Raw genomic sequence first — 260,710 nt, forward strand, 5'->3', positions numbered from 1 at the left:
TGAAGAGGTGTTTGGGTCCTTTGCAGACTCTTCAGCTTGCCTCTCAAGAAGAACTATTGTTGTTACAGCCACTTCACCTCCACAGTCCCAAATCACATCTAGATTCTATTCAACACAGATAAGACTGAAAGGCACAGAGGATAAAGCAAGATCAACGTATATAACTATGTGGCTAAAAACCTAAAAGCAGTGATTGATAAACACTACTGGACATTAAAGGCTAAAAGTAAATAGAATCACAGAAATACAACGTTGAGTTCATTCGAGAAGGTTTGCTCTTTCATTTTGACATTACCATATTTTCTTAATATTATTTAATTGCGAATGGGTGACGGGCACTGAGGGGGACACTTGACGGGATGAGCACTGGGTGTTATTCTGTATGTTGGTAAATTGAACACCAATAAAAATTAATTTATTTAAAAAATATTATTTAATTGAATTTCTAATTATATATTGGACAAAAATTATGCATGAGTGCAGAGCTTACATGTCCTAGTTCTTAGCCCCTTTACAATAATTCATAGGAAATATATATTTGATCTTAGGCTTTCCCTATATTTTGCCATACTTTGCATATGATAGCAAGATTTGGGTTATGGTGTTCCTATATAATTTCTGGATTTTATAATTAATTGCAGTTCTCTTCATCCTCCAGTTCATAATCTGTTTTTTTAAATGTCTTATAAACCATTGGAATAAATAGATTTTTTTTAGTGGGCTACAGAATTTTGTGTTTGTATTATGTGTGCATTTACCTCTTTACAACAATTATATAAGCCTCATTGAGTTTGTTTGTCTTTCTATCATAGAGATTTGTGCTAATGTCCAAAATGACAATGGTGGTTTTATTAATTTATCATTTTAATATGATAACTTTTGTTTATGTTGATATATTGTCATTTTACAAAGAAGACTTAATCTTGTTTTAGTAGTATTGTGGATCTGAATATTTTAACACCATAAATGAAGTTATAGTTTTGAAAATAAAATTCTAATTTGACAAATATTTAAAAAGGTGAAACCTAGGAAAGCCTAGGTGGCTCTCTCTCTCTCTCTCTCTTATGTTCTCTCTCTCAAAGGAATAAATAAAATTGAAAGAAAGAAAGAAGAAAGAAAAAAAGAAAAAAAGAAAGAAAGAAAGAAAGAAAGAAAGAAAGAATCCATATGCTATGGGCCAAATTGTGTGCTCCAAAATTCACATTGAAGCCTTAACTTCTGGTACCTCAGTACGTGAATATTTGGAAATAGGGCCTTTAAAGAGGTGTTTAAATAGAAATGAGGCTGTTTGGGTAGTCTAGACCCAATTTGATTGGTGTCCTTATTTAAAAAAAGGAAAGTTGGACTCAGGAGACATCAGGGATGCTTACACAGAAAGAATGGCTGTGGGAGCACAGGGAGCCATCCTCAAGTCAAGGGGAGAGACCTCAGCAGAAAGCAACCCTGCTGGCACCTCGAACTCAGATATCAGACCTACAGCAAGTAAATTTCTGTTGTGAAATCCACCCAGTCTGTAGTATTTTGTTATGGTAGCCCAAGCAAATTAAAAAACCATGTATTGAAAAACAAAACAGAACAAACATCTTCTTTTATTTTGAAATGTGCAAAGCATTCCCTCTGATTGCCATCAACCCTTTTACTGTGTATTTTACCCAAAGTTCTAGTTAATGTCAGAAGCAAAGAAACAAAATGGGTAATGATTAGAAGAAAAGACACAATGCTGACACTATTGCAGATGATCAGAGTTGCATATTTGGGAAACTCAAACTCAAACAAGTTATTAGAATAAATGAGAGATTTTAACAAGACTGTTTAGCAAGAAAACAATGCCATATTTTATATGCAATTAACAATTGCACATATTTTTATGTAATTAAAATGTAATTTTAAAACAAATAAATAAAAAATATAATGTACTTAGAAAAATACCATTAAAATCATTAATTTTCAGAGATAATTATAAAACTTTAATGAAAGTAATCAAAGAAGAAATAAATAAACAGGTATACTTTGAGGTATACTTTGCTTCTAGATAAGAAAAATCAATGCCATAAAGATGTCAATACACCAAACTGTCTAATGAAGCTGATACAATTCTAATCAAAATCCCATGGCCCTGCCCCACCCTCAGGTACTCAATAAGCTACTGCAAAGTTTATAAGGAAAAATAAGAAGCACTATCAAGACATTTTGCAGAAGAACATGGAGGAAGATTAGCCCTATTAAAAATTAAAACATATTTTAAAGCCATAATAATCAGGATATCTGGGTGGGTCAGTTGGTTAAGCATCAGACTCTTGATTTCAGTTTAGATCATGATCTCGAGGTCCTGGGATCGAGCCCCACGTTGGGCTCCTTGCTCAGAGGGGAATCTGCTTAAGATTCTCTCCCTCCCCCTCTGCCCCACTTCCTGCTCACCTACTCCCTCTCTTTTTCAAATAAATAAATAAATCTTAAAATAAAGCTATAATGATTATGGCAATATGCTGAAAGTCTGTCCATCTTGATAGTCAAATAGAACAGTACAAATAAGCAACAGGGGGGAATTAAGAGTTCATACGTAGATTTACATATGTGGAAGCTTCCTGATGAGCATTTCTGACCAGTGGGGAAATTATTGATTTCTTCATAGCCCTGGTATAATTAGATATCTATGCAAGAATTAAAAAATGGATTTTTTCTAAAAAAAAAAAAAAAGGAAAAGAAAGTGGATCCCAATCATGTCACTTAAAAACTCTCCAAGTGGCTTAAATATATAAATAGAAAAGTAAAATATGTTAAACTTATAGAAGTCTCTGGGTTAAAAAGGGCTTAAGATATAAAAAAATAAAAAAGCAAGTCATAATGAAAAAATTATAAAATCAACTGCACTAAAAATAATATTTACTATATAATTGTTGGTTGACTGGCCCCCATACACATAGGGCAGGGAGATACTACAGAGGCAGGCCCTGCAGACCAGGAGGTGGAGGGTTCAACAAGCAAGGGAACTTACGAGGCTAGCAGCTCTCTGCACCCACTGCCAGCATCCTAAGGCCCTGACAGGATTCAGCCATATATACCAACCAGACGGTCTCAGAAACACCTTACTCTACCAAGGCTATGACCTGGAACAGCTCATGGTGTGGAAAAAGTGAGCATATGTTCCAAGGACAGAGGAGGAGATGAGGAGGCTGTGAACGTCAGGGTCTAGCTCATGGGTTAACCGGGATCATATTTTCTTGACCTCTTCCAACAATAGGAAAAAAGGCAGAATATGTTTGCAAAACTACATATTGATAAAGAGATAGTATTATAATTAGGAAAAAATGTAAGAAAAAATCAGGCAACTAAGAAGGAAAAATGTGTGAAAGATAAGAACAAATGAGGGAACCCAAGTGGCCAATAAACATCTGATTTTAAAAAAAGTTTTAACTTCATTAGTTCTTGAGGAAATGTAAATTAAAACCGCAAGATACAATTTCACTCTACCTCACTGGAAAATAATTTAAGGTGCACCTATAAAGAACTACTGACATTCCACTTTGGACATAGATACCTTCAAGCACAATTACAACCACAATTACAACATATACTATTAAAACTCTTAAAAACATTCATTGAGTGAGATGTACAAAAATGTTCAAGGCAGGAAAAAACTGGAAATCATCCAAGTATCTATCAAGAGCAAAGTGGATTAACAAATTGTGGTATATATGAAAATGAATGAACTACACCACATGCATCAATACAGATGACACTTTAAATAAATGCACATCATAGAGGATGTATTCGTTTGATTCCATGTATACAAAGTACAACCAGCAGCAGCCAAAGACTAACCATATTTAGCTTAAAGATACAAATACATGTGTTAAAACCATAAAGAAAACAAGAGGATGAATAACACAATATTTAAGAAATTGTTAACCTGACAGGGGGGAATAGGATTAAATTAGGGAGGGACATACATGATCTAAAAAGTACAATGACATTTCATTCCTTAATATGGGTCATGAATACACAGGTGTTTATCTTATTATCTAAATAAAGTAGACCTGTAAAAGATAGACTTAAACATAGTAATACAGAAACCCAACCAAATTCATGACGATTGGTACAAATATTCATTAAAATATCAGCAAACAGGGATCCCTGGGTGGCTCAGCGGTTTAGCACCTGCCTTTAGCCCAGGGCGTGATCCTGGAGTCCTGGGATCCAGTTCTGCATCAGGCTCCCTGCATGGAGCCTGCTTCTCCCTCTGCCTGTGTCTCTGCCCCCGCCCCCGCTCCCCGCCCCTCTCTCTCTGGGTCTCTCATGAATAAATAAATGAAATCTTTAAAAAAATATATCAGCAAACAAAAACCAACAGCACTTTAACCCAATGACACTCTCCTCCCTTGAATGAAAAGATGGTTAAATATTAAATAGTCTATTAATATAAGTCATCAGTTTAATAAATCAAATCAGGAAAAATTATGGCTATATTTATAAGTGAAAACTTTATTCAATAAAATTCAAAAAGAATAAAGAATGAAAATTTTCAGGTAAGGTCATCAAGATGGACCTTAAGCGCCAACGCCCTTGGCGCCCCTCCCCCCGCCCCCTCACCAAGGAAACCAACTAGCAAGTATTCATAGACAAAATAGCATTGTGAAAATCCCAGGACTAGGTGTAAGGCTGGAGCACCCCCCTGGAAAACTTTAAAGTGCTCACCTGCCATGGAGAAAGAGAAACAAAGCAAAACAAGGCAATGTGTATCACTAACAAATTATGGCTATGGTTATTTGAATATATTTGTTTTTTAACTTTTAAACTAGAGTTGTAAGTGAATTATGCACCACCTTTACATTATTAGTGAATGAAGCTTTGACTATACATCTACTATTATCAGTGAGCTTTACACATTTATATGTTTTCACAATGTTCATCAGTATCCTTTTATTTCAGCCTGAAGACTGCCCTTTCACATTTCTTATAAAGAAATTGAAATATAATTTGTATGTGAATTTCATGACATAGAATTTTCGTATATATGAGTTCTTTTCATTTGATCCTCCTTTGTTTTCTGGATATAGCAACTATTTCTCCAGGACTATCCAGTATTATGGGCAACAAAAGTAAGCCATATATATAATTTAAATTTTTTATGTGTTGTACATTTTATTCTATCCTAATTTTTAATTTACTTTCGTCTGCAGTTCATTCATTCTTTTGTTCTTTGTATACTTGCTGTATATTTGTTTTGTAATTTCCCAGACTGCCAACATTTTAAGTCTTTCCAAAAGAATATATTTTGGCTTTATCAATCCATCTTGTGTCTTTTGTTTCATTGATTCGAAGTTTTGTATTCGTTAAGTTCTTCTTTCTATTTTTTTAGTTTGCTTTTTTTTCCATTACCAAATCCTTTCAGCAACCTCCTATTTTTATTACTTTCTAAAGAATGCATTAAGTATCCTAAATATGGCTTTGGCACATTTCCTGTTGTGCACCTGATGGGCTCCTTTGCCTGAAAAAACTGCCTTCTTTTAGTTTCACACCAACATTGTCTCCTCCTCTTCCTCTCCTTTCTTCTCCTCCCCTGACTCCTGGCTCATCTTCTTGCTCTTTATTTCCCTTCCTCAGCTACCGTTCTCTCCTCCTGTATGTCTGTTTTCATAGATATTAGATCTTGTATATTTGTCCTCCAAGTTTTTACTATTTGTCTTTTCTGTTCCATTCTTTTGTGGGGTGGCTCTATATTCTCCAATACTTTTCAAACTTGAGTAATAACAATTTCTATCTTAAGGTAACCATACTCCCAAAATACCAAACACATACCCAGATACAGTTTAATAAGCAGTCAGTTTTTAGGTCAATAACTCAGTTGTCCATCATATGCATTTAGCCTTTCTTTTGAGTTTGTTTTTTTAATTTCTGTACTCCCATGTCTCCATTTTCATAGTAGCCCAATGGAATTGTTCCAAGGAGGTGCTGCCTTCTCACAATGTGCTCTCATGATTCCATTTGGAATGCTTTGTAGAACCTATTAAATAGTTACCTCATAAGTTTTGCATAATAAGGAATTTTGAAAAACAACTTTAAAAAGAAATGAACACCAAACCGGGAGATGGAAGTGTGGCTTCAGGGACAACCAAAGATGGAGTCTCTAGCACTCTCCATGCGACTTTGTCTTGTTTTCTCAAAGCCACATCTGCAGCCTGGCTTTCTTGCTACTCGGTATAAACACAAGTAACTAAGCATTACAAGATATAGAAAAGATGAAAGGGAGAACAATTACAAGATAATAATCAAAGGGAAGAGATTAAGAAGAAACAAAACTGTCACCTGAAAAGAGAATAGGAAATTAAAATAATTAGAAGAGAATTTTAAAAACAACAAATATGTAAGTCTAATTCAAAAATAATATAAATAAAACTTTAGAAAAACAGATAAAAAGCTGATCAGGTAAAAGCATATAAAAGGAAAGTGAAATCGATAGAAAATAAAAACAGCTTCCAGGATATTAGTTAAGAAAAAGAGAATTAAAAGTTAAGGATTAGGGGATCCCTGGGTGGCTCAGCACTTTAGCACCTGCCTTCAGGCCAGGGCGTGATCCTGAAGACTCGGGATTGAGTCCCATGTCGGTCTCCTTGCATGGAGCCTACTTCTCCCTCTGCCTGTGTCTCTGCCTCTCTCTCTCTCTATCTATCATCTATCTATCTATCTATCTATCTATCTATCATCTATCTATCTATCTATCTATCATCTATCTATCTATCTATCTATTCTCATGAATAAATAAATAAAATCTTTTTTAAAAAAGTTAAGGATTAAGAAACAAAAGGAAATATAGCATTTTTAAGATGAAAATGAAAATACAAGTATATCAGGGGCCCCCAAAACCATGCTCAGGCTTCATGATTCCCTAGAACAATTCAGGGGACTCAGAAAAGCTGTTGTAGTCAAGGTTATGGTTTATTGCAATGAAAGGACACAGGACAAAATTAGCAAAGGGGAATATACATAAAGTCCAAGAAAAACCAGGAACAATCTTCCAATTGTCCTTTTCAGTGGAGTTGCGTGGATGGGCTTAATTCCCCCAGCAATAATGCAGGAGGACACGTGCAAAGGTCCGCCAGAACCTGGATGCCGAAGGTTTTTACTGGCACTCCGCATGCAGCACCTGCATGATTGACCTTAGCTACTCTGTGAATACCGAGGCCCCAGGTGCTCATAACTACGCTCTCATTGGGCTCATTCTCCCTCCCAGGAGCAGCCACTGGCTAGTCCTGAAATGGGTCTTTCTTGGGAATGTGCAAGGCTAGAGCAACCCAGGCCTGCGGTGTTAACCCTTTTCTACACAATAGGGTAGGAAAAAAATACAAGAAAATAGGAAAGAAGCAGAAAGTTAAAAAACCCTGGAGCTAGAAGAATTAAGTGATAAATCTAAAAAACAAACAAACAAACAAACAAAAAAAAAACAAATCAACATCGCAGAACCTAAATCTATTAAAGCATGCCAAGATTCTCTGTTGAAATAATGATGCAGGAAAATGAAAGGAAAGAAGTGAGGGATATCATTTATAGACAAGCAAAGCCCTCCTTACTTCCACCTCCCTCCAACCTCATGTGCCCAGCAAAGTCCTAAGTTCTACAAGCACCCATCAAGGTGAACCTCCCTGGTCAGAGAAGCTACCCTCTCCAGAGGCTCAGCCAGCAACCAACAACCCTGTGGTCCTGTCATATGCTCAGGTGCCTGCCTCCCACTAGGAATGTCACCAGCTCTGCTGTGCTTAGACATCTTGGATTGCAAGTTTATGGCTCGCTTCTTCACTAATCACCTTAGTTATATCTCAACCATTTCCTCGGGGAGCAGCACCTGTTCTGAGTCCATCCGTCTCCACCACCGCTGCCGCCCCATGTGTCTACATATTGCAGAAACACAGAGATTGCCCATTTAGGACAACAAAAAGCCTAGTGAACATCATGTCATGGTAAATAGCAGATGTCTAAAAGCTTTCGTGTTAACCAGTAAGAACAGGACAACAAAGAGAAAGAGAGAGTGCCACAGGCTTTTGAGAGCATATTATACTCCACTGCAAAGTGAAAAATGCATTTGCTGAAAGCAAACTGTCACCACTTATGAAAAGCTATCAGGGCTTCGAGTCCAATTAGAGAGGGAAAAAAATCAATAGTGATTCACTTCCTTGTTAGAAGAATTGATTTTCCTGATAAAGTTCACAATATTCTTAGAGTTTGTCTTAATCATTTTCTGGCAGAATGGCATGACTCCAACTCTCCCCAAATTGTATAGTTAAATTGAGATCAGTGGTTTAGCAATGCATGGAGTTACAAATCAATCTCATTGAAGAGGACAACATATCCCTTGGACAGAAGGTGCGCAAAATACCAGCCAGTCATCCTGTTCTTGCCAAATATTCAGTTGTTTATTTTATCTTTTTAGAAATTCTAGGTAGGGACCACCAGTTTCCAGTTTCCATTCAGGCTTTAATAACAAAGCAGATATCTGGTTTCATTTTTCTTGCTCTGATAAATATACCCTGCCCTTGGGTTTAGAGGAGCTAAGTATGCATCCCAGGTCCATCTCTTGCTGGCCACATGACCTTGAGAAAATCATTCCACTTCCCTGAACTGCTTCCCCATCTTTGAAAAAGAGGTTGGATTTGACAGTGTGTGTGCTAGATATGGATGTGACTGTAAAACAGTTACACGTTTTCCCCACTGTCCAAAAGCAGAGAATTCCTATCAAATCTTTCATAAATTGAAATAGCATAAAGCAGAGTACTCCTTGCTTTCTGAAAGTTCACTTTGCTTTTACAAAATACCTATATTAGTATGGGAACAGCTTTTTTCACAAAAGTGAAAATCCTCTTTGGAATCCCTTTGGTTCATGAAAATGGGCACCAATGTACTCATATGTGTAATTTAGCAGTTACATATAATTAATCAATTACATGGGCACACGGGGCTCATGCATCAATTCATTGAACCCTTCCAACTACCCCATGAAAAAGCTATCATCATAATTCTTTTTTTTTTTAGATTTTATTTATTCATGAGAGACACAGGCAAAGGGAGAATCAGGATCCTGGCAGGAAGCCTGACGTGGAACTCAATCCCAGGACCCTAGGATCACAACCTGAGCCAAAGGCAAATGCTCAACCACTGAGCCACCCAAGTGTCCCCATAATTCTTCTTTATAGACAAGGGCATAAGGGCTTAGAGAGGTTTAGGTACTTTATTCAATCTTGACCCTCATTCAGGGCTACATGAAACACAAGCTCTTGACCACTATGCTCCTAAAAAGGATTCTAGAAACACCCTATCCTATATTCTTCTTTGGCAATTTACGTTTCACATTAGCTTATGAAAGTTTCTGGAGAGTCCAGAAGCAAAGACCCCAAGTATCCCAGTATTTCTCAAGTAGTCAGATTATAGAACTTGCTTATTCATGTATTATCTAGCAACATCTCAAAATAAAGGATAAAGGATACTGGACTAAGAATCAGAAAATATTTAAATTCTACTCATAAACATTAATATATCACTTCCAAATTGTTTAAACCTAGAATTTCATTTTTAAATCACTGAATCACCTACCTTAGGAAAACTGTTCATGAATTAAATATGATGCTATTTTGGGAAGCTTTTTTTGTAAATAATAAACGACTACACAAGTCCTGGGTGACAGTATCATTAATTCAGTTTTTTTTTTTTAACATGAAATGTGAGAAATGGTTCCCCAAACATAGGCATCACGTGTCACTCAGTCATTCATAACAATTTTTTATAAAGGGCAGCCCGGGTGGCTCAGCGGTTTAGCGCCGCCTTCCGCCCAGGGTGTGATCCTAGAGACCCCGGATCGAGTCCCACACTGGGCTCCCTGCGTGGAGCCTGCTTCTCCCTCTGCCTGTGTCTCTGCCTCTCTCTCTCTCTCTCTCTCTCTCTCTCTCTCTCTCACTCACTCTGTCTCTCATGAATAAATAATAAAATATTTTTTTAAAAAATTTATAGGGGAATCCCTGGGTGGCTCAGAGGTTTAGCGCCTGCCTTTGGCTCAGGGCACGATCCTGGAGTTCCAGGATCGAGTCCCGCGTCGTGCTCCCTGCATGGAGCCTGCTTCTCCCTCCTCCTGTGTCTCTGCCTCTCTCTCTCTCTCTCATCATAAATAAATAAATCTTTTTAAAAAAAAACTTTATAGGACTCATTTCTTTTTTTTTATTTTTGTAACCATCTAGCCCACTTCAAAACATCCAAAATCAAAATAATTGAATCTGATCAAAGGCCTTTATCTCTTACACTCCCTTGACATGAATCTCTCTATTCAATCCTTTTGAGTGATTGCCCTAAAATATTCATTCTATAAAACCCACAAGTGCTATTTGAGACTAAATTTTAAAGTAGGCACATACATAAATCTAATATAATTCCAAAAAAAAAAACCTGATAATACACATTACCTATGAAAGGCAAACTGTTTCAGTAGCTCAGCGCATCACATTTTTTATTCTTGTTTCTCATTACTTGTTTTTTTTCCCTATTGTTACTATCATGTTTTATATCTTCTATGCATCCTCTAAAATACTGCTATCTCACTGCGGTGTGATACATCAGGATTAAGAATTCAGCATAGGGGGAACGCCTGGGTGGCTCAGCAGTTGAGCGTTTGCCTTTGGCTCAGGGCGTGATACTGGAGGCCCCGGGATCGAGTCCCACATCGGGCTCCCTATGAGGAGCCTGCTTCTCCCTCTGCCTGTATCTCCTCTCTCTCTGTCTCCTGAATAAATAAATAAATCTTTAAAAAAAAACAAAAAACAGAAAGAAAGAGAAAGAAAGAAAGAAAAAGGAAGGAAGGAAGGAAGGAAGGAAGGAAGGAAGGAAGGAAGGAAGGAAGGAAGGAAGGAAGGAAGAGAATGAGAGAAGCAGACTGGGGCAGAGGGGGATCTGGGCAGCATACCACAGCCTCCATTTCAGTAGGCACTGTAGTGAAGTGCAGTATCAGGGTGCAAGATCCCGGAGTCCAGGCAGGCTGAAAGAATCTGCTGTGATGCATTAAGAGATGTGTGACGGGGATCCCTGGGGGGCGCAGTGGTTTAGCGCCTGCCTTTGGCCCAGGGCGCGATCCTGGAGACCCGGGATCGAATCCCACGTCGGGCTCCCGGTGCATGGAGCCTGCTTCTCCCTCTGCCTATATCTCTGCCCCCCCCCCCGTGACTATCATAAATAAATAAATAAACAAATAAACAAATAAATAAATAAACAAATAAATAAATAAAGAGATGTGTGACGCAAACCAGTCTTTACACCATTCAGATATGCTCATACTCCACTGTTACATCTGGCTCCTATGCTACAATATTTAAGGCATCTATTTTTTTAAGAGGAGGAGGTAGGAAGGGACAGAGGGAGAGAGAATTTCTTAATCAGGCACCCAGCATGGATTCTGACACAGGACTCAATCTCACAACCTCAAGATCATGACCTGAGCCAAAATCAAGAGTCAGATTCTTAACCAATTCAGTCACCCAGGCGCCCCAGGGCCTCTATTTTTGATAGAACATACCTCACTTCTTCCCTGAGAAAATACAATTAAGCAGCCCTAAGGTTGACTTCAAGCTTGTAGACAAGCTCAATTGTGTAAAATAATAGAATTAGTGAGAATAAAAAGCTACATACAGCTCTACTGCTACAGCATGTCCCAAAACTCAAAGAATATTTATCACTGCCCTTCTTGCCAACCCATTCTGGATGTATTTAATCTCAACTGAGCACTTCAGCTAGCCTGAGTTGCTTACCTGGTGGAATGAACCAGAACTTAATCTTCAAGGGGTCTGAGCCTTTAGTTACTTTATCCTTGTCAAGTGGTGGTTATCCTATTTCTCAGTTGCCTTTAACTTAAAAAGCACAAGAGACACAGTACTGAACTCTAGGTTCAAGACATAGTCCATCTAGCTAAACTGTGCAGCAGCAAGCCTAGCCTAGTCTAGCCTCTCGGAAAATAGTGTTGAGCATGACTCTTTGTAGAAGAAACAAAAAATGAAAACCTACAGGAGCCCGAACCAGGTTCTATGAGGAAAGACAATTCATTCTGGTTCCTGAGCAAACTGAACAAACACGAACAGACTCTCAAAACTCTGTAACTTCTCCAGCCATCTCTCACACAATCTACCAATAGTGACCTACAATAAAGGGCTCAGTTTTTCTTCAGACTGTGTGAAGGCTATTACCAGTGACAAAATAAATCAGCGAAAGGCTGAGGAGCTGGCTTCTCTTGATTGCAAACCACTCCTGGTGACTGCTGGCTCTGATCCCCCACTTCCCAGGAGGAAGAAGAGAAGCAGACCAGGTTAGTCTGACATAAACATAGTGTGCACAAGGAAATGAAGAATCCTAGGAGTATGGTTGGTTACTAAGAATTCCTCCCAGCCAAGCTGAATTTTATTCTTTGGCATCAGCTCACAAATGATTGGGTCACCTGGATGGAAAAGAAAAAGTTCAAATTGCTTGAAGAAAGTGATCTTTTTACATAAGTAAATTCAAAACAAAACAAAAGCAGAAACTCAAGGCAGGAAAACTCAACACACATTTTACAAGAAAGTAGGATGTGTTCAGCGATATATGATCCCAACCAGAAGAGAGGATTCACAGAGGTCAAAGAGTCACAATTTGGTCATGAGAAAGGAAAATAATCATTACAATCAGACATAATAAACTGAAGTTTAGGAAGGACATAGGTATCCTTAATGATATCAAAAAAGAGAGAGGAAGACAGTTCAAAATGTGCTAAACAATGATTGTTAAGTCACAAATTTTTTATATCATTCACTAAATGTGTTATGAACTGGTAAGCCCAAATTATAAGTTCTACAGTAGTTTGCCCCAAAATATGCCTTACAAAAAATTTCAAACATACCAAAAACTTGTAAGAATTTTACCATGAACATCTGTACACTTGCCACCTAGATTCTACTGCTAACATTCTACTATTCTTACTTTATCATGTTATCTGTCCTTCAATCCCTGATACCCCTCACATTAGTTTGCTAGGGCCACCAGAACAAAATTCTACAGACCAAGTGACTTAAACAACAGAAATTCATTTTCTCACCATTCTGGAGGCTAGAAGTCTAAGATCCAGGTGTTGGCAGTGTTGGTTTGTTCTAACGGCCTCTCTCCTTGCGTTGCAGGTGACTAACTTCTCTGTCTTTACATGGTCTTCCTCTGTGCTCTATGTCTAAATACACTCTTCTTTATTGGATTAGAATCTACCTAATTACCAAGTTAAGCCATAATTACCTCTTCAAATATGAAAGCCCTGTCTCCAAATAGAGGTTTCCTGGGGAATAGTGGTTGGAACCTCAACATACGAATTTGGGAGGGACATAATTCAGTCTGCAACAAAATCTGTGGAGTCTTTTTATGCTTTTAAAAGTAAACTGAAAGCATCTCTTTTTTAAACTTTTATTTGTTTATTCATGAGAGACACACAGGCAGAGGGAGAAGCAGGTTCCTCGCAGGGAGTCCAATGTGGGTCTCGATCCTGGGACTCCAGGATCACACTCTGAGCCAAAGGCAGAAGCTCAACCACTGATCCACCCAGGCATCCCAGAACTCTTTCTCTTTTGATAGACTGTTGACCTAAAACTAGTTTAACAAACCCAGAGGGGTTTCACATGGACCAAACCCTGCTTCCTGCCTTTTAATTTTTTTTTTTTACTTCCCTGACTCTACTGATGTTCTGCTCACCCTACTATTTCCTTCCTTTAAAAGTCCTAGTCACTTCTGTACAAGTCAAAATTGAGTTCATTCATGCTACACTCATTTTACTATTGTAATATACTATTGTACTATTGTACTATTGTAATAGTATGTTACTAATTAAAATCTGTTCTTACCCCTTTAGCTAGTGTCCAGCTATGTTTATCTGGGACAAAGGATTAGTTAACCATTAACAGATTCTGTTATAAACACGGAGTATGGTAGTGTTGGGGAACCAATACAGAGGGTGGTGTTGGGGAACAGTAAGAAATTGAGGAACACTAAGAATAGACAAGAAAAAATCATAAACAAAATTATTTTTATAGGGAGAAATAAATTTAGAAAAACACAGAAAAAATGAGTTCTGTTGAAAGGACTGTGATAATCAAAGTGGGAATTTATTTAATTGGAGGAGAAGAAGAACTGAGTAAAAATGAAGTTCAAGGAAATGGATCAGAGTGTTCAAAAAAACATGTGCACATCACCATGGATGTTATTACAGGACTGTGTCCTTCCCAAATTCATATGTTTAAGTCCCAACCCCCAGTCTCTGAATGTGCCTGTAAGCAAAATAAAGAAGGAGCATTGTAAAATGTTTTCAGTTTTGTGACCATAGAAGTCAAATGTGCCACAAGGATGCAGAGGGTCCAAATGAGGCAAAATTGAGAATACAGCACTACTCATTCCATGTGGTGAGCCTCCTCCCCATGCTAATAACCACATATGGTGGAAAACAACATTGCTGGGGACTGAACTGTGTCCCCCAAAGGTTCTCAGACTCATATTCTAGGATTCTCTCGGTAGTGTCTTGCTCTTAAATAGTTGTTAGCAGTTCTTCTTGTGAGGGACAGTGATATTAGAAACAACTTATGTTGCCATCTTGGTGACATCACTACCAGAATTCTATTGACAGTTTTTTTTTTTCTCCAGCACTTTGAATATGTTATTGCCCTGCCTTCTGATTTCCATATATTTCTGCTGAGAAGTCAGATATTAAATTTGTTGGGCTCCCTGGTTAATAATGAGTCATTTTTCTCCTGTTCCACTTCCAGATTTTTCTCCTTGTCCTTGCGTTCAATATTTTTGCTCTGATGTGTCTATTTGTGTATCTCTTTGCATCTTTATTCTACTTGGAGTGTGTTGAGCCTCCTGGATGTAGGTTTTTCAATAAATTTGGAATGGTTTTATCCATTATTTTTCAATAGTTTTCCTTTTATTATTTTATTTATTTTATTTTATTTTATTTTATTTTATTATTTCATGCTCTATTTTAGGTACTCACCTTAGTAAATGTTGGCACACTTACCACACCAATATTTCTCTGAGGCTCATTTTGCGTCATTACCGTTTCTTCTTCAGACTGAGTACTGCCTATTGATCTGTCTTCAAGTCTGGTCATTCTTCCTTCTGCCAGTGCAAATCTACTGTGAAGTCCTTCAAGTGAATCTTTTGTTTTACTTATTCTCTTTTTAACTTGAGAAATTCCTTAATTTTTTAAAAAGATTTTATTGATTTGTGAGAAACACAGGGAGAGAAATAGAGACATAGGCAGAAGGGAAGCAGATTCCCTGCAGGATACCAGATGTGGGACTCAATCACAGCACCCCAGGATCATGACCTGAGCTGAAGGCAAATGCTCAACCACTGAGTCACTCAGGCGTCCCTTGAGAAATTCCTTTTATATGCTTTCTAGCTTACTAAGGATATTTTCTATTTGATGAAATATTATCATCACACCTTCCTTTGGTTCTTTAGTCAGGGTCTTATTTATTTCTTTAACATATTAATAACGATTTCTTTAAAATCTTTTTCCATTGTATCTGACATCTGGTCTCTCTCAGAGGCAATTTCTGTTGCCTGCATTTTTAGATGTATGGGCCAAACTTTCCTGTTTCTTTGTATTCCTCATAATTTTTTTTGTTGGAAACGATATTTTAGACAGTAACAATTCTGGACACTGGTACACTCCTTCTGGAACTTGTTATTTGCTTTTTTGTTTAGTGATGGATTTTTTTTAAGTGAAGTCTATTCCCCCATCCCACAGTGTTGGTCCTCTAATGTTGGCCCTTAGTGGGATGCAGATTGGGTATGCCCAATATTTATCTAGAACAAGCATGATTTTGGCAGGACTCTCTTCGACTGTCTCTTTCCCTGACCACATTCATGAGCCTCCTGTATGCCAGACACATTCCAATCGAGGGCATTTCACCTTTGCTTCTCCTTCTTCCTGGAAGACTCTTCCTCCAGATATTGTCATTTCTTACTTTCTCATTTCATTTATACGTATCTTGAGTCAAATGTTATTTCCAAAGAAAAATCTGGCATATCTATAGAAAATAGCAGTTCCTCTTGGAGTGCTTCCTTGTCTTATTTTTTTCCCCACAGCACTTAAACTGACTGGCATAATAATGTGATTTATTTTTATTGTCCATCTCATATACGAGAATGCAACATTCACAAAGTATGAATTTTGCCTGCCACATTCACTGTTCTATTATTTCTAAGGCCTAAGATAGTCCTTGGCACATAGCAGGCATCCACCAAATATTTGTTAAATAAACTATATTTTAAATTAATTCATAAATACTGTCAAGCTATACTCGACATTAAAAATGCAGGGGGGGGGGAATGTATGCTCTGCAAAGAAGACCAAGAAAGAGAAAATTGTGGATGCAGAGACACCAAAGTCAACCTTCTCACCTCTGCCTTCATGAGCTTGCTCCTCTGTGTTATGGGGGCAGTTATTCTCTATTACTTTATTCTAAAATTTCACACATCTCAAGTTGTAAGGCAGGAGAGAGGAAGAGCTGGTACAGAAGGAGAAAATAATTTGACTGTGATTAATTTTCACAAGCATACTCATTCCCAGGGTTAGAAAAGTATGTATAAGAGCAAGTGAAAAAGGTCACAACCATGCAGGGAGAAATGTCATATGTACTTTTTTCAGAATGCTTACATATAACTCTGTAATCAGTTTGCTTCGCTGGTTCAATTCCTTCAAATATTTCCCTATTCCCCCAGGCGAAAGACCTCAAATCTCTAATATGATTAAAAGATCCTGTAGGAACTGGCCTCAAACTTCCTCTCTCAGTGTCTTTTAAGCCACCTGCCTTTTAACCTTGCTAGGCTTTCTTCATGTCCCCAGATGGTTTCTCAGCACTTCCATATACATGGTCCTTCCCCCTGAAAAGGTTTCCCTTCAGGCATAGCCTAGATAATCTTAATCATGTTTCAGGTGTCAGTTCAAATGTTACCCCCACCAGACTTCTTCTGACCCTAAACTTAAATTCTCTTCTATGGTATTTAGGGTAAATCCAGCTGCTGTAACAAATAGGCTTCAACCCTAGAATGGCTCAAACCCATAAAAGTGTGTCTCACTCAGGTAGTGGTCCAAGGATAATTCAAGCACATAGGCTGATGTGGTCTCCAACTTTCTCAACACACGGCTTCTAAGATCCCATGATTATCTCCCTCCTGGTTAGCTGGGTCAGGGTAAGACAATAGAAGAGCACATATGGGAGGTTTTATGGGCACACAACACATCTTCCCACATTCTATTGGCTAGATATCAGTCATGTGACCATGTCTAACAGCAAGAGAGATTGGAAATGTAGTCTAGCTGCACTTCCAGGAAGAAGAGGAGAATTTGGATATGGTAGCAGATTCTACCATAAAGTCCCTTTCCACACCCCCCCTTCCATTATTTTAGAGCACTTGATATTTCCCTATCACAAAGCAGAACGCACATGGCTCTATGTAAGACTTGTAAAGTCTATGAAGGCTGGGACTAGATCTGCTATTCCCCCACTACACGCCTTGCAAGCCTGGCACGTGGCTCTCAGTATATATTATATTGAACCATGTGAAACTGCTGTTTTGTCATAAAATGTCTAAGTGATTTCAAAGGACAATTTCAGAGGCAAACCTTTGATGACCAGTTGTTCAGCGGAGCCTCTCCCACAGGTCAACAGAAACTCAGAACTCAAAGGCTTTCCAGCTTGCTGCTTCTTTCTTGTCTTGGGCCTTGTTATGTAGTTTAACTCCTTGCCAGGAAGACACTTGTAGAACAAAGTGTTCTATGGACTACCTCTAAGGCCATGCAGCCTGTGGAAGTCTGGGGGAGGAGCAGGGGGCACATACGAAGACCTCCTCTGAGACTGGGGAGAATGCTTTTGTGGTGCATGTTAATGAATGACAGACCTTCAGTTCTATCCCAATTAAGCACACATTTGTTCAACATCTACTATGTGCCAGGCACTAGATTCAGAAGCAAGGACAATTCATTCCTTTGAGGAGCCTATGGACTTGCAAGGGGCTCACAGTCAGTTTGTTTTGGAAATACCCCTTGGGCAGTTTTCAGAGAAACAAGCAGAAGAGAAAGAAAAACCATCTGGGAGATGATTTTTAATAATCCAGGCAAGAGGTGGTGTCACATATTGTTTTCCTTTACAGCTCTTTCTTTCTGTTTTTCCCTTTAGGGGGAAAGAGGATGAGAGGAAGGGTGGTAATGGGAAGGGTTAGGGGGCTAGAGAAGACAGCTGGAGGAGAAAGGCAATTGTCCTTTCTTTGCTGACAAGAGGGTAGCAGGTAAGGCACAAGAAGGGGCAGCCACAGTGTAGATAAACATCAAGGATGACTGTGCTTTGTTTAGATGGTGCTTCAGCTAAGTTCCCACTCCTTTCCAATTCCTTAAAATAGAGACATCTGCCTCCAAAATGAGGAAAAATTAGGATCACAATGACATCAGCAACTGAGGCTTTCCTGGCCTCCTTAGTCCTTGGACTCCACCTTAATCCTTGTGAGTGTAGTGCTGGGGAAACAGGAAGGAAAACCCATTCCAGAGTGTGTGCATTCCATCATTTGTCAAGTAGGAGCAATCTTTTTGCTGGGTCTTTGTTGTGCTGAGTCTCTAAGCTAAAAATAGACTTTCCAAAGAAAGCTCCCTTTAGGTGGTCCTACCAAGGCAATTTACATTATCAGCTCCTAGCTTCAAGACTAATTTGGAACACTTCTGCATTTGATGTGCTCCATTTTTTTTTCAGGGGTGGCTGCTTTTTCACAACAGACTCCAAGGAAGACTTCTCCATAGGGATCTCAAATTTTGAGTCAGAAATTAGGACAGAAGGTTGGGGGTGGGGTCAGTGCTACACAGTTTAGGTGTCAGGTAGATTCCAATTGGATTCTCTGCACAGGGCTATCAAATTCTTCTACCCAGTTTTTTTCCTAGGTTAAGGTTAAAAATACCTGCCCACGTAATTATACTCTCTTCTAAGCTTTCTACCAAACCCAGTAACTTCATAGGGTCACAATTCTCTTTTACCACGCATAGGGGGATGTGTCAGCTGGATAGTAGTCTGCTGTTGTCACCGTCAAAACTGAAAAAGCATTCACATAAGAGCACAGAGATCCTCTAGGCAGTCTTCAGATTGAGTGGCATGTCATATCCAGGTCATTCTGAGCAGTGTCAGGGATCCTGAGCCTGAAACCTGGCAGCACAGCTGCCTGCACCATCATGAAGCCCATGGAGCCTGTGGAGACAAGGAGCAGTGGGGAAGTGCCTGAGACATCAGGAAATAATTAGCTGTCCCTGTTGACCTTGCCTAAGCCACCCCTTTCAGTGGCATGACTCTGATGGGTCTGACTTCTATTATCAAAGGGCACCTGTATAAGCTGTCACATTTTAAAAAGAGTCTTCAAAGACAATTTTATTATTTAGCCATTTTGACAACCTCATGGAATGACTGAATCTCTAAAGATGAGGAAGTGAAAACTCCGGAGGGTTCATTGACTTGTCTGAGTTCATACTTGCCCAAACCTCAAGCATCACAGTATGGGAAATAAAATTGATGATTATTTTTGTGACACTCAACATCTCCTTGGCAATAATGTCTTACCATCCAGAATCAGGATACCTTTCACTATCTATTAAAACCTCAACTTGTCTCCTCCATTTACTGACTAAGAAGCTATAGACTAAGTGCATAGTTTGTGAACCAGGCACATAGTAGCTTTTGTTGTTACTGTTTCATTTAATTTCATTCATTATACATTAGTACTGCATAATTTTATAAAATCTATTTGTTAATCTATTCTTATATCTTGCTGTTTGAATGTGGTCTTATTTGCATTATGTTTTTCATTTATTATAGGTAGAGAGGAAAGTTATTGCCATTTCTACTTGAATTTTCACACCAACCACCCCATTGAACTCTCTAATGAGTTTTAATAGTCTCTAAGTTAGTTCTGTTGTGCTTTCAACTAGACAGCTATGTTATCTGAAAATAGCAATACTATTTATTTAAAATTTTCCTAGATCTCTCCCTCTTACCTCCTTCTCTTTCTCTCTTCCCTAACTACCTTCCTTAATTGGACTGTCTTGAGTTGGTAGAAGGAAAAATGCTCTATTTTGGAACAAGGGTAATTGAGATTCAGAGAAAAAAATCCAAGTTTCAGTATCAGTGGCTTTCAGGAGCTGAGGAGAGGCACAACACCTGCTGTAACCAGGTTCTGAAAAATAAGCTTTAGAGAGGAAGATCTTTGTGGAAAAGCCAGAGGCAATGACCTATTCTGTGCACAGTTCTGATGGACCAGAGGCCCTCATAAGGCTCCTTTCAGGACCAGAGAACAACCATCCCCTATGCAGAGAAACTCCAGCAACAACCACACGCAGGACTGCCCAGCAAAAGAGCATCCCTCTTGCCTAGCACTACACAGACCACTTCTCCAGATGTTCACATCAGTTGGCTTATCTCGTATGTCTCCTGGGGCTGGCCCACAAGATTAAGAATCACCCTTCAGGGAAGCCTGGGGTGGCCCAGTTGGTTAAGTGTCCAACTCTTGATTTCAGCTCAGGTCATGATCTCAGAGATGTGAGATCAAGCCCTGCTTCTGGCTATGCACGGGGTACAAAGCCTGCTTTAGATTCTCTTTCCTGTTCCCTCTGTCCCCACCTTCTCTTTCTCTCTCTCCCTCTCTCTCTCTCTCTCTCTCTCTCTCTCTCTCTCTCCCCTCTCCCTCTCCCTCTCTCCTTTACCCTCTCCCTCGAAGAAGAAAGAAAAAGAAAGAAAGAAAGAAAGAAAGAAAGAAAGAAAGAAAGAAAAGAAAGAAAGAAGAAAGAAAGAAAAAGAAAGAAACCACCCTCCATTGAGGCAAAACGTGATGCTGTGGCAATGATGCATTGCCATGTGAGTTCTAGAGCCTATCTGTATGGGTTCAAACCCTGGCCCCACTGCTTCTTGCCTGTGAGACCACTTGGGAAAATTATCCTCCTGTGCCTAATTTCCTTAGCTATAAAATGGTGTTAATATTCGTACTTACCTTCCAGGGCTTTAGGGAGGACTTAATTGGTAAATATATGTAAAGTGCTGAGAACAAAGCCTGGCTTATAGATTGTGCCCAATAAATCTTAGCTGGAATAGTGCCTGACAAGTGAGCCTCATTAAAACTAAGGTTCTGGCATGCTCTGGTGGTAAGACTTCACGAAAGATGCTTCAAAGATGCTTCCCATTAATCTCTCTGAGCCTCATTTCCCTCATCTGTGGAATTAAGAACACCTTATTTGTTTAAACTATAGCAGAATTACTTGAGAAAGGGTATATAAAACAGCTGAAATGGTGATGACCTAAAGTTGGTTTTCTTCCCATCTAATATCTTTATTAGATCATAAGTTCCATGAGGATGGGGACTCACCTCTATGCCTAAGTACATTAGAGACTTACCTAGATCCACCGAGGAAGTGAGGTTCTGCACTAAATAAGAAGTTGTAGGATTAAATCTTGTCTCACATTTAGATCTCTCATCCATTTTGAGTTTATCTTTGTGTATGGTGAAAGAGAGTGGTCCAGTTTCATTCTTCTGCATGTGGATGTCCAATTTTCCCAGCACCATTTATTGAAGAGAATGTCTTTCTTCCAGTGGATAGTCTTTCCTCCTTTATCGAATATTAGATGACCGTACATTTCAGGGTCCACTTCTGGGTTCTCTATTCTGTTCCATTGATCTATGTGTCTGTTTTTGTGCCAGTACCACACTGTCTTGATGACCACAGCTTTGTAGTATTAAATTCCATTCATCCGTCACTCTACAACAGAAACATTTTTATTTTTTTAATAATAAATTTTTTATTGGTGTTCAATTTGCCAACATACAGAATAACACCCAGTGCTCATCCCATCAAGTGTCCCCCTCAGTGCCCGTCACCCATTCACCCCCACCCCCCGCGCTCCTTCCCTTCCACCACCCCTAGTTCGTTTCCCAGAGTTAGGAAGATATTTGCAAATTATGTATCAGATAAAGGGCTAGTATCCAAGATCTATAAATAACTTATTAAACTCAACAGCAAAGAAACAAACAATCCAATCATGAAATGGGTAAAAGACATGAACAGAGATTTTACCAAAGAAGACCTACACATGGCCAACAAGCACATGAGGAAATGTTCCGCATCACTGGCCATCAAGGAAATACAAATCAAAACCACCATGAGATACCACCTCACACCAGTGAGAATGGGGAAAATTAACAAGGCAGGAAACCACAAATGTTGGAGAGGATGTGGAGAAAGGGGAACCCTCCTGCACTGTTGGTGGGAATGTGAACTGGTGCAGCCACTCTGGAAAACTGTGTGGAGGTTCCTCAAAGAGTTAAAAATAGACCTGCCCTATGACCCAGCAATTGCACTGTTGGGGATTTACCCCAAAGATACAGATGCAATGAAACGCCGGGACACCTGCACCCCGATGTTTCTAGCAGCAATGTCCACAATAGCCAAACTGTGGAAGGAGCCTCGGTGTCCATCGAAAGATGAATGGATAAAGAAGATGTGGTTTATGTATACAATGGAATATTACTCAGCCATTAGAAACGACAAATACCCACCATTTGCTTCAACGTGGATGGAACTGGAGGGTATTATGCTGAGTGAAATGAGTCAATCGGAGAAGGACAAACATTATATGTTCTCATTCATTTGGGGGAATATAAATAATAGTGAAAGGGAACAGAACAGAAACATTTTTAAAGAAATACTTTGACCTTGGTCTTGTCAGTGCTCCTTCAGTAGGATAATTTAAGGAGGGTCAATTTACAAAATGTCTAATTACAGGGCGCCCTGGGTGGCTCAGCGGTGTAGCTCTGCCTTCAGCCCAGGGTCTGATCCTGGAGACCCAGATCAGACCCCCCCTGCATGGAGCCTGCTTCTCCCTCTGCCTGTGTCTCTGCCGCTCTCTCTCTCTTTCTCTCTGTCTCTCATTAAAAAATAAATAAATCTTAAAAAAAAAGAGACTAATTACAAAGCTATAATGACATTTGAGTGTCTCCCAGGTATAGTAACACAAGGCTAGTAAAATGAGTAGGGCTGTTTATATCCCTTAGACTACAGAATCAAAGGGAAGCACTGGTACAAGGAACCTGGAAAGCAACAGTCCTTATAGAATAAATCTCTGAAAAGTACTGAATTCCAATCAAGGTACAAAGCCAGCCCAAGTTCACCTTGCACAAAGGGAGGCAGAGAAATAAATATTTTGAACTCCCTCCCCAATCTTCCATCAGTGTCATGCTGGAACTCCCCAGTGGTGTCATTTAACCAGAAAGCAGGTGGGATGAAAGTAGGGTTGCCAGGTGTAGCAAATGAAAAAAATGCAGGACACACAGGTAAATTCCAATTTCAGATAAAACACAAACAATTTTTAGCATAAGTATATCCCAAACAGTTCAGAGGACATACTTATATTAAAAACTTGTTACTGGGGGAGGGGCAAGATGGCGGAGGAGTAGGGTCTCCAGGTCACCTGGTCCTCAGCAAATTACCTAGAAAACCATCCAATCATTCTGAAAACCTACGAAATCGGCCTGAGATTTAAAGAGAGACCAGCTGGAACGCTACAGTGAGAAGAGTTCGCGCTTCTATCAGGTAGGAAGACGGGGAAAAAGGAATAAAGGAACAAAAGGCCTCCAAGGGGGAGGGGCCCCGAGGAGCCGGGCTGAGGCCGGGGCGAGTGTCCCCAGGACAGGAGAGCCCCGTCCCGGAGGAGCAGGAGCTGCACCGACCTTCCCCGCGGAAAGGGGCTCCCCGGGAATTGGAGCAGGATCCCCAGAAAGGCGGGGATGCCCTCGGGCTCCCTGGGACAGTGACAGAGGAACTGCGCCCCGGGGAGATGCGCCGAGCTCCCTAAGGGCTGCAGCGCTCGGCGGGACCCGGAGCAGCTCGGAGGGGCTCGGGGGCGGCTCCGCGGAGGGGGCTGCGCGGCTCCGGGAACAGCTCAGCGGCGGCGGCTCGGGCGGAGGAAGAAGCTCCGCGCGGAGGGGGCTGCGCGGCTCCGGGAACAGCTCGGAGAGGCTCGGGCGGAGGCTCCGCGGAGGGGGCTGCGCGGCTCCGGGAACAGCTCAGCGGCGGCGGCTCGCGCAGAGGAAGAAGCTCCGCGCGGAGGGGGCTGCGCGGCTCCGGGAACAGCTCAGCGGCGGCGGCTCGGGCGGAGGAAGAAGCTCCGCGCGGAGGGGGCTGCGCGGCTCCGGGAACAGCTCGGAGAGGCTCGGGCGGAGGCTCCGCGGAGGGGGCTGCGCGGCTCCGGGAACAGCTCAGCGGCGGCGGCTCGCGCAGAGGAAGAAGCTCCGCGCGGAGGGGGCTGCGCGGCTCCGGGAACAGCTCGGAGAGGCTCGGGCGGCGGCTCCGCGGAGGGGGCTGCACCGCCGGGAGCGCGAATCCAACAGCGCAGGCCCCGGAGCACAGGGCGCCGGGACACAGCCCAGGATCCGGCCTCCCCCGGGACAGGCAGAGGCCGGGAGGGCCCAGGACAGCGAGGACGCTCCTGCCTGGAACTGAGCAGATCAGCGGCCCCGCCCCGGAGCCCCCAGGCCCTGCAGAAGGAGAGCCCCGGAGCTACTGCGGGGGCTGACTCCAGGGTCCCAGAGCTGCCCCCGCCACTGTGGCTTCCTCCCGGGGCCTCACGGGGTGAACAACCCCCACCGAGCCCTGCACCAGGCAGGGGCAGAGCAGCTCCCCCAAGTGCTAACACCTGAGAATCAGCACAGCAGGCCCCTCCCCCAGAAGACCAGCGAGACGGACCAGTTCCAAGGGAAGTCAAGGGACTTAAAGTATACAGAATCGGAAGATACTCCCCCGTGGTTTTTTTTTTTTGTTTTTTGTTTTTTTGTTTTTGTTTTTTTTTTTGTTTTGTTTTGTTTTGTGCTTTTTTTTTCTCTCTTTCTTCTTGATTTCTGATTGCTTCCCCCACCCCCCTTTTTTCTTTTTTCTCCTTTCTTTCTTTTTCTTCTCTTTTTCCCCTATTTTTTTCTTCTTTCTCTTTTTTCTTTTTCTCTTTTCTTTCCTTCTCTCTCTTTTTCTCCTTTTCCCAATACAACTTGTTTTTGGCCACTCTGCACTGAGCAAAATGACTAGAAGGAAAACCCCTCAAAAAAAAGAATCAGAAACAGCCCACTCTCCCACAGAGTTACAAAATATGGATTACAATTCAATGTCAGAAAGCCAATTCAGAAGCACTATTTTACAGCTACTGGTGGCTCTAGAAAAAACCATAAAGGACTCAAGAGACTTCATGACTGCAGAATTTAGATCTAATCAGGCAGAAATTAAAAATCAATTAAATGAGATGCAATCCAAGCTAGAAGTCCTAACCACGAGGCTTGACGAGGTGGAAGAACGAGTGAGTGACATAGAAGACAAGTTGATGGCAAAGAGGGAAACTGAGGAAAAAAGAGACAGGCAATTAAAAGACCATGAGGATAGATTAAGGGAAATAAATGATAGCCTGAGGAAGAAAAACCTACGTTTAATTGGGGTTCCCGAAGGCGCCGAAAGGGACAGAGGGCCAGAATATGTATTTGAACAAATCATAGCTGAAAACTTTCCGAATCTGGGAAGGGAAACAGGCATTCAGATCCAGGAAATAGAGAGATCCCCCCCTAAAATCAACAAAAACCGTTCAACACCTCGACACTTAATAGTGAAGCTTGCAAATTCCAAAGATAAGGAGATGATCCTTAAAGCAGCAAGAGAAAAAAAGTCCCTGACTTTTATGGGGAGGAATATTAGGGTAACAGCAGACCTCTCCACAGAGACCTGGCAGGCCAGAAAGGGCTGGCAGGATATATTCAGGGTCCTAAATGAAAAGAACATGCAACCAAGAATACTTTACCCCGCAAGGCTTTCATTCAAAATGGAAGGAGAGATAAAGAGCTTCCAAGACAGGCAGGAACTGAAAGAATATGTAACCTCCAAACCAGCTCTGCAAGAAATTTTAAGGGGGACTCTTAAAATTCCCCTTTAAGAAGAAGTTCAGTGGAACAATCCACAAAAACAAGGACTGAATAGATATGATGACACTAAACTCATATCTATCAATAGTAACTCTGAATGTGAACGGGCTTAATGACCCCATCAAAAGGCGCAGGGTTTCAGACTGGATAAAAAAGCAGGACCCATCTATTTGCTGTCTACAAGAGACTCATTTTAGACAGAAGGACACCTACAACCTGAAAATAAAAGGTTGGAGAACCATTTACCATTCAAATGGTCCTCAAAAGAAAGCAGGGGTTGCCATCCTTATATCAGATAAATTAAAATTTACCCCGAAGACTATAGTGAGAGATGAAGAGGGACACTATCTCATACTCAAAGGATCTATCCAACAAGAGGACTTAACAATCCTCAATATATATGCCCCGAATGTGGGAGCTGCCAAATATTTAAACCAATTAATAACCAAACTCAAGAAATACCTTGATAATAATACACTTATACTTGGTGACTTCAATCTAGCTCTTTCTACCCTGGATAGGTCTTCTAAGCACAACATCTCCAAAGAAACGAGAGCTTTAAATGATACACTGGACCAGATGGATTTCACAGACATCTACAGAACTTTACATCCAAACTCAACTGAATACACATTCTTCTCAAGTGCACATGGAACTTTCTCCAGAATAGACCACATACTGGGTCACAAATCGGGTCTGAACCGATACCAAAAGATCGGGATAGTCCCCTGTATATTCTCAGACCATAATGCCTTGAAATTAGAACTTAATCACAACAAGAAATATGGAAGGACCACAAACACGTGGAGGTTAAGGACCATCCTGCTAAAAGATGAAAAGGTCAACCAGGAAATTAAGGAAGAATTAAAAAGATTCATGGAAACTAATGAAAATGAAGATACAACCGTTCAAAATCTTTGGGATGCAGCAAAAGCAGTCCTGAGGGGGAAATACATCGCAATACAAGCATACATTCAAAAACTGGAAAGATCTCAAATTCAAAAGCTCACCTTACACATAAAGGAACTAGAGAAAAAGCAACAAATAGACCCCACCCCCAGCAGAAGAAGACAGTTAATTAAAATTCGAGCAGAACTCAATGATATCGAGACCAAAAGAACTGTGGAACAGATCAACAGAACCAGGAGTTGGTTCTTTGAAAGAATTAATAAGATAGATAAACCATTAGCCAACCTTATTAAAAAGAAGAGAGAGAAGACTCAAATTAATAAAATCATGAATGAGAAAGGGGACATCACTACCAACACCAAGGAAATACAAACGATTTTAAAAACATATTATGAACAGCTGTACGCCAATAAATTAGGAAATCTAGAAGAAATGGACGCATTCCTGGAAAGCCACAAACTACCAAAACTGGAGCAGGAAGAAATAGAAAACCTGAACAGGCCAATAACCAGGGAGGAAATTGAAGCAGTCATCAAAAACCTCCCAAGACACAAGAGTCCAGGGCCAGATGGCTTCCCAGGGGAATTCTATCAAACGTTTAAAGAAGAAATCATACCTATTCTACTAAAGCTGTTTGGAAAGATAGAAAGAGATGGAGTACTTCCAAATTCGTTCTACGAGGCCAGCATCACCTTAATTCCGAAACCAGACAAAGACCCCACCAAAAAGGAGAATTACAGACCAATATCCCTGATGAACATGGATGCAAAAATTCTCAACAAGATACTAGCCAATAGGATCCAACAACACATTAAGAAAATTATTCACCATGACCAAGTAGGATTTATCCCTGGGACACAAGGCTGGTTCAACACTCGTAAAACCATCAATGTGATTCATCATATCAGCAAGAGAAAAACCAAGAACCATATGATACTCTCATTAGATGCAGAGAAAGCATTTGACAAAATACAGCATCCATTCCTGATCAAAACCCTTCAGAGTGTTGGGATAGAGGGAACTTTCCTCGACATCTTAAAAGCCATCTACGAAAAGCCCACAGCAAATATCATTCTCAATGGGGAAGCACTGGGAGCCTTTCCCCTAAGATCAGGAACAAGACAGGGATGTCCACTCTCACCACTGCTGTTCAACATAGTTCTGGAAGTCCTCGCCTCAGCAATCAGACAACAAAAAGACATTAAAGGCATTCAAATTGGCAAAGAAGAAGTCAAACTCTCCCTCTTCGCCGATGACATGATACTCTACATAGAAAACCCAAAAGCCTCCACCCCCAGATTGCTAGAACTCATACAGCAATTTGGTAGCGTGGCAGGATACAAAATCAATGCCCAGAAATCAATGGCATTTCTATACACTAACAATGAGACTGAAGAAAGAGAAATTAAGGAGTCAATCCCATTTACAATTGCACCCAAAAGCATAAGATACCTAGGAATAAACCTAACCAAAGAGGTAAATGATCTATACCCTAAAAACTATAGAACACTTCTGAAAGAAATTGAGGAAGACACAAAGAGATGGAAAAATATTCCATGCTCATGGATTGGCAGAATTAATATTGTAAAAATGTCAATGTTACCCAGGGCAATTTATACGTTTAATGCAATCCCTATCAAAATACCATGGACTTTCTTCAGAGAGTTAGAACAAATTATTTTAAGATTTGTGTGGAATCAGAAAAGACCCCGAATAGCCAGGGGAATTTTAAAAAAGAAAACCTTAGCTGGGGGCATCACAATGCCAGATTTCAGGTTGTATTACAAAGCTGTGGTCATCAAGACAGTGTGGTACTGGCACAAAAACAGACACATAGATCAATGGAACAGAATAGAGAACCCAGAAGTGGACCCTGAAATGTACGGCCATCTAATATTCGATAAAGGAGGAAAGACTACCCATTGGAAGAAAGACAGTCTCTTCAATAAATGGTGCTGGGAAAATTGGACATCCACATGCAGAAGAATGAAACTGGACCACTCTCTTTCACCATACACAAAGATAAACTCAAAATGGATGAGAGATCTAAATGTGAGACAAGATTCCATCAAAATCCTAGAGGAGAACACAGGCAACACCCTTTTTGAACTTGGCCACAGTAACTTCTTGCAAGATACATCCACGAAGGCAAAAGAAACAAAAGCAAAAATGAACTATTGGGACTTCATCAAGATAAGAAGCTTTTGCACAGCAAAGGATACAGTCAACAAAACTAAAAGACAACCTACAGAATGGGAGAAGATATTTGCAAATGACATATCAGATAAAGGGCTAGTTTCCAAAATCTATAAAGAACTTATTAAACTCAACACCAAAGAAACAAACAATCCAATCATGAAATGGGCAAAAGACATGAAGAGAAATCTCACAGAGGAAGACATGGACATGGCCAACATGCACATGAGAAAATGCTCTGCATCACTTGCCATCAGGGAAATACAAATCAAAACCACAATGAGATACCACCTCACACCAGTGAGAATGGGGAAAATTAACAAGGCAGGAAACAACAAATGTTGGAGAGGATGCGGAGAAAAGGGAACCCTCTTACACTGTTGGTGGGAATGTGAACTGGTGCAGCCACTCTGGAAAACTGTGTGGAGGTTCCTCAAAGAGTTAAAAATAGACCTGCCCTACCACCCAGCAATTGCACTGTTGGGGATTTACCCCAAAGATTCAGATGCAATGAAACGTCGGGACACCTGCACCCCGATGTTTCTAGCAGCAATGGCCACAATAGCCAAACTGTGGAAGGAGCCTCGGTGTCCATCGAAAGATGAATGGATAAAGAAGATGTGGTTTATGTATACAATGGAATATTACTCAGCAATTAGAAACGACAAATACCCACCATTTGCTTCAACGTGGATGGAACTGGAGGGTATTATGCTGAGTGAAATAAGTCAATCGGAGAAGGACAAACAGTGTATGTTCTCATTCATTTGGGGAATATGAATAATAGTGAAAGGGAATATAAAGGAAGGGAAAAGAAATGTTGGGAAATATCAGGAAGGGAGACAGAACATAAAGACTCCTAAGTCGGGGAAACGAACTAGGGGTGGTGGAAGGGGAGGAGGGCGGGTGTTGGAGGGGAATGGGTGACGGGCACTGAGGTGGACACTTGATGGGATGAGCACTGGGTGTTTTTCTGTATGTTGGTAAATTAAACACCAATAAAAGTTAATTAAAGAAAAAAAAAAAAAAAAAACTTGTTACTTACCTGAAATTCAAATTTTAACTTTCCACCTTATACATGAGAGATCACTGGTGGTTTCCATATAGGTCAGCCTCCCTGAGCAGAAAGCAGGATGGAAGGTGCAGGAAAGGGATAGAGGGTAAATTTTGAGAGGCAAATGCAAAATAGTCTGACACATTCATTAGCTCACTTCTTTTGCCCCAACATATCCAGTATTTTTTCTTGTCTAGAAAAGTCTGAAACTCTAACATAAAAAATAAAGGAAATCACAAGGACTGCCATGTCATCACTGGGTCAATTAGGTCATAGCCCTCTCTAAAACTAGCCTCCTAAACTGTGAGAAATAAATTTATGTTGTTTAAAAGCTACCCTATTTGTGGTATTTTGTTATAGCAGGCCAAATAGACTAAGACACCACCATTTTTTTCCTCTACTAACTGATCCTAGGAAACTCCTCCCCATGAAGCCATAGCTGTGGTTGGGTGCGAAACAGTGAAGGTGTCAATAGCACTCTGTTTTTAAGCTGGATCATTTATTTGTACATAAGTGTTTATAATTAATATTTTTATTTGTAATTTTCATTTATGTTATATACCTTGGTTGTATTTATGCAACAGGAAAGAATGAAAGAAAGAAAGAAAGAAAGAAAGAAAGAAAGAAAGAAAGAAAGAAAGAAAAAAGGAGTGGGGGAGGGAAGAGGAAGAGAGGGAGGAGAAAAGAAAGATCTAAAAAATATATCCAAGTAAATAAAGTATGACTAGTTAAGTAAGTAGTGGTTTTCTGAATACTAGTTAGTAAAGAAAAACTGACATACTCTTTGATATCAATCTGAGAACAATGTTTTAGTGACTCATTAAATTTCAGTATCTTAATTATAGACTGGAATTCATAGAACTTGGATAGCAGCACTGGAAGTGAGTTCAGAAACAAAGAATTTATATAGAAACTAACACATATTTGAAGCATAAAACAATTGCTTATTAGCAATATTAGGAGTTCTTACTTAACAATGTGCCATTTTAATATATTCTATTGCTATAACACAATTATGCTGCATATATTTTTTCAAATTAATAAGCTTAAAATGTCTCAAGAATTTAATACAGTCTCTTGATCTTATGGTTCTTGCAAACAAAAGATAAGTTCTAAAATTGCAGATCTCAAAGGATCATAAGGTAGAAATTACAAGGCCAAATATTTAGCAGCACTTTAGTTTTAGTTTTAGAGGTATGTCTACTTTTTGAACTTATGCTATTTTACATAGCATCCTCTGGGATTTAGTAATTATCTCTATAATTTTGGCAATGCTACTTTTTCACTTATGTGTTCAGTGAATGAATACCATAATTTGGGCACCCACATAGAAGCATTCTAAAGAACTTCAATAGCACTTTAATGTAGTTAACTAATAAGAAAATGGACACACAGGAGGCTCACAGGGGACTTTCTTTGTGATGACACTTAAGGACTTTTTTAAAATTTCAACTAGACAATTAACAAAGTAGAAAGTGGTGGGTAGAGAATGAATCAGGAAACAATAATAGAATCATAGTGCAAGAGGTTTGTAAGTAGAACACCAGAGAACATCTCTCTGAAGGACCTGATTTGACCAGAAAGGAAATGGGTACCTGAGACAGTGAAGAGATGTGCCATGCCATGGCAATTATTTTTGGCTTTATGTCCAGCTCTAAGTCCCTGTCTAGAACCTTTTTAATAAGAATGACAAATACTCTGGTGATATTTTAATAATGCCTGAGGAAAAGACTGCATGTAAAATAAGAACATTTGATCTGGTGATACTTGGATGTATGTGCTCCAGGAAAAAGAAAAATGTGCTTCTAGAAGTGACACCAACGGAAAGAGCATTCATCTCTAAAGTGAAGGATAAAAGATTGTCATTGATGTTGCCCACATGCTTCTTTTTCCTGCTCTTCGTTTAATCACTGGGGTCAGGCTGGAAGATTTGGACACTAAATGGCTACCATACTTTCCTACAAATTACACCAGCTTATCTCACCAAGATAAGAGGCTGTGCCCAAGACACATGGCCAAAGCCAGCTTTAAAGCATCCAAGTGAAAAAAATGAAACAAAATTATATGGCAGCACCAGTGGCAATGTATGCTGCAAAGGAACTGGAACCCAATAATTGTGGTTTTCCGGAAAGGGGTGGTAGATTGAAAAGAAGACTGGAGCAGTAGCTCGAAGATCTGATTTTTAGGCTCATTTCAAAGTTTCAGTGGATTTCTAAAATTGTGTAAGGTACTTGGCTTCCCTGAGTGTCAAATCAGGATAAGAATGGTGAGATTAGGCTTGGCACATAGTAAGTGCTCAAAAGTATTATCTAGAATAATTTGGATTTTATTATTATAATCTTGCAAGATTACTGTGTTACATAAAAATGCATCTATGGAAAATTGCAAAGCATTATGTACAACCAAGGAGCTATGTAATTTGCAGTAGATTATGATACTGGTATTCTCTCCAGCAGTTGTTACTTCAACCTTTAAAATTCAAGAGATTGAAATATTTTTGAGTATAACCCTAGTGAAAATTTTAAAATGTACACCAAAATCATTTCCTTCCCAATGACTGCAGCTAGAGATAAAAACCTCATTTTTTTTCTCTAGCTGCTCATAAGGAATGAGCAGGAATGTGGAAAAAAGAAAATAATTGGATTCACTAATGGTAGTAGAAATGTGACTTTATTCTTTTAAAGTTAAGCTGAACATTGAGATTTTCATTAGTGGACACTGATATTCTAAATAAGACTAATATAACAGTTGTCCATTTTACTGAGCACCTCCCATGGGTTGGGCATGGCACTGAGTGCTTTCCATGCACAGATCTGTCTCATTTTCCCAATACTGTGAACCGTAGGATACACATAAGGAAACTGAAGCTCACAGATTAGTAGCTTGCCAAGGTCTCCCAGCTGGCAAATGTAGAGTACAGAAGTGCTTTGCATTTAACAGTTCAGAATAAATATTGGTCCCTTTAATCTGGGGAACACAGATGGGTTCGCATTCTACCGGCTTGCTGGTGGTATTTGGAGCACTAAGAAAAGGTTAAGTCACTGATTGTATTTTTCACTTACATCCCATTCGCTCCTGCACTAGTGTGAATGCACCAACTTCCCATGGCTTCCTGGTTGCCTGTACCCTCACCCTGTTGCCTGTGCACACCTACAGAGTCTAAGGACAATTCAAACAGCAGATGACAGATGAAGAGCAAAGCCCAAAGAGGTAGGGAGGAGTCAGAGTTGGGGAGGGCAGGGTGAGGACGGGATTGGAGAACTGAAACGGACTTGGAGGCCTCCTGGAGCCAACATCAGCTACTAAAAAGAAGGAAAACACAACCAAAGCAATGGTTCTAAATTTAGCCATGGGACCCTCCAGGCAGTATTTTGCAAGGGCACTGCTATTTCCAGGAAAGAAGCAGGGAACTTCTGAGAACCTGTTTCTCTTAAGGTGCTGTGAGTGTCCTTTTTTAAAAGATTTTATTTATTTATTTATTTATGAGAGTGTCCTTCTTAATAAGTACAGACAAGCTAAGGAATCTCGGCTGCACCCCACCCTTGATATTACAAAGTTGGATATGAAGATAGTTCTAAATGCCTTTCTTCCTCTGTGCATCTAATTTGCATTTTTCTAAAAATTAATGTTGCTTATATTACGGGAGATACCTAAACTTAAAAAAAAATAAATCAAGTACTTTTCTAAAATTAGGGGATTGAAAATAAAATGCTTACTATTGCATTTTTCAAAGGTCTTGAGGCCATTTAATGGAAGGTGCAAGCAGTAAGCATTGCTAACTTACTGTGAAGTAAGCCTTCACATTTCCTGTGACATGTTTTAAAAGTAAACAATGGGGATTCTTGTTTGTCTGTTTGATGTTTCAGTTTCTTTGAGTGTTTCATATGTTAGTCAGTAGGTTCCATGACATCGGTTATGGCTGAAATGGCTGGTTACCAGTAGGCAAACATCATGACTTTCTTCAGCAGATCGTGTTCTGCTGGTACAGACACAAAACCCGTACCAAAAACTGGGCCAAGCACCAGGGCTATAGATAATAATTAGACATAATCCCCGCCTCATCTAGAGAGTGAACGCTGTGTTATGATAAAAGATTCATTATAACATGATAAATGCTCTAGTGGATGGATGCACAGAGCAGGGGTGCACAGAGAGAACCAGTGGGAGTTGGAGCATAGCAGAGATTTGCCAAGTCAAGAGAAGGCAAGGTCCCTCCAAAGTGGGACGGTGTTCCTGAAAACCATGAAGGGATCCATTTTTTGAAAGGCATTGTAGGATCAGCATTAAAGGACAGACAGGGGCTTAGGAATCAGCGTCCAGAGCCTGGCTCTGTCACTTACTAATTGATGTGGTGGATTTCAAAGAACAGCCCAAATCCTCTACTTCCCTCACAATGTGAAGCTCCTCCAATCAAGGGATAGAGTCTTTTTCCCCCTTGCATCTGGCTTCTCCATGTCACTTGCCTTGCGATACAAGCAGAAGTCTGAAAAGCCTTGAGCTTCGCATCTTGTCCTCTCTGGTTCATGGAACAGAGACCACCATGTGCACAGACCGATTACCTGTTGTTGGATAAGAGACTGTGAGACCTGGCAGGTGACCTCAGATGTGTGAGTGACCCCTGCGAGACTAGCAGAAGTGCACAGCTCACCTCAATTGTTTACCCACACACTTCTGAGCTGAAGAAATGATTGCTGTTCTAAAGGCAAAGTTTGGATGTGGTTTGCTATAAATAAAAACTAATTGGTGCACTCAGTGGCCCTGGATAATTTATTTCACCTCTTTAAACTTGGTTCCCTCATCTATAACATGGAGATAACCAGAGTAATTGTCTTCTCAGTTGCTGAGGTTATTAAATAAAATAATGCATAAAAAGTACTTATAGTGCCTGATGCCATAGAAATAGTGATTAATAGTATGATTATATCCTTATAACCAGAATTGAATTTCTCCAGAAGTCAGGAGTGGCCCTATGGGATGCTGTATTATCTGTAACTACTAGAGCCTTCACATTTCCTGTGACATGTTTTAAAAGTAAACAATGGGGATTCTTGTTTGTCTGTTTGATGTTTCAGTTTCTTTGAGTGTTTCATATGTTAGTCAGTAGGTCTTAAAATGCTATTTGGTGAAGAGTTATGTTTTCATGTGTTATTTGTCCTCAATTCAACTTTTGCTTCTTCTTTCTTTCTTTCTTTCTTTCTTTATTATTATTTTTTTTAACCATTGCCTCTGCACCACAATGCTGAGCAGCTGCATTTTCTGCTTTCTCTGATTTCAGTGGTGCATACCTCTTCCTGATTCATCTCCCATGGGGGAAGCAAGGAGCACATAATACTTAACTACATCATAGGAAGGATATGTGGGTTTGCTAATGGCGTCCTGAAAAAATTAAGTGTTAAGTGGTTCGATTCTTCCCACTTCTCTATTTTAAACATCACAGAATTAATTTCCTAAAAATTAAAATTCTGTCCTAATGGAACACAATTAAGAAAGCACATGAATGTATCCTTTTCAATAATGTAGATTTAATTTCTTTCAAGCAACTTCAAGTAATATCTAATAGCTATAAGTGTTTATATTCCAACTGAAGTCAGAAAGCGACATAAATTTAAACTAACTGCAATTACTGTATAATGCATTTTGAAATTGTTCCTTTTCCTAGTTAGTTATATGCTAGTGTTTCCCACCTTTGAACCAGGCTCCACCTGACCCTCAGTTCTGCCTTCAATTGTAGTAACCCTGAAATGCAAAACCTTGCTGAGGTAATATGTTTATCCTTCCTGTTAGAACTATGGAAAGAATCTTCAGTGATGCATTTATACATGGCTATTTCCTGGAAGGCAGCAGCATCATTATATCTTCATTCTGAGTTCTATCTGAACCTAAAACGTGAATGTTTATAAGAACATGCATCAGGGCTACAAAAATCCAATTGCCAGTCACAGACACTTAATAAGGGAGCTCTTCCATGTTCATGTTGGTAGCATCTGCTCCTCCAATCTGTTCAAACTAATCTATATCATAGGTTGTAATTATATGAGCCTGTACATGAAGGATAAAGCATTGAAGTTTGAAGGATATACCTGATTTTCCCACTTGTATTTTCATCCCAGCAAGGGGTTCAATTTGGAGGCAATCTAACATACAAGAGCTTGACTCTACTCAAGATGCCTGTGCTCTTGGGCAAGATGTGTCACCTCTCCGGTCCACAGGGTCCTCCCCTGCAAATAATAATATTTCTTCCTAGGCTTCAGTGATACAATGCACACGGAGGCATTTGAGGTGCTCCTGGGTGCCTCAGTTGGTTAAGCATCTGACTTTGGCTCAGGTCATGACCTGAAGATCCCGGGATCGAGCCCCATGATGGGCTCTGTGCTCAGTGAGGAGTCTGCTTGTCCCTCTCACTCTGCCTCTGCCCCCCACTCCACTCATGATCTCGCTCACATGCTCTCAAATAAATAAATAAAATTTAAAACTTAAAAAAGCACTTGAAACAGCAGCTAGTGCATAATAGCCCTCAGTACATGCTTGTTGAATTTGACCTTTGCAGAATGTTTCTTGTGACAGAAATGGCATGGCTTAGATCACTATTTATAGGTAAAACACAGTAGTCCATGTTAGTGCTATGTTCATGGCTCCTTTTCAATAAAAATGGTATTTGAAACCAAGATCTTGGCACTTGGTATGTTTGTTGCTACTGGGGTGTGCTTTCTTGTATCTTCTGCAATAGCAGAAGACAAATATGTGTGCGTACCACTCAGGTATGTATGTGTATATATATTTGTATATTAATAAGCTATATTTTGGGGCACCTGGGTGGCCCAGTCAGTTAAACATCCAACTCGGTTTTGGCTCAGATCATGATCTCACAGGTCATGAGACTGAGCCCCTGGTGAAGGCCTTGCCATGCTTCAGGCTCAGCAGGGAGCCTGCTTGAAGATTCTCTTCATCTGCCCCTCCCCCCATTCATGCATGTGCTTGTATGTGCACATGCTCTCTCTCTCCAAAATAAATAAATAAATCTTTAAAAACTAAGGTATATATTCATATAAAGTGCGAAGTATCTGAGGTTATGTATATAGTATGTATGTACTATATAAGGCATATATAACAATGTATCTTTATATATTAATATTTCTACATGTAACCATCTGTGTCTATGTTATGTTACATATGAGTTCAGATGCTTCCAACTTTCAATCCATTACCATGTGGATCATTCTGGTCTCCACCCTTATGCATCTGTAAATCTCATACCAACAGTGGGAAATCTGGCTCCTTGCCAACTGCTGTCATCTGCAGTTGTTCAATTTCCGTATGCATGTATCACACTATCAGAATTGTTAACCTCTCCCTCCTGTTGGAATAATGTTACCAGCTAGAGTAAGTGCTTATGCTCTCCCTTCCAGTTCAGAGAGGGTTCTGAAAAAGCTGCTTCCTTGGAGTGTTTGACTATGTTATGCCAATTGCTCTGGGCCTATGGTAAAATGGTTATTCTTCCCTCTCCCTGACCAAAACATGAGTTTTTCTGTGATCTTCACTATGAGACTCGGTGAGGTTCCTAAAAGTAAGGCCAATGAAAGTGTAGGATGCCCCAAGAATGGGTCCCAGGAGTTTCTCACTCTCAAGCTTGTCTACTTTCAGCTTTCAGAAATTCAAAAAATTTGTTTCCTGTCAATATTTCTACAGGTTTATGGCTCGAGTGGCTTTGGCTCCAAAGAAGCTGATCTTAGCTGCAGATAGCATTTGTAGTGCTTTCTCTACGTATTACATTATTCTATACATGACTTTTTTATAGTCTACTGGTGTTGTCATTTTACCAGTTTGAGTGAAATATTAAAGCCTTACCTTTTTTACATTCATATACCCTCCCCCATTCATAATATAATTGTCTTAAATATTACCTGTGAATACCTTTAGAACCATTTAACACTTTGCTTCAACAGTCAAACATCGCTTCTACAACTCAAGAAGAGATTCAAAGCCTGCTATATTTACTGATAAGTTTTGTTTGCCATGTTTTTCTTCCTTCCTCGTGCATCAAGTTTGCTTCTCTTATCATTACCTTTCTGTTTAGAGAAATTCCTTTAACCATTGTTTATGGTGACCTTCTAGTAACATATCCTCTTAGTTTTTTTCTCGTCTGACAATGTCTTGATTTTCCCTTTATTCCTGAAGGATTTTTTTCACTGATCATAGAATTCTGGGTTGATGGTTCTTTTCTTTCAGAACTTGAAAAAAGGTGATGCTTCTTTCTAGTCCCCATGATTCCTGATGAAAAATCCTTGGTCATCTGAACTATTTTTTGTGTGTGTGTTTGTTTTATTTTGTTCTGTTCTCCTATGGTAAGGTGTTGTCTCTTCTCTGGGTGTGGTCATGATTTTTTCTTTGTCTTTAGTTTCAGGAGTTAAATTATGAGGTAGTACCTTGGCATGGATTTCACTGAATTTTATTTTGAAGAATTCTCTTAACTTCTTAAATCTGTAGATTTATGTATGTTGCTAAATTTGATACATGTTCAGCCACCATTTCCTTGAGTATTTTCTTAGCCTGATTCAATTTATCCTCTCCTTCCAGGATTCTGGTGATATGAATGTTCATCTTCTGTATAGTCCCATGGGGCCCCCAAGGCTCTCTTTACTTTTTCCATTTATTTTCACTCTGTTGTTCACACTGGTTAATTTCTATTATTGTAGCTTCTACTTCACTGATTCTTCCTTCTTTCCCCTTCTTTTTGCTGCTGAATCCATGCCTGGAGGTTTTTTTAAATTGTTTATGTATGTTCAATTTAGTTAACATATAGTGTGTTATTAATTTCAGTGGTAGAATTTAGTGATTCATTAGTTGCATATAACCCCCGGTGCCCATCCCACCAAGTGCCCTCCTTAATTGTCCATCATCCAGTTACCCTTCTCTCCCCATCCACCTCCCCTCCAGCAGCTCTCAGTTTGTTCCCTATAGTTAAGAGTCTTTTATGGTTTGCTTCTCTGTTTTTACCTTATTTTTCTTCCATTCCCCTATGTTCATCTGTTTTGTTTCTTAAATTTCACATATGAGTGAAATCATACAGTATTTGTCTTTGACTTATTTTGCTTAGCATAAAACCCTCTAGTTTCATGCATGTCATTGCAAATGTCAAGATTTCATTCTTTTTGATGGCTAAATAATATTCCATTTTATTTCAGTTTCTGCATTGTGTATGCCTAGAATTTCCACTTGGTTCTTCTTTATGTCTTCTTTGATTTACTGAGACTTTCCATTTCTAAACTGAGGTTTCCTGGTTTTCATTTGTTTCAAATATGACCATATTGGTGTTTGAAGCCTTTTTATTTTGCTGCTTTAAGATGTTTGTCAGGTAATTCTAACATCTCTGTCATATCACTGTTGGTGTCTTTTGATTGTCTTTTTCCATTTAGCTTGAGATCTTCAATTTTCTTGTTATTATGAATAACTTTCTATTGAAATCTAGATGATTTTGCATTGTGTTATGAGGCTGAATGTTATTTAAACCTTCTCTTTTAGCTAACATTCTCTGGCCATGCTCTTGCAGAGGAAGGGGAGGAGCACCACCTTGTTATTGTCAACTAGATCCTCCATGCCATGTTGGCCCTTTGTTACTGCTGGGTGAGGGTAAAAGCCTCCCCACTCCATGCAGTCTCCACTGACACCATGGGGATGGGGGTGGGTGCTCATCACCAGCTGATGAAAATTGAAGTCCCAGCTCCCTACTTTGCTTTCTGATATTTCCCAGCAGGGATGTCAGGGCACCCCCTCACAACCTAGTAAAAGTGCAAGCCTGGACTCCCTGTTTGGTCTATGCTGGTATTGCTCAGGGTAGAGTGTCTGTTTTTCATGTGGCATTGGCCACAGGAGAGCACTTATTGTCTAAAAGTTTTCTGCACTGCTGGGTTGATCCTTTCTTTATCCTTTGGCTAAAAGGAGCAGCCTCTTGTTGGCACTTTTCTTTTTCTTTGTCTGTCCCCATTGGCATTTCTGGTTTGCAAGCCTCTTTAACTCCAAGTCTGGGATATATAAAACAAAAAGAAAATCCAAGGAATTCAACACTGTGTCATCCTTTGGGTCTCAAAATCTCAATCCAGCCTGCCTCCTTCTCTCCACCTTTCAAAGCTTTCTTATGTTTGGTTTACATAGAAGATTCAGTTTTTAGTTGTACCTAGTGGGAAATCTAGAGAAAAGCATATCTTCTCTATATTCTTTAAGTGGAAGACAACTCATTTCCATTCAGATTGTTTATCTGCCACTTATAAACTTCTTATATGCTTTATTGAAACATATCTACAAAAAAACTCACAGATTCTTAAGGTATAGTTCAGTGAGTTACCACCACCAAAGGTGAAGGAGGGGTGCTCCACTGGCACCATGGGAAATGACAGTGCTTCTTCCCAATTATGAACTGTCCTTCCTTCCTAAATATGATCATTGTATTTGAACTTTACATAAGTTATATAACATAATATATACTCTTCTGAGTCTGGCTTCTTTTACTCTATGTTTGTGACAGTATCTGAATGCCCGACAAACATATGACATGAGGCTCAACTTTATTAGCAATCCGGGAAATGAAAATAAAGTCACAGTGATAAAATAAAAAATATGCTGTATCCATGTCGGAGAAAACAACTGGAACCTATAACTGATGCTTATGCCTTAGCACCAAAAGTCATATACAAGAATGTTCAAGAAGCCCTATTTGTGACAGGGAAGACATAAAAACAACCTCATAGCCCATCCACACATAATGGATTAAATAAATTATGGCAGATTCATACAATCAAATTCTATATAGCAAGGAAAGAGAATAAATAATCTTTGCATACTTTACTTTTAATTTAGTTTTTAAAATGAAATGGTTTTTCCTAAAATAAGTTAGAAACAGGAAATATGCTATAGTGCAATATGTTTTACGGAACTTAAAACACTTAGACCCACAAATTGCATATATTTCTCAAATAGGCATACATGTCTATGACATATATTTTCAAAATATGATAGTGGGTGTCACTGAGGGAGGGGAATTTTGAGCAAGATGTGGGTTACATTTGGGATAGTTAATAAAACAAATTAAAATGAGAAAGGGGAATTGCAAGGATTAATGATGACAATTCTAGGTCCCTCCACTTCCTCCAGAGTAACAATAAAATAAATAGCCACAGAAAATATAAGCAGAGAAGTAGGCTCATATTAAAATGCCAGCTTCCTCTTTTCCCCCTGGAAAACATCTCCTTAACTTTCAATAAGTTTTTTACTTTGGTGAACCTTCTCCTAGCTCCTCAGTGGAATTAGTGCTTTCCTGCTCTGGGTCTAGGGCTTCTCTTCATATTCATGGTTTTCATTTGTCCCCATCTCTGCCTTTCTGGATAAGCTGAATTGTCCTTTGGGTGGGGGAAGAGGCATGTTTCTCTCTATATCCCTGGATCTAATAGAGTGCCTGGTACATAGCAGGTCCCAGCAACTATCAATAAATAAATCAGCAGATAAAGTGAGAACTTCATTTGCTCAGACATGTCTGCCATATTTTGTAATGTTCTCAAATACCTTAAGCTGGGAAACTCCTTACACCCGTGACCACACAAGCGATAGAAGCAACAAGACATGGTGACTCACTAGATAAGGTGGTTGAGGAAAAACAAAGAGTAAAATGTTGAAGATTTTATTTAAAATCAGGGTGTTTCTCATCTCATACATTAGCTGCTCTACTTGCAGTCTAAGGAACTCGGGGGTTGTGTACCATACAAAGCTACCTGCCAGGCTGAGCATCCTCCGAGTACTAGGCCATTGCTCAGTAGAGTCTGGCATTTTTGGCAACTTGCATTTCAGGGAGGAAATGGGACTAGATACAACTAACAACTTCCTCTAAATTTTTGTCTGAATAACACCACCATTGATATTGACTCCTACTGTACTCCACACTATCATTAGCTGCATCAAGTTATCATTACTAATGAAGGAGACAAAAGTCTCCATTTTTCTGGCCAACCCTGCAAGAATAAAGACAGCTAAAACACAGATATGTTTCCCAAGTCCAGGCTTTATGGGTAAGTTGGCCTCAGCTATGGGAGGAAGAACATGGCATTTAAGGCTTAAAGCCTGAGTCATCTTTTCCAGGCCAATTGTCAAGTGCCTGATGGATGGCTCAAGGCTGCCAAGTGAATTAGTGGAGGAACACAGAGGGTTACAGAAGGCAGGAGGGCAAAGAGGTAATATAACCCCTCCCTAGAAAACAGTAAAGAGAATTTGTGAGATTCACCTGCCCCCAGCATGACACTACACGCTTTTAGAACCTATTTCAAAGTAAGTGCAAAGCTTTAGGAATGAAAAGCAGGAACTATTATCCGGTTTTGCTGGAGCTCTTGTTTGTTTTAAGAGTCACTCCTACTGCTCACTTCTAGGGATGTCATCTAAGATACAGAATGATTAACCGACTATACACTGAATATTCATAATCCTCTAAAGGTTTTAAGTGTGCAAGTTACACAAGTGTTTGAATTTTAGGGCGCCACAAACGGAATATGTTCCTGCCTGAGGGGGAGCAAGAGCTCTCTATGTCTGGCTGCCAGGTGTGAAGTATCTATGTGTATCTCTCAGGACTCTGGCTATTGGCTCTTTCTTACTCTGTGACCCATTAAACCCTCCCAAAATCCTTATGATGCTTTTTTTCCCTTCCTTTGTTACTAACCAGGCCTGTTCCTCCCAGGCTGACTGAGACCCAACTTTCTCCAAGGGGCATTTGTAAAAGTACTCAAAATGATTATTCAAAGGATTTCTCCAACATTTCCCGTTTTTGAGCATTGTGGTGTGTCATCGGTAAAGCTTACCCACAAAGAAAAGAAACTATAGTTTTCTAAGAACCAAACCTGAACAGCCCTACATAAGCATACTCCATGTATTATTGATGCTGTACATTCTGGTCCAGATTCCTTCCACCAAAACCATAATCACCTTTCAAATTCTACTTGAACCTTCCTAAACACCCTTTCCACTGGTAGACGTCATTCTCCCTGTTGCTAATGGCCCTTATACAGCAGTGAGCATACTGAGTGTCGCAGTTTGCTTACAAGTGGCAAGGAGTCTGAGGTTTAGAATCTGAAGGTGTGATCTGGAATCCCTACTTTGCACTTACCATATTCCATTAAGGAAATCATAAACCCCCTCAGGCTTCTCATTACCGCATCTGCAAAATGGGCCTAATGGTACTTACTTTGCCAGGTTGATGTTTAGGAACACGAGAAATAATGACTGTTTTATTGCCCTCTAACAATTCCTAGCAAAAAGCATAAAAGCTTCTTCATAAATAAATAATGATGCAATCCATACAATGGGATACACACTCATTTAAAAAAAAAGGCTAATGTATGCTTATATTTACTGGCACAGAACTATCCCTAAGACATATTATTGAAGAGAACGGAAGTTATAAAAACACTCAGTTTCCTGAGATCATTTTTATGTAAATATATATATATATATTTAAAATATACCCATACATACATGTGATTTGAGAAGGCAGCTTAGCCAAATGCCAATGGCTATTACCAATACATGGTAGAATTTTAGAGGATTTTTAATTTCCTCAGGATTCTTTTTGGTACTGTTTGAATCATGACAAAGAGGCATTGTTTTGGAAAAGAGGATTTAGAAATACTTCACATGATATTATAATAAATTTGAAAACTCGGGAAAGAAACATGTGCCATTGTTAGTTTGGTCATATATTCCAAATCTGAATAAAGCAATGAGCATTGGGACTGGTAAGCAAGTAAACAGACAGTGGTTCATTTTGCTACCTATTAGTTGACTTTGCCCAAGTATTTAATCTACATGAGTTTCAATATTCCCCTTTATAAGAGTTTTTCATCAGATCTGTAAATTTCTCTACAGACTGACATTTTATCTTTCATTCATTTAACAAATACTCACTGAACACCTATTATATGAGCATCTAAGTCCAGAAATAGACGATGAAGAGGAGACAGGAGGTCCTCAACCTCACAGAGCTTAGATTCTGAAGGACACCAAATAAGGAAAGAAAGAAACAGGACTCTTTAGATGGTAGGCTCTGAGGTCCGGAACTGGAGGAGAGCTATCCGTAGGGAAAAATGGTAAAGGATTCTCACATTCAGGAAATGGCAACAAACAGCAACACTGGTAAAAAGAACAGACCAGGCATTTTGAGAAAAAAAGAAAAGGGCAGGGTGAAGGGGTTCTCATGTCTCTTAAACTATTACCCTCAACCGATAGAAGAGGATATGTAAAGTCACATGCTGATTACTAATCAAAGGACCAAAATCTGTAAGAAATTGCACATAAGACCATATAATGTTTGTCCTTCTCCAATGGTCTCATTCATTTGAGGAATATAAAAAATAGTGAAAGGGAATAAAGGTGAAAGGAGAAAAAGTGAGTGGGAAATATCAGAAAGGGAGACAGAACATGAAAGACTCCTAACTCTGGGAAACCAGCTAGGGGTGGTGGAAGGGGAGGTGGGCGGGGGGTGGGGGTGACTGGGTGACGGGCACTGAAGGGGGCACTTGGCGGGATGAGCACTGGGTGTTATTCTATACGTTGGCAAATTGAACACCAATAAAAATAAATTTATTAAAAAAAAGAAAGAAATTGCACATAACTGTCACACCTGCAGTTTCCAGGTAGGAACTATTAACAGTTTTAGAAATGTGATACCACCAGCTTATTCTTTTTTCTCAAGGTTGATTTGGTGGTTCAGAGTCTTTTGTTGTTCCATACACACTTTAGGATTGTTTGTTCTAGCTCTGTGAAAAATGCTGATGGTATTTTGACAGGGATTGCAGTGAATCTATAGATTACTTTGGGTACTATGGACATTTTAACAATATTGATTCTTCCAATCCGTGAGCACGGAATATCTTTCTGTATTTGTGTCATCTTCAGTTTCTTTCACTCATGTTTTATAGTTTTCTGAGTACAAGTCTTTCACCTTGTTGGTGAAGTTTATTCCTAGGCATTTTATTAGTTTTGGTGCAAATGTAAATGGGATTGTTTTCTTAATTTCTTTTTTTTTTTTTTTTGCTGTTTCACTAAGAGCGTATAGAAATGCAACTGTTTTGACATTGTGCATCCATTTGGCTGTGATGAACAGAAAACCCAATTCAAAGCGAATATATTTGAGCAAAAGCATACAACTGATGATGATGATGATGATGATGATGATGATGATGATAATTAATAGTATGAGACTAATTTTGACCAGGCATTTAATCCTCTGATCCTTACAAAGACTATGAAGTAAGGATCATTATCTCATTTTAGACTCCAGGAAACCAAGGCTGAGGCAGATCAGGTTAATTGTCTAAGATCTTGTTGCTTTTAAGTAGAAGAGCCAGGATGTTTGAACTTTAGGGTCATGGCCCTTTCACTAAATGTAAAGACTCAAGTCCCCGTCCATCTCCCAGAGGTTATAACCAACTAGAAGCAGTCCGCAAATGTGCTCGTTACAGAACAGAGGCAGATCTTAACCAGAAACTAGCCTTAAGGGGCTGCCTTTTCTAGGTCCCTCCAGTTTGGACATCATTTCAATGCAGTCAAATAGTGCACTTCAAATATAACCTACTATTAGTGTTGCCATCATTATTATTAATCGCACTTCAAAAAACAGGTTAAGGATGCCTTAACTGGATCTCATTCACTCTGATAATATGAGTCTCCAAATTCAATGACTGATGCTGAGGAGAGACGAGTCTGGAATTGTTGTGAGGACTGCAATCTGGCATTAACAGTTGCTCAAAGTAGAGGCTGGTGTTGTTACTGTAGGACTCTGGACAAAGCATTGTGTTTCTCTGGCTTGCGTGCAAGTCCCTCAGGCAAGATGGCCAGAAGTGACAACTAAGGCTGGCATTCCCAATGCTCCTTTCTAGATTGAACAGCAGTGGTTGGTGCCTCCTGACATGTTTGTCCTGACTTCTTGGCTATCACCTCCATAATGCAGATCTGGTGATTATTCACTCTTAGGATAAAGAAAGGTGGCAAGTCTTCATTCTTTGAGGACTCTCCCTATGCATCTCTTAAGCTTCTGGCTCTCAGTCTGCATCAATCTTCCCTTTAAGGCCTGCAGCCTCTTCATCAGATCTTGGTTCACATTTGCTTGAGGGGCAGCAGGACAGGGTGGTCAAAACTTGGCTCAGAAGTAGGATATATCTGAGTCCAAGTCCCTGTTCCCACATTCACTGGTAAAACCTAGCATGATTATCTCATTAAATAAAAGATTAAATGAAACAACACATAGAAAATGCCTACAAACATAGAAGAAGCCCAGTGCAGGTTAGCAATGATTATTATCATCAATTTAATTGCTAAACCCCATGCCCTTCATATATCTCATTACTCATAATGACTTCAAAGCATCAGACATGGAGAACCAACTTATTGAGACCCTCTCTCCTTTATCCTTGTCAGTTCCCCATTCCCTGGTCACCCTGCTTATCTTCTCTCTTCCTTTCTTGCTATTCTTTTTTGTACCTTTCATAAGTATGGTAATTAAAATTTTTAAATAGTCTTGAAAGTATCTCCCTACAAATGGCTCTGGAAGAAGACAAAGTTCACAGAATGAAAGCCTGAGCATTTACTAAAATAAAGGGTGAGATAGTACAGCTGCCCTTCAATTCTAAATAAAATAAAATAAGATCCAAAGATGAAAAATTCCTTGTATTTAAATCACAATGTGCTTGTCCACCAAGATTGGAATTGTCTATTTAACCCTGGGGAGGCTTCACTTCCTCAGAAGATCCTTCTCTGGCCATACACTTATTAATCCTTACATTGTGCATACTCATTAGATTCTTATGCTTTTATTTGTCACAGTTCATAAAATCTCTGTGAATGTGTCTGTGTCTGTGTGATTTAATTAATATCTATCTCTGTCTCTCACCAGGCTCTCCATTCCAGCACAAAGTCTGAAGCTATCTATGTTTTCTGTCATTCTATCATTTCTATCATTCTTTTCTAGCACAATGTCTGGTACAGAATAGATGCTTGATAAAGATGTGTTGAAACTGTTGCCCCTGTCATTATGTGCTCTGGTTGTAGCTCTGGTAACTTTGGCTATTAGAATTTTGTATCCGCTAAGCAATTAGGAATTATGTTTTGAGGAGGAAAGAGCTGTGGCCATTGGGTTTAAACAATCTGGCCAGGTCAAATGACAAGCTAAGGGCCACTAGGGTATTTGGAGCTTTCTGAGAGCCAAATGCCCATTAAGAGCCTGGCACTTAGAACAGGAGCTTTCAACTGATGCCCAGGATAGAAAGAGTAATAGGTTCTTTCCAAAGGACATGAGCTAAGGCAAACATGCAGGACTAGATATGTAATTCATGGTGTCCAGTCCAAAATGAAAACGCAGGGCCCTTTGTTCAAATATTATTAAGAATTTCAAACAGAGCCATAAATATAGAGAGTTGGTGGTTGCCATAAATACAAACTGGTGGTTGTCAGAGGGGAGAGAGTTGGGATGATGGGCAAAAAGGGTGAAGGGGAGTGAGGAGTACAGGCTTCCAGTTATGGAGTGACTAAGTCACAGGGATGAAAGATACAGCACAGGGAATATAGTCAGTGGTATTGTAATAGCATTGCATCGCGACAGATGGTAGCGACACTTGTGGTGAGCAGAGCATAATGAATAGAGATGTGGAATCACTATGTTGTACGCCTGAAACCAATGTAACATTGCATATCAACTAAACTCCAATTGAAAAAAAAAACTTAAAAGAATTTCAAGATGGTGACAGAAGAGGATGAGACCGCGCACAGGTTACATACTCACGAAGCTGGCCTCGAAAAATGTACAGTTAATCAGGAAAATCTGGAACATAAGGTTGTAACGTTCTGTTAGACAAGGGAGAGAGGTTTTGTTATTTATGAAGAATAAGATCTTTTAAATATCCAGATCGATTTCCTTTCCCTGCACACTGAGGTTGTGTCTTCAGAAAATAACGGCTCGTTCCGTCCCTTTATCCCCAAGTCTGCAAAGGTTCTACTAAGGCAGACTGGTTTGCCCCTCCGTGACCAGCCCTGAGCTCCTGCCTGTCCTGCAACACCAGCTGGCCCTTCAGCCACGCAGAGCCGCCCACCATCTGAGGCTTCAGAGTCCAAAGGGCATGGATTCTGAAGCCAAAATGGGTTGCAATCCCAGCTCCACCGTTTCTATAGTTCAATGACTCACAGTAAGTGACTTAGCCTTCCTAGAATCTCGGTTTCCTCATCTATAAAATGTAAGTGATGCTGCCCAGCCCAAGAGGTTGGCCGTGAGGATTAAATGGGGTCAAAAGCACAGAGGGCTCAGCACAAAAACAAGGACAGAGCCTCGTCGCATCTTGCCTCTGCTTTAGTCCACAGCTGAACGGGGGAGCGCGGAGCGCTTCCAAGCAGGGGAACCCCAGCTCTCCCTGCTCTCCGTCACCGAGCCCTATAAATAGCTTAGCTAAGTCACTGTCTCCCTTGGAGTCGCTGTTCCTTAGGGGGAGCAGCGAGGAGGTGCTGCAGGTGGTCCCTCCTGGCTGAGCCCCGCCGGGGTTTTCTCTTCCTTCCACTGCCCCTCCTGGGAACCCCCCGGCCGGGGCGGAGGCTGCGAGCGGGCGGCGGCGGCGCAGGACCCCAGGGCGGGACCCCGCGCCCCCCGCCCGCCCCCGCCCTCCCCCGCCCTCCCGGCGGCGGCCGCGCAGCCCCGCCCCGCCCCGCCCCCCGCCCCCCGCCCGCCTCCCCCGCGGCCCCCGAGCGCTCCCGAGCGCCGGTCCGCGGCCGCCTGCCAGTCCCGCCCGCGCTCTGGCCGGCGAGGGCGGCGGGCGAGGCCGGGGGAGGGCGCGCGGCGGCGGGGAAAGGATGGGAGCCCCTGGGACCTGCGGCTGAGCTCGCCCGAGCGGCGGGGAGGCCAGCGTCGCGGTTCCTCCCGGAGCCCAACACCGTTCCCGCTCCGCCACGATGATCCCCCCGAGCGGCGCCCGCGAGGACGGCGTGGACGGGCTGCCCAAGGAGGCGCCGGGCGCCGAGCAGCCGCCCTCTCCGGCATCCACCGGCAGCCAGGAATCCAAGGTACTGCGCACACGGCCCCAAGCCCCGGGAGCTCACTTTCCTCCTGCCCTTCTCCCCTCACCTTCCTGTCCCCCCAGCACGGGCGCCGGCGCAGGCGGGAGAGACGTGCTCCGGGTTGGACCCGGGCTCCCCTGAACCCTGAATGTCGGTAACGCTGCCGGACCGCGTAGCGTGGCCCCAGCCTGCTGCCCACGCAGACCCGAGGCTGCGCCGGCTTCTCCCCGCGGGCACGCGCTGGCTAGTGCGCACCCCGGGCTCAGGCGCTGCTCCCGGGGCGGCCGGCGGCTGGTCCTGAGCCTGCAACCCGCGGGTGCCCAGGGCACGTGTAGGTGCCAAGCGGCTTCTGGAGGATGAAGTGTGGTAGCGATGGAAACACCCCCAGAAAAGCCAGCCACTTGTGGCCAGCAAAGCGATGTCTGTATCACAGAGGTCCCCGGGACTCTGCTTTATTAAAGGGCTCACCCCTGACTTCAGAAGAGCTAAGCAAAGGGAAGAGCCGCTTTCGCGCATTGGTGAGAAAGTTGAGGTTCCTCTCGTGGAAGTTAACACTTGGAGAACTTACCCTTGCTTTTCTGAGTTACACTAGCACGCATACACAAAGCCAGCCTCGCAGCACTTCTCCTGCCACCGTTCCACTTCCTCTAAAGCTCTTATGGGTTCCAGGCACATGTTTGGAAATCTTGGAAGAAGGTCGAGTCAATTGTGGCTGCTCGCAATGACATGCTGAATGGCCTCTTAGCCTGGGGTGAAAATCATGAGATGGAGTTGGTGGTTTTATGGATTTTTTTAAGTGCAGGGCCCCTGGCTCTTTATACAGAGATCCCTGTGAATTCCCCAGGCATCTTTGGAATGCCAGCAGTTCCTGTATGGGAGGGGACAGGAGGGGGATGCCAGTTTGGAGGGCAGGTGAGATGGAGGAAAGAAAAGCCCCATCCCTCTATCCGTTTACATCCATCCTTAGAAGCCATCGCCAAAGCAGCAAGGATCAAAATCACAGCTAAGTGGCTCTTAGTTTAAGTGATGATGGGCACTGTACACATCCCAGCCTATGGAAGTTAACCATCAAAAAGAGCTTTGTCTTGTCTTTATTTTACCTTTTCTTTTTTTTTTTTTTCCTGATAAGTGTCTGATCTGGGGCATGTATGTTAACTTTTCTAAAACTCAGTTGGAAATGGGGGCAAAAGCCTCTCCTTCCAGAATTCTGTGAAGAATACGTGAAATGACCCAGTGCAGTGTAAGGACTCAATCAGTGTTTACCCTTCTCCTTCCCTTTTGTGTGTGTGTGTGTGTGTGTGTGTGTGTGTTTTGTTGGAGTTCAATTTGCCAACATATAGCATAACACCCAGTGCTCATCCCATCAAGTGCCCCCCTCAGTGCCCGTCACCCAGTCACCCCCACCCCCCACCCACCTCCCTTTCTACCACCCCTTGTTCGTTTCCCAGAGTTAGGAGTCTTCTCCTTCCCGAGATAAAGGGGATCCACCCTACCACAGATAATCCACTCCAAAGCTGTCTCATAACCTGCACACTCATACCACCTCTCCTCCAACTAGAAGTTTCTGGTCATCTCATCATTGTCTATCATTGACCACCAGCCACCTAAGGGGTATGAGTTAGTGACCATTTCAGAGATGATCTAGTGGACTGTAAATGAAAGTAGCAAAACTAGTGAGTGAAACTGGTACTAAACTTTTTGAATTGGGCTTGTTGCTCTGCAGTAGGTGTGTTCTGGAAAGGGCTTAGCATTTGCAAATACAGAGGCATGATTTAAACACACTATATGGGTTTGCTATTTATAGATATCCTGATGCAAATTCTTTGGCAGAGGAAAAACTACATATGTAATACCCATAATTATCCACTGATTTATCTGACTATGGTTTCAAATTTGTACATGCCAATTTTTCTCAAAGTGGTCTACATGCCTAAAGTGTGTGTTCAGAAATCTGCCATGGCTTAGGTATTCTTAATCAGTGGAGGTGGGCTGGAGGGTGAGGGGTGGGCCATGAAGCCCAGGAAATTGAATGCAAAATAGTGTGCCTGGATGTGAATTTTTATGGCATAGCATTGGTGATATTCTCAAAGGGCTCCAAGCGTCTCAAAAAGGCCCAGCTGCTGGTATGGAGGACTATGTAGTAGGGGGGCAGGAGGGCATGAAACAGGAAAAGAAGAAGGCTCTATTTATTCCACACCAGGAATGCCAGATCTGAAGCTCACTGCTTAATAGGGATCTTCCATCCTTAAGATGAGACCATAGTAAAGAAAGTGCACAAGTGCATAAGTGCACAAGGCATTAGTGTATTCCACTTCACTCCTCTGACATGGTCTGGTTGTGAAAATACCACATGGGTTAGGCCTCTCTGGGCACTTCGTCAAGAAAGACTTAAAATTACCTTCTAAAAGACTTTTATTCTCTGATTATAAGGGTAATACTCTTTGTGGAAATTTGAAAAAGCCCAGGCAAAAATAAAGGGGGAAAATGATCCATTGGCTCACAATCCAGAGTCAACTACTGATAACATTTTGATCTATATCATACATCTTTTTTGTAAGATCTATTTTTATATTTACATAGTTGAAGGAACTCTGGTCACCATCTACTGAAAGTGTGCTTGCTATATGTCAGGTATGACTTGATTCTTCACAGTAACCCTACGAGGGCAATTGCCTGTGTCTTTGATTTTATGAATAAGGAAATAGAAGCTCAGAAAGGTTGGTGACTTGCCCAAGATCACATAGCTAGTTTGTTCAGCTAGGACAGAGCCCTGGGCAGCAGAGCTTGGGTGCCCAGCCCTTTATCTGTCATGTTTGTGTGCTGTTTCACTCTCTTCTGGTTCCCCTAACATCCCAACCAAGTATTTCACAGGTCACTCAAAGTCATTTACAGCAGTATTTTGGTCTTTTCTTAAGAAATCTTTGAAAACAAATTGAGCCACATGTGAAATGACGAAAGACCAATATTTGTGTAGATTCTTTGTGTTTGATTTTGCTACTCTTCCTCCAAAAATATATTTATGGAGAGAATTAAGCCTACATCACAGAAATATCTGAAAAAGTGAGCTACAATAAACCCTTTCGTCCAGAGAGTCCATTAGGAGAGAAGGAGGATGGTTCCTTGCCCTGAGCCCATAACATGTTTCCAGAAGTCCATTTCCTTTGCAGATTTTTTAGAATGCTACATCATAGATTATTAGAGTTGGAAACAGTAGAGACCATCTACTTTACTCAGAGTATTTTTTAAATTATGGCTGATTTCTATTATGTAAATTTATTTTAGTATGGAGAATTTCAACATACACAAAAGTAGAGAAAACAGTATAGAGAACAGTCATGGAACTAAACACCTGGTTTCACCAATGATCAATTCAAGGGTGATCTTGTTTCATCTGTTACCCCCACTACCACCACCATCCCTCCTCAAATACACTGGATCATTTTAAAGCAAATTCCAGACATCAAATGATTTCTTCCATAAATATTTCAGGTTGCATCTCTAAAAGATAAGGGCTTTTTTTGATAAGCATGACTGCAGTTCCATTATCACATATGTACTCCAGGTGTTTTCAGTCAAGGGTCAGTATATTCTCTGGGGGTCCATGAACCATCTTTGGAAGATCCACGAACAACCAGAATGGGCATTCAAAATTGTGCAGTTACATGCAGATGTGCAACATCTGGGGAAGGGATCCATAGCTTTTACATGCAGATGTGCAACATCTGGGGAAGGGATCCATAGCTTGTATCAGATCGATAAAGTATCTATAGCCCTCAAAGTTCACTTAAATGTCTTCTCTTTTCTCTCTTGAGGAAATCAAAGCCAAGAGAGAGGCAATAACTTGTCTAAAATCACACAGATTGTTAGTGGCAGTACTTCTGTTTAAGAACACTCTCTTGGACATTGGATACCACACTACAATTTCCTCAGGGCATGTTCCTGTAAACAGAAGTAGTAATGTAGTTTATGTGGTTTTCTTTTTCATAAAATCAGTTGAACTCAAAGAATGAGAAAGCCACTGTTGAACTTCATCCATCTATCTTTCCACTAACTATTCCAGAAAGACCACAACCTCATTTGTTTTTTAAGTGCTGACAGAGACTATTGAATACTAAGAAAAATGTCATGTTTCAGCATCCCTTATGTCAATGAATATCTTTTCTCCTACTGACTTACTGACAGCATAGAACTCGTACTAGGGTCTAATATGAAGGTTTAGTGTGGATGCCCTTTGACATCACTTCCATGACACAAGGTCACATTTTGATGTTGTGGAGAGATTATAGGTTTCAAGGTCAAATTGATGAGAGTTGAGATCTTATCAGTTGCCCTCTGATTCTGGGCTAGTTGGCTAGCTTCTGTCAGCCTCGGCTTCCTAATCTTTAAAATGGGGATGCTAATACCCAGCTGACATGTTTTTTTGTAAGGCCTGTGACTTAATATGTTGTAATCATTCGTAAGCATGTAACATTATTTACTTTCTCTTCCTGTTTCACATTAGATGACTTTATCACTAGCCAACCCCGCATGTCATCACTGGAATCATTTCAGTAACCAAAACTGATATTCCAATAGTATAACTGAGTTTTCCTCCCTTTGGACTTTGCTATTCTATTGACTGCAACGAGTTTTCACCTTACCTGTTTTGCAGAATGATAAGCCATAGACTCACCAGCCTGTGGCCTCAATTTTGAAAGAGTGATATAAGCCACCCAGTGGCACATAGGAGCCAAGGACCATGGGGCCTCCTCATTCCTGGGTGGTTCTCTCTCAATCGACCACCGTCTAGGCTAGGGAGTAAAAAATCTCTTAACCTTGTGGATGTGCTCTGCATCCCCCAGAGAGGTGTTGTGTCCACCAATCAGCAACTGTTTATTCAGTGTCAACTTCATGCTCAGCATATCTTGTACATATATGTGAAGCTCTTATTTGATAAGGAATTTAACTTCTATGCAGGGGAGAAGATGAAAGAAAATGGAACCTTGGCTTTGAATCCAGATCCTTTGGGGAGTCCAGTCCCTTGGTTAGACTACTAAATGGAAATCTCTGAATGAGGGTCCCAAGCATCAGTGTTGTTTTAGAGCTTCCTTCGTGATTTCATTGTGCAGACAAGTTTGAGAAACACTGATTTAGACTATAAGAGTATAGACTGTCAAAACAGTTAAGTAGAGAATAAGAATTGAGTAAGAATTGTAGACTGCCAAGATCCTCTTCTTTCCAACAACAGTACTTGAAGGAATTATTCGTAATTACTCTCATCTTTCCCTTTCCCATTTATCATTCAGTCCAAAGAAATGGCCCTACCAATAGTGACTGGCTGTTGATCTCCATGTTACCAAATAATCTTAAGCATTCCTCAGATGCCGCTGGATTTACAAGGGTAGCTATGCCCTTATTAAGCAGTTTTCATAATCATAAAAATAATATGTATTCAATGTAGAAACCTGGAAAACAGAAACATATGAAGAAGAATTTCTTCGTCACACAACATGGAGGGAAGGATGATTATGTTTCTTGCTGCCTTTCTTTCATTTACATTTTCTTTATACATACATTCAAAACAAAATTGGATAGTGTATATATAAATGCATGCTGTAGATTTTTTCCACCTGATGTTATACATAAAGTTTCCTTATATTAGTAGATAATCAATAACATGAATATTCAAAATGGTATCATATTCTACTTTATTGCTATACCACATCTATTCTAGCAGTCCCTTTTGAGTGTATATTTAGGTTCTTTCTTACCTTTCACATGCCTAAATATACTAAAATTTACATCCTGATACATAAACATTTGATGATATTTCTGACTAATTTCATGGGAAGAGGAATTGCTTTGGGTCTAGATAAAAATATTTCTAAGGGCTTTTATTCTCATTGACACAGTGCCCTCAAGAAAGACTATACCCTAGCTTTTTATTTCTTAGTAAACTTTTTATTGAAATATGACATCATACCAAAAAGTGCATGCATTATAAAATATCTGTGACCAATGTAAAAATCAAGAAATAGAATATTACCAGCACCCCAGAAACTCCTTCAGACTCACTTCTATCTCTGCCTTCCCAAAGGTAAACAATATCCTGACTTCTAACAACATAAATTAATCTCAGTTATTTGAACTTTATATAAATGGAATCATATAGTGTATACCCTTTCATGCCTGCCTTCTTTCATATAGCAGTATAAGATTCATCTGCGCCACTGCATATAGCAGTTCTCATTTTCATTGCTGTCTAGTGTTCCACTGTGTGAATAGTTCATTGTTTACTACTCTATGGATGATGGACATTTGAATTGTTTCTTGGTTTGGGCTGCTGTAAGTGGTACTGCTGTGATCATTCTTATACATATCCTTTGTGGCACATCTGTTGGACATATACCTAGGAGCAACATTGGTGGGTTGTAGGGCATGTGTATAGATATTGTCAGCTTTCCAAAGTAACTATACCAATTCATACTCCCATTAATGGTTATATTGTGGTTGTCAGGGAATTCTGTGTTCTGTTTATGAAATCTTTGCTTACCCCAAAGACATGAAGATATTCTCCTATATTATTTCCTAAAAATGTTATTGTTTTGCCTTTCACACATAGGTTTATAATCCACTTGGAATTGCTTCTTTGGTAGGGTGTGAGGTAGGGGTCAAGATTCAGGATTGTACTACACTGCCACCTTTGCTCTTCTGATAAATTATACCACTCAAGAGTGTTTGCTTCTGCAAGTATCCCAGGGAATTAGCTGAGAACCTAATTTTATATTACTTTTTCAGTTTGGGGGTTTCAGACCAAATTGAAGTAGAAGTTTAAGCTTCAAATCTGTGTGAAGGCAGATTTGTGATTATGAATTCACAAGAAATATGTATATATGTATGTGTATATTTTCTACTTTATGGCTATGCTAAGATTTCTTTATCATCACCCCGAATTGGTGAGAAATTTGTTTCTAGTTCATTCTTTCTTTTTCAAGTCTCCACTCTATTTAAACATCAAAATCCAATCTCCCTAATTTTTTTTTTAGTTTATAGTAAAATATACATAATGTACTATTTACCATTTTTACTATTTTTTAAGTGTACAGTTCTATGACAAATACATTTTCATTGTTGTGCAGTCATCACCACCATCCATCTCTAGAACTTTTTCATCTTCCCAAACTGAAACTCTATAACCACTAAACAGTTATTCTCCATCTCCTTTTGCCCCCAGCCCCTGACAACCCTCCATCTATTTTCTGATACTATGAATTTGACTATTCTAGGTACCTCATATCGAAGGAATCACATAATATTGGTAATTGGCTTATTTCACTTAACAAATTTTCAGGGTTCATTCATGTTTTGGTATTTTTCAGAATTCCCTTCTTTTCTAAGGCTAAATAATATTCCGTTATATGGATATATGACATTTTTTAAATCCATTTATCCATCAATGGACATTTGGGTTGCTTCCACCTTTTGGCTATCGTGAACAGTACTATTATGAATTTGGGTATGGAAGTATCTGTTCAAGTCTCTGCTTTCATTTCTTTCAGGTATATGACAAAGCATGATTGCTATTTTATATGGTAATTCTTTAACTTTTTTGAGGAATCATCATATTGCTTTCCCCACTGGCTGCACCATTTTAGACACACAGCAGCAATACACAAGGGTTCTAAAAAATAATAATAAAAAAATACACAAGGGTTCTAGTTTCTCTACATCCTCTCCAACACTTGTTGTTTTCTGGGTTTTTTTTTTTTTATCTTAATGGATGTTAAATGGTATCTTATCATGGTGTTTATTTTATATTTCCCTAATGATTAGTTGAGCATCATTTCATGTGCTTATTGGCCATTGTATATCTTCTTTGGAGAGATGTCCATTCAAGGCTTTTGCTCATTTTTTTTTAACTAGGCTGCTTGAGTTTTTTGGTTATTAACTTGTAGTATCATAGTCTTTCAAATCAGAACATTTGAAGGACAAAGATACATGTTTTAATTATATTTATGTATTAATTTTTATGTTTTTATACATAATTATAATTATGTATTAATTTTTATGTTTTAAAAAATATATATTTGTCTTTTTCTTTTGCATATTATCTGTTCATGTCCTTGTCTATTTTAATAGAACATTCGTCCATTTCCTATTGATTTTTTTAAAACTTCTTTATAAATATTAAAACCATGATCTTTCATACATGTTGCTAACCTTTTCCCAGACTGAAATTTGCTTTTGATTTTATGACATTTTCAATATAGAAGATTTCTTTTGTTATGTTGTTAAATGTCTCAGATTTATTTAGCTTTGGCTTCTTTTTTTCCACTTATATTTAGAAAGGTCTTCCCCATCCTGGAAGCAGATAAATATTAACTTGTTTGTTTCTCTAGATCCTTAATATATACTTGTTACTTTTATCACCTTAATCCATCTTGAATTTTTGGTGTTATGTGGTATGGGAGAACTCTAATTTTTTCCCATTGATTACTAAGTATTCTAAAACTATTTCTTGAATAATTCATTCTTTTTTCAATGATTTGAAATGTTACATCAATTATGCAATAAATGCTAATATGTACTAGGTTCTCCTTTAGAGTCATCTGTTATATTCTAATGATTTTGCATGTATTGCTATACAGTGCTTTGGCATTACTAGTATAATGTTTTAATCATTGTAGCTTTATAGTAGATAAGTGGTAATACAGTTACCCTCCTGGGAGTTTTATTTATTTAGCTGCACACCTTTTTGTTTTTCTATCAATTATAAAAATAATATTTTGAAAGTAACTGCATGAAACTTCTAAGATCATTTCAGTGAAATCTTTACTAGTAATGGGATTTCTTATCCAGGAGCATAGTCATGGATAAGTTAGGCATTGACATGCCTTTCATGACACTTATAAACACTTGGGAGTTTTCTTCAAATACTTTTTGCCCAATTTTCTGGTAGCTATTGTCGGGGCATTTTATACTCTAGGTTACACTTAAGAACCATCACTTTTAGGGATGCCTGGGTGGCTCAGTGGTTGAGCATCTGCCTTTGGCTCATGGCGTGATCCTGGAGTCCCAGGATCAAGTCCTGCATCAGGCTCCCTGCATGGAGCCTGCTTCTCTCTCTGCCTCTCTCTGTGTGTTTCTCATGAATAAATAAATGAAATCTTAAAAAAAAAAGAACCATCTCTTTTATATTTTCTAAGTGGTGAGAGCTGACATATAGGAAATTGGCTTTGTATTAATTTTATAATCTAAGATCTTCTAGATTCTGTTTCTTATTCATCAATAAAGAAATAGTGCTGCTAAGCAGTTCAGAGCATGGGCTCTGGAATCAGAAATAGCTGTGTTCAAATCCAACGGTGTTCTTTGGGATGCCACTTACTAAGCTTCCCTGTCATTCACTTTTTTGAGCTCCACTATGCTTTCAGTAAAGTGAGCATAATAACACCCTTCTGCAGCATTGTCATAGGGTTAAATTAATTAGTGTACGCTAGGTGCTTAACACAGTGCCTGGCACATAATAAGTAAACATTAGCTATTATTATTAGATCATCATAATACCTGCAATAATAATTTCCCCTCTCTAAATATAATTCTCATTTTTGGAGGTCCGGGAGTAGAGTAGGTTTGGGAGAGGGGCTTATTGCATTAAAACTCCCGAAGTATGGTAAATATTAGTGGAGGTATTGAGCGACAAACTAGCTTACTTTAAATGCCAACAATGTTTTCCTGCTAAGTGTACATTCTCTATAAGTGTTTATTGTACAGTGTTGGTGCTAAGAGGTGGCCTTAACTCTCTTGTTTATCAACCCACTGCAAATTTATACATTTCAGCCTGAGAAACATAAGGTGGTGCTTTGCAAATTTAACCTCAAGACAAATCCACTTCCAACTAAATCATTCCTTAAGATCTCCTATACAAATTCCGGACTTCCCACTCATGTTCACAATTAAATGGAGACAGCCTTTCTTGTATTAAGATGGGTAATGTTCTTAGCTTACTAAGAATTTCCATCAGGAATGGATGTGGAATTGCTTCAAATGACTTTTTGGCAAGTACTAAGGTAATCATGTGATTTTTTTTTTTTTTTTTTTTGTCCTTTGGCCTCCTTATGTGATGGATTATATTTATAGATAGCCTAATATTAAACTTTTCTTACATTCCTGGAAAAGGTCCTACTTGGCCATGATGATTTTCTTTTAATAAACCACTAGCATTTGATTGCCAATACTTTATTATTTTTACATTTATATACATAAGGGAGATTATTCTATAACTGTTACGTTGTGTTCTTGGTCAGATTTGATTTTTTAGGTTATGCCAACTTTTAAAAAACAATTTGGGAAGATTTCCATGGGTGCTTTTGTTTGTTTTGTTTTTGTTTTTCCTGTGGAAGAATTTGTAGAATCCAGATCCCCTTTTTTAATGTTTGAAAAAAAAACTGGCAATAAAATCTAGTCTTACACCTATTTTAAAATAAATTTTGAAAACATTTATTTTATTTTATTATTCTTTTCCTTTTCTTTTTACAAATTGGCATGATTCAAAGTTTGTTAATTTGCATTTTTCCGTAAAATTATTCATTTCCCTTAAAATCTTACTAACATCTCTGGATGAATTACTGTAAAACAGCCCTGGACCTTTCTTCAGTCTCTTCTCATTCTCACTTCTCTAGTGGGGTTCCTATGCACTCTCTGCTGTGCACACCATGTTTTGCACTTCTCTGTATTTATGTAGCATTGGCCCCTTAGGTCTGGGTTGGAATCAGGAGAGTTAAACACCAGTGCTCCCTCCTTAAGCCTCTCACTCCATTGATTCCCTTCTTGCTGCTGGAACAGTTCCTCTCTGGTCCTTTGGGCTCTCACTTCCTCCTCCAGTGGTCACTCAAATGTTGATTTTCTCCTGCATCCTATTGTCAGCCTTAAGTCTTTCTCATTCTCTGCATCTCCACTGGGACATGTTACGTATTTTAATTCCACCTGCCAGCAGGTAACTTCCAAATCTGAATCCAACACAAATCTGAGCTCTAGACTGATAGATCCAGCTGCATTTTGGACAGCCTTTCTTGATGCCTTCCGTACATTTTTAAATTCAGCCTACTCTCAGCCAAACTCATCATTCTCAACTCAAATGCCCGCCCAGTTCTTTGTGTGTTCTCATCCATGGGGGAGCATCATCCATGAAGTCAACCGAGCCAGAAAACCAAGAGTCATCCTCGATGACCCCCAGGGGGTCTGAGCAGAGAGGTTGCTTGGCAGCAGGTAGACAAATGATAAGATATCTGTCGGCCCCCAGAGGGTACTTCATTGATCTGAAAATGCAGCTTGTCCATGCTGCCTTTTGGTAATGGCCCCATAGCTGATGTTCCAGTCAACATGTGTTCCTCAGATCTGACAGCAGCTGTGACCACAGCATAGAGGACTGAGGTCAGACACAAGGGAAAGAGGCAAGAGGAGGGATCCAGAACGTCTTGGGTTCCCAGGAAAGCCACTGTTCTTTGCCTTCCAAACCAACATGAGGAAAAGTAGTAAAAAAAAAAAAAAAAATAGAGGTCCATGTGCCTCTAGCAGGGCCTCCACATCCCCTCCCTCCATCTCCAACACTCAGTTTTCTCAAAACAGGGTAACGTGGAGAACTTGGAAAAGAATCCCAACAACCCCTCTTACCAAGTGATATTGGTCACCAGAAGCATAAGATTGTACAGCCCTGTCCTCTCACAGCGCCCTCCACACAAGTATGCACATCTGCTGATCCAGCAGTGTGCCATCCACCCTCCCCAGGGTCAGCATCCTCAGGTCTACCCTCTACAGCTCACTCTTCAGCAAAATCCCAGACAGTGGCTCTTTTCTCCCTCCATGGGCCAGGTAGTTGGGGAGGCACCCTCACTACTGCTTCCAGACTCTTGTCTCTCCTCCTCTGAAACTCACAGCTTTAAAATCCATGTGGTCAGACTCCTCCTCCCATTACTACCATCCACAGTCAGCTGCCAACCCCAGCGAGTCCCTCTGTGCCCCATGATGGCAGCGCCAGGCCCTCTCTCGCTCATTCCAACTTCACTCCTGCCCTGATTGTTGGTGATGTTCATACACTGCAGGTGACTCTTCCAAATACCCCACTTCTTAGACTTTAAGTTTTTCTCCTCCTAAGGTCTTGTCTTCCATTTTCTTGCACATCACCACCCACTTCCGTGGTCATTCCCAGGACTTTGTATATGTAGTGGTCATATCATCTCCAGAATCTCCCTTGCAGGCTCTCCATTCTGTGACCACTAGCTGGCAGCTTTCATCTAATTCCTTCTGATACCTCTACTCCAAAACTATTTCAACCCCGCCCATGTATAAAATACATAAACTGGGGAGCTCACCACCTTTCCTGTGTCCCCCACCCACTTTAGGTTCTCAGTTTCCTTTTTATCATGATTGTAATCACTCCCTTACAAACACCCTGAACTCCCTTGCCCATCTATCCCTTTGTTCAGAACCACCTAGAGAAACCTTAGCACTGCCTAAAGCCAGTGTCTCACCTACTCCATACCCACGCTTCTGGCGAAAGTATAGAGAAGACAGGTAACAAACAAGTTGAAAAAAGTGCATATGATTTCAGGCAGTGATAAAGCTACAAAGAAGAGTATAGTGTGGAATCAGGGAGCATGAGGAGCTATTTTACTTTTGTGATCAATGAAGGATTCTATGAAAATGTGACTTGAGTCAGAGACTGGAATGGAGCAAGGGTAAAAGCTGTCATTTCAAGATCAAAGTTAAGAGGAGAGTAGGGGAGAGATCTGGGCAAAGCCCTGAGTTGCGAACAAGTTTGCATTTTTGAGGAGCAACAAGATATCTTGGGTGCTTGTTCCTGTGTCGAGAAAGCTAGGCCTCTAAAGAATCCAAGGACTAGAATTGTACTGTCCAATATGGTAGCCATTAACCATGTGTGGCTACTTAATTAAAATTTCTTAAAATTAAAAATTCAATTCTTTAGTCACACTATCCACATTTCAAATTCTTATAATACCTGTAGCTTGTGGTAACTACATTAGACACCATAGATTATGGAACATTTTTATCATCATAGAACATTCTTATAGACAGCACCAGCATGGACCTTTGATGGCCATGCTGAGGAATCTGGATTTTGCCCTCAGTTTGAGAGAACACCTCTTGAGAAAGCCCAGGAGGAAGTGGATCTGACTAGTATGTGGTTCATATTTTACAAGGATTTCTGTGGTTACTATCTATAATGGGACTATAGCATAGCAACAATGGAGGTAAGGAGGCCAGTTAGAAAGCTGTGGTAACCAGGTTAGGGGGAATGCTGTTTTAGGCCAGGTACTAGTTAGTGGAATAGTTAAGTCATAAGTTTCAGGATATATTTTGAAAGAAGAACCAATGAGATTTGCTATGAATGTACTATTTGTAGGTGTGAGGGAGAAAGGTGTGAGGGACAAAGAAGAACCAGGATGCTTCCTAAAAAAGCTAAAGGGAGAAGCACAACCTTTCATGATCTATGAAGCCCTATGCAGGTGTGAGTGGGTAGCAGTCACAGTAAACTTCAGAAACATAGGGCATGAATTTTAATCTCATGGATGACCTTTCAAAGATAGAGATGATATGATTGGCTTGACTTACTCTGCATACAGGGAAGTTATTGAGGTCAGATGAACATCTTAAAAGCTGGGCAGAGGGTATTAGATTTGAATAGTGAAGACAAGAGGATCCATTAACCTTGCAGCAGTGAAGTGAAAGATGAATTGACATGAAGAGAACCTAAACCAGGGAGGTGGGCAATCCAGTCTTAAGAAAATGCAAAGGGGGGCAGCCCCGGTGGCTCAGTGGTTTAGCGCTGCCTGCAGCCTGGGGTGTGATCCTGGAGACACGGGATCGAGTCCCGCATCGGGCTTCCTGCATGGAGCCTGCTTCTTCTCCCTCTGCCTGTGTCTCTGCCTCTCTCTCGCTCTCTCTGAATAAATAAATAAATAAATAAATCTTTAAAAAAAAAAAAAAAAAAGAAAATGCAGAGGGGAAATGGAAAGGAAGAGGAAAAAGCAAGCATAAGAGGATTTTTCAAAGACAAGGGAAAGTGTCTGGTTCTTCCACAGAGAGCTGTCTTCACAGAACTTGCACAGGGGTAGAGGCTGGGTCCAACCAGGAGAACCCTTATCTGGCCAGAGACTCCACTGTCAGAGTGAATGGCCAGAGTAATTGAGCAGCAATTCCAAGATCAAAGCCAGAAACACAGAGGGAACATCCCAAAGGGTGGGACAAGAAGGCAAGAGGGACGCCTGGCTGGCTCAGTGGTTGAGTGTCTGCCTTTGCCTCAGGTCATGATCTCAGGGTCCTGGGGTCCCCCCTCAGGGAGCCTGCTTCTCCCTTTGCCTATGTCTCTGCCTCTTTGTGTCTCTCATGAATAAATAAATAAAATCTAAAAAAAAAAAAAGGCAAAAAATCATAGAGCTGATGCTAGCAGTGAAGAAAAGAAGATGTAGGATGGAAGGAGGTACAAAGTCATCAAAAATCAAGATTGTGAACTTCACTGCTTCACCAAAGTTCCTCTCTGATGTGTTGCTTGGGCCATGGAGGTTATCAGAAGACCACTAGTTATGAGGCTTGGTTGCCAGTCACCATGATCTACATTCATATCTTGTCATATGACAAGAGGATCACCACAAGGGCCAGAGTCATCCAACAAATAAATACTTTGATTTTTGGCTTCCATAAGCATAGACCATCTCTCCATAGAACTATAAGCTAGGTAAGGGACAAGGAGAAAGACCTTGGATTCAAATAATTTCCTCAATCAAGGAATCTCTCTGGTAAATAATAGTTACTATCTCTGAAATAGTTTCAGAAGTCTGTTTCCTCCCTTCTCCCATTAATCTCACTCTGAAAGCACAATGGAAGTCTCCACCCTGAAGGTTAATAAGCTTAATGAGATTTTCAAATTGATTTCTTTAACTACATCATCTTTTTAGAAGATATTAAACCAAAGTTTCTTCATGTGGGGTTCATGTGCCTTAGATATATGTACAAAACCCAATTATAAATTGGATCTCATTGAACAATATTTTCCTACTGACTTTTATTAAGAAATTTGGGATGAAGTTCCTTAGAAAAATAACAATAAAAAATCACATGATAAGGGGATTGCCAGGTGGCTCAGCGGTTCAGCACCTGCCTTCGGCCCAGGGCATGATCCTGGAGTCCCACGTCGGGCTCCCTGCATGGAGCCTGCTTCTCCCTCTGCCTGTGTCTCTGCCATTCTCTCTCTCTCTCTCTCTCTCTCTCTCTCTCTCTCTCTCATGAATAAATGAATAAAATCTTTTAAAAAAATCACATGATACAAATGCAGTCTTCTAAATTAAATTTATGATTGAAAAATGCTAGGACTGATTTTCTGATAACATTATTACTACTCTGCAAAGTTAGTTACCACTTTTTGTTCCAGAAGCATTTTCTTGGAATTTCGAATTTTGTGGGAAATGTGTTCTTTTCATCTCAAAGTAGCACCAAGAAACCTTATCAGGCAAGGATACTCAGGAAAGGAGTCATCCCAGAGAGTCAAGCCTTCCTGATAACAGAGGACATGTCCTCTAATATGCCAGGCATTTCCCAGTTGAGAATTTTGCTTGCAAATCTTACTGTAATCTGGTTCACATTTCCCTGCTTTCAAAAGCAGAATATGCCACATGGAATTTCATTCACATATAACAGAGCTGCAAATGCTTGGTAAACTTCAAAGCAATTATATTGCTTTTGTAATTTACTTTTCCTAATTACTCAGGATTACCATTTTGAACACCAGTTATTGAACTTTATGCATATAGAAGCAGTTTTTTTTTCATCCTACCAATGACTCCACATTGATGTGCTCTCCTGGATCTTGTATCTGAATCTAACATTTTTTTTTTAATCTAACATTTTTCTAACTCTTCCTTCACAAAGATCATTTCTCTCTGCAGACTACTTTGAGGCTTTTAACTTGCTTCTAATTTGCTTTTGTATTGGAAGATAAATCATCAAACTCATTGGAATTTCATTTTCCTTAAAACAGAATGGAAACTGAACCTAGTGGAATACCAGGGAAGTAGATAAAGGATTTTTGGTTTGGGATGCCTGGGTGGCTCGGAGGTTGAGCTCCTGCCTTCAGCTCAGAGTGTGATCCCTGGTCCAGGGATCCAGTCCCACATTGGGCTCCCCACAGGGAGCCTGCTTCTCCCTTTGCCTATGTCTCTGCTTCTGTCTGTGTGTCTCATGAATAAATAAATAAAACCTTTTTAAAAAAATGATTTTTGGTTTTTAGGGGGTTTTTTTGTTTGTTTGTTTGATTTTTACTTACTGATTGATCTGGAAGTTCATCAGGCTTTGCTTACATATCCCAGTTCTTGGATGCATTTTCTCTAAGTCAGTTGCTGAGTTCCTGATAGTTATTTCTTAATTCTTGTTTAAAGGGCAAACTAGTATCCATTGATTTCGTTAACACATTTTTACTGGATGCTTCATATGTTGGTCAGTTTGGTGGTGATCATCCTCAGTGGACCTGATCTTCCAGTTAAAACATTTGAGAATATAAATTCCTAAATATGAGGTTTCATTATTGTCAATTTCTTTGGAATAGATTTTTTTCTAACTGCTATGTTAGACTGTATCTCTTCTACTTGGATATATAACCTATAAGTGACATCATCAAGATAAATATTCCATGAATAAGTTATATAAGGCAAAAAAAAGAGCAAAAAAAAAGGAAAAAAACATCAAGCTTACAAAATGTAAACATGCAGTTATGGTTCTTCTGATGAATACAAGGAAGAACGCAATATAAAATCAGAAGGCTTCATGTCAGATCATAACTCAACCCACTGAAGCTCCTCAAACTGTGAAATGTGCAGATTTTTACCATGAATGATCTTTTTCCCAGAGGAATAACTTCAATCTGATTCTGATAACCCAAGTGCTCTAGAATTTCATAGGCTTTTGAACTTGTCTGAGAAAGCAATATACACTTTCCTATGTGACTTATTTGTTCTTATGGTTAGAATTACTTTGGCAAAGTTCCTTTCACAGACTGCTATAGGATGAGCTTTGCAGACAGAAGGATGTAAAACAAAACCTAATTGTCTAATAAATCATAGAGTCAAAGATGGGAGATATTTTAAATATATATCAGGAGCCAAGAGCAAAATGCTAACTTCATGGCAGGACACCTTCTGGTTCTTAATTGGGCCTTCAGTTACAAGTTTGTCTGCAGCCTGGTTAAATCTCTTTAGAAGCTTAAAGCCATGTATCTGGTTCTCGGGCTCTGGACAGTGGCTGTGAGACAGACAGAGGCCCATTAAAAGGCATGGCTTTGACTTCATCCCCAATGGCGAGACTTGCCAAATCATATAGGGCCAACTTAGAAGAAGCCTGCTTCCAGTACATAAGGTTTCTGTAGCTTCTCTTTCTTAAAAAGCTACTTAAAAGGTTTCTTAAAAAGCTTCTCTTTTTAATTATTTCCTTATCCTTCATCTCAGTTTGGAGTCTCCAGAGGGTCCATGATGTTCAGAAGCATGTAATTTATTGCTTGTATTTATTTTTGAGGGGGGTGCAGATGGGGAGAGAGAGAGAGAATCTTAAGCTCAGAGCCCAGTGCAGGTCTCCATCTCATGACCCTGAGATCATGACCTGAGCCAAAATCAAGAGTCAGATGCTTAATAGACTGAACCATCCAGGTGCCCCAGAAGCATGTAATTTACTGAGGGCACACACTCTCAGGAAAAACTAACAAGGAGGGGAGGAAGCAGGAGAGGACAGGAGACAGGGCTGAACAAGAATATAGTCTAAGGTTAAGTCTTCCTTGATCACAGTGGGGCTCCAGGGCATGGAGGGCACCACAGAGTTGTCCCTGCCTTAAGGCAAGATGACAGGACTGTTTTACTCTGTATCAGTCAACTCTTCAGCCTGAGGTGGAGGGGTGGGTGTGGGTACTTGCATCACCTCCCAGAGGAGACAGTTCCCATTAGCTGAGGCCAGTTCTCAGAAGAAAGAGCCATCTGCAAATCAAAGCAGCTGTGAGATGGGTGCAAGAGGCCCAGTAGAGAGGACTTGGGTAGGGTGCCAAAGGTACCTGCCAGCTCAGGTCTCTACCTGTACTATTTTATCCAGAGTAGTCATTTCTCTCTTTCATGCTCCATATAATTAGGAATTTGCTAATATTTTTGGTCAAAAAAAGAATGCTACATTTGAAAAAAGTGTGATAGACACCCACTGAAAGCATATAAGAGGTGCTGGGTATGGAAACTGATTGCTCACCCACTCACTCAACATGCATCCTGTAGCAGGAGAGTGAGTTAAAGATCTTGATGGGGATGAGCACTGATGGAACATTGTATATTGTGCCCCAGAAAGAAACAGCATTTTAGGGAAAGGGATGACACTTGTTGAAATTTCAGTTGGCCAGCTTGAAGTGCAGACATGGCTAGAGGACAGGTGGCCCAGCTGCCCTGCTCCTCCGACACTCTTGGTGGCCTTATCCCCTAATATGGGCATCCTTTAGCCTCAGGATAAAGACCCCTTGAGAAACTCGCCAATATGGGGTGACTAACTCAAGATTCTTTGGAAAGATTTTTGCTAAGTTAGTTCACACACATTTTAGAAAAGTTCTTCCAACTGACTTTGAAGTTGTGGACAAACCAAAGTCTGAAAGTCTGATCTAGAATCAATGCCTTAATCAGTCTGCCTGGATGGTGCTTGGTTTAGTGGGTTTGACCAGCCATTGTCAGTTCTGTGCCTCACATGTTCCCACACAAAGTAAGAGCACTCGTACTCAAGTGGGGGAGAAGGATAAGGGAAAGGAGGGATTGATATGCTTTAAAAGAGGTGGAGCTAATGCTTAGGTCTATCCGTGTAAGACAACAAAGTAATAGTGACTGCCCTTTGGGAGTTTTCTATTTCCAGGCCCAGCACTAGACACTGTATATTCATCATCTCCTGCCCTGCGAAGTAAGCGATTCCCAAATTTGACAGATGATATGCAGCTGGTAAGTGTCAAATTTAGGGCATCGGACTCCACATGTGGGCTACCATGTTCCAGATTTAGATAGACAATAGGTAGGCAAATACATACATAAATAGAGATATGTAAATAGGTTGTAATAGCTGTTCATCTATCAAATGACCATTTTTCCGTGTGTTATATAACTAGTTGGGAGTGTTTCTGGATGACTTTGAATCCTAGAGCATAAAAAACATAATGTGAAAAAAAATTTGCGATCATCACAGAAAATCCCTTTGGGGAAACTGAGGCCCAGAGAGGTTGAATTCTTCTCCCATTTCTACAACCGCTACAACCCAAAGCCACAGGATAAACCATTTAGGCATTCACATTGGGTTAGGAAGCCTTATGAATACCTCCAAAGAATGCCAGAGACTGGTTGGTTGCAAACATGAGTGTGCACCAGAATCACTTGTGGTGGTGGGGGGTGGGGGCAGTGTGAAAACACAGATTCTAGACCTTACCCCCAGAATTTCTGATCCAGTAGGTCTGGAATAAGGCCTGAGATTTTACTTCAAACATGGTGCAGGTGATGGTAACAATGTGAGTACAGAGACGCTTTGAGAACTGGTTCCATTGGAGTAACCGCGTACTCTGTGTGCTTGTATACCTGTGCTCGGAACATATCGCTTTGGCTGTAATGATATACAGGTGTTCTCTTGACTCAAGAGGGTCTGCATATACACAAGGGCTTCAGCCAAAGCCTCTATCAACCCACAGAAAGCCAAAATTAATTCACTGGCAAGAGGGAAGCACTAGGACCCTGATGGGTTGACCCAGCCTCTCTCAACCTCCCTTCCCCAGCTGTGGACTTGGATAAAGAAGGCAAAAACGTCAGCTTCATAGGACCAAGATTAACTTACTGAAACCTCCAAACTTGTGTGTCCATTTTGAAACAAGGAGGAAATCAAGGCTCTAAGAAGATTTCTATCCATCCATTTTGGTGTCGTATTAGCTTATGAAAACCAGTCTCTGTCCCCTCTGGAAATAGAGGAGCAGATGGCCAACTGAAGTTTCATGAAGGAGGCAGGGGAACCTCCTAGCTATGCATTTCCTTGGCAGGGATTTCACATCCAAGTCTGCGCACAGCATGAGCCTGCCTTTCCCAGCATACTGCTAGAGGTTTTCTTATGCTCAAGAAATACTCATTTCTTTAAAAGTCATAAGCAAAAAGGTAGTGGTGTGCATCACTTTCACAGTCTGGCAGAGAGATACCTATGAACCCAGACAAAAGATAGCAAATGTGTCAGGTTGGAGCTAGAGTCAGGGCTGCTCCAGGGAACCCAAGGAATTCTGCGCAGGCTGCTTTAGGGACATAGATGGAAATGAAGAGAGGGGGCAACCACAGATCCACAGTCTGACTGTAGGACTCCAGGGCTGCTGCTTCCAGGCACCTGGGAACCTGCTTCCTCTGTCCGCTGGGAGGACAGCAGTATGGATTCTTCTGTGTGTTGAATCCCAGTGAGCAAAGCCAGCCACATAATTTATGAGGTCGAGTGCATAGTGAAAATAGGAGCTGCTTGTCCAAATATTATGAAGAATTTTAAGACAGCAGTGGCAGCGAATGAAACCAAAGGCAGAGCCCTCATAAGTGTGGATACAGGCCACACACAGGCCCCTGCGACAGAGCTTGGCAGGGCGAAAGAGTGGGAAGAGCAGGGGCACAGACGTTTCCTTAGGACTTGCTGGGCAGGGTGATCGATGCATATCATTTCATTTGTCCTCATTGTACAGATGAGGAAATTGCAAGGTGCCCAGGCTCAGGAAAGTGAACTGGCTTGCCTGGAAGCATGTGGCTGCTTTGGGCCTATTCTGAAATTCATATCCAGCTCTGGCTCTTAGTCCCAGATTGCCTGGCTCGCTAGCTGGTTTGTTGGTTTTACTTTTTCCACATCCACTTTCTTAAAGCAGTAATGGCTTGTAGGGAAAGCTTTGACATCTGTTTTCAAATGTTATTCTCTACAAAACCAAAGTAAACATGTAATACAGTTTTTTAATGAATAATATGATGAAAATATGATCCAGATCCAGGTTCAATTAAAAACGACAACAATGACAATCGTAATAGTGGGAATGAAAGAAAAGAAGAGTAAGGAGAGGAGGTCAGAGGGGGAAAGAGGGCCTAAGAAGAGGAAAGAGAGGGCAGGAAGGGGGAATGCTGGCATGTAGCTACCTGCCTCGACTTAACCATTATTCTCTGTGCCTTGTTTTATTTAATCCTCACAACAACCATCCCAAACAGACCTTGTTTTTATGCCACCTTATAGAGGAGGAGCCAGAAGCTTACAGCAGTTGGTTAACTTACCCAAGCTTTTCCCTCCAATTCCCCCACCAGCCCTCACAGTCCACATGTAGCTGATGCACTCCAGGCCATGTGTCCTATGTCAGTGGTCTCACAGCCCAACTAGTGGCCTGTCTACTATTCCCCTCCAGTGAGGCACAGTGAAATCACTTTACCACAAATAGTATGGCAGGTGCCATTTGCTGAGTCTCTGTTTACTGATTGCCTGCTATTCACTAGGTTCTTTAAATCCTGTTTGTAATCCTTAAAACAGTTCTCTTGTAGGTTAATATTCAATCCAAATGACAGGTGAGCTATCTGAGGCCGAGAAGGTAACTTCTCCAGGCAAATGGTCAGCCCTGCTTTAAAGATCATTAAAGACTCCATTCAGAAACCAGACCAGGTGTAGGCATTTGTCTTTCCTTACAACATCCTGTTGGTGTAGCAGAAACTATATGTGAAAAGATGACATCAATAAGAGTGTGAGAAAACCTGAAAAGATACCATCAGCAGGCTGGAATTTGTGAGGAAGTTGTGGAAGATTTGAAGCAGATAGCATTGAGGTAATGGAGAAACCAGATAAGAGAAGACTGTTGTCCAAAGCAGATTGTGGCATTGGTAGTTACAGACACGAACACAGATGTTCCCAGCAGAGCCGTAGAGATTGTGTCAGCAGATGCAAAGAGCAGGAGTGGTCTCAGCAGGTCCTCAAGTAAGTCATGAAGGGCTGCCCACTACAGAGGCCCCATCATTCCTCCTCATTCCCCAGGGATGCAAAAAGCTAGAAGCACAGGCTGCACTCGAGGTGAATGCCTCAGGAGTTCTGTCTATACAACCCAAAGCATTGGCCTAGGAGATCACTCAGAATGGACTCAGGGGCCATGCAGCAGAGCCCAAGATAGTTCCAGACATCAAAAATCATAACTACAAGTAAATTATAAAAGGGAACTCTATCCAGGAATAAAATACGTGAAACCCTTCAGTTCTCAAAGTAGAACCTTCCATATGTTGGCATTTGTGGGAGTCTCGATCCCACACCATGTATCCTAAAGCAAAGCCTGCCATCAGCATTCCCAAGGCAGACAAACTCAGGGTAGTGGTCTGCTTGGAGTTGAGAAGACACATTGCCGCTAACTTATGATCAAGCTAGTTCTTCACCCATAAGTATGAATAGAAAACAAGCATGAACGAGAAGGACCAGTGTACACTAACCCAGAGAACTGAGAGCTAACACAGGGGTTATGGCTACCTGCGAAAGCTTTCCAATTGGTATCTTCAGAGAGATTCAAATGTATTGTGACCATATCAAAAGAACGGGTGTTTATTTTTTTTTAAAAAATCAATGAATAGGAATAAACTTTTGGAAAAATAAAATTTCAAAAAAAACAATGCAAGGTCTTAAAAGTAGAATAAACAAATATGAAGACTGAATCTGAGGTGGACACTTGACGGGATGAGCACTGGGTGTTTTTCTGTATGTTGGTAAATTAAACACCAATAAAAGTTAATTAAAAAAAAAAAAAAGAAAGATAATGTAATCTCGCAAAAGATATAGCAAAGGAAGAGTAATTTATAAACGAGGAGTCTCATATTGAAAGTAGAAACAGGAAGCCAACCAGTCATTGCGCCTGGGAAAAAGCAGCTGAAATGGAGGTGAAATAATTAAAGAAAAATATATAAGAAAAAAAATGTTAAAATATGAAAAAGAAAATGAATAGAAAGCTAAATAAGAAGAAAATTATATTTATATGTTCAAATTGAAAAGCCTCAATAAATGCTGAGCAATAAAAGTATCTCTCATAACCAAGGAGAATATACCCCCCAAAAAAGCGACGGCGTTCAAATAAATATGTAGTCCCCTTCTTTGATAGAAAACAAGAGAAAAGCGCTTGGACTCTACTAGTGCAGAATCAGCTGGAATTCCTAATTATCAAAAAGATCCCTAGTAAACTGGGATTTATTTACTTGTTGAAGAGTATTTACCAGAAAACCACAGCAATCACCTTATGAGTCCCTTTAAGTAAGGGACACACTCATGGCTGTGTTACTCAGCATTGCTCTGGAAGTTCCAGGATGGGAAAAATAAACAAGAATAAATATTAGAAGTGAATAGATAAAATTGCCATTACTGAACAGTTAATAAGAAAGCCTATCTGTTTAAAATAATCCATTGAAACTCTTACGACTCATAAGGTGATTTGGTATGCTACAAGCTCAAAATTAAAATGGAAAAATCCATTCATTTTCTTTGAACCAGCAGTAACAACTATGACTTACCCAGGAATATCTTTAACGAGGAATATGTAATCCAATATGAGGAACGTGCAAACATAGACAAATGAGATTATTTAAATCAATGGAAAGACATGACATTTTTTAGAGGAGAAGATTCAACCTTGTAAAGATATCAGTCCAAGTTAGTTACGATCATATAACAATAGGATGTCTTTTAAAAAATGGCAATTAATGGGTCACCTTAGTGGCTCAGTGGTTGAGCATCTGCCTTCAGCTTAGGTCATGATCCTGGGGTCCTAAGGTCGAGTCTTGCATCAGACTCCCCTACAGAGAGCCTTTTTCTTCCTCTGCCTATGTCTCTGCCTCTCTCTGTGTGTCTTTCATGAATAAATAAATAAAATATTTTTTAAAATGACAATTAGCAAGTTCATTCCACTATTTTTCTTGGGGAATTAGTTGCAGTTTACTTAAACTCTCAGGCACAGTCTCTTCATTTGTAGTACTGGGACCATGATGAAATCTACTACAAAGAGTAATTGTGAGAATTAAATTAATAACACATGTAAGCACTTTAGCACCATGCCCAACCCACAGCAGACTCCAGAAATGTTATTTTTTATTATATTTTTAAGTGGACCTGTGCATTTGTGTATACAAATATACATATGGTACATTGCAGCACTGCTTACAACAGCAAAAAATAGGACAGCCACAAATTGCCATCAATTTTGTAGTGATTAAATACAACACACTGTATCCATAGCATGGAAAAAAATTCGTAAAACTTATGACATACATATCTGTAATCCGACATGGAAAAAGCAAGTCACAGAACAAAATGTGTAGGCAAATTTATGCATTTAAAAAGTATTGAAATAATAGATCAATAGATGGTAGATATTTTTAAGTACGAGTAAATATTAGTAAGTTCACAGAAATTGTTCTGGGATTATGTACATCGAACTATTGCCAATTGTTTGGTGGAATATTAAGAATGGTGATAGTAATTCTCTAAAGTAATTTTCTTTCTTTATTACAAATATAGTCATCCCCCCTTCTCATGGGGGGCATGTTCCAAGAACCCCAGTGGATGCCTGAAACTGTGGGCAGTACCAAAACCTTTTTGTACTATTTTTTCCATATGTACATATCTATGATAAGGTTCAATTTATAAAGTAAGCATGGTAAGAGAGTAATAATAATAATAACTAATAATAAAATAGAACAATTACAGCAATTTATTATAATACAAGTTATGTGGATGTGGTCTCTCTCACAATTTCTTCTTTTCCTGTACTCATCCTCCTTCTTGTGATGATGTGAGATGATAAAACGCCTATGTAATGAGGTGAAGTGTGAATGACATAGGCGCTGTGACACAGCATTAGGCCACCAGTGATCTGATGATGATGATCTCTCAGTAGGAGGAACATCTGCTTCTGGGCAGCAGGGAACTGAAACCATGGAAAGCAAAACTGTGAATAAGAGGGGACTACGGTGCAGCCATATTATTTGAATTTTCTTAGATATCATATGTTACTTGTTTATTTTTTTAAAAACTGTAAAATAGAAAAGCATAGACATTTAAGGGTCTTATTGGGGGCACCTGGGTAGCTCAGCGGTTGCGTGTCTTTCTACTTTCAGCTTGGGTCGAGATCCTGGGGTCCTGGGATCGAGTCCCACATGAGGCTCTCTGCGGGAAGCCTGCTTCTCCCTCTGCCTATGTCTCTGCCTCTCTCTCTCTCTCATGAATAAATAAATAAATATTTTTCTTTTTTTAAAGGAGGTCTCATTGGACTTTAGGAGGCCCTGGTGCAGGACAGCAGCTCTCTCAAGTCCTTTCCTTCCATACATGTCCCCATCCACAACCCCTGACCCCCACTATTGGGTCTATTGGCTTTGAAGCGCCTGTGCATTTAACAGTGACTGCTCTGGTGGAACCACAATGTCCACATATTATTAGGCCAGGTCCCCAGCTCCGACTGAGGCCTCATCTGGGCTCTCCCTGGGAGAGCAGCCTTCCCCCAACTGGTAAGCCTCACCTCATCCTTGTTTCACCTCAAGTGCGAGCCCGTCCAGCCACACATTCTCCCTTCTGGGTTCTCTCCACCCTGATCTGAGTTTGCTGTCCCTGCCTTACTATGTCACTCCCCAAGCCCTAGCCGTCTTCCACTGTGTCCTCTGAAATCTCGAAGCATGGTGACCATTCTTCTGTGGGATCTTCACATGTCCTCAATCCAGAGACTCCCTGAGGCCAGACTTTCCCCAGGACACACAGCTCCCTCCAGCCTTCCCAGTGGAGGCTACTCTAGGCACTGTACTCCTGGCTTCATGGTCAGAAGGTGAAGGCTCCTGCAGACCCCCAGGACCACCTCTTGGAGGTTACTCCATCCTCAGATGTGAAACTGTTTGCTTTTTGAAGCTTGACATGATCCAGCCTCCACGTTCCTCTCGGCCTCATCGTTAGCTAATTCCTCAACACACGTCGCTCTCCAGCAGCTATGAACCACACCTGGTTCCTGGAATCTATCATGTTTTTCTTATTTCCATATCTTTGCTTTCCTTTCTGACTAGAATTCTCCTCTATCTCCTATAGCTCCTTCCCCTACTCACCTGCTTGCATCTGCTTCCCTGCATACACTCTGAGCTAGAGAATCACCTTCAGGGAATTTACTGAGAGGCTCTTGAGGACAACCCTGGAAGACACCTGGAAGGCAGGAGTGAGCAGAAGGAGATGTTCAGCTTCAGTACAGTGATGACAGAGGCCTCCGCCAACTCCTTGGGGAGCATTGAAGCTAGGGTGGCCCATCAGAGTTGTTCCAAACTGAGCAAAGAGAGTGGAGCCCCTACCCTCACATCTATCAGCCATGACTCAGGGGAGGATGATGCCTTTAGATGAAGTAGATCCCTTCACTGAGAGCCTGCAGCCAGCAGCATCCCAAGGGCAGGGAGGACGGGGCTGTGCATCACAGCTGCCCCTGAGGGGCCCTTCTCCGTGTTCCTGTGTGTGTATATATATCTCTGCATTTCCCAGGGTGTGTCACAATATGCCAGTCTTCTCACTAGACCAGGGCTAAGAAAATTACAGCCCAGGGATCTCTGGGTGGCTCAGCGGTTGAGTGTCTGCCTTTGGCCCAGGGCGTGATCCTGGAGTCCGGAATCGAGTCCCGCATCAGGCTCCCTGCATGGAGCCTGCTTTTCCCTCTGTCTCTGTCTCTGCCTCTATGTGTGTGTGTGTGTGTCTCTCATGAATAAATAAATAAAATATTTAAAAATAAATAAATAAATGGCTCTTGACAGAAAAAAATTTACCAATCCCAGCTCTTTATCTTACGTATCACACCATAACTGGTGCCTAGAAATGGAATTTTAGATGAATGACAGATGAATTCACATATGGGTGAATGAGTCAGGTGGACTTGTGTTTGATTCTTGGCTGTGCCATTCAAAAGCTGTGACCTTACGCCCATAGTTTAACCTAAATCTCAAGTTTCATCAAGAAGATGAGATTGATATTATTTCCTTTTAGAAGTTGGTATAAACATTAAGTAAGAAAGCATATGTGGATTACCAGCATAGTACTTGGTATTTATTCTGTGTTCACTTAAATGAAAGCCATCGAGTCTATTCAAAAAGTGCTAGGACATTTTTAAAGAGCCTGAAATCCTACTTGGGGAGAGTAGATGTTTGTGTGTTTGTTTTATAAAAAAATAAAATAAAATAAAACCTTAGCACCTGCCAGAAATGCAGCATCTTTTCTGCTACATAAATGTGACAGACAACCCTGATGATTCTCAGAGATATCATGCTTTATGTATGTGACCCAGCTTATAATTAATTGAAGCAAACCAAAACCCGAAATGAAAAGTGATATAATCTGGAGGTGACAACTAATAAGTCATAGCTGTTCAGCCATTTCATTAGCAGGTACATCCATGCTGCAGGCCAGACCCAGGAGACTGTCCCCATGACGAAACTTCCAGAGGAGACAGTCCCTGAATATTTGATGGGGCTGTTACTGCCTTTGTAGGAGCAACCTTGTTAATACCATCGTATGTATGTAAAGTAACACTAGCTGCTATGAACCATCGGAGCTTAATGGCCTAACATAAAGAATAAGTTTATTTCTCACTCATCCACAAGTCCAAAGTGGGTATATTTGTTTCTATTGCTGCATGACAAAATACCACAAATTTAGCGGCTTAAAACAACATATACTTACTATCGCCCAGTTTCTGTGGGTCAGAAGACTAGGTTCAGGTTAGTGGGTTCCCTTGCTTAGCATCTTACCAGGGGAAAACTGAGCTGTCAGCCAGCTCTGCAGGCTCATCTGAAGTCTGGGGTCCTCTTCCAATTACACTGTGGGAAGAATTCAGTTCCTTGCAGATGAATGGCTGAGGCCCCATTTTCTTTTCTTTTTCTTTTTTATAATAAATTTACTTTTTACTGGTGTTCAATTTACCAACATACAGAACAACACCCAGTGCTCATCCCGTCAGGTGCCCCCCTCAGTGCCCGTCACCCATTCACCCCCACCCCCTGCCCTCCTCCCCTTCCACCACCCCTAGTTCATTTCCCAGAGTTAGTGGTCTTTATGTTCTGTCTCCCTTTCTGATATTTCCCACACATTTCTTCTCCCTTCCCTTTCACTATTATTTATATTCCCCAAATGAATGAGAACTTACAATGTTTGTCCTTCTCCGATTGACTTACTTCACTCAGCATAATACCCTCCAGTTCCATCCACGTTGAAGCAAATGGTGGGTATTTGTCATTTCTAATGATTGAGTAATATTCCAGTGTATACACAGACCACATCTTCTTTATCCATTCATCTTTCGATGGACACCGAGGCTCCTTCCACAGTTTGGCTATTGTGGACATTGCTGCTAGAAACATCGGGGTGCAGGTGTCCTGGCATTTCATTGCATCTGTATCTTTGGGGTAAATCCCCAACAGTGCAATGGCTGGGTCGTAGGGCAGGTCTATTTTTAACTCTTTGAGGAACCTCCACACAGTTTTCCAGAGTGGCTGCACGAGTTCACATTCCCACCAACAGTGCAAGAGGGTTCCCTTTTCTCCGCATCCTCTCCAACATTTGTTGTTTCCTGCCTTGTTAATTTTCCCCATTCTCACTGGTGTGAGGTGGGATCTCATTGTGGTTTGGATTTGTATTTCCCTGATGGCACGTGATGAGGAGCATTTTCTCATGTGCATGTTGGCCATGTCTATGTCTTCCTCTGTGAGATTTCTCTTCATGTCTTTTGCCCATTTCATGATTGGATTGTTTGTTTCTTTGGTGTTGAGTTTCATAAGTTCTTTATAGATCTTGGAAACTAGCCCTTTATCTGATACGTCATTTGCAAATATCTTCTCCCATTCTGTAGGTTGTCTTTTAGTTGTGTTGACTGTATCCTTTGCTGTGCAAAAGCTTCTTATCTTGATGAAGTCCCAATAGTTCATTTTTGCTCTTGTTTCTTTTGCCTTCGTGGATGTATCTTGCAAGAAGTTACTGTGGCCAAGTTCAAAAAGGGTGTTGCCTGTGTTCTCCTCTAGGATTTTGATGGAATCTTGCCTCACATTTAGATCTTTCATCCATTTTGAGTTTATCTTTGTGTATGGTGCAAGAGAGTGGTCTAGTTTCATTCTTCTGCATGTGGATGTCCAATTTTCCCAGCACCATTTATTGAAGAGACTGTCTTTCTTCCAATGGATAGTCTTTCCTCCTTTATCGAATATTAGTTGACCATAAAGTTCAGGGTCCACTTCTGGGTTCTCTATTCTGTTCCATTGATCTATGTGTCTGTTTTTGTGCCAGTACCACACTGTCTTGATGACCACAGCTTTGTATTTTCTTTCTCACCACAGGACAGGGATGTTTACCAAGGCCATCAGGATGGCCTCCCTCCAGGCTGCCAGGATGGACTTTTATATAACCCAGTAATCCTGGGAGTGATTGCCCCATCGCCTCTCTCATACAATGTATCCCAGCCAAGGCAGTGTCTTATCATATTTACAGGCCCTGCCACACCCCGGGGTGGGGGGGGAGGTTATGTACTTGCACCCCTCAGGTCTTGCCTTCCTCTTCCACATCACCCCTATTTCCCCTCATTCTCTACCAGGAGTCTATGTATGTTTAGGAGACCCTGTCCTACTCCATAGTCATTTACGCCTCTTTCACTGTTCCAATGAAATGCTAATATTGCTCTAGTATTCACCCTCCTTTGTGTGCCCCGTTCTTCAGGAAACACTCTGCTCAGCAGGTACAAAGGAGGTACATCCTGATTGATCTAAGACAATCATGGCAGTTTCATTCTTGCCAGTATTTGGTGTAGAAGGGAGTTGTTCTGGCCAATGAGAGGAGGGAAGTCTAATGATGAGCTGCAGGGAAAGGTTCTCCAGGCCAGTGAGAACAGGCATAAGGGAAGATGCCAACACTAGTCTACTGCTCAATATTTGCAAACAGGCAGCCATTTTTTGATGATGAGGGAGGCCAACCTTAAGACTGGGATGAGGAAGGCAACGTAAAATGATGAAAAGCACTTGAGTTCTTCGTGATGTCATTCTGCCGCTGAACTAGCCATCCTTAGTGTCTCCCTGCATTACAACCTCTTGATTTTCTGTTTGTTTGTTTGTTTGTTTGTTTTATTAAAGATTTTCATTTATTTATTCATGAGAGACACAGAGTGGGGGGGGGGGGCGGCAAAGACACAGGCAGAGGGAGAAGCAGGCTCCATGCAGGGAGCCTGACGTGTGACTCGATCCTGGGACTCCAGGATCATGCCCTGGGCTGAAGGCGGCGCTAAACCGCATAGCCACCGGGGCTACCCCACAACCTCTTGTTATATGAAGCAATATCCCTATTGTGTAAGCCAGGAAGCCAGGTTGAATCTGGATTTCCTTCTTTTTTTATTTTTTTAAGATTTTACTTATTTATTTTCGAGAGACAGAGAGAGAGACAGACAGAGAGAGAGAGAGACATAGGCAGAGACAGAAGCAGGCTCCATGCAGGAAGCCCCATGTGGGACTCAATCCTTGGACTCCAGGACCACGCCCTGGGCCAAAGACAGGCACTAAACTGCTGAGCCACCCAGGGATCCCCATATCTGGATTTCCTAATACCTGCAATTGTTGGTACTAAATAATCTGTTTGTTTGTATTAGTCTTAAATTGTGGCACTTACAGTGAATCAGTGCAAAAATATTGTATTCCCTTTACTTAACGTACTACAGTTGGAAATATTAATAACCATATTGATGTGATGATGACAACAGATACCTCTGTCCTGGGAATGATGTCAAAGTCACCAACGTGAAATTTGCAACATTTATTGCCCCTGATTTTACTGAATGGCATCTAGAGGATATAAATATAGATTTGGCATATTTCCTGTAGTCTTCCAAATTCAGCGCTCCTCAGTTTGAAAATCCAGAGTAACTGTGCCAAGACAGACTTTGGAGGAGCTGTTGATGATTTGGTATTTAGATCTTGATGGAATGCCTCTTTCTGATCCAGATCAGGGAAGCACAGTGATCCAAATCGGATTTTAGTTGGTTTATGCATATTAAGATTGTAAGGAGATAAATAGAATTCATGCTCAGACTCTATTAGCATTGGGCCAGTGATGATTTTCCCAATATAAAATGTGTTTTAAATGTTGTAGTATTTTGATTTGGTGTTTGTTTGTTTGTTTGTAGCTTTTGTTTTTGCCATAAACCTATGCATTGAAGCAATGTGGACGATGTGAACTAAGTAGTCCTTGACCCAGAAAGTTAAACAAACTCTTGGGGAATCATATCCATCAAAAGTTCAGTTGGCTTATAGTGCTGAGAGCAATTAATCTGCTTCTGTACAGTGACTGACTTGAAAGCATCTTGTATACCCTCAGTTCATTCAGGTGCATCTGCAAGAAGAAATAGAGAAGGCATGTCACACATTAAATTATCAAGGTAAAATATTCCAGGTAAATAGCTCCATAAAGCCACACAGAATGAACATTCAGCTGGCACAATATGGTGAGAAGTGTCAGCCTTACATTTATATTTTATATAAGCCCAATAAACAGATGAGGCAAAACTAGGGCATTTTGAAAAAAAAAAATTCATCTTCGTAGAGTCCTATTGCTTGGGATACGTTAGCCGTAAATCTCTAAAAAGAATGGAATTTTTCTTTTCAAGGTGTATGGAAATGACAATTGAGGGTAAAGATCATCTGGGGTGGTCTATTTTTAAAGAAAGTGATTTGCTGAGGGTGTTTGTCATTCATTCAGAAGGACAGCCAGCTGTGAACCATGGCAGACATGGTAGTAAAAACCAGCTCTTGAGGGAAATAAAAGGAAAGTCTTTCAATTCTTGAAAAGCATTAAAAAGGAATGCTATGAAGCGAAAGGTAGGTGAGACAGCCACTGAGGGAATGAGAAAATTTAGGGCATTTTCTGTATATATTCATTCATGTACTGTAGATGGAGATTTACCGGTGTGTGTTTATCAGTGCATGGGTGTGAAGATTCGTGTTCAGCGGATTATGAGGGTCTGCACTGCATGCTTCTGTGAATGTAAATAAGTAATGGCTAATATTTATTAGGTTGATACTTTGTCCCAGACTCTGTGCTAAGAGCTTAATGGAGATTATCTCTTTGAATTATCCCCACAGCCTATGTTTTCCATGCACAAAGAAGTTAATGAAGCTATTAGGAATGAAAACCAGAATGCAGACCCCAGCAGCTTGACCATTTGGGGGCAGTCCGCTCCCCAGAGCCCTTCACACTGATTCCATTATCATGTTGCCCAACAGCTGTGTTTCTCTGTGTGTTTGTGTATTTTTTGTTTGTTTCAGAGAATAATCTTGGAGGCGCTCTCTCTGTTGTCTGCAGTAAAATACAATCAGTACATATCTCAGACTGAGGCAATTGACTAAACACTAATAAGTACACCCATCTTTTTGATCACGTATCGATGAGCTCAGCAGCAAAATGAGTTGAAAAGCTAAAACCTCAGGATGTGTGTTTGGAATCCCCGACTGAATTTGTCTCCATCTTCAAGCATATCTTCTAACCAATACAGTTCACTCCGGAGTCTTGCCATCTGGCTTCTGGCTCATCAACACAGTTTGGGGGGATGTTTGGGACTGTAAATTTAGGGGACTTGAACTCTCTGAGCCCCATGGATTCACATGGGTATCTAATAGTCATCTGAGAACTAATCCAGCAAAAATGATTGCCCTGTATTCATCCCCTTTCCAGCAGTTGTGCTTCTCTCCACCATCTGTCACCTCAGTAAATGCCACTCCTCAAATGGCGATGGGTTGGGCCAAGGCCTTCTCTCTATCTTTTCCTCCTCCTGTCCTTCCCTCAGTCTGTTCTGGTCACTCATGCTCAAGCTCTTTGGCATTCTTCAAACACATGCAACATACTCCCATCTCAGGTTGAGAGGATACCAGGAGCAAAGGCTGCTGGTGTGGATGTTCTAAAGGTGATTTTAAAGACATGTCCAGCAAAGGCAGGCAAAATTTGGCCAACAAAGTTGTACCTCCCTTGTAGGAAAGGTGACCATGGCAACTAAGCCCAGGAGAGAGTGTGCTCCAGGATGAGGTCTTCAGAAGTTCATGTATCTTCATGAGGCAGCACGGGCAGGCATATGCATGGGCTTTGTAGACTTGATGGACCTGGGTTTGATTCTGGACTCTGCTGCTTGACATCAGTAGACACTTGGCCTCTCTGAGCCTCAGTCTCTTCATATTTCAAATTTTGCAGTGAATTGCTTTCCTGCAGTAACATTTGGGGTTTGCCAAAAATCTGCATATAATCTTGGGAGTATGACATATACATGCTGTACCAGTTGAAGATATCAGCTGGGTAAGTTAAAGATAATTTTGGCGAAAAGTGGGGGGAAAAAACTTATAATGATAAACAGCTATGGGTTTGTTTTTCTCACATTGCAAAAAATCTAGAGATAGGAAGTTGCTGGCCCTGGCCCAGCTACTCAGCAAAGCCATTAGGATTTTCCTTTTCTCTATTCTGCCACCGTAGCCTGTTGGCTTATGTCCTCTGGTTTGGTGTCCTGAGATGGCAAGACCATGCCATAACTTTAGACGTAATGTCTGTGTGTAAGACAAGAAGGAAAGAGAGAAAGGCAGGGCCAAACAAATCTTCCCTCTCTTATCAGGAAAAGAACCCTCTGGAGACATCTGTACCGGATGTACATTTCCTTGGCCAGAACCATGTCCCGGCCATTTGCAGCTGTAAGGAAGGCTGGGCGCACTGCTGTTCCAAGCAAAATGGAGATTTTGTGAAACAAAGAGAAGCAGAAACCGGAAGCTGGGTATGTAGCTAACAGAGTCTGCCAGCTAAAAGTCTTACAGGAAGAAAAAGACAAAACTGCTTCAGGAGAGGTACGAAGTTGGTTGAGACCTAATCCAATCTACAGGGGATTTACAAATCTTGGGTGGGGAGACATAAAAAGAGAATAGATTATAATATCTTCATGGTAAAATAAGAACTGCACTTGGAATACAAGCATTATGTTATAGCAGACCCAAGCAGCAATTGGTTCTTATTGGAACAGTGGAAGAATCTTCATTGAGCTGAGCAACAGTGAACTTTGAGTACTTCCTGTGTACCAAGCATTTCAGCACTAATTGCTAAGGTCTCCCCAGTGAACAAGACAGAAAGCCTGCCTACAGTTATGGAGTTCACATTTAAAGGACATAGACAAGAAACAAATGAGTAAGTTCCAATGGTGACAATCTTGACATAGCAGGTGGCTTTTTGGAAGAGTGAAATGGTGTTCTTAGGCAGAGGAGCAACATGAGCAAGCCTTAGAGGCAGGAAAGTGCACCCTTCTAGTCACTTGTACCTGAAAAATAGAGTGTGAGGATGGAGGGGCATGCTAAGACTGGGCTGTGTGCAAACGTCTGGCTCCGTCAGAGTGAGCAGAACTGATTCCTGGCTTCACCACTTACTTGTGTCATGTCCTTTCCCACTCTGACCCTCGGTATCATCATCTGTAAATTGGAATAGTAATCTGTCATAGCACTGTAGAGTGAGTTTAATGAGAGTGTGCACGTAAATTGTCTGCCACACAGGAACTTCTCTTTGAATGAAATCTGGCTACAATGTTCTGTTCATTGTTCCTCTTTTTTTTTGAAGACTGCTAAATTAACCATTCCCACTGAAGCCACTCTTTTCCCAGACAATAGAACATTTTCAGTTACATGCAATAATATAAGACTGTATAATATATGGGAAAAAACTAATTAATGCTCATTAAAAGAGCCATTTGAACTGATTCACTTATTCATTCTTTCATTCAACATCTTTTAGCACCTGTAATATTCCAATTACTATCCTAGACAAGCATTATCCTAGACAAGCATTATGAGAATATAATGCAAGGCACATATAGAAGGTAAAATTTTCCAGTTGCCACATTAATACAAGTTTAAAAAAGCAGATGAAATTAATTTTAATAATATATTTTTACTTATCCCAATGTATCCAAAATACTATCATTGCAATATGTGATGGATATAAAAAGTTGGGCAGCCCCGGTGGCTCAGTGGTTTAGCGCTGCCTTCAGCCCAGGGTGTGATCCTGGAGACCAGGGATCAAGTCCCATGTCGGACTCCCTGCATGGAGCCTGCTTCTCCCTCTGCCTGTGTCTCTGCCTCTCTCTCTCTCTCTCTCTGTCTCTCATGAATGAATAAATAAATAAATAAATAAATAAATAAATAAATAAATAAAATCTTTAATATAAAAAGTTATTGCTGAGATGTTTAACATTCCTTCTTTTTTCCATTGCACCAAGTCTCCTAAATCAGGGTGTATTTTGCGTGCAGCACATCTCAGTTCAGACCAACTATCGTTCCGAGTGCCCCATGGCCATACGTTGCAATTGGCTTCCATATTGGGCAGCACAGCTCTGTGCACTGGAATGAGCAAAACAGACAAAACTCTGGTCTTGAGGACTTTACAGTGAGAATAACCAGGCTTGCCTTTCTAGATTTTTTTTTATTATTATTAACTGGTGTGTAGACTTTATGCCAAGATTTTGGTGTGGTGACACTAAAACTACCCAACAGAGAACGTGTTTTTCATCTCCTACTATTTCTAGCAGAGTAACCTGCTCAATTTTCATTAAAATTCTGAATATTGATCTGCCATTCCACTCTTAGACATTTATAGCTCTGTTGTACAAACAGAAACCCCCAACCTCTTGCCAGACCCTCTGTAATTAATACCAGACATAAGCCACACCAACCTTCTCTATTTTGGTTTGCTAGTTGTCTTGATCAGTTGTGTAACTATAACCCCCAGATCTCAGTGGTTTATCATCACCAATGTTTACTTCTGACTCACATCAAAGAACAACATCAACCACATGCCAGAAATTGTTGTTAATGTTGTAAAACCGACCAATATTGTCTCATATGGTTTATGATGACTGGGTCTGTTTAAGAAATTTTCCCTACACAGGTGCCAAGATACTCTCCTACATTTTCATTTGTTAGCTTTCTTCTTCCACATTTAGATTTTTAATTCAACTGTGAATGTGTGTGTGGTACGAGGAGAGGAAGGAACCAAATTTGTCTGTCTCTGTGTAGTGCTAACGTTTTTCTGACAAACCGTTGTAACACTCATGGGGTTCTACGCACGCCCACACCCTGTTTCAGGGTTCTGTGTTTAATTTGAGCCCTTTGCTTTATATAGTTCTACATAAGTATCATGTATCTTTTTATTCCTGTGACTCTGTAGTATGTCTTCAAATCTGGTGGGGATATCACCATCTTTACTCTTCTTTTTTAATAGTGCCTTTGCTCTTTATTCTGGTCTTTTAGTCTGTAGGGAAATTTTTATATTCAAATGTTAATTTGTTCAAAATATTCTATATAATATCCTACATTGCATTTTTACAATAATTTGGAGAGAATTAACTTAGTAAAAAATGTTAGGTCCTGCCATCCATCAACATGGAATACTTTTCTATTTATTCAGGTATTTTTATATGTCCTCTAATAAAACACTTAAAATTGCCTACAGAAGAGTATCCTTGCTGCTATCAACGCTTCTCTTAAGTTCCTTATATTGACTCATATTTTTATATTCAGTGTTTCCACATCTCTGATTGGTTCTCTGGGACAGCTTGCTTATGCCTGCATCATGCTAACATTGTCCCTTAATTCTTTAGGATATTTATTATGCCTGTATTAAGTTCACATTCTATTCTGCTCCATTAATTTTCTTCCCTGTATCATGTTATTTTTCCTCTGTGAGCTAATATTATCCTGGGAGTATTTGCTGGTGATTTCTAGCTGATGGAAAGTTTCTCAGGTGCGAAAGCCCAAGCTGTACTGTATATCCCTTGTGAGTTTTAGACAGGGAAGAGTACACCAAGAGAAGCCAACCTCTGGAATTATTATCTGGACTCACCATTCCCTGTTTACAATCCTCCTCTCCCAACCAAGTCATCCTGCTCTTCAAGAAACTCCCCTGCACCTCCACACTGGGCACTTCTTTTATACCAAGAGATGCTATACAGTCTCGATGTAGGGGGAGGCCAGGGAGGAGTTTGGGCAAGTCTTTGGCTTGCCCCCCATGGCACCAGGTATCCAGAGATCCTTGACGTTACATCATGACCCTCAGGTGGCCCCAAGCTGGCATCACTGCTTCAGTTTTCTGCATAGACGGGAGTGTGGAGACAATAAGCTTCCTAAAGCCACTTAAGAGAGAGAAGGGGCCTAACAAAAAATGTTCCCCTATGTGCCCCATGGTGTTCAATTTTCTTCCAAGTTTAAGCTATTTTATTCCAATACAGTGGAACCCAAAGACCTACTGGTTTCTCTATTTTCCTTTGATGGGGGAGCCTTCTACCTCCTTTCTTTGTATGTGACACATCCAGGGATTGATTCAGGAGAATCAGGTAGCATAGCCAATGTTTAGTCTTCATTGGGTGAGATATAGTATATTTGATTTCTTTGAATTGTATTTAGAATGTCCCCTCTGTGTTAATGAAATTAGTCTCTAGAATGTGGGTGTTTGTACACTTTTGGGACCATTCTCCTCATAAAGTTATAGCAATAATATTTATAATACAGTGAGGAAAGAATGATTTAGAAAGTCACCCATTTGTATTTATGTTGTGCTATAGAATTTATTTGTTCCTTAAATTGGGAGGGGGGTATTTGCCCATAAAACATTGGACCCAATCACATTCTTGCCAATGATTACTTAGAAATCATTTCCCATATTTTCTCTATCAATTGAGCTAATTCAGTAGGCTGCCATTTCTAATCAATCAGCAATTTTTATTTTCTTGGAAGTTATCTTTTTAAATTTAATGAAATGTTTGAGCATATTGTTAGTAAAGGACTGCAGATCACCTGTATTTGTGATTATGCCTCCTTTCTCACTCTACATTTTGTGTATTTAATGGAAATACTTTCTTTTCTTCTTGATTTGACTAAGTATTTTCTATTTTCATGTTTTTCAATAAACTAGTTCTTGAATTTACCTAGCCTCTGATTTTTCTTTAACTTCTGTTTTTATCTGTTAAACACTGTCTCCTGATTTCTTCATAGTCACTTCCTTGTTCTTTTTATTTTTTAAGTTACAGTCTTAGTTTGCTGATTTTCACTTTCTTTTTTTTTTTTAGATTTTATTTATTTATTAATGAGAGACACAGAGAGAGAGAGAGAGAGACGGAGAGAGAGACGGAGAGAGAGAGAGAGAGAGCGCAACAGAGACACAGGCAGAGGGAGAAGCAGGCTCCATGCAGGAAGCCTGACATGGGATCCTGGGTCTCCAGGATCAAGCCCTGGCCTGAAGGCGGCGCTAAACCGCTGAGCCACCTGGGCTGTCCTTTCTTTTTTTTTTTTTTTAATTAATTAATTTTTATTGGTGTTCAATTTACCAACATACAGAATAATACCCAGTGCTCATCCCGTCAAGTGTCCCCCTCAGTGCCCGTCACCCATTCCCCCCCGTCCCCCGCCCTCCTCCCCTTCCACCACCCCTAGTTCGTTTCCCAGAGTTAGGAGTCTTTGTGTTCTGTCTCCCTTCCTGATATTTCCCACACATTTCTTCTCCCTTCCCTTATATTCCCTTTCACTATTATTTATATTCCCCAAATGAATGAGAACATACACTGTTTGTCCTCAACAAATACCCACCATTTGCTTCGACGTGGGTGGGCTGTCCTTGATTTTCACTCTTTCATTTGTAACAAATCTTTCGTAGCTTTGGAGTCACTCCTGAATGTAAGTGTGATTATATCCCCTAAATTTTTATAATTATTAATTTCATATTATTTTCTGAGTACTCTAAAACAGAAGCAGGTGTGTACGCACCTGCAAGCTGATGAGATGGTGGTGGGGATCCGTTTCCAAATGTTTGGGTGTTTATGTTGTTATTTATTTATATTCTGATTATTGAATTCTTGTCTTATAGCTCTGTGTTCATTGTCTATGCTCTGTCTCCTTATCTATATTGAGGAGCCCATTGAGGATTCCTTAGTGGTTGCCCATAAGATAGTGTTTGTATTTCATGGGCCCTTGAAAAGAAAATGTATTTATTAATACACAGAGAACTTAATACTCTTGATTAAATCAACATTATACATTTAACTATTCAGAAATTATATGCTTTCTTTTACATTACATTTATCATGGATTGAAGAAAATCAAGTATTTTGATTGATTTCCTTCTATTTCTTTTTAGAGTTTAAAAGTTGTATATGTTCTAATATCATGTTGTTTGGTACATAACAGTGCACAACTGTTTAAACTTCATTGTGGATTGCACCAGACACCACAGGCTTCCCATTCTGTCCCATTAACTTCTTATAACTTAAATTCTACTTTGTGTCATATTAATACTGCAAATATCCCTCTCTTTGCTGGCATTTGCCATTTTCCTTGCTCATTTTCTTATTTAAGCTCTAGGAATTATTTTTGTTTTGGTGGGGCTCTTCTAAAGTAGATTTTAAATTTATTTGAGAAGAACATAATCCATTAGCATTTATTGACGTATGTTTGATTTCATCTCTATCATTTTTGGTTTCTGGAGGTTTTCATGGTCCTTGCCATTTTCTTTTTTTTAAACTATTCTTTACTATAAAAATCATTTTTCTAATAAGTTTAAGACAGCACAATTTTTAGAATGTACCAATGGTTGCTTCTTAAATTTTACAAACATTTATTGAAACTATGTGCTTTGAATTATTACTATTTACAGTAGAATAGAGCATCAGTGGGTCTACTTTTTATCTTTAAAGATAATGATAATAGCACCTACCTGATAGGGCAGATTGGCAGATCAAAGAGATAGTAGATGTAAAGTACATGACACATAGTAAGACTCAAATGTCAGCTACAACTAATACCATTGTTGTCCTTGTTACTTTCCCTTCATATAAAATGAAAAAAGTAACACAACCTGATTTGTCTCCACCTCTACCCTCCCACTGTCCTCCACCACTTGTGTTTTGTTACTACACATCATGAGATTTTTATTACTGTTAAAACACTTCTGGGGCACCTGGCTGGCTCAGTCAGAAGAGCATGCAGCTCTTGATCTCAGGGTCATGATTTCAAGCCCTATGTTGGGTCTAGAGATTACTTGGACAAATAAATAAACTTTTTTAAAAAACCCACTTCTCAGTTATGTGTCATCTGTTTCACTATGTGTTGATAACAGGTGAATTTTCTCTGTAAACTGTTTATATCATTCATTGTTAAGTTAACCATGTTTAAATTATTTCAAGCAATAGTCCTTTTATGCCTCGTGTTTTCCCATCCTTTGTTTTCTATGCTCATAAATAGTAATTTGTCTGAGGTGTTTTTTGTTTTTAGTTGTGTGTGTGTGTGTGTGTGTGTTTTGTTTTGTTTGTTTTTTGTCTGAGTTTAAGAATACTTGAATCATAATTTTGTCTTATAGTGTTTCATGTGGTAGAAGAGATTTGAAGTGAGACTAAGGTCTCTTTCTTCAAGGATGACTCCTTTTCCTGCCTGTACACTCGATGTCCTTCTTTACCTTTGACACCCTACAGTTCTGACAGGATACTTCAACACGCTGGCAGGAGGAGAGATGTCTCTCTTCACTAGGCTGACCCGGCACATGGTGATTCCCTCATTGACAGATTTGGGTCTGTTTTCCTCATTTAGCCAGGAACTCTGTCTTATCTTTGAGCAGTGCAGCTGCTCTAGTCATTCTGGAGTCTTCTTCAGGATTCAACTGCTTCTTTATAGCTTCTCTAATATGATCTTCCCTCATGATTTTCAGATTACTATATCCTCACTGTGTATTGTGTGGGAGATTCTCAAACATATGCCCCCACGTCACTGGATCACCTTTCTGCAAAACCAGTCTCTCTTGCTTTTCCTTTTCTTGTTATTTTGAATTTTACTGTGCTATTACTGGTTGCTACACATTCTTTCCTTAACTCTTCCAGGCCCCTCCCTTGCTAATCAAGTTTGGCCACTTCAGCTTGCCTATCTGACTTTGCAGAAATGTTACTTCCTCAAATGTTTTGAGAGCACAAAGCAGAGAGTACATAAAATTTACTTTTTATTCCAGTAGTAAGCATTTTTATAACTATGTTCTTCCTTTACTACCTGAGTGTTATAATCTTTACTCATTTTATGTTTTAGAAATTTTCACAGGCACCATATTATTGGTTTGTATTTTATGTCCTTTCATTTTTAAATGAAAAGAGTTTTTCAAGATCTAGAATTTGTGCCTAAACATAGTGAGAAAGCTGTCCTGTGATTACTTTAGTATTCCTGTTGATGTTGTTAGAGTCCTTATGTTTTTTTTAATAAATTTATTTTTTATTGGTGTTCAATTTACCAACATACAGAATAATACCCAGTGCTCATCCCGTCAAGTGCCCCCTCAGTGCCCGTCACCCATTCACCTCCACCCCCTGCCCTCCTCCCCTTCCACCACCTCTAGTTCGTTTCCCAGAGTTAGGAGTCTTTATGTTCTGTCTCCCTTTCTGATATTTCCCACACATTTCTTCTCCCTTCCCTTATATTCCCTTTCACTATTATTTATATTCCCCAAATGAATGAGAACACCCTTATGTTATATCTTAAACTAGAAACAAGGTCAATGGGGCAGCCTGGGTGGCTCAGCGGTTTAGTGCTACCTTCAGCCCAGGATGTGATCCTGGAGACCCAGGGTCAAGTCCCACGTCAGGCTCCCTGCATGGAACCTGCTTCTCCATCTGCCTGTGTCTCTGCCTCTGTGTGTGTGTGTGTGTGTGTGTGTTTTTCATGAATAAATAAATAAAATCTTTTTTTTAAAAAAAGAAGCAAGGTCAATGTAAGTATATGTCATGAGTTAAGTGATACAGTAGCCTCAGGGACTAGAGAATAAGCAAATAGTAAGTCCTCAGTATATGTTGGCCATTTGCAGCAGCAAATGATAAACTTGACTCCAGAAAAAAATTCTAATTCATCCACTGTAAACATTCCGTGAATAAAGTCAAAGAGAAATGATTAATGGAGAAAAATGTTTGCTACACAAATATAAAGTAAATTTATAAATCTATAAAACATTTACATATCAGTAACAAGATTTGTAACATACTAGAGAAAAAATATCTTAAGCAGTTAGTTTCTGCTCATGTATTCCACATAAATCAACATATAAAAAGAAATTTAGCCCTACTGATCATTAAATATGGAAAGTTTTTAAAATTTATATATCATTTGTTATCTGTGAAATCGGCAAATACTTTAAAAATGTAACAGGTTTGGCTAAGATATGGAGAGAAAGATACTCTCTTGTACCAACAACTGGGACTGTGGATTTTAAAAATGCATATTTGGCCAAGCAAACCTACTTCCAGGACTAGAGCTCTTCAGTATCTTTGTGTAAATATAAAAAGATGTATGTGCAAACTGTTCACTCAAGTGTTGTTTATAATTGAAAATATACTAGTGAGGATAATGATAGACTGTGGTGACAAAGAAGCCCAACAAATACTCTGTGGCTCAAGAAATATTTATTTTTCTCTCACATAGGTTTCAAGGAAAACTGTTCAGGTAAGCAGGGCAACTCTACTCCTTGTGGTCATTTAAGGACCCATTTCCTTCCAAGATACTGCTCTACCATCCTCTAGCATGGCTATAATCTCCATGGTCAAAGCAGGGTCAACACCACATCCATATTGGGTTTGGTGCTGAAGGGGAAGAGAGGACAGAACTGGCATGCACACAGCCTAAAGGCCTAATTTCATAAATGACACATAGCATGTCATTATATTCCATTAGCAAGAATACTGTCCCATTTGTGCAATTATCTGCTGAAAGCTTTGGGAAATGTAATCTAATCATATACACAGGAAGAAAATGAAAATAGATTGTGGTAAACAAATTCAGGTCTCTGCCTCAGGAAAAGGCTAGAAACAATCAAATATCTAAAGAAAGAGTCTGGTACCTCCATTTGATGGAATATTAGGCGGCAAGTAAAGAATGAGTTAAATCTCTCATACTGTTAGATACATATAATAGAAAGATCCCAACATACATTATGAATTGGGAAAACAAGATACAGAAAAATGTGCACAATATATTCACATTTGTGTTTTTCAAATGAGGATGGCTACATACTTAAATGCAGATATATACACAGAACATTTCTGGAAGAAGAAGTCACTAATGTTCAACTCAGTTGAACTAGGGGTCTAATATGAGAGGAAAACTTACTTTTCAGTAAGTCCCTTTTTGTACCGTATGATCTTTTTTGACCATAACGTGTCATTATTAATATTACAAAGTATAAATATATAAATATGAATAAGTTCTTCCCTTGCTTAATACTTGCCAGCAGTTATCCATTGCTATAAGATAATGTCCAAGCTCATTGACATGCTTTTCAAGCGCTTTTCTTTTCAGGTCCCTTTTTACCTTCTTATGTCTGAGATTTGAAGTTCCCTTCTTGTGCCATTCCTCATTTTCCTGCCTTTGCTTATATAGTCTATCAGCCTAAAATACTCCTCCAAAAACCCTGGTACTCTGTATTTTACATTATTCTTTTTTTTCCACACAAGACTGAATTGTTTAGTTCCATAAAACTAGTATCATGGATCTGTCCATGTATCTCCCCAAGATGAAAATGAGGACAAGGGACAGCGTTGTGCCTCTCCTCATCCCCAGCAGAATGGATGACAAATGGCAGGGAGTCAGTAAATATCTATTGAAGTAAAAAAATCATTTCACTCACTTAATTTAAAAAAACATTTACTAAGTGACTACAAAATTCCTCTCAAGTAAGTTCTCTGCGCCTTATCCTTTTTCCAATTTTTCTCTTTTGTCTTATGCATTTTCTCCCAACTAATTTCTGTTAGTTGAAATTATTCTCAACTAACTCTTTCTCAAGCACACTAACTTTAGAGTTTCTCAAGCACACTAACTTTAGAGTTCAACCATGCACATAAATTAAAAATGAAACATTTTTGAATTAGTAAGGGAGTGCATCTGTATAAAATCTGTATAAAATCTGTATCTGTATAAAATCATGGTTCTTAAGGGTTATACAGATAGAAAAATAAATATAGATATGTGTATATGGATATATGAGTGCCCGTGAATATATTTCCTAGTTCTTTATACTGAGAGAGCCTCATAACAATGACACCACAGTAGCAATTAACACATCCAGTACCCAGATATCAGTTCATAAGAACCATTACAAAAAATAAAGCTACCAGGCTTCTTTGAAGAAATGACTGGCTGCAAGACCAAAACAGGGAAAATATGAGATATGTCCAGAGAGCCCTGTAGTGTTAAGAAGTAAAGAAATGGGGGCACCCCCGGTGGCTCAGCGGTTTGGCGCTGCCTTCGGCCCGGAGCATGATCCTGAAGACCTGGGATTGAGTCCCACGTCAGGCTTCCTGCATGGAGCCTGCTTCTCCCTCTGCCTGTGTCTCTGCCTCTCTGTGTGTGTGTGTGTCTCTCATGAATAAATGAATAAAATCTTAAAAAAAAAAAGAAGTAAAGAAGTATCCAAAAATAATTGGGGCATGTTGAAAAGACACAGATGCCAATCTAAAGGAGCTCCCAAAGACCAAACGTGGGACAGTTTGAGCAACAAAATAGTGATAGTAGCGAATTGTAACTCAAAGAATCCAGCACATAATCCCTCAATCCTACACTAGTAGAAATGAGTAATTGAGTGAATAAATACATAAATGAAGGAGAACTCTACAATAGACCACTAATTAATAAAGGACTGGCGGAAATAAACATCACCATTAAGCAAACACCAGATAATAAGTTTTGCAGGCAAGAGTCACTAATAGATATTGAAATTAGAAGGGAAATGTATGATGAGAAACAGGATATCTGCACCATCTCAAAGTATTTGCCCTACACAAAACACATTCATCACAAATAGAAAAATGTGCAGTAATTTTACAGTGGATACGCCTGGCAAATATCACTTTAATCCAGTGACCAAAGTCAGTATCACCAGATGGGACATATTTGACATCAGGTACCTCCTCATACGCTACACTCAGACGAACCCATCATTTTTGTCCTGTTGTTACAAAAAATTTATGAAGTCAGTCTAATGAGAAAACATCAGGTGAACTAAAATTGAAAGACATTCTACAAAACACTGGCTAGTAGTCTTCAAAGAGGTCAAGGTCATGAAAGATGGACTGAGAACCTAGTATGGATTGGAAGGACTAAGGAAACGTGACTAGATGCAATATGGAATCCTGGATTGGATCCTGGGCCAGAAAAAAAGATATTCTGGGGCAATTGGCATAATCCCAATAAGGTCTATAGATTCGTTAGTCATTTTATATCTGTGTTAATTTCTTGGTTGCAGTCAGTTCTCCTAAGGTTATGTAAGATAACAACCTTAGGAAAAACTGGGGGTAAAAGACATATGGGGGATTCTACTTTTTTGCAGTTTTTCTGGATAGCTAAAATTACTTTTAAATAAAAAGTTGAAAAAAAGAAAATAGGTCATGCAATTTATTACTGGGTTATTCTCTGGTAGTTAAGGGAACCCAGAGCCTTGCTAAAGTGAAAAGTTCAGAATAATTCTCCAACACCTAATGGCTAATGTTTAAAATGAGTTTTCTCCCCCTCGTTTGGTGTCATCTAACTGTGGAGTTTCTTCTTAGTTATCCAGAAGAAGCAACATCTTTATTGTTCATTTGGCAAAGGAAACTGCCCTTATCTAATCTTTAGCTACATACATCTGCTAAACCCAGATGAGGCTCTTTTTTTTTTTTAATTTTTGTTTTTATTTTTTATGATAGTCACAGAGAGAGAGAGAGAGAGGCAGAGACACAGACAGAGGGAGAAGCAGGCTCCATGCACCGGAAGCCTGACGTGGGATTCGATCCCGGGTCTCCAGGATCGCGCCCTGGGCCAAAGGCAGGCGCCAAACTGCTGCGCCACCCAGGGATCCCCCAGATGAGGCTCTTAAGCAGAGTTGGTATTCTTGCAACTTACTGCTCTGATTCTCCAAGCTGCCTTTAAAGCATCAAACTGTTTAATCAAAAACCATTTACGAGGTTTCTGTAAATCTAACGTGTGGCTTTAGAGGTGCTCTGCAGTGGTTTGAAAACGAAAAGTCAAGGATCATATATAGTGTATGAAATACTCAAAAGATTCAGCATATAAAATGACTTAATCTATTAGCCATATTTCTCAAGACATAAGTAAGTTTTCCTGAGTAAATACAACACAACAGAGCAGAAGCAGGCTGTGAGAAGGGTATTCAGATGGGAACTCAGAGCTTGGGTTCCAGTTCTGATCCAGCTACTAATTTTGTAGTATATATGAAAGTAAATCTCAAATAGGGACACCAGTTTATGAGGGTGCCCCTAGCTGTCAGTTTTATTTTTCTTCTTATCCTCCTCTAACATGGTTGGTTGGAATTCTGTTCATTGCCTCGACCATGTTTTGTGCAATGTCACGGCTTTCATTGTTGGTCAGAAGATTCTCATTTGCATGTAATAAAAGTTCAGTCCATCTAAAGCACAATGTAAGCCTGACAGTGACTTCACGGCCTTTCCGCTCCCCTGCCACCAACCCCTCCTTGCCTCCACCCACGAACACCTGAGCTAAGGCCTCCCCAAGACTTCAGTCGAGAACCTGCATTGGGAAAATGAACTGTGCTTTCTTGTTTCGGTCGGCCTCCATCTCCCTGATTTCCCCTCCACCTTTCTCACTTACTCTCCTGCTTCTTAATCAGCAAGGAATTTTGCACACAAGAGCCCTGGGAGGCCTCCATCACGTCCCATTCTGAAAAGTGATGAGTAGAGCTGACCCTCCTAATGCTCAGAGGGTTGATGTGTCTGATTGGGAAGTCTATAGACCCATGAAGCACCTTGCCTCCCTCCACATCTGTGAGCATCACCCAATGTGACTACCTGCTGGCACAGCTCATATGCCCTCCAACCAGCAACACCATGGCTCCCAGAGCCTGCTCTGCATGGCCTCCAGTTGGCCACTGCAACATGCTTTCTAGGTTAGCTTCAGAAATAAGTGCCTTAGAGTCCCCAGGGACACACTTACAGGCCTAATCCTGTCCTTCAAGGTGTTTTGGAACAGCCTGGCCTGCTATAACTGCTCAAGAATATGTAGGATCAGGAAATTTTTCTGGAATTCTCTGAAGGATGCTGGGGTAAGCAGATTTTTTCTGATGGTTAAGTGCGCCTGAGCTTTGGAGGGAGCCACACCTGGATTCATTCTTTCAGTATTTCTTGAGCACCTATCCTGTGTTTGAGGTTCTAAGGTATAGATGTTAATATAACAGTGGAAATCTTCTGCCCTCCATGGATACTACCTTCTGGTTTGGGAAGCAGATAGTCAACAGGTAAATAAAGAAGTATACAATATAAAATATAGAGTCTGAAATTGGTATCATAAGGCTCCTGATATAATATATTGAGAAGGTCACAGCACCAATTCTGTAATATTTCTGTCAAAAATGTGTAACCCAAATCTATGAGAAAAACATCAGACAAGCCGAGATTGAAGGACATTCTACAAGACAGTTGTTCTATACTACTTAAAATAGAAATGTCATAAAAGACAAAAGCTAAGACACTATTCCAATATTAAATGAGACTTAACTACACTTATCACAGTACTCAGTGAGTAATGTATGGAAGTGTTGAATTGCTATGTTGTACTGCTGAAACTGACAGAATATTGTATGTCAAGTAGACTTCAATTTTAAAAAACTACATGAAAACCAAAAGCAATGCATAATCCTAGATTAGATCTGGAAGCAGATTTTTTCACGCCCTGAAGGAGATTATTAGTATAATTCTCAAAATTTAAATATGACTTGCGCATGAGATAATGGTATCACATCAATGTTAATTTATCATATTGCATTTACATAACAAAGTATCTTTGTTCTTGGGAGATACACACTGCAATATTTAGGGATAAGGGTCATGACATCTGCAGCTCATTCCCAAATAGTTCAGTAATGAAAACAATAGTAACAATGACAACTATCATGATAATATCTGTTGTTTTCAGGAGGATAATAAAAAGCAAATATTGCAAAACATTAATAATTGGCAAACCTGAGCTTAGGGCGTGATCAGCATTCTTCATGGAGCTATTCCTGCCAATTTTATGGGGGTTTAAAGTAAAAAAGCTTAAAAATAAAACAGCAGTAAGTGTTATGAAGAGGGCAGTGGAGATGGAGTGAGGTGGTCAGGGAAGGTCTCTTGTGACATGACTTTGGGCAGAGAGCTGGTGGAAGGATTTAGTGAATTCTGCAGAGGAAAGAGCATTGCAGGAAGAAAGAAAGACAGCAGTCCTTATGTGGCAGTGTTCCTGGTGTCTTTGTGGAACAGAATGGAGACGAAGAGCACTGGGGCGTTGAAGGCAGAGTAAGTGATGAAGGACAGTGGTAAGAATGGTCCCAGGTCAGCTCATGTAGGGTCTGGGAGGCCACAAAAAGGATGTGAAATGTGTTTTAAGTGTGACAAGACACAATGGTAAGAGAGTAGTAGAGAGAACAGAGTAGTAAAACGGCCTGACTTTCATCTGCATCACTCTGAGCAACTTGGCAGAAAGTAGAGTACAAGGGGGCAAGAAAATTGATTGCAGTCGGTCTGTTTTTCAGTGAGGCCTTGAGGAAGCAGGCACGTAGGTGAGATAGCATGTCAGATCAGTCTGGGATAATGGTGGTGGAAGTGATGTGAAGCGAGTAGATTCTGCACAGGTTTTGACAGTCCTGTTGACTAATATATTGGCTCATGGACTGGATATGAAGTGTAAAGGGGAAACTGGAGTCAAGAGCATTTCCCAAGTGTGAAATCTGATAAATTAGAGAGAGTAAGGCATGCCAGTTACTGACTGGGAGCCTGGAAAGTGAGGAAAGTAGCTGGAGGACTGCCTCTTGGACCCTCAAGGGCACGAGGGTCATAGTTCAGTGCATTTCTCTATAAGAATCCAGCTCTTCCATATGTTCTGCCAAGACCCCAACATCAAACTCGGCTTCCAGTGCCTTCTTGTCCACTTGAGAGGGTGCCTGAGCAGACAGCTGCTCCCTGTGGCCTGCACCAACCCTGGCTTCATCCCCCAGTAGGGAGCGGTCTGGGAGTGCTGGGGTATAATTTTTCTCTCTCTGTCTGTCCATGAGGGCCAACAGATAGACTGTAGAGATGCTCCCTTCCCTTGCACATCCTTAGGTCATCTTAGAGATGTCTCCTGGTTTTCTGCATTCGAGGAGAACTTTTCCTTTGCTGTCAGGATTCAAGGTCAACAGGAACACGTTCATCTGTTTCCTTCAGTTCCAAACCCTCACACTGCAGAGTGGCCTGATGTGCTCCCATGCCCATTCTGGTTCCTTGACCCTAGGTCCTGCCTAAGCAGGCAGGCAATCCTAACGAACACTAGAAGATAAGCCTAGTGAACATGACAAGGTTCTAAAGGGAGGCACTAGAGGTCATAACACAGGGGGAAGTGGGTGGAGTTGATGTGGTTTGGAGAGAAGAGAGAATATAGGAGACATTTTCAAAGGAAAAGGAATTAGCCTTGGTTACAGAAAGTGGAGTTTAAGATTAGAGACAAGAAAACCTCAAAGAGTCTTCTGCCAGGAGATTGTTTCAGGCCAAAAGATTTTGAAAGGATGACTTCTCTTGAATGTTGTCACTACCCAATGTGGAGAACTCCAACATGTAAGGCAAGAAATCATTCATTCAATCACTTACTCAACACAGAATGCTTTGTGTTAGGTCCCAGACCAAAACCTATACCTGTGTGTCAGCGAAACAAAACTGGAAAGAATAGCTCTCGACCTCAGTGTATAGAATGAACGTATGCAGAAGGTTAATCGTGGTGATGTACTTCTGTTACAGGTCATGGTATGCAAACGAAAAGACACCTGGAAACCCACATAAATGGCGAAGTCAGGGAAGACTTGGGGCAGGGCGTGAGAAGCAGCTCCAAAGCTGTGACTTAGATAATAATGAGCAGAAGCTCTCCAGGAATGTGTGAGGAAAGCCATTCCTGGCAAAACAGCATGGACAAGACAGTCTACCCAGGCTTCCATTCTCATTACCCAGTGAAACGCATGGCTAGGCATATTGTCATGTGGGCCATTAGAGATCCTGCAGAGATGACCTCAGTGCAGCTCCTTCTGATTGAAACTGACAGCTCTAGGAGTATAGTCTTTACCTTGACAAGATTTTATTGAGCATTACACAGTTTACCAGGGCTGCGTAACAAACTAGGACAGACTGAGTGGCTTCAGCAACTGAGATTTATTTTCTCAGAAGTCTGGAGACTAAAGTCTGAGATTCAGTTGGCCTCTTTGAGGCTTCTCCGTTTGGCTTGCAGATGGCCACCTTCTCCGTGTGTCCTCCCGTGGCCTTTCCTCTACGCGCATGCATTCTTAGTGTCCATATGTCCAAATTTCCTCTTCTTATAGAGATAACAGTCAGATTGGATTAGGGCCCAGCCTGAAGGCCTCACTTCAACTTAATCATCTATTTAAATGCCCTGTTTCCAAACACAGTCATGTTCTGAGGTATTGAGCATTATGGCTTCAATATATTAATTTGAGGCACATAATTCAGCCCATAATACCTACTATTTGTAAGGCATCATGGGAGATGGTTTTAGTAAATGAGGCCCAGCATAGTTAACTGTAAAAACTTTTGTTCCTTGTTCCATCACTAAATCAACAGAATCATTTAATATATTAATCAGAATCATTCACTCTAAACTCATTCTAAACTCATTTGCCCTTGAAACAGTTTTTCCCTTTTAGACAGCCATCATTTTTCCATTTTTTCTGGTTCATTGGCCTTCCTAGGACCCAGCCTTCTCTCTGCTCCTGTGTATAAAAATAATAATAATGTGGTCCCTGGGGCTGTATCCCTCCTCCCAAGCTGTCACAGCAGAGACAGCAGTAGCAGAGAGGGGATTGGCCACTGATGGACCTACTGAGGAAGGGTGGCCACAGCATCAGACAGCCCAGTTTTACTCCCACTTGATGGGTCACATGGTTCAGGACCAGTACTCTCAGGCCCAACCTCTGTGCTTCCTGGTCAGGCAAGCCCTTTCTCTAGCAAAATTCCAGGGCTAAGGAGTATACTCCAAAATGAGCCACAGAATCCATTTTAATCCAGGTGCTGATGCCCCATGTCTCCATTCTTCCTGAATGGGACACCTGGATGACTCAGTTGGTTGAACATCTGACCTGTGATTTTGGCTCAGGTCGTAATATCATGGGCTGTAGGATCAAGCCTTGCATTGGACTTCACACTCAGCAGGGAGTCTGCTTAGGATTCTCTCTCTCCCTCACCCTCTGCCCCTCCCCCCCCACACTCACATGTGCCCTTCTCCTCACTAAAATAAATAAATTTTTTTTTAAAAAAATACCCCCTCAGCAAAGCATTAGTGAAAAATGTAGACTTTACTGAAGATTTTAAGAAAAAAGAGGAGTTTTATGCTGCACACCCTATTCAGTAGCTGTCTGGCCCAAAATCCATACCACCTCTATCTTTGTTTTCTCACTGCCTTTTCTTGCACACCTCCCTTATGGCAGGACACTCCCTCTTCTGACTCACCTCTAATATAGATTGTAGTGCAGTTCTATCCCTCACTGCAGACCTCACCCTTCTCAGTGCTTCCTAGAACACAATGCCGCCTTATCATCATTATTGTCATCATCATCGAGTGTGATGTTTGAGATGCCATCTTCCCTTGCCTTTGGCTTCTCAGAGTATTTCTTCTGAGCACATATAGTCCTCTTTCCCAAGAGGAATCTTGACCTGTCCCTGAAGGTGTTTCAATGGCCCCAGTATTGTTATACTGGCATCCACATGCAAGCAAAGGATAAGAGCAATGGGGTGAAAAGACAATGGGGTGCCAGGGATTTTGAAGATTGAGAGTGAAGGCATGGCCCCTGAGTGCCAGGACTGTGTCAGGGGCTTTAGATGTTTATCTTATTTAATTGTCACAATAAACTTGCAAGAAAAGTATTATTATCCCCATTTTATAGATGGGGAAATTGAGGCTCTGAGAAATCAAGTAACTTTCCTGTGTTCACACTGCTGAAGACTCGTTAGGCCAAGAAGGGCAACAAAGTCCATTTGACCCCAGAGCCTTGAGTGTGTCATCCTCAGGTTTGAAGGATCCTCTGTCCTTGCACATAAGATGATCATTAAAACTCATCCTCTTCATTAAGTATCTCATCTGTGGACCTTGGGAATGTCACCTCACATCTTTTTCAAAACAAAATTATTTATTTACTCATGAGAGACACAGAGAGAAGCAGCAACAGAGGCAGAGGGAGAAGCAGGCTCCATGTAGGGAGCCTGATAAGGCAGTCGGTCCCAGGACCCTGGGATCACAACCTGAGCTGAAGGCAGATGCTTAACCACTGAGCCACCCAGGTTCCCATCATTTCACATCTTTTGTCCCATTTTGTTCATCTGTAAAATGGGAATGGTATTCGCCCTGCTGCTTTCACAGGACTGTTTCATGGAAAGGTATGTCAAATAAAAGTGTGTGTGTGTGTGTGTGTGTGTGTGTGTGTGTCTATTGCTATACAAAAAAAAAAATAAAGTATTGATGTGTGCCATTGAACAAGATTTAACCAATGCCAGCACTCTTGGTTTAAACAATATAGGTGAGGACTATTACCAGGATAAGGCAAAAAAAAAAAATCCACAACACTTGAAAGGAACATGGTGGTACCTCAGGAAATTGATTATCTTGAATTTCTCCAGCAACGAGGAGTAGGTGAGAAGTAGCCAGGAGTTCCATGCTACTACATTCTTCCTGTTCTAGCAACTGCGGACTTGGGAGCTACACAGAAAAGTCTTTGGAGGAAATATGGCAGTTAGACTTAGGGCCAAAGGGAGCAGCTTGCTAGTTTATTTCTCCCAGGGTATGTCTCTAATGTTACTCCCTCTAAGACATCCAGGTCCTACCACTGCAATGGGTTTCTGAGGATTACCATGCCTTATACTCTTTCTACTTGCCTGCCATCATTACTTGGGAAACCTGCCCACACATTCTGAAGTCAACTAGTGCTTGCCTCTAATCTGGATTTTACCATTTTTTCTGGGTTTATTTGGGCACATTATTTCACATTATTTCAGAGTTAGCACAAAGATCAAAAGATAACTTATGTAAACCCTTAGGATGGAGTCTCATGTATAATAAGAGCTGAATAATTTGCTAATAATTATTATCATTATCATTATTATGTGCTAGGCACACATTGAGAGTAGCCTAAATTGTTATTTATTTATTTATTTATTTATTTATTTATTTATTTATTTGAGACAGCATGAACAGAGGGAGGAGCAGAAGGAGAAGCAAACTCCCTGCTGAGCAGGGAGCTTGATGTGGGGCTCCAGGACCCTGGGATCATGACCTGAGCTGACAACAGACACTTAACCAACTGAGCCACCCAGGCACCCTAGCCTAAACGGTTTTAAGAGGAGCTCAGAGCAGAAAGCAGGAGGGACAGTGACATATCTCCACTCTGCACACTAGGGTCACACAGAAAAGAAAGTCTCTGTCCACCTGCAGAGAAGGTCAGGCAAGAGGCCAGATAAAAGTTAAGCAATCAAGGAGAATCAGGCAGTTTCCAAGTAGACTGGAATGCCACTTCCAGGCAGAATAAAGGCACTGAAGACTTACACATAATTGAAAATCTCTGGGCTTCTCTTAATGTTTCTGTGTGCCCGGGATGGCAGAGGGGTGACTGAAGGTATGTTGGGCAGGTGTATGGCCCTCGTCTATCAGGAAGGGTCTTGTATCACATAATGAGGAGACTGGTTATAACTTAGATGTGAAGGAGGTCATCAAATACTTACACAGTTCAAGTATGTGTTTTTAAAGTCAGTTCTTTCTTTAGGGCTTGAAAGAATGTCTCTGACTATTCCAGCCCCCATTGACAGCTCCATTTTCTGACTTCTAAGAATAGGCAGTGATCAAAACACTACTTATCCCTTGGTAATAAAAATACAGGCTCTTGTGTCACCATCGGATAGTCTGAAGCTTTGCTAATTGTCTCCAGAATTAAATCTTAGGCTTCCTATAAGTAGAGACTGTTCAGAGTTTTTTTGCATTCCCTCACTGTGCTGACTCGCCAGAGCAGGAAGGGAACTTAGCAGTCACTGAGCTGTTCCTCTCTGTTTATTGATAGAACCCAAGCTAAAGAGCTTGAGGGCCTGCCAAAGCCACATTGCTCATGGATGAGCACTGATCTGATCATACTCAGTAACTGTTGCTTTACCAACATATTCTTTAACAACAGTTTTTGGTTATGACAAAGCCAGGTAGATGTAAGATTATTTCTGACTTTGAAGTCACATCCAAACTGAAGCCAATCAGCACCTGGAATATATTGTGTTTGTCTTAAAAGAAATCAGGATATGAATAGGTAAAGTGTTGATGAGAAAAGTCCTCATCACAGGCATTACATTTTTCAGGATCCCAGTGCTTACTCTCTGCCTGTAGAGTAACAAACAAAATGTTAGGGGTGAGCGTGGGAGGAACCACAGCATCAGCCAAACTTGGAAGAAAGGAAGTAAATCTGTGTGGCTGGTGGAGTGTGAAGGAACCTGAGCTTCCAAGGGAGTGCACAGGACTGTCATAACATAGCAGGACAAGTAACTCATTCCCCTGAGTCTAAGCTGTCAGCAATTGGTTTAATAATACCTTTTCAGGAAAAAAAATAATTAAAGAATGAGTATTTCAATTGAATAAATATCCCTATTTTAAAAAGGTTAAAATATGAAAAAAGAAAAAATGTTTATATTAAAATCAAAGATATAGATCACATGTGGGCACCAAGGATGAGGTATGTGCATGCAGATGACCTCATTTCAATCCAGAAGCAAAAGCCAACACATTATTGATGGGGTCTCATAATAGCAAAAGAAATGTTCATAGAGGAGACTTGATGGAAACCAAACTGACATGGTGACTGTACCTCCTGATTTATGCCTCTGTGGGCAGAGATGCGTTTTCTCCAGAACCACACTTTCCCACAAAGTGTGACTTCAGAACCTGGCTGAAATGGCCAAGTACATGCTGTTTAATTAACTTGATGTGCTTCTTTAGAACAGACTGGTAAATCGTATACGCATGCCACTGCCATCACCTGTAGGCAGTGATTCTCCATGTTCCATTTCTCTAATGATACCTGATTTCTGTGTTCCCCATTTAAGTGCCATGGAAGTGTTGCTCAACATGGCAACCACATAGATTACTGCAAAAGTTCCAGCTGGAAGATAAAGTATACCAAACAGAGAACTTTTACTAAGAGGGGGTCAAGGGTAGGAAACTTTATGAAGGTCTTTTGGACTTAAGGGGCTTTGGAGCTAGAAGCCCTTTATGTGGATCTTCATCCTGCAACTTGCCTGCTATTTAAATTTGGGTTTCAGTTGTCTCATCTGCAAAATGAGGTAATAACCTGAAATAGACCCCTCTGTATGACCTTGCATCCTTCCACTGGGCATGATGCTAATCCACTGAAACAGCTATTCTGTATCTTCTCACTTCCAGCTTCCAACTCCCTTTCATTCCCCTCATTCAGGAGATAGACTTTTTTTCTGTTTTCACTGAGAAAATAGAAGCAATAAAAAGAAAAGATCCATATCCAACCAGCACCAACTTCACCAGCCTATCTTCCTCTCTCTCCTTATGAACCAACCACCTCATTCCAAGTCTAAACTGTCCCTCCTGCACTGGGTCTCACCTCCTCCTATCTACTTGAGGACATCACTCCAGCACTTCCCCCACTCTCTTCTGCAGCATCAGATTTATATCATGCTGAGATAATCTCCTGCATTGAAACAAGACCAAACTCACCCTTGATGCTGCATTCCCCTTTCCCTATCACTAATCCCCTCTAGAGCAAAACTGCTTGTGCTCACCACCTGCACTCATCTCCACCCCCACGACTATTTTTTCTCAAAATCTTGTCAATTAGATCTTCACCCCTACTACTTCACTGCATCTGCTGTCATTAAAATGCCCCTCCTTGGGGCGCCTGGGTGGCTCAGATTATTAAGTGTTCAACTCTTGATTTTGGCTCAGGTCATGATCTCAGGGACATGAGATCGAGTCCCTTGTCAGGTTCTGTGCTCAGCACCGAGTCTGCTTGAGATTCCTTCCCTCTTCTTCTCTCTCCCCTTCTGCTCCTCCTTCTGCTCACATGGGTGCATGCGCGTTCTCTCATAAATAAATAAATAAATAAATAAATACATAAATAAATAAATAAATAAATAAATAAATAAATAAATAAATAATCTTTTAAAAAAAGATCCGTCCAGGCATTCTCCTAATTAACCCTTAGCCCCTAGCTCACATACTTGACATATAGGCTTCATCAATGATGTGAGTTCTCTCTTCCTTGAGTCATTTTATTCCCAGAGCTTCTAAAACGTCCTCTCCTTCCTTGCCAGTCTCTCCTTCACAGATTCCTTTGCTTTTCCTTAATCTCCTTGACTTCCATGTGTCCATCCTCAAAGCACTTCTCTTCAGTGTCCACACTAACTACATAGTGACCTCACAAAGTCTCGGCTGTAAGAACCATCTATGTCCTCATGACTCGCGTATGTATTTGTCCAGCTTGGACCTCTCACCTGAAACCCAGAGTCATATATTCAGCTCCCTGTGAATTCTACACAAGCATTTCAAACTTCCTTTCCCCAGCTCAACTCTTCATCCCCACCCCACTTCCCCACACCAACTCACTTCTCCAGAACTCTTCCTTTGAGTAAATGATTCATTTATTCACCCACTTGCTCAAGCTCCAAACCTTGAAACCATTCTTGAGTCCCCTCTTTCCTTCATATTTTATATCCAATCCATCAATAAGCCAAATTGGCTCTACCTTCAAAATGTACTCCATATTCAGCCATATTGTACTATAACTATATTAGGCCAAGCCAAAATTAATTCTCCCCAGGATATTTGCAAGAGTTTCCACCTGGTCTCTGGGCTTCCATCTTGCCCTTCTCTAATCTTTTTCACAGAACATCCAGAGTAACCCTTTTAAAATTCCCTGCTCAAAACCATCACCCTTAGGATAAATTCCAAGGCCTTTGCCACTGCCTGCAAGGCCTGGCATGAAGCTGACCCTTGACTTCTCTGCCCTTTTTCTACCTCAACCTTCTGCCCCAGACATACTGACCTCCTCACATTCCTCAAACACTCCCACCTTGTCAGGGCATTTGCCCTTAGTTTCCCCCACTACCCAGAATGCTCTTCTTCAAAGTAGCACAGGCCTTCACTTTTCACATGTCTCTGCTCCAGTGTCACCAGTAAGAGAAGCTGTTTTTATCACCTTCTAAAGCCTGCCTCAACTTTCATTTCTTTTCTGTCTCTTATCCTTACCCAACTTTATATTACATATATGTATATCTTTGATTATTTACTTTCTGTCTTCATCCAATAGATATTGAAACCTTAAAAGTAAGGATTTTGTTTTTTTCTATTGCTGTATCCCTAAAGACAAGGCCAATGCCTGGATCATAGTAGTGATGCAATAAATATTTATTGAATGAATTATTGAATGAATGAATGGATGAATGAATGTATTCATCAGATCACTAGGATGTTCACATGAATTGAAATATATAAAACAGGGATCCCTGGGTGGCGCAGCGGTTTAGCGCCTGCCTTTGGCCTGGGGCACGATCCTGTAGACCCGGGATCGAGTCCCACATCGGGCTCCCGGTACATGGAGCCTGCTTCTCGCTCTACCTGTGTCTCTGCTTCCCTCTCTCTCTCTCTCTCTCTTTCTCTCTGTGACTATCATAAATAAATAAAATTTTTTTAAAAAATTTTTAAAAAGAAATATATAAAATAGTTTTCTAGTATATAGAAATGCTACTGACTTCTGGGCATTGATTTTGTATCCTGCCACACTGCCAAATTGCTGTATGAGTTCTAGCAATCTTGGGGTGGAGTCTTTTGGATTTTCTATATAGAGTATCATGACATTGGCAAAGAGGGAGAGTTTGACTTCTTCTTTGCCAACTGAATGCCTTTTATTTCTTTTTGTTGTCTGATTGCTGAGGCTAGGACTTCTAGTACTATGTTGAATAGCAGTGGTGAGAGTGGACATCCCTGTCTTGTTCCTGATCTTAGGGGAAAGGCTCCCAGTGCTTCCCCATTGAGAATTATATTTGCTGTGGGCTTTTCGTAGATGGCTTTTAAGATGCTGAGGAATGTTCCCTCTATCCCTACACTCTGAAGAGCTTTGATCAGGAATGGATGCTGTATTTTGTCAAATGCTTTCTCTGCATCTGTTGAGAGGATCATATGGTTCTTCTTTTTTTCTCTTGCTGATATGATGAATCACATTGATTGTTTTACGAGTCTTGAACCAGCCTTGCATCCCAGGGATAAATCCTACTTGGTCATGGTGAATAATATTCTTAATGTGTTGTTGTATCCTATTGGTTAGTATCTTGTTGAGAATTTTTGCATCCATGTTCATTAGGGATATTGGACAATGAGACTGAAGAAAGAGAAATTAAGGAGTCAATCCCATTTACAATTATATCCAAAAGCATAAGATACCTAGAAATAAACCTAACCAAAGAGTTAAAGGATCTATACCCTAAAAACTATAGAACACTTCTGAAAGAAATTGAGGAAGACGCAAAGAGATGGAAAAATAGTCCATGCTCATGGATTGGAAGAATTATTATTGTGAAAATGTCAATGTTACCCAGGACAATTTACACGTTTAATGCAATCCCTATCAAAATACCATGACTTTCTTCAGAGAGTTAGAACAAATTATTTTAAGATTTGTGTGGAATCAGAAAAGTCCCCGAAGAGCCAGGGGAATTTTAAAAAAGAAAACCATAGCTGGGAGCATCACAATGCCAGATTTCAGGTTGTACTACAAAGCAGTGGTCATCAAGACAGTGTGCTACTGGCACAAGAGCAGACACATAGATCAATGGAACAGAATAGAGAATCCAGAAGTGGACCCTCATCTTTATGGTCAACTCATATTCGACAAAGGAGGAAAGACTATCCACTGGAAGAAAGTCTCTTCAATAAATGGTGCTGGGAAAATTGGACATCCACATGCAGAAGAATGAAACTAGACCACTCTCTTGCACCATACACAAAGACAAACTCAAAATGGATGAAAGATCTAAATGTGAGGCAAGATTCCATCAAAATCCTAGAGGAGGACACAGGCAACACCCTTTTTGAACTTGGCCACAGTAACTTCTTGCAAGATACATCCACGAAGGCAAGAGAAACAAAAGCAAAAATGAACTATTGGGACTTCATCAAGATAAGAAGCTTTTGCACAGCAAAGGATACAGTCAACAAAACTAAAAGACAACCTACAGAATGGGAGAAGATATTTGCAAATGACGTGTCATATAAAGGGCTAGTTTCCTAGATCTATGAAGAACTTATTAAACTCAACACCAAAGAAACAAACAATCCAATCATGAAATGGGCAAAAGACATGAAGAGAAATCTCACAGAGGAAGACATGGACATGGCCAACAAGCACATGAGAAAATGCTCCGCATCACTGGCCATCAGGAAAAAATACAAATCAAAACCACAATGAGATACCACCTCACACCAGTGAGAATGGGGAAAATTAACAAGGCAGGAAACCACAAATGTTGGAGAGGATGTGGAGAAAGGGGAACCCTCTTGCACTATTGGTGAGAAGGTGAACTTGTGCAGCCACTCTGGAAAACTGTGTGGAGGTTCCTCAAAGAGTTAAAAATAGATCTGCCCTACGACCCAGCAATTGCACTGCTGGGGATTTACCCCAAGGATACAAATGCAATGAAACGCCGGGACACCTGCACCCCGATGTTTATAGCAGCAATGTCCACAATAGCCAGACTATGGAAGGAGCCTCGGTGTCCATCGAAAGATGAATGGCTAAAGAAGATGTGGTCTATGTATACAATGGAATATTACTCAGCCATTAGAAACGACAAATACCCACCATTTGCTTCGACGTGGATGGACCTGTAGGGTATTATGCTGAGTGAAATAAGTCAATCGGAGAAGGACAAACATTATATGGTCTCATTCATTTGGGGAATATAAAAAATAGTGAAAGGAAATAAAGGGGAAAGGAGAAAAAATGAGTGGAAAATATCAGAAAGGGAGACAGAACATGAGAGACTCCTAACTCTGGGTAACGAACTAGTGGTGGTGGAAAGGGAGGTGGGCAGGGGTTGGGGGTGACTGGGTGATGGGCACTGAGGGGGACACTTGATGGGATGAGCACTGGGTGTTATTCTATATGTTGGCAAATTGAACGTCAATAAAAAATAAATTTATTAAAAAATAAATTAAAAAATAAAATAAAACAGTTTTCTAGTGCATGACAAAGTACTCAAGAATATGTTTTTCCTATTATTATTATTATTATTATTATTATTATTATTTTAAAAATGGAGCTTGGCTATAACAGTGGTGCCTGGAAGCTAATTATTTTATGACATGTGCTGTTATCAGGGTTTGCTTCTATTTCTGCATTTTATATGTTCCTATCTGGCCTCCACTCTTGGGGGAATAATTAGAGAAAGTGTGCTCCTTTGAGCTTACTGCTCAGACTTTGTTTAACTTGTAGGCATTTCTTTTAAGCTATCCACTTGAATAAGAAATGTCACATTGGCTTCCAAAGCAAATTTTCCAGCTGTACAGGCCAGCAGGCTCTGAAAGTCTGATACAATTTCCAGCCACATCCCACAGGACAAGGAAAATGCTACAGGTATCTTGGCATCATGCTAAACTTCCAAGGAACACAGAATACTATATATGGAAGGTTCTGAAGGCAGAAACAAAGCATCTGAGCACAGGAGGGAGACCAGACTGGACGTACATAGGCAACACCCCATGACCTTTCCTGTCCTAGCAACAGAGTCCACTTAGTCTGTCAGAGAAGACTTGCAGGGGAGTCTGATGCTCCCCTTTGATAAACAGGCATTTTCCTTTTATTTTTAAGGAATTTGAAATATATATAATAAGGGTTATAGCTCCTCCAAAAGCAGATTTGCTTTCTCACTGCACATCCCTTCCCACTCTCACTATCCACCAAAAGTAATTATATCACCCCTGGGGATGAGGGATAAGCCCTCCTCCTTATTCCCTCCATCATCTGTCAATCACTGGCAGTTGAAGAGTGGACTTAGCGGAAGGTAAATTTAATTCTGAACCCTGGTCTTGACTCACATGAGCTGTGTGACCTTGGACGATTCCCTTAACCTCCCTCAGCCATTTCTCCAGTGGTAACACAACAGCGTGTTCACTGGATGGTTGGGAAGGTGAAGAAGGGTCACCTGGTGAAACACACAAGGTCAGTGTTATTATAATAAGAATAGGGGGTTTTGTTCTGTTTTTGAGACAAGAATAGCCAGTTTATTGAACCATCTGAACTCCAAGGCAGGGAACAGACAAGGATTTTATTTTTCTATGTGATGATATTTGCTCTGATAACCACCCTTGCCCTGGGTTGCATAGCCCACGAAAAAATCTTAGCAGATTCCTTACGTTCCTTGTCTCTTTAATTTATTAAAATATGTCCAGAATAAAACTCTAGTCATGTCTATTTAAACCCACCTTCCTCCAGCACCAGCCCAGCTCACGGCTGGAAGAACTGGAAGTGAGGTCTATTCTGCTCCTTTGGCTCTCAGGTCCTCACCTTGGTGTGGCTCAGTCTCAGTGAGTGCTGTTTCTTGCTCCCTCTCACTTAGCTTACTAGAGATGAAGGATCCTCTTTACAATAAATGCAGGGCTCCCAAAGGTGCATGACCATGCTCCCCTATATCAGTCAGGATAGGCTAGGTTATGGTACAGTAACAAACAATTTCAAAATAACTCATGAGCACCTCCTTCTCTTCCTTCTTTGGTGGCTTCAGCTCCTCTAGTGGGTTTGGGCTGTAGGGCAAAGAGAAAGAGACAGAGTTCTTGGCTAATCCACTGTTTCTGACCTTTAAATTAGGATGTTGCTGCTTCTTCAGCCAGCCCTTTCTGGCTAATGATGCCTCATTGCTAGCTAAGTGGAGCTCCTCTAGAGGAGTTGTCCTCCCCCTCCAAGGCCTCCTCCCTGGATAGCTCCCTGAAGTGGGGAGCTTGCTTCACACGACTATAGCCAACCTCACATGGGCAAAGTAAAATCTCAGCATGTGGCCGGAAGGTGGGAGGAAGCAATATATTGCTGTGTACACACAATCGTTACCCAACTTAATGGTTTCAAACACCAGTTATCTGTAGTTGATGGTTCTGTGGGTTGAAAATTTGGTTAGGACTCAGCTCGACAGTTCTTCTGGTCTCATTTAAACTCTTTCATTCCCTAGACGGAAACAGGGTAGCTCTGCTTCAGTGGGCTTACTCCTGTGATGGGACGTGACTGGACTGTGTGTCTCTCATCATCCTTCAGGCTACACTGGGTTGGTTCATATGGCAGTTTGGCAGGTTTCCAAGAGGGAGGACAGAGCATGCAAGGCATCTTGAAGTCTGTGCTTGGGACTGGCTTAAAATTGCTTCTGCCACCTTTTATTGGTCAAATTCCCCAAACCAGCATGATCCAAGGAGTGAAGAAACACACTACCTTTGATGGGGTGGGGCTGCAAAGTCACACTGCAAAGGTGACATTGCAAAAGTAAATGGGAAGGGTAATGTTAGAAAATTGGAGCATTTTTGCAGTCTACCCCAAGCACAAAAAAAACACATCTTCCTGACCTTCTAAGGAAGTGGTTCTAGGGTTGATGCAGAGATGATGGGGCTCAGCAAGGCCAGATCAACTCACCTTATATGTCCTGGAGAGGTGTTTGATTACAGTTGATGCGGGTCTTTATTAGACTAGTGTGCTTTGCACCTTTTGTCTGCAGCTTTGGGTCAAAGACATTACTTACAGATAGCAGGCAGGGTCCCCATGGATATTCAATTACAAAAGGAAACTGCCTTGAAGGTAAAGTGACCTATTGCAGGTCATGTAGCTACTAAGTACTTCATTCCTTTACCTGGGCAGAGGGAGCAATATGCACAGAATGGGTGGTGATGAGAAAACATAGTAATACCACGGACTTTTAAAAGGGCCACTGTGGCTGGCATGGACAGAGCAAGATACACGTTGGTACAAGCTGTCATGGGGACCCAGAACCTGCCAGTCCCTGGAACCCATGACAAAAAGCTTTTCTTTAGATTTAAGGACAAAAGAAACTTCACAAAGAATTCTAACAGCAGGCTCACATGCTCACATCTGTATTTCTAAAAGATCCTTCTAGCTCTAGGATGAAGGTTGGATTGGTGGTGCAGACTGGACCAAACCCAGACCTTTCAGTAATTAGCAGTTCTGGAAACCCATGTTTTAACTCTTTATAAGTTCCAAAGCAAAGGAGAAGTGGTCCAGTTTGCCATGGCTGAAAACATGCAGCAAAGCAGGGAGAAGAGCATAGAAACTCAAACAAGTAATCCCACCCTGTGTCATCCTCTCTCTCACATACACACACGTGCACGTGTACACACACACACACACACACACACACACACACATTACTCATCCATATGCTTCAGACCCAAGCAGGCTTGAGAGTTTCTGGTTCCTGTTCTGTGGATGGTTTAGCCTGATGGATTTGAGTCAGACAGTGGCCTCTTCTGCTTTGCTGTGGATAGAGACAAGTAGTTGCTAAGTGACCTTCAGAGAGAAAAACCAGCAGAAGTCCTAGAATTGTGGACATAGCCATTGAGCCCAGAGGGCTGTACATTTAATATTTACAATGATTCAAATTCAGAAGGCAAATAATGGCAGAAGTTTGATGTCATAAGACATTTTAACAGCACATTGGTAGGACCTCAAGGAGGCAGGGAGGAGGAGCAGGGACAGAGACAAAGGTACCATGGGACCTCTTTGGGCAGCCTGACTCAGCACAGGGTGAGGAAAGGGCTGCCAAATACCCTCTAGCCACTGGCCTCGCCACATGCACACAGGAACATGTGGAGCCTCCTTGGGGCGGAGGGGGTCAGTGGGACCAGTGCAGGGCCTGGAGCAGACCTCACCCCCACAGCATGAGTCTGCATGATTGATCGTAAGAGAGTGTTCTGTCATTGCATTGCAGCTCCAGAAACTAAAACGATCACTTTCTTTCAAGACCAAGAGTTTACGGAGCAAAAGCGCTGACAACTTCTTCCAGAGAACCAACAGCGACGTGAAGCTGCAGGCAGACATGCTGGCTGAGGTCAGCCCCAGCTCCAGCCCACTCCCTGCCTCTGGAAGCCTGACATCCACACCCACCAGGGCCGGCCCGCACCCAGGGGCTGGCGGCAAGGCCCACACCTTTCAGGAGCACATCTTCAAGAAGCCCACTTTCTGTGATGTCTGCAACCACATGATCGTGGGTAAGGCCTCCCCCATCCCTACCTCTAGGTAGGTCCCTGCACCTCCCTGAAGGGCAAGTGAGAGTGGCGTGGCCCAAGTCCAGGTCCGAGGACAGATTCTGAGCCTCAGAGATATACATGAGGGCAGGTAGTTCAGGAATGTTCTGGAGAACAATAGACGTGCACAGGAAAGAGACACAGGTCTGGGTGGAGGGAGAAGTTGGATAATTATACAGTTGCAACTTCAGTCAATCCTCCAGGGAGCTCTGTACAGTCATCTCCATGGAGGCTGGAGGTCTGGGACTCTGTACCTCTGTATCACCTCTCCCTGTGTATGGGCAGCCCATGGGGAAGGGGCATAATCCTGAATAAACCAGCTCTCTTCAGCCAACAGCAATTGGCAGAGAGGAATCAGTGGGAGGCAACCAAAACATGAGGCAAATGGACATGGAATGATTCAGGACTGCCCGGGGACCTGAGTGACATGTCACAGTATCTACTACAGGCAGGGCACATGGCATGGTCTGTCTGGAATAGCCTGAGGTGGGAGTCTGTGGCTTGGTGAATTATGGGGGGGTAAGGGTGACCCAGACAGACAGGTGTGGGAGGGATGATTCTGAGGGGCCTTTGAACCAGGTAGGAAAAAGCGTTAAGCCACCATTACAAGTCTGGACCTGGCACACACTCGCTCACAGTACCTCAGAGAAATCATAGCAGCCTGAGAGTCTTAGGGGTTGTGCCCAGGTGAAGAGAATGACCCCCAAAATGTCCCAACTATAAGGAAAAAGGAGGCCATTCAGAGACACAGACACAGAGACTCTGTAGTTCATACTCTTCTGCCTCTGCTGTGTCAGGTTCCCAGGGACCAGACAGATGGAGGAGATCAGAAAGGCAATTTGGGTGGGATTCAGAGTGAATTTAAATCTCTTGTTTCAAGTACAGCAGTCAATCCTGGTAATTGACCAGTGGCTGCAGAACAAGAGGAAAGGGAAAGGAGATAGGCCTGTTTGTGCTCTCAGGGGGTGTAAGGATGTACCCCTCTGCCCCAAGTTAAAGGCCATCATGAATGGAAATGGGCAAAAAAATGGAAATGCAAGGCTGATCCAGATGTGGCCTGTCTTCCCAAGATGGTGCTAACCCTCCAGATATGTAGCCAGTTAGATTCCTGGAGCTCCTGGAAGCACCCCGAGGCCTTCCCCACCCTGTGGCCCCACTCACAGCTCAGATGCTGGAGCGTTGGGCTTGGCACGAATGCTTCCGGGAAGGAGACTTTTAAGATCAAGAACCTCAAGCTCCCAAACTGGGCCCGGGCCCCATGAGGCTCCAGGCAAAAGCTAATATATATCCTCTAGTGTCATGCTCTGGCTCCTCTACCCTGACACACATACCTTCCAGCCCCACTGTTTCCCCTCCAGGACCAGTTTCCTATAGGCTGACATCTCTTCCAAGGATGACTGTCATCTCAGGTCAGATTCTCCAGAAGCAGAGCCTGAGAGAGGAGTTAAGTGCACATAACTGATTGAGGGGGCACTCTCAGGAGAAGGGAGAGGGAGTACACGGATGGGGCAGGGAAGTTGCTAAATAAGAAAGTGGTCTCTAGTGGGAGTCTCACTGAGAGCCAGCTGTGAAGGGAGCTCTGGCACATGGGTTGCACATTTGGTCCTTCCTTGAGGCCAGCCTTTTGTATCCTGCTTTCAGTGGGCCTCCCTCCTCCTCCCACGATGGAGGCCCTTTCCTAACCCCCTGGGCTAAGTGGCTCATGTTCTGTGGAAGGCAATTTTCTGGAGAATGGGGTAGCTGTGAGTCATTAGCAGCCAGCACACCCACCTCTGGTGTATTAGTGGCTTTTTGCTACTGATTATCATAAACTTAGTAGGTTAAAACAACGCAGATTCATTATCTTAGAGTTCTGGAGGTTGAAAGTCCACAGTGAGTCTTACTGGGCTTCGATCAGAGTGTCAGGAGCTACATTCCTTTGTAAAGGCTCTAGGGAAGAATCTACATTCTTGCCTTTTCCTGTTTCTATGGATTGCCCACACCTTGGCTTGTGGCACCTTCTGTGTTCAAATTTCAAATGGCAGGTTGCATCTTGCTCACACAGCCATCTCTCTGGTCCTAACTCTCTATCTTGCACCCACCTGGATAATATTTCTGTCTCAAGGCCACCTGATTAGGCACCTTACATCCATCTACAACCTTAATTTCCCCTTGCCATATAACATAACATGTTCACTTGTTCTGGGCATTAGGAATGGCCTTTGGGGGCCATTCCTTTGCCTCTGCACACCCTGCAGGGATATCTGGGCAGAACATCAACAGTGTCCACCACAACAGTAGACTAAAACTCAGATTGAAGATCACAAGACTGACCTCTGTTGATTCCTTCCCATCCTGGCTTTGACACGAGTCATGTGATTGTTGTACTGCAGCTGATGGCTGAGTCATGTCTCATGGTGAGAGGTCGTTTTCAATGGGAGTGGGCAAAGAGGCACCTTTCTGTTCGGTGCAAGAGTAAGGAGAAGACTAACCCATATTTTGCTCCTGGCTATTCCCATGATATAATTAGCCTTTCCCTTCCCAGATAAAACAATGTAAGGGAGTGAGGATAGTAGAAAGACCAGGTACATGGAATCCGCCTGGATTTGAACCCCATGCGGCTATGTGACCTAATGTCAGTGACTCACCTTCTCTGAACTTGTGTCCTCATTTTATATGGTGATTATAATACCACCTTCGGGGTTTTGAATGGGTTAATAAGCCAGGCACCGAGTAGGCTCTCAGTAGAGGGAACCCATTGGAGTTGTATTATCATCGTTATTTTTAGAGGAGAAAAAATTCATTACTCTCCTGGAACAGGGAAATATATTCAGAGGATAAACCAAATTAATTTTACAGAAAAAAAAACAATTTAAACAGGTATAAATAATTTTTTTTAAAAAAAGAACATCCAGGAAACAAGAAGTAATTAGTCCCTCGTGGACATGGCAATGTTTTAGGTACATGTCAAGGATTGTCTATAATTCTGCGTTTCCTGGTTTATGAGGGACATGAACAAGCTAGTAGGTATCTAGAAGAAGGTGACCAGCATAGTGAGTGGTGTGTCAAGATCATGAGGAAACTCTAGGAGTTTGGTGTGTAAGACATTTAAGATGCAGGACTGTGTTTGAAAGTTCCATGTTGGAAGAGTCAAGAAACTCACACTATGTGGCTATAGAGGGAAGGGTGGGCATCAAGAGGTAAAGTTAAAGAGACAGATTTCAGTGAGAATATAACCACTTAACCCATGAGCTTGACCTGTGAATGAATGGCCTTCCTTTGAGTGGTGCATGGTTTAACCTTTGTCAGGCAGAGGTCATCTGAAGGTCTTTTCTTACTTAATTATCTAATAGTCTTTGAAATGTTTGTGCTTCCCAAAGAAGCCAATGTCTGTCATCATTGAACTTGAACATTATCCGTAATTTCCAGCATGGCTGGGAAAAAGATTCTGCAGTTCCCTTCACCTGTGGCCAAGACCCAGTTAGAGGGTGGGATATTCAAGATAGAGAGCAACATCTGCCCCTCTTGTGATCGTTTACACAAGGACTGTCCTCATCTTCAGAGAACCATATTCTCTTCACATTCTCATTTTTCAGTCACCATTATTCACATTCTGCTTTTGGAGAAGCCACATTTCGGAGCAGTGCTTGTGTCACTTGGCGGTTCCACAGTATTGCTGTGCAATAAGTACTCTCAAGCTCCAGCATGCAGAGTAGCTTTCTCTGACTCCTACTCAGGTTTCTTCAGATCAGCTGGGGTTGGGCTGCTGTTGCACATTCTGTTCCTTATCTCTTACCCTTTCCTTGGACCAGTGGGTTGCCGGGTTGTATTCTTCCCATGGCAAGGACAAGTAGAAGCGTACAGAGCTTCTTAAGGCCTCAGATCAGAAGTGGCATGCTATTACATCCTGTGGCATTCCACCAGAGGGGAATGACAAGGGATGGAAAAATGCACCCAACCTACCATAGTACTTAGGGTGGCTTCTGGATCATTGAACCTTTTTATTTGGTAGATTGCCCTACATCTTGGGGCCACCCTACCCTTCCACTTCACTTCTCCATCTGGAAATGATGCCTTGCATCTGACTACACGTGAGCATGGCAGGAAGAGGGTCTCATGTCCTGTGCTTAGGATGCTGAAGCAGCTTGGCCTCCAACCTGGTTTTCCTGTCTGCCTAACTATCTTCCAAGTCTGCTGTGTCACTTTCAATTCCATATAAATTTCCACCAGGCCTTTTCAAGACAGTGCTATTCATACCCCTTAAATAGGTGATGATGTGTCTCTATTTTAAATCTCACTGTGATGCATGTGAAAAGACAAAGGAACGTGTGTTTTCAAAATGAGTAACAGAAATGAGTTTGCCTCTGAGGAATGTCACAATCATTACCCTAAGGGGGGTTAGGGAACTTCTCAAGTGCAGCCACCATCTGGAAGGACTCCATTTTGAAAATCACAAAAAGACGTGCCCTGTGCTAAAGGGAACTTTAGTATATTTTTCCCTTATTAGATTTAAATGTATATCATAGCTGCAATTTTATTTTTAAAAAGACAGAGGGAAAAAAATAGTCAACCAAGCAACCTGCTCTTTTAAAAGATAAGAGAGAAGGAAAGTAAGCAGCCTCCTTCTATGAAAGAGGAAGGAAAATTAGAGACTGGATGTGAGGCAGGAGTGAAGGGAAGAGGGAGGAGGCAGAGGAAGCCGGTAAATAGAGGAACCATCAGGTGAAGCAGAGACTGGCAAATGTCCTAACTTCCAAAACGAGAAGTGGGACATCCCCATCAGTGATCCCCATCAGTGATCTCAGAGCACAGTTGATCTGCCCCTCTTCTCTTTCCTTGCTCTTGCAGACTTAGCCTCCTGTCTCTAACGTGTATCACCTGCAGGTTCGTTTCCTTCAAGCTGCAAGTCACCTTCATAACCTACATTCCAGGGAAAGACCACCTGCTACTATTCCCTGGGAGTAACGTTTCAGAAGATATCTTAGAACAGGGTTTTTTCCTTTCAACTGAGAACCAAAGGTTATATAATGATGACCAAGAAAAGTCAAATGTCATGTGTGAGGTTCCTAGGTGATGGATGTTTGTTTAAAAATAAAAGGAATCTGGCATTCTCACTGTCTAGGATTTCTGAGTTGGAATGGACGCTCAGAGTTGGGTTGACAGGGCCTCACATTTGTTCCTTGCCTGACTGTCTATGCCCTAAAGCTGGAAAGGCTACCCATTGGCCACAAGAAAGTAACCATAAGAGAGACCTGGACCCCAGCCTCATTCCCTGCCCATCTGTTTCTAACTTCCTCAGCATTTTCACTCTGTAACTCATTCCCTATTGCCAGTTTTGCCCTTGCCCTTGGTATGTACTTCCCCCACTGATGTGGCCCTTAGGCCCTTGGGTTGAGCAGGCTCCTCTGCAAGTCTAATCATGCCTCCAGGATATGGCTGCCCTTTATGATCACCTCCCTAGACTGTCCCTTTCCAGAAGACTTGATCAGCTATGCAATCCAAAGATGATCAACCTATTTTCATGGAGACATGAGAAAAATAGGCAGTTAGGTGTACCCCAGCCCTAATGCTAGATTTCTCAGCCTTTGAGTCAAGAGGACTGAAGACCCAGTCTTAGTCTAGGAGAATCCTCTTGGCTTGATGGACATCCTTTCTCCACCAAGTAGATCCACTCTTCCATTCCTTCAGCATCAGTGATGGAAGTTAGGGGTAGGGACTCATCTTCATTGTACATCAGTTCAAATATATTCCATCTGTGGCATCTCATTTCAGGAGACCACTGAATTTGCTTGTGGTAATCTGCCTTTCATGGAACTTTCAGAGACTTGAACAAGCCACCATGCACTATTAACGTAACTGGCTCAATGAATGAGTCTATTCCATCAATTAAGAAGGTTTTTCCGAAGGATTCTATTCTTCTATTTACTGCCAGATACCTTGTTTCCATAACTATTTTTAAATTATAACCAAATGTTCTTAGTTGGCATCCACTTAGAAGACAGCATAGTAAATGGGCTCATATTTTCTAAACAAATATTTAGCAAAACAGCTGGATTTCATTGCTTACAATTTCAAGTTGCTTACAGAGTTACTGCTTGAAGAATCATTTATTTTCAAACTGCCCAAGTGGCAACCACTGGGAAAAATAATAATGACTTTGTTTTAGATAAGCATCCCTAGAAGAGGGCCTGAGATAGAGAGCCTGTGAAAGCAATTTATTGTGGGGTGTGCCCTCAGGAGTGGGAGATTCAGATTCTGCTGTTCTCAGCAGAAGAGGCAGGGGAAGGAGCCAAGCACAGAAGTTGGAGTTGGCTTCAGACTGGTGCCACCCATTGGGAGCCCTGAGACAGATTGTTATCACCTAGTGGTGCCACCATGAGGTAAGGGGGCTGGCCTGTATCTCCTGTCACTCAGTCTTTAGAACAATTTCTTCTCTCCAAAAAGGAGCACTTGTGAGCCATTAGCAGTCACCCACAGTCACAGCATCAGCATGATAAACCAGATCTGGACAAGGTACCAGCAACATCACTACATCTGTAAATGTAGATGCAATATAAAAACATCCTCCACTACGAATGAATGTAAAATGTGGATGGACCTTGGCATTGTTGTACCAATAACATTGTGCTGCTTTCATGATAAAAGGGAATATGGTAATGTTACAATGTGAGGAAATACTACATTACACTGAGTCCAGGACCTTTCTGCTATGCTCTTGTTTGATCATTAGTATAACTGTTTCATGACCTGTTCTGACCTTATCTGATTGCCCAGAAAAGCCATAAACCATTGACCAAACCCTGAATGGAAAAAAAATGTGCCCACACACATATATACACATGTACATAAAACTAAAAAACCAAGACAGTGTTTGCTCACCAATGGAGTTGTCTCTTGGTGGGAAGGGCCAAACAAATCAAAGGAATTATTGAAAAGTAAATGTCAAATCTGTGTATTCTCAGAATAGAATTAAAACTCTGCAGTGCCATCAATCATTTAGCCAGACACTCGTTTTAGAAGCTGTGCAGCTTGTAGGTAAGAAAATACAAATGCTCTCTAGAACCTTTCTCTTAGGTTTCAAATAGATCCTTTCCTTTGGGCCATGGCATGTATCCATGTTAAAATGCAGTGCCAAGACCCCAGCACTTTGTCCAGGGATTGCTCACCTCTTTGTCTTCATGCTTCAAAGTAGCACTGACTTAACTGGTACTTTTCTATAGAGGACAGAACCATACTATAATGCCCTGTCCAACAGAGGTAACTTCTTTGTATTCTTTGCTCATCTGGCCCCCTTGAGAAGAATCCTGTTGACTTTAGCAACAGAACATCAGTATAACTAGAGCATAGGCACAGTAAGCAGCTGGTAACCCTCCCAGGGGAGGAATGTTTGCAGGATGTGGCAGCGTTTGGCTTGGAGAAGGCTCTGGGGAACATGGTCAGTATCCTCAAACAGCTAAAGGGATCTCATCCAGAAGAGGCTTTAAACTCACTCGGAGGCCCCCAAGGGTGCAATGATGGAAGACACTAAAAGGGAGAGCCTCTAAAACTAATTCCAGAAGCTCCACAGATTTGGGGAGGGGGGGGTTTCCACAATAAAGTATATGTTTGGGAAATGCTATACGCTGTATTCCCTTTGGATATCAATAGCCACATTAGCATCTTCAAGTTCTGCTCTTCTGAAAACAACTGAGTGTTATCAGTGGAGAACAGGCAGTGGAGCAAGTGGATTATAACTACAGTGCTCCAAAGATTCAGATGCAATGAAACGTCGGGACACCTGCACCCCAATGTTTCTATCAGCAATGGCCACAATAGCCAAACTGTGGAAGGAACCTCGGTGTCCATCGAAAGATGAATGGATAAAGAAGATGTGGTTTATGTATACAATGGAATATTACTCAGCAATTAGAAACGACAAATACCCACCATTTGCTTCAACGTGGATGGAACTGGAGGGTATTATGCTGAGTGAAATAAGTCAATCGGAGAAGGACAAACAGTGTATGTTCTCATTCATTTGGGGAATATGAATAATAGTGAAAGGGAATATAAAGGAAGGGAAAAGAAATGTTGGGAAATATCAGGAAGGGAGACAGAACATAAAGACTCCTAACTCGGGGAAACGAACTAGGGGTGGTAGAAGGGGAGGAGGGCGGGTCTTGGAGGGGAATGGGTGACGGGCACTGAGGTGGACACTTGACGGGATGAGCACTGGGTGTTTTTCTGTATGTTGGTAAATTAAACACCAATAAAAGTTAATTAAAAAAAAAATAACTACAGTGCTCTCTCTCCCAACATCTACTTTTCCCTAATTCCACTTGGCTGCTGCTGAACAGTTTTTGGCCTATATCTCTTTAGTGTACACAATTCAGAGAGCCTTTTCAATGCTCACAGAAGCAAATTCATTAAAGAGTTATTAAGACTTCAAGTCAGGTCCAGTGTTCTCAGGGAACATTGTACCCAGTGCCTTTCAAGTAAAGGGACATAAAATACTTTGAAGCTAGCATCTTCTCTTGGTTTCCTAAAATGTGATGCCTGCTACTACGTGCTAAGGATGTTAAGAAATCCCTCATGGGAAATTACTTACATAAAAAAGTAATCCACATTCCTTTCAGGAAATATGGAGCATAAATGGATGCTGGTGGACTCCAAGAAAGGAGGTTTCTTGGAGTCTCACACAGAAATAATGGAAGCAAGTAGAGGCTAGATGCTAGTGTTAGGCTCTGGGGCATCACATGGGACCTGCATGCCATTGCCTTGAAAATGTAAAGATCCTTAACCAGAGAAGCCAGGAGAGGAGGTGGAAAGGATGTTACCGTATACTTCACCGCCTTCCCTCAAACATCCTACTCCCTGGGGAAGGTCCTAATAGTGTTTTTGGAGCCAATTTTCATTGTGCTGGCATTTTGCCATTCCTTGTGGAGCATCGAAAGACTCTTCTTTCCTTATCTTCCTCTCCATGTATTCCAGAGACCCAGTTACAGTGCTTCCTTGAGTTCTTGAGTGACCACTTGTTTCTCTGAACTTTTCCTATCATGCCTCAAACAGACTTGACTTCAGTAAGCAACTTGAAGATGTGACCTGGTCTCATTTACGTGCTGGATGCCACAGCAGCTGGCATACACCCTGCACACACTGAGTATGTGGACAATGGTAGTTCATGGGTGGGAAAAAGACCCTTCTGCCATCAGATACCAACCAGCAGAAATAGAAGCTAATTAAAAACAAAATAGGGGGCTCGGGAGCGAGGCGGCGAGCGGACGAGCGCACTCGCGGGGTCTCCCGGCGGCCCAGAGTCGGTGGAATGGAGAGGAGAGCTGAGACTGGAAGGCTGAGCGGTTAAGATTGTGACCTTTATCCAGATGTGAATGGCTTACAGAAGAGATGAAATGTGGTCTGAGGGACGATATGACTATGAAAGACTTCCAAGAGAACGAATACCTCCTCGAAGTCACCCCAGTGATGGCTACCATAGAGTAGTTAATATTGTGCCAAAGAAACCACCACTGCTAGACAGACCTGGTGAAGGAAACTACAATAGATATTACAGTCATGTTGATTACCGAGAATATGACGAGGGCCGCAGTTTTTCTCATGATCGAAGAAGTGGTCCACCTCACAGAGGAGATGAATCTGGCTATAGGTGGACAAGAGATGATCATTCTGCAAGCCGACAGCCTGAGTACAGAGACATGAGAGATGGCTTTAGAAGAAAAAGTTTCTATTCTTCCCATTATGCGAGAGACCGGTCTCCTCATAAAAGAGACACTCCTTTTTTCAGAGAATCACCTGTAGGTCGAAAGGATTCTCCGCACAGCAGGTCTGGTTCCAGTGTCAGTAGTAGAAGCTACTCTCCAGAAAGAAGCAAAACATATTCTTTCCACCAATCTCAACATAGAAGTAAGGAGAGACCTGTTCAATCTTTGAAAACATCAAGAGACACTTCACCCTCAAGTTCTTCAGCAGTACCTTCATCAAAGATGTTAGACAAACCCAGTAGGCTAACTGAAAAGGAACTTGCCAAGGCTGCAAGCAAGTGGGCCGCTGAAAAGCTAGAGAAAGCAGATGAGAGTAACTTACCTGACATTGAGTATGAGGCAGGATCCACAGCACCATTGTTTATTGACCAGCCAGAGGAACCTGAGTCAAATGTAACAGATGGCCTAGAATTATTTGAAGACAGTCAACTAACTAGTCGCTCTAAAGCAATAGCATCAAAAACCAAAGAGATTGAGCAGGTTTACCGACAGGACTGTGAAACTTTCGGGATGGTTGTGAAAATGCTGATTGAAAAAGATCCTTCGTAAAAAAAAAAAAAGAAAGAAAAAGATCCTTCGTTAGAAAAGTCTATACAGTTTGCATTGAGACAAAATTTACATGAAATAGGTGAGCGGTGTGTTGAAGAACTCAAGCATTTCATTGCAGAGTATGATACCTCTAGTCAAGATTTTGGAGAGCCTTTTTAGAAAATTACTTGCTCAGGCAACAAAAAACGTTACTAGGTTGTTTTTTCCTGGATTGTGTAAATCCTTAATATATGGAATTTTTGTGATGAAGAGAAATACTTTGATTGCCGACTACATTTCCAATGTCAAATATCTAAAATAGTCAAAGGTATTTTAATTAGAATTTTAAAAATCTACATGTAGGGCCTCCTAATCCATACTTATCTTCCCCCCCCCCCAAAATGATGAAATAATTTTTCAAGCTTTGAAAAAGCAGTCCTGGAGAATAGCTCATGTTCTGTTGTCTTCTATAGTGTGCGATCATTTGTTTTGGTCACAAACAATTTGGTAATTTATAGGTTAGAGATCATTCCACTTAAAACATTTATATTTTGCATTTCATAGTCAGTGATACCATGTGAAAATGTTAGAATTCTGAGTTGTGATTTTATTAACTTGTTGCTTGCTTATTTTAGGCTTTGTAACTTTTAGTATGTTTAAATATCCAAATAAACTGAATACTTTAGCGTCTTATAGAATATTTGCTTTGAGACTCCCATTGTGATAAAATAGAGCACTTAAATCTCAGAAAGACCCCTTATAAAATCCTATTTTTCCAAGTAAATGAACTCAATGTCTTCTATTAAAATAATCCTAAAACTCCTGACCACTCTTCCAGATATAGGAGTCTTAAATAATATCATATAAGACCAAGAGAAGGGGCAATTTGAAGTGAAAGATGAGAGCTTTTCAAATGAAAATTTCTTTAAAAACTTCTAATTGAAAGAGAAAAATTTAGAATATGATGGAATAATGCAGTTTTTTTTTTCCCAAGGCCTATATTTTCAATCTCAAGAAGGAAGGTCATTGATAACATATCCATAATCAAACCATTTACAGATTATGCATTTGTTAATCTTCGTTTGTAGTTTTAACAAGATCTTTGTTCTGATGCCTTTTTTAGGGGTCCTTAGCCTTCAAAGGTGTTCTTTAAAGAAACAAAGGGTGGAATAGGCAGTAAAGTCCAGCACAGTACCCCTCCCCACGCAGTAGGTGGAAACAGTTCTCCATGAGCAAGCCGTCCAAATCACGGGGTAGTTAAAAATCTGACTGGGGCCATTAGGATATTCTACTCATTTCCTGATCCCCTTCCAGCTGGCCAGTGGCATTTAGCCAAAATATGTATTTCTGTGGCATTAGGAAACCTTAAAAATCATGCTTGTTATTACTACCCAGTTTCATTATCCTCCCATCCTCTTTCCATTTCCATTCTTTTCTCACTTGAATTCTGGTGTTATCTTTAGTGGCCTATATTGATAATATGTAAAGAGCTACCCCAGAAGAGCTAAAAATTATATTACAATTGGAAACAGCAGTATAAATGATTTTGGTGAATCCTATAATGGGTGCCTCAAAATATGTACTATGCTATTCCACAAATGTAAAAACTGCTTGAACACAATTATTTTCTTAAGTTTCCTATATGAGACTGCCTTGAACTCTTATTTTTGCCATTTAGATATTGAACATAAGCTAAAACTAAACCCCATACAGCATCTCTGGTAGTCTTCCCTAATTATGAACAGTGATTTTATTTGTTACCCACTTTAGAAAGACTAAGAAAGTACTGATACGGTTTCTCCCGTACCCCTTTGTTTTTCTTTTCCTTAAAAATTCTGATTCTAGGATTCAATTCCTTTAGTCAAGATATCAAAGTTTAAAAATAAAAGTTAAGAAACTACCATCAAGGCAAAGGAGTTGTTCATTTTGCTGAAATTCATTAAACTAGAAATTCATTCAACTAGAGGTTTTACTTATGGACTCATTTAAATGTAGGTTCAACTGATAATTTCTTCTCTCCTTCCCCCAAATTACATTCAACACTTAAAGCTGTTTATAGCTTGCCATCAGCATTATTCTGGTAGGCTTGTCAGTGTTAAATCTGTTTGCTTTTTAAAGACCGATTTTAGGATAGTTGAATTCAGATGTGTACCAGACTGTGTATTTTGCAAAATGTTCTTGATTAAAGAAATTTGTTTGTAAATTATCCATTGTTTTGGAGTATGCCCAATTGATATGATAAATGTTTCATTGTCTTACCATAAAGCTTTGACTGTCAACAGGAGGAAAGCAGATATTGTGAAGCTTTTTGTGAATTTTAAAAGTGTAAAATAAAGCAACCAGGTTTAAATAAAAAAAAAAAATAGGGTAAGAACATGGAAAATACATCATCCCTCTGAAAATTCTTCCCAGGTATATTAAGGCTCCAGCCTGCCTAAAAGGAAGCTTGACACAGAAGCCCAATTTCGTCCTCTGATCTTCCTCTTCATTTCCCCTTTGCACTGCATATTATAACACAAAGTTTTTCAGCACACAAAGGGTCATAACAGGGATGTCTTCACTTCCAATTATATCCATTTCCAAATGCAGTGCCATACCACTCTGTTTAATACTTGTTTCCTGAACTCCCACTGTTACTGTAATACTTCCACCTTAGTTGTTTTTTTTTTTTTTAATATTTGCCTTTATCTACTTTTGACGTTAAACCTTTTCACTCATGTTATCTAAGTGCTGTTTTTGCCCTTAGGTTTTAGATTGTAGTCTAGATTTCTTTTTTTCTCCAACCTGAATTTTTATCCTTGAATGGAAGAGATTTATGGATTTGCATTCATTGTTATGAGTGAAATGTTTGGCTCTCCTTCTATTACTATGTCATTTTTATTTTGTGTTTTCTGTTTCCTTCTATTTCGTGTGTGTATGTGTGCATGTGTTAATCATGTGTGGTTTGTGTGTTATTTCCTTTTATAACCCCCTGTGTTTGGGAAGATATATAATATACTCTTCTCCTAATGATTAACTCTGAGGTTTCACAGAACACTCTTTATTATACATTTCTCAAGTTATTTAAAGTAAAAAATCTGGTATTTTGCTTTCTCTGTTATTCCACATAACTTACCAAACTTTTTGAAAGATTATTTATTTTAGAGACAGCATGGGGAATGGGGAGGAAAAGAGGGATAGGGAGAGAGAAACCCGACCAGACTCCTTGCTGAGTACAGAACCTGGCACAGGGCTCAATCTCATGACTCGGAGACCACAACACCTAACCAACTGTACCACCCAAGTACCCCATAACTTACCAAACTTTTAATCCTGAGCACCAAGCCTGGCAGCCATCCTGTAAAATTAATTCCCAAGTTTGTCACTCTTGTCAGTTCAGACATTTATTGTTATTCCCATATTTTGCAAGTCAGACTTTTGAGAATAAATGCTAAGATATATGTGTATTTTATAATAAAATGTATACATCTATTTAGAAATTTCTAAATTTAACTGATTTCAGTATTTACTACCTGTCCTATTGTTACATATCATCTCCATTCATAAGCTTTTGTTTTTATTCGTTTCTCAGCTGATCAGTATATACTTTCAGTTCCAAAGGCATAAGGGAGTGAATTGCCATGGGCCCCACTTGCTTGGCTAATGAATCTCTTGAAGATTGGAGCAGATTGGTGAGCAACTCAGGGCTTCTTGCGGTTTCCACAAAATGTCCCTCAGCCATGTCCTGTGGCTTTGTCTCCCTGCCTCCTCTGCTTCCACTAAAGCTAGAAGTACACTCTTCCCTTTCCTATTAGTCTGTGAAGTCCAAAGATCTGGGAACTACTTTATGATAGTAATTAGATTATCTGTAGTGGCAGTTCTGTCCAGTACCACCTCTAATAAGGACTTTGATGGTGAAATTGTATTTCTTGCTTCCCCACGAACTCTTACAGGGTTTTCTTTGGTTTTGTTTTCTTATTTATTCTCTTGACTCCTTTATCATAATAGCTGGCTCTCTTGTATTTTGCTGTCAACCCAAAGCAAATGCTTTCTATAATTGTCTTTTGTTTAATATAGTATAACTCTCAAAAATATGTCTTTCCCTATAGTATCCTTGAAAGGAGACAGTTATATAATGTGGTCATATTCTTTGGCAAAGGGCAAGTGTGACAGCATAACCTGCAGAGGAGAGAGGCTGTGGTGTGTGTGTTCTCTGCAGCATCCTCAGCACCAAGCCTGGCAGCCATCCTGTAGGTTTGGCTCAGTGTGAATTTACTGAATGAATGAATGAACAGATAAATGAGTCCTCAACCAATAAGAAATAGTATTATGAAAATTATAACTATAAACATTTTTGTTATACACAAAGCAAAATATTCAGAAGAAGGTAAAACTGTAGGTAATCTCAATAGACACTGAGCACCAATTATGTGCCAGGACCTATGCTGATACCTAGCATCTTCATCAATTCAAGTGAGGAGCCTGGGAGGTAGCAAAGGAAAGGGGATGGAAGTCATCCAGAAACTGGAAGAATTGAGAAGGAGCTCCTGCAACTTTTAGTTGGAGATGCATTAGGCCTCTTTCCATGACCAGAGTGTGGCGTTTAGTGGACAGGGTGGGTTTAACAGGCCTTACAGTGCTCTCACTGGCCTTCCAGGGCCACCCATCTGGATAACCCAACTAGGATGTCCTAAAGCCAGATCACCATTGGGAGAATATCTGAACCCCATATGGGGACCAGTTTGGGGAAGCTAGAGGAACTGTCAGAGTCTAGTTTGTCTAGACATAAGTATGATGTTGGTCATACCTATGCATATTTTCCTAAATCTACTTTTCATAATGTACATAGAAGCTGGTATTACGAAGATATGGAGTTGCCTCCCTCCTCTACCCCATGCTTAAACATCTCCTGACTAGTAAGAATAAGAAAGGGACCAATAGTAAAAGAGAATCTTTCGTTGTTTTTTTTTTTTTTTAAAGATCTCATTTATTTACTTGGGAGAGAGAAAACAAGTGAGAGAGAAAGAGAGAGAGAGCATGAACATGAGTGGGGGAAGGGGCAGAGGAAGAGGGAGAAGCAGACTCTTCACTAAGCAGAGAGCCTGACACGGGGCTCAATCCCAGAACCAACTGAGCCACTCAGGTGCCCCGGGAGAATCTTTATACACATAAAGGTCTCCAGAAAATAAAAATTTCTCAAGTGCCAGACACTGCCACTGTTTAATTAGTGTTAAAAAGAAAATGGGAGATTTTATTCCTGCAAACTGTTATTTTACTAGTGATGGACCAAAGTCTCAAATGCTACAATTTTGGGGAAAGTCAGCCAAAGGACAGAGAATATCCCTCTTAAATTATAGATCATGATGTTTGCAAATACTTTGGTGATTTCTTGAATCATGGCATAGCAATGATCCCTGAGAAGAGTAACGTTTTTTGTGCCCCAAAGAAGAGATTTGTATTATAGAAGCCTTTTAAGATCATAACATAGCAGAAAGAAAGGGTAACAGAGGACAGAATTTTCCTTGCATAAATAACCCACCCTAGAGGGGAGAATGATAATTTCTAGTGGTCTTTTGCTCAATTTTTAGTTGTTCCCTAATAGATCACCAGCTAGGTATTGTAATATATAGTAATATATTCATAGCAAATATATTCTGAATATATGTGTCTCTGTGTTCTTGCAAGACCCACTGTGCTTCATACATTTTCTCCTTCTCCCATCCACCAAGAAATAAAAAAACAAAAATTTAAAGGCACCCGGAGCAGAAGGAAGGAAGAATCTTCCAAGGCAGAGTTTGAGCAGTCAGAAAGTGAACACTGCCGTGAATCCTGGCTACACTGTGAGAATTTTCTAAACTTGAAGCTGCAAAACTTTTTCCTAACTGTGATATTGCTGATTCATGCCTGTCTGCTAGAGATTCAGACCCAGTCATGACAGACAAATAAAGAGAAGCCACCTGCCCTTGGACCGATTCTTAATTAAGTGTTTGGAGGCTAGGGAACCACAGGAACAGGCCATCTGCAATTGTGAACACAGGAGATGCAAACCTGTGGGAAAATGTGTATCCTGCACTTCCATTCAGCTGCCTTAATGGAGAATGCCCCACTGACCTACTTTAGAATGGCCTCGTTGGTTGGGCAGCCACAGTGGATACCACATCATAAAATGACAGAACTAGGCTGGTACGAAAATACAGGACAGCTCTTTGTGTGTGTGGGGGGGTGGGGGTGGGGGCTCAAAGCATCAGGCATGGTGTAAATATGTGTGTGTGTGCATGCGTGTTTATGGGAGACACCTATGCACTGTGACCCAGCTACTAAGGACTGCAGTTGGGAGTTGGTGGGCAAGGTGGAGAGAAATATATAGCTAAATGCTACCAAAGCATTTTCTTTGTAGCTTATCAAACACTGCCTGGTTGCTGAAGGAGAAAAAAACAAAGTATATTCTATCACATGCTAAGCTTACCTGAAAAGAAAATCCAAAAGCCTATTGTTACCCTTTACTCCACACCCCAACCACATGACAACAAACAAAAGTGTGAGTGTACACATGTGCCCACCACACTTACCCTCACACCTTCAGTCAGGGTAATGTGTACCTCCATTGCCAGAGCAAAGACAATGTTTAAAGGATTCACATCACTTCAGCCTGTCCACGATACCCAAGCACCACCTTTACCCTGTTCTAATGGCATAAAGAGAAATAACAAGACTTACTCATTAAAACTGAGGAGGGACAGTGAACCAGCCTGACTCTCTTTGATCCAGAAGGCCTACATCACTTTGTAGGAGGTCAGCCTGATATCCCTGTTGGAAAAGGGCATTTCAAGGAATATTTTCTGAGCATCCACTCTCTTATTTTAAAAATAGAAACAAAAATGCCAAACTGGTAGATTTGGTATAAAGATTAAATGAGACCATATCCAAAAGCAGTAGTGTCCTCTTATAGTAACTTTCCTTGCTTCTCCCTGCTTCCTGTCTTGCCACCCCAGGGAACATGAGCTGCTGCCTGCCTACCTTCTCTCCAGAGGCCCAGTTTCTCACTTTGACTGCCAGAATTTGGCTGCCCAGATGCCTTGGCAATGCCAACATTAAATATGTCCACAGTGGCACAAAGCAGCTCCTTCCTCCATTAAATCTGCCACTTTACTGAGGACCTCTCCTGTTTGGACAGGTGGCACCTGCGTGCTCTCAGCTCCTGGCCAGAACCTCCAAGCCATCTTTGATTCCTCCCTGGCCCCTTCCCCCAGAAACCCCATACACGCACATGCTCTGTGACACCTCTATGGTCAAGTCAGGCCCTCCTCTCTCTCCCACTGCTCCCACCCCAGCCCAGGATTCATCCAGCACATCTCACATCAACCATTTCAAGAACTACCTCGGTTATGTTCCTTCTATCCATCTCTACCTACCTCATCTACTTCACACTCTGCTGCTAAACCTCATCTGACAGCAAACTGACATCAAATTACTGTTTTTCTCAGGAATGCTTCACATCTCATCTCCTAAAGAATTACACTCAAGCTGCTCTGACTTGACACTTACTCTAAAACCTCCACTAGCCAATAAAGGCAAAGAAGCAAGGGCTTTGTCCCATCAGGTTTGTAGATAGTGAAACCTTGTTCAGGATCAGTGGCTCCAGGGAACACCTGTAAGTGATTATTGCAAACAAGCTCAAAATGCAGACCTGCAGCAGAGAGCAGGAGAGGCAAAATGGTGCAGAGGAGTCTGGTGGATGTTGCATTCTGGCTCTGCACTTAGCAGATAGAGTGGCCTCAGACAGCTGATGGACCTTCTCTCAATCCCAGTATCTTTCAAGCAGGATTGAAAATTACAATGCCTATCTGTTTCTTGGAATTTACTGATAACTGCCTAGAATGACACATGTGAATATTCTTTGTGGACCATAAAACTGAAAAACCTGTCACTATTTTATTAAGGCCATCTTTATGTTCAAAAGGTTGTGATATTAATAGTATACCAAATTCCAAGACAAGCACTTTAGTGATGGAGAGGAGGAGAATCTAAACTGGCCAATCCATTCTTGGGGGGCCTACGGGGAAATATAAAAACTCAAGCCTTAAGCTAGAACAGTTCTGAAGAAAGCAAATGTGACTGTAAAAACTGCAGACCCCAGACAAAGAAGAAGACAGAGCAGCAGCGATTATCCATACTATGGTCAGGGGTATCAAGTTCAAATAGTTTCCAAATGGTCATGGGAAAGTGATCATTGAGGAGGATGTCTTCTCTCAAAATTTTAAGCCAAGTACATACGTAACAGAAAGACAGCTTGGTGGCCATGGTATTACGGTGTGAACTAATGACCCAGAGGGCAAAGTCTATGAACTCCAAACACAGATCCCTGAGCCAACCCAACTCCCGTTGCTATTTTTAAAGCTCAGTGCGGGTGAGGGGCGGGGGAAGTAGGGAGAGTTTTTCCACTAACAGTCAGGAACCGAAATAGGAAAGATCAACAGAAGCATTTATAAACAATGAATGCCATTAATTTTTTTATGCTAAGAGGGGGTTGGAAAGATGTAGTGTAGCAAGGAGTGGGGAATATAGGCAGGGGAAAATGGCCCAGGGGTCTTCCCATTTTTGGCCCCTTCTGCTTGCTTGATGGCATTTCAAGTCACTGGTGAATTACTCTATTAGTGAGTTTCCCGGAAAACTTGGAAACCATCTTGCTCAAGTGAAGTTGGGGAGAGATAGGATGGGTTATTTTTAATCAAGGTCTAATGACTAGAGTTCAACTGTGATGGAAAGTATGTTCCCTTTTTTCCCATTCAGCAGAAAACTTTCTAAGTATTGAGTGATATCTAAAGTTTGGGAGCAGTTTAAACTGTCTTGCTCTAGGTCCAAAGCTCGAGCTCTTTCTAGTACACCATATTATGAGGATAGTGACAGGCAACCTACGGCTCTTTGGGGGATGGTGAGAAAGAATTGTAAGTTCAGGTTTGGGCTATGTCTGCCTAACTTCCCAGCATGGTAGGACAAGAACATTAGAACAGGAGGCTAGACACAAACAGTTCAATACCAGCTCTGCTGTGAAGGAGCAGGGTAGTGTTTATCAGATCACTTTGTTTCTTTAAGCCTGTCCCTTGATCTATAAAATGAGAGAGTTGGCTAGATCAGGGAGGATGGTGCACATTGGTTTCTATACTATAATTGATTGGGGGTGATTGCCCAGAGAAACTTCTAAAGCTGCACTATTAGCTCAGTGAGAAAATTATTGTGATTGATCAGTGGTATCTGCCAAGTATACAAAATGAAGAGCTTCTTCAGTACATATATGACATATGTGCCATCTGTAGGCTACTGATCTTAAAGGCGGGACTTCTCACAAATTGAATATGCATGCAGATCACCTGGAAGTCTTGGTGAAATGCATATCCTGATTTAGCGGGTCTGGTTGGAAGCCTAAGATTCTGCATTCCTCACAGGGTCTCAGGTAATGCCATTCATGCTGATCTGTGGGCCTCACTTTGAGTTGCAAGGCACTAAGGGATCTCCCTGACTAAATTTTGTGAGACTCTTAACTCAGCAAGCACCAAGACTTAACCAGAAGGCCTTGCTGTAGGTACCTGGGAAAGAGAAATGAGATACAGAGATAGAGAAAAGAGCTCATCTTAAATTTTCACAAGATTTCTAACATTTTCTCTTGCATAAAAACTCATCTTTCTTTCTTTCCATAGATACTTTATAAACATGGGAAGCTTAATAAATATTTGGATATTTGGGGATACATATACACATGTAAATACATACACCGGTACATATAAAACATTTCAGGAAAACCCAGCTGAGGGAATGACAATTCTACCTGAGGAGGAAGAGGTCAAGGAAAATTCCATAAAGAATGTGGCTTTTGAGGCGGGCATTGAAGGATGAATAAGAGTTTGCCACTTCCTACCAAACTCATTATAATTCTTAAATCTCCCCATGAAGTACAAAGAGCCAAAGTATGCCACATTTTCTTTAAAAAAAAAAAAAAGTAATAGAGTTAACTCTTAATTTCTTGGAAACTGATGATAAAGCCACAGATTTGTCCAGGTTAACCACTGCCTGTATGTTCTTCTGGTAGACTTCTCATATGGGAGGTATCAAAAAAGCAAACCAGGTGGTTACACTACTTGGCTTTTGTCTGAAAGGGTGTTTGAAGACTTCTGAACCAGTTCATCCTTTTATCCCTGATTTTCAAATGTGGTGGATCAAAGATCTGGTATCACGATGCAACCAGAAAATACAGCTAAAAGATTTCAGTCAAACGTAGTTGATTAAGGGGAAGAAATAAATAAGCAGAGGACACCAGCCAGAGATGCAATGTCAAGTATGGATTAAGTCAGATCTACTTTAGGATTCCAGCCCTACCACTTACTAGCTATATAGACTTGGGTAAATTGTTTAAACTCTCTGATCCTTAGTTTTCCATCTGTTAAGTGTAGAACAATAACTTCAAGGGACTGTTGTGTTACAAAGAACATATAGGAAGAACCTAATTCTTGGTGATTCTGAGCACAGTCTGTGTATTGAGGAGCCCTGATCATAGTTTTCAGCGTGTCAGGAGAAAATGAGTAGCTCAGTGTGCAGGAAGTAAGAGGGAATTTGTAATCAGGATAACTTGGTTCAGACCTCCTCTCTGCACCCTAGTCTCTATGTGACCTTAGACCAAGGATTTCCCTCCCCAAGAGTTTTGTTCTCCTCAGCTAAAAAAAGAAGCCTGAAAATAATTGTCGCCTTTCTCCGGTGGTTCTCAAACAGGGGGCGAATTTCCTCCCAGGTAGGGTTTCAGGATTTAGCAAATAAAAAGATAGGACGTCCAGTTAAATTTGAATTTCAGAAAAACAACCAATATCTTTTTAGTGTGTGTCACAAGCAATATTTGGGACACAGTTATCTCATGCAATATTTGGGATATTCTTATATTTTAAAAAAATTTATCTTAAATTAAAATTTAACTGGACTTTCTCTGTATTTTATCTAGTAACCTTATCTCCAGGGACATTTGAGAATGCATGCTGTTGTTTTTGGTTGTCACAATTCTGGACAAAGGGTGCTATTGGCAGCAGGCAGTTAGAGGCTGGGAATGCTGCTAACTATGCTACAGGCACAGGAAATACCATTACACACATACACAGAGAAAGAATTATCAGTCTGCAAATATCACTAGGGCAGAGACTGAAAAACTCTGCTCAGAAAACTTGGATTAAAAAAAAAAAGCCTTTGAAGGGTGCTTGGGTGGCTCAGTCAATTAAGCGTCTACCTCTTGATTTTAGCTCAGGTCATGATCTCAGGGTCATGAGATCAAACCCAAGTGAGACTCAACCCTCAGCAGGGAGTTTGCTGAAGATTCTTTCTCTCAGTCTGCCTCTGCTCCTACCCCTATTCCCACTCATGCACGTGTATGCTCGCTCTCTCTCTCTCTCTCTCTCTCTAGCACTCTCATCCCTCCTACCCCCAAAAAAGACTTTGGAAAGCAATGAAAGCCATCCACTAAATGTTGGGGGGGGGGAGGGGAAGAGGAGCTGGGTTGAGGTGGGGGTATGGGCACTTTTCCCTTGCCAGCCAGAGGTAATTGAGATGGAACAATCTATCAAGTCTATTACAGAATGTGCTTTGAGGAATTAGAAGGAAGGCCCCACTGGAAGGATGTTGTTCCAAGAAAGAAAAACAAAGCTTGCTGTGCATGTCAGCATACACAGGGCATGCAGTGCAGGGGCAAGTGTGCAGCCAGGGCTTTGCTGAGCTGGCAGGGCTTGGCATCCAGGACAACCCTCTCCACACTACCGGAGGCCAAGGTCATGGTGAGTGGAGATGGGGGACAATTGCCACCACCTTGTTTTTCCCAAGCTATCAGACCCCTGACCCCAACCACAGATCCCCCACAGTGGGAACTCCCAAAACCAAACCACCTGGGTGATTCTTCTCATCTCAACATGTCCTTATTTCAAAACTATGTAATATCTTATTTCTCATTACAAAATGGAAATGTACTGCCTATAGAAAATGAGAAAATACAAATAAACAAAAACAGGAACTAAAAAGCATTTATAATTCTACCACCCAGATAGAAATACTATTAATGTCTTGCTTATTCCCTACCAGGCTTTTTTACATCCATGTGTGTTATGTAAATTTCAAATGAGGGTTTTCTAAAGTTCTGGTGTATTACACTAATTTTGATGCTTTAACATTATACTGTGAGCATTATGTTACATCAATCATTATTAAATAAAAAAATTGTCTCAGTAGCCAAAGCATATTTTGATTATGGGTTTACTAGGCTTTTATTAACTAGTTCCCTTACTCTGTGATATTTTAGTTATTTCCTGTTTTGTGATATTCACAAAACAATGGCAAGCATCCTTGTAGTTAAATATTTGCAAACATATTTCATTATCTTTTAAGACCACTTCTGAGACTGAAATTGCTATAGCAAAAAATCATCTGTTTAAATTTTTTGGTGCATGCTCCCAAATTAACCAGACAGCAGTGCTACCATTTCCCCTTCTAGCAGCTTTGTGTGGCAGTGCCCACATCCAAGCACTAATGGTTTTCTTTTTCATTTTTTTTATCTTTGCACATTTGATAGGGGGAAAATGGAATCTTGCTATTTTTATTTCTTTAGTTCTTTGATTGCTAATTAAGACTGCCACTTAAATTCTTAACTTTTAATTCCATTTCTTTTATAAGCTGTCGGGTTATGTTCTTGGATCATATATCTTTTGGCTTATTTATCTTTTCCTTTTAATTGATAAGAAATGTTCATCAATCCCATATAATACAGTATAATATTCTGAATTTTATAAGGCAAATATTTGCCCCAATTTATCTGCTTTTCAGGGTTTTTTATTAGTGAGCATATTTTAATGTAATCAAATTTATCAATTTTCTGGTATATTGTTTTCTCATAATATCATACTGAGAAAGAGCTTCTCTATTCAAGTATAAATAAGTTAGTATTTATATGTTTTCAATAATTTAATAGTTTCAACTTTTTAGAAGTTTTATATTTATTTTAGAGAGAGAGTAAGAGCAAGAGGGGCAGAGGGAGAGGGAAAGAGAGAATCTCAACCAGATTCCCAGCTAAGCAGGGAGCCCAATGCATAGGACTCAATCTCATGACCCTGAGATCATGACTTGAGTCGAAATCAAGAGTGGGATGTTTAACCAACTGAGCCACCCAGGTGCCCCTAATAGTTTCAACTTTTATGTAAATTCCTTAACACATCCAAACTTTATTTCAGATTATGTTATGAATTAAGAATCTGGTCTTTTTCCCCAAATAATTCACCAAGAGTTTCACCAAAATTTGTTGACTAATCCCTCTTTTCACTGCTGATTCAAAAGTCACTTATATCAATCATTAAATTTTTAAAGATACTTAAGTATTTTTTTTGTTTTCAATTCACTTTATTGGTTATTTTGTTTGTTTGCTCAAAACTATGTAGTATCACCAGTAGTTCTCTGGTTTAATTATTGTTGTGGGTTATCATATATTCTTTTTCAAAAATGTTTTCTATTCTCAAGCATTTATTCTTCAAGATTAATTTTAGAATCATGTTGTGAAGTCCCCCACCCAAATCCCACTGAGACTTCAACTGAAATTCTGGTGCATTTGCAAAACTATTTGGAGAAAATTTGGCATCCCTTCAACACATACTTTTTTCTTTTCTTATTTAATAATACCATGCTGAGTATTCATAACATCAGGCATCTTTGTCTTCTTTCAAACTTAAAAAGAATTCATTCAACAAGTACTTGAGGAGTATCTTGTCTCTACCAGGTTTTGTTCTAAGCACTTAGGATATAGCAATGAGTAAACCAAGAAAAGAAAAGATCTTGGTCCTTGTAAAGTTGACATTTTGGTTGGGGAGATGATGGATAGATGGATGGATGGATGGATGGATGGATGGATGGATGGATAGGTGCATTTTCTAATGTTATAAGTGATGTGGAAGGAAGAACGATGTAAAGCAAGTTGAGAAAGACCAAGAGTTCAGAGGCAAGGGACAGACTGCAGTATCAAAGGAGGTGGTCAGGGTAAGCTTGTTGAGATCACACCTAAGCAAGACTTGCGGAAGGTGAGAGAACTCTGAGGAAAGAGAATTCCTAGTGAAGGCAACAACTAGAGCTAAAGCTGAAGGCAGGAGTATGCCTGGGATGTTAAGTAACAGCTCTGTAGCCAGTGTGCAGTGGAGCAGAGTGAATGATGAGCAGAAGAAAAGAGGGCAGATATCTCGTGTAACTCTGTAGACCATTGCAAGACCTTTGACTTTTACTCTGTAATTATAGGACTTTAATTATATTTGCAAAAAGTTGCTTTAGCTGCTATGTGAAGAATAGTGGCTTCTAAGACTTTGGACGGATGGGGTAAGGACTGCAGCAGAGAGGACAGTCAGGAGGTTGTCACAGCCGTGCAAGTCAGAGATCCGGCAACAGCAGGAAGAACTGAGAAGGATCCAGATTCTTGACATATTTTGAAGGAAGTACCCAGCAGGATTTTCTGCATGTGGTCTGCATAAGGAAATTAGCAGACAGGGATGCTACTGCCAACAAAGTGTCTGGTCCAAGTAACTGGAAAAGTGGAGTTTCCATCAAGTGAAATGGGAAAACTGCAGGTCGAATAGGTTCTGGGGCATATGTAGAGAGAAAAAGATCACTAAATCTATTTGAGATGTGTTGAACTTTAAGAAGTTTGACATCCCAGTAGAAAAATGTCAAGTAGTCAGGTGTGTAAGTAGATTTGGAGTTTGAAGGACTTTTCTAGGTAAAAGATATAAATATTGGAGTTGTAAGCATGTAAGTAGTATTTAAGGAGGTAGGATTGGATGATATGACCAAGGGAGTAAGTACAGACAGAAAAGAGAAGACCAAGGACTGAGGTCTGGGTCCTTCCCATCTTAAAAAGTTGGGTAGAAGAGGGAAAAACAGCAAGACCAGGAAGAAGTGCCTAGTGTGGTAGAGATAAGCCCAGAGGATATGCCATCTTAGAAGCCAAGAAAGAAGATATTAAGGAGAATGATCAGCCTTATCAAATGCTACTACTGGCAGATGAATTATGGGATGAACTTTGACTTATGGATTTAGCCAGATGTTGGTGTCTGGTAATGATGAGAGCAGTTTACTGGTAAGAAGAGTTTCTAATGTTTCCTCATTAAGTTTCAGACAGACTTATTTCAGATGTGTATCCTTTATTATATTATAGAATATCCGTGTATCCCACCTTCACTAAGAGCTTAAATCAGAATGAGAAATCTATTTCTATGAATAATTGAATGAATAGCTATTTCTAATAATAAACTAGACTGTGTATAATGGGATATTCAGCCATATAAAGGAATGAAATACTCATACATGTGGATAAACCTTAAAACCAAACCAAGTGAGAGAACCCAGACACACAGGTCACAGACTGATGATCTTATACATAGGAAATAACAAGAATATGTAAATCAGTGGAGACATAAAGCAGATTGATGGTTTCTAGAAGTTGGGGTAGGGAAGAATGGGACATAATTGCTTAATGGGGTGGGATTTCTTTTTGGGATGATGAAAATATTTTGGAATTGGGTAGAGGTGATGGTTGCACAATATTGTGAATGTACAAAATGCCACTGAATTCTTCACTCTACAGTGGTCAATTTTATATTATGTGAATTGTACCTCAATTTAAAAATAGTAGTGGGAAAAAGAAAAAGCTATGGCCCACAGGCCAAATCTGATCCATTGCCTATTTCAAACCACAAGATAGCAATGGTTTCTACATTTTTTAATTGTTGAAATAAAATCCAGAGAAGAATATTTCATAACACATGAAAATTATGTGAATTTAAATTTCAGTGTCCTTAAATCGAGTTTTATGGGGACACAGCCATGCTCATTTGGTTACTTGTTATTTGTGTCTGCTTCATGCTACAACAGTGGAGTAGAATAGATGCAATAGAAACCATGTGGCTTGCAAAGCCCAAAATATCTACTCTCTTGCCCTTTACAGAGACACTTGCCTGGTCCTTAGTCTAACTTCTCAGGAAGGAAATACAAAAAAAAAAAAAAAAAAAAACACTCCATAATGGCCAAGTTTTGCCTTGTTGAGTTTTCTTCTGGAGAAATCCTCCATTCTGCAGCCAGAATCTCCAGATTCTTGAAATATTCAGTGTTTTTCAAAGAAGAAATTGGGAGTTATCTGCCTTCCTCCTGGTAATTATGCCTTCATTTAATTAGCTTGCAAGCTACATTTTAAAAATACTATGCTAGATGACAAGAAAGTATTTCTAATGCTGTGGTGAATGTCGTAAAAATGCCATTCATGGCGCCCTCAGCGTGAGCAAGACTTGTACCAGAGAGTAAGCTCAGGGGAGTAACTCTGTCCCCTCTCCCTCCTGAAGGGGTAAACGCTAGAGAAGGCTAAACTCTATGACCCTTCACAGTCCTCAGCCTCTTGTTTCTCCCCTGCTTCCCTAAAATCAAAGTGGTAAATGAGGGCAAGGAGGAACCCACCCATGTCAATAGAACTGACATTCCATTCTTACAGCTTCTCTCCATAATCCTAGGGCTTCTCAAGTCCTAATCTGATCTGCAATGTGAAACTTGATGTCTCAGTGGCCCCTCTTTCTATACTGTGGATGAAAGTGCATACCCATTCATTTTGTCTTGCTTTGTTTCGGAGATGTTTGTTTTTATATTCTCTTCTCACTCTCTAACCTTTCCTGGTGTGGCCCTTTGATACAGATTCTTCAGAGGTATAGGTGGCCCTTTAATACAGAGATGTTCCAGACAAAGGCCCAGTTTTGCACTGCAGACATTCTTCTAGAAAGCTGAGGGATCCATGTTGTGCAACTAACAGTCCACATGTGCTTTAACCACTAATTCCAATTCTGTCCCTTTGCCACAGATGGTAAAATTTCCATCAGCTGGGTCTGCATCAGGTGTCAGAAGTCCTTAAATGATTAGCCTATCACATTAATACATAATGAAAATACAATTGCTATAAATTATTATATTTAAATATCTAATTATTATTTAAATAAAATATTAGCATAGTTAATAAATAAGTATGAATCTTATTTATAAAAGACCTATGGGATGAAATCCATAAGTAATACATTTCTTTATTATTTGATGCCATTTTTAAAAGGTATTTGAGGTAAACATTTACAGAGCAAAGATCAACTTGCTTGTTTGTAAACTGAGTGCGGGGTGTGGGTGTAGTACACACAAGAAAGTGGAACATAGACTGTGCTCTATCTGGGTCACGCCTCAGCGAATTGAGTTTGGAATCTCCAGCTCTGCCTTAAGCAATCTGAAAATCATGACCTCAGGGAAAGCCACCACTTAGAGCTGCAGGTGATATACTGTCTAGCTGCATTGCCATTTACTTTTGCACGTTGAGTTGTGCTTACCAAAAGGAGGGCCCCTTGGATTCTCGACTTTTTGCTCATGAAACCCTTTCCTCAGATGGGGTTACAGACCTCAGAGAATAACTGTCCATCCAAGGTCTCAAAGCAAGGGCTAATATCTAAATCTTTTGATACCTTAAGTCCAGTCCCTCCTTCCACCTCGCCATGGTACATGTATGTATTATGTGTGCAAGTATAGACACACATATCCAGATCTGAACATACAGGTGTAATACAATTTATGCATGGAAGTTATAATAAGTTGTAGAACAGCTATCCTGCTTTTGCACTTTCGTATTCTTACATTTATATTTCTCTACCTTGGCTCCGCTCTTCCTTTTTAAAGAATCAACCAAAATGAGAATGTCTATGACATAATTGACATTTTCAAAACAAAAATAAGTCCCCGAGTAAGTACAAATGAAAACTAGAAACAGCAATGCACACTTATATTGGCTAATGCATTTGCAGCCTTGATTTCTAATTCATTATTGATTGCATAAGTAATCGCCAGCTTAATGGGCTTGACAATGTCTGCAATGGGAGAGGCTCTGTGTTTCCCACATTTTCCTTCTGTGTGTGCCAAGAGCCCATACTGAGCTCCAAAGCAGTGGAGTCCATAATTCCTTACGCATACTGTTGCATGGACCCACATCTCTACAGTGGCTGGCTCATCCAAGAAAATTCCTGTTCACATCTGTCAGCTATGAGAGTTTATTTATTACCCACCACAAATGTGATCAGAATGCTCTTTCCAAAAAGGATGTGGGGACAGGAACCATGCTGACTCAGAATCTCCTCAGGGAAAACTTCGGTGTCTAGAAATCCCTTGCTCCTCTTCCTCCTCCTCCTCCAACCTTCCAACCCTGTGCTCAATGACTACAGTAAGAGACTTGTAGTTTTATTCTAGGATTATCGTAGACAGAGCTGAGAGAACCATGAATGCCTTTATAATTTTTCCCTTTCAATTTCAACAGAAGAAATTCAGACCAGATCAGGGTAGAGATCTTCTGGCATGCAGATGGCTGGCAGAAGGTGGTGGGGATGGGGGAAGAGAGCCAGGCTTCCAAGACCTGTATAGACCTGGACCCTCATCCCATTTCTGTCCTCACTAGCTATGTATCCCTGGGCTTCAGTTCACTCTATAAAAATGAGAGAACAAAAATCCCTACCTCACAGGATGGGGGATAAAACCAGGGGGAAAATTGCAGGATTGAGTTCCACAGCTAATGAGTTATGTATTCATCCCAACTCAACATTTGTCCATTCCTTTCCATTGAAGTTGTTGATTCCCTCTGCCTTCTTCGGTTAAAATGATGTCTTGCATTTAACAGGTAACAGGTATTAATAAAGTAAAGAAGCACCCAGGAAACTGCCTAACAGTGCATAAGAGCTCAATAATTTTTAGTTCTTTCCCACTTTCTTTCCTTCCTGCAGGATCAGGATGAGAATTCATTTCTGAATTCTAATACAATGTTTTTTCATCTCGAATGTGTGTGTGCATGTGTGTGCACTCTAGTGTGTGCATGCATGTGTATGTATTGACCGCCAAACTCTTTTCATCTTAACTAAGCTGGGTTTTTTTACTCTTTCCATTTGATTCTCTCTCAAGCCACCCTCTGTCTACATAAGAGAGAGAATCATGCCCAGTGACTCCTTTTGGTTTAGTTGGCTTCATCATCTTTGCATTGTTACTTGACATCAAAAAGAAGTAGTGTGTGAAAGTCATGGAAATACATCCCATGTTCTGCACATATTATTTTTAATTCCACTATGGAAACTTGGCTTCTCCCAATCATCCAGTTATTATTTATATTTTGAAGCCACAGTTTTTAATAACAATACCAAAGATACAGAATTTAAGCATTCCCCTACTGGAAATCAACATTCTATATATGATCATTCAGGCCATCATGTATAAGGGGATAGTAGGTTGTGACTTTATTGCACCAGTACAGGAAACCATGGCTAAGGTTATGCTTACTCACTCCTATAATCAGGCTGGTTTAAGTATGGAAGGTCAGGCATTTCTGAGTTATAAGTATGAGGTGAAGGCAATGATGGAAATCTTAAGAGTCTCTCTGTCAGGACAGCAAAGCACCCACAGATGCTGTAGTGGGATATCTGAGAGATGTCATGGGAGCTCATTCCAGAAAGAGGACTCAGAGGCCACTGTAAGCTGTTAGCTAGGAGGAGTCCATAAGCAAAGTGACATTAAGTCAAGGTGCATGGCTAATCTGATTCCAGTCCGGATAGTTTTCAACATCTGCTCCAAGGAGGGTATGAAGAGCCAGTAGCAGAGAAGAGAATGATTCCCAGAATCAGCTTACAGCTCACTTCCTAGGCCAGACAGGCAAAGCAGTATCTGGCATGGATAGTTGGGTCACCCAGGGCCTAGGGAGTTCTGAGTCTCAGCAAACCCAGATGCAGTCACATTGGAACATGAAAAGCAAGACCAGACAGGGGATGGGCCCACAGTACAGATCTGCAGGCAGAGTAGAAATTGGTAGTCACACGAGCCTCCAAGATTTGGGGCCACAAGGAGAAATCCAGCTCTTTCCACAGAATGAATGGGGTGCGCCCCCAGAATTCCCTTAGCCTGGGCAGACTTATCATTCCTGATGGATTGTAGTATGCCAGCCAAGCACCTTTTCTGCAGAGGTTCCAGAGGTGAATAAACCACTCAGCATCCCATGTCGAGAGCACTGATGGAGGGCAAAGGTGGCTCAGGACCTGAACCCGTAAGAATAGGGGCTGGTATGTCTTTGACCTTTTTGATCTGTATTTACCTTTGAATTATTTATAGGTATTTTGTGTCATCCAATAAATATTTATGAATCTGTTTATAAATATTCTATTTTTATGTGTATAGTTCTAAATTTTTTCCCAAATCACAGGAAAGAGTCTTTTTATTTATTGTCTAACATATTAATTTTAATCAAATAAATTGTAGGAGTAATTCTATAGTTGTAGAATCTGGAAGCAAACTAACTATTAGTAACAATTACAACTATTGTTCTTTGCAGGATGAAGTACAGTATTATGAATCCATTTCTTTTTCTGTACAAGTTTATTTTTACTCATTCTCCATATTATTTTCCTGGTTAAAGGGTCTCAATTGTAAACCATTGGTTTATCCTGTTTTATCTTTACCTGATACTATATGAAATTTGACTAAGGGGTAAGCAATGCCTCAATGGCCAAATGTTATCGAAATAATTCTGGCCAGATGTTTTATAGATATATGTAATCAATTTTATTTTTCAAAAAAAAAAGGAGCCTGCCATCCAATGTTGTGGATTAGCCATTTGCATTGAGAAAACTCCTTTTATATTTCTCCCAATATCTATATAGAAACTCCTTTATTCACAGGAGCTTCAACATTTCTTCTAGGGACAGCTCACTTATCCATAATGGTACATGATACTATACTTATAAAACAGCCCAGTGCCTGACAGTGTTGTCCTGGCTTGCATTGATCCATTCCAAACTCCCTTTGAGTATCATAACTAACATTCTTAACAATTTTCCACTGTAACTCATAGAACTATCTTAGATTTATCCCAGAAGTCCAAATCCCAGAGAAGAAGTGATGGTTATGTGATGAGCTGGCTGCATATTTTCTCTATCTCTCCATATGGCACAGGCCACATTAGTCTAAGGGGTTTATATGGCCCAGTTTCCAGCAGCTTTATTTTTATTTGCTTTTTGCCATAATAGTACATGACAATGGTTTAAAGATGATACCAATGATACTGAAAATACTCCAGTGGAAACTTTCTCATCCTATAACCATGACACTTGTGAAAGGCGGCCACTTTCATCCTCTTTCTTAATTTCTTCTGACATTTATTTCAGTATTTCTAAATGCTGTGCTCTACTATTTATTGATTAACCAAATGTGTATTGGCTTCCAGCTCTCATCCCTCCAGCACATCCTGCTTGCTCCCCTCTTCCTTGCTCTCACCTTCCCACAAGAGTTATAGCACAATCTTTGCTGTTCCTTTGTTCTCATCTTCCCAAGTTGCTCTGTCCCACTTTGGTGTGAAGTTGTAGTGTGTACACTATTGTGACTATTGCTAACCTCTGATTAAAATATTGTACTATGATTACATTTCTTTCCTTACACAGCTTTTATATTTCCTGAATTAGAAATTGCTCTTTCAATTCTCTTGATTTTTATGCACTTATAATTGTTTTATCAGATGTTTCCATGTATCTGTCAAATGCCATACCTATTATAGTATCCAAGCCTCAAAAGCATCAATAAACTTCTAAGTTCCATTTTTTCCCAAAGGTATGGCCTTGCTTCATCTGGTAGTACCTGTCTAGGGCTATTGCAGCACTGTTGCAGGGATGTACCATTTACCTCTCCTCTGTGTCAGTTCCTCTGTGCACTGGATCCAACAATTTCCTCCTCCTTGATTTATCCCCTCATCTTTCTAAGGCACACTTTTTGGTAGTGTTCTGAGAAAGGGTATGTAGAAAGCAAATATTTTGAATCCCTAAATATGTGAGTATTCTGCCTACAAAATTGTTGGTAATTTTCCCGGGTACAAAATTCTAGGTTAGAAATTCTTTTCTCTCGGCATTTTGACATTCCACAATTTTTGAGGGTACCTGATCTTCTAGTTTTCTGGTTGCTATCCACTCTCCTTCTTTTCGGCCAAATTCCTTGCCATTCCTCCTCCAGTTGCCTTCTATCTTCTGAAAACATGTTGAACTCTCTTCTATGCTTGCCAGTCTTCCCAGTGACCTTGTTATTTGGGGTTAATACCACTTTCTATTCCTGGACTGACATTGTAGTGGGCTTTGGTATGAATAAATGGGACTCTCGTGTGGCCAGTCCACCATGTCTACTCAAAATCCAGTGACATCTTTATGTTTCAGAGCATATAAATCCGTGCAATCCCCTTTGCATATATTTCAACACTATTACTGTTAGCAACCGTAGGAGGTCTTAGAATTATTGCCATTTGATTAGGAGACAGCTGAGGTCCCAAGAATGTTAGTAGCTTTCTTAGGTTTAAAAGGCCAGCATGAGACAGATTCTAATTTAAAACCATGTTTTTCCCGCTCTTACTGAGGCATAAGGGTCACGTTCAGTGAGACCAGTGGGACCTTTGAGATGGAAGCCAGTAGTAGCAAGTTAGACCGTAGCTTTCCCATATCTTGTTATAGTAAACTAACACCACTAAGTTATATGAATTATCCCTTTGAACTATTCTCTGAACCATAGAATATGGACTTCCCTCTTCAGTCACTCCTGCTATTCCATAAGAAAAATTGGAACACCTAAAACCAAATTATTGCTGGTGATCTGACTCATTCAAATAGTGGAGTGTATTAGAACCAACAAGGAAAACTGAAATTATGGTGTTTGGGTCTCAAAGAAAATATACCTTCATATATAGGGGTGCTATTTCAGAGTCTAGTATACAATGAAATAACTCCTCTGTGAGGCTTTTACTTAAATTCTCTCATAGGGCACAAATAACATTCTCTAATTTGAAAGCAAAAAATAAGTGATTGCTTTCAAAGTCCAGTGTTTAGAAGACATTACAGTAATCACTCTCAAAAAAGACAAAGAGCCTTTCCAACTAGTATTTATGAACAACCTCACACACCCAGTGATTTATGTTTGTTTATATGTCACTTTGACTCTCTGTGGCTGTAAGAGCAGACACACTTTGTGTTAAATGATATCTTCTCAAAGGGAATTTTCAGGTAATACCTCCTGAAAGGTTCATGGATCTTTGTCCAGATGAGAGTTTGCTCATTGCTTTTCCCAGCTAAACATCATGTTCCTGTACTCCCTTTTTTATTGTCTAATTATCTCCATTCATATCTTTGTGTACCCTCAATAAAGGGAGGATGTTTTCGGGTCAAGCAGTAGAAAAGTGAAATTAGACACAACCTCCTCTGACCTAGACCCTCAAACTTCTCATCTGTGGGATAAAATCACACCTACAGAGGATCTTCAGGTCCTTCCTCAGCTCTTGAATGCTGCTTCTACACCATCAATGAATCAATGCCACTTAATTATCTCAGTCCAGTCACCCCTGTTTCCATACATGTGTAACTGTAAGGGAATTTGTTGGTTAATTTAATTAACTCATTTATTGGACATCATACTCAGAGCTGGGTACACAGTAGCAGATGAACAAACATGGCCCTTGGTCTCTTTGGGTTCACAGTCCAAGAGAAAAGGCATACAAAAGCATACTCTTGAATGAATCATTGTGATAAATACTGTGAACAACAACAAAGTGCTATAAGAAAGAATAATAATAATTTTTAAAAGATAATTTGGACAGGAAAGGGATAATGTGGCCAAGAATGCTTCATGGGAGGAATGACAAGAGACACAAAGGATGAGGATTGGCTAGCCAGGTGAGGAGTGATAGAGAAAGAATCTGGGCATTTAGGGTAGCATATGTGAAAGACCCTGAGGAATTAAAGAGCTCAAGCCTTCAGGGAATGCACAGAAGTCCATGTAGCTAGAGCTGAATGAACAAGGGGGTTGGCCTGAGAGAGAGACAGATACAGGCTCCCACCAAACCATACAAAGCCTCCCCATAATCTGAGCATTTTGTCTAACATCAGAAAGGCAGGAAGAACCTGCTGAAAGCTGTTTACAGAGAGGGAGGTGATTCAAGTCATGTTGAAATGATCGTCCTGGTTCATTGAAGGAAAACAAAAACAGACAAATGGGTTCCATTAGGAATTCATCCTGACAAGGGCTGGTGGTGGTTTGGGTGAGGAAGCAATGGTGGAGAAGAGTGGTTTTCACACATGATCTTGGGGTGTCACCAGTTTGCTTCCGCAGTCAGCTGTGTATAGCTGAAAGCTATAAACTCCCATTTGGGTGGCCCATTTTGTGACACTTGTGAAGAGCCTACCAGCTTCCTCTGTCTTGCATTTCTTGTCCTGGACCAAGTGGATATAGAAAATCTCCCACTCTGACATCCTAGCCTCACCTTCCTCTTAAGCTGCTCTGGAGAGCATGAATGCACCCCTCCCAAGTGCCTGATGCCCCCCAGGCCCATCCTCTTGTCCCCTAGCACTGCTGCCTTGAGCCTCACTGCAGAAGCACAGTTATCAAGGCACCTCTCTCCTCCTCCGCCTCCATTCTTCCCACCCCATCATCGCACCCTGTCCTGGAGGGCTGTGTGACTCCCCGCAGCAATGCTCTCACAGCTACCCTCCTCCTCTTCCTCTTTAACCAGGCAGGAGCTGATGTCAGATCCAGCCCTCTGTCTCCACTTCAGGTACCATCAGCCCCTCTCTCACACAGACCATGCTGTTCCCCCTTTATTGGCCATTTTCCCAAGAGTCTGTCCAACAGCTCAGACTGTGATAGGAACTTGGGTAAAAATGGGCAAAATTTCAGCACTTGCATTTCTTGCAAGACAAATAGAAGAGCAGAAACAGGTGGCCTATATGAAGAGCAGAGAAAGTGGCATTTGCTACCTTGAATTGAGTGAACAGTGACATGGAGGAGGCTGAGATTTTTCTGGAGTAATGAAGAGGAAAGGAGCAGAAAGAAACCAGAGCTGGGACCATAAGTAGAAGATGTGGGAGAAGGTCAAGGAATCTGCCATAAGATCTTGTCCATTTCGAAAGCATCATGCTAAAGTCTCAGAAAAGAAGAATTACCTGGGTTTGGGAGGTATCCACTTTTTCAGGGACTTCACACTAGTCACCAGGTAAAGGCAGGTTATATCCTAACCAAAGCTCGCGCATGTCTGACAGGAGCAAACGCTAAGCATGGGCTGCGCTGCAAGGCCTGTAAGACGAGCCTCCACCACAAGTGCATGGATGGCCTAGCACCCCAGCGGTGCATGGGCAAGCTGGTAAGGGCTGGTGCCAGGAGTGAGCCCATAACCCCCTGCACATCAATACTCCATCCCCGTGGCACCCTGATAGCTGGACACTAGGAAGGCAGCCCCCAAGTCCCTGGCCTACCAACCAGGCTTCTTCATTGGCATAATGATCAAGCAGAAGAAAAGCTTCATCAACCCATAAGGCAAATGCTCCGCATGCGATAAGGACTCTGTGCCCTTAACAGGGTAACCCACTTGTCCCGGGTTGGAACTTTTTCAATTTTAGCCCTGGAAGTCTTACATCCTGTTACTGTTGGTGTTTTAAAGATGAAAGTCAGGCATTTCTGGGACCCTCTCAGCCCAGAAAAACTAGGGGGCTGGTCACATCAGTGCTAAATTGGCTGATAGGTCAGTAGATGTCAAGAAGGGGAGAGCTATTAACCACCATCCCCAAAAGTGAAGAGAGTAATAAAAATCGACACACCACTTTAACAGATCGTGGTGGCCAAGCCAAGGAAGGTCAAATGCCCCTGGCCCATTCTAGGCTAGTCATGGCATCTTGGGTGTGTGGGCTTCAGTCCTGGTGCCACATGTTGATAAAAAGCAACCCAGAGCACTTTTAAAGGTATTGATTCTAGGATGGCCAAAGACGTGTCAAAGGGACCAAGAATGTCTACCCTCGAGGTACTTAGGTTATGACAGCTGCCTTCAAAAAAATTTAAAACCAGTCACACAGAAGAGGAATCCTCTCTCCTGTGGCTCCAGGAAGAAGATCTAGAATCAGTAGATTACTAAGTCTTAAAGAGATAATGTCACCAACGACCTGCCTCCATGGTTAGTAAGAGCTCCTTCCCCCCACCCCCCACCCCAACAATGGCAGTTTTCAAATAAAGGAAGATACCACTTGCCAGGAACAATCCTTGGTGAGGATTCTGGAATTCCACTAGGGGCTGGGCTACAAAGTTCTCTTCCAACACTGGGATATAGTAAGTCAAGATTCTTAGAGAGTCCATCTCCTTACCCTGATTGGCAATGTCCTCTTCTCTAAAACCTCTGCCTCACATGTTCCCCTCCTCCTCCAATGGTGATTCCCATAAGCCAAGGCAAAGACCAAGAATGAGGGGTGAAAAAACATAACAGAGTCTAGAACACAAGGCAAATGACTCTGGGTGGAGCTTGTAATATATACAAGCTCCCTTCGGCCTCCCTCTGAGGTCTGCTTCCCCTTACCCAAGCCTTTTATGATTTTAATAAATCTCAGTAGTAAACCTTGGTGAAATAATGCATGCCAGTCCAGTTGTATCCTGGGAGATAATGAGGAGGCTGGACACAAGGGAGGCTGCTATGGTCTGCAAAAGGAGAGGCAGGAAAGGGAAGGGCAGGGCTGGGACTTGCTTTCTAGGTGGAGTGTAGCTTTCTTATAGCCACCTGTGCCACCTGCCCCCCAGGGATAAATTCTAGGGATGTCGGCATCTTGAAGGTGACAGAGGAGTGCCCCCTGGAGAAACCAGCTGTATTATTTTCAGAGCTCTTGCATGGTTTTCTCCATCTCATCAGTGACATTAAGCCTTTCTCTTTCTCTCTCTCTCTCCAGCCAAAAGGGTTTCGGCGTTACTACAGCTCCCCCTTGCTCATTCATGAGCAGTTTGGATGCATTAAAGAAGTTATGCCCATTGGTGAGTTGGGACGCTGATGGATTGAGCTGGGTTTTGAGCAGCAATGTCAGCATTAACAGCTGTCGCTGTCTCAGGACCACAAATCCAGCGGGGTGTGTCTGCATGTCTGTCTGGTGGTGGTGTATTGGGTTATGATTATTTGTTTTGCTGGAGAGGAAACAGAAGGAGAAGCAAATTCTGCTCTCCCTGATGAAACTTGAAAAACACCCAAGTCCCAACGGCTGCTGATATGCTATTCCACCCATCAGCAGCATGACAGAGTGGAGAGAACGTGGGGCATAGCATCCCACAGACCCGGCTCCGAGCCCAACTTCCCACTGACCAACTTACTGTGTGTCTGGACAAGGTCCTCAACCTATCAGATCCTATAAAAGAAGAACAGCAAAGGCTGCTTTTCATAATTATTGTACAAAAATGTAAATTATAGACCAACACTTGGAAGGAACTCTGTGAATATCAGTGTTTCTTTAATGAGGACAAAAAAATATCTGATATTTATAGATATTTTTGGCTTGAATTTATTCTTTAACAATATCTTTCAGTTCACTTCTATTTTTTTTCTCTCTCCCTCTGAGAATCTCTACATCTCTTTTTTATCTTTGGATAGGGGGCAAGTTTTAAACTAGAAATTTAGAAACTAGAAAGCTTCTAAACAAATTCGTGAGGCCTGGTAATGTCAAATTCTTTCAATTTGCCTCCTACTGTAAACTTTGTGTCTCACTCAAGGGTTCATACCTTGGTGAGCAGCACCTCACATCAAAGGAAATAACCTTGAAATCAGAGTCCTGGGGATGAATGACAAAAGAGGAAAGCCAATAAATCAGGAAGTGTCTGGGAGCAGAGAGCCCTGGCTGCAAGTGGTGGGTGCATGGGAAGGGTCTAGCCAATGGCACATACTGTGGGAGTCCATCTGCCAGGAAAGCTTGACTACACAAAGCTCCATTTGCCCAGGGATTAGTGAGTCTGTGGCACAGAACTTTCTTCTTGAGTGCCGTTGACCCAGGAGGTGCGATAAATTGTTGACTGCACTCCTGATGGTGAGTGGAGGAAACCTGTCACTCAAATAACCTTTCTCTTCTGTTGCAGCCTGTGGCAATAAGGTGGACCCTGTCTACGAGACCCTCCGCTTCGGCACCTCCCTGGCCCAGAGAACAAAGAAGGGCAGCTCTGGCAGTGGCTCTGATTCGCCTCACAGAACCTCTGTAATTATCCCCTTCTTCCCTCAGTCCACCTGCATTGCTCTGAGGAGGGCAGACCTCAGGCGCTGCAGGGCAAGGAGCTTCCCATAAATACATCATGAGGGCATGTCTGTTGGGAGTCAGTCTCTGAAGTGAAATCCCAGCTCCCCTGGACTACTAAAGATTAAATTCCTGTTTGTTGCCAACACCCAGGGATCATTTTATTTTGGTCCTCAAACTCCATGCTCCTGGCCTCACGCTCCTTGAAACCCCGTGTACCCTCCCCCTTCTCCCAATATTAGATAGCATGGCAGTTAACACAAAGCAATGGCAGAGGCAGGGAAGTCCCAGCTGTGGCCAGTTCCAGCTACATAAAAGTTTAAAAATACAACTCTTTCTCACATTTCCTAAGTCTTTTCTCTCTAAGACAAGGCACTCCCCTAGTTCATGCAAAAACTGACCTTCCCAGAGGCACTGGACCTGTAACTTAATTGGGCCTGTCTCTACAAGACAATCCCCCTCCCAGACCCCTCTCCTACATTTTATTTGGTCTAAAATGGCTGTCCGGTGCATCTTTGTGACATGCTATCATCTTCCTGTCTCTGGCTGTCCCAACCAGAATTTCTATAAATGCCTCAAGATGCCACACAGCTCTGCCACTCATGCTGAAGGCCATTATCCTGCCTTGCAGAGACAAGAAACTTCTGGTTCCTGTTGTCAGTTAGTATAGCTTACACCCAGATACTGGTTCCACTGTTACAGGGACTTCAGGTGAGCCACCAGGTGGTCTGCCCAGCTGGGTCCTGTCAACATCAAGTGATTAGGGTGGATCATGGGAGGAGAGGAGGGCTATACTCCTCAGAGGGGCTCTTGGGCTGAGAGGAAGCAGCTCCCTCAACAGGTGCAGGTCAATCCACAGGATAACCGAGATTATGGTCTATGGTTAAATATGTAGGTCAAGTGGGTAGTTGAGTAGGTAGGTTTGAAGGCCCTCTGGTTGATGCCATGTGGTTATCCTAGATGCCACCTTTAAAATTCACTGCAAGCCCCATTCTTCATGCATCCCACTAATTTCTAAGAAAGGAGAACCAAAAAGTGTTTTACTCTTTTTCCTTGCTGAACCTAAAATTGATGTCAGTTAGTTTTCTGTTTTACTCAGCAAATATGAATTGAATGCCTATAGTTCACTAGCACTGTACAGGACACATGACTTCTTACCCTCAGGATTCACAACTTATTTCCAAAGACAAAAGCAGTGGAGAACAAAAGTAGATGGTGATGACATTAGTTAGCACTTTTTTTTTAATTTTTTTTTAATTTTTATTTATTTATGATAGTCACAGAGAGATAGAGAGAGAGACAGAGACACAGGCAGAGGGAGAAGCAGGCTCCATGCACCGGGAGCCCGACGTGGGATTCGATCCCGGGTCTCCAGGATCACGCCCTGGGCCAAAGGCAGGCGCCAAACCGCTGCGCCACCCAGGGATCCCTAGTTAGCACTTTCTAAGAAATAAACTTTGCTATGTCTTGTACTGTTTTTATTAAGAATAGGAACATAACATACATGTTAAGAGTATCATAATAATGATGAGCACTGCAGGGTTTCAGAGTAAAGAAGGAAAATGTTTCAGTAGACATTGCCCTCAAAGTAGTGCAGGTATAAGTCGTGACATTTTAAGGTACCTGGTCCTGATGATCTCCATGGGGGGGGGCTATAAATCAGATTGGCAGTCCCAATGATAATGTTGGTTTTGGCTACATGGATTGAATAAATATAAGAGTATAAGCAAAGTTTATAGCACAGAGCCTAGCACTCAATTAATGGAGGTTGATGCTGCTTTATTTTCATTAAGCATTTAGACCTTAGATGGATTTTCTTTGAATTTGAGTTATTATGAAGTGAAACAAGGGTGTAATCCACTAGAAAGGTAAATATGTTCTCTGAGAAGAGCACTTCCCAGGCTGTTTGTTAATGGGGCCCATTCTTGGGCTCTGTAAGAGGGTGGACCCATTCCAGGGTTCCACTCTGCTCTCCTGCTCAGCCTGTCTCCTCTGATGTGTCCTCCAGTCACTCTTAAGTTGAGGATGTTCTCAGGGCTTTGCTTTGGCTTGGCCTTCCTGTGCTACAGGCTCTTCCTGGTTATCTCATTCACATCCTTCTGGTCCAATCACCATGGCTAAGCTGATGACTCCTGAGACACTTCTAGTCCTACAGATATCTCTGAATCAGCATGTCCAAGCTCAAATGATGCTCCACTGGTGACTGGGTCCTATAACTCAGAACACAGATGTGTGTCAAAAGCACCCTATCCTCTTTGCTGGAGGTTTGACTCTCATCATCTCTCACCCAGATTATTTCAAAGGAATAGCTATGTTCTCCTCTCCCTTTTGAATCTACTCTTTCAATACCTCCAGATTTATCAGCTTTTAAAGAAAGACCTTATGCAATTTTCCAAATTGAAACATTGTACTGTCTTGCTTATACCTGAACAACAGTGCCCAAACTCTAGCAAGGCACATGAGGCCTGTCACTCTTCTGAAGACTCACCTTCCCTTGAACAGGCCAAGCTCTTTGATATCTTCATACCTTAGGACATGCTGTTCCCCCAGTTGAAGTTCTTTAAGGCCAGCTTGGTTTTTATACAAACTGTAAAGAGTTCTCGGACTCTCCCAAGCATGATGAATTGCTCCTCCTACAGGCCCTCAAAGAATTTCTTATAGGATAGAGATAATTGCAATGTAATTTTCTGCTTTTGCCTCTTTCCTGAACTAGGTACTGAGCAACTATGTATGGGGGCCCATGTATAGTTATACCAGTGCCTGGTATCTAGTGGGTACTCAAGAACTGCTTAAAGAGTGAGGAAGAAGTAACAGGGATTCTTAAAAACTGACCTCAGAACCCTCAAAATTGATATGCCCTTTTGTTGCTTATGCCCCGAATTCCATGCATGCTTTGCAGCTCTCTGGATAGCCACACTCTTCCCAGTTGCTGGGCCTTGCCCACATCTTGTTTCTACTTCCCTGAAGACAACATCTCTCTTCTGGGTCTGGGTTGGGTACCCTTTTCCTGGGCACCGTAACAACTAATTCATCATTCATAGTATTTGCAGATTGCTTGGTACTTTTTACTTTTGTGTTTCACTTTTCTTTAGTTTTCTCCTCAGCTAGGCTAAGCTGCTCAAACACAAGGACTCTTGACTCACTTCTTATTTCTGTTGTTTTAAGCCAGAGATTTTTAAACTTTCGTGGGTATCTGGATCCATGGAAGAGCTTTGTAAAAATGTAAAAATCAAGGCCCTGTCCTACTACAGTAAACCTGGGTCTCTGTGTGCTTCATTAGCCTTCCAGGTGGTTCTGATTCCCACCAAAGATGGAGAACTGCTGATGTGTATATCATGTCCTTAATCACACATACCACATCACATTTTTCTTAGGAGAGTGAAGAGAGTCATTTTTCCCAATAAGTTGCTTCCCCAAAAGCCATGTAGAGCTGGCTGTCAGCCTATAGCCATCACCCCTTACAAATCAAGACTTTTTGCCCAAAAGAAAAACACAGAGCAGAGAGACTCCTGTCCACTTGACTTGCATCCAAATAGTCCTTTCTCAGGTCTCTGGTGAGAGCCCAGTATATCCTCAATCCACTTCTAGTGCCTGCATCTCCCATGCTCAACTGGGGCTGGCATTAGTGGAAAGATAAATGGAAAGCCAACCTAGAGAGGCAAGAACAGAGAGTGGGCTCCACAGAGATGACCCCGAGGTATCCACACTGGCAGTGGATGGCTGCCCCTGCTGTCCTGAGCTGTGCCAAACTCAGATGAGGAGACATCCTCAGAAACACTCCGCAGCAATGAACATGTTAGCCTCCACAGTCTGTTCCCAGGGCAGAAGTAGCAACAATGTCAGGGAGATGATTTAAGAATGTCCAGTTTGCTTTTCCGTCTGAAGTGGTTTAGTTTCTAGCAATGTCTGTACCCTACAGACTGGTTCTCAAGGCAAAAGACACAGTTTTCCGAATGTCAATAAGGTATCCATTCATCACAGTCCATTTAAACTTCCTGACACTGGTTCTATCAGTAAATATTCTCGGAATTGTGCTCAGTGAAGGCATTGTTCTCAGAGCTGCAGGGAGACAAAGACAAATCAAATTGTACTTAAATATCTGTCACTTCACTCTTTCCCCAGAGTCCAACTTGCTTCAATGAAGAAAACAGAAACAATTGATTGGTACTTTAAAATGATTTTGCTTCCTTCCTGCAGGGTCAAATGATAATGAACTTCAGCCGCTTGCCATCTTTGCAGTTTTGTTATGTCCTAAAGCTAACATATTCCCATAGCAAACTCTGTCCCACATGTTTATTTTCTTCCATTGACTTTACATTGTCTGAAAGTCACTGCCTGGCTGTTTCTAAATCGTTAGGTTTCTTTTAATGTGTTTTCAAATGTTCTAGAATATAAAAGGCTTGATGGCTTTGGGAAGGCCAACAAAAACCAATTTCAAAAACTTTCTGGGAGTTGGTTGGCTAGTTTGTGAAAAATCTTCAGTTTCATAAGATTAAATTAACATAATAATAGCAACTTTTGTTCAGAAATAGTGAGCTTCAAAGGAGCAGGGTATAAGTGACTTAGAGACCCTGTGACATTTATTTTTTTTCCTTTCTTTCTGATGTGTCATGAAAGTAAGAATGGCTGGGAAAAATCTTAAACCTAAATTGTAGCAGTAACTCTCTAGAGGGTGGTGCTAAAGTGCTGGAGAGCTGACTGGGAAGGCAAACTTGTTTCTTTCAAATAAGATATAAACAAACTGTTTTCAAAGTATGACTCTCCTCTAAGGCCCCCCAAATTCCTCTTCCAAAGAGGCGGGAGCCAGGCAAATGAAAGCCAGGTCTGTGACCCTTAGAAAGAGGCAATCAGTGGTGTGCCAATAAGTGTTTAACCACCACCTGGGGGCCGGACCCTGATCTGTGGCATTTGCCAATTCCCTGGAGTAAATACTCTCACCCAGGCCTATTTCACACTCCCGATTTGATGGCCCTGACGGCTCTCACCAGCCCATGTGAGTCACTTCAGCACGCCACCAGATAAAGCTCAGTTGCATGAGCTCTGGAAATGACCCTGGGGGTTCGTACCCCAGGTCCAGCACTTAGTAGCTGTGGGACCTTAAGAACGGTTACTGTTTTCTCCCTGGGCTCCACATTCCTATCTGAAAAATAAGTCTATTGTAGGATTACCATGAAGAATAAACGGATATTTATATCCGTTTGTGTAGTATAGAATAAACGGATATTTATATCCGTTTGTGTAATATATATTACACAAAACAGCATGTGATAAATGAGCAGTAACCATTAGCCATTTAGAGTGATGTTGTTGTTATTTCTATAACCGAGGTAGAAGGATGACTATGGCCTCTCATATTAAAGAAAAAGAAAAGGCAGAATAAATATTACATAAATAATTTTGCAGCGAGGGAAATAGCATTGACCTCGTACCTAGGTGATTCATCCCTCAATGCTACATCATGTTCTCTATAATTAATACAAACCTTCCTCAACTCATGATGGGGTTTCATACTGATAAAGTCATCATAAGTTAAAAATACCCTAAGTCAAAAATGCATTCACTACAACTAACCTCCCGAACATCATAACTTAGCCTGGCCTGACTTAAATGGGCTCAGAACACTTACATTCACCTACAGTTGGGCACAATCATCTAGCAAAAAGCCTATTTAATAATAAAGTGTTGACTATCTCAATAGATTGAAACTGTACTGAAGTGACAGAATGGCAGTGTGGACACAGAAGCATTGTCAGTGTGCCGGTTGTTCACCCTTACGATCGCATGGCTGACCCTGGCCTGTGGACGCTGTTCAGCATCACCAGAGACAATTGTCCCACATAATTTCAGCCCAGGAAAAGATACAAATTCAAAACTCAATGTACAGTTTCCACTGAATGAGCATTGTAAAGACAAAAAATCACAAGTCAAATCATCGTGGGGGCTATGTATATTTAAAAATCACCTATAAAAGAGCTTTAGTTTTAGTGAGAATTTGACCTGACAGGATATGGACAGGAATTCTGATTTCTCTCTTTTGTCTCTTCCTGGGAAGAAGCCCGAACTATGACCTATGCATCTAGGTGTTCATTCAGCACTCACTGAATGCCTATTCCCTGAGCCTGCAGACACACCCGAAGGGAGCTGCAGTGCCCACACAGCCTCTCTAAAGCTAGCCAAACAGACCAGAGGCAATGATTGGATTCATCAGACAGTGTCAGGCCTTAATTCCTGAATTAATTCCTGACACCTTAATTCCTCTGCTGACATCAAATTTCTCTGCTCAGTTGGTCCACTGAAGTAATTTTGTTCATTACATGCTACTCCCTCTTTTCTCTAAGACTTCAGATCTCGTGGAGGTTCCTGAAGAAGCTGATGGGCCAGGAGGCGGGTATGATCCACGGAAACGCAGCAACAGTGGTGAGTATGCGAGCAGGAAGGCAGGCATCACCTCAGCACAGATGTGAATGGCACTGCTTATCCAGGTGTACAGCCAGGGAAAGCTGATTTCCAGTTCCCTTATTGCTCTGCTAGCTCTGGAATTCAGTCTAAGCAAGTGTTCAATATTCTGGAGGGAAACTGGGCATAATTACTGGTGGATCTCCATGATTTGACTACATTTCCTGACTTCTGGATCCTGAGTTCTCATCCCTTACAGACTTAGATACATTGAGGCCTGGGAGTCACTTCTGGAACATTTTGTTAATACATCATTTCCCTCACTGACCTACATTAGATTAGCAAACCATTCTGGAAAGAAGCTACTCCCTGCTATAGCTGAAGTACCCCCAAACCACTTGGGTGGTGGCTCTAGGTAAGTATGGTCCTCACACTTGTCTCCTCCCCAAAAGAAATAACTAATACACAAAAAGTCATCTGTATGACCTAACCAAACATTCTCTATTAATACTATTTAATTTTCTCATAGCTTAGGCCTTTGTTGACAATAATTTCTAAGATTTTTGTTGAATGCTAACTACATACTATTGCTTGCTAACATTAAAAAAGAACAACCTCTTAAACAACCTCTTAAACCACAGTTTAAAGAAACAATCAGCCCCTTAAGGATGAATCTTGCCGAGCCTCTCTGATGTCAGGAACTACTTAATCTTCATTCATTTATGCAAAAGGTATTTATGAAGTATTTACTATGACCAACAAAAGTACATGAGTCACAAGCTGTCCTCAGGGTCGCTCATAACGTAGCAAAGTTGCAGGTTCTGATTCCTGTCGTTAAGCTGGGCCGAATGCCTTCTTCTGGTGGAAGTTACCCCTGCCAGCTCTAATCCCTGCATGGGAAGCATGTGCCACCTTGAGTAGATGTTCCACCTGACTAGTCGCCTCTGCCCTTCCCAGACTGCAAGCAGCAGCTGAGGTACTTTATCAGCAACTATCTTATGGGTATCTCTTCCATTTCCTTAGCTCTAGGAGTTCATTTATGTCTCTTCTCTAGTTAGGACAGTGATTCCCTCATGAGAATCCTCGGTGATTCTCCTTCCTAAATAAGCATCAATGTTCACCAGGGCCCCCCTTGCCAAGCCCACTCACATCTGCTAGGGTAAGGATTCTTTGACATCATATGGGGAAAGCTGCACTTTCAGATCAATACAAACATTCATTGAGCACTTGGCAGTGCCATTAGAGAGACGATTTAGAGTGCCAGCTGCCAGGGCAACCTCACAGTAGGGCGGTAATGCCACAGGACCACCCAGCCCGAGTCTGTCTAGTGTCACACAAATGGCATCTGACTTCGGCCAGAATTCTTCAGCATCTGAGCACAAACTCACCAGACACTGGCATTAAACCAGACCTCCATTTTAACAGTTCAAGTCTGGTCATCTGTTCTGTCCCCTGAGTCTGACTTCTGCCTGCAGCCTTCCCTGACACGTATCACCAAATTGCTGATTGCTCATCACTAACTGCACCAGACATATTTGGTCCTCAACCCTTCCTTGCTCTGGAGGTTGACTGCTGGATTTCACTCAGTGGTCACATGGCTCCAAGCAGTGACCTAGCTTCTCTGCTTCAATCCCCTCACCTCTGAAATAAAGACAGAACTAATACCAAATCCGTAAAGTGTTGTGATCATTAAATGAAATAACGAATGTAAACACCACCCATCCATCGATGACTCCAAAGCCTCCAGCTCCTTTGCCTCCAGATGCCTGTTGCCCGCTGGACATGGCCATCTGAATGTGGAATAGACATCATAAAGTTAACACACCCAAACTGGACTCTTGGTTCACTCACCCACCCCAACTGGCTCTTTCCAGTTGTCTCTGCTCAGTAAAGAGGAGTTCCATTTTGCTGGTTGATCTTACTTCAGGTCAAAACTTTTGGCATCAGACTTGTGCCTCCCCTTTTTCTCATATGTCATAGCCCATCTGTCAGTAAATCTTACTTCTGCTCTTCAAAATCATTCCTAGCATGTGCCCACCACTTACCTCCCTGCCTCAGGCATCTCAGTGTTATTGGTGCTTTTGCTCACCTGTTCCTCAGTACTTAAGGTCTCCGTTTGCCTTGGAGATTTCATTTTTTTTAAGATTTTATTTATTTATTCATGACAGACACACAGAGAGAAACAGAGACACAGGCAGAGGGAGGAGCAGGCTCTTCGTGGGGAGCCTGACACAGGACTCAATCCCCAGACCTGGGATCACGCCCCAAGCCAAAGGCAGACACCCAACTCCTGAGCCACCCAAGAGTCCTGCCCTTAAGATTTCTTTACTCCAAAAGTGATATTTGGAGCACATGGGTGGCTCAGTCAGTTAAGCATCTGCCTTTGGCTCAGGTCATGATCCCTGGGTCCTGGGATCAAGTTCCACATGAGGCTTCCCTGCTCAGTGGGGAGTCTGCTTCTCCCTCTCCCTCTGCCCCTCTTCAGTGCCTGCACTCTTTCTCTCAAATAAATTTTAAAAACCTTAAAAAAATAAAAAGTGGTCTTCAATAAGTTTTTATAACGTGAGGAACTTTATTTAACAATCATCAAAGTGAAGCATGTTTGTTTGTAACAAACTCATCATAAGGTCATCGGGTGTCAGGGGCATAGCCTAGAGCCTCACCACTCTCAAGTGTGGCTCATGGACCAGCAGCCAGGGCATCACTTCAGAGGCTGTTAGAAATTCAGAACTTCAAGCCTTTCCAGAACTGCAGAATCAGAATTTGCATATGAATCTTATTAAAGTTCAAGAAGCGGATAAGAGGTCATTTAGTTCAACCCCCTCCCCTCCCCTCCAGTACACACAACACATACACATACACGCACGCACACACACAAACACATACTGTATGGATAAGGAAACTGAGGCATGGAGTAATACTCTCAAAGACACAAGTTGAATATTTGCCATTTCTTCTATGTTGAGAAGCATTTTTAGAGACTAATTCAAAGAAATCTGTTGAAAGAACTTAGCAAGCAGTAAACCTCTAGAAGGCTTTGGGGATCTATTAACTATTCCTTTGATCAGCAATAGCTTTCTTTACAATGCACCCTTGGAAGCTAGAGGGATTAATTATGCAGGAGTTTGCTTCAAAACATGTTCCCATGATTGGATTTAATCCCCTGTCCATGCAATTTGGGAAACAACAGAGAGAAAACACCCGCTTGTGTATCTGGACTCCCACTGGTCTCCCCACAGTCATGGCAAGGAGGGTGCTGGCTTTTCAGAAGCAGTGTTTGGCTTCCGGTCACAAGCTGTTCTGCATGACATGTTTCATTTATGTTCTAAAAACTACACAGTGCATACAGGTGTTATTTTTGCCAGACAAGTGTCATGTCAAAATCCTTGAGGAAGATTTCCAAAGGCACCTTGCAAGAGGATGCAGTTCATACCTCTTTCTTAATAAGCTGCATGCAGTCTGCTTTCTCTCTCATGAAAGATGTTGACCAGGTCTGACTGATTCTGGTTGTTGTTTTCAACACTATTTGTGGATGCATCAGAAATACAGAGGGGAGAGTTGTTGGTCTTCACCTTTCACCAGAAACTCCAGTTGATGTGATGAGGAAAGGGAAAAGTAAAATCTGTTCTGCCTATTTCAGCTCAAAATGCCAAATAATGGACATTATTGGCTGCCTTCAATAATTGCATTTCAGTATGAGACTATGTGACTATAACTTTCCTGGAAGAGAAGCAGAGAGAAGAGAACATAAGTCAGACAAATCCTTAGAAATATTCTTCAAAAAGAACTGGGTTAATCAATCCACTGGAGGATATTACAAAGTCCAATGATACGTTACTTTTCACTGAAGCAAAGAAATTTTGCCCAGAAAGGAAAAAAGCAAGCTCAGATATGGAAAATTTATCCTTGCCTTTAACACACACTAGTTTTATATATCAAATTTTGACTTGTCACTCAGAAAATGAAGCAAATATTTTAGTGGCTTCTTTGGCAGATACCCAGAAATCTGCATGTCTATATCTGGAGCAGGTAAAAGTTTGTTGAAAAGCATAAAGGACTCTCTTTCCAGCTATGTTGAGGACTGATATTTAGAGAAATTTTTTTCCACTTAACACGCCTAAAATTCCTGGGGAAAAGAATTAAAAAGAAAGTTCCACTTAATGCATGGCTGAGCTGGCAGCAAAATAAAGCAATTTCTTATAGTCTAGAAATGACAATAAAGCGTGACTGCAGAGACATAAGCAGGTAAAGGCCATTGTTTACTCTAAACATCCCAGCGGCCTCGGGTTGAGGAATAATCAGTCCCATGTATGGTCAATAGGGAACAAGACCTGGCAAGCTGGCAGAGTCATAGGTTCAATAAGAGGCCCTTTGGAAAAATGCTGATACCTCAAAAACCACCCTTAGTGGCACTAGGGAAAAAGAATGCCCTGCAGAGGAACTTAGTAAAGAGAAATGGTATATTGGCCTTAGGTGGGGAAGAAAAGAAAGAAGTGGAGTAGGAGCAAGAAAGAAGGAAAAAAGGAAGCAAAGGAGGGAAGAAACTCTGCTTACTTGGGGTTAGGGCCTGAATTTATATTACCTCTGTGGACAAAGCAAAACAATATAAAATTTTAGTTTAATTTCCTTAAAATGGCCTAGTTGGATAAATGCACCAGACATTTGGCAGAAGTAATAAAAATGGCCTCTGGAAGAAGGGACTTGAAACCCAGACCTGAGAAATCTCCATAAATGAACTCTCAAAGGACATGAGCTAAAAATTGAAATACATCAACTACATGAGAAAATGAGCCACCATGCATAAGAGTTAGCCAAAGCCACCTTTTTTATGATCAGACTTTAGAGATTGTATATGTTGGAATCATCAAATAAAGATATATATAACTATATAGGTAAATATACTTAAGATATTAAAAATGGATTAGAACATATAACAAAAGAATAAGACACTATCAAAGTTGAACAGAAAAATTTTAAGAAAACAAAACGGAACTTTTAGAAATTTAAAAAAAGAAGAAATTTGATTGTTGGCTTTAATAGCATATTGGATATAGCAGAAGAAAGAATTAGTGGCATGGAATATACAGCCAAAGAAATGGCTTACAGTATAGCCAGAAAGACAAAGCAATAGAGTCCATGACAATAAAAGAGACACAGAAGGTAAGCAGGGAAGTCCAGCATGTATCTAATAGACACAAAGAAAGAATGGGAGAGAGATGATATTCAAGAAGATAGTGGCTAATATTTTTCAAAATTGATTAAAGACACCATTCCTCAAGTTCAGAAATTTATACCTAGACCCATCTTAGTGAAACTGCAGAATTTCAAAGACAAAAGATAATATTAAACGCAGATTGAAAGACAGATTACCTGCAGAGGAATGAAAATTAGGCAAACTACTCTTTCCTGTAACTGACAATAGTACCAAGTAACAGTAAAACAATACCTTCAGTAATCTGAAAGAAAAGTAACTCTGAGATCTGTAAATGGAGCAAAAGCAAAACTGTCTTTCAAGAATATATATTGACACAAACACTGTGTCTACAGGGCAGTGAAGAAAGACCCACTTAAGAAATTTCGAAATGAGTTCAGAGAGGGAAATGTGACCTCAAGGGAAGGACTGAGAAGCAAGGAATAAAGCACAAAGAAAGAACCAAGTGCATGTTGGCTACATGAAAAGATAATGAAGTTAGCAAAAAGCTGTTAATGAAACAGCTATTTTTCTGTTATTTTAACTGAAATACTGGATGTTTAAGTAAGAAACATGCATCAAAGATGCTCATATTAATTGGAAGGAAATTAAAGATATTATTTAACTTTAGATTTTGTTAAGTTAAATATACCTCATAACATTTTTAGAATAGCCACCAGAAGATTAAAAATAGATTTAACCTTATAACCTAAAAGGTGGAAGGGGGAGGGGGCACAGAGGTAGAAGAAACAACACAGAAAATTTGAGACAAATATAAAATATAAAATAAAATGCTAGAGAAGCATCCTAAATTATCAGTAATCAAAATCAACTAGATAAGAGAGCTTTACACACTGGATTGTTTAAGATTTTATTTATTTATTCATGAGAAACACAGAAAGAGGCAGAGACATAGGCAGAGGGAGAAGCAGGCTCCCTGTGGGGAGCCCAATGTGGGATTCGATCCCAGGCCTAGGAGATCATATCTTGAGCCGAAGGCAGATGCCCAACCACTGAGCCATCCAGGTGCCCCACAAACTGGATTGTTTAAATGACTACTTTTAACAATCTAAAACATCAGGATATAGAAAGTTTAAAATAAATACATATATTTTAAAAGGCAAAAGGATTGTATAGCTGTATTAATGTATGAAAAAATGGACATTAAGATCAAAAAAGCATTACTAGACAAAGGCATTTCATGATCATGTCCACTTCACCAGAAGATATAAATTCTAGACCTGTGTCTACTTATTATATAACCTCAAAATGACAGGAACTCAAGGAGCAATTGACAGAAGTATTAGGAAAATTGACATTTCCCTTCATAGTGAGAGGTTTTAACATGCCTCTCAAGTCATTGGCAAAGTAGATACATAAAAAGATTCAAGATTTAAAGGATCTGAGGACACATTTGACAATTCTAATCTAATTGACTTAAAAAGGGAGTCAACAAACTCTCCATCTAACAAATGGAGAATTCACATTCTTTTTAAGGACACACAGAACAATTATAAAAATGATTACCTGCTAGACCATAAAGCAAGCTTCATAAATTTTCAGAATTAATATTATATAGAACACAACTTTCTGACTATAATGCAAATAAAATAGAAACTAATCATCACAAGATATAGGAGAACCCATAATTTGGGAAATAAAAATATATATTCAAAAAAAGCTCATGTGTCAAAAATGAATTTATAATGAAAATTGGAATATACTTAACTAAGTCATAATGAAAGCACTAAATATCAAAATTTGTGCGATGTAGCTAAATTGTGACTAGGATATTTTGCTTTAAAAGTATTCTAGAAGAAAAAAAGTATGGGCAGCCCGGATGGCTCAGCAGTTTAGCTCTGCCTGTTCAGCCCAGGGCGTGATCCTGGAGACCCAGGATCAAGTCCCACGTCAGGCTCCCTGCATGGAGCCTGCTTCTCCTTCTGCGTGTGTCTCTGCCTCTGTGTGTGTGTGTGTGTCTCTTATGAATAAATAAACAAAATCTTTTAAAAATAATAAAATAAAAGTATTCTGGGGGCACATGGGTAGCTCAGTGGATTAAGTGTCTAACTTTGGCTCAAGTCATAATCCTGGGGTCAAGCCTCAAGTCAAGCCCCACATCTGGCTTCCTGCTCAGCAAGGAGTCTCCTTGTCTTTCCTTCTTCCTTTGCCCTTCACTTTGCTTGTGCTTGCTCTCTTTCCCTCTCTCCCTCTCTATCTCTCTCTCAAAAAAATAAAATATTTTTTAAAGATTTATTTATTTATTCATTCAATAATATATATATTATTTCCTTCTGTAACATTGGAAAACATATCTGCCTTATGGACATACTCTTTAAAGAGTCGTCCTGGGTGAAATCAACAACCAAATTATTTTTAATAAAACAGATTTAAAGCACCAAACAGAAAAATATATGACATATCTGTAGTAAAATAGTTACCTTTCTTTATTCTTTTCCCCTCAAATCAAAGTCTTAGAAATAGCCCACAAGAATTGGTTTTTAATAATTTTTTGCAGTGGTCTGCTTTCGTTCATCTAGCTAAAAATACATTTGGGGTCACTTCAAATAATTTTTGGCATAGTTCACAAAAGATTATGCTGAGTGAAATGAGTCAATCGGAGAAGGACAAACATTATATGGTCTCATTCATTTGGGGAATATAAATAATAGTGAAAGGAAATAGAAGGGAAGGGAGAAGAAATGGGTAGGAAATATCAGAAAGGGAGACAGAACATGGAAGACTCCTAACTCTGGGAAACGAACTAGGGGTGGTGGAAGGGGAGGAGGGCGGGGGGTGGGGGTGAATGGGTGATGGGCACTGAGGGGGGCACTTGACGGGATGAGCACTGGGTGTTATTCTGTATGTTGGCAAATTGAACACTAGTAAAAAATTTATTATTAAAAAAATGGTATACATTTTAAACCAGATGGCTCATGGATATTCAATAAAAAACTAAAATAATATGAAATTACAAAATTGTAAAATCAGTTCAAACTGATATGTAGCCTATGAAGTCTCCCTTTTTAGCTCCAAGAATTTTCTAGGAACATTCTCTGCATTTGTCCTTCAATTATTCAATATTCTTTTAGAAGTATCCAGTTTTGTACTTATTTGCGCCACGATTTTAGGGACTCACAGAGTATTGTCGGCCTCCACTCAGTTCAAATTAGTAAGGTGAGTAGCTAGATACTGAGGCAGACAAGATCCATAGGATCATTTTCCACTTACCTACAAACCAGAGCTCCTCTAATGACTACATATTTATGCCTAGGCTTCCAAGGAATCATGGAATTTCATGCACAGCCTCTGGAACTATAAACTGTGGAGAATAGATGTTTACTGAGTATCAGTACGTTTATAGAGGCTCTTGTTCTGAAGCATGTTTTCTGCATCACAGCTTTTGAGTTCATTTTAAGGACAGTGGAGATGTCAATGCAGTAACTGAAATAAGTTATAGTCTTCTGTGGTGTGTTTCTCCTCCTTTACTGATATTTCCTAATAATCTGAAAGGAGAACAAAAGAAAGAAAAGAACAGCACTGTGTTATTTTTAAATTCAAGTCATCTAACTGGTAGGTTAATTTAGGCACCAAACTTGGAAACACTTGCCACATTTTCGTTTGAGGCAGATAGATGTGGTGAGAATAAGGCGGTCACGTTGATCACTGGGGTGAATGTGGCTGACCGAACTAGCTGAGGGCAGGGCCCCTCCAATACCCATCAGGGACCTTCTACAGCTGTGCACATGGACAGTAAAAACTCCTGCCCATTTGGAGAAGCTTTGTTCTTTATTAAAGACCAGAGAGTGGCTGCTTAAATGCAAAAAGAAGAGAATTACATATTTCAAAACAAACTAAATGAGAAACCGCTATTTGTTTTCTATTCTTAATAATAGCCCCAGTGCATTGACAATAAGAGATCGAGGAAATATTTTGAAGTTTAAAACTAAGGTTTTAGGGGCGCCTGGGTGGCTCAGTTGGTTGAGAGTCCGATTGAATTTGGACTCAGGTCATGATCTCAAGGTGGTGGGATCAAGCCTGACATGGGGCTCTGCACTCGAGAGGGAGTCTGCTTGAGATTTTCTCTTTCCCTCTTTCTCTGCCTCTCCCCCTAAAATAAATAAATCTTAAAAAAAAACTAAAGCTTTAATGTGCAAAATAGAATATGGATACAAGAAATGAAGCAAGATATTAAAAATGAATAAAAGAATCTGGTATTTAGAAAAGGTAATTCAAAACCAATTAGTCCACACCCACTGTTCCATTAACAAATTATTTGATACATTCAGTAGATGAATGACATTGTTTCAAAGATGAATGAAGAGTGCTGCCAAATAAGGCCAGGTTGTGAACACCCAATGGCCAAGTAGTCAGGAGGATGAATGCTTGCTGGAGACATGGACATGGGTGTGGGCATGCAGAGAAAGTGGTCCATGATGCCATGTAGGGAAGCATCCTTAGCTGTGTCACTAAGTATGAGGGAAAGGCTGTGAGAGGAGGAAGGTAGAAGCTGTAGAACAGGGAATTCATAACACCGCATCTTCTGATGTGATTCCAAACATGGTGACTGGATTCATAAAGCACCTGCCTTTTCTTGTCTCCTTCAGTGTTTACTTATCCAGAAAATGGCACTGACGATCTCAGCCACCAAGCAAAGAACATAAACCACCAGGTATTTATCACGATGTCAACCGTAAAAAAAAAAAACTATTTTACCAGAAAAAATATGGGTTTATTCAGAAATGGCAGAAAATGTCAATGCAGGACAAGTAAGCAATAGCAAAACCATAGGCAATTCTCCCCAGGCAGAGCAGGGAAAAGCTCCTTTGCAGAGGAAGGGGGAAGCTGGGGAGGCTGCTATAAACAAAAAGTCCATGGAGGAAACTGAGAGCTCTAAGTATAGTGGCTTTTCACTGACAGAGCTGAGACTGCCTCTTACTGGCTGAGCTGTTAGCTTTCCCTCCTCCTGCTGGGATAGTAAAAGTAGTGGCTAAGGTAGCATCCATAGCAAGGTCCCTCTCTTTCTGTAGGGTCTAAACTGACCAGGATTGATAGGGCATAAAAGCTCCCCTGCCCATTGTCCTGACTCTGTTTTAGTGAGGTTTCCCTTTATTAATTTTCACGGATGTCACAGAAGACAGACCAGGCAGGGTCCTTAGATCATACTGCAGATCACTACCTGAGTGGGTTATGAAATCGAGTTAGTCGGTCCCAGAACAGAATAGAGTGTAGAAGAGAACAGAAGAGAATAATGTGGCATAATGTTCCATAGCATAGTTGGCATAAAACTGATAGATGTCACCAAACAGAACTATCACAGTGCATCAAAGGTAAAAAGGATAAGTGTTGTGTTGTAGGCTTTTTGTTTCCATAGTATATGTTCTATACAAATTGATATAGACTGTAAAGTGTATAGATGATATAATTACTTAGTCTATTATGACCATATTTTATAGTATTGAGTGTATATGTATTATATTTTATGCTCATTTATATATTATACAACTGTGTGTGTGTGTGTGTGTGTGTGTGTATCGTTAGAATAGGATAGACTAGGACAGAAATACATAGCATAAGGTACTTGACCTTTGGATAGCAGAATAAATCAAAGTTGTATACAACTTTTATTTATGTCTCAATATGTTTATCATGTTATTATATATTTAAGTATACAATTATATATTACATATGTAATTTCATATGCATATATATAACATGTTAAACAATGATATGTGTGTATGTTACATGTTATATTGTGTATAATAGTAATATACAATTATATTTTATTTATTATATATTATAAAGTGAAATGTGCTATTTATATAGCACTGACATTTATTTGGATAATAATAGTAGGTAATATTTATATAATACTTACAAGACTCTTGTATAATCTATACATTGGGGACAACAGTTGAGGGCTGTTTTGAGTTTCAAGTATGCTAATACATGTATCATAATGCCCAGCACACACAGTAAGCCATCAAAAATGGTAGCTTTTATTACCATTATTGCAAAGTTTCATGGTCAGGAGATGGCGATTCTTTGGTAGAAGCGAAATCAGTCTGATGTCCAAAACTATGCTTTTTTCACAACATACATGAACTAATTGCCAGCTAAAAATACCTGAGTCCCTTTGATAGGCTAGATACAAAATTTTAGGCTAACTGATAAAAAGTCAATTTTTAGAAGTGGAAGTCCTTCACTACTATTCATATGTCCATATTCCTATAGAGCGAATATTCTCATTCTTGGGGCCAAGCCTGTCACCTTTCATGAACAACTATAGCAAAGAAAAAATTTGTTTGAAGAAATTTGTAGTTATTTCTGAAAAACATTTCCACATAATTGGTTTTGGTTTCTAATGAAATCAAGCTTAACTAAGAAAATAGAAAATAAACCTATGGTTGAAACAAATCCTCAAATAATAGATATTTTAAAGCTCATGATCTGTACACTAGAATTACATTGCGCTCGCTTATTCATCTTCTGTTTCCTCCTTCCTTCTCTCATTTTTCTTTTATTTTCTCTTTCAGGGATCTCTTTCCAAAGAACCATTACAGATGAACACCTATGTTGCCTTGTATAAATTTGTACCACAGGAGAATGAAGATTTGGAAATGAGGTAAAAAGAAAAAAAAAAGAAAAATTTAAGAAAAAGGAAAGAAAATTTAAAGTCAGTGTTTTTCATGTGAAAAAAAGTTAAATTTGTACTACATCCTAATGCTATAGAGCAGTGATTCTCACCCATGAGCTTGCATCCAGTGACCTGTCAGGCTACTTAGCAGACAGATTACCAGGCCCTATCTCTGCAGTTTCTGATTCTGCAGGCCTGGGGTGGGGCTTGAGAATTTGCATTTCTTTTTTTTTTTTTTTTTTTTATTTTTTTTATTAATTAACTTTTATTGGTGTTTAATTTACCAACATACAGAAAAACACCCAGTGCTCATCCCGTCAAGTGTCCACCTCAGTGCCCGTCACCCATTCCCCTCCAACACCCGCCCTCCTCCCCTTCCACCACCCCTAGTTCGTTTCCCCGAGTTAGGAGTCTTTATGTTCTGTCTCCCTTCCTAATATTTCCCAACATTTCTTTTCCCTTCCTTTATATTCCCTTTCACTATTATTCATATTCCCCAAATGAATGAGAACATACACTGTTTGTCCTTCTCCGATTGACTTATTTCACTCAGCATAATACCCTCCAGTTCCATCCACGTTGAAGCAAATGGTGGGTATTTGTCGTTTCTAATTGCTGAGTAATATTCCATTGTATACATAAACCACATTTTCTTTATCCATCCATCTTTCAATGGCCACAATAGCCAAACTGTGGAAGGAGCCTCGGTGTCCATCGAAAGATTTTTATTTTTTTTTATTTTATTTTTTTTTAATTAACTTTTATTGGTGTTTAATTTACCAACATACAGAAAAACACCCAGTGCTCATCCCGTCAAGTGTCCACCTCAGTGCCCGTCACCCATTCCCCTCCAACACCCGCCCTCCTCCCCTTCCACCACCCCTAGTTCGTTTCCCCGAGTTAGGAGTCTTTATGTTCTGGTCAGCAGGTGACTCTGATACTGCTTATCTGGTACCACACTTTAAGAAGAGCCATTTTAGCGCATCATCAACAGAACTGCCAATGGGTGTTTGCATGAAGCTTGAACATCAAATGCACTTGGCATCCTGTGAGTCCTAATAGGGAATCAATAAATGTCACTAATGCCCAAATTCATGTGGATTGAAGGATCAAACTAAAACCATTTGTTTATCCTTTGAGAGGCTGGCAATTCCCCCTGCTGCACACCCTGAGCTGTGCTTTCATTTCAGGATCCATCCCACTTCATGGTACCTGAAACCCAGGGGAGGATAAGGTGAGCTTTGGACCCTCGTGCAATCTGAAACTCTCTCCTGGTTGGCAGTTTAGGTTGCTTTTTTTTTAGGGGTAGTGAAGCTGGAGTCCATGCTCTGTTCACATCCTACCTGTTGGGTGACCTTAAGCAATTTATAGACATTTCATTACTCTGATTTCCTTATTCAAAGAAGAATAACAGTGACCTCTTTAGCCTGAGGTATTTTTGAGGATGAAATGAATAATATTCATAAAGTATATAGCACAGCGCCTCATCATCATAAACCCTCAATAACTGGTAGTTATTACCGTTTTTATAATGTGATGTTCACTGGCCTATCTCAAAGAAAATGCTTTACTCCTCATCTCCATTCATGACCCCAAAACATAAGAATTTGGAGTTTTTTTAATCCTAGAACAGGATAGAAGGGGCTGCTTTTCTAGTCAGATATTCCCTTGGAGATAGGTTCTTTGCTCTTCTGAAGAGAACAGAGAGCTAAAGTAGTCCTGAAAAGTATTGAAATGCCAGAGCATTAGGGATGGATAGAGCCTCCATTCCAAGGTCAACTCCACTTGTCTGAATATCATGGAGGCCAAATTACCAGTTGCCAGTCACTCTCTTCCCATGGCTTCTGGAAGATGTTGTCTCTCCACCTGGGAGCTCTTTAGACTTCTCCCCCTCAGGCTGTGCCATTTCCCAGGTACAATCCCCCTCCCACTTGCCTGACTGTGGTTTTCCACTGCAGTGAAATCTGCCTGTCCTCTTTCTCTTTACCCAAAGGCCCATAAAAAGAAAGAGCTACCAAAAAGTCTCCAATTAGCCCTCCTTTCCCGGGGTTCCATGTGCCATGAGGTCAAGACTAGCAGCTCATCTGCCCCTCATCCAGCAAGACTCCATAGCCGAAGTGTATATCCTGCCAGAATCTGGCTCACACCCAAGGTCAGCTTGGTTTCCAGTATTCATTTGCCATCTTCTTCCAAGTGATCCTTGGGCCTTCCCAGAGCAGAGTTCAGGGCCTGAGTCCTGGCACCTGAGATTTGTTCAGACAAGTGGGCTCTTGTAATCTTAGTTTTCTCCATCATTGAGTAAGAGTCGCTGTGTTGAACTCACTAGCTGGAGCTGTAAACAGACTCAAACAATCTGGCATCAGTGCAAGCGAAGATGATGGCATTTACCAAGTGAAGACCTGTTCTATCAGAGTTATAACAAGCCCTACAGGTTAGAGCCTGCCTAGGGGTCACTGCTGGGGGGCTGCCTTGCCTTCAGCTGACTGTCCACAATATACTTTCTGCTGATAAAGACAAGGGTGATATCTATTCACATTGCAATATATTGTGTCCTTCTTAAGGCTGTTATTTGGATATCTAGAATTTATACTGTAACAACTTCTGTCAATCCCACCATTTTATACTAGAAGATTATTCTGAAGTCAGCGATGAAAGAAACAATTCCAGAGAAATATAGGATGTTATTACAGTACTGAGGAATGACGTCTAGCTGCCTGGTGGTGGTCATAAATTTTTGTGCATATTTTAGACAGTTGCAGGTCATTAAAAGTCAAGTTGTCTGGTCACGAATCAAACGTTTACAGTCTGCTCTGAGGAAAACAGGACTATTCATTCCCAGGAGTGAAATGCCTATATTACATAGACTGCAAGATTGGAGTGATAAATCATACTTTTCCCTTTTTTCATTTTTCTTTCTTTTTTTCCAAGAGATTGTATGTTCCCAATTTAAAAAGCTAGGCACTTGATTTATAATGTGTAAAGCCATGCTTTGGGGATTTGGTATAATTCCTTAAATGAACTCGGGCTTTGTGAATTATCCTTTTCTTCTCATACCATAAGGTAGAAAAAAATTCCTTTTAACAAAATATCATTCTTAACCACCTTCATTATCACCCAGGGGAGCATGCAGGTATTGTCCTCAGAGCAGAGGACAAATATGGTGAGGGCACAGGAATGTCTGCAGTGTAAGCTTGAGGGCAAAAAAGACCCAACTGGCAAAGCCAACAGCTATAGCTCAGAGCAGCTGAGTAATTGCTTCACCACTCATCCACTATATATCTCCTCAGGAACAAGGAAAGTTTTTCCACCAACAGCTAACAATCCAGACCTTTCTATTGATCTCCAGATTCATATCCCTACTTGCCTACCCTGGAGTGGATGGCACACAGCAGCGTCACCCTCCCTCCCACAAACATGCTCTTGGGGTGAGTAATATCATCTGTCTACCCAGGCTTCAAGCCAGCCACTAGAGGCATCCCTTTACCTTGTGCCCAAAATGTATTTAATATTCAAGTCCTTCTGGTTCTCTTTGCCTGAATCCATCCCCATTTCCATCTCTCCTTGGACTCGTGTAGCAGGCCCTACGTGGTCTCTGTGTTTCCAGTCTTTCTCCCACCCCTCTCTTCCCATCCTTTTTGGGTAGAAAAGTCTCTAATGTGACAGCACAGTGTATTGGGGGGCATCCAAACGTGGGAATCAGATAAAATGGGCTCCTATCCTAACTCCTCTACTTTCCAACAATAGAGCATATTACCTAACTTTCTGACCCTCTGTTTTGTCATCTTGAAAATAGGAATAATAAGGCTCTTAGGGGATCACTATGATTAAATAAAACAACAATATGTTGTCCCTAGTAGGAGCTTGGTAACATCCATTCCAGTCTGTTCTGTTTACTCCAGAAGTGGATACTTCCTTTCCAGAATTAAGAAATGAGAGACAGGGGGTGCGTGGGTGACTCAGTGGGTTAAGTGTCTGCCTTTGGCTCAGGTCATGATCCCAGGGTCCTGGAATAGAGCCCCACATTGGGCTCCCTGCTCAGCAGGAAGTCTGCTTCTCCTGCTCCTGTTCCCCCTGCTTGTGTGCTCACTCACTCTCGCTGTCAAATAAATAAATAAAATCCTTTTAAAAAGAAAGAAATGAGAGACAGAGGAAGGGAGAAGAAATTTATCAACATGGATTCACTTACTGTTTAAGAATAAAAAATGTGGACATCCTTGATATGGATTTAACTCCCAGCCAGGCCACCTACTAGCTGTATGACCCCCATGAAACCCAAAAATTTACATAAGCCATCTGAGTCTCTGCTTTTTCATTTATAAAAGGAGATAATCATTATGCCTGCCTCAGATCTGCTCACAACACTCACATCTTTGCCTAAAAGTCTCCGATGTCCTCTCAAGACAACAGTCTTTACAGACACCTCCAGGACCAGCACAATCCATCCCTGGAGACCTCTCTGCTTTGTCTTATACTATTCCCTCCCTTCCACACTGGCTTCTTTCCTTCCTCAGTACAAAGTGAGGTGCACAGTATATTTTCATACCTTCTGAATTTGCATCTTTTCACAATATGTTTTATTTCCAAGTCTCTGGACCTCACTAACACTACCCTAAGGATATACAGTTGAAAAAACACAGTCAAAGGCTCTCTCTAGCCTTTGAGCACATCCAATGTGACTTCGTCTAATTTATCCAGCCAAAAGAAGGCTGTGAGACCCTGTCCCGCATCTTCTGAGTACATTTGGCAGTTACTGACTTATAGGTATGACATTTTACCACTGATGTGAAAGATGTGGTGCCAGCATGCATGGGATCCCCTGACTGTCACTGACAATTTGAGGTCTGATAATATTAAAGAGCACCCCACTCCTCCATCTGAGTGAAATGAGCTTGTATAGTAGATAAACTTCTGAAATTAGAGTCTTAAACAATTTCCAGAAATAACCCTTATTATCGAATTTTTTAAGAGCTTTGAAAATTACACTTTATGGATGGCCAGCTTAATACATGAATAAACCTTTTTAAAATGCTACGTGAAATACAAATGGAGAACCCCATTATAATCAACACTGGCATTGTTATCATATACGCTGCCTCATGAGTACATGTAGGCTGTGTGCCCAAACACCCTTCTAGCCTAGTGGGTGAGTATAGTGTGTGATACACTTACATATGCACATACACTTCCACACACTTGCAGTCAGATATACACACAAAGTCACATTCATATGCCCATGCACACTCAAATACACATTCATTCTCATGCACTCATACACACACAACACACACATAGTTAGCAAGAGCTTAATAGCACATGCTTAGCTTTTTGCCTTCCACATTTACAATGTAACCAGTCCCATTATCCTTGCTGATTTTGGGTTCAGAAGTCTGCAAAACCGTCTTAGAGCCATTGCTTATTATTCACACCAACACACATTTTGACAATCATTAAGAAGAGGACTTAGTGGGTTGAGGGTGGGTGACTCAGTGGGTTGAGTGCCGGACTCTTGGTTTTGACTCAGGTCATGATTTTAGGGTGTGGGATCAACAGTATAGGGCTTTGCATTCAGTGAGAAATCTGTTGTCCCTCTCCCTCCTGCTCTGTCTACACACACACACACACACACACACACACACACACACACAAACACATACACACACACGTGCTTTCTTTCTCAAATAAAATATTTTTTAAAAATAAAAATCAATAAGAATAATTTTTCTGGCTTTGCTATGCTGGTATATCATGTAAATAAGCAGCAGATATAAATAGCTCCAAGTAAACACAGAGCCATGAAACATCAGGGCTCTCAAATAAAGGATAGGAGTAAATAAAGGATGAAAGGGTTCAGATGCATATTCTAGTGACCATATAATGCCTATTCCAAAGAATCTATTTTGGCTTTCCACATCTAAGTCATTTTCATTTTTATTAGTTCTCCCCAAACAAATTTATATGATAATGGCCATGTTTCATAAGGAGGACAGAAAGAGGAAAAAAGAACAAAGCTTAGGAGTCAGGAGAGGGAAAGAGGGAACTGCTTTTCCAAAATTATTAAATTCTAAAATACAAATTAATTCCCACTTCAGTGTGTGTCCAGACACCTAAATTTGGGGGGCTTCAAAGAAAAAATGTATTTTCTTTTGTAATCCCAAATAAGGATTTAGACTCTTGAATCACCAGCCTCTTTCTTGGAAGCAGTGAGTCTATCGGGTTTTTCTGTGGTTGAGTCTGAATGAAACCAGGCAACCATTCGTCTCATTAGCTAATATTCATGAGAACCTCTGGAGATGGGATGGCCTGAATTCATCTCTTTCTGATTTTTTTCAAAGCACCACTTGAAATTGAATTAAAACTGAGTTTAACCCTTGTGTGGCTATTCTCAGGATTCATTTCATGTCTTCACTGCTCACCATGTGGTGAATTAGTATTGATTGGCTGCTGGGTGAACAGTTCACAGACCCTCAAAGAGCTCAAGTGGCCCCTAGGCTGGAGGTGAGGGGCCGAAGAGTAGACAAGAAAGCACACCCCGGCATGAGGTCTTGTGGGAAGGGAGGTAGTTCAGGATGCTGCCACAGCATCTCAAGAAGACATCAAAGCAGCCATGGAGGCCAGGGAAGGCTTTGCAAGGAGGTGACATCACAACCAAGCCAAGGCTTCCAGCAAGAGATGACTTGGAGGGCCTGTGCAGCTTGGTTAGTGAGCAGTCATTCTCTCTTTCCAGTCAAGAAAGGATAAGGAAGGATGGGTTCAATGGAAGAACATGAGAATGACTTTAAGAAGTATGAAATGGGGGGCAAATGTGAATCCCATTACAAAGAGGTAGTGCAAATTCATTGCAGGAGCAGGAACCTATTTTCATAACTACCCACATTCCAATCCTCATTCTGGAAGGACTGTCTTTGACTTTAGTAGAGCTTAGTGAATGGACACCTAAGCTATTTAGTTCACATCCAATGAGAATGAGACAGTCTATGATTCTTTACCAAAGGGGGTAAATTGGGAGAACCAGGGCCAAGAAGTGACAGGTAGAAAGTAGAGGCTCAGGCTGGAACCCAGGGAGGCAGATTTTCAATCCACTGGTCTTTTTCCTACCCCAAACTTTTTGTCCTGCATTGACTGTGTGGGTATTCTCTCCAATGAGGTTGGCAATTCTTTCTAATCAGCAGATTGAGACAATCCATTAATATATTCCATGTTGGCCATTCATACTCCTTCTTGGTTTATTAAGATTGCTAAGTCTTTCTAAGACCAGGAAGCTTATGATCTATAGAATGTGTTCATGAAAAGTCATTCTAGTTCCACTACTAATTTTTTAAATTAAGGTGAAATCATGAGTCTATACAAATATAAAATAAACACATGTCAAAATTTTTATTTGACTTATTAATTAGTGAGAAAACCAATATAATGTTTATCTGGTACAAAGGAGGATTCAAACATCACACATACATGGGTGAGCAGGAGTGCTGACATGAATTTACAAATACATGCCATACTGGTCAATCTTCAGAAGCAACAACTGGTTATATCCCACCAGACACAGTTCACTTGCATTTCTAGGGACAAAAGTCATTTGCATTATCACCAATTTTCTACAGCTTGTAGAAAATATGTAAAATAGCCCAAAAACAATGAAAGGTAGAGATGGCCAGAAAGATGAACTGGACACCAAGATTGGTAATGTTTGTGCCCATTTCAGAGTCTTTCACAGTTTTCTCAATCTTCCCTGACATCCCCTTGAATTCTTTTCATAAATCTGTGAAGTCACCCAAGCAGTTAGTATTTGACAGAGGAGAAAACTATGGTTGGGATTTTCAAACCACTTCTCACTTCCTAGAGAATATTATTAAAATAGAGATTCCTGGGCTCCCCACCCCCAGGCCTAGAGGATCAGATTCCACTTGGAGTTCTGAATGGGTAAGTGTTCCCCTGGATTCTGAGTATCTGCCAGACTTGAGAGCAGCTGTGACATTCAAAGGTACGCAGTGGGCCAATGACAGACCCAGGACCACAAGGCAGGCTTCCTGATCCCTGGTCATGTTCGGTATTCCCATCCACATTGGGCTTTGGCCTGCAACTTGCGTGGCTATGTCCTTCACTCTGTAAGGCTTTATAAATCCTTCATAAAATAAGAAAAGGAGAGCCCTTGAGACAGAATAAGACCCCCTTGGTGTCTCATTTCCATTCTCTAAGTAAATTACTGCTTGGCAAATGCATCAACTTAATTAAAACTAAATGTAATTCTAATGCACCAATTTGATTTAAAAATAATCTTCACAGTCACCAGGACATCAAAATGCAATTAAGGCTATTTGAGGAAAGTCTCTGATGCATATTATGTTCTGAAGCTGCACTATGTCAGGAAACCCAGACCCTCCTGAATGCCACTAATGTGCTCAGCAGCCATCTTCTCACTCAGATGCCTTTTCCAATTAGGTTCTGGAAAGCGTGATCCGTGACAGTTCAGGAACATTTACCAAGTCTCATCCAAATGGTCCTTTATCTGAATGCTTTTTCTCCACACCAACTCTCCGGACTTGGGGAAATGCAGGCAGTCTCACAGATGCTAGGTTTAAGGCAAAATCAAACTGGGATTCAGGAGCTCCTCATTACCTACCCATGTGCCCAGACTGTAAAAGGCTCTGGACCAGGATTATGGAAATTGAGAAGTGGGTCTTGTGAAACATTAAGCAGCAGATCTGAAGTTAATGGAGCAATTTGGCTCCTTTTTATGTTCCCGTAACCTGGTTTTTCCAGGACATCTCCTTTGTCTGAATGACGCAGGTTGCTGTAAGATTGATTTGGTTTGTGTATATTTATTCGGTTTTGGTTCGTTGCTCTGTTGGGGCTTTGTTGTTGTTGTTGTTTGGTTGGTTGATTTTTTGTTCCCGATGAATAGAAAAGGGTAAGAAATACTAAAGATATCTGAAAATACTTGCAGAGTAAAACGGGCAGTTCTGATGAGTTTCACAAGGTTTGGGTGGTTATAAGAGACAGCTTGATTTAGTGGTTTAGTAGTGGATTCAAATCCTGCCTAAAACTGGTGAAGTCTCTCTGAACCTTCTTACTTGAGTGCAGATGGAGGTGGCCATACCCATTTCATTCAGTGAACTTGTTGCCCTCTCCAGACTGTTTGGCTCTCCTCCTCTGCTATTCCAACACCTCCATCACAATCAACCACTGAGTGGTAGGGTACTAACTCCAGCCTCCAGCTCTTGCCACACCTTTCTTGTCACTACCTGGGGTAGAGGGCAAGAGGGATGAGTGGATGTAAAAAGAGAGAAAAACTTTTTCAAAGCTCTGAAACACACTGAAGCCACTTAAAAGGCCAAAGATGATTTCATGAACCAACCATCCTTGCCAAAAACCTAAGGGAACACCCACTTAAAAGGTAAAAATCACTAGATCTTCAAATTTCCAAGTGAAAAAAATTATACTTTCAGGACGAAATTAGAACTTTGAGCCTTTATTTCATTGTGTAAACCAAAAGAAAAGGCCAGTTGTGGTACTCTGATCAGTCTGCACCAAAGAGAAACTATGCCTCTACTATTTATGAATTGCATTGTATTTTGTACATGTATAATTCTTGGGTACTGTACAGCAAAATGGTTACCCAAACTTAGGATACTCTGATTGAATCAAGCAAAGGGAACCTTTTTTTTTTTTTAATATTTGGGGGCCTGACAAGTTCATCCCCAGGAATTTGGAATTAGAGTAAATTATAGACTGCACATTATGGATCAGGGACATAAAGTTTCCTGAAAGATAGAGTGTAGCTGCTAGACCAGAGCAGGACTTTGGAGTGTGACAACCCAGAATGAAAAAGAATTGTTCCATGAAGAGAGGGCTGGTCAGCTCAGAAGCAGGAAACAGTTGGAGGCAGAGAGTCATGAACTGGCAGTGTCCATCCTAAGACCAACCAGGGAAGGAGGATTTTTAGGCATTAGGCCTCCATCCCTCCAGGAACAATGGAAAGACTCTCCCTAGGTAGAATGAGTGAACAGAATGTTTAGACTCAGCTCTTTGATGGCAGGACAGATTGCACCAACATCAGCATGGGAGAAGACAACTAGGTTGAGAATCGATTGAGCGGAGAATACACAGTTCAGCATGGAGGGCTGCCACCCAGGGCCACACGGCTTGCAGCTGGGAGTCAGGGGAAAGATTACTCAGGCTATAGGGCAGTTTTTGTATGGCCAGCAGCTGGGGTTAGCTGGTTTCCCAGGCTCCCTGCGGGTTGGCTCATTTGAATAATTTCACAGATTCCAGGGCATAAGGGCTGTCCCTAGTTGTCTGCTACCTGGCCCCAGGAGCAGTTAGGGCTGGGGCTGGTGCATCATGGCCTGGACTGTGAAAGTCCGAAGGGAAATAGTTGGGGTATTGACTTAATCAGTTGCTTAAGGGGAGCTGGCTGACCTCTAGCCAGAGTTTGAAATTGGGTCACTTGCCATCAGGGAAATACAAATCAAAACCACAACGAGATACCACCTCACACCAGTGAGAATGGGGAAAATGAACAAGGCAGGAAACCACAAATGTTGGAGAGGATGCGGAGAAAAGGGAATCCTCTTACACTGTTGGTGGGAATGTGAACTGGTGCAGCCACTCTGGAAAACTGTGTGGAGGTTCCTCAAAGAGTTAAAAATAGACCTGTCCTATGACCCAGCAATTGCACTGCTGGGGATTTACCCCAAAGATACAGATGAATGAAATGCCAGGACACCTGCACCCCAATGTTTCTAGCAGCAATGTCCACAATAGCCAAACTGTGGAAGGAGCCTCGGTGTCCATCGAAAGATGAATGGATAAAGAAGATGTGGTCTATGTATACAATGGAATATTACTCAGCCATTAGAAACAACGAATAGCCACCATTTGCTTCAACGTGGATGGAACTGGAGGGTATTATGCTGAGTGCAGTAAGTCAATCGGAGAAAAACAAACATTATATGTTCTCATTCATTTGGGGAATATAAATAATAGTGAAAGGGAATAGAAGGGAAGGGAGAAGAAATGGGTAGGAAATATCAGAAAGGGAGGCAGAACATGAAGACTCCTAACTCTGGGAAACAAACTAGGGGTGGTGGAAGGGGAGGAGGGCGGGGGGTGGGGGTGAATGGGTGACGGGCACTGAGGGGGGCACTTGATGGGATGAGCACTGGGTGTTATTCTGTATGTTGGCAAATTGAACACCAATAAAAAATAAATTTATTATTTAAAAAAAGAAATTGGGTCAAGACACCTCTTCAAAAATAAATTAAAAATATCATAAAACACACAGTGTTTTTATCTTGCTAGCCTACTCAGATGCATAGGCCTAGACCCCATGTTGAAAAGGAGTCTCAGTCTGAGTGCAACTGCAGTAGAAAGAGTGCCGAGATTGATGGGTGATGCCAGGCAGGGGCAAGGGGCAGCGCAACACCCCAAGGGCCACAGGTTTGCTGACCCAGATAGCGGAGCATTGCTGTTTTGGATTCAAGTGCTGCCTGGGGCAAGATCCTGCCTGCAGAGAAAAAGAGGCATTAGCTGTCTCCATCAGATGATTAGAGTAATTGGCTAATATCAGGAGTCTACTCTTAGGCTTTATAACTGCCTCCCATCTATTCCCTTCATAGCCCTTATGACAATTTGCAGTTATATATTCATCAGTTATACATATAGACTATATTCTTCTTATTTAAAACTGTATTAAATGTTGTATTATATATTTGCTTATTTGTATCCATCTTCCTCACTAGAACATTAACTACAGTGAGGATGTTATTCTCCAAAGAATACCCAGAGTTGGCATTCTGGAATATTTATTGAACGAATGGATAAACAAACAAACAAAAATAATAAATAGTTGAATGTAATTCTCCTCCCTCACTAAGCAATTTTCTGGTCCTGACGGTGCTCTTTTATAGGATAAGACAATCCTCATCACACTGTCAGGAGGGTGTCTGGTATTGCTCATAATATTATAACTTGTATTCAAGTGAGTGCCTTGTTCTAATATGTGGTTTAGTTACCATGGGTCATGGTAAAAAAATGGGTCTCTATTTAGACTGTAAAACCAAAGGTTGGATCCAGACAGCATCCTTTTTCACCATTAGGAAAAGGTACCTCTCCCCATCTCCAGCTTTATTCTCTACTTCCAGTTTCTACCAAACCATCAGCAAAGTCATTGTACTTGATATTAACACATGGTTTCTTAGGTTATTAGGTTAAGTAAAATCTGCTGGAACTAGAAAGATTTTTCTACATCAGCTTTCATCCTTGCTGCTTAATTAAATCCCTCATCTGGGAAAAGAGTGATTTTCAGCCATCTCGCTTTCTGTGGCATCAGCATGGAACTGTGACTGTTGAAATACCAAAATGCCACTCATGTTTAATGCTTCAGGTGCAACAAGCCTGTTCTATTTAGAATCCCCTATGAAGATAGATATTAACTGAGAATTGAAAATGACAGCAGAGGAGATTGAATCAGAGTAGCAAAATGAGCCCACGGATCTACTTCTTCTCTTGCTCCAATCCCTTAAAATGTCAGGAAATATATTTCTCTAAGAATACATCCATAAAAGTACTAGAAAACAAGAAATAATGCTGAGACCCCAGATTTTGAGAATTTCCAGGCAAACTGTAGCAAACAGAATTGAGAATAGTGAAGATGCCTAGAGAACAAAGAATGCTCAGGCAAGAGTAACTTTTAGGTGTAGGGACACATTCATGGAGACACTGAACTCATAGCAAATTCATTGAAGAACATGAGGGTGTCTCCAGTGGCTTGATTGCATGAATGACCCAATTTTTCACCCTTTCTTGTGCTCCTGCCCTTTGCCATGAGACTTTCCAGTTTCTGTCACCACAGAAGTGGAGTCTCTATCCTGTCCCTTGAGTCTGGACTGGCCTCATGACACACTTTGCCCCATAAAATGAGGCAGAAGTGACAATGTGTCAATTCCAAGCCTGGCCTTAGAGACCTTATATGTTTTGTATGTTTTCATTTGCTGCTCTTGAAATTCTGGCATTGGCATGAATGTGCAAATTATCTTTCTGGGGTATAAGAAACAGATAATAGGGCAAAGTCTCTCCAGACATCCCAGCCAACAGCCAGCCAACAACCAGGCATGTGAGCAGCTCATTGAGGTTTTGTGGCTATATGTTTTGGTGAATTATGATGGCAGTGTATAACTGATACAGACTCCCACATTACTGCTTATAATGAGCAACAGGCAGCAATGGTGTTTGTTTGACTCCAGAATCAAAGGAACACCTGTACTCAGCATAGAGGGAACTCATGCCTAAGGAGGCTTTCTCTGTGAGCACAGAAGTCTGAGAAAGAAAAAGAGCTGTGTTTAAATAACTCTAGACCCCAGATCATCTAGAGAGCATGGGAAGGGAATGAAAAGGCAATGGTACTTAACAGGAGAATAAACTGACCTCTCCCCCACCAGGGTTAGGAGAGCCGTCCTGTTTTAGCCATTGAAGTAGTGGTAGGACACCCAAGACAGCTTGCCTGCTACACTTCCAACCACCCAAAAATGAGATGCCCCAATCAATGCACCCTGCTCTCTTAAACAGAGCCTGAAATTAGCCCTGGCACTTGGGAGAAAGACCCAGTGCAGATGCAGATGTGTATAATAGCAGAGAAGTCCACCCAGCGGTCCACACCTATCCACCTCTGTTTTTAGTCATTAATGTAAAGAAACAACCAAGAAAGAGAAAAGAAAAAGAAACAACCAAGAAACAAAGATGTTGAAGAAAATCCTCTGACATGAAGGAGAAGTGATAGAATAAAGCAGAAGCCAACCAATTCTAGAGGAAACAAAGAATTCAATAAAGGAAAGAAATATTGTTTTAAAAATATAATAATGTCCTCAGAAAGATCCATTATAATATCATAACAGAAAGCTGCAAATGTGAATAGGAAACTTTCAGAGATAATAAAAACCCTTCTCTATATGTAAAAACAAAGCTAATATTGGGGCCCCTGTGTGGCTCAGTTCATTATGCACCTGACTTTTGATTTTGACTCAGGTCATGATCTCACATTTGTGGGGTCAAGCCCCACATTGCACTCTGTGCTCAGCATGGAGTCTACTTGAGATTTTCTCTCTTTTACATATGCCTGTTCTCCTGCTCTCTCTCTCTCTCTCCCTTTACCTCTCTCTCAAAATAAATAACTAAAATCTTTTTTAAAAATAATGCTAGTATTATTTTTTAAAATACAGCATGGGAATAATACTTGTTTTGGATGTGCAACAAAACTATTTTCAGGGGTAGGGAGAACTGGGAAGAAGTCATGTTTATTTTACTTCTATTTATTTTAGGATTATTATGAAATAGTTTAAATGAAAAACTATTACTTGTGACTCTGAAGTGCCATCTTTTTCTTTTTTCCCCCTCTCCTTCCCTGCTCAATTTGTTCACTCTTCATTACAGGCCAGGAGACATGATTACACTTCTAGAAGACACCAATGAAGACTGGTGGAAAGTAAGTATTTTTCTTTCTTTGAAAAAAAACATTTGGTAACTGAAATTACAACAAATGCTATAATTGTGGATGCATGCCTTCTTTTCCCTTTCAGGGGAAAATTCAAGACAGGATTGGCTTTTTTCCAGCCAACTTTGTTCAGAGAGTACAACAAAATGAGAAGATTTTTAGATGTGTTAGGACCTTCCTTGGGTGTAAAGAGCAGGGGCAGATGACACTGAAAGAGAATCAGGTGAGTAAAGCATGCAAGCACATACCAGGTATGACCAAAACAGAGAAAGTCACTAACAAACAGAACAATACAAATGAATCAAAATGAATGGAGTCATATTCAAAGTATTCACTTTGAGAAAAGATAATATTCAATCTGGTGGTATTATATGGTGTGGTAGGATCTGCACCTGCAAAACCACAATGTCAGGAAGCTCACTTTGTAGTGTCTGTTCATAAAAGGAAATGTACATAATATTATAGCTGCAGAGTAAGGACATCTGTCTGGTCCTGATGCTTTTCTCTGAGGACCACTGGTCTCTGATGTGGACACAGTTTGGGCTCTGTACTGGTCTTCACCAGTGCATGGTTTATTTTTCATAGTTTCTTAGGAATACTTTGTTTACTTTGCTGAGGGTTCTACAGTTCATTGCATTTGCCTCCAGTCACAAAGACTCTTCTAAGTGAGGCCTCTTTGTCCAGACTCCAAGCTTCTGCCTTTTCACTGGAACCCAAGACACCTTCACATTACTGCATAAAATATAGTCAGGACATAGGTAACCAGACTATCTCACACCAGTGCCAGGTTGTCTCCCTACACTAGAGGTGTCTGGCACCATCTTGCTCTAGTGCCATGTTGAATGTAAAGTTCAACATGCAACAACAAATAAATGATGCTGTCGATTTCCTGAGAAGTGGCATATGAACCCTTTGCATGTATATGTCTTCAAGCTCCTTGCTTCTTGCTCCCCATCTTACCCCTAGAATGTTGATAGAGACAAAGAGACAAGACACACACAGCTCAGCTCTTTGTCCTAATTCTGCCTCTCTTTGCTTTCTTCCAGCAGAGAGAGGGCTTCCCACTGCCACTTCCTCTCTGACTCCAACTCCCTTCATGTCATATCCTGTGTCCTCACTATAAAGTAAAATAATACATAAGACCTCCACATTTGCTCTTGGTGTATTTGGCGGTGATCTGAGAAATCAGACATTAGAAATTTCTTCAGTCTTCTAATAAAGTCTCACAATTAACTCAAATTTCCAATTTTGAAAGCCAAAGCCTTGCCTTTCTTTCTGTCTCCACTTTTGGTATGATAATTCTAATATTTCCTAAGAAAATTAATGCCTCTGGTTGGAACTGATGAGGCTCACCCTACAAAGAGGTACAAAATGAAAAACATAGTAATAATTTTAATACTATCCCAGGGTACCTGGGTGGTTCAATTCATTAAGTGTTTGCCTTTGGCTCAGGTCATGATCCTGGGGTCCTGGAATCGAGTCCTTCATCGGGCTCCCTGCTCAGAGGGGAGTCCGCGTCTCCCTCTGCACCTCCCTCTGCTTGTGTGTTCTCTCTCTCTCTCTCTTTCTCAAATAAGTAAAATCATTAAGAAATAATAAGAATAATTTTGATATTATCCCTGTTCAATAGCATTGCCCAAAACATCTTGAATGTCATTTTTATAATTGCCTACAAAGATAGTTTCTAAGTCCCATAAGATTTTATATTACTTTATATTTATATTACTTCATATCTGATTTATAATTTTTAAAAATTGGTGTATCTAACTTGATCAACAATTTTGTATGCCACGTATAGTGCCAAATATTTGATCATCTTCAAACTAACAAGTACACCCTCAAAGAATAATAATATACTCTTCTTTTATGGCTATTTAAAAGAAAAATCTTTATATCTAGCCCCTGGTTCACAGAGAAGGAAAGAAGAAATTAATATAGTCCTAGACACTGCCACAATAATTTTTACAAGTATCATTATTACTTATTGTTTATATCATAAGTATGTATGTGTGTATTTATGTCATAAACATATATATATGTTTATAAAGTATATGTAACTATATTTTACTTGAGATCCCACACATGTCCTGTGAATTTTGTTGATTCATTATTCACTATTTATATTTCATAAATAATGAAACAAAGGTTCACAGAGGTTATATGCCTTGCTCAAGGGTGCAAAAACCTGGTAAGTATCCAGGCTGGAACTTAAACATAGGTCTGAAAACTCCAAGCCAGTTCTTTCCACTGAGCCATATGCCCTGGACAATGTGGAACAAACTTAGAGCAGTACAGTACCATCTGCCTAGTTCGGCTCCCAGGGAAGGTAGATGTTATAAACAAGTGTTCTAGGACAAGAGAGCCCCTTGGAAACAAATTCTTGCTCCTATAAGTACCCTCCTGGGTCATCCTTGATTCCAGGCAATGGAATGAATCATCCTTGTCAGACTGAGACCCCATCTCTCATGCCTCACATGCCCCACACAGCAAACGGGCACTTTTCCCAGCTGGGTTCCATGCCAATGCTTCAAGCTTCTCCAAGTTTACCCACCTATATATTTCCTGTTCCAAAAACTTGGAAAGTATTTTGAATGAAATAAATTCAAGGAGGATATCCATCTTTATTGGCAAAGTTTTATTAAATAATTTTGCAAGCATGTTTGATTTTTTTCTTGGAATAATCTTGTGCTTCCCCACTTGAAATTAAACATTGTTTTTGTATTATTAATATACAAGTCAGTGAAATCAGAAGACAAATTAAAATTTGCTCAACCTGATCAATTTCCAGAAGCAGAACATAAACTCAGTGATTCCTACTAATTCCTTGGCTCTAGTCTCCAAAATTGTCTTTTCTGTGAATAAGTTCACACCTGCCTTCTCCACATTCATGGTTGAACTGACAATCTTCCAAGATGGGGGTGGGTGGGGATGAGGCAAACAATCCAACCTCTTCAACTAGACATGTTCAAGACACAACACAGCATTTCAGCCTAAACCAGGAACCAAAATGGATCTGCCCATAATCTTTTTAAAAAGTTCCATAACCCCTGATATTTGTCCAGCCTGGTGTTTCTGGTCGTGTGGTTTAGACCACCTGAATCAGAATCACCTGGGAGCTTGTTGAAAATGCAGATTCCTGGACTCCATCCTAGATCTGCAGAACTTCTCAGAGTAAAGGCAGGGAATCTGTCTTTTTACAAACCCCCCAGGATCAAAGCTGAAGTTTGAGAATGACCTTCACTTCCATTATCTCACTTTTAAATCCTATAGTAGTCCTGTGACAGCTGAAGGTATTTCTATTTCCATTTACTTACAGGTCTACGAAAGGTATGGAGGTCTCTAGACCTACACAAATTCTCTGTTTTCAATCTTTGGCATCAACAACCAATCAATTTTGAAAAAATGTCAGCCACTTGACAGAAGATTTTAAAGATCTGTTATTGAGAAAATTTTTTAAAATTTGGCTCCACTTTAGTGTCCTAAATAATTTTAGGTATAAAATTTCAAAACATGCTGGTGAAAATGAGAATATAATGTAGTAACAAGAATGCAGATTTTCATGTCCTACAGAAATGGATCCATATCCTGTGTGATTTTGGCAAAGTCGCCTCTGAATGTCAACATCCTTGTCTGTGAAATCAGTGTAGTAGCTCCTCCCTCTTTACATGGGGTGAGGGCTAAACATGATTTGTGAAAACACCAGGACAGTGCCTGGCCACTACCAGTACTTAGCAAGGTCCCCATGCCACCAGCATCATTCAGAGTAAGTTCCAGATTCGTCAGCAATGGCCAGTGAGGCCTTAAATTACCTAGTAAGCATCAGAAAATAACCAGTATGACATTTGCAACTCTAAAAATATAGAGACAAATGCTCTTTAGCAGGAAAATAGGAGAAATTTGATTCTGAAAATAAATGCAGTATATCTCTTTGATCAAATCACATTTCTGCCTCTGGGGCTAATTTGTCTAATAATTATTATATTATTTTTTTCACAGAGCTCTTGTTTCCAAATAGAATCAAGTTATCCTTTTGTTGTGAACACAGCTAGAGTTTGCACTAACGCCAAAGCATGTTTTCTTAATTTTTGAAATTTAAAAAATATCCTTATTAAGTTAACTTTAAATACCACAAAAGTATTTCTTTAAATTCATCCATAGTTCTGCTATCCCAGGAGAACTATTTTTATTGATTCTTTGTGTTATGTCAAAGCTTTAAGGAAAAATAGGCAAATTATTTTTAGATTACAAAACTAAAATGCATTTATTCTGGAGAAAATCTGAAAAATACAACCAAGTATAAAGAAGAAAATAAAGATAGCAGGTAATTGAAGCATCGAGATATTATCAACATAAACAATTTGGCATATGTTCTACCAAACTTTTCTTCTAATTAATATTTTGGTATCATATTCTATTTAGTGTTCTAAGTTTGTGGGTTTTTTTTTAACTTAGTCACTAAATGTTTCTCAAAACAGTTTCTAACAGTTCTGTAACATTTTATTGCATACATCAGGGTTTGGCAACTGTGGCCTATTGACCTATAGTCAAATCTGGCCCTGTTTTTAAAACAGAGTTTATTGGAACAGAGCTATATTCATTCATATGTCTATCATCTGAAACTGCTTTCACACTAGAACAGCTGAGTTGAGTGGTTGCAACAAAGACCATATGGCCTTCAAAGCCTAAAATATTTACTATTTGGTCCTTTTCAGAAAAAGTTTGTCAACCTCTAATCTATATAAGAATGTGCTTCAATCTTCTTCTGCTGTTGGATATTTCATTTTAATTTTTCCAACTATTATTGATAATTGCAATGAACATATTTAAACCAAAATCTTTCTTCATGACTCTGGATATACTTCCTTAGGATATACTTTAGAATTTATAGACAAACAGATAAAGATTTTCATAGTTCTTGATACATATGACCAAACTGCTTCCAAAAAGATTGTGCCAATTTCTACCCATATAAGCTATTTGTGAGAATACTCGGGTGACCCCCACATCCTTTCCAGAATTGAATATTACTATCATTGATGTCTGTCATTTTAATAGCGTGATAACAATTCATATTAAACTGAATTTCCTGAATGGTTAAGGAGGCTGAAGTTTTAGCAGGCATTGGTATGTCCTTTATGTTTATGTACTTTGCCTATTTTCTTACACTGTTGAAAAAGTTCTCTATCTTTTAAAAATATTTACATCTGATCTACCATATGTGGCCAAAATTTCCTGTTTATCATCTGCCTTTTGATCTTAATGCTTCTTCCTTTGGGAACTTAATTCTTTGGTTGGGTCATCTCTATTTTGCCATATTTCCTCTATGGTTTTAACTTCTTTTTCTTAAGATTTTATTTATTTATTCATGAGAGAGACAGAAAGAAGCAGAGACATAAACAGAGGGAGAGGCAGGCTCCCTATTGGGGGGTCTGATGTGGGACTCAATCCCAGGACCCGGAGATCACAACCTGAGCCAAAGGCAGATGCTCAACCACTGAGCAACCCAGGCATCCCTAGTTTTAACTTCTTGATTGCTTTCCACTTCATCACTCTCTACTTCCTCCTGAGAGAACATTTTCAAATAGTGCCCCACTTCCTTTAATATTCTGAAGTTCCAATCCAGTCTTTCACTGCTTCTAACAGAGACTGAACTTAATGTGTATTGCCTGTAGTGTTTTCTTCTCAACCATCCCACTTCTCCCCACAGTACATTTTCTTTGTCTTTCATTACATCCTCTCCACCTAGAGATTCTCTCCTTAAAACATCAAGGTTGAGTCTTCCTTCAGCCTATAGCATCCAATTTCATCCAATGAAAGAATAACTTTCAGACATAGGCACATATTTCCTACAATATTTTTTAATGTTTGATAGTAATAGTTTCAATCCTTACCTTGTTGTAAGCAGAACAATAGCCTCATGTCTTAATTGCCAAAACTGAATATGTTACCTCACATGGCAAGAAGGACTCTGCAGATGTGATGAAGTTACAGATTTTGAGATGGGAATTTATTCTTGATTATCCACATGAGCCTAGTGTCACCACAGGCCCTTAGAACAGGAAAACAGGAGGACCAGAGTCAAAGAAGGAGATCTGAGGATAGAAGATGAGGTCAGAGAGAAAGAGAGATTTTAAGATGCTGCACTGCAGGCTTGCAGATAGAGGAAGGAGCCAGAGCCAGGAATGCCTCTTGGAAGCTGAAGTCAAGGAAACAGATTCTCTTAGAGCCTTGAGAAGAAATGCATCCCAGTTTTCACCTTGATTTGAGGACTTCTGATCTCCCAAACTGCAAGATAACAACCTTGCACTGTTTTAAGCCACCAAATTGGTGGTAATTTGTTACAGCAGCCATAGGAAACTAATCCAGCTTTTGGAGTGGTAGCTAGCACATAGGAGGCACTCAGTAAAAACTTGGTGAATGAATGAATAAATGGGAACAGACCGTGGGGAATTAAGGGACCTCAGAAACTGCAGGTATCTCTCTTGCGGCCTGGCCAGTAAAACATTTGCTGGGATAATCATCTGCCCTCTTTGTCTGGGAATGAAGAATTTCCTGAGATGTGAGACTTTCAGGGCAAAGACTAAGAAAATCCTGGGCAAACCAAGACAAGTTGGTCACCCTATTCATGACCCTCCAAAGCAGAGTTCCTCTGGTTCCCCCTCACCTCTCACCTCTCTCTACTCATAATCTTCTGCTCTCATCTCTTCATTCCACCTCAAAATGAAAGGAAATGTTTCCAACCCAGTTATTACTTCCTAAAATGGCATGTTTTCAAGCCTGGCTGAGCTATGCATTTGTACCATCAGAATTTTAAATCCTAGACCCTTCATTTCTGAGAAGTGTACAAGCTGCTGAAGCCTATTTTCAACCATTTGTATTCATCATTTTCAACTTTATTTAGCTTCCTCATCTGTTTACCCATTATCTGCTCTCAAAACTATCCAAGCAGTGTATGGTGGGTACAGAACTCCTCATCCTTTGAAAGGTCTCCCCAAATCAGATCACTACAAGGATGCTAAGTAGGAGGTGCAGAATAAGTCAGTACACTCAACAAAGCATGAACATTTGTGCATCATGGCCTCCTATTTTTGAAACACATTCAAATAATTCTTCCTTTGCTTCTACCAAGTACTGTTTCTTTTCTACACTGAAATCTTGAGAGAGAAAAGGGGGAAATAAAGATTTGGAGCATACGTGGACACACACCTAAACTGTCACTGGGTTTTTGCTTGAGAGACACTGAAATTTACTGTTAATGTAAATGAGGAAAACTCTGAAAATGACTCAAAAAACTAATGAAGACCCAAACTGCAATCACTTTTTTGTTTGTTTTATGGCTTGGGATAATACTGTTGGGATCTGAGCTCTGGCCAGAATTTACATTTTGATTTCTTGCCCACTGTTCTCTGTATTTGACATTAGTTTGATACAACATCTTTGTGTATATGTCAGTAAATTGTATTCAGATTCATTATTTAAATATTTTAATTGGACATTTTTAAAATAAGCATCTAAAATAAGCAGGAGGGGGGCCGGGGCAAGATGGTAGAGGAGTAGGGTACCCAAGTCACCTGTCCCACCAACTTACCTAAATAACTTTCAAGTCATCCTGAAAACCTATTAATTCAACCTGAGATTTAAATAGAGAACATCTGGAATGCTACGGAGAGAAGAGTTTGCACTTCTAACAAGTACAACTCGTTTTTAGCCACTCTGAACTGAGCAAAATGACTAGAAAGAACTCACCACAAAAGAAAGAATCAGAAACAGTCCTCTCTCCCACAGAGTTACAGAATTTGGATTACAATTCAATGTCAGAAAGCCAATTCAGAAGCACAATTATAAAGTTACTGGTGGCTCTGGAAAAAAAAGCATAAAGGAATCAAGAGACTTCATGACTGCAGAATTTAGATCTAATCAGGACAAAATTAAAAATCAATTAAATGAGATGCAATCAAAACTGGAGGTCTTAACAATGAGGGTTAATGAGGTAGAGGAAAGAGTAAGTGACATAGAAGGCAAGTTCATGGCAAGGAAGGAAGCTGAGGAAAAAAGGGGGAAAAAAAACAATTAAAAGACCATGAAGAAAGGTTAAGGGAAATAAATGACAGCATCCGAAGGAAAAATCTATGTTTAATTGTTGTTCCAGAGGGCAGAGAGAGGGACAGAGGACCAGGAAGCATATTTGAACAACTAGTAGCTGAGAATTTGGGGAGGAAAACAGGCATTCAGATCCTGAAGTAGAGAGGTCCCCCCCCCTAAAATCAATAAAAACCGTTCAACACCCTGACATTTCATAGTGAAACTTGCAAATTCAAAAGATATAGTGAAAACCCTTAAAGCAGCAAGAGACAAGAAATCCCTAACTTATATGGGGAGAAATATTAGATTAGCAGCAGACCTCTCCACAGAGACCTGGCAGGCCAGAAAGGGCTTGCAGGATATATTCACGGTCCTAAATAAGAAGAACATAAGCCAAGAATACCCTATCCAGCAAGGCTCTCATTCAGAATAGAAAGAAAGATAAAGAACTTCCAAGATAGGCAGAAACTGAAAGAATGTGTGACCACCAAACCAGCTCTGCAAGAAATATTAAGGAGGATACTTCATAAGAAAGAGGATGCCCAAGTAAATAATCCACAAAAACAGGGACTGAATAGGTATTACGATGACACTAAATTCCTATCTTTCAATAGTAACTCTGAACCTGAATGGGCTTAATGATCCCATCAAAAGACACAGGGTTTCATACTGGATAAAAAAGCAAGACCCATCTATTTGCTGTCTACAAGAGACTCATTTTAGACCTAAGGACACCTATAGCCTGAAAATGAAAGGTTGGAGAACCATTTACCATTCAAATCGTCCTCAAAAGAAAGCAGGGATAGCAATCCTAATATCAGATAAATTAAAGTTTATCCCAAAGACTATAGTAAGAGATGAAGAGGGACATTATCATACTTAAAGGATCTAGCCAACAAGAGGACCTAACAGTCACGAATATTTATGCCACTCATGTGGGAGCTGCCAAGTATATCAAACAATTAATAACCAAAACTAAGGCATACTTAGATAATAATACACTAATACTGGGAGACTTCAACACAGCGCTTTCTGTAAATGACAGATAATCTAAGCACAACATCTCCAAAGAAACAAGAGCATTAAATGATACATTGGACCAGATGGATTTCACAGATATTTATAGAACTTTACATCCAAATGCAACTGAATACACATTCTTCTCAAGTGCACATGGAACTTTCTCCAGAATAGACCACATACTGGGTCACAAATCAGGTCTTAACCAATACCAAAAGATTGGGACTGTCCCCTGCATATTTTCAGACTATAATGCTTTGAAACTTGAACTCAATCACAAGCCGAAAGTTGGATGAAACTCAAACACGTGGAGGTTAAAGAGCATCCTGCTCAAAGATGAAAGGGTCAACCAGGAAATTAGAGAAGCATTAAAAAAGATTCATGGAAACTAATGAGAATGAAGATACAACCACTCAAAATCCTTGGGATACAGCAAAAGCAGTCCTGAGAAGGAAATACATCACAATATAAGCATCCCTCAAAAACGGGAAAGAACTCAAATACAAAAGCTAACCTGGCACCTAAAGGAACTGGAGAAAGAACAGCAAATTAAAACCTACACCCAGCAGAAGACGAGCATTAATAAAGATTCGAGCAGAACTCAATGAAATGGAGACCAGAACTGTGGAACAGATCCAAAAAACCAGGAGTTAGTTCTTTGAAAGAATTAATAATAGATAAACCATTAACCAGCCTAATTATTAGAAAGAAAAAAGACTCAAATTAATAAAATCACGAATGAAAAAGGAGAGATCACAACCAATACCAAGGAAATACAAATGATTTTAAAAGCATATTATGAGCAGCTATACACCAATAAATTAGGGAAACTAGAAGAAATGGACACGTTTCTGGAAAACCACAAACTACCAAAGCTGGAACAGGAAGAAATAGAAAACCTGATCAGGCCAATAACCAGGGAAGAAATTGAAGCAGTCATCAAAAACCTCCCAAGACACAGAAGTCCAGGGCCAGATGGCTTCCCTGGGGAATTCTATCAAATGTTTAAAGAAGAAACCATACCTACTCTACTAAAGCTGTTCCGAAAGATAGGGATGGAATACTTCCAAACTCGTTCTATGAGGTCAGCATCACCTTAATTCCAAAACCAAACACCCCACCAAAAAGGAGAATTATAGACCAATATCCCTGATGACCACAGATGCAAATATTCTCAACAAGATACTAGCCGATAAGATCCAACAGTACATTAAGAAGATGATTCACCAGGGGAAAGTGGGATTTATCCCAGTGACACAAGGCTGGTTCAACACTCGTAAAACAATCAATGTGATTCATCGTATCAGCAAGAGAAAAACCAAGAACCATATGATCCTCTCATTAGATGCAGAGAAAGCATTTGACAAAATACAGCATCCATTCCTGATCAAAACTCTTCAGAGTGTAGGAATAGAGGGAGCATTCCTCAGCGTCTTAAAAGCCATTTACCAAAAGCCCACAGCAAATATCATTCTCAATGGGGAAACACTGGAAGCCTTTCCCCTAAAATCAGGAAAGTGACAGGGATGTCCACTCTCACCACTCACTGCTAGTCAACATAGCACTAGAAGTCCTTGCCTCAGCAATCAGGCAACAAAAAGAAATAAAAGGCATTCAAATTGGCAAAGAAGAAGTCAAACTCTTCCTCTTTGCAGATGACATGATACTGTACATAGAAACCCCAAAAGACTCCACCCCAAGATTGCTAGAGCTCATACATCAATTTAGCAGTGTGGCAGGATACAATATCAATGCCCAGACATCAGTGGCATTTCTATACAATAACAATGAAACTGAAAAAAGAGAAATTAAGGAGTCAATTCAATTTACAATTGCACCCAAAAGCACAAGATACCTAGGAATAAACCTAACCAAAGAGTAAAGGATCTACACCCTAAAAACTACAGAACACTTCTGAAAGAAATTGAGGAAGACACAAAGAGATGGAAAAATATTCCATGCTCATGGATTGGAGAAGTAATTAATTAATATTGTGAAAATGTCAATGCTCCCAGGCAATTTACATGTTTAATGCAATCCCTATCAAAATACCACTAATATTCCAACTCCAGAGAGTTGGAACAAATCATCTTAAGATTCCTGTGGAATCAGAAAAGACCCCAAATAGCCAGGGGAATATTGAAAAAGAAAACCAGAGCCGGGGACATCACAATACCAGATTTCAGGTTGTACTACAAATCTGTGATCATCAAGACAGTGTGCTACTGGCACAAAAACAGACACATAGATCAGTGGAACAGAACAGAGAACCCAGAAATGGGCCCTCAACTCTATGGTCAACTAATATTTGACAAAGCAGGAAAGACTATCCACTGGGAAAAGGACAGTCTCTTCAGTAAATGGTGCTGGAAAAACTGGACAGCCACGTGCAGAAGAATTAAACTAGACCATTCTCTTACACCATACACAAAGATAAACTCAAAATGGATGAAATATCTAAATGTGAGACAAGAATCCATCAAAATCCTAGAGGAAAACACAGGCAACACCCTTTTTGAACTTGGCCACAGCAACTTCTTGGAAGATACATCCATGATGGCAAGGGAAAGAAAAGCAAAAAATGAACTACTGGGACTTAATCAAGATAAAAAGCTTCTGCACAGCAAAAGAAACAGTCAACAAAACTAAAAGACAACCTACAGATTGGGAGAAGATATTTGCAAATGACGTATCAGATAAAGGGCTAGTTTCCAAGATCTATAAAGAACTTACTAAACTCAACAGCAAAGAAACAAACAATCCAATCATGAAATGGGCAAAAGACATGAACAGAGATTTTACCAAAGAAGTCCTACACATGGCCAACAAGAACATGAGGAAATGCTCCGCATCACTTGCCATCAGGGAAATACAAATTAAAACCACCATGAGATACCACCTCACATCAGTGAGAATGGGGAAAATTAACAAGGCAGGAAACAACCAATATTGGAGAGGATGTGGAGAAAGGGGAACACTTTTGCACTGTTGGTCAGAATGTGAACTGGTGCAGCCACTCTGGAAAACTGTGTGGAGGTTCCTCAAAGAGTTAAAAATAGACCTGCCCTACGACCCAGCCATTGCACTGCTGGGGATTTACCCCAAAGATACAGATGCAGTGAAATGCCGGGACACCTGCACCCTGATGTTTATAGCAGCAATGTCCACAATAGCCAAACTGTGGAAGGAGCCTCGGTGTCCATCGAAAGATGAATGGATAAAGAAGATGTGGTCTGTGTATACACTGGAATATTACTCAATCATTAGAAATGACAAATACCCACCATTTGCTTCAACGTGGATGGAACTGGAGGGTATTATGCTGAGTGAAGTAAGTCAATCGGAGAAGGACAAACATTATATGGTCTCATTCATTGGGGAATATAAAAAATAGTGAAAGGGAATAAAGGGGAAAGGGAGAAGATGAGTGGGAAATATCAGTGAGGGAGACAGAAAATGAGAGACTCCTAACTCTGGGAAATGAACGAGGAGTATCGGAAAGAGAGGTGGGGAGGGGGTTGGGGTGACTGGGTGATGGGCACTGATGGGGGCACTTGACGGGATGAGCACTGGGTGTTATGCTATATGTTGGCAAATCGAACTCCAATAAAAATATACAAAAATAATAGAATAATAAATAAGCACGAGGGAGCAGATGTAAAGGTTCTCATTGATGCAAATTGGTTGGACTAATAGAGTTGTTGAATTTGGGGCATATTTCAATAAGGAAGAAAACTCAGTATTTGCAGGTTTTAAAGGTAAATCCTGCTCTCAAGGCATTTTTATGGGTTCTTTTAGGACATATCACCCTGCACATGGCTGGGGTCTCTTGTCCGTTGTGTTTGTGGCATGGCAATGATAGGTCTTAGCTTTTGAAAATCAGATGGTTCACCTTTCCTTTGGTGGTCCCCTTACCTGTGAGGCACTAGCGGGATCTAACCTGGCCTAAGGGCTATTTCCTTCTTACAACTCACCTCTGACCTTTAGGAAATAGTCAACGCATCTTCTGTTCTTACAAATTACCTCCTTTTTATTTTCCTGTCTGAGCCTGTTTCCAATCAAGTTTCTCACATGGTGAATTTCTGAAACATGAACCAGAATCCAGTATATTCTATGTCTCAAACCCCAGGAGTCACAAATAAAGCTCTTTAAGTATCCTTTTAAGTATCCACGTAAAATGGTTTCTGTTAATGCCCTGCCCACATTCCCTTCACTGTGTGGGTATACCCATCTCCTAGCTGCTGTGGCTGCTAACAGCCCACAGCTGCCCCTTATCTAGGTAATGCCCTTTCACTGACCGAGAGCTGCCTCACCTGCGAGGTTACACCTCTCACACCTGAGGCCGGCCAGTGGCCAATGACTGACATGGGGCCCAAAAGGCCAGAACGCTTGCCTCACAGTGGTACTACTCTGTGGTGCACTTCATGCTTCAGAGCTTCCTGTGGGATCAGGCTGAGACTCATCTCCACCTAAGAACTCACCCTTGTTCAGCTCCTTCCCCCTGTCTGCCATGTTTCCCTCAGATCCCACTTCCCAAGAGCACACCCACAACAAGTGACTTCACAAGGATTCATGTCTCTGGCTCTGTTTCTAGAGAATCCAACCTAAGGCATAACTATCACCCATGGAAGCACGTCAAGCAGATAAAACAACACACTGGCAACTATTTTCAAAAACCTATTATGTCCATCTGATCACATCTACCCTTCATGCCCTGCAAGGGCTGAGTAGCAGTGATAAGTGACAAGGATATCCAGATAGATTTTACCCATCTACTGGTGAAGTCCAGCACGTTGGGCTAGGAGAGATGTTAGCATCTGTTTGCTTTGCTAGGGGCCAGGAATGAATAGCTTCCTTTGACTTCCATGTATAAACTTCAAGGACATGAAAGGAGCCTGCTGAATGGTAGCTGTTCACCTGGATCTTTACATATGTATTGAGGACTCATTGGTGCCACATGCTAGGTTCTATGGTAAGTATTATATCATTCTGTCCTCATAGGGACTCTTCAGGGGGACACAATATGATTAATCACATTTTATTGATCTTCATTCACGAAACTGAATCTCACAAAACATTCAGCACCTGGGCCTAGTTCCAAATTCAGATTCTCCCTGATATTTATTCAACCTTTTTCTTAGACAGCCAGTCTCCCCCACCCCCAAAACTGCTCTTCTTTTTCCAAGTTGGTGCTCCTGGCCTCAGTCCACAGTGATTCAAGCAGCTCCTAATTTCTTCCTCCCCATTGACACTCATGTTTTCTTCCTTGGCATTCAGATCTGTGTGACTTCTGAAGAAGAGCAGGATGGCTTTATCAGAGTCCTCAGTGGAAAGAAGAGAGGCCTTGTCCCCCTGGATGTCCTAGAAAACATCTGATTGCTGGCCCCTCCTGCTTTTGCAGTGGCCGGGCTCCGCTGCGATGCCTCATCTCACACTGTGTCCACGCAGAGGAGCTGCCGCACTGACCCACCACCCGGGAAACAGTGAAACAAGACTCATGGATCTGAGACTGGAGTACCAGCCACAAGACAGAGGGCCCATCTCACAGCATTGCCGGGCTGCCCAAGGTTGGGGCGGGGCTGAGAGAGCTAAGTGCCATGCAGGGGGCGGCAGCGGCAGGGTGGTAGCCACAGTGGTCCCCGAGGACTCACCTCATCCCCTTCCATGTGATGTAAGTTAGCCAACTGGAGTGGGCTCCAGCTTGTGGTGTGGGCCCAAATGAGGCTCAGATCCCCACAGCCAAGTGTGATTCTGGTTCCAGACTGGTGTCCCCAGTACTGGCCCATTAGCATCGTCACATTTGCTGTCTCTCTGCAGAACATCAGGAAGTCCTGCTTCCCAGCCCCCAATATGCTAGGGCTCCCCCTCCCCTCTCTCCCCCTCACTTTGTGATTGTGCTGTCTCTTCTGTCCTCCAAGTGAGTCCTGGAGTTGCCCGTAAGATGTGAGGGCTGAGCTGGTGGCACCAGCCTCTAAGACCTGATCTGCCCAAAGGTGGCCAATAGGCAGTCCCTGCTGCTGCTCTAGTTACCAACAGAAGTGATAGAGAAGGGCATGAGGCACAGATACAGAGGGTGACATGGGAGTAAGGTAAGGGTGAAGAGCCCTATTTGTTGAAGATTATGCAGCACCTTTGGTTATGAAAGCATTTTCCTGTACAGATGAACCTGGGGTAGAGAATGGGGCAAAAAGTCTCAGCGATAAGCCCCATTTCATTTTACGTCCTCTATACTAGGGGCAGCATTTTCCCTCATGCCATCCTAAAGGACTCCCTTTTGGAGGCCAAGCCCACCTTGCAGAGAACCAGAAACATGGAGGAGAACCAATAGCATCTTAGGAGAAAGGTAGCCAAATCAGAATCCATTCTTCTTTAGGGCAGTATATCATATCCTCGCAGATGTAAAATGGAGAAGAATCTTTAGTGCTTCATCCCTCAGAAAGTAGAGGAACTTGGGTCCTATTTAGCATCAAGTAGGGGAGTCTCTCTTACTCTGTACTTGTACTAATGTTTACAAGCATTCAATATACTGTGATGCCTTCTTCCGCAAGCTCCTCCTAGCATTTAAACTTGCATCCAATTACTTAGTCATTAATATGGTTAAACTTCAATCCACAATGACCTTGAAATCAATGTCAGCTTGATTATTTTGTTACAGACCAATAAAAGCATTAGAACAATTGCTTTTTAAAAGACTTAAGTGGGCGCATCTTGTGCAGGTAAGCATTATTTCCCAAACCCTAGTATCATTAGTCTCCATTTATTTCTTTTGTTACTGCTCAGCATGATGTTGGGAGCTGAGATGGGAGGGCTGCTGGTTTCACAGTAGTTCAGATGCCTTACTGTCATTTGAAAGCCAGCATCCAGAATTTCCTCCCTCTCTGATACAAAATTGAGTGTACAGAGTCAATATGGATTCTCTGAGAGCCAGAGTGGATAATATGACTTATATTCTCTAAAATGGAATGCCAGAGTACAAACACTCTCTGCCTCTAATTCAATATTTCATTGAATAAAGGCAACACAGTGGCTGGAAGGAGCATAGAAAACATGTGTCCTGATCTCTTCTTTCTGGTAGAGTGTCCGCTGAAACTTTTGGGTACAGTGATGGCATATTCTAGGCTAATTTAACTTATATTAAAAAATCAGCTTGCCTTTGGAAGCTAAACAGAGGAACGCTATAGTAGCCAGCCCCCCAAGGTGGTCCTCCCATGGTCCCTGCATCCCAATACTCTTGCCTTTGTGTAGCCCACTCCCATATTGAATCAGGACTGGTCTTATGTCACCAAGAGAATACAGCAGAAGAGATACTGCATGACATCTGCGGCTAGGCCAAAAAAGTCCTTGCAGCTTCTGCCTTTCTCCCTGGCAACACCCACCCTTGGAACCTGAGCCACAATGTAAGTTTATCACTCCGAGGCCACCATGGGGGAGAGGCCCAGTGGAGAGAACACGTGTTTCTGCAGCTGAGATCTTGGATATCACAGAACAGCAGCCATTCCTGTTGGGCCTGCCCGAGTGATAGCTTTATGAGCAAAATAAATATGGTTTGGTGGTTTTTAAGTCACTAAGTTTTGGAGTGATTTGTTATACAGAAATAGATATCTGGAACAGGGACTTTGTAATTTGAGCCAATGTTAGAAAGGAGAAAATACACTCATTCTGCACAATGAGGCCCAAAAGGTTTTACCCTCTTAGTGCAAGATACCTACTGTTCCTTAAATATCTGGAGTCATGCAGATAGATAATCAGAGAAAGACAGTTGTTCTCAGCACAGATGGCCACAGATATTCACACACACACACACACAGAGAGAAAGAGAGAGAGAGACTTTAGAAGCCATAGCATTTATTTTCTTCCTGCCTCTCTGCAGAAATGGCAAGAACAAGGACAGTTGTAACCTACCTAAGTCTTGAAGGCTTCCAAGATTCAAAAAATGGCTGGGAGAAGAGCCACAGTTTTGGAATGGAGGTGAGATGAAGGCCTCAGGAGACATATTCTGGAGAGGGGGCAGCGGCAGAGAGGAAATGCTAATATGAAGAGAAAGGGGGTCTGAGGGGATATTCTTCATCATGTGAGAGAATAGCCTTGTACCCCTGCCTGTAGCTAAGCAAGGGTGAATATCTAACTGAAGCAGGGATGCTGTGCCCTATACTCCACCACCAGTGCTATAGGACTTGGATTCTATCTTTGAAGTGAATAACTGATTAAAACTTTCTCAGGGCTTCAGGAGGCAAAGAATAGAATTTTTTTACCCCATCACTAGCAGAGAGCTGAGTCACCTTTAGTGTGAGCCATGGGCTGCAAAGAGAACCCATGTGTAGATGTCCAACTGACTACTAGTAGGGTTGATTTCACAGACGACCTTCTTCCTCACCTCTACACACCAAATACACACATGCAGTCCCATCAAGAAGAAGAGTCCAGCATCTGGGTTAATATTTAAAGCAACCAATGAAATGCTATGTGGCAGGTGCTTATGAGAGTTAGTGTTCTTTGTTATTAAAGGGAAAAAAATAAAATCAGTGGGAAGGTCACAGTACATGCAAATAGAAAGGTAAAAAGCAGCATGGAGGTCCAAAAGCCTGGTCCAGGTCACTGAAAGGAAGGATATCTACTGGTTGACCCTAGCCTAGAACCAGGCCCAGGCAGCTGTAAAAAAGTGTTGGGTGCTCAAATAGCTTATATTTATATAAAATAAACCAAGCTTCATTACTCAGGACTTCCCAAAGCCTTTAATTTCCCAATTTTCACAGTAAATCTATAAAAGGGGATTTAGACTCATGGAACAACTGTTAGGATCAAATAGAATATTCCAAGGCACATAGTTTGGATTATGCTGTGGTAGAGAATTCTCACATAATATTGGCCCATCTAATACCCTCTCTCTTCCTACATCTCATTAAGATACCCATGAAATATTGAAAAGGACGAAAGAGCATAATCATCATAAAAATGGAGGCTGAAAGACAATCTACTCTGAAATCAGTGTGTAGGGAATTGGAGAAAGTGAGCTGCGTCCCTAAAGGGTGAAAAGCTCAGGAAGGAGAGTAGCTTCTTATGCTCTAATAGCTTTAGCAAATACTGCCCAGCAGGGCATAGGCTGGTATAAATCTGGGAATAAAAGAAAGTTAGTTCAGCATCACCCAAAATATCCTCCCCAGGAAACTGTGAGCAGGTGTGTCCCACAGCTTTAACACAAAACAAAAATCCTTACAAACAACATAGACAAAAAAAAATTCAGCCTGGTTTAATGATATCCTGCAACAGTCTCCTAGATTTTGCTCAGTTGCTTTTCTGTTGTGCGTTTTGTAGAACACCTGGTGTTTGTGACCCTCAAACATGCTTTTTTCTTAGCTTCCAATAAGGAGTTTTAAATAGTCCTCAATCTTCCCCTGGGTAATAGGAATGTAACTGTACCTCAAAACATTAACAAGATAATAGTAACTTATTTTATAGTTCCTTTTTTAAAAATGGAAACAAAGCAGACTTTTTATCATCTCACTATCAAATTTAAACAGCTTTCAAACATCTTCCATGTCTTCACAGAAGTCAGGATGTGCTGAAATCCTGAAATACACCATGGAAAAATACAATACCTATTTCCAAGAAAAATGGTGGATCATCTTTAGGTTTCCTCCACTGGTCTCCTTTATTCAGGTTCTCAGGTTACACCTGGCTCTGTTTTATGCATGGCAATATTTTTCTTTGTCTATCTTCTCCTTTTAAACAAGTTTCCTAAAAAGTGTTTGCTTAGTTTATTTACTTTCATTCTTTAATACAGTAAAAAAAATCTTCCAAGGTTATGGCTTTTCCTCTGAGTTCAGCTTTGACCATATGAAAGTATTCCAATTTTCATTCATTCTTAAATACTCTGTAATTACAGTTTTGATTTTTCTCTTAGATTTTTATTTCATGGTTGTGTGTGTGTATGTGTATGTGATTAGAACCATTGTGCATTGTTGTCAGAAAATATGATCCATAGGGTTTCTGCTTTGAGGCATTAATTGGCACTTTGTGCTCTAATATATGAATGATCTTTAGAAATATCCAATGGATGCTGGTAAAAAAAGAGAGAGAGAGAGAAGTCATGTCTGCAATATATAAAGTTTAATATGTATCTACTAAATAAACAAAGTGTTCAGGTCATCTGTTTTCTCATTTATGATTACTAATGCACTCTCTTAAGGACAAGGAAGTCAAGAGCAAGCAACAGTGGATTGAAATAAAAGACATCTTGCAAGGACCTCCAATTGCTTGTTTGGTGCCAGCCGTTGGAGGGAGAAAATGCTCTTCACCACAGCTTCCCCTTTTACATTTAGGGTGAATCACTGAAAGTCAGTTCTTACCTAAACATTCTCTTTAATTCCTTGGAGAAAAGTGTAAAGGAGCCATTTATAAGTGAAGAGGTTCTAAAAATAATCTTGGAAAACCTTAATCTGATAGACCAGGGAGTTTTGAGGGAAAAAAATTACAGTGAAATCAGCAATCACTGTTGAGTTAAGACCTCATCACAGGTCTAGTGCGTGCCACCCACAAGACTGGTCAGATGGAAATCACATCATACACTGACAAAATGTATTCATACCTAAGAGTCTAAATCTAAACATGGTAAATCACAAGCTGCTGGTTTCAAATAGAGATGTTTCTTTGGCCATTAGGTGGTTGTCATTTTTGTAGTGAACTCAACAAAGACTTACTGGAGTCTACTGGGAATGACTGTCCTCAAACAAGTAATACTGAAAATGTGTAGTTAGTACTATAATAACGAACAGTGAACCACAAGAATATGCTGGAACTATGCGGCTTCCATTAGGAACAGGGTCTCCAAAAGTTCAAACTTTTATGTCAAAAATGTTCTGGCTTTCCAAAAGGCAATTTTAGGCTGACAGTGGTAAAGCTGCTTTTTAGCTCTCTCTTTTATAATATACCAACACTTAATGCACTTTAGTTTCACTAGAATTTATGGATTATAAGGAAGGATATTTTGTGGAGATAAGTTATGTTAACCTTAAAAAATGAAACTACCAGTTATTTTGCCATCAAAAATGGATTTATTCAGGAACAGCTGAGATTTGCAATCCAAGACAAGCAAACTGTATCAAAACCATAGACAAGTCCCCTGAACAAAGGAGAAGACTACGGTTTTTATGGGGGAGGGGGGCTGCAGAGATTGTTATAAACAAAAAGTCAATTGGAGGAAACTGGGAGTTCTAGGTATAGTGGCTTTTCATTGGCTGGCTATCATCATGACTGTCTCTCATTGGCTGAGACGGTCTTATCAGGGGAAAAGGAAGCCTTCCTTCTCCTGCTGCAAGATTTCCTTTTACTAATTTTCTCAGGTGATGCAACATTTTGTAAAAGTGAGCCAGTTCTTTTTGACTTATTAGTATGTCTCCAACAGGGTGCTCCCTTCAGGCTCTAGTGTTGAGTGTGTGTGCAGTATTAGCAGTATTAGTAGGAGACTGGGTCGGAGATAGAGGAGCTGGTGAGGAGGAGGGGATAAGGTTGGTGAGCTCATGGTGTGATGATAGAAGGAGGAGGCTGCTTACTTACCTATGCCATGTCTTGTTCCAAAGAGCATTTAGGTTCTTTATCTCATCTCCAGAGAAACGCCCCCAAGGATAGAGAGCCAGCAGGTAAAACCTCATCCATCCCACATCAATCATGGTGATGTCTAGGACCCTAGAAAAAATAATTCAGAGAATAAGAAAGTTTAAAACATATTCAAAATGGAAACACAATAGAGGCTTCTTCACAACAAGGGGAACAAAGGTTGTTATTTTTTAAAGACTTTATTTATTTATTCATGAGGGATACACAGAAAGAGAGAGAGGCAGAGACACAGGCAGAGAGAGAAGGAGGCTCCATGCAGGACTCGATCCCAGGACTCCAGGATCATGCCCTGGGCAGAAGGCAGGTGCTAAACCATTGAGCTACCCAGGGATCCCTGGGTTGTTATATTTTTTAATCACAGACATTCAGTGATTTGGGCCAAATTCCTATTATACATCATGACCCTCACAAGAGCCTTCCTGCTATAGAGAGACCATGAAACTACTCACCGTTGCTTTTCCCTCTTTGTGTCACAGGGGGGAAAAAGTTAAAATCTTAAGTATTCAGAAATCAGTTTTATAAAATCTGTGACTCTTACACACTGTGATATTAAAACCATAAAATTCAATGCAAGGAAGCAGTGCAAGGCAAATCTTCTTGAACCAGTGCTGGAAATAAAGAAACCTATGGGCTTTGGGGACCATGAAATGTTATTTGTACCCAAAAGGACCAGTCATTTGAGGAGTATCATGTAGTCTGTGCAGAGGGTATTGGGACAGTGAGTGTGCCAGGATTTGGCCAGGAGGGGAGGAGCAGAAAGCAGAGGAGATTCCAGTTAGGGCACTCTATAGGATGGGGATGGAGCAGCAGCAGGCACTAAAGAATTCACTAGCAAAGTAGCAGAGCTTTGCAGGTTATATTTCCCAGAACTCTCTGAGGGAGATCTGTGCTAACAGAAGGAAGAAATTTTTTACAAGCTCTAGGAGTGTGAGACCCTCAGGAATGAGCTGAAGTAACAACAGATTGATATTAACTTAAATTATAGAAAGAGTAGATTCTGATAGCTACAGGGCTTTACTTTTGCTCCTGAAGCCTGCAGACTAGACCCCCACTGAGCCTCCTGGAACTTTAGAAGAGAACCCTTGGGCCCTACTCCAATGAGATCCATGGAGGACTTTTGACATCCACACTATACAAAATAATAACTTTCATTGTTTAAGCCACTAAGTTTGCAGTCATTTGTTTCTGCACCAATAGGAAACATATGGCATCACACTGCCACTTGGGAAGGTGAAGAGATGATGGGGGAAATCTAACTGAATGTCACTGTTGCTCGTTAAGAACATTGCCAAGGACTAAAGTCTGCAAACACAGATTAGGAATAAAGAAAGAACTCCCAAAACTCAGAAAAAGCCAACCAAAGAGAATAGGGAAAATGTAATAGTAAGGTAGTAATATGCAATCAGTGTGGGAAGCTACTATCTCCATTCCTAGATAGTAATAAAACAAACTAGCCTCTGGAGATGAGAAAAGTAAGAAAGATGCCTTCATTTGACCAGTAAGAATGCATCCAAGAATGTGTTCATGTAAAAACACACACACACACACACACACACACACGTTCTCAGATTTGATTTATACTATGCTGTGATACAGATTTAAGCAATTATATGTCTTTGATTCAGTTTGTTGGTTTCAAAGCTATTCCTTATTCATTTTTTACACATGAAGCAGAGGCTCATTGACCAGGTCTCTGGAAGGGGACCCCCCCCCTCTCTTTTCTTGCAGCAGGCTTTAATCCTTTCCTCCTCCACTGTCTCCATCACCACTACCACCTAAGACTCAGTCCTTCCTGAAAAAAAAATCCAGCCTCCGTAAGGAAATAACACCTCTCTTGTATCTCCTAAACCTCATAAACCTCCTAAACCACCTCAGGAGGTGAATATAAAGGATTTCCCCCCTCTCAACTTCTAGCTCTCCCAGGGGGAAAGGGTGAATTTTTGTCTCAGTGACCTCTTGCTTTGTGTGATAAGGAGGTGACAGGAGCAGTCAGCGGTGAACTCCAGTAAAATGATAAGGAGATGGTTAAATGATGAGAGCTCCACCCCGAGATGTAATTTATTTTTTAAATGCACTTTATATTTCAAGACAGACCAATCATGAATGCAGAAATAAGTAATTTATAAAGCAGGAGGAAAGGAGATGTCTAATCAAAAATGGACTGTGGAAAACAAGAAAAAATCTAACACAATTGGGGTGGGGCAGGCAGATGAAAAAACTCAAGAGGTTTATGAGACATCGTAAAATGTGGGTGGTATCAATATTCTGTAGGGGCTGGGATGGAAACAGAATTGGTACTGGGAGAGCTGAAATGGAAGGGAAGACACTCTTAGGAAGAAGAGAGAGGTCAGGCTACAAAAGGGATAGGCCTGTGCCTGAGTGGCAGAGTCTGTAGCACTATAGGGCAATGACAAAGGACCCATGGCAGTCCAGCAAGTTCAGTTAGCCTGCTTGGCAGCCTCATGCTGCCACCATGTGCTCACAACTCCTCCACCATTGCAAAGCCTTTTTTGGTGGTGGTTCTTCTTCAGAGTCAATCTCAAAGCCAGAATCGTCTTCCTAATTCATCACTTTGATGTTGTTTCCCTGCTTAAAACCCTCCAGTGGCTTCCCCCAGTCTACAGAAGCAAGTGCAGCTCCTACAGTGGAGTCTTCTCCAATGGCTACAGACCAACCTCAGTCTCCTTGAAACTGTACAGCCCTGACCTGAATCACTAGATTGGCATCTGTCACTGATTGCCCAACTGCTGGTAATTTTTAAAGTTTATTTCAGTGGATAGACTCTACTTTCTTTGAGGGCAGAATGCTAGGCTGTATTGCTTTGTGATAAGTTCAGGGTACCATGGACTAATGGCCTCATCCCCAACCCAGTCCATTATGACCAGCACCCCATCCCACCTCTTACCACATCTGGGTCATAGCACTAGATGACCATGACATCTGCCTATAGCAGGTTGGATCAGTCAGGATAGCCCACCAAGATAGAGATTGAATTCAAGATCTGGACTAGTACTTAGGTTTTGTCCTGTGCCTTGGCAGAGAATGCAGCTGCAGACCTAGTCACAAGGTAAGCGGGTAATGTTGCCAATCTGTCACCACCTCCAGAGAAACAGCTTAAAGAACATTTGCTGACAGGGATGCCTCCACAACACCCTCTTTGTATGCCTACTGCACCCCACCTCCATTGTGGTTTAGAGACAACTGAGGTTGTAGGGAAATAAGGAGAAAGAATGGGAATTGTTTGCATTTTATGATTTTTAAGTCTCAAGTTATGAGTGATGTTAAAAAGCAAAGTGTATTGAGTAAGTCTGTGTCTTAGATTAACTATAAGACTTGCATTAGCACCCAGAAAAAGAAATTGTGAGCCTTTCACCCAGATGTTCCCACACATTGTCCCAGGCCTCATGCAGGGTAGTGACGGGTATGGGCTTTGCACTCAGAGTAGCTATGTTCCAGTCTGGCTCAGCACCTGCCAGTTGTGTGAACCTACATCCCATTTCCTCAGTTCTAAAATAAATACTAAATAACGCCCATCTCATCAAACTGTTTAGAGAATTAAATAGAAAGATCTTAGCACAGGTTATGGTACACAATAAGTACTCAGTGAAATGTATCTATAAATATACATCATGCATGAAGTAAAGATAACCTCCCTGAACCTACTACCCGTTTAATTGATCACTCTCTGTCTCTGTATGTCCAGCCAGGACTTCCTACCTCATCTGCTTTATAAACTAGATGCTTATTTGCCCCTCTCTCTAACTAGATTATAAGCAACTTAGGGGAAGGCAGTGATTTTTCTCATGCTTTCAGCAACACACAATGTGAAATGTCCAGCTGAATCTTTCTTTTCCTTGCACCCAATATGGTTCTCTACGTATAGTGAACAATCAATAACTGATTTTTTTGTTTAAACTGAATTTGTCTCCAAAACAGAGGTGCTGTCTGAGATCTTTTCAATCATTGAAATCTAAAGAGTGTTACTTGGGAGTCTCAAGTCCAGAAAAGTCTAAAAGCCTCCATTACTGGGAATGTAATTGGTACAGCCACATTGGAAAACAGTATAGAAGTTCCTCAAATACTGAAAAATAGAATACCACATGATCCAGCAATCCCACTTTTGGGTATAGATATCCAAAAAAAATGAAAACAGAATCTCAGATAAATATCTGTACCCCCATGTTCACTGCAGCATTATTCACAACAGCTAAGACATGAAAGAACCTAAATGTCCAACAATGGATAGATGAATGAATAAAGAAGATATGGTATATATACTCTATATAATTCCATTATAACTCCAATATTCCTGGACATCCTGTTGTGTGTGTGTGTATAACTGAGCCTCCATCACAATCTCCAGAAATTCCCAAAGTCCTATGTTCTCCTGGGCCCCCTGTGCTTCCCTGTTCCTATTCCCGTGCAAGCTGTTTTTGTTCCTGCACCACCTCAGGCTGGATGCTAAACTCTGTCTTCTTACCAGTTTTTATAAGAAATCCACTCCCATAAATGTGGGCTCAGATTCATATACTTGACACAATGATCAGCAAGAGACCCAGAGAGGAGTCCCAGCTCATGACAATCCATCAACTCACTGTCTCCTCGCCCTTAAAATCATCCCTTCTCCTTCTGCTTCCTCCCTCCTTGCCCCCAGGAACTCCAACTCTCTCCTTCATTTTGCACATCCAAATGCTCAGAATGGCATGAGGTCTTCTTTCTTACAACACCTACTCTTGTAGAAAGACATCTAAATGACAGCTAAAATTATACTAATAAAAAGACAATATTTAGTTACCAAGGAAAGCCTCCATTTACAACAACACATTAGAACAGCTCCAGAGGTTTCTCCCCTCCAGGTCTGTGGCCTGCCACTGGCCCTAGAGGACACAATTCCAACCTCAGCATCTTAGGAGGACACTTCATACATTCTCAATTTGTGCCATGTGGCCAAGCCAACTGAGATTTCTCTTCGCTGTTTCTATGTCATCTTTTTAGCACTTACTTCTTGAAAGTTTCTCCATGTCAGCTCCTCAGCTGACTATTGAGGTGAGTGAAGTGTGTGCTCATTTGTTTATTAATGCCTTCCTTTCAAGCTGAACACAACATGATTTTCACTGGGTTTCTCATTTAAGATCTGGGTAATTACTACAAACAGACTACTTGTGGAAAGTCACCTTTCCAACATACCACAGACAAGAAACAATGAGGGATTCTTGGTGATGGTTCACTCTTGTAAAAATAGAAATTATACCCCCAACAAAACAACAGAAATGAGATGGTCTTAAAAAAAACACATGATTTTATAGCACAAGTAGGATTTTTTTTAATAATGCTTCTGGTTTCTTTTTAACATGTATATGCTTCAGTTCCTTGGAGCTTCCTTCCCAGAACTGGATGTATTTGGCCTCCCCTTCACAAGAATTCCCATTAACACAAACTTTCTTCCAAGAAGTATAATCTGTTTAATAAATGGGCAAAAATAGTGACAACATTTTTGTTCTTTTATAAGTCTAGGTGTGCTGCTAATCCAACTGTGTGCTCTAAAATATATGAGCTATAGTCCCTCAAAGGTTTTTATCTTTACTTGTATTACCACTTCATCACATAAGAACATGAATAGTAAATGTTTAATAATATAGTTGTTGACCTAGAAGACAACCATTAGTGTTTGATAATAGAATAAGAGAACATAGTTGTTGTTTTTTTTTTAATATAGACAACCTAATTGGTTCCTTCCTGGCTTGTGAACAATGCTTAATCTTTCTTTTTTTTTTTTTTTTTTTTTCTTGCTGCAGTTTGCATTATTTTTATTTTTTATTTATTTTTTTTAATTAATTTTTATTGGTGTTCAATTTACCAACATACAGAAAAACACCCAGTGCTCATCCCGTCAAGTGTCCACCTCAGTGCCCGTCACCCATTCCCCTCCAACACCCGCCCTCCTCCCCTTCCACCACCCCTAGTTCGTTTCCCCGAGTTAGGAGTCTTTATGTTCTGTCTCCCTTCCTGATATTTCCCAACATTTCTTTCTTATCCTCAGAGATAATAATAACACCTACTTGGAATTGTTGAAGGGATGAAAGGAGACATTTATATGAAAGAGTATAGCGTAGTGATTGGCACATGGAAGGCTCCACAGTTTGGGCTATCATCCCCCAAGAGTAGTATTATCCTCATAAGAGGCTGTGGCCCAGTTGTAACCTGTTAACTAAAAGGGCACTCTTCTATTATAAGACAAATATTTTCATAATGTCTTTGTTCAGTACATGAATAGTTAACAGTTAATAAACCAGTGTAGTGTATACTGATCTCTAATTCTCCACTTCAATTTGTCCAGACACAACTGTAAGCAAAACACACCAAAGATTGGCCCACACTCCTGTTGACTGACCGCTGCCTCCTTCAAGAGCTATGGGCAAAATTCTTTATGCTTATATGGTTCCCATGTCTGAAACACTCAAAGCATTTTTCCAGAGATTAAATCAGAGCTTTCATATGACCCTAGTTAATAAACGTCAAGTCTCCAATGTGAAACCTCATAATATCCTTTTGAGGAAGGTGGCTGACAACCTTATCTCCCACACAAATAAACTGAGGCATGGAAGGATAAATCAGAGGGCTTGTTATAGATTCTTCTCTCCTCATGTATGCTTTTACTTTATATATGAAGACCAATGTTCATGGGAATCCCCAAAGAGCCTGGTTGTGGTTTCTTAGAAAAAAAAAAAATAGCCTACGATTCTCCTAATATGGCTGGGAGGGTTAGGTAGGAGACATGGAGGAGAGGCAGTGTTGAGGCAGGGGCTGCCCTAATTGGGCAAAGAGTCTGAGTCAGTGATGTCAGCACAAGCAGATTAGCCAGAACTCCAAAGGTGGGCGGTTGTGGCACCTTCACGGAAAACCCGAAGTTCCTATTTTGAGCTAAGTTCCTGTGGCTACGGTAGGTCTCTTCTTAGGAAGAAAGAAGAGCTCAAGAGGGGCTAAGAAAGAAGGCTTTTGTGCACAGAGAGGGTAAGAGTGCTCTGATGAGTAGTTGTGAGAGGACTGAAGTCCACCAGCTTAAGACAGTATCAGCAACTGTGACAGGAAGAAGCAGGATGATTTCCACCTCCCACAGCGACCACTTCCACTTCACACATTCACCTCCAGTGGACCCTTGGGGATCACCACCCTCCATCCCATTACTGGTTTTCTCAGAAACCGTCTTCCTCTTTTATGAACCAACCTCACCAATAGATAATATTTATTATTATTTACTATATGCCCACTCTCGAACATGTTACATTGGCTTTGTAGGCTTTGCTCTGTAACAACATAGCTGAGCTGGAACCACTCTCCCAGAATCCCTTCCCTAAATGGTTCCATGTCAGGGTAGGCCACAGGAGAAATTCTGCTTGAGACTTGAAAAGCAGAAAGAAAGCAGCCTCCCTATTTTGTATGTTCTGAATGTCAGGATAAGGCAACAGGCACTTTGCAGCTGGCGCACATTGACATTGTCACTTACTCCAACTCCTACTCTGTATCCTCCTGCAGTTTCCCTGTGTGCATGTGTGGCACATTATGGGAAGGCATCAGCTTCCCATGCATGTCAGCTGCAGCATGGTGTTTGCAGGTGGGTCCCAGTTCATCTTTATGGCCTCCAGTTTGTCTTTACTCATGACTCCACCTTTGGAGTTCTGGCTAATCTGCTTGTGCTGACATCACTGACTCAGACTCTTTGCCCAATTAGGGCAGCCCCTGCCTCAACACTGCCTCTCCTCCATGTCTCCTACCTAACCCTCCCAGCCATATTAGGAGAATCGTAGGCTATTTTTTTTTCTAAGAAACCACAACCAGGCTCTTTGGGGATTCCCATGAACATTGGTCTTCATATATAAAGTAAAAGCATACATGAGGAGAGAAGAATCTAAACTTAGCTTTCTTATCTTACTGGCAACCTGGTTAATGCTACCACAGCCTCAGTGCTAAAAGAAGAGATAACAGCCCAGCATAAATACCTCTGCCAGTTTCTGCAATTGCAGAATCCAGTGCTAATAAGGTTTGTTTTCTCTATTACTTAGTAGTTCTGCTTCTCTGACTGAACTCTGAATGATATATATGCCGTTTCAGTGAATCCTCACAACAGTCCTAGAATATAGGCGCTACTATTATCTCTATTTCACAAGTAAAAAAAACTTTAGAAACGAGGAGATTGTCCTTTGTCTCTCAGCTAGTATGTGGTGATGCTGAGATTTGAACCAAGGCAGTCTAATACCAGAGCCTAAGTTATAACTCTTTACTGATTTTTCCTGAATTCTACATAATCCAGCTTTTTTTTAAGGAAAAACTTATCTCATTTTCAGGAAACTTTCCCCTACCCTTTTGTTTGTTGACTTGATATCTTTTTTTGTTCCTTCCCTCTGGCTATCTAAAGTTTTCTTTTACATTTCCTTTGCTAGTTCTTTTCCTGTCATTTATTGTGCAGCACACATGCACACAGGTGTCGCTGTGTCATTCTGGCTTGAAATCGCATGCTCAGATCTTCAGACTGCTTGCCCAACAGTTATCCATCAGCCCCATTTGCCAACCCAAACCTCTGTCATCTCCCTCTGGAAATTTCCAGAGACCCTACCCTTGCCAGCCTAATAGTAAAACAGAAGAGCTCAAACATAAAGCACACAGAAGGACAGAGACCAAATGGGAAAGAGACAGAACAGAGAAGGGAAGAGGGGAAGCTGAGAATATTAGCCAAAGTAAGAGTACCAGAAGAGCAGGGCACAACCCAGTGAAGTCTTCAAAGACAGAAATAAACTTACAGAAGAGAAAAATGTCCAAGATGCTTTTACAGCCTTCATAAAGAGAGAAGGGGCCAGGTCATAAACCCTGGAGACAAGGGAGAAAAAATTTCCCAGAAGAAAAGGAACAGGAGGACCACAGCAGGATCACTGGTGGGGTTAACTGAGCAATAAGAACTATTTTAAGGCAAAGCTAACCAACAGATATAGGACTAAGAGATATCTTACTCATCCTAAAAGAAGGAACCAGAGCTGGACAAAGCCAGAAACCCAAGGGATATATGTAGTGTCTGGGCACACTAACTCAAGGGAAGTGATCACCCAAGAAGGAATTGTTAAGTTCTGTGAAAATTTGCTAAGTCAGAAGCATGAACTGAGTGTATGAATGATCTTAGCAACCCTTGAAAATAATCAAGGATTTGTCTTTTATTGAAAAATCTCCCCCTCCACATTTTCCTCTGGGAATAGGAAACTGCAATTTTCCAAGAATGAGACAGGGTCTTGTGTCTATTTTTCCACATACATACCAAGAACCATAAACAAGAACCAAGAAGTAAACAATGTTTCTTTACCAAGAAGTAAACAATGAAATTCAAACCAGATCCAGGAATAAAACTTGATTGTTTTGACTTCATAACTTGGTAAACCTTTGCAAGGAAAAACTTAGCTGACAAGAAACTTATGAAGGCATCCAAAAAAGAGGGAAGCATGAAAAAAAGGAAATTTGTAGTCCTTAAACCCAGTGATCTTGGACTCGAGAATTCTATTTCTGAACCACATAAATGGAAAAACACTAAACAGAAAAACAACTTTTTGCCCAAAGTTGTTTAACTAAGTGTTACTTACAATAGCATAAAATTGGAAACTGTCTATACAGGGCACAAAGGGGAACAGTTTTATAGTAATTGTATAAATAGCTTATTTCCCCAGGCCTCCTTAGAATTAGATGTGGCCACATTTGCCAGCATATAAGCAAGAATGTGAGCCATGTATAGCTTCAACTCTTTGAAGACTAACAGTCCTGATTTCACCTCTCAGCTCTACCCCTTATAAGAGTGTAATCCTGGGCAGTGATTTAATTTAACTCTTCTGAACCTTGATATATTTATTTGTGAAATGGGGAAAATAAAAATACTACCTCATAAGGCTGATGTGGGAAAAGTTAGGATAATATATGTTGACATACTCCTGGCACCATGGTAGGCATTCTATAAATGATGACTGCTTAAAATTCATATCCATATTCATTTTCCTAGGAAGATACATTTTCCCACACAGACAAATTTGCACAGTAATAGAAATCATAATCATAAGGTTGAGGGGGCATCTGGCTGCCTCAGTCAGTTAAGCATCCGACTCTTGATTTTAGTTCACGTTGTGGGCTCATGAGTCCTGATCTCATCTGTTGTGACATTGAGCCCTGCATTGGGCTCCATGTTCAGCAGGGACTCTGATGGAGATTCTCTCTCTCTCTCAACCTCTGCCCCTTCCCCCACTTTCTCTCTCTCTCTCTCTCTCTATCTCTCATAATAAATAAATCTTTTTTAAAAATTGTAAGATTGTACAGTGCACAGGGAACAGGGATTGTACAGAATATTGTACAGAATATCAGGGAAAAGGGGAGATTGTGGCAAACCCCAGTGCCTGACATTCCTATCCCCCAAAAGCAGCATTGCAGGGAAGCTGACTAGAATAACTTATATTTACAACAAGCGTATTCCTGGAAACTCCTTTCCAGACCTTGTAGATGCTCTTCTGCTCCTTGTCTCTTTAGGACCTGTTAGTAAGGGCAGATAGTCAGTTTAAGCTGACTTTTATAGAGGACTCACTACTGTTGGTTTACTGTGATCTCTCAAAGGATCACAATGTCCTGGGATTGTGAAGACCCTTATCTGACCCACCTCTAAGTCACCATAGCTAAGGGGTCATTTTAGTCAACTGCTCAAATCTTGATTTTTATATCTACTGACCTATAACCTTATTAAATATCAGAAAGGGAGACAGAACATAAAGACTCCTAACTCTGGGAAAGGAACTAGGGGTGGTGGAAGGGGAGAAGGGCAGGGGGTGGGGATGAATGGGTGACGGGCACTGAGGGGGCCACTTGACGGGATGAGCACTGGGTGTTATTCTGTATGTTGGCAAATTGAACACCAATAAAAACTAAATTTATTATAAAAAATAAATAAATAAATAAACAAAAAAGAACTGATCATTTTAACAAATAATAGGCAATTTTAAATAAGTTTATCATAATTTTTTATTTAAATTCAATTTACCAACATATAGTATAAAACCCAGTGCTCATCCCATCAAGTGCCCTCCTCACTGCCCATCACCCATCTACTTCATCCCCCCACCCACCTCCCCTTCTTCAACCTTTGTTTGTTTCCCAGATTTAAGAGTCTCTCATGGTTTGTCTCCCTCTCTAATTTTTCATACTCAGTTCCCCTCATTTCCCTTATAATCCCTTTCACTATTTATTATATTCCCCATATAAGTGAAACAATATGATGATTGTCCTTCTCTGATTGATTTACTTCACTCAGCATAATACCCTCCAGTTCCAGCCATGTCAAAGCAAATGGTGGGTATTCGTCCTTTATGATGGCTGAGTAATACTCCATTGTGGTGTGTGTGTATGTGTGTGTGTGTGTGTGGATAGATAGATAGATAGATAGATAGATAGATAGATACCTGCCAAAAGACATCGTGGCTCCTTCCACAGTTTTGCAATTGTGGACACTGCTGCTATGAACATTGGGATGCAGGTGTCCTGGCATTTCACTACATCAGTATCTTTGGGGTAAATACCCAGCAGTGAAATTGCTGGGTCATAGGGTAGCTCTACTTTTAACTTCTTGAAGAACTTTCACACTGTTTTCCAGAGTGGCTGCACCAGTTCACATCCCCACCAACAGTGTAAAAGGATTTCTCTTTCTCCACATCCTCTCCAACATTTGTTGTTTGCTGTCTTGTTAATTTTCACCATTCTCAGTGGTGTGAGGTGGTATCTCATTGTGGTTTTGGTTTGTATTTCCCCAATGGCAAGTGACGTGGAGCATTTTTTTATGTGTTTGTTGGCCATGTGCGTATCTTCTTTGGAGAAATTTCTGTTCATGACTTTTGCCCATTTCATGACTGGATTGTTGTTTCTTGAGTGTCGAGTTTAGAAAGTTCTTTATAGATCCTGGATACTAGCCCTTTATCTGGTATGTCATTTGCAAATATCTCCTCCCTTTCTGTAGGTTGTCTTTTAGTTTTGTTGACTGTTTTCTTTGCTGTGCAGAAGGTTTTTATCTTAAGTCCCAAAAGTTCATTTTTGCTTTTTCTTCCCTTGCCTTCATAGACGTATCTTGCAACAAGTTGCTGTGGTCAAGTTCAAAAAGGTTGTGGCCTGTGTTCTCCTCTAGGATTTTGATGGATTCTTTTCTCACATTTAGATCTTCCAACAATTTTGAGTTTATCTTTGTGTATGGTGTAAGAGAATGGTCAAATTTCGTTCTTCTGCACATGGCTGTCCAGTTTTCCCAACACCATTTATTGAAGAGATTGTCCTTTTCCCACCAGATAGTCTTTCCTGCTTTGTCAAATATTAGCTGTCTAATTGAGGATCCATTTCTGGGTTCTTTATTCTGTTCCATTGATCTATGTGTCTGTTTTTGTGCCAGTACCATACTCTTCTGATGACCACAGCTTTGTAGTACAACCTGAAATCTGGCATTGTGATGCCCCCAGCTCTGGTTTTCTTTTTCAATATTCCCCTGGCTATTCAGGGTCTTTTATGGTTCCATACAAATCTTAAGATTATTTGTTCCAACTCTCTGAAGAAAGTTCATAATATTTTGTTAGGGATTGCATTAAATGTGTAAATTTCCCTGGGTAGCTTAGATTTTTCCACATTATTTATTCTTCCAATCCATAAGCATGGGATTTTTTCCATCTCTTTATAATCTTCCTCAATTTCTTTCAGAAGTGTTCTGTAGTTTTTAGGGTATAGATCCTTATCCTCTTTGGTTAGGTTTATTCCTAGTTATCTTATGCATTTGGGTGCAATTGTAAAAGGGATTGATTCCTTAATTTCTCTTTCTTCAGCCTCATTGTTAGTGTATTGAAATGCCACTGTTTACTGGGTGTTGATTTTGTATCCTGCCACATTGCTGAATTGCTGTATGAGTTCTAGCAATCTTGGGGTGAAGTCTTTGGGTTTTCTATATACAATATCATGTCATCTGCAAAGAGGGAGAGTTTGACTTCTTCTTTGCCAATTTCAATGCCTTTTATTTCTTTTTGTTGCCTGATTGCTGAGGCTAGGACTTCCAATACTATGTTGACTTAGGTGTCTCAGAATTATTCCCTGGATGTAAAAGAACCCATAGTATACATTTGTACCATTTATGATTTCATAGAACCATGAAGCATGCCCCGTGATGATGATGAAAATTTAATTTTTAATTTAATTAATTAATTAATTAATTAATTAATTTAATTTTTTTAATTTTTAATTTTGGGGGTTTTTCCCTCCTTTCTTCTTACATTTCTTAAATATCTGTAACTCATTTTGGGAAAGATCTACTACATTCCTTTGGATGAACTACAATGTATGCCAGATGCTTTTTAAAATGGACTTATTTCCTCTACTTCATAACTAACATACCAAATGGAGGAAGAGCGTATATTTATAACATGCAAACACTTGCATTTAAACCTCACTCCTTTTTATTAATTTGCTATCTCCCAAAAGATACTCTAAAATATATGAGACATGGTACAAGTTCAATATATACAATATATTATAATTACTAATCATTAAAAATGAGTCTTCTATAAGCATTTTGTAAGAGATTAATACATAACATTATTTGTATTCGGAAGAAGTAAACTGAGTATTTTTTTAAATGAAGCTTTATGATCATTTTCAGCTCTTCAGATAGAACTCGCCACACTTGTAAATACAACGTTTGTTCCAAAAGGTACAATCATGTGATAGCCTGTGTAATAATAAATGCAGAGAAATGTCTATCCTGCCATTGGCTTTTGGAAGTAGTATTTTTACAGAACAATTTAGAGTTATATAGAAATTGAGATCCAGTGAACAGATCACATTTCTGTTTTCTTTCCTGAAAGTTGTAGCACACAATTTAAGAACATTTTATATGCCGTAATTGATGGTTTCTCTCATCCTATCCTTAAAAAGGCTTTATTCATAAATGTAAAATCATTCTTATATTCCCATTTGAATTTGCCTTTGATTAGACTTTCTAAAATCCTTCTCTTTCTATGTTTCTATAAAGAGAACTATAGCATTATGTTTAAATTTGCTTCAATTTTGAGCTAAGCTGATAAATATACAAGCCAGAAAGAAGAACACTCTGGATTATATGGAAAGAAGAGGTGAGTAGGAAGGAAAGAAGAGAAAGATAAAATTCTCTTTCCAGTTCTACTATTGACAAACTGGAATCTCATTTTCTTATCCATAAATAAACTTTTACTAAGGTTGTTTTCAATTCATTCTAATGCTCTATGACTCTAAATTATTTCTTAAAATAGATTTATCCAAATCTAAGACCCTTGCCACTGCATTCTTTAGATAGAGATGATGCCTACAGAATTTTTTTTAAAAATGTCCTGACTGATTCTCCCATAAACCACACCTTTGGTACAAGCCAGTTCTCTGGAAACTTCTTTCTTCAGTTGGGAGTTTACAATGCTGGGAAACTGGCCTAGACAGGATGATGCCTGTTAAATAGGCTGTCCGTATCAAGAGCCTCTTTATGATAGGCAAATCTAATTTCATTTCTGTTTATAATATGCCATCATACCAAAAGGGGGCATTGTCCTAAATATTCAGTTTCTGTTTCATATATAAGCATGTTTCATGTTATAAAGAAGTGAAGTTGTTACTGGGCTAACTCTCTGACGTTGAGTAGTTTCCTTCTAATGGAAGGGATGGTAGGGATTCCCACAGTACCATGTTGAAAACCTGTATCAGGTTTCAGCTCCACTTGCAACTCCCTGTTGGCCTTTTAGAATGGAGTGGAAGGGGATGAGGATACCAGGACATGGCTTTGTTCTAATCGCCTTTAGTAAGTGACTTCTGTTGAAACAACTTCTTCTGTAAGAAAATACTGATCATAGAAGTGCCCATGATTTTCCAAATAAGATAGTTCCACTATTATTATATGGGGCCACGTGACTTATGGGCTAATGTCTCTAAGACTTCCTGAACACAACCCTCTATTCTGCTGTTTTGCTTATGAAATGGAAAAAACACACACACAGTCTACTGACACATGACTGTCAGTTCTGCTCTTGAACATGGCCCAGCACAATCTGCCACAAACCCGTCAAGTCAGTGTCCAGCCAGTGTCTGTTTCCCTAGGATGCTGAGTCCTGTTCTTAAAATTCACAACAGGATTTCTCTAACTCTCAACATTTTCCTATGACCTAACTGCAATGTTGAAAAGAATATACTAAAACCTGATCTTTTAAAAAGACAGGCTGATTTATAACAACATGGATGGACCTAGAGGGTATTATGCTAAGTTAAATAAGTCAGACAGAAAAAAAAATGCCATTTTATTTCACTCATATGTAGGATTTAAGAAACAAAACAAATGAAAAGACAAAGCAGAAACAGACCTGTAAATGTAGACAACAAACTGATGGTTGCCAGAAGGAAGGAGGTGAGGGAGATGGGCAAAATGGGTGAAAGAGAGGTACAGGCATCCAGTTCTGGAATGAATAAGTCATAGAGATTAAAGCATAGAGAATATAATCAATGGTACTGTAATAGCAATGTATGGTGACAGATGGTTAGCTACACTAGTGGTGAGTAGAGCATAATATATAGAGTTGTTGAATCACTATGTTGTATGCCTGAACCTAATGTAACACTGTGGCCAACTACAGTTCAATTTAAAAAGGCAAAATAAAATAAAAAGACTGGCTTCCCGCAAACAAGATATCATAAACGTTATTCAATTCTGTTATTTCTTCAGAAAATAAAATGATACTGTTTTGATGGGAAAGTTAGACTCTTCTATAAATGAAAACCTGAACAACTAAATATGTACATAAGAACCCTCAAACTTCTAGAGGAGTAATTTCCTTTTGAACAGTCCTCACGGAAATCCCCTCATTTAGTCCTATTACTACAGATAGAAAGAGCCCTGGGCAATTTGTTCAGAAAGCAGATTGGCACCTAAGACCTGATGATCATGTCTCTATCAACATTTTCTATAATTGAAAATTATTGCTGTTCTACATTAAAATGTGTTCAATATTTGGGACACCTGGGTGGTTCAGTGGTTGAGTGTCTGCCTTCAGCTCAGGGCGTGATCCTGGGGTCTGGGATTAAGTCTTGCATCCAAGCTCCTTGCAGGGAGCCTGCTTCTCCCTCTTCTTGTATCTCTGCCTGTGTGTGTCTGTCTCATGAATAAGTAAATAAAATCTTTTTTAAAATCCTTTTTAAAACAAGTTCAACATTCCATTTCAATTTTTTACATCAAATGCCAAAGTATAAGAAAAATTTAATGTGATGGGAAATTTATAGACTGAAGTTTCTTTTAGCTCCTTGAAACCTGGCTAAACCCAAGGACATGTTTCTCCTACAGTCTTTTGAGGAAGTGGCTATGTTTTTTTCTCTCTACCTTAAGTATCTTGGTACCAGGAGAATGAGGTAGATAGGTGTCCTTCCAGCAATTGCTTGGTCCTTCTAGAATTTTTTTTCTCGCTTTACATCCAAAAACCTCATCTCCTTTGCAATGCATGCCAAAAGCCTGTGCCACCTGTCACTCTTATTTCTTGCAACCACCTCCTGACTTCTCATTCTTCTTCACTCATTTTCTTCTCAATTCTTATCATTGTTCTTGGTTACTTCAACATGTGTATAGATGATCTAGTCAACATTATGGACACAATTTTTTGCCTTACTTTCAACAATCTTTTCCTTCTCTCTGCCACTCCCACTCATTACTTGTTATCTCCAAAATCTCAATGTCAACCTTCTAATTCTCCACACACTATGTCATTCATTCTTATTGGGAATGGCCAGCTAAGCTTGTTGGCCTTGCCAGGTTATAATACAATAATGTCCTCAAGAAAAAGGCACGAGGTAGAAGAATAGAAGCAAAAGACAAAAGATAGTATTAGAGATCAAAAGTGACTTCAAGATACAAAGAATAAACCATAAGAAGAAAGAAAAGAAAGAATGGCTAATGCTAGCTAAAAAAAATTCAGATTCTGCTCTCCTGACATGCCTTCCTGGGCAATGGATCTCACATGTGTACATTCCAGTCAAGAGCTGATTGATCAAATGAGGGACAGAATCAAAATAGTAGTTCACCTGAGACTACTGAGGGGGCCCCTCCTATCTTTAAGATCCAAGGGCTAGAAAAAAGAGATACTAGTGGTGTAAAAGATGACTGTATGGGTTCTAAGAGACAGAGTATGGTGAGGGGAGAGGGAAAATACTCCCCTGGACATTGGAGTCTCTTCAGAGACATGTCATATATGCTAGCACGTGAAGAGGTTGAGCATCAGTGACTGAGGATGAGGAGAAGAATTGGAAAGGGAAATCTCTCAGTTATTGGAGACTCTGTATACCATTGACACCCCTAATTTTAGGAATATGTTATCTATAGTCTCTGCAAATTTCTTTATATTCCTCTCACAAGAGTATTTTTAAATTTTTTTATAATTAAAACTATTAATTTTTAAGTGTAAAATTCAGTGGCACAATATTGTACAACCACCTCCTCTATCAAAGTCCAAAATGCATTCATCACCTTACAAGAAAATCTCACACCATTAAGCAATCACTCCCTTTCCCTCCCTGCTCTGCCCCTGGAAACCATCAATCTGTTCACTGTCTATATGGATTTACCTATTTTAAATATTTTATGTAAATAAAATCATACAATTTGTGATCATTTGTGGCTTGCTTTTTTCATTTTGCATAATATTTTCAAGGTTTATCCACACTGTAGAACATATCAGTACTTTATTCCTTTTTATGGTTGAATAATATTCTTTTACATGCATATAAGGAGGATTAGTGGGGTGCTATTCCCCAGTTACCTGGGAGGTGATATAAAAATGCATAGCTTGAACAAAAGAGTAGTCCATATAAACAGGGCTTGTGGCCCTGGGTCCTGGTTCACAGAATTCAATAAGTGCTCACTACCATAATTATTTTTATTATTGGGATGGTAATTTTTATCATTATTTGACTGAAGTCCATCCCCCAAGGTCTGAAAATCCTAACTAATTTAAGGTCACTTCATCTCTTTAATACCCTGTGCTGACTAATTTTATGTGTCAACTTGACTAGGCTATGGCACCAAGTCGTTTTGCCAAGCACTGGTCTAGATGTTGCCAAGAAGGTATTTTTTTTTGATAAATTTTGAGGAAATATTAATATTTAAACAATAGACTTCAAGTAAGCAGTTTACCCTCCATATATGAGTGTACTTCATCATATCAGTTGAAGCCCCTAAGAGCAAAGACTGAGAGTGCCATAAGAAAAGGGAATTGTGTGGGACACCTGGGTGGCTCAGTGGCTGAGTGTCTACCTTTGGTCATGATCCCGGGGTCCTGGGATCAAGTCCCACATCAGGCTCCCCACAGGGAGTCTGCTTCTCCCTCTGCTTGTGTCTCTGCCTCTCTCTGTGTGTCTCTCATGAATAAATAAATAAAATCTTTATTTAAAAAGGGAATTATGCCTTTAGACCATTACATAGAAACTGCCTGAGCAAATGGTGGGTATTTGTCATTTCTAATGGATGAGGAATATTCCATTGTATATATACACCACATCTTCTTTATCCATTATCTTTCAATGTACACCAAGACTCTTTACACAGTTTGGCTATTGTGGACATTGCTGCTATAAACATCGGGGTGCAGCTATCTTGGCTTTTCACTGCATCTGTATCCTTGGGGTAAATCCCCAGCAGTGCAATTGCTGGGTTGTCAAGTAGCTCCATTTACTTCGATCTGGATGGAACTGGAGGGTATTATCCTGAGTGAAGTAAGTCAATCGGAGAAGGACAATCATTATATGGTCTCACTAGTGAAAGGGATTATAGGGGAAAGGAGAGAAAATGAGTGGGAAAAATCAGAGAGGCTGACAGAACATGAGAGACTGCTAACTCTGGGAAACGAACAAGGGGTAGTGGAAGGGGAGGTGGGCGGGAGTATGCGGTGACTGGGTGATGGGCATTGAGGGGGGGCACTGGACAGGATGAGCACTGGGAGTTATACTATATGTTGGCAAATTGAACTCCAATTAAAAAATACATATAGAAAAATTAAAAATAAATACATAAAACAAAAAATAAAAAAAAAGAAACTGCCTGAATTTCCTGCTTCCTGGCCTGCCTTACAAATTTCAGAGCTTCTAGAAAAAAGAATAAAGGACTCAAGAGACTTCATGACTGCAGAATTTAGATATAATCAGGCAGAAATTAAAAATTAATTGAATGAGATGCAATTCAAACTAGAAGTCCTAACGACGAGGGTTAACGAGGTGGAAGAACGAGTGAGTGACACAGAAAACAAGTTGATGGCAAAGAGGGAAAATGAAGAAAAAAGAGACAAACAATTAAAAGACCATGAGGATAGATTAAGGGAAATAAACAACAGCCTGAGGAAGAAAAACCTACGTTTAAATTGGGGTTTCGGGATCCCTGGGTGGCGCAGCGGTTTAGCGCCTGCCTTTGGCTCAGGGCGCGATCCTGGAGACCCGGGATCGAATCCCACATCGGGCTCCCGGTGCATGGAGCCTGCTTCTCCCTCTGCCTGTGTCTCTGCCTCTCTCTCTCTCTCTGTGACTATCATAAATAAATAAAAATTAAAAAAAAAAATAAATAAATAAATTGGGGTTTCCCTCTAGGATTTTGATGGAATCTTGTCTCACATTTAGATCTTTCATCCATTTTGAGTTTGTCTTTGTGTATGGTGAAAGAGAGTGGTCCAGTTTCATTCTTCTGCATGTGGATGTCCAATTTTCCCAGCACCATTTACTGAAGAGACTGTCTTTCTTCCAATGGATAGTCTTTCCTCCTTTATTGAATATTAGTTGACCATAAAGTTCAGGGTCCACTTCTGGGTTCTCTATTCTGTTCCATTGACCTATGTGTCTGTTTTTGTGCCAGTCCCACACTGTCTTGATGACCACAGCTTTGTAGGACAACCTGAAATCTGGCATTGTGATGCCCCCAGATATGTTTTTTTTTAAAATTCCCCGGCTATTCGGGGTCTTTTCTGATTCCACACAAATCTTAAAATAATTTGTTCTAACTCTCTGAAGAAAGTCCATGGTATTTTGATAGGGATTGCATTAAACGTTTAAATAGCCCTGGGTAACATTGACATTTTCACAATATTAATTCTGCCAATCCATGAGCATGGAATATTTTTCCATCTCTTTGTGTCTTCCTCAATTTCTTTCAGAAGTGTTCTATCGTTTTTAGGGTATAGATCCTTCAACTCTTTGGTTAGGTTTATTCCTAGGTATCTTATGCTTTTGGGTGAAATTGTAAATGGGATTGACTTCAAAGATACAGATGCAATGAAACGCCGGGACACCTGCACCCCGATGTTTATAGCAGCAATGTCCACAATAGCCAAACTGTGGAAGGACCCTCAATGTCCATCGAAAGATGAATGGATAAAGAAGATGTGGTTTATGTATACAATGGAATATTACTCAGCCATTTAAAAAGAACGACAAATACCCACCATTTGCTTCAACATGGATGGAACTGGAGGGTATTATGCTGATTGAAGTAAGTCAATCAGAGAAGGACAAACATTATATGTTCTCATTCATTTGGGGAATAATAGTGAAAGGGAATATAAGGTAAGGGAAAAGAAATGTGTGGGAAATATCAGAAAGGGAGACAGAACATAAAGACTCCTAACTCTGGGAAACGAACTAGGGGTGGTGGAAGGGGAGGAGGGCGGGGGTGGGGGTGAATGGGTGACAGGCACTGAGGGGGGCACTTGACGGGATGAGCACTGGGTGTTATTCTGTATGTTGGCAAATTGAACACCAATAAAAAATAAATTTCTTAAAAAAAAAATAATAATTGGGGTTCCCAAGGGCGCCAAAAGGGACAGAAGTCCAGAATATGTATTTGAACAAATCATAGCTGAAAACTTTCCTAATCTGGGAAGGGAAACAGGCATTCAGATCCAGGAAATACAGAGATCCCCCCCTAAAATCAATAAAAACTGTTCAACACTTCGAAATTTAATAGTTAAGCTTTCAAATTCCAAAGATAAAGAGAAGATCCTTAAAGCAGCAAGAGACAAGAAATCCCTGAATCTTATGGGGAAAAGTATTAGGGTAACAGCAGACCTCTCCACAGAGACCTGGCAGGCCAGAAAGGGCTGGCAGGATATATTCAGGGTCCTAAATGAGAAAAACATGCAAACAAGAATACTTTATCCAACAAGGCTCTCATTCAGAATGGAAGGAGAAGCACTGAGGTGGACACTTGACGGGATGAGCACTGGGTGTTTTTCTGTATGTTGGTAAATTAAACACCAATAAAAGTTAATTAAAAAAAAAAAAAGAATGGAAGGAGAAATAAAGAGCTTCCAAGACAGGCAGGAACTGAAAGAATATGTGACCTACAAACCAGCTCTGCAAGAAATTTTAAGGGGGACTCTCAAAAATCCCCTTTAAGAAGAAGTCCAATGGAAAAATCCACAACAACAGGGACTGAATAGATATCATGATGACACTAAACTCATATCTTTCAATAGTAACTCTGAACGTGAATGGACCTAATGAACCCATCAAAAGGCGCAGGGTGTCAGACTAGATAAAAAAATGCAGGACCCATCTATTTGCTGTCTACAAGAGACTCGTTTTAGACAGAAGGACACCTACAGCCTGAAAATAAAAGGTTGGAGAACCATTTACCATCCAAATGGTCCTCAAAAGAAAGCAGGGGTAGCCATCCTTATATCAGATAAATTAAAATTTACCCCGAAGACCGTAGTGAGAGATGAAGAGGGACACTATCTCATACTTAAAGGATCTATCCAACAAGAGGTCTTAACAATCATCAATATATATGCCCTGAATGTGGGAGCTGCCAAATATATCTATCAATTAATAACCAAAATTCAGACATGCTTAGATAATAATACACTTATGCTTGCTGACTTCAATCTAGAGCTTTCTACACTTGATAGGTCTCGAAACACAACATCTCCAAAGAAACGAGAGCTTTAAATGATACACTGGACCAGATGGATTTCACAGATATCTACAGAATTTTACATCCAAACTCAACTGAATACACATTCTTCTCAAGTGCACATGGAACTTTTTCCAGAATAGACCACATAATGGGTCACAAATCAGGTCTTAACCGATACCAAAAGATTGGGATTGTCCCCGGCATATTTTCAGACCATAATGTTTTGAAACTTGAACTCAATCACAAGCCGAAAGTTGGATGAAACTCAAACACGTGGAGGTTAAAGCGCATCCTGCTCAAAGATGAAAGGGTCAACCAGGAAATTAGAGAAGCATTAAAAAAGATTCATGGAAACTAATGAGAATGAAGATACAACCACTCAAAATCCTTGGGATACAGCAAAAGCAGTCCTGAGAAGGAAATACATCACAATATAAGCATCCCTCAAAAACGGGAAAGAACTCAAATACAAAAGCTAACCTGGCACCTAAAGGAACTGGAGAAAGAACAGCAAATTAAAACCTACACCCAACAGAAGACAAGAGTTAATAAAGATTCGAGCAGAACTCAATGAAATGGAGACTAGAACTGTGGAACAGATCAAAAAAACCAGGAGTTAGTTCTTTGAAAGAATTAATAATAGATAAACCATTAACCAGCCTTATTAAAAAGAAAAGAGAAAAGACTCAAATTAATAAAATCACGAATGAAAAAGGAGAGATCCCAACCAATCCAAGGAAATACAAATGATTTTAAAAGCATATTATGAGCAGCTATACACCAATAAATTAGGGAAACTAGAAGAAATGGACACATTTCTGGAAAACCACAAACTACCAAAGCTGGAACAGGAAGAAATAGAAAACCTGATCAGGCCAATAACCAGGGAGGAAATTGAAGCAGTCATCAAAAACCTCCCAAGACACAGAAGTCCAGGGCCAGATGGCTTCCCTGGGGAATTCTATCAAATGTTTAAAGAAGAAACCATACCTACTCTACTAAAGCTCTTCCGAAGATAGGGAAGGAATACTTCCAAACTCGTTCTATGAGGTCAGCATCACCTTAATTCCAAAACCAAACAAACACCCCACCAAAAAGGAGAATTATAGACCAATATCCCTGATGACCACAGATGCAAATATTCTCAACAAGATACTAGCCGATAAGATCCAACAGTACATTAAGAAGATGATTCACCAGGGGAAAGTGGGATTTATTCCAGTGACACAAGGCTGGTTCAACACTCGTAAAACAATCAATGTGATTCATCATATCAGCAAGAGAAAAACCAAGAACCATATGATCCTCTCAATAGATACAGAGAAAGTATTTGACAAAATACAGCACCCATTCCTGATCAAAACTCTTCAGAGTAGGGATAGAGGGAACATTCCTCAACGTCTTAAAAGCCATCTACCAAAAGCCCACAGCAAATATCATTCTCAATGGGGAAACACTGGAAGCCTTTCCCCTAAAATCAGGAAAGTGACAGGGATGTCCACTCTCACCACTGCTAGTCAACATAGCACTAGAAGTCCTTGCCTCAGCAATCAGGCAACAAAAAGAAATGAAAGGAATTCAAATTGGCAAAGAAGAAGTCAAACTCTTCCTCTTTGCAGATGACATGATATGATACTGTACATAGAAACCCCAAAAGACTCCACCCCAAGATTGCTAGAGCTCATACATCAATTTAGCAGTGTGGCAGGATACAATATCAATGCCCAGACATCAGTGGCATTTCTATACAATAACAATGAAACTGAAAAAAGAGAAATTAAGGAGTCAATTTCATTTACAATTGCACCCAAAAGCACAAGATACCTAGGAATAAACCTAACCAAAGAGTTGAAGGATCTATACCCTAAAAACGATAGAACACTTCTGAAAGAAATTGAGGAAGACACAAAGAGATGGAAAAATATTCCATGCTCATGGATTGGAGATTTAATATTGTGAAAATGTCAATGCTACCCAGGGCAATTTACATGTTTAATGCAATCCCTATCAAAATACCATGGCTTTCTTCAGAGAGTTGGAACAAATCATCTTAAGATTTGTGTGGAATCAAAAAAGGCCCCGAATAGCCAGGGGAATATTGAGAAAGAAAACCAGAGCCGGGGGCATCACAATGCCGGATTTCAAGTTGTGTTACAAATCTATGATCATCAAGACAGTGTGCTGCTGGCACAAAAACAGACACATAGATCAATAGAACAGAACAGAGAACCCAGAAATGGGCCCTCAACTCTATGGTCAACTAATATTTGACAAAGCAGGAAAGACTATCCACTGGGAAAAGGACAGTCTCTTCAGTAAATGGTGCTATGGAAATTGGACAGCCACATGCAGAAGAATGAAACTAGGCCACTCTCTTACACCATACACAAAGATAAACTCAAAATGGATGAAATATCTAAATGTGAGACAAGAATCCATCAAAATCCTAGAGGAGAACACAGGCAACACCCTTTTGAACTTGGCCACAGCAACTTCTTGCAAGATACATCCATGATGGCAGGGGAAACAAAAGCAAAAAATGAACTACTGGGACTTAATCAAGATAAAAAGCTTCTGCACAGCAAAAGAAACAGTCAACTAAACTAAAAGACAACCTACAGAATGGGAGAAGATATTTGCAAATGACATATCAGATAAAGGGCTAGTTTCCAAGATCTATAAAGAACTTATTAAACTCAACACCAAAGAAACAAACAATCCAATCATGAAATGGGCAAAAGACATAAAGAGAAATCTCACAGAGGAAGACATGGACATGGCCAACACGCACATGAGAAAATGCTTCGCATCACTTGCCATCAGGGAAATACAAATCAAAACCACAATGAGATACCACCTCACACCAGTGAGAATGGGGAAAATTAACAAGGCAGGAAACAACAAATGTTGGAGAGGATGCGGAGAAAAGGGAACCCTCTTACACTGTTGGTGGGAATGTGAACTGGTGCAGCCACTCTGGAAAACTGTGTGGAGGTTCCTCAAAGAGTTAAAAATAGACCTGTCCTATGACCCAGCAATTGCACTGTTGGGGATTTACCCCAAAGATACAGATGCAATGAAACGCCGGGACACCTGCACCCCGATGTTTCTAGCAGCAATGTCCACAATAGCCAAACTGTGGAAGGAGCCTCGGTGTCTACCGAAAGATGAATGGATAAAGAAGATGTGGTTTATGTATACAATGGAATATTACTCAGCCATTAGAAACGACAAATACCCACCATTTGCGTCAACGTGGATGGAACTGGAGGGTATTATGCTGAGTGAAATAAGTCAATCGGAGAAGGACAAACAGTGTATGTTCTCATTCATTTGGGGAATATGAATAATAGTGAAAGGGAATATAAAGGAAGGGAAAATAAATGTTGGGAAATATCAGGAAGGGAGACAGAACATAAAGACTCCTAACTCGGGGAAACGAACTAGGGGTGGTGGAAGGGGAGGAGGGCGGGTGTTGGAGGGGAATGGGTGACGGGCACTGAGGTGGACACTTGATGGGATGAGCACTGGGTGTTTTTCTGTATGTTGGTAAATTGAACACCAATAAAAATTAATTAAAAAAAAAAAAAAGGATGGCAAACTTAGGCCCACTCCCATCATGGATATCCATGGCTGACATTGCTAATCATACCTCCTTTGCCCTGTAAGCGTGGATGAAACCTCATTTTAATATCTCCTCAACACAGTATCCCTGGTAGCCACTACCAACCATCATGGAAGGGTATGCAATGACATCTCTTGGCCATTTTTATATAGATAATGCTCTAAGAGTTCAAAAGAAAGTGAAAACATGTAAGAATGGAGCAGTTAGAGAAAACTTCTTAATGAAAGTAGAACGTGAGCTTGAAATATGGATGGCCTGGGATCCCTGGGTGGCGCAGTGGTTTAGTGCCTGCCTTTGGCCCAAGGAGCGATCCTGGAGGCCTGGGATCGAATCCCATGTCGGGCTCCCGGTGCATGGAGCCTGCTTCTCCCTCTGCCTGTGTCTCTGCCTCTCTCTCTCTCTCACTGTGTGCCTATCATAAATAAATAAAATAAAATAAAAAGTTAAAAAAAAAAGAAATATGGATGGGACAGCTTCATGGAAAGGAGAATGTAAAGCATTCAAACAGAGGGACTGATGTGAACAAAGGCATGTCAGTGGACATTGGTTCAGTGACTTTGGCCTGATGAGGATAACTTTCAAGTACAGCCCATTGCCTAACTCAATGATTGTTTTCCTGTGTTGGGAAAGCAAAAAGAACAGATATTAATTTCCTATCCTCCTCACTTCTCCCTCACAGATACAGAGAATCAGAAAGACATATTCAAAAGAAACCCTGCCTCAAAACATAAAAGGGTAATATTCTCAGAAGACTGCAAACTTCAAAAAATACATACCAGATTTTAACCATTTACTCTAAATATATTGGATATGAAGTAGCTCAAACAATTGGACCTTATTTTTTTTTCAAAATGTATGTATTCATGAGAGACCCAGAGAGAGAGAGAGAGGCAGAGATACAGGCTCCTGCAGGGAGCCTGACATGGGACTCAATCCAAGGTCTCCAGTATCAGGCCTTGGGCCAAAGGCGGCGCTAATCCATTGAGCCACCTGGGCTGCTCAACAATTGGATCTTCTAATCTGCAACAAGTTATATAGGAATTGTCGTGATGCCCTGATTCAACCCCAAAAGGGATCAGTTTTCAGCTCAGACTCCAATCAGAATCATTTTAGGGACCAAAATCATTTGCAATGCAGAACAAAATGGCAAAGCTGCAACATATGGCTGCAGGTTCTCAGCAGATAGCAAAAAACCCCAAAGCAAAGAAACTTTCCCCAACCATAAAGATTCAGCACTAAGCATTTTTCCAATCATTTGACAATATTGAAAATAAACTTCAAACAAAGATATAAAAAGAGAATGAGACTCAGCATTCTGATATGAAAATTCTACTTCCCTTGCATTCCTGCAAAAAGCAAAAATGGTGTAGGTCAAGAGGAGTGATTTACACTCAGCAGAACATGGACAAAAGAAGAAAAGGATGTCCAGACCAGATGGTAAGAGAGAATATGCCCTTGAGAAAATCTGATCAAGAATTCTAACTAAAGTTTGAGTGAAAAGGGAATTAGAAATCAGTATATGTATATTGTGTATGTGTATATATTATATATACACACATTATACGTAAATATGTATTATAGTATATGTATAATTATGTACAAATTCATTTATGACCACCATTAAAAGTATCTCTAGTTGCTGCATGTATTTATGTATGAATTAACTTTTTCAAAAAGTCTGTGGCTATTTTATAAGTGTTTCAGTTATTCTTAAATAGTCTTTTTAATGTCTCCTAATATCCATTAAATGATTCCTTCAGATACCATTAGGGATGGCTATTAGAATAATATAGAGATTACTCAGCTAATGCATTCAAGATTGTATGCTGAGGGTGAACTAAACAGGTAAGCAGACAATCTTAGATCAATGCCCTGAGAAGCAAAGTCTGAGACAAGAATTCAAGTACACATGGTTTCTTGGAAAAGCACTCTTAGGAGAAATCTGTGAAGGAATAATGTAGCAAGATAAGGCAAGGGGAGGATACTGAGCAAAATTGTGGTATCTGGTATAGTCTGGTCTTGTTCTGATCTGTAGAGGGGCTATGGAGCAAAATCTACACCCTAGAGGTCTCCTTTCTTAAATCAAAGGAGCTTACACTCCCACATTAGTCATTCCATAGCTCTTCAGGCCAGATAGTTTCCCTTAGCCCCAATTTTCCAGCTATGAACACTAGCAGCCAACATTCACAAGCTGGGAAAGTGGGGGCACCAACCCAATATAGGAGATCTGGGAGGGGCACCACAGTCCCTTTGCAAAGTATTGTCTTCTTTGGCCTCATTTTTACCTAGCAAAAGTCCATTAGCAGCAATGCTGGCAAATATATTCTAGCATCTTCACACTCCAAAAGACCCTTTGGGAATAACCCCTCTACATTAACCCCCTCCAAAATTCCATTTCTAAAATGCATTCTGAAGTAGAAACAATAGCAGCAATGCAGTGGTATAAATTACTGCTATTAGATCAGTCCTTGATATGCTAGAGGAACACACTAGGACTTGTCACTGAGTGTTAGAGACCAGGGAAAAGGAATCCAAGAGGAAATGGAACAGAGGGATTGGCCTTGGCAATTACAAACTGAGTCAAGCTATTATTAGAAAAACCGTATCTTCTACAGTCAAACATATCCAGTAGCATTCCAAGATATGAAAAATTATGGATATTCTGAGACCCATAGTCTCTCCATTGGTTAAAATGCAGTAAGATGTGCCTTGCATAACTGTTGGAGGGGAAAATGTCTCAGAAGCTACTAATACAGTGTTTGGCTCATTGTGTGCACAGCTCAATAAATACAGCAGATAGCAAAAAAAAAAAAAAAAAAAAAAATACCAAAGCAAAGAAACTTTCCCCAACCATAAAGATTCAGCACAAATAAAATGGTATTTTATTGCAATGGCATATATCTCTGGTCCCCACTTCCACCCCACCCACTGAACTTCTTCATCCTCCAAGTCCAAACAGCTGGATTGGATTTATCCACTGCATAACCCAAACAAAAGCCACAAACACTCGAATACTAACCAAAAAAGCCATGGGCCAGAGCAGATTATGAAAGTAGAGTTGTATTCTTATAGAGCAACTTTCCCTATCTGTAAAATAATATTAAAGGACACCAACACTAGAGAAAAGAGGAGGAAGACAAACTTTGTAGAATATAGAGGGTAAGATGAAGAGTTTGCAGAGCACAGCTTGAGCCTGAATCAGCTCAGAATTACAACACCAGCATTGAAGAGTTCTGAGTAATGATGGTGTTCAATTGTTGTCCTTGCCATTACCTTCTGATAAGGACCACAAATTGCCAGCACCCAATTCATTGCTCTTTGTCATCTAGTGTGGAGTAAGACTTGTCTGATCCTAGAGACTTTCTCCAGCCCCCATCCATACAATCTCATATGGACAGCCACCATCTGTGACCAAGGTTCCCAATATGTCTGTCATCCCCATGCCCAGCATGGATGGTGAGGATGAATATTAGGGACTGTAGAGGCATGAATGGAGATTGTAAAGTGCACTTCCCCTATATGTTCTTCTATTTTATCCATGGTTGGCCCTTTTAAACTTCATTATTTCCTCAACAGGATTCCAAGAAGAACCAAATGCTGTTTAAGGCCATACAAGTGCATCACCCAGAGGGAACTTGGCCAAGGTGCCAATTCTGTCCTGCCTGCAGAGCTGTTTGGGAGAAGAGCAGTGGGATATAAAGATTTACACGTGGGTTTTTATTTTATTTGTTCAGAATTTGGTGTCCCCTTCCATTTCTCCTCCTTTTTTACCCCAGCTCCAATTAGAAAATTCCATTGTACAAAATCCCACTCCACAGGAACCTATATCAAATTTAAGAAGCCATTGGTGTATAAAGGATGTTCAATTCACAGGGGTAGGACACAGTGTGCTATGTAATCAAAGGCAATTAAAGACATTCAAGCAATTGTGAATATACACCCTTTACATACACAATTATGGAGAATTGTTCACAAAGCTTACACACTGTGGCACTGGATGGTTTCCAAACGGCACTTAAGGCATAAGAAGTACTTATTTGGGGCTTGCAAACATTAGTTTTGTTTGTGTTCTTATGCATGTTTGGCAAATACAATGCAGGCTTTGCTTTTAGAACATTTGGCCCTAAATAAAAAGAAATGTGTCAGCAAATCCACCAAGAAGTACACTAAATCTAAAACTTCTTCTGTTGGATGCAGAGGGAGGCTGAGGTAGATTCTGTTTGTTTTCCAGCTAAAGACAACATCTGGATGCAATCGCCAAGAGTTCTGGCTGATTAGGCCACATCTAGCAGAGAGGCAGAAAACCTTACCCAAGGCCCCAGGCATTAATTGTGAAGCTGCCCACTGCTTATAGCATACCTGGAGTCAGTTAGGTCAAAATGCCCATGTGAGCAGGATGATCTCACCTGTGCCTCTCAATGGTCTCCAGCATTTGCCATCTACTTCAAGACATGCAGAGTACTACCCAAATTCATATTATATTTCTTGGGTGAAGCAGAGGTGGGGAGGAGAGGACCAGGTTTCTATCTTCTACACTTGTAAATAAAATACAAGCCAAGATTTTATAGTCCATCTACTAGGCTGAAGTACCAACTCTGCTGCTCTGTGACTAAGCAAGTTATATAACATCTGCCCCACTCCCTTCATTGGTAAAACAAATGTAATAGTACCTGCTTCATGAAGCTGTTGGAGACTAATAAGCTGACAAACATACAGTAGGCTAACAGTACTAAATTAATTTATCATACTCTCCCTCTTCCTTCTCTTTGACCTCCATACAGAAAAGTCTCCTCCATAAAACACAAAACCAAAACACTTGACCTATCACTCACCCTCATAATTTACCATACCTCCATTTCCTTAAATGCCAAGTTCCCTAAAAAGTTCTCCTCTAAAAGAGGAGATTGCATGTGTTGTCCTGCCCTCACTCTCATTCACTCTCAGTGCCTGCTCCCTCCCCCACAATAAGTGATGAGGATCACTCATCCACAGCCTTTGCCACCTGACTGTCTCCCAGGCTACTCCATTGACATGCTGACCACATGGCTGAAGCCAGCCAATCAATAGCTTAATAGTTGCCACTTGTGAGCAGAAATTTTAAATATGCTTGTTTCATTCATTTTGGCCTCTTGCCTTCTTGCCTTCTTCCATGAGAATAGTATGGGAAAGAAAGCCCTGATTCAGGACTTTAGCTTGAGTCCTAGAATAAGAAGATGTCTTGAGCCCAGGAATCACAGCCAACTCGCAGCTTTCATTTAATGTTACAAGGAAATAAGCATTTGGTTTTATTCTGTTGAAAACTGTATTGGTTGTTACTGCCACAAAAGCTGACTGATACCTAGAATCTGTTCTTCTGCCTATCCAAGTAGCCCCACTATAACAACTAATGAAGGATGATCTGACAAGGATCCCCCCTTAATGGAACTTCCCCTTTCCCCCCATTCACTTCTCTGTATACATGATACCCCTGAATATTGCCATGTTTGTAACTGTTGACTCCCTGGCCAGAAATTATTGGCTCATATACGGGTATCTGACCTGGTCTGCAGTGGGAGAAAAGGACAAAGCCACCATACACAGAGAAACAGAATGAGAAGGTGCATTCAGGATGGCTTGAGCCACTGGCTAATGCTGTTCTGTTTTTATTGCTAAATGCTCATGTATGGGAAAGAGTTCCTGGCTAAAAGGAGGCAGGTTCAGGATGACCACACACATGAGCAGGAAGGAGCAACATCCTCTGTTCACACAGAGGGACTTACCATGAGCCATTTGATGGTTGGTGAATAGTAGCTTGAAGAGTCAGGTCCAGAAAGAACAGGTTGGTATTTAAGTGGTTTAGAGCCAAGTCTTTCAGTTCAGATATGGTCCTGACCAAAGATTCAAGAAGCCATGTAAATTCCTCCATGTGGTGAAGTTAAATCTAAAGGAAGAATATAAGGACTTGAGAAAAATTGATACTCCTCAGGACTGGGAAGAACATCATCAGGCAGACCTGGGACACCAGAGGAGGCATCAGAGCACCAGGTTTTTGACAAGTCTACCCAGGACTGTGAATAAAAGACTTTCCTACCTTCAACAGCAGCTTCTAGAGCCAGCTGGGGGAACCCTGCCCAACATCTGAAGAACCAGGTGAATACTAAGTATAACTGGGTTGGGTTACAGATTATAGAGTATGCTGATACAATCGTAAGAGCCAACACCTCTTGGGTGATAAGTAAATGATAGGAAATAATCTAAACATGACACAGAAGAATTATGATAATCCTTGTACCATCCTTGTGAAGTAGATCCTATTGAAAGTTCCATCTTATAGAGGAGAGACCTGAAGCATGGGAGAGTTAAGTTAACTTCCCCAAGATGCATTAAAGGAGAATATAAAGACGTAGACACAAGACTATTCATTATGGAATTATTTTTAATAATGGTAAGGTTTCCATAGTGATATTGTAGGCAAAGTTAAATGTCCAACAATAAGGAGTGAATTACATAAATTACAATATACGCACACTACATTAAAAATAACATTGTAGATGTGTACTTTGGAAATGAAAGTCTGTTTATCATGTATTATTTATTTAAAAATATCAGGGCACAAAATAAATTAAGGCACAATCCCATATTTTGGCAATTATAAACATATATATGCATTTTTTAAAGTTCAGAAAGAAACTGCATCCAAGTGTTTCTAGCAGTCCACAGATGGTAAGGTTGTGGATGCTTTGGGTCACCCTTTCATTTATGTAAATTTTCTAATAAAAATTATTTGCTTTTTAATGACAGAAAAGTTATATTAATTTTAAAGTTAATAAAGTAGAGTGGAAGATTACCTGAGTAGCAAGATCAGATATGTGGAGGGCTCTTAATTCCATGTACATCAAAGGCAAGGCCTCTGGTGCAAGTGGAATTAGTGTGATCCAGCATTTCCCAAAGTGTGTTGCTGGGAAAAGGGGTGTTTCATGGTCAAGTAAATTGGGAAATTCTGCTTACTCCCCTCAAAGATCCACAATGCATAAATTCTGTTAAAAGTAAAAGAAAACACGACAAATCTATTTTACTTAGCTTATTTTTTAACTTTCTGAGTATAGTGAATACACGATTATATTAGTTTCAGCTGTACAACATAACTATTCAACATTTCTATATGTTATGTTATGCTCACAAGCTTTGGTCTTGACCAAAGATTCAAGAAGCCATCTAAATTCCTCCATGTGGTGAAGTTAAATCTAAAGGAAGAATGTTGAATCACAAGATGGAAGCTTCCATCTGTCTGTATACACAATAGAATATTACACAGCCATGGGAACCCTGGGTGGCACAGTGGTTTAGCGCCTGCCTTTGGCCCAGGGCGGGATCCTGGAGACCTGGAATAGAATCCCACGTCGGGCTCCCAGTGCATGGAGCCTGCTTCTCCCTCTGCCTATGTCTCTGCATCTCTCTCTCTGTGTGTGTTTGTGTGACTATCATAAATAAATAAAAAAAATAATGGTGAAAGGGAATATAAAGGAAGGGAGAAGAAATGTTGGGAAATATCAGGAAGGGAGACAGAACATAAAGACTCCTAACTCGGGGAAACGAACTAGGGGTGGTGGAAGGGGAGGAGGGCGGGTGTTGGAGGGGAAGGGGTGACGGGCACTGAGGTGGACACTTGATGGGATGAGCACTGGGTGTTTTTCTGTATGTTGGTAAATTGAACACCAATAAAAATTAATTAAAAAAAAAATTTAAAATTTTTTTAAAAAGAATATTACACAGCCATAAAAAAGGATTAGATCTTGCTATTTGCAACAACATGGATGGATCGAGTGGGTACTGTGGCTAAGTGAAATAAGTAGACTGAAAAAGACAAATACCATATGATTTCCATGCATGTGGAAATTAAAAAACAAAACAAATGAATAAACAAGCCAGTAAAAAAGCAGAATCAGGCCTATAAATATGGAGAATAAACTTATGGTTGCCAGAGGGGAGAGAAGTGGAGGGATGGGCAAAATGGTGAAGGGGAGGGGGCCATACAGGCCTCCAGTTATGGAGTGACCACATCACAGGAAGAAAAAGTTAAGCATAGAAAATATAGTCAATTGTATATATAGTATCATTTTACTTCATTTAATCCAGCATTTTCCAATTTTATTTAATCATGAAGCTCCTTTATATAACACTTACTTATAGAAATGTTTAAAGGTTTTGGAAGCAGTAGTATTGCTTACACTCATTGTTCTGCTGAGCATATGATCCTTATACAGAATAATATATATTTGTATATCACAGAGCTTGGAAATATCACAGAGTTTGGAGCATTTCAGTTCATCTCCTCCCTTTGATCAACACTAGTACCCTCCCTTCTTTACAGGTGTGATTCACAGGAGAATTCCAGAAAACCTTTTACATTCCAACCATCACCTCAGAGTCTATTCCAGCCAATGACATTTGAAAGAATTAAATAGAAAAAAATAAAAGGTATAGCAAGTTAGAAAACACAAGAATCATACTTACTTACTAATTATTCTCATATTTAAAAATCAAATATTAGAAATTATATTTTTCTTTTCTTTTTCATTTCTTTTTAAGATGGCTAGTTTTTGAAATGCCATGGGAAAAAACAACATAGAATTATTACAAAACTGGATCAGGATTTTTTTTTGTTTAACCATTACTTTAAATATTACTGGATCCTCTCGGTTTCCTCTATTTGTCTTATTTGTGCCTTTTTTGGCATCTTTTGAATACTTTTCCTGTACTTTAGAAATTTTCTACATGTTGAGGTCCACCTGTGCAAGTAAGAAACCAGGAAATGTCCTTTCCCAGCTTCCTTTGCAATTAGGGCACAAGGAAGTGAACATACCCTCACAGATTGCAATGACAAAAAATAAGACAGGGAAGGATTTAGTCCAGAGTCCATTTTATTGGAAAGGGAAAAGGAGTTTAGAAGAGAAGTACTAAGCTTTCAGAATCTGGAATGTTAGAAGATTTCACAACAGTGTCTCAGGTCGCTGTTTTTGGTGAGAACCAAGGGATGAGTGTTCCGCCTTCAGGGGACTGTATCTGTGAGGAATACTCGGGAATATGATTTCGGTTTTCTTCCTGACTACAGAGGCTCAAACCCTGATTCTCTGAGTATTCAATAACTTCCTATTCTATTTATACTAGCCGGAATGGGTGAGCAATGCATTATTGCAGAACCAGATGTTTAGACACATCACAAAGTTTCCTAAACACAGAGCTCAGTTGCTCTACTCTTTGGTCTAATGCCATCAGGCTACCTCTTCTCACAGGATGAATGAGGGATGCTAGAGAGGAGACAGGTTAATTTTTTCCTGATATTCCAGTGTTAACTAGATGGTTGTTCACTTTATTCCATACAGTTACTGTTCATTTTATATTTGGCTGGGTGAATTGTATTTATTCTAGCAAATCCAGATCGTTTAAATGGCTGACATAATGCTATTCCTAAAGCAGTAAGAGTAGCCTTCAGCACTTTCCTTTCTTGGATCTGTAACATGTCATATCTAGTTTTCTTCCTACGTAATTGACCCCTTCTCTGCTACTTTGTACATTCTTTCTCCTTTACCCAAAATATAAATGTTTACATTTCTCAGACTGGGTCCTTTCTTTCTATATACTCTCACTTGATAGACTCCAGTGTCCTATAGTTATCAATAGGATCTGCATATAGGTAACAACTATATTTACAACTTCAGCCTCAAACCCTTTCATGAAGTTTATACTTCATATATCACCTGATAATTATCTAAGAGATATCTCAAACTTAACATATCCAAAATAGAATATGCATATGGTGTTATCATCCACCCCAAACACCTAGAGCCTTCTTTCAACCACCTTTACCCCTTTGACCCAAATAATTCAAAGAAACAGCAAACATTTGAAAGAAGCTGCTAAAAACACAAAAGTAATATTTATAATGGATCTAATTTGCACTCTCACTAAAATATGAGAACATAACTTTATTTTTAACATGCAAAATAAACTAGGAAATGCACAGACTAAAATATGGACTGAGATTAAAAGCTCATTGGAAGTCGCTGGAGAGGGGGGTGGGAGAATGGAGTAATTAGGTGAAGTGTAATAAGGAGGGCTCGTGACATAATGCACTGGGTATTATATAAGACTAATGAGTCACTGAACTCTACTTTTGAAACTAATAATACACTATATGTTAATTAATTGAAATTTTTTAAAAGCTCTCTGGAAAAAACAAGGCTTTGAGAAAACAACGTGCGAAACTAAAAGCACAAAATCAGAATGGATTTTGATGTTCATAAAAGCAGAATCACAAGTACTGATTTGTGATATAAGGGAAATGATTCAACAGTAGTAATAATCCAGATTTATAATCCCAAATTGGGGTACCAAAGATCAGGAAATAGTATGGTGAGTGAGGGTAAATAGAAGCAATCTTAATACCAAGAATGACATAAGGATGACCTGGCATAACTGACTTGATCTTAAATTTAAGAAATGGAGAAATAGATATGAATGTTTCAGAAAAGTTGAATAGTAAGATCAAAATGGAAAGCATTACACACATTTAGCAAGTGCCTGGAAAATAAGGAAAGAAAATATGTAGGCAGATAAGCAGATAAGAAAGTTGCCAAAAAGCTAAATTTTTCTATTTCATTCACACAAATGGCGTGAGTTAAATCCCACTATTGAAAGGGGGAAGAAAGAACTTCTAAAATAAAATAGTATGTAGAGGGCATAGGATGGTTCAGCTGGTTAAGCATCTGCCTTTGGCTCAGGTTAGGATCTGTGAATCGTGAGATTGAGCCCAGTTGGGGGAAGTCTGCTTCTCCCTCTCCCCCTTTCTTCCCCTTCCTCTCATGCTCTCTCTCAAATAAATAAAATCTTTTTAAATAAATAAATAAAATGGTACATAGAGGTTAAATTTAAATGATGAATAAGAAAAAATTAATAAAGAAAAAAAGACCATTATGGTAATATAAATATCAAATTAAAAAATTAAAGGTATGAAAAGGGTCATTTTATAGGGTACAGTCTGTAAATTAAAATTAAACAAAACTGTGAAACATTCTTAATAGCCACAAGGTTTAAGAAAGAAACTTTCTGCTATTGGTCTGGCTGGGGTGTCGCATCAGGTGCTGCACCACCCAACTTCACAATTCCCACCTCTCTCAGATCTTTCTTTCTGCATCAAATTGCATTCTGAAAGTTTAAGGAAATAACCCCAAAAGTGGTGTAGTGACAGTCTGCTGAAGTGAGATTTCCAAGAAAGAAAGCTCCAAATGCTCTGGCAGCAGATTATAGGGACTAAATATTGTCATGAACGCTATTTGTTGAGGAAGCAAAAACACAGTGGAGACTTTTAAAAATAAATAAAAGGTTCCCTTTCCCCCTGCCAAGGGACCCAGGATGAACTGGGGCTAGGAATTATTCACATCAGCTTCCACAGGGAACTCAGGCAGAAGCTGCCCAGATTTAGAATGGGACCAAGGGTATTAAGTCTCACTCCTGACAAGAGGTAAGGATCAAAGTCAGAAGTCTCCCGTATTCCAATAGCAAAAAGAAAAAAAAAAAAGTGGGCACTAGAAAAAATACTGCAAATTCACATGAAAAATATAAGTGAATGTTTACCAAAAACAAAAACAGAATCTGTGATGTTGCCTGAAAAGAAAAAGAAAAAGAAAGAAAAGCAAGTGTGTGTGTGTGTGTGTGTGTGTGTGTGTGTGTGTGTGTTGATTGATCCTAAAACAAAGTTCCAGCCTCATTCTGCCAAAACTGAAGTATATCATCTGGGCCCTTCTATATATTCTGTAATTGAACTAAATGAAAAAGACAGCCCTGGGGGCTGAAGCTCATGAGCACAAGGCAGTGGGTCAGATGATGTGAACACCATGATGTAGACCCCTCCAATTTTCCTCTGGAGTGGGTGCCTGTTGGGAGCAAGAAACAGGCTTAGGAATGGAACATGAAAGGGACAATAAATAAAACAACAGTGAACAGTGAGGCAGTGCAGGGAGTAAGAATATTCATGTGCTATAAACCCAGGGATAGGTCCAATCATTCCAATTCTTCATGCCAGGGAGGGAAACTGCTTCCAGCCAATGCCAAGATAATGTCTCTTTTAATGCTTACAACAGCCTGAGCTGTTTCACAAGGGAGTAAAGCAGATGAACTTAAGACAGGTAGCCAAAGGTTCCCAACTTCACTGCATTGACAAACAGGGATTAAAACCCAACCCTTTCATGACTCTGCAGCCTACGTCTCAACCATGACACATTTTTCCTTCTCTGATGTTCATGCTGGATGTGATTTTCTACAAGTATTTTCTTTGGGTGTGCAATGTCACAGTTATGCTATAGCAAAGGGCTCTTCCCACCCACCCCACCCCACCCCCAGGCCACATACTGGGGCCTCTCTGTATCTCACTTAAGTTCCCTTTATCCTGTAGGCAGTTTGCATATATGTATCTGGGAGCTGGAAGGAAGCTCCTTGTGGTCTTTCTGCAGAGTCTATGTAAACATACAGAAAAATATATATTTAACCAAGGTTCACATCCCTCTAAAAGAACATCTAGATAATTTGAGTCACTACATTAAAACTTTCATATGCTACCTTACCTTGGGGTATAGAAACTACTGTAGAAGTCAGACTACAAGATCTTTGTCAAAAAACTGTATTGTGTCTTCTTACAACTCCCCATGGTTCTTCCAAAAAGGAGATATTTGAAAAGTCTGTGGGCAAACCACAATGAAAAAGCCCCACTCCTCCTCATAAATCATGCTATTGTTTAGTGATGCACCATCAGGACAGGCCGCATTTATCTCCCCAAAGCAAGCCTGGCAAAAATATGTTCAGGAAATATTGGTCATATTATCTTTCCAAAAGGTTAAGAGAAGGATTTGCTTATCTATGATGATTTATGGAACTGACAAGCAGGTGCACAAATGTGGCCAGGAAATGCATAAGAATAGAGAGAATGGCTTAGAACAAAATTATGGTGTCAGGCCACAAAGCTGATAGCTTTGGGGGTTCATAAATCGCATTTGTGAAGAATAAATAAAAAAAGAGAACAGGACGAGGCCAGGGCCCCTTGTTGTTTCTATATCATAATTTGTTGGCCTGCCCTGTCCTGCCTCTGTCAGAGATAAGAACTTCTGTTGCTTTCTTCTCTCTCCAGATTCGGTCTAAACACCAATAAATAAGACACTGTAGCTTCTGTTAGCATGTTCTGTCCATTTCTGACTTGTCATATGACTGTTAAATGATTTTTGGTGACTGGATGATTTACACAGTGAGCAAGCATGTCTGACAAGACCCTATGTGGGTCTCATCCAGCGAATAAGCCCTCTGCGACTACAACAAGAATGCCTGTTTTCCAGTTCTAGCCCTGCAAGTACCCACCTGTGTGACTTTGGACAGGTTTTCTGCTCTAACTTCTTTCATTTGCAACACTACTGAAAAATACATCATCCATCAATTTTAAAAGCTGAGGTCATAATCCAGAAGAAAACAAAAGAAACTGTATGAAGTCATTCCAGGGCTCTGGACCCCATAGCTATTTCATTGCCAAGCATATTGGGGGCTGCAGGGGGTGGAGGTGAGAGCAAGTAAATATTTATGCAGTTGACTTGAAAGTCATGTCTCATATCTCTAAATGAAGAAGTGGAATAGATGTATACGGAATTTGTCAGTCTTTCTAATTCTGAATTTATATTATTGAACTTGTAAAAAAGAGTAGCTAACCATCTGCTGATTTAATTGACATTTTAGCACCAGCTGAACTGTTCTGGAATAAATATGTTTTATAACTTTCTGGGTTTTGCAAAACATTCTCTCTTTGCGTTTTTATTGTGGCCTTAACAATAATCCAAAGACAAACAAACTTCAATACAAACCCCCTCCACCTCCAACACCTTGGTCTATTTTAAGTTCAAACTGCACCATAGATAGCAGTGGAATAAGCACCTTGCCAGAAAAGCTTTATTTTCATTCCCTAGAGAAGACAGCTAACCTCCAGGTGTTCTATTCAGTGGATAATATGTGTGCTGCGATGCGTATGCACTTGTTTTTATCCATCTTGAAGCCTAAGCTTGGAACAAATACCATTTTAAGACCATGTGCAGGATTAAAATATGAAAGGTGTCATAGATCAGGTTCTTATCCTCTGCCCTCTCCCCCCGGTTTCTCCCCATGAAGTGACCCAGACAGCGTCAAGGAGGCAGCACTGTGTGCCCCTCCTCAACCTCATGCTTCACCTCCATCCTTACCCCCAGCTCCCTGGATGCTGTGCTGGCTCCTGTCTTACTACCATCATCTCCCATTTCCTGGTGAGTGCTCACTTCCTGAACCTGACTCAGCCACCCCCACCGCAGCAAGCACATCATCCACTGAATCCATTCCTGGGAGAGAAGCTTTTACTTGCTCTGCAGGTCCATCCAATCTTAAAGGAGGCCACCCAGTACAGGCCTGGCCCTAACAGCCTATGTTGCATGGTCCTCTCAAACCCACTAGGAGGAAAGCTGTGGCGGTTACTTATTTGTGACTGCGGCTCCACTGCTCAGCAGTTTGTGTAGACACAAACGTCTTCACTTCCTCAGTTCCTTAAATGAGGAAACATAAGAGAGTAAGAGTCCTTAGAGTTGCCAAGAAGGCTAATTATTCAGTCAGGGAAAACCTGACAGGAAAATCTATTATTTTTTTAAGTAATCTTTTTAAATGAACTATAGCCTATGTAGAGAAGAGTTCAAACTTATACATATCCAGGTTGATGGCTCATCTCAAAAAAATACACCCATCTATCAACCACCCAGATTCAGAAATACAGTATTACCACCAAGAAGCTACCCTCATCTGCCTCCCATAAGAAGTCCCTCCTGGGGGATCTGGGTGGCTCAGTTGGTTAAGTGTCTGCCTTTGGCTCATATCATTCTCTTAGGGTCCTGGATTGAGCCCTACGTTGAAATCCCTGCTCAGCAGAGAATTCTGCTTCTCCCTCTCCCCTTGTCCCACTTCCCCACCCTCACTCCTTCTCCTAAGTACTCTCTTTCAAATAAAAACAAAATAAAATATTTTTTTAAAAAAAGAGGAAGCTCCTCTTTCCTCCTCAAAAACAACCAATATCATGACTTCTGCCCCCAGACATTAGTCCGCCTGTGTTTGAATTTATATAAATAGAATTGTACCTCACATATTCTTTTGGGTCTGGCTTCCTTGGCACAACACTGTTTGTGAGATTTATCCATAGGGTTGCATGTAGATCATTTTCATTTCTGTATAATATTCCACTGAATGAATGAATGTACCATAATTTATCCATTCTAGTGTGAATGGACTGTTGACTTTGCAGTTTGGAGCTAGTACAAGCAAGACTGTTCTGAAATTCTTGCACTAATACTCAGTCAATGTATGTGCACACTTCTGTTGTGTGTATACTTACAGTGGACTTTCTGTCACAGGCCTAGCAAAGGCTGTGCAACAATACTCCAGTGTTATATCAATTTATACACAATTTATTACCAGTGGTAAAGAGTTCCAGAAGCCCTATTTGTCACCTGTACTTGGTATTGTCAGTCTCTTTAATGCTAACTCTTCTGATCTGTATGTAACAGCAGTGTTAAATAACAAAAATATTCAGTACATATGTGTTGATGGATGTTACTTTAATATAAATAAAAGATGACCCCCACCCAGCCCACATGCCAGCCTCATGCTAATAGAGAAACATCAGACATTCTCACTTAAGTCAGGAATAATACAAGGATGGCCAATGGCACACTGACTCTACGCACTATTACCGCTAGTATTTAACATTATACTCCAGGTACTACCCAATGTGATCAGACAACACAAAGATATTACAGGTTTAAATTGAAAGGACTAGTGGGACGCCTGGGTAGCTCAGCGGTTGAGTGTCTGCCTTTGGCTCAGAGGATGATCCCAGAGTCCTGGGATCAAGTCCCATATTGGGCTTCCAGCATGGGGCCTGCTTCTCCCTCTATGTCTCTGCTTCTCTCTGTGTCTCTCATGAACAAATAAATAAAATCTTTTAATCTGTTCCATTGATCTATGTGTCTGTTTTTGTGCCAGTACCACACTGTCTTGATGACCACAGCTTTGTAGGACAACCTGAAATCTGGCATTGTGATGCCCCCAGCTATGGTTTTCTTTTTTAAAATTCCCCTGGCTATTCGGGGTCTTTTCTGATTCCACACAAATCTTAAAATAATTTGTTCTAACTCTCTGAAGAAAGTCCATGGTATTTTGATAGGGATTGCATTAAATGTGTAAATTGCCCAGGGTAACATTGACATTTTCACAATATTAATTCTGCCAATCCATGAGCATGGAATATTTTTCCATCTCTTTGTGTCTTCCTCAATTTCTTTCATAAGTGTTCTATAGTTTTTAGGGTATAGATCCTTTACCTCTTTGGTTAGGTTTATTCCTAGGGATCTTATGTTTTTGGGTGCAATTGTAAATGGGATTGACTCCTTAATTTCAAAATTTTAAAGGACTAGTGTTAACATTTTGTTTACATATGATATGATCGCACACATGGAATATCTGTTCCCCTAAATTAACTGAAAACTATAACAAATAATTAGATTTCACTAAGTTAGCAAGAAACCAACTTAAAATACAGAAATCAATGGCTTCCAGTTATAGAAACAGCCAACAGAATATAAAATGAAAGAAAAGACTCCATTTACACAAGAAATCTATGACATAAAATAGTCTTGGTAATAGTCTTAACAAGACTTAACAATCTTCGAGGACTATAAAAAGGAAAATTTCAAAACTAGTAAAAGAAGTCTTTAAAAAATGGAGAAGCTCCATACCATGTTCCTGCATAGGATGATTCAAGATCATAATGTCAATTCTCCCTCAGTTGACTTCTTTGTATATTTTTTTTATTGGAGTTCAATTTGCCAACATATAGCATAACACCCGGTGCTTATCCCATCAAGTGCCCCCCCTCAGTGCCCATCACCCAGTACCCCCATGTCCCTGCCCACCTTCCCTTCTACCACCCTTTGTTCATTTCCCAGAATTAGGAGTCTCATGTTCTGTCACCCTCTGATTTTTCCCACTCATTTTCTCTACTTTCCCCTTTATTCCATTTCACTATTTTTTATATTCCCCATATGAGTGAAACCATATGATGATTGTCCTTCTCCAATTGACTTACTTCACTCAGCATACTACCCTCTGGTTCCATCCATGTTAATGAAAATGGTGAGTATTCGTCCTTTCTGATGGCTGAGTAATATTCCATTGTATACATAGACTACATCTTCTTTATCCATTCATCTTTCGATGGACACCGAGGCTCTGATTTATAAATCTAAAAGGGTTTCCATAAAAATATCAATGAGTGCTTTTAGAAGTTGATAAGCTGATTCTAATTTTAAATTAAATTTTTTTTAAATTTTTATTTATTTATGATAGTCACAGAGAGAGAGAGAGAGAGGCAGAGACACAGGCAGAGGGAGAAGCAGGCTCCATGCACCGGGAGCCCGATGTGGGATTCGATCCTGGGTCTCCAGGATCGCGCCCTGGGCCAAAGGCAGGCGCCAAACCGCTGCGCCACTCAGGGATCCCTGATTCTAATTTTAATATAGGAACAAAATGTTTCCAGGAAAAGTCTGAAGAACTAAAAGCAACAAGGAAAGACTACCTTCCAGATATTAAAACAGATTATAAAGCCACTGGGATCCCTGGGTGGCGCAGCGGTTTGGCGCCTGCCTTTGGCCCAGGGCGCGATCCTGGAGACCCGGGATCGAATCCCACATCGGGCTTCCGGTGCATGGAGCCTGCTTCTCCCTCTGCCTGTGTCTCTGCCTCTCTCTCTCTCTGTATGACTATCATAAATAAATAATAATAAAAAAAAATTTTAAAAAAATAAAAATAAAAATAAATAAAGCCACTGCATAAAATAAAGCCACTGTGTGTCATTGAAACATGGATATACAGGTGGACCAAAGAAACATAATGGGAAGTATAAAAATAGGTCCAAATTATTTTAAGAATCTAAAACATGATAAATGAAGCATCTCAAATCCTTAAGGGGAATGTGGTTTACTTAATAAATTTTAGAGTAGAGTTTCTCATCCTTGGCACTATTGACAATTGGGACTGGAAAACTCATTGTCCTGGGTGGTTGTCCTATGCATTGGAAGGTGTTCAGTGGCATTTTGGATTCTGTCCATTAGATGCTAATACTATCCCCCCCTCAAGTTGTGATGACCAAAAATGTCTTCAGACATTGCCGAACAGCCTCTGTGTGGCAGCATTTCCCATGTTTAAGGACTATTGCTTGAAAACAACCAGGTAAACCTCCAGGGAGGGGGGGGGGGGGCGGGGGGGGAGCTATAATTCAGGAAAAAAGCAAACTCCAAAATGTCAAAAATAAAATTTTAAAAATTCATATGATATAAATGTAATTCAAGGAAACATGAGCTAATTACTTTATAATTTCAAATATAGAGGAGCCTTTTCAAATTCTGACTCCAAATCCAGAATCTTCTTCATCTCCCCACAAAACTTTGAGCAAAATATCCAATTCTCATGGAATGTGACTTTTTGGAATTGGAATAAGAGCTATTTGGGGGATGCAAGTTAGTGAAATTAATGGCCTCACGATTTCCACTAGGAGACAATCACCAGACATACAAGCCAGGGGATACATTTTTAGGTTCCCTCTTAAAATAAAATTCTGACAACTACTGAGCATGGAGGCTACTACAGTAATCCAAGTATGGAGCAATGGTTTTTTCATGATAAAAATGAGGAAATTGAGAAGAGGATCCAGTTGGGGGGAGGAGAATTGTAGGGATTACTAAACTCAGTTTCAAATATATTTCCTTTTTCCTCAACAGTTAACTGTCAAAAAAGCTACAAGAGGGCCACAATATTGACTTAATTGAGTCATTGAGATTGTCAAGGCAAACACACAGTCCTATTAATAAATGAATTAGCCATGTTCATTTTCCTATATTATTTGGCAATTAATCTGCCAACAGTCCGTCATGCTGGTCATTTACATTGCCCACAGTCAAAAAAATAAAACTGAAGTTTTCCGGTTTGGGAATGTTTCCCTAGGCACCAACTAGATTTCTGTTATTGCCTAGACTTTGAAAATGACCTTATGATCAGTCCCGAGTAAAGCAGTCAGGGATGGATGTAAGTTTGAAAATGACCTTATGATCAGTCCCGAGTAAAGCAGTCAGGGATGGATGTACTTTGAAGACAATCTGTTTTCCTTTGTATCTCAGCCTCCCAAGAATCCTAACCTCATGTCAGGCTTATCATATAGTAGACAGTCGTTTTACAGTCAGGTCTTTCCCAAATTCAAGTAAGACTCAGAATACCCTGAGTAGCTTGTTTAAATTCTTGAGACTGTCCCCAGAGATTCTGCTTCTGGGAATCTGCATCAATGCCCCCAAAGTGATTTGGAGGTATATGTTCTTCATGGATCTCACTTACTCATATTATTATAGAATTGATTCTCTCTGTGTGTGGTAGAAGAAAACACTTTTTCTTTAAATTCCAGTCCATCACAGACTGACAATTTTATAAAATGCAATAAAAGTGAAATACTAGAAAAAATGAAATTTTGAAAAAAGCAGATACTTACATACAAATGTAAGTCCACATGTTTTATTATTCAGCAGGCACAAAGTTACATATCAATAAATATATCAATTCATTGACAAATACAATAAGAATAAATAAGACAGGAGAAAGAACAATAACGTGTATCAAATTCATTAGAAGTGTACATAGAGGCAATGAATAGAGAGAATCATTATTACAGTCATAATGTCAGTGACTCACACTTAAAACAAAGCCAAAAATTATGAGTTAGCAATCCCCCATATTAAGCATCTATGTGCACATTTTTAACACCATGTATATCACCATTTAAAGGTTTTAATGCAACAAATGGTTTGGTATCCTAAATTGGATTGGAAATGTGATTCACAGGGAATAAAGTATATCTAAATTATTTCTGTGTTTTGTTTTAATAGCATTTGTAGACTCATAGTAGATAAACCATTCCCACAGGGTATGTTGACAAAAATGTAAGAAGTTTTCAAGCAATTTCAACAGATTCAAGTTGTTCACTTCCAACTTTGAATGTGGCCCTACCAGGCAGAGCTAGTTTGCAGCTCATGCCACATGAGACTCACCATGAAGCCCACCATAAAACTGGTCATATACTCCATTCAAACAAAGCCACTGATCATTGCTTGGGTGGCAACAATGTCAAGTTGCTATAAAATCTAAATGTGTCCTCTACACTTCCTTACTCACCTGCTCATGGGCTGCTCACAAACAGTTGGCTGACTAGTACAGTCCTCAGACCATACTTTGAATAGTGCTGGCCAATGGGACCTGAGAAATTCACTGGTATGTATTTCCTTCTGCAAAATCTCAAGGTAAAAGGAACCTCTTTTAAACATCAGAGATTCACTTAACAGTGTATGAAAAGCTAGCATGTTGGGGGCAATGCATTTAACTGCTTAAGGCCTTCAAAACCATGTAGATGGTAAAGTTGCTGACATTCATGTTTTCAATTTTAAGATTATGCCATTTCCATACAACATTAACTTTACATTTATTTATAAGGAGTATGCTTTGTTTGAAATTCTTGTATGTAATAATTGTCATTTCACATTCATAATGACATCAGAAAACAGTTTCAGCCAGACAAATTCAATTAACATGAACACATTGCGATTTTATCAGCAAACAAGAGAGAAACCACAGGGACAAACTGGCACTCTGGAGGAGGAGCAGAAGTCAGTTCTAACGTCTCATATTAGTTCATGCCCTAGCTACTGAAGCCAGGCCCACCAGCTGGAAGCTCCAGCATCATTATAACAATCCAGCTAACCAACTGGTGTGTGGAGTCAGTCCGCACATGGGGCACATACTCTTACCTCATAGGAAATAAGGGAAGCCAGAAGTGGAGGCTACAACTTGGCTCAGGGATGGTTTACAATTGTTTGTCTTCTGTGAAAAAAAGGTTTTTTTGTAGAAATAGTTTGCTCTTCTAAAGCACTGAACTGTGCTTCATCTGTCTCTGTCTACTTCAACTCCCACTTTGGAGTTCTGTGTGTCTCCTCCACCTGTCTGTGTCAACAGCTCTCCATCCCCATATCCCAGAAAACAGCTGCCATACAAATGTGCCGGCAACTGTTAATCACTGTGAAAGACTTACTCCTCCCCATCAGGGGATACTTTTCAGTACGTTAGCTGCCCCTCCGAGTGGTACAGGGCAGCATAAAGGGAACACTGCTTGCTGGGAAGGACAGGGAGAAGGCACAGTAGAAAGTCAGACAGTACTTAGAGAAAGAATGAGAGAACTGTGCTTTCAGCTGTATTCAAGAATGTAGTCAGAGGAGTAGCAGCTTAGCTTAAATGGAAGCATGATTCTGAAGGGAATCATGGGGACTAGGGGGTGGGACCAGGGAGTAAGGGGTGGGAGATGCTCTAAGGCAGCATGAGACATTGTATACAGTGAGAGGTTATGCTGGAATGGTGGCTGGTTAGCTGGTGCTGGACTGACTTCTAGCACCCTTACTGTGTGCTGCCGAAAATCCACGAGGGTGCTACAAACACAAAAAGCTGAGAACCCTGCTCCACACATCTGTCACCTCCCCGGACAGTGTTTCTCAGGTGGGAACCAGAGGTAGAAAGGAAGTCATAAGCAAAGGAAAGTGATGCTTTAAAGTAAATGCACATTCCCAACTCCAGCCCCAAAAGGTTGAGTGAATCCCAAATAATGGATGGTTCCAGCTAGAGTACGGAGGAAATCTCAGTCCAAGTGAGGCAGGCCACCCCTACTGGCCTGGACCTTGAAATCCAGCTCTATACATCTGCTTTGCTGAGCCCCCGATGCTACAGCCTCAGGCACCTGGACCTTACTCTCTTCTGTCCAGGACAGTGAGGACCACTGCTGCCTCACACTCCTCTTGAAGTGTTCAAGGTCTACCCCACTGCCATAAAACCTGGTTGCCTACACAGCATGGGAGCTGACCTTTCCCCTAGCCCTTGCCAAACTGTTCTGAGTTTCTTTATTTTTTAACTCTACATTTTTTTTAATTCAAGGCAACACGAATTTAAAAATTTAAAACTAGAATTTATTAAAACTGTGAGACAGCATATGGTATGTAAATAAGTGGTTTTGTACAGAGTCACATATGGTTAACAATGGTATTCTTCCAAAACTAATGAACTTACTTGGTGATGAGACACCTAACTTATGATTATAATATGAAGCATAATTCAATTTGTGATAATTGATTTATGTAATATATATCTGCTAATGACATTGGGAAAGTGACCCAAGAATTAAAATTTGTGTTTGTTTGTTTGTTTTTAATAAGTGAGATCTTACAACAAAAGCAAAATCCCTAAGGGTTTTTGCTCAAATCTGGGAGTTTGCAAAATTCCCAAGCTCAAAATTATGTAGCTAATAATACTAGATTTTTAGATTTGCTCATCTAATTAAACATTGGGAGAAGCTTCCATTAGCTGGCCTTGCCAAAGTCTGATTTTCTGATTAGCTCTCTAGAGTATAGCAGGAACCAGAACTCCACCCTCTAATGATGGTAGTAACCTTCCCTGTATGTTGAGAACCTATGGTGTGCCATAAGTGCCATAGTGGGTGCCTTAAAGACTTTATATCACCCTCACAGCATCACTCAGAAATAGGAATTGTTATCTCATTTCACAGATTTGAAAAATGAGGACCTATAAAGTTAGCACACAACTAGTGAATGATAAAACTAGTTGTCTCAGCCACACCACATGTGATGTTGGCCTACGGTCGAGATCCTGAAACCCCATCTAGTTCTTGCCATTCCCCTCCTCCTGACTTTGATCCCTTTTCCAGAATCTCTCAGTGTCCAGGACCTTCAGACAGAAAACCCAGAGCCGTGCTAGGGCCCCTCTGTCTGCGAAACCCAGCTCCCAACTGGGTACCTGGGATGTCAACTAGGGCTTGGATCAAGCTAGACTTTGTTCCTCTTGAAACCTGTGTAATCTGGTCCCCCCAGCAGAGAGTCCAATTTGACATTTGGGTTAGACCCCCCAGACTATGACGTTTTCTCCTTATGGCTGGAGTGTCTGGAAACCTGGTAGGAAAACTACATTTTTCTGGAATCCTGGAACCTCAGCCAACCTTTCTTGTTTAATAATAGAGCAGAAATTCTCAAAGTGCAACCCAGGTACCACCTCCATCAGTCGCATGGAGGCTCTAAAAATGCACATTCCCAGATGCTCTGAGACCTCCCAAACCAGATTATTGGGGTGGTTCTTTTCCCACAGGTGCTCTGTACACAATCCCTGAATTCCATCAGCATCCTCATAATAGAAACAGCTTGCCACCATTGTCTTCCAACTTTAAAGTGGAGATATATATTTGCTTTTCAGATATAATTCACAATACTCAAGACTTTCTTCAGTCATGTTAAGAGCAAAGTAGAGAAAAAGGAAATTAACACTATAGAGCTGCTATGAGGCATCAGGCATCTTGCAATCTTACTATAGTTAATCCTCCCAGAAACCCCTATACTGGTGGCTTATAAGCACCCGCATTGTCAGTTAGGAACACTGAGACGTTAAGTGACTTATCCAAGATCTTGGAAATAGAACGAGTCAATGCAAATACATACCCAAGTCTTTTTGATCCCAGGCCTAAGCTAGTCCTTTTGCACCACTTCCAGCCTTCCCCTAATTACCCCCCACATCATGTTCCACACACTGCTGGCTGTTTTGGCTTTTTTTTTTTTTAAGAGAGAAAGAAAGCAGGGGAGGGGCACAAGGAAAGGGAGAGAACCTTAAGCAGGCTCCATGCCCAGTGCAGAGCCCATCACAGGGCTTGATCTCACAACCCTGAGATCATGGCCTGAACCAAAATCAAGGGTTGGACGCTTAACTGAGTGAGCTACCCAGGTGCCCCTTGACACATTTTAATACTTGGTTACTTAGTTGGTTGTTTTGCCATAAGATAAAAATTATTCATACCTCTCAAACACAAAAAGCTGTCAATCATTATTTGGTTAATAAATGAGTGAACTCTGTGTAGCCTTTCAACTCTATAACTAAATCATATATTTCAAAATTCCACGCAAGGAATCTGCAAAATCTTGTTTATTTAAACTCTAAAATCTGATCAATTTTATTGTTACAAATCAGGGAGGTGGCAAGTAATGGAGTGTGAGTCCAACTCAGCCCACAACCTGTTTCTGTACAGCCAGCAAGCTAGAATCATGCTTTATTCTTATTATTTTTAAAGAAATTTTTTAAATAATCAAAGAAAAGAATATGTGACAGATACCAGAGACCACATATGGCCTGCAAAGCCTGAAATGTGTACTATCTAGCCCTTTACAAAACAACAACAAAACTATTGAGCCTCTCTGTAGACACTAAGAAATTATTAGGCTAAGACCATGTATTCTCAGCAGGGATGATATCACATAAAACTGATTTTTAGAGGAATGAAAACAATTTTACTTATTTTATGTATCAACAATGATACATATATAGAACATGAACAGATACACAGTGTACCTATGGTTTGAAATTTCAGGGGATAGGAGCAATTAGAGAAAAATGTCTTAACAGGTTCCTTAATGGATAATAATGAAAAATAGGTTGAGAAACACTGTAGCAAATATTCACAGAAGAGTTGTTTTCATGTTCTTTCAGCCCACTCCACTCCACATCCCTCCCATACAGCTGTTCTCACTAGGATCAATAGTGAGCTCCACATCCAGTAGATGTTCTCATCTCATGTTATAGATCTCTTACAAACTTTTGAAATCTCCTCTCCTTCCTGTCATACTCCTGTTTTCTTTTCAGCAACTCCATACTTTGCTGATTTTCCTCTTACCACCCTGGCTCACTATTTCAAGTTTCTTTTTTCAGATTCTTCTTCCTCCATCTGAATTTTGAGTATCAAAATTCCCCAGGGCCATCCCAGACCCTTCCTCTTCTTTCTCTATGTTCTCTCTATATATATTACATAATCTCTCCCTAGCTGTGAATGTCACCCACATGCAAAAGAACCCCATATTTGTATCTCTTCATCTCTCCCCTGAGTTCTGGGTCCATGCTCAGCCACCTTCTTGACATCTCCACACTTTTTTTTTGGCTAGAGGATGGCTGCATTACATTTCTATAGTGTTAAGCTGCAGACATTTGAAGATCTTTTTTTTGCCATAATTTAACTCTCACTAATATCAGTGGTGCAACAGAAAATGAACCTAAGTTTGTCTGATTCTAAGACCTGTTGGGCTTTATATGTCTTCCTGATATTCCTAAACAAGTCTGCTTAGATCTTCTCAGTACTATGATATGTCCTCTCCCATCAAGGAAGATGTCAAGGAAGAGTCATTCATTAACATTTCCATTTTGATATCTATAGGATACCACAAATGTCAGGAAGTTATTTTCCTTCTCCCTCCAACCAACCTGGTTCTAACCCAGGGTTATCAGTTAGATTCTAGTCAGGAAAACAAAATCATCCTAGGTCTTTCCAAAAGAGGATTTAATGCCAGGAATTGGCAAGACAGGTGATAGAAAAGATAATGGTGAAGCCACCTGCATGTTAGCCACAGCAGGACGTCACCACCACCTGAAGGGCTGGAAGGAAAGGGGAGATGGATGTGTCATCAGAATCCATAAGTCAGCACCATGGACTCTGGGTGCCAAAACCCGGGACCATGAAGGCTGACAAAAGCTAGGGCCATAGAGCATAGCATGGGTAGATGCAGAAAGGATATTAAACTAAACAGGAAGTGACCAGTCTCTCCTTTCTTGGTAAATGATGCAATCTCCACTGACTTACTAAAGCCAAATTATAGAAGTCATCCTTAAAGCTACCCTTTTCCTTATCATCCATTTATAAGTCTAATATAAAGTCCTGACAGTTCTATCTCAGAAAAAAAATCTATCTACTTCTCTCCATATCACCCATTCTAGTCCAAATCACCTTCATCTCTCACCTGGTCAGCTGCAGGACTCCTTACTGGTCTCCCTGATGCCAATCTTCCTCTACTTTCAACATAAACATAGCAGTCAATGTGATACTTCTTATATTTGATACCAAATTATGTCATCTCCTGTTCAAAGAGTTTGAATGGGGCTTCCACTTCTTATATGGAAATCTAAGTAATTCAGACAAACCCTCCTACTAAAGATGTCTAAAATTCTGAGCAAAACGTTTTTTTAAGAAAGAGAAATTACCAAACAAAAACAAAAAAAATTATCCTAAACATAATTTAGGTGCAGTGTATAGCACAAAGCCAAAAAAAACAGGTGAACAAGGAAACAAATCACTATAATCAAGAACCAGCAGAAACAGAAACAGATTCTCAAATATTTTCTATATTGTAATTATAAAACATAGGCTACTACCTTGCTGGTTTAAAGACGTAAAGGCCAAGCTTAAAAGTTTAAATAATAAAAATAATTAAAAACTATAAAAATTGACATAGTATATCTTTAAGAACCAGATATAATTTAAGAATGAAAAAGTCAATAAGCAAAAATTTAATGGCAGGTTCAACTTTGCCAAAGAAAGAATAGCAACTTGGTTTATAGAGAGAATGTATCATACAAAATACAAAACACAGAGACAATGAGATGGAAAATAACAGAAGAGAGCATAAAAAATATAAAAGACACAATAAAAGGGTCTAATATATTTACTTGGAATCCAAAGAGGAAAAGAGAAAGAGTGGAGCAGAGACAATATAGGAAGAATATGGCTAAGAATATTCCAGAACTGACTAAAAACATCAATTCACAGATTCAAGAAGCTGAAAATCCCAAACAGAATAAATTAAAAAGCAGCTCATATATGGACATTTCATAGCAAAGCTGCAGAAAAAGAGATCAAAGAAAGTTATAACAGCAGCCCAAGGAAGGGGAAAAAAAACAAATGACAGTCAGTGGTAGGTGACTTCTTATTAGCAACAATAGAAAACAGAAGTGGAATGATAGCTTCATTGTGTTTAGAGAAAATAAGTATCAGCTTAGAATTTCATACCCAGAAAAACAAATTCTTCCTCTAGGAACAAAGGTAAAATAAAAATATCTTCAGACAAACCTTAAGGACTTTATTGCCAGCAGTCCCATACCAGGTATAAGGAAGCTGCTTCAAGCAGAAGGGAAATTATCTCACATGGAATGTTAGATGTGCAAAAAGGAATGAAGAGCAAACAAAGAGGCAAATGCATAAGGTTAAGATACATAACTACAATATACAATGTCTTGCCCTGTGCCCGCAGCCCCAGAAAGCAGCTTCTGAGACACACACACACACACACACACACACACACAAAAAAGCAATTTTGGATAGGTAATAATTGCAGGGGAGAGGAATAACTGAGGAGAGCAAAACAGGAAAAATGAAAGCCAATAAAAGAGTTAATAGGGCAGCCCAGATGGCTCAGCGGTTTTGTGCCACCTTCAGCCCAGGGCCTGATCCTGGAGACCCGAGATCGAGTCCCATGTCAGGCTCCTGCATAGAGCCTGCTTCTCCCTCTGCCTGTGTCTCTGCCTCTTCTCTCTCTCTCTCTCTCTCTCTCTGTGTGTGTGTGTGTGTGTGTGTGTGTGTGTGTGTGTGTGTGTGTGTCTTTCATGAATGAATAAATAAAATCTTTAAAAAAAAAAAGAGTTCATTAAGGACCAGTTCACAGCAATGGACAGCTGGAACTCCATCTCAGCAGAGACTTCTGACAAGCCACTTACAGGAAGGGCAAAAAAGAGGCAAACTTATTCACCAGCTTGTGTCTCCAAATGGTCATTAACCTCCTAGCATTTCTGGGCTATGGATGCATGAGTGCTGGACAGGTTCTTGCAGACAGGAGAGGAGGTTGAAAAAAATGTAAGATGAGGCATAAGAACAGTTCAGTATTTATTATAAGTTCTGTAAGTAAACAAAAGTGAAGTGTCTTCAGGGCCTGCTCTTTTCTGGAATGAGAGTAAAGGTATTATTTGGACTGTGATAAGGTAATGTTTCCTCAAGTAATTTCTAGAGTAATCACTAAAAGAATGTAAACACTATGTAAACTTAAAAATGAAGAAAAGTGGAATTTTTTAAATATTTAAACAAGAAAGTGGAAGAAGGGTTATGGAATATAACAAGTAAAAAACACAAAATAAAATTATACATTTAAACCCAGATACATTTGTTCTTATATTAAGTATAAATAAGTTAGATTTCCAGTTAAAAAATAAAGATTATCAATCTGAAAAGCAAAATAAGTAGTAAAATATCACCATGGGATATAAAAGAAAATTGTTAAAGTTTTCAACATATAATTATACAATCAAAACACTTTCATGGTCAAGACATTAATCCTTCCCAAACTAATATATAAGTTTACTCAATAAAAATGAAAGTAACAACAAAATATTTTGGAAAAATTGACTAAATAGTTCCAAATTATTTAGTCTGAAGAATATTCAAGAACATTTTTTAAAAGCAGAATAATGAAAAATATTCAAATATCAGTAAAACCATAAGAATAAATAGACATAATAAGAACAATTCACATGTGAATTCTACTTGACAGTTGTCTGAATGTATTTATCTTTATTATCTCAGTTGATCCACATAATAAACTTTATAAGCCAAACAGGCCTTATATAAAGGAAGAAATTGATGCTCAGAAAGATTAACCTATGCAAAGTCACCCAGCAAGTGATTGACCTAAAGGTCAGATCCAGCTCAGACTCACTCCTGGTATGATGGTCTGGTTCATCTCACCCTTTAGAGATAGCTATCATAATTAATCAGCTATAGTTTTGAAAACATGTCACAATTTATAACAAAGTAGGTAGAACGGAGATTTAAGTGGAAGAAATGTCCTTGGTTTATTAAAATATTACTTTCCTTTGAGTACAGATATAGCAAGATGTTGACACAATGACAATAAAAGCAGTAATCTCAAGCAGAATTCTCCCTTGAGTTTCTAAAATCTGATATTAATCAGCTACTTAGCTCAAGCTTTAAGAGTTGGTTCTCCCTTATATCATGAAGCTATAATCATTCCTATTTAGATTGGAACCCCCAAGGTTTTCTACAGCCTGCTACCATAACTTTTGTTTATTCATTTGTTTGCTTATAATAGTAGCTTATGTTTAGAATCCATTTGAGCTTGCTCACGGCATGTACCTTGGGCCAACCATATTATGCTTGGTGTACTTACAGACTTGCCTGACTCTTGCATCTTCCCTACAATGATGGGAAGATGACCAATCAGCAACTATTTAAAGCTGATTCTTGGACTGTCTAATACCTAACACATTACTACATCAATGTATAGCTATAAGAGTAAATAAATCTGTCATTTCTTCTAAACTATGATGGTGATGATGATGGTAATAGTGATGATGTGGTTATGGTGATGATATTTCCCTCCACAACATCGGAGTATAGTGAATTATTTTACCATCTGCCCACCGAAAGCAAACACAGGAAAACTACAATATGGACTTTTCATCAGCAAGTATGCCTCCTACTGTCCACCCTGAAAAAGATGAGATAGAGTCCATATAGTCAGCAGGCATCTCTTGCAGAGGACAAGGTGCCCAATGGGACCCAAAA

At 40.4% G+C, this 260,710-nt stretch overlaps 2 protein-coding genes across 6 annotated transcripts; both read left to right on the forward strand.

The window, feature by feature from the left end:
• Positions 1-48,945: 48,945 nt before the first annotated feature.
• Positions 48,946-204,010, forward strand: STAC (SH3 and cysteine rich domain). 4 transcript variants are annotated; one of them, XM_041734387.1, is made up of 12 exons: positions 48,946-49,243; positions 82,926-83,081; positions 113,352-113,631; positions 149,066-149,166; positions 150,731-150,812; positions 151,899-152,014; positions 158,389-158,467; positions 168,245-168,309; positions 170,174-170,262; positions 184,702-184,753; positions 184,848-184,985; positions 199,142-204,010. In XM_041734387.1, exons 1-12 carry the CDS (start codon positions 49,133-49,135, stop codon positions 199,238-199,240), a joined length of 1,368 nt encoding a protein of 455 aa, XP_041590321.1. In that variant the 5' UTR covers positions 48,946-49,132; the 3' UTR covers positions 199,241-204,010. The 4 variants fall into 4 exon arrangements, with proteins under 4 accessions (XP_041590321.1, XP_041590322.1, XP_041590323.1 ...); XM_041734388.1 differs by having other exon boundaries at positions 113,385-113,631; XM_041734389.1 differs by lacking the exon at positions 82,926-83,081.
• Positions 122,903-126,295, forward strand: LOC121478916 (periphilin-1-like). Of its 2 annotated transcripts, none has more exons than XM_041734392.1 (3): positions 122,903-122,945; positions 123,016-123,945; positions 123,979-126,295. In XM_041734392.1, exons 2-3 carry the CDS (start codon positions 123,036-123,038, stop codon positions 124,110-124,112), a joined length of 1,044 nt encoding a protein of 347 aa, XP_041590326.1. In that variant the 5' UTR covers positions 122,903-122,945; positions 123,016-123,035; the 3' UTR covers positions 124,113-126,295. The 2 variants fall into 2 exon arrangements, with proteins under 2 accessions (XP_041590326.1, XP_041590325.1); XM_041734391.1 differs by having other exon boundaries at positions 123,016-123,942; positions 123,976-126,295.
• Positions 204,011-260,710: the final 56,700 nt, after the last annotated feature.

This window comes from Vulpes lagopus, chromosome 19 (genome assembly GCF_018345385.1).
Source record: "Vulpes lagopus strain Blue_001 chromosome 19, ASM1834538v1, whole genome shotgun sequence".
Lineage (NCBI taxonomy): Eukaryota > Metazoa > Chordata > Mammalia > Carnivora > Canidae > Vulpes > Vulpes lagopus.

Bases quoted from the DNA above. Each gene is read 5' to 3' on its own strand.
- STAC (XM_041734387.1), top strand. From the start codon at position 49,133: ATGATCCCCCCGAGCGGCGCCCGCGAGGACGGCGTGGACGGGCTGCCC. The intron at 113,632-149,065 runs GTAAGGCCTCCC...CATGTCTGACAG, and splicing joins CTGCAACCACATGATCGTGG to GAGCAAACGCTAAGCATGGG. The intron at 184,754-184,847 runs GTAAGTATTTTT...TTTCCCTTTCAG, and splicing joins CCAATGAAGACTGGTGGAAA to GGGAAAATTCAAGACAGGAT.
- LOC121478916 (XM_041734392.1), top strand. From the start codon at position 123,036: ATGTGGTCTGAGGGACGATATGACTATGAAAGACTTCCAAGAGAACGA. The intron at 123,946-123,978 runs CTTCGTAAAAAA...AAGAAAAAGATC, and splicing joins AATGCTGATTGAAAAAGATC to CTTCGTTAGAAAAGTCTATA.